We start from the raw sequence: 288358 nt of genomic DNA, 5'->3' as shown, positions 1-288358 counted from the left end.
TGCTGTGGAAATTCAGAAAAGTGACATAAGTGGTTAGAGAAGCCTTCACAGAGGAGGTGTGAGATTAAAGGATGGAAAGAGTGGAAGAGGCGTTATTGTGGGAAAAATGATTGAAATTAACACGTATGAGCTTGGCCTATTCAGGAGGCATCGCACATGCTGTAAGCCAATCTGCGTGGAATGGAAGATTGGAGGAGATGAGACGCAAAGTTGAGTCAGAGGCATGACACAGTGCAAATTAAATGACACTTGACAATCAACATAAAACCCTAAATGAAAACCAAATGTCTAACATGACTTCTTTGCTGAAATGGTTTAGTAATAAGTTTTTCTACTTTCTATTTCTCTATATTTTATTGGTTTTCTAATTGCAAAAAAAAATGAAATAAACCTCAGTTGAGAAAGAAAAAGCAGTAGGGAGAGAAAGAAAGACACAGGTGGGACCCTGGGGGCTGGGTTCAGCGGTTTCATCTGTCCTCAATTTTGAAAGGGCATCTTCAGGTTTTTATAAATGGAAGACGAGAGGAAAGAGGTGTTTCAGAAGATGCACCAGCATCTCTATGCAAGCTGGATGGGAATGTGGAAGTAACGAGTACGTAATGTGGGAGTGAAAATATTGTCACTAATACAGGGCAAGTTCTGCGGCTCTTATTTTGCTGCTTCTTACCCTATTGCTTGCTACACATTCTTCACACTGCCCTCACTTGTTTCAGACTCCTGTCAATAACTTGAAATGATGAAGCTACTAAGCTGGACCTCACACCTGGACCGTTCACAAGGCAAATGCAATATCTCAGTCCTGATCTTTCTCAAGCCATCAGGTATGAAAAAAGCAAGACTGTTGCCTACACTTTGCCATAGAAATACTCTCTCTACAGATCCAATTATATTTCAACCACTCAACAGTCTGTGTTCCTCATTATTGACTTTGGAATCAAACCCAAATGGTCAAGTTCCTTACCTTCTCTGAAGGGCTTGCTCATTGGTAGGTGAGGATCCTGATAGTATCTACCTCTTGGGCTTGTGGTAGGAAGTAAATGAGATACACTTGGCGCAGCCTTACCCAGTACTTGGTACCGTCCTACCTGTTCCCCAAGTGGGCTAGAAACAGCATAAAGCCAATTCAATCTTTGCCAAACTCTACTTTTGGAATTCAATTCTATAGTTTACTTTTCGTCCGTAATTCTTTTCTGATTTTAAAAGTAGTACAATACTCATTGAAAAACTTAGAAAATATATTAAGAAACTAAGAATATTAAGAAACTAAAATTACTCTTCATCCCACTACTCAAAATTAAACACTATTAGCCTATGGTGTATTTCTTCCAGTATTTGTCCATGCGTAAAATTCTTTTGCTTTCTTCTACAAAATGGAATCAAAATGTATACCATTTTCTATTCTTTTTTCACTTAAATTTCTGTCTTAAGTATTTTCCAAAATCATTAAAATTGATGCATCATATCCCACCACATAGACACATCATGAATTCAACATCTCCCTATTGTTAGATATTTAAATTGTTTCTATTTTTTATATTTATAAAAACACTGCAATTAACATCCTTGCACATCAATATTCGTGTGCTTATCTGATAGTGCTAGCTTCAGGACAGAATTTTAGAAGTAAAATCACTGAATTAGCATCTTTAAATATTTATAAGCCTATTGATATGACTAAATTGCCTTCCAGAGAGTTTATGCCAATTTATGTTCCCTCCAACATTGTATGATATCTCGTCTACGGGCACACCAACATGGAGTATTATCATCTTCAATATTTCACAGTATTTATAAATTATATGTCCCAACTTGTAATGATAATCTTTAAGGTAAATTCCCAAATTTCTCAAGTTTGTCCTTCCTCCTCTGGCCCCTTATAGCTCGCGCTTTAAAAAAATTTGGCACAAAGAACAGATAAACGCTTATTCTCTTAAGTCTTTCTCATGCCCTAGAATGATCTGTATATTTACCGAAACCACCTCACCCCTTCTATTTAATTACTAAAATAAGAAGAGAAATGTGTCCAGATTTCAACAAATGGTGTCAACACCCCAATCCTAATTTCACAGATTACAACTTCCCATCAAATTAGCCTTTGCTTTCATTTACATAAAGAAGTACTGTGATCTTTTCACCCTCTTTCTGATGAGTTGTCCTGCCCATCCACCTTGTAAGTCAAAACTCTTAATGTCTTCTTACACAGCCAGGCAGCAAAGCCTGCCAGTGACAGAATGTTTACTTTATCCTCCTCAAAAAAGTTTGTGGATAATTTAACGGTACCTCTGCCAAGATTGGTGGGTAAGAAGCGCCAGCAGAAAGCCCGTGACATGGCCAATCAAAGGAAAGATGAAACTGATGGTCAGAAGAGTGGTGTCTAAATTCGAAGATCCTTTCGCCAGCGCCACACCAGCAACTGCGACCACCACAATGAGGACCCCACCAACAATGGCCCCAATCTAAAGCAAACCAATGAAATAAGTGCACGTAAGCATCATGGTCTTTTTGCTATATGATGCACAGTCCATCAGTGCTCTGAAAGGCTTAGAACCTAGAAGTTTTAGAACAGAGAGATGACTTAGAGACTACCAAATCCAATCTCATTTTACAGAGAAGAAACCAGAGGTCCAAAGCGGTCAAGTGACTTGGCTAAGCTGGAAACTGGTGAGGCTCAACACAAATTCAACTCTTCTTATTTTATGATCAGTAGCTGCTCCCTCCAAGTAGAAGATTTGGCCAGAAGGACTGGGTAGTGGAGTATTTCACGGATGGAATAAATTTGTGATACAAGTGAAATCTGACAATAAACATCCAACACCACTACACACAATTCTGAGACCCCTCCCTGGTAACTCTCGTCTGAGATCCGCCCTGCCTGATCATCCACCACTCTCCTCCCATCACTCTGCAACCACCAACAGCTTCTTCCTGCTTGGATCCCTGCCCTCCTCTCCGCCAAGTGAAATTTACCTACTCTTCATTGGACAATTTGAGCTAATATTAAAGTAATATGAGATGTACTAACAGATACCTCTTTCCTCTCCTGAAGGAATACTGTCTCTTACATTTGTTGTTTAACAGAAGCAAAAAATCAACAAAAAAAATTTTCCAATGGATTTGAGTTTTAGATCAGAGGGGGAGGAAGTAAGACTCAGAATATCTGGGGAAAGTCAGGATCTTGGCAAACTCTCATTCACACCATGTAGACGGTCAACTATGCACCTACCTACAGCATCAACCTTGATTTGCAGTGACTCAGGGTGTGGAGAAATGTGGTCATGGGGAAACAAAACAAAACAAAACAAAAACAACCCAATGTACCATAGGTGTGCTCTCGAGGGTGTTTTTACTGCTTAGAAACAGGGACAAACTGGGCCCCCACCTGACGGGAAGATGCTGCAACACACAAGGAAGGCCTTTGATTGTAAAAATCCCTCTTGATCTTTCTACCAAAAAGAGATTTCAAAGTTTAAAATTCACCAAGAGCAATTTGTTCAGAAAATGTATCTGATCTAAAATTAAAAGAGGACTAAGAACAGAGAATTACAATATACCAAAATAATGGTCAAATTATCCTAGTTTTTTACTAAGGTACTCTAGAATATTTATGCATATTATTAAATATTTTCTGCCACAAAGCCTATGGAGTAGCCAGAGGAAAGGAGTTTTAAATCTGTTCTCTATAGATAATAAAACTGACATACAGAAAATTTATCTAGTTTCTCCATTGACATTGATGGACTAATAGAGAATCTGGAAACACCAAAATTGTGACTTTTTTTCTTAGGTGCCCTTTTAAGAAAAGTAATCTAAGAAAGAGTACTTGAAAAGTAAGAGGTTCCCACGACCATACTCTCTCCCCTTGTTTTGGAAACAAAATTTTAATCATACACTGCCACATTGGAAATTTTCTCCTACCGAGATAATAATAATGAATGTGGAAAAAAAGGACTCTATTCCATGCGCACAGCTGGAAAAGAGACTGAGCTCAAGTGGGCACGATCGATGTTAAAGTCACCCACATGAGCTCTGAATAGACAACATGTAAGCCCTCATCCAGCTCCCTGGGCCCAACCGATCTGCCTGCTTGTCAACCCCTCTTCTCTCATTCTTCATCTCACTGGACAGGCGGTGGGAGCTGTTCAGTCTTGTGCCAAAGTAGGAAAGCAGCATCCACCTGGCAGTGTTCTGTCAGGTAGAGGCAAACATCGAGAGCTTAAACTGAACCAAACCATAAAGCCCAAACTAAAATAACTGAGATGTATTTGCTGAAGCTCCAATTAGCCCCAAGCGTATATTTCTCTATAAATGTAAAATATAACTAAAACATTTTTAAAGTCTTCATGAAGCAGTACATAATACAATCTTATATCTTCTAAAAAAATACATAATCGGAAAAAGAGAAGACACGCTAGGAGATTGACACCGTTATTGAGAAAGCCTCCTCTCCAGCTAGATATTTTTCAAAGCCATTCAACAAGGACGTGTGCTTGTTTCTCCAGCGGACAAAAGACAGCTTGGCAAAGTCAGCAGGAGGGAGGAGGTTCTGGCTGCCATCATTCCGTGGCGAGAGTCCTCAGTGCAGTTCTGGACGATTCATTTGGACAGTTAGCCATGTGGTCAGCAGCCCCTGCTCCTGTGTACAAACTACAACTTTAGAAGCTCCTGGAATGCTTCTGAAAGACAGCTCTTCATCCTACTTTCCCATGAAAGCAGCCACACTCCTAAACCCTGGGGCTCCATTTCCCACACATCTGAACTACTTTCACTGTGAGAGCGACCTGTGTGAAGCCTCCTGAATGAATGGGCTCTCTGGCCACACACAGGCTTCGGCTTTTCTGTATCTAAAGCAAGAGTGCCTCACTTTCCAGGGTGTGATAGGTCTCAGCGGATGGACCAAGGGGAGTGATGGAGCAAGGCTTGGAAAGGAAGAAATTATACACTGTATTCAACTGGCCCCTTTGTTCCAGTCATCACCTACGTCTGTCTGTCAAGTCTCCGAGTCTAAGCTGCTTACCTTGAGGATGATTTTGGATTGTTTTGGCCACCTGTAATTCACACAGACACCGAAGGCCACAGGAATGGTCAGGCACACAAGAGTAATTCCTGAAGAGAAGAAAAATCTGTCAGACGATATCCTCTCACCCTAACTGCCCAGTCCTCAACAATTTCTACTTCAGTTAGATAAAGGCTTTCATTAAGGCTGCGTTTTATTTCTGCATCCACCTCCAAAAAATTCTTTTAAATCTTTGGATTTAAAAAGGGCATATGATACTACTAATGCCACCAACCTGGGCAGTCACTTCTCTCGGAATTCCGCTGACAGTGACATGGGATTTCAGAGACAAGGGGAAATGTACAGATTAGACAACAGGAGGACCTGTTCTCTATGTCTGTGAAATTCTTTGGTTTCCACGTCTGGGGTCACCACCCTACAAATGCAGCTATTGTTTTCCTGCTTGAAGCCAATGGTCATTTGCTTCACAAGGTAAAGAATGCCTACTGTAGACATAAAAACACCACTTGTTACACATACCAAAGGAGTTTCTCATATTCTCCAAGTGTAGCCAGATAACCCAAAGTGGGTAAAAAAAAAAAAATGCCTTTTAATTAACACATGTGAATAAAGGCACTGAAAACAGGCTCAATAGAGCGGAGCTCAACTCACCAGCAGGGTCCACACACTGACATTTTCCAAAGCCACTTTCCAAATCTGGCCAAATGCCTGCGATAGTGGCTCCAAAGCCAAATGAGCTGCTCATAACATTTTGGGGTTTAATTGTTTACGAGTGCCTTTCAGAATATATTATCAAACAGAATATGCTAAATAACCTACTGATCAGAAGTCGCACACGAACTCATGATTTCTAAATGAAGATTTCACTCAAATTATACAAGTTCAGTGGGCTCCAGCTGTTGCCAGGAGATGGCTCTATTCGTGGTTTGGAACTATGGGCCATGGGTTGTAAGTCCTCCAAGTGCTTGCTGGAGACTCCAGGTGACACTTTAGAGTTTTAAGAATCATGGTTTCCACCAATTCTCTAAAGACTCTGCCCAAACTAGAACAGGTAGGTCATTTCACCATGTTTTTCTTCCAAGCCTAGTAAGTCCACAGAGATCTCTAGAAAGAGGGCAGAGTTTAATGAGAAATAACATTCAGGAAAGGAGACAATGAAAGATGTGGATGGGGTTGTGACACGTGGATACACTTTAGTCACCAATAGGAATCATTTATGTTGATCAGGAAAGAAGTCAAAGCTCCCAGGCAACGGGAAAGGTGGATTCATGGGAATGAAGGTCTCATTAGAGCCACTGTGATCCAGTCAGCCTTTGGGTCATAACGAGTCCAATTGCTTTATAGTGAATTATATAAGTGTTTGGTTTTGGGGTTTTTTTTTAAAGTAGGTTTTCGGGCTTTATTTTCAAAAGTGAACTCTTGCAGGGGTTAAGAGCTTGGACTTTGCAGTCAGATTCCCAAGTCAGAATACCAGCTCTGCTCTTACCAGCAGCAAAACCTGGGTTGAGTTACTTAATCTCTCTAACTCTGAAAATATAGGAAATGAAACTAGTAATAGAATCTATACTATAGGGTTATTTAGAGAATTAAGTTAGATAATATATAAAAAACCCTGCATAAAGGAGACACACAGTAAACAATAGCCATTATTGTTACCATCACACTACTCTTACTATTCCATTTTCCAAGCCCAATACAGACCTATGTTCTGATATGGAATGGTGAGATTCTGCTCCAGATTCCAGGACAAGGCGTAGAGATAAAGGCAGAGTGGCATCATCCCCAGGGCAGCCACTGTGGAACAGGTGGTCATACTGATGCTGAAAGTAAAATTAAAATGATGCTTAAGAGGGAGAGTTTGAAATGAAGAATCTAGTCCTAACCCAAAGCAACTCATGGGACTCCACTTCTTAGCGATTACATGGTGTAAGTTACTGGAAGTTTCTGTCTTATTATTCAACAAATGATGGCTGTACCGGGGTCTAGAAAAAGATTTCCAGCAGTTCTTGCCATCCATCAATTAACTCATGTTTATTTGAGCATCTACTTGTCCTAAACGTTCTGCTAGTCACTATACGGATTCTTTTTTTTTCCATATACAGTTCTTTTTTACTGAGATATAATTAGTAGACCCCAAAAGTCATCATTTCAAAGCATTTTTAGTATGTTCACAAGACTGCACTATTTCCAGAATATTTTCATCATCCCAAAAAGAAACGCGACCCCATTAGCAGTCACTCCCCATCCGCTTCTTCCCCCAGCCCCTGGCAACAGTAACTTATTTTCTGTTTTTATAGGATTGCCTACTCTGGACATTTCATATCAGTACAATCATACAATATGTGGCTTTTTGGTGTGTCTGTCTTATTCCAATTAGCCTAATGTTTTCAAGGTTCATCCATCTTTTAGCATGTATCAGTACTTCATTCATTTTTATGACTGAATGATATTCCATTGTGTGGACTATGTCACATTATTTCTGTCCATTCATTAATTGATGGACATTTGAAGTGTTTCTAATTTTTGGCCATTATTAATAATGCTGCTATGAATAATTGTGTACAACTTTTTGTGCAGACATATGTGTTCGATTCTCTCAGGTATATAACAGGAGTGGAATTGCTGGATCATGTGGTAATTCTATGTTTAATTTTTTGAGGAAATGACAGAGTGTTTTCCAAAGCAGCCACACCATTTTACACTCCTACCATCAATATACGAAAGTGTTTTCTTAAGGATTTTTGCATATATGTTCATACGGAATATTGGTCTGAGTTTTCTTTTCTTGTGATGTCTTTGGTATGGGGGATGGGACTGGGAGAAGTTTGCCTCAAAGCTGACTAAGTGTTTGCCCAGTAAGAGGTGTTGTTAGATATCTGTCAGGAAGAAGTCACCCAGATACCACATGTCCTAAGGTTCCTTTTGAATAGAGAAGGGACCCCACGTACTGATCCTCAGACAGAGCAAACTGGGAAGAGCCAGAGAAGCTACAGAACCATAACAAAAAAGGCTCGATACGGGATGCTAGACTAAATTGAAAGTTCCCTTCCAATTCTGATACTGTGCGATTCATGATTAGAAATAGGAATTGAAGTAGAGAGACGAGTTAGAGTAAAAAGTCAGATTTCTAGACTTGAAAATGATGCTGTGATTGACAGAAGAACTGGCTCATTTAGCATCAATTTGAGGGGCCATGTTAAGTTAGAGGTGGTAATGAGACATCTACTGGAAATATCCTAGGGAGGCAAAGGAAAACTCAGGACCACAGCTGATGCCATCACGAGATACAGATCTGGCCATCTTGAGAGTGACATGAAGGTGCATGAGCTGAATGAACCAAACCCAAACAGTCCAGCCAATAGCCGTGCAGCACAGCTTCATCAGGTGAACAAGTGAGAATAACAGAGTCGACTCTTGGTCTTTGTTGAACAAAGCTGGAATGATTTCTAATAGACAAACTAGTTGGTTTATCTTTGTCATTATTGAGATTATATCTAACTAAAAAGGCTAACAAATTTTGTGCCTTGGGTCTTAAGGATTTGCAAGTACATAATATCTAGTAGGAAAAAAGTCCTTCAGTTCAGAAGTTTCTAAGACCGCGTATCTCGGTTACCGTACTTTCGTTGTATCGTATGAAATGTCATTGCTCATGAATTTGTAATATATTGTTTTTATTTTTTCCAAATATAGAAAGCCTTATTTTGTAAGTCTTTACATTACTTTACACATTAAAATTTACATTCTCTTTACACATTAAAATACATAACTTTGGAGAAGGAAAAAAGCATGTGAATGAGAGAGCAGGGGCCAGGGAGCAGAGCCTTGGAGGGGCCCGTGCTGCTCTGGACCAGGGAGAAGGAGGTGAGCCCGCACTGCACGCAGAGACAGAGCAGGCAGAGAAGCGAGTGGAGAGCCAGGAGGTTACATTTCATGAAAGCTAAAAAAAGAAAATGCCAACAAGACATCAGAGAGGATGAGTACCCAAGAAGTTGATTCAGTACTGTCTAACCCTCCCCCAGGGTTTTGCACCTCCACCCCAAATCTATCCTTTCCATCTCCCACTTCCACGCCCAGCTCCCAAGCTCAGGCTGTCTCCTGTCCCCATCTGGGTGACAGAACCAGGGAAAGAATGAATCAGTACAGTTAAGGGAAATAAGGTAAATGGAAATAAGATATTCTTCATGCCAACAAAACATTTTATCTTTAAATTGCTGGAAAAAATCTCTTACACAATCTGTTTAAGCACGTACAAACTGTTTACAGACACGATTAATGCTGGTCTGCCTGATGAGGTGAGGCGAATGGAACATCGCAACACAACCCCGGGGTAAAGCAAGAGTTTGTTCACCTCAACACCTGGTCCAGAGAGTCTGGGAACTTTTTAATACTCATTGTTTAAGTTCTCGCATCAGACTGCTTTTCTCATAGCACAGGCCCAATCTATGTCCATGGCACAAATGGCTGAGAGACTGAGAGGCAGAGACCCTTTCAAGGGCTAAGGTCTGCTGCAGAGATAGCTACTGTCCTCCAAGTCACCCACTGTTCTTCCTCATAACAGATATCACCAGTGTTTCCATCTAATCGTCCTGCCTATGAAGCCTCTCTGTCTATGATTACTTTGACGTTTTCTATCAGAAGAATGCTTATACCCCCGGCAAAGCAGCCACAATTTTACTTCAATGATACTAAAAATACTCCTTCTGGGAACCCTCATCCACTTCTGGTGGGAAGGCAAACTGGTGCAGCCAGACAATCCAGCTGTCCCACTACTGGGTGTTTATCCAAAGATGTTGAAATCAACAATTCAAAGAGACTTACACACCCCTATGTTGATTGCAGCGTTATTCACAATAGCCAAGATGCAGAAGCAACCCAAGAACCCAAGGACTGATGAGTGGATAAAGAAGATGTGGTATATATACAACGTAATACTACTCAGCCATAAAAAAAGACAAAATCGTCCCATTTGCAAGAACATGGATGGACCTTGAGGATATGATCTTAAGTGAAATAAGCCAGACAGAGAAAGACAAACACCACATGATTTCACTCATATGTGGAAGATAAGCAAACACATGGATAAAGACAACAGTTTAGTGGTTACCAGAGGGGAAGGGGGTTTGGGGGTGGGCGAAAGGGGTAAAGGGGCATATATATATGGTGATGGATAAAAATTAGACCATTGGTGGTGAGCACAATGTAATCTACACAGAAACTGATAAATAATAACGTACAGCCAAAACTACACAACGTTATAAACCATTATGACCTCAATAAAATAACCGAAAAAAAAAAAAATACTCCTTCTGTACTCTCACTCATTGCTATTGAAAATGCAAAATGGCAAACTACCAGAGGGAGTTTAGCTATATCTAGCAAAATTACACACACATTTACCCTTCGACCCAGTAATCCCACTTCTGGGACTCTATCCCAAAGATGCACCGTCAAAACTAGGAAAAGACATACGCCAAGGTTATTAGCTTCGTGTTCACTGTATCTCCTGACATGGCAGTGTCTGGGCATCAGCATTCCAGGGGAGTGGAAGCAGAAAGTGCAAGGCCCCTTGAAGTTTTGATTTGGAAGTCACATGGCGTCACTTCTGCCACATTCTATTGGTCAAAGCAAGTCATCAGACCAGCCCAGATTCAGCGGAAGGGAAATATTTCCCCTCCTCTGGATGGGAGGACCAGCCTTATCACATTCCAAAGAAGGGTGCATGCAAGAATGGAAGGACTTTGTGGCCCTACTTTGCAATCTCTCACAAACAAACAATGAAATACTTACAGTTAAAATAATACCTAGAGTTTGCCTCAAAATAATCCATTGGGAGAGTGGGGAGTAGAGATAAAATGAGATAGATCATGTGTTGGTAATCACTGAAGCTGGATAAAAGTGGACTGGGGGTTCACTATACTACTCTATTACTTCCATATATATTTGAAAGTTTCTACAATAAAAAATGAATAAATAAATGTCCATCTTTCTGGAGGACTGTACAGCATTGCTACCAATCTCGTTAGCTGAGGTTTTCTCTATCATATTTTACCTTGATGGGCATGGTCCCAAATCTCGTATTATGCACATGCTGGCATGATCTAAAGCATTTCCTGCCCAAACCTGACTGGCTTGGCACTTGTCCTTCCTCAGTGCTGCTGGATACCACCTCTCTGCCCTGGGGAACAGCTCCCATTGCCCTCTGGACACACTTTTATTGGCATCACCTCACATGCTGCTTACACGCTGTACCCTCCATGAGAGCTTATGTACCTGTTGACATTTGGCGGACTGGAAGCTGCTTAGGGCCCGGCATAGCCTCATGCTCCAGCAAATTGGAGGAGCTCATTAAATACTTACCGAATAACTGTATGAATCGAAGAATGAGCCAATGTATCAATACACTGGTGCTAGAAAAATGTTCTGCCTTCCTCATATGTCATATGTCTGAGGGTAGACCTTGAAAACTTTAGTGAAACAACCTCTTTACACTGGATTCAAATGGCAGACACATCCAATAGCAATCCAAAGGAATAGAGACTTTCTATTAAAACGTGACTAAAATCATGCTCTTCCGAGTACAAATGTAACATTTTAAGAACAAACAGTTAGCTGATTGATGTCCCTTTCAGAAATTGAGACTTAGGTAATTCACAAGTATTTGTGTTTTCTCCCCTTTTTTTCCATTAAGCAATCCTGTTTCCTACTTGCTTGCTTGTTCAATCAATAGAGGTTTGTTTTTTTCCTTTTAAAGCAATTACACAATGCACCTTAGTCTGCAACTTGGCTGCTTTTTAAACATTTTTTATTGAGGTAACATTGGTTTACAACATTTTATAAATTTCAGGTGCACATCGTTGTATTTCAACTTGTGTATAGACTGCATCGTACTCACTACCAAAAGTCTAGTTACCATCCAGCACCATACGAATGAGCCCCTTTACTCCTTTCGCCCTCCCCAACCCTCCTTGCCCTCTGGTAACCACCAATCTGTTCTCTGTATCTATGTGTTTGTCTGTTGCTGTTATCTTTCTCTGTCTGACTTATTTTGCTTAGCATAATACCCTCAGGGTCCATCCATATTGTCAAAAATGGCAAGATTTCATCTTTTTATGGCTGAGTAGTATTCCATTGTGTATACATACAACCTCTTCTTTATCCATTCATCTATCAATGGACACTTAGGTTGTTTCCAAGTCTTGGCAATTGTGAACAATGCTGCAATGAACAAAGGGATGCATATACCTTTCCAAATTAGTGTTTTCATTTTCTTCAGATAAATACCTAGAAGTGGACTAGCTGGATCCTATAGTAGTTCTAGTTTTCATTTTTTGAGGAGTCTCCATACTGTTTTCCATAGTGGCTGCACTACTTCACAGTCGCATCTGATTGGGTTTTTTTTCCTCCACTTAATATCATCCTTTCAGGGCAATACATATAACTCTAACTGATTTTTTTAAAAGAACCACAGAGTACACCATACTCTAAATAGGTCATAATTTCTTTGATTACTTTATTAATGATAAATATATTACTTTGAGTTTTTTCCATTATAAACAATGTTATAATAAACATTCTTGTACAGATTTCACTTGAAATAATTCTTTTATTTCTGTAAAATAGATTCCCCAAAGTGGAATTGCTATGGCAAAAGTCTGTGTTTTTTCATGGATCAGAAGAATAAACATAGTTAAAATGTCCATACTACCCAAAGCAATCTACAGATTCAATGTAATCCCAATCAGAACCTCAATGACATTCCTCACAGAAACAGAACAAAGAATCCTAAAATTCATATGGGACAACCAAAGACCCTGAATACCTAAAGCAATCCTGAGAAAAAAGAACAAAGCTGGAGGCATCACAATCCCTGACTTCAAAATGTACTACAAAGCCATAGTGATCAAAACGGCATGGTACTGGTACAAAAACAGGCACAAAGATCAATGGAACCAAACTGAAAGCCCAGAAATAAAACCACACATCTACAGACAGCTAATCTTCAACAAAGGTGCCAAGAACATACAATGGAGAAAAGATAGTCTCTTCAATAAATGGTGTTGGGAAATCTGGACAACCACATGCAAAAGAATAAAAGTAGACCCTTATCTCATGCCATACACAAAAATAAACTCAAAATGAATCATAGACTTGAAGATAAGACCTGAAACTATAAAACTTCTGGAAGAAAATATGGGTAGTACACTCTTTGATATCGAACTTAAAAGGATCTTTTCGAATACCATGTCTTCTCAGACAAAGGAAACAAAAGAAAAAGTAAATAAGTGAGACTTCATCAGACTAAAGAGCTTCTGCAAGGCAAAGAAAACTAGGATCAAAATAAAAAGACAACCCACCACTTGGGAGAAAACATTTGCAAATCATATATCTGACAAGGGATTAATCTCCATAATATATAAAGAACTCATACAAATCAACAACAAAAAAACAACCCCATCAAAAAAAGCCAGAGGATATGAACAGACATTTTTCCAAAGAAGATATACAGATGGCCAACAGGCACATGAAAAGATGTTCAACATCGCTAATCACCAGGGAAATGTAAATCAAAACTAAGATATCACCTTACACCTGTTAAAATGGCTATAATCACTAAGGCAAAAAATAACAAATGTTGGAGAGGGTGTGGAGAAAAGGGAATCCTCATACACTGCTAGTAGGAATGCAAACTGGTGCAGCCACTGTGGAAAACAGTATAGCGATTCCTCAAAAAACTAAAAATAGAAATACCCTACAACCCAGTTATCCCACTACTGGGTATTTATCCAAACAACTTGAAATCAATAATCCAAAGTGACCTATGTACCCCTATATTCATTGCAGTACTATTCACAATAGCCAAGACATGGAAGCAATCCACATGCCCATCGACCAATAATTGGATAAAGAAGATGTGGTATATATATATACAATGGAATACTACTCAGCCATAAAAAAGGCAAAGTCATCCCATTTGCAACAACATGGATTGGAACTGGAGGGAATTATGCTAAGTGAAATAAGCCAGACAGAGAAAGACAAACATAGCATGATTTCAAAGAGAATGGTTCACTGGTTATTAGGGGAAGGGGGCTGGGGGGTGGGCACAGGGGGTGAAGGAAAGCACTTATGTGGTGATGGACAAGAAATAGTCTACAACTGAAATTCACAATGATGTAAACTATTATGAACTCAATTTAAAAAAAAATCTGTGTTTTTTATTTTAATAAATACTACCAGATTATTTTCCAAAAAGATGGTTGCATTTCACAACCTTGTCCACACCAGATGTGATCAATCTCTTTTAATTCTCATGAGAACGTTGAAAACGTGTCTCACTCTAATTTTGTTATAGACCTGACTCTCTATGAGGCTGTGCTTTCTTTCATGTTTATTAGCCTCTAGGATGACCTCTCTAAACAGCCTTGTTCATCAGATTTTTCTTTTCTCAACTTGTAGGAGCTCTTCTAAAGTTAGAGCACATATCATCGCATGTAATACAAATATCTTTGCCAAGCTTATCGCATATTTTTGACTCCGTTTATGACTTTTGCCATAATAAATAATTAACACTGAGGGGCCAGCCTACAAACTACACAGTGGTTAAGTTTGTGTGCTACGCTTCAGCGGCCTGGGGTTCATGGGTTTGGATCCCAGGTATGAACCTACTCCACTCATCAGCCATGCTGTGGCAGCGTCCCACATACAAAATAGAGGAAGATTGGCACAGATGTTAGCTCAAGGCCAATCTTCCTCACACACACACACACAAAAGTTAACACTGAGTCAAATCTGTCTATTTTTTTATGGCTTCTGAATCTCTTGTCTTGTTAAAGATTTCCCCCTAGCCTGACATTATGCCAATATTGCCCCTACTTTTTACTTTTTGTAGGTTGATATTTTATATTTATATTTTTAACTCATCTAAAACTTATATTTTATATGGCATAAGGTATGAAACTAATCTATTGTCTTTTATATTGAGAGGCAAGTGTGTCAACACTACTCACTAAATAAAAACTTTCCACTAAATAGGAGTGCCAGCTTCATTAAATGTTAAATGTCCAAGTGTATCCAAAAATGTGCTTTTTTCCTAACCAAATACCAGACTGTGGATTACAGTGTTTTCATAGTGTGTTTTTGTATATGATAGAACGGAGACTTCTACATACGTTTTTCTTAGCAGTTCGTGCACATATTTTATTCCACATGATATTTAAAATTAATTTATCCTATTAAGAATGCTTACTTTGAGCACAGGCTTCTCCCAGCTAGAGAGCAGGTAAAGGAAGAAAGGCAGTCTGACACAGCTCTCAAACCTCTGGATCTGTGAAGAGTGTATCTGGGAAGCTTTTCCAAATTCTTAGTCTGTGATAGTGCTATGCTCCTTGGCTCTTCATAATGCCAAGTCCTGAACGGAATTCCATATTACATCACTTTAATCTTGAACTTCTGGAGAACTAGCATGGCATTTTCCCCCTGGATGGCTTTGGCTCAAACAGCAGAAAAGTAAGATTCATGACTGTGGGATGCAAAGTGAGAGATTTCTATCAGACTGATTCTATACCCTTGATTACATACATTACTGCTTCCATCCTTTATACAATTGTTCAAGCCCACGATGTTCACAGCAATGGTCCAGGATGGCGATAGAGATCCTGGTGCTCTGCCAACTGTTATGAACACCAATAAATCTGGAAGAGCACACAGTGAACACGTGTGAGTTCAGTGGAAAGTCACACCTTTTGTTTTACTGCCATGAGATTCCACTGCGACAGAAACAGAGGCTCTGCCTAACTGGGTCTCTTGGCTGCTCACATATAGGAACATTGTTGGCAAAATCCGACTTCAGTATAACAAGATTCCACTTGCACTAAGACGAATGGCATCACCATCCCCAAACTATTACAGAGAAGAATGAGACAGATTCAGCAAGTCTGGACAAACAGGTAAATCCTGAACCGCCCTTAAAATAGGGGAATTACATATATACACGTTACATTAAAATGTAGTGTCAATAAGTATACCATTTTGCAATTGGGGTTTAAATTAATCAAATGTTTTAGTTTCAAACCAATAAAATCAGGAGTTCTGACACTCAAAACTATGAAAGTATACACTTGCTTAGCCACTGAAAAAAAATGAAGAATTATCTGGCTAGCCAGATGGACACGGAGAATGCTACAAGAGTAGGTCAACACACTTGGCCCCATAAAAAAGTTCAAGGCCAGGTTTTCATCTCCAAATATAAATGTTAATCCTGTCTGCTGCCTTCCAAGAACAATAACTAGCATTTACTGAGCACTCCCTGCTAAGGATTACACTGCATGTTTCTAGATGCATTTTCTCTTTTCACCTGTACAATAACCCTATGAGGAGGTATTATTTCCATTTTATAGACAAGGGAACTAAGGTGCAGAGAACTATAGAAACTTACACAAAGGCATATGGATTCAATCTGAGTTCTGTCTCTTAAGACGATCTTCAGTTCCCTACCCGGCCATGCCAGACAGACCTGAAGAATCCGAAGTCCTACTTCCAGGGTCTCTACTGAAGGGCCAAAAACGTCTTTAAAGTTCCAAGGGCAAAATTGGCCACTGAACTCCTCAGACTCCACTACCAACAGTGGTCAGAATCCTTTCTCTGCAGCTGAGAACACAAATACATGCTCAGGGAAGAACAGACCTCATACATCAAAAGTTGTCAAACTTTTGGGGCTGGCCCCGTGGCCGAGTGGTTAAGTTCGTGCGCTCCGCTGCAGGCGGCCCAGTGTTTCGTTAGTTCGAATTCTGGGCGCGGACATGGCACTGCTCATCAGACCACGCTGAGGCAGTGTCCCACATGCCACAACTAAAAGAACCCACAACGAAAAATTCACAACTATGCACCGGGGGGCTTTGGGGAGAAAAAGGAAAAAATAAAATCTTAAAAAAAAAAAAAAAAGTTGTCAAACTTTTGTTCTGAGAGCTGTTCTGAGTTGCACCAATAAACTGACTCCATTTCAAGAGTAGTTTTTGTAACATACACAGGCAATCAGAAACTTTCCTTCAGTCATTCACCTAAGGTTTATAGAGTGCCTACCACCGCGAGGCTGGCACTGAGCATGCAAAGACGAACAAGGCCTCAAGGAGCTTAAAGACCTAGCAGGTGAGGCACATAAAAGTAGCCCAGACTTGCAACAGTCTCCAGTGGATGACAAGAAAGCATTACCTATGTGGCACTATGGGGACAGAGAGGGGAGGCATCTCTGTTGATGGGGTGGGGAGAGGAGGACACTTAGACATCATAATTTGCTTTTCTTTTCCTATTTTAACAAAACACTTGAAAGGACCTCAGATCCACTTCTGGTTTTACCTAAAAGAATTGAACGCAGGGACTCCCAAAGATATTTGCGCACCCATGTTCATAGCAGCACTATTCACAACAGACAAAAGGTGGAAACAACCCTGGTGTCCATGAACAGACGAGTGGATAAACAAAATGTGATATCGACATACAATGGAATATCTTCAGCCTTAAAAAGAAAGGAAATTCTGACACATGCTACAACATAGATGCACTTTGAAAACATCATGCTAAATGAAATAAGCCAGACACAAAAGGACAAATATTTTAAGATTTCACTTATATAAGGTACCCAGCGTAATCAAATTCATAGAGACAGAAAGTAGAATGGTGGTTGCCAGGGCCTGGTGGGAAGGGGTAGACATTGTTTAGTAGACACAGAGTTTCAGTTTGGGAAGATGAAAAAGTTCTAGAGATAGATGGTGGTGATGATTGTCCAACAATGTGAATGTACTTAATGCCACCGAACTGTGCATTAGAAATGGTTAAAATGGTAAATTTTATGTTATGTATATTTTACCACAATAGGAAAAAGGACCTCAGAGAGTCTAACCCATTGATTTTACAAATAAGGAAACAGGTCCAGCGAAGTACATTGCACAGAGACATATAGCTCCTTGAGCAGAGACTAAAACACAGACGCATGCTCCATATAATAATAATAATTCATACAGCATTTTGTGCCAGGTGAGTTTCTAAGCACTTTATATATATTAACTCATTTAATCCTCACAACAACCTATGAGGTATGTTTCGTTTCTCCCTCTTTTAAAATCAGGGAATTGAAGCATACAGAATTTATGTAATCTGCCAAATGAGCCAGTTAGTAAGTGACAGATCTACTTACTGGCTACAGAGTCGGGCACTTAACTACTACACTGCACTGTCAGATCTTAGTTTTCAGGTCCTGCTCTCAAAGGCAAGAATTCTGTCCATCCTTAGTACAATAGACTGCAAAAGTGTCCCCACTTCTTCACACCTCTCTTATCCATGCCCTCTGCAATGTGACTTTGCAGCTCATCCCATCAAGAGACAGAATCTACTCCCTGATTCCTTGAATCTGGGCTGGCCCTGCAATTTGCATTGGCCACTGAAATGTGGTGGAAGCGATGATGAACCGTTTTCAAGGCCAGGCCTCGAGAGACCTTGCCTGCTTCCTCTTTTTCAGAAGCCTGCCACTGACATGTGGTTAGGTCTAGGCTAGCCTGCTGGAGAACAAGACCACATGGAGGAGAGCCCAGCTGTCCCAGCTGAGGCCATCCAAGACCAGTCTACGTTTATTCAGTCCCCAAACACGTGAGAGTCCAGCCAAGATCAGCTGAGCTCAGACTAGGAGCAGGATAATTTTTTAGGCTCTTCATACGTATGGGCCAATTGCTTTCCAGAACAGATATAATGAAGGATGACATCACGACTAGAGGGGATAGAATCAGACCAGTTGGCACTCCAGACTATGGGAACAATATGGGCAAAAAAAAGTTGGAAAAGTATAGGGTATGTTTAGAGAACAGTGAGTGGTCCATTTGACTGTAGACCAGTTGTCCTTCAGGGGTCAACGGGAAATAAACCTGGAGATGTAAGTTACACCTGGCTGAGTTTCTACCTGATTTAGTAGGTTTCGAGAAGCCTTTATGTACAGCGTGTTCATTTCTCCTCAAAATACTGTAAAGGAAGAACTACGATTTCCAGTTATAGAAAAGAGGTCCTAAATCACGAATTAAATACAGGCAATCTAACCCCAGAGCCTGCCTTATCCGCCTACTACAAGACCACGATGGAGAGATTGAAGGTGGAGGGAACATTGTGAAGACACGGCAACCGGCCATGACAGAAGTTGTGAGGGCCTGACTTGAGGTCATGGCAGGAGGGATAGCTGTGAGTGACACGCAAGAGGATGAGCTACAGGACTAGACAGCGGATTGAGTGACCAAGGTGAAGAATGAAGGGAGTCACAGGGAAAAGCTAAGATGATGAGCCCAGGTGACTCACTGATGAATGATGGGTGTCATCATCAGACACTCAGTATGCAGAAATGGGTTCAAACATGTTGCTTCTGAAATGCCCTGTTTGGGGTGAACACGTGGAGAACTGCAGGTGGATTGAAGGAAGCACAGAGTTAAGGCATGAGGAGCATGTTTGGGGTCATCTGCAGAGAGCTCAATCTCCATTTCCTCACTTGTAAAATGGAGATCTTGTACTAAATGCTCTTGCATTTTATGCAGCATGAAAACCGGAATCCCTATAATGACTACCTACTGAATTTTGCTTAAAAGTTATTTTTGTTGGCAATCAAACAGGAATAAATGTAATGAACTTGGATATTGTTTCACTCAATAACACTGGATTTTCTATTTGCAATTTTTACTGAGAATTAAAATCTTATTACTCTCATATCCATAAGCTTTTGAAAATCTAATATTTAGTCCTCATTTTAAAATTTCATTTCTTACAGTTTATTTTTTGCTTGTTTTTTATTTTGTTTGTGAGACTTAAAATCAAAATTTTTTTTTCTGCTTTTTCTCCCCAAATCCCCCCAGTACGTAGTTGTATATTTTAGTTGTGGGTCCCTCTAGTTGTGGCACGTGGGATGGTGCCTCAGCGTGGCCTGATGAGCGGTGCCATGTCCACGCCCAGGATCCCAACCAGCAAAACACTGGGTCGCCAAAGTGGCGTACAGGAACTTAACTACTCGGCCAGGGGGCCGGCCTCAAAATCAAAATTTTAAAAGAAAAAAGGGAAAACAGCTAGTATTCATTGCATACGTACTATGTGCCTGGCATCCTCCATATGTAGTTCCTCCTTAAAATATAGTCTTGGGAGGAATAAGTAATTTCTTTTTAACTGAGGAAGAGTCGCCCTGAGCTAACACCTGTTGCCAATCTTCTTCTTTTTGATGTGACCCACCACAGCATGACCACTGACAGACGTGTGGTGTAGGGAACCAAACCCAGGCCTCCAAAACGGAGCAGACGGAACTCAACCATTAGGCCACAGGGGCTGGCCCAGGAACGGGTAATTTTAATCCCATTTTACAAATGAGGAGAAGAGGCTTATAGGTTAAATAATTTGACCAAACTTAAAAGCTAACTAAGGGAAGTAAAATGAGCTTTATCTTTTATAGAATTGCCTATCAATTGGTGTTTTTATGACAATGTTGGCTAACAAGAGATGAAAGTAATAAGTGTTCTCTTTCCCAGAACAGAAGTGTTTGAGAACACTGTTTAAAGATTCATGCTCCTACTCAGAACAGAAGATCTAGTTATGCTAATAAGTGGCATGGAAGAAAGTGCTCAAATTGCAGAATGATGAGAAACAGACGTGAATTCAAATCTGAGTTCTGCCATACTCGTTTGTAACATTTGGCAACCTATTTAACCAATCTGAGCCACAATTTTCTCAGTTGTAAAATTCAGAATAATAAAAGGTCATTTACAAGGTTATTACAAGAGCCAGGAAAGAAGAGAAAAGGAACACATGACAGCATCGCCCCCAGCCTACCAGGACACTGAATAAATATGTTTTCTTTTTCTTTCGAAAAACTTTCAGGTCCTGGGAATTGTCACTGTTATACGGACTTTGTGTAAAGAAAATTTATCATTTCCCAATTATTATGTTAATGATTAACTTTACTGAATTTGAATTAGCAATGCGTATTAGTGTTTTTTTGATTTAGCAATGAATCAAGTGATTCCTTTCAAATCTCTAATAAAGCAGGTAGCAAAAAACATCGCCATACGAAAATTAATTATTGGTCTGCATGGCATGAAACCATTAAAATTTATAGGGGAAATACATTCCATATGCTGACCATTCAGCACATGTGGGAAACTAGAAACCCATACATGTCCTGACTCACTTATTCAACTCCCAGCACAGTCAGCACCTCTGATTCATTCATTCACAGTATAATAAATCTCAACTAAAGGACATGCACATCAAACAAAGATTTCGATTTTTAAGTAGTTCTTTCCCTCAGCAGGAGGTGAAACAGTTTGCTCATAAGTAAGCAAAGAATCTAGAAAGGCCACTGTTTTCAGCTTTCATTTTTCCAACGTGACTCCTCTATTCTTTCCCTAAAAGCTCTCTCTTTCTTTCCCCATCAAAATACGTACTCCAAAAAATATGCGATTAATTCATCCTCATTAAAGTGTAAACGATTGATAAAACCTAATATCTCCCAGGGGTATTTAGATACACCATAATCGGGAATAAGGTCACTGGCTTAAGTGAAAGGAATGAGATTCTAGTGATGGATGTCAAGCATCTGCAAAGCCACAAGGAAGAACATTTTTAGTCATAAAAGTCTTTACGTTGCTCCCCAAGTCAACTCAATAGGCCACCATCAGCACTTAAAACAGGATCTGCTGTCACACACCCCTAAAGCTCCTTTATCCAGTCCCCCCAAATATTGATTTCATAAATTAGGTGCTCAGGAACACATGCTGATTAGAGGGACGATGGCCTCGTTCTCATTATGCCACCACCACCACCCTACGGCAACTACTAGACCACTATCATTAGTTCCCAGGGTTCTCAGCCTGTGTCCTGGGAGACTATGAAGCCAGGAGCTGTTAAAGCTGCCAGTGTGGGTGAGAATGGACACACACCTAGGAAGGGCCACTGCGGGAGGAGGAGACCTGCCCCACTATTACCTATGAACAAGCCCACTACTCATAAGAGTAGTTGCCATAAAACAGGACGATCACAGCAAAGCAAATTTTAATCTCAAAAAGGCAAAGTCCTTCCAGGGCTGAACAAGTCTCTGTAAAATGATTCCCTCTGGAATCGCTATCTAAAAATTGGCAGTTTTCAACATGAAATTGTCAGTTATCCCCCCAGGTTAAGTGCCACCGGGGAAGACTACTCAGCTTCCCTAGTGTAACTTACCTGAGATCCATATCTCCATCAACCCACAAGGTAAAAATGTTGGAGATGGTTCCCCCGGGACAGCACCCCATGATGAGAACAGCAATAGCTTGAACTGGCTTCAGAGAGAAGCAGATGACCAGGAGATAGGCTATAAGAGGCATGAGCCCAAACTGGCAGAGCAGCCCCACGGCAATGCCCCAGGGTCTCCTGATGTGCAGCCACAGCTTCCGGATCTCCACAGAACATCCCAAGGAGAACATGAGCAGGCCCATCATCATGGCTGACACCACTGTGAAAACAAGTTCCAGGTTCCCATGGGCCTCCAGCCCCACTGGCAACTCCTCTTCCGAGCTGTTGGCAGGGCAGGCTGAGCTGCTGGAACAATTTGCTCTCATCTCTTCATCTCCTTAAGGCAGCATTACAAATGAGTATCTGCCGCGACGGCTGGGCAGGTCTATCCTGCCACGTTTTGTGATAACGCAACCAAGTCACACGTGGAGAATCATTCCGATAGCTATTGGCCAGCCAGGAGATTCATCCTAATCTGATCAATTAATTCACGAGAGACATTACAAAAGTAATTATTATAGGCATGAAACGTAATAAACTGTGGTAACTAAGGCTTTCCACTTCTGTTCTTACTCAGACTGAATATTCAAGTGAAAGGAAACAAGCAAGCTTATTGTCAAGTGGAATGACTGGGCTGTGTCGTCAGCATCACATTGTGTTCCAGGAAAGCAGGCTGGATGCCAAGAAATAATTTCTTCAAATTCAGTGGGGATTTCAAAGAGCCAGGATGCAATGTTTTGTAGAAAGAAAGGCTAACTCTGGAAAAAACAAAGGCGGCTAAGCCAAAGCCACATCTCATACCATTAGCAAAACATTTTTGTTGAAAATATTAAGGCAAAAAAAAGGCCACTTAAGGAAATATTGGGAGGGACTCAGGATAATTTCAAGAGAGCTTCAGAATTAGTCTGTGTTTCTGCTTTCTATTTCTATTCGAATTTGTGTCTAGAGCCAATAATTACACATTTGTAAGAATAATATGGTAGTGGGGCTGGCCCCGTGGCCGAGTGGTTAAGTTCGTGCGCTCCGCTGCAGGCGGCCCAGTGTTTCGTTAGTTCGAATCCTGGGTGCGGACTTGGCACTGCTCATCAGACCACGCTGAGGCAGCGTCCCACATGCCACAACTAGAAGAACCCACAACGAAGAATACACAACTATGTACCGGGGGGCTTTGGGGAGAAAAAGGAAAAAATAAAATCTTTAAAAAAAAAAAAAAAAAAGAATAATATGGTAGTAAGCACCTGATTATGTCTCATGAAACATGTGGAAACTCATTTCTGTACCAGAATAATTCAAGGGAGCTGTCGCTTTCTTGTGGAGAACAGAGTCGGCTTTGAGATGCCACACCCGGGGCCTCGTGGTGAACTGTGCAAGGGAACGTAGGAAAGAGCTTGTCTGGAGGCTGGAGGCAGGGTCTGAGGTCAGCCCCCGATCTCAGTGGCCCCAGGGCCCCTCTGTTCATCCTGACCAGGCACTGCTGGCGAAACCAGACGAGGAAAATATGGTTCCATGAAACTAAACGTCCAAAAGAGCAGATGCCACACCCTTTCTCACCAAGAGCAGAAAGTCTGTGGGGCAAAGGCTGGTGACAAGGCACACTTTATAAACACTTCTACCTGTCTTAAGAAGGATACTAGCTACACATTGTTTATTTTTGGATTAGCAAATTTTTTCCCATGACAAAATGCTCTGGGTATGTCCACTATACATAAATACAAGTTAAATCCAACCGTAAAATAAAATCTACCTATTTGAAGAAAGGCCACTCTGAAGATAGAATCCTGCTGGAGGCCATCAGACGTCAGCACAAGGACCTGCTGCCACCAACTGTGGTTTTATGCTGGAGAACAAGCCAATGTTTGCACCAAGCTTGGCAAGCCTGTCCAAAGGCAACCCAGAACCATCCGTAGTACGTTTACACAGAGCCAAGCAGAGAACTGGATACTTAGGAGCGGGTTAGGTCTCTAGAAAGCTACATGTTCTCAGCTTAAATGATGTAGAGGTGTGGTCCAGCTGAGGAGGAATGGAAGAGGGAGAGAACTCACATTTTCTGAGCACCTACTGGCTGACAGGTGTATGCATATGTGGCTGTGTCTGATGATGCAGAACTTTTTTCTTTTTTACTTACTTAGTAAGAGAAAGTATCAGATATTTCTGTCTGGATAATGTCAAAAAGTTCCTTGGCAGACCTTCTATGTCACTAGAATGGCCCTTCTTATTTACATAATTTTAATAAGCACTCCATTCCTGATAGAGGAGATGTAACAGGAACTTTTGTGATTTGCTCGGTACTCAGCACTGATGGCTGGGAGGACCAGGCTAAATTAGCATAGTGGACTTAGGGAACCTCCTAGAGGGGAAGGTGATCTTAGCCACTACCCTCCTGAAATTCATTGTTATCAGAATTTCTCAAATGAATTAGGATGGTTCCAACTGACATCCACTGGTAGAAAAAGATATCAAGATCCAGTAAGTCACCATGAAAGAAAGGAGTGTCTGGTCTGGTGACAAGTTCCTCTGGATCTAATCAGGCAGGTCATGAGAAACCATTTAATCTTCACGTCCATTCTCTGAGGTAAGTACTATCAGTACCCACTTCACAGAGAAGCAAACAAAGGTCTAGTGGGGCTATGTGATTTGTCCAAGGTTATTAAGCAAGTAAATTGTAACACTGCGATTTGAATTCCAGTCCAGGGGCAGGCCTGGTGGCATAGGGTTTGGGTTTGTGCAGTCTGCTTCGGCAGCCCAGGGTTCACAGGTTCAGATCCCGGGCACAGACCTACACATTGCTTATCAAGCCATGCTATGGCAGCGACCCACATACACAATAGAGGAAGACTGGCACAGATGTTAGCTGAGGGCCAATCTTCCTCACCAAAAAAAAAATCATAATAATTCCAGTCTAATTCTCGGCCTGTCCTCATTTCCCTGGAGGACACTGAAGTGGAAGCAATGGAAAGTAGTTGACAGCATGATCATGCTGAAAAGACAGACATCACTCAGGCATAGCTCAGGAATAAAACACTATTTGGCATAAAGATGGAGAAATAAACCAACTAATCCCTAATCTCTCATTTTATCTTGTATATGCACAAGCTTCAAAGGCACCTGACTATGTTCAGTGTATATGCACCTTATTTTGAGATTCAGCTCTACAAATCACAGGAAGTAGTTCATGTACTTCTATTCTCTGCAAATAGAATCAGGAGTGAAAGCTACTCTTCAAGAAAACCAACTGAAAAGCCCATACTCTTCTGTCTGGGAATGTAAAGACTGAAGGGAAAGGAAAGGTAATTAAATGTGGCTATGGAATTGTCCACCAAACTCTGAAAATTAGAGCTAGGAGAAACTTCTAGAAGCTTGAATAATATAGAAAATCATATAGGATCCAAAAGAGTTCTGGTAAACCCATAAGATACAAATCCAAAACAAGTTTAAAGGAAATAGGTAAAGACTGTTTACTCAGACATGACACAAAGCAAAAAACCTAACTCTCTATTTTTGTTAAAAATTAAACCTCAAAGACAAAAACACTTCCTAACACATTTTATGAAGCTAATATCACACTGATCCCAAAGCCAGACAAGGACAAGACAAAGAAGGAAAATTACAGGCCAATATCGCTGATGAACATAGATGCAAAAATCCTCAACAAAATACTGGCAAACTGAATATAGCAATACATTAAAAAGGTCATACACCATGATCAAGTGGGATTTATACCAGTGTCACAGGGATGGTTCAACATCCACAAATCAATCAACGTGATACACCACATTAATAAAATGAGGAATGAAAATCACCTGATCATCTCAATAGATGCAGAGAAAGCATTTGACAAGATCCAACATCCAATTATGATAAAAACTCTCAATAAAATGAATATAGAAGGAAAGTACCTCAACATCATAAAGGCCATATATGACAAATCCACCGCCAACATGATACTCAATGGGGAAAAATGGAGAGCCATACCTCTAAGGACAGGAGTAAGACATGGGTGCCACCTTCACCAGTCTTATTCAACATAGTACTGGAAGTTTTGGCCAGAGCAATTAGGCAAGAAAAAGAAATAAAAGGAATCCAAATAGGCAATGAAGAATTGAAACTCTCACTGTTTGCAGATGACATGATTTTATACATAGAAAACCCTAAAGAACCCATTGGAAAACTATTAGAAATAATCAACAACTACAGCAAAGTTGCAGGGTACAAAATCAACTTACAAAAATCAGTTGCATTTCTATATTCCAATAATGAACTAACAGAAAGAGAACTCAAGAATACAATCCTATTTACAATTGCAACAAAAAGAATAAAATATCTAGGAATAAATTTAACCAAGGAGGTGAAGGACTTATACAATGAAAACTATAGGACATTACTGAAAGAAATTGATAATGACATAAAGAGATGGAAAGAGATTCCATGCACATGGATTAGAAGGATAAACATAGTTAAAATGTCCATACTACCTAAACCAGTCTACAGATTCAGTGCAATCCCAATAGAAACCCAATGACAATCTTCACAGAAATAGAACAAAGAATCCTAAAACTCATACGGGGCAACAAAAGACACCAAATAGCTAAAGCAATCCTGAGAAAAAAGAACAAAGCTGGAGGCATCACAATCCCTGACTTCAGAATATATACAAAGCCATAGTAATCAAAACAGCACGGTACTAGCACAAAAACAAGCACACGGATCAATGGAACAGAATTAAAAGCCCAGAAATAAAACCACACATCTACGGACAGCTAATCTTCAACAAAGGAGCTAAGAACATACAATGGAGAAAGGAAAGTCTCTTCAATAAATGGTGTTGGGAAAACTGGACAGTCACATGCAAAAGAAAGAAAGTAGACCATTATCTTTTGCTATACACAAAAATTAATTCAAAATGGATTAAAGACTTGAAGGTGACACCTGAAACCATAAAACTCCTAGAAGGAAATATAGGCAGTACACTCTTTGACTTTGGTCGTAGAAGGACATTTACAGATACCATATCTACTTGGGCAAGGGAAACAAAAGAAAAAATTAACAAGTGGGACTACATCAAATTGAAGAGCTTCTGCAAAACAAAGGAAACCAGGAACAAAATGAAAAGACAACCCAACAATTGGGAGAAAATATTTGTAAATCATATTCTGACAAGGGATTAATCTCCATAATATATAAAGAACTCAACAACAAAAAAACCAAACAACCCAATCAAAAAATGGGCAGAGGATAAGAACAGACATTTTTCCAAAGAAGATATACAGATGGCCAGCAGGCACATAAAAAGATGTTCAACATCACTAACCATCAGAGAAACACAAATCAATACTAAACTAAGATATACCTTAGACCCTTTAGAATGGCTATAGTCACCAAGACAAAAACAACAAATGTTGGAGAGGATGTGGAGAAAAGTGAACTCTCATACACTGCTTGTGGGAATGCAAACTGGTTCAGCCACTATGGAAAACAGTATGGAGATTTCTCGAAAAATTAAAAACAGAAATTCCATATGACCCAGCTATCCCACTACTGGGTATTTATCCAAAGAACTTGAAATCAACAATAGAGAGAGACTTACACACCCATATGTTCATTGCAGCATTATTCACAATAGCCAAGACATGGAAGCAACTCAAGTGCCCATCAACTGATGAGTGGATAAAGAAGATGTGGTAAATATACACAATGGAATACTACTCAATTATTACAAAAAAAAGACAAAATCGTCCCATTTGCAACAACATGGATGGACCTTGAGGGTATTGTGTTAAGCGAAATAAGCCAGGCAGAGAAAGAGAAACATGACTGATGTCACTCATATGTGGAGGATAAACAAACACATGGACAAAGAGAACAGTTTAGTGGTTACCAGAGGAAGGGGGTTGGGGGGGTGGGCATAAGGGGTGAAGGGGCACATTTATATGGTGACTGACAAATACCAAGGTACAACTGAAATTTCACAATGTTATAAACCATTATGCCCTTAAAAAAAAAATGCTATCACCTCATAGAAAAAAAAGCACCATAATTGAAAAGAAAATTCACAAAACAGGAATTAACATCACTAACAAGTAAAATAAGATAATATGTGTTGCCTATCAATAAGAAAAAAAGGATTTAAGGTGAATTTCTCTGGTTGGTAAGAGGTGACTAAAGAGACATTCTCATATACTGAAGGTAGGATTGAAAATTCACACAATCTTCTGGAAAAAGTCTGGCAATATGTACTAAAACTTTTGTCACTACAAGTCTAAGAAGCTGTCTTAATAAATAAGCTGCAGTACTGGCAAAAATGTATTGTTTATTTGGGGCAGATGTTCCTGTTTATAAAGGCATTTTTATTTATAATATCATTCTATTTATAAGGGCAGTGTTATTTATAAAAGCAAAAAACTGGGAACAATTTAAACATCCAAAGTAAGACTGATTTAAATAAATTATGGTACAATCACACAATGAAATATTATGGAGCCTCTTAAAATACAAACATTTCAACAAGGAGAAATGTTTATGTTAGAAGGTTAAGCGAAAAAATAAAATCAAGATCCAATGGTATAGACAGGATGCTCCCAGCCATGTTAATAAGCACAGACAATGACCAAACGGAAAGACTCCAAAATCTTCACAGTGATTGCTTCTGGATGTAGGAATATGGAAGATTTTTCCTTCTTTATACTTTTTGTACTATCTAGTATCTTTGAAATGGCCGTGAATTTCTATTTTTTATAATCCAGAAAAGGAGAACTGAAGAAAAGGCGCAATGAGAGGGGAAGTTGTGGTTATTTCCAGCAGCTCCCTAGAAGTTGATAACAACTTCCTGACTCCTTGAGTAGCCAGACTGTCGAGAGCACTCAATCGTCGCCTTTGTCCTTAGGTTTTTATAAGGGAGGCTAACACATACCAAAGCTTCCAAGTAAGGGACACCTGCAGAAAATGGAATGCCAGGCCGTGAGAAGCACCGATGGGCCAAGGCAGGAGCTGGAGAAGGGTGGTAAACAGGCTCAGAAAATGTTTAACCTGAAACAGCAGCTGCTCCACCTTCAGGATGAAATAACCTGAATGGAAAATGAAGCGCTTTGTCAACAAAACCAACTGGAAAGACCTGTCTCCCCCACACTGGTGGCATGCTATTTAGAATAGTATTTGTGGTCCTTTTCCCAACAACCTTTTATATATATATATATTCCTTAAAATTATGAGAAGATACATAATGCTAAAATTATGAGAAGAAAATCCACAAGTTGTAATAAATGAGATTAATAGCATTTGTCAGCCGTGAGAGCAAATTACTGATACTGATTTTCTACGATAAGAACAGTAATAACAGCTACCATTTATTGAGTCTTTCCTGTACCAGGCCTTGTGATAGTCCCTTACATATGACGCTTAGTAGAATATGGCACCCCAAAATATGCGACTTTGGCATAAGGACTATTTTGAGTGGAAGGCAATTGAGAAGCAGCAGACACAAGAATAGCTCCCTGCACTCCCCCTATTTGCCTAAAAGCAGGACACAAATTTGTAAAGGTGTCTCCTCTCCCATCTTCATCAGAAAGGACAGAAGTTAACCACTGGAGCCAACTCGAGACCCTTATCAGCCCGGAGACTGCACCCAGAGGATCTACATCACAAATCTTGCTAAAACGAGCCCTTATCTACCATCAGTTTCCCCATAAATTTGTCTTCCCACAATTTGGCAACCCTGGAAGCTCAAAGTCGTTTTCCTTTGTCTTGTCACTTCTCTAAAAATGTTACAGTCACGCATCACTTAATGACAGGGATCTATTCTGAGAAATGCGTTGTTAGGGGAATTTGCCGTTGTGTGAACATCATAGAGTATACGTACACAAAACTAGATAGTATAGCCTATTACACACCTAGGCTATGTGCCATAGCCCATTGCTCCTAGGCCACAAACCTATACAGCCTGTTACTGTACTGAATACTGTAGGCAATTGTAACACAATGAACACAATGGTATTTGTCTATCTAAACATACCTAAACGTAGAAAAGGTAGGGTGAAAATACAGTATAAAAGATTAAAAAAACGGTACACCTGTATCGGGCACTTTTTATGAATGGAGGTTGCGGGACTGGAAGTTGCTCTGGGTGAGTGGTGAGAGAATGTGAAGGCCTAGGACATTACTGGACACTACTGTAGACTTTACGCACACTGTACCCTTAGCTACACTAAATTTATTAAAAAATATTTTTCTGGGGCCAGCCCCGAAGCGCAGTGGTGAAGTGCGCATGTTCCACTTCAGTGGCCCAGGATTTGCTGGTTCGGATCCCAGGTGCGGACATGGCACCACTTGTCAAGCCATGCTGTGGTAGGCGTCCCACATAGAAAGTAGGGGAAGACGGGCACAGATGTTAGCTCAGGGCCAGTCTTCCTCAGCAAAAAGAGGAGGATTGGCAGCAGATGTTAGCTCAGGGCTAATCTTGTTCAAAAAGAAAATTTTCTTGGGCCAGCCCAGTGGCATAGCAGTTGAGTTCACATGTTCCACTTTGACCACTCGGGGTTCACCAGTTAAGATCCCAGGTGAAGACCGATGCACTGCTTGTCAAGCCATGCTGTGGCAGGCCTCCCACATATAAAGTAGAGGAAGATGGGCACAGATGTTAGCTCAGGGCCAGTCTTCCTCAGCAAAAAGAGGAGGATTGGTGGCAGATGTTAGCTCAGGGAAGATTAGCTCAGGGCTAATCTTCCTCAAATAAATAAATAAATAAATAAATAAAAATTTTAAAAATTAAAAAAATAAATTAAATAAAAAATATTTTCCTTTAGGGGCTGGCCCCGTGGCCGAGTGGTTAACTTCACGCACTCTGCTGCAGGCGGCCCAGTGTTTCGTTGGTTCGAATCCTGGGCGTGGACATGGCACTGCTCATCAAACCACGCTGAGGCAGTGTCCCACATGCCACAACTAGAAGGACCCACAACGAAGAACATACAACTATGTACCGGGGGTCTTTGGGGAGAAAAAGGAAAAAATAAAAATCTTTAAAAAAAAAATATTTTCCTTTCTTCAATAATAAATTAACCTAGCTTACTATACCTTTTTTACTCTGTAAGCTTTTTAATTTTTTTAATTTTTTTACTCTTTTGTAACAACACAGCTTAAAACTCAAACACATTGAGTTTTCTTTTCTTTTTTTATATCTTTATTTTATTTCTTTATATCCTATGTTTTTTTCTATTTTTAAGATTTTTTATTTTTATTTTCTACTTTTTAAACTTTTTTGTTAAAAACTAAGCCACAAACACACACATTCGCTTAGGCCTACACAGGTTCAGGATCATAAACATCACTGTCTTCCACCTCCACATCTTGTCCCACTGAAAGTTCTTCAGGGGCAGTAACATGCATGGAGCCATCATCTCCTAAGATAACAATGCCTTCTTCTGGAACACCTCCTGAAGGACCTGCCTGAGGCTCTTCCTGAGGAGGGGTCACTCTTTAGAAATACGTCCATGGTGGTTTGCCTGGCTTCTTTCTTTTTTCATCATTCATTTACTTGTAAGCAGATAATGCACTGTGAACATTCCTGTCTATTAACAAAAACCTTTCAGTGTTGAGGGCCATGTTTTCAAACTTTTTAAGGAGCTGGTTGAGGTCTGCAAAAGCTTCTGCTAAACCCTTCACTGTGAATTTTCTTGGGGGTTCTTCTTCTTTCTCTTCTCCTGCAGTTCCCTGTTCTTTTGCCTCTTCTTCAACTATGTGTTCCTGTTCCAGTTTCAACAACTCCTCCTCAGTCAATTCCTCAGGAACTGCCTCTAGAGGCTCCTCAGTGTCACCTGCATCCACACCTGGGGTAAAGCTGTCTGCATCTCAACCACAGCCTTGTTGATCTTTGTAACCTCCCCATCCTTGGCAAATCCTTTGAAGTCATGGACAAATCTCTTGAGCGTCTTCTTCCAGATGCCATTCCTACGCTCCTTGGTGACATCCGCCCAAACCCAAGCAAGGTTCTCGATGCAATAATGGATTTTATAATCCTTCCAGAATTGCATCAGTGTCTTCCTCAGTTGCAGCAATAGCCTAGGTAAAGTTTCCCTTAGATGTTAGGCCTTAAAAGCTGCTATTACTCCTTGAACCATTGGTTGGACCAAAGAGGTGGTGTCAGGAGGGAGAAACTCCCTTTGATGTTGGGATGAAGATCACCGATAAAAGGAGGATGTCCAGGAGGATTATCAATAATGAGCAAAACCTTGACAGGTATGTTATTCTCCCAACAGTACTTCTCCACTGTGCTAGCATAACAATTCAGGAGGGCATCTTGGAGGAGGAGCTGGGTCATCCATGACTTCTTATTGCTCCTTTAGTACACTGGCAGTGTGGGCTTACTCATATGTTTGAAGGTCCTGGACTTCTCACTGTGCCAGATCACAAAGGGTTTCAATTTGTAGACTGAAACATTGCCCCACAAGCAAGACTGTTAACCTACCCTTAAAAGCCTTTAAACCTGGCATTGCCTTGGCCTCCTTATGGATGAAAATCCTTTCAGCCAACTGTTTCCAGAATAAAAAGTTTTTGTCTGTACTGAATGTTTCCTCTGGCAGGAATTTTCCTCCACAATCAGCTTATCTAGCGTTTCCAAAAATTCTTCAGCTGCCTTCACATCAACACTCACAGACTCATCACTCACTTCCACATTATGTAATGAATAAGGATTCTTGAGTCCTTTAACCACCCAGAGCTAGGAGTCAATTCAACAACTAGTCAGGTCCAGCCTTTTCTTTCAACGTTGCAAACATACTGTTTGCTTTGACCATGATTGTCATGGTGGTGAGAGAGATATGCTTCTGTGTCTGGTCTTCAATCCGGGTCATTAGAAGTTTCTCCATGTCTGATATAGGCCCTTCTCAAACTTTTGTTAGTCTCATTGCCTTCAATGAAGCAGATCCTTTAACAGCTTCCATCACTTTGTTCTTGTTCTTCAAGATTGTAGCTGTGGTGGAATGGGCCATGCCTGACTGGTGAGCAATAATCATCACTGACTTTCCACCTTGGTAGTCCTTAATCACTTTTAATTTCGTTTCCAGGTCAATCACTCAACATGGTCTCTTACAGGCGGCATTAGCAGTGGATTTTGTACACTTAGGGGCCATGATGAACAAAACGATTTGAGATTAAATCAAGCATAAGAGAAAATGATGCAATCAAGAGACGCAGTGAATATGAGATATATGAGGTTGCTGCTGGCATAACAAGGCATACTGTTTTATTTTTTGAAGTAGGAAATGATAAAAATTATAGTATAGTAAATACATAAACCAATAACAGTCATTTATTATCATTATAAAGTATTGTACTGTACATAATTGTATGTGCTATACTTTTATACAACTCGCAGTGCAGTAGGCTTGTTTACATCAGCATCACCAGAAACACGTGAGTAATGTGTTGAGCTACGACGCTATCACAGCTACAACATCATGGGGCAACAGGAATTTTTCAGCTTCATTATGATCTTACGGGATCGCTGTTGTATATGCAGTCCATCATTGACCGAAATGTCATTATGCAGTTCCTGACTGCAGTGTTCTTTTGTTAGGATACGATAGAAGCCCAGGTTCTAACCTCCTCTTTGAGTTACTCATCTCTGAGTGCTCCCATGTGTATGTGTAATGCACGTGTTAATAAACTTTTGTTTATCTTGTTAATTTGGTTTTTAGTCTAATTTACAGAGCACCAGGTGGAGAACTCAAGATAAGTAGAGGAAAAATATTTCTTTTCCTCCCCTACGTGTATCTCATTTAATCCTCTCAACAACCCTCCCATGGAGGCACTGTTATTATCCTCATTTATCCATGGGTGAAGAGAGGCTTACAGATTTAAACAACTCGCCATGGGCTAAGCTAGTAAATGACAAGGCAAGATGATGGGAGTCAACTCCAGACTCTATACTATATACGAAGAATAAATAAAATAATAAAAGTTTACAAGTTTCTCTTCTATAAAATATTATTCTTGCTATTCAGACTAAATATCACATGCTAAACCTTTAACTTATGTGCTGAATACAGGTGCACAGTAAGTATGTGTTAACTCACATTATGAAAGAATAATAGCCATGCTCAAGAGGGTAACATCCTAATTTACATGTCTGAATAACTCTTATTTTGAAGTAATTACCTGATTCAAACATTCATGATCTTAAATACAAAGACTATTTCCTAGCACTCACTGAAGGTTGTAAGCTTCCTTCAGTGGCCTCCCCAAAAAAATACATAAGCAAAACAGATCGTTGACCACGTCTATCAAAAGTGGGTGGAACCAGGGCAAGTCAGCTATTTTACTGTAATGATGAAAGTAGCCATTCATCCCTTTGTTATAGACTTTTGTTTTCTTTTAAAGATTTTATTTTTCCTTTTTCTCCCCAAAGCCCCTTGCTACATAGTTGTGTGTTTTTCGTTGTGGGTCCTTCTAGTTGTGGCATGTGGGATGCCACCTCAACATGGCCTGATGAACGGTGCCACGTCCGTGCCCAGGATCGGAACCGGCGAAACCCTGAGCCACCAAAGCGGAGTGCGCAGTTAACCACTCACCACGGGGCCAGCCCCCCTTATAGACTTTCAACAGAGGTTGAATCCTAAAGCTACAGCTAGAAAAGGTCAGAATGGTTTTTCTCCACACTCAATTGCTACGCCAGGAGGACATGCACCTAGTACTCCAGCCACAGTCAATCAAAATAAAGGGTGCTGCTAAGCTCAAGTGTTTCATAGGAAAACCAGGGATCAATCCTAAGCATCTGGTACAAACTTCCAGTTCTCTGATCTGACCATTTCTAACCACTATTGGTTGTTATTATTAATAACATCTGTTGCATCTAACCCAGAAAAATAGCGATGTCAGTATTAATAACAAATAAATAAATTCTCCTTTGCTCCTGCTTTCAGTGTTCTGATTTGTTTTTCAAAGACTTTTGTTAGTAAAACTTAGAAGATTCTTTCAAATACTAAAAGGGTCATGAGACAACAAAAAATACATATGCTTGTCATGTGATTCCAAAAGGAGAGGAGATCACCATTAGGAAATAACCCTGGTCATATGAGGACACAGTGAAAAGGCAGCCATCTATGAATCAGGAGGCGAGCTCTCACCAGACGCCAAAGCTGCCAGTGCCTTGATCTTGGACTTCTCAGCCTCCAGAGCTGTGAGAAATAAATTTCTCTTGTTTATAAGCCTCCCAGGCTACGGTATTTTGTTATAGCAACCCAAACAAACTAAGACAAAGGGATTTCTGCTTTTCTCTAATTTGTAGAAAATTTCCTTGTGGTCTAATATTTGATGATTTTTAGTGATGTTCAATATATGCTTGAAAAGAATGTGTAATACTGCTTTTTCTGGCTACAAAGTTATATATAAAGATATACATACATATAATCTCTTATATATAACAGATCATATAATTATGTATCACGATACTAGATTATATTATTACACAATGTATATTTTATATAATGTACATAATTATGTAATTAAGCTGTTTATTTTTTTATTTAAATTTTTACTATCTGTACTTATTTTTTGTCTATCTGATCTCTTAAGATATATATTAAAATCTCCCCTTCCTGTTCAGAAAAAAAGGAAATAACCCTCCTCTTATCTTGAAGGAAACTATGTCAGCTATTTCCACAACTTATGTAAAGTAATTTCAGTCTTACTAAATTGCAGGGCAAGAATTCTGACAGTCACTCTGCTGGGAACACCTGAGCTCTGATGCAACAGAGCTCCTGGGAAAGGAGGTGGTGCAGGTAAAACAGCCCAGGAAATGTTTAGTCATTTGTTGGGTTCAGGTTACACTTATCTTACCTTCTCTAAATACTTGGTGAGAGCGGGAGACTAAATTTCAACAGGAAATAGCCATGTGGTGAGCAATTTCTGAAACAATGGGACAGCAAGTCTGCTTCCGGCACTTGGAAGAAGCTGCTCTGACAGAGAGCTGGCTTGATGTCAGGGAAAACGGCACCTGCAGTTGAAGTCCACGAAGGAGACTACCTACATTCCAATGCTGTGAAAGTTTCAAAGTACAAAACACATCTTTAGAGTGGAGGTGGATGAGTTGAAGAGAAGGAGACAGATTGAAACGAAAGGAGCAGATGAATGGAAGGTGGGCGCCTATTAGTAGAAAAACTGCAAAATACAGCTTGAGACTCCTGGTACGTTGGCAACTTTTTCCTTCTCTATGGATCAGTTAAGACTAATATATTATGCCCATAAGTACAAACAAAGTCAGTCAAAGTTTTCATAGGTTATATCTGTTCTGAAGGACAACGAAAACATTTCTAAACCTCCCTCAATGCCTCTATTGTCTTGTTCCTACCCACTTTGTCTCCCGAATGCAGCAAAAAGAAAATTGTAATTGAATTTCACCTTGGGCTCTATAATAGTGGATTGGTGGCTTGGTGAAGTCTGAACAGATTCAGCAACCGCTCTGCCATCTGTCCCCAAATATCAGGGAAGAAATGTCAACTCCGTGGCCCAAGGCCATCTACAAGACGAAAGAACCTATTTCCACTGTATGTGTCTACCCTGTTTCCCTCCATCATGCTATGTCAATTGTGTTAGGGTTAATGGCATTTTATTTAGCCACTGGTTGTAAGATCCAGACTAAAGACAAAGACTGTGTATCACCCTAAAATCCTGGAGTTGGAGTAACTGCATACAATTTTAAAGAACAAGCGAGTGGGTTTCATATATATAAAAAGAAGGGTATGAGTGAATGTAAACAGCCGAAAGGATACTGGAGACGTCTGTTGATTGCTGCCCAGCATTCATTCTCCTCCCGGCATGGTAAAAATAGTCTGCATTTCTTTTGAGGAAATACCTCGCCTCATGATTCTCAGCCATGCACTTTGACCCAAACTTCTGTTTCAATGTGTCCTGAAGAACTTAAACCGATAAATCAGGGTTTCTCAGTCTTGGTACCATTAACATTTGAGGCTGGAAAACTCTGTTGTGGGGGCTGTCCTGCGTACTGTAGGATACTCAACAGCATCCCTGGACTCTACCCACTAGATGCCATTAGGATAACCCCACAGTTAAGATAACCAAGATTGTTTCCAGGCATTGCCAAATGTCCCCTGAGGGGCAGTGGGAGGCAAATCACCCCTCATAGAGAACCACTGACCTAGATTCACCCCTCATGTTACTAGTCAGGGTGTTTGATTTCGAAAAAACCAGTAACAGGTATACCTTATTTAGTACTTATTATACACTAGGAATTGCTTAGATAATCCTCAACAGCTCCATGAAGCAGCATGTAAGTTAAAGATGAGATTTATATAACAAAGAAATCTCAAAATGCAGTGGCTTACAGAAGAAGACATTTGTCTCATATTCAACAGTTTTGATGTGAGTAGACCAAGTTGGTGGGACTCCACACAGTCATTCAAGGACCCAGGCCTGTTCCATCTTGTTCCACCATCAATATCTACATTATCATTGTTTATGTGGTCAAAACTGGATGACCACCACATCCAGGAGGTATACACAATGCCTTTTAAGGTGCAGATTTGGGAGTGGTACACATCACTGCTACACATTCCATTGGCAAGAACTTAGTCACATGTCCACGCTTTATTACAAGTCAAGCAGTGAATGTGGCCTAGCAGTCATGCCCTCAGCTACAACTCTACTGTGGACCGAATGTTTTTGTCTCCCAAAATTCATGTTGAAGCCTTAATCCCTGACGCGATAGTATTTGTAAATGGGGCCTTTAGGAGGTAATTAGGTCATGGGGGTGGATCCCTCATGAACGGCATTAGTATCCTTATAAGAAGAGACACAGGAGAGAGAATCTCTCTCTCTGCCATGGAAGGATACAGCAAGAAGGTGGCCATCTGTAAGCTCGAAGACAGGCACTCACCAAGAACCTGACCATGCTGGCACCCCATCTTGGACTTCCAGCCTCCAGAACTGTGAGACAAATGTTTGTCATTTAAACCACTCAGCCTTTGGTATTCTATTATAGCAGTCTGAACTGACTAAGACAAACACCGTAACTATGAAAGAAAGGGAAAAAATTTTTGCTAGAAAACTAGTAGTCTCCACATATCACCATGTTACAAATAAGAAAAGCAAGGCACAGAGCTAAAGTAATCTGCCCAAGACTGGATGGCTGGCAGGTGGGACTGGAACGCAAGCAAGCTAATTCCAGAGCCCATGCTCTTAAGCACTGTATTGCTACTTTCAAAATGCTTTGAACCATAACCTAAAATAAGAGAAGTATCTTACCTAGCAACCCAGCACACATATGTTTGTATCTGTGTATGTTGGTACATGTATATGGTTTACAAAATAATCCTTACCCTTACTGCAATCAACAAACTCTGATATTTCTATTCTATATTATTTCATTTTAAATGTTGGTCATATCCACTAAAGTGTTTTCATAACCCTCCAACGTACTGCGATAGACAGTATGAAAACAGTGCACTACACTCAATTCTAGTAGGAGCATTGGAATTCACTGGAAGGCTATTGGAGAGCTCACAGCATGAACTGTATGAATAAAGCGGCTAGAAAATAAGGCTCAGAAAACTGGTAGGCCCAGGGACTCCAGGAAACCCAGAATCACAGCCAAAGTCTTACATGGGAAGGGTCTGTTAAGATGCACTTGACACCACTGTTGATGCTACTTCCACCTCTGTCACTGGGCACTGGATGCCATGGCCACTGTCACCAAAATAAATTTCAGGCCAGCTTGGCTTCTGTGACTCTCTCACTCCAGATTCAAAGTCCCAGGAGGAAGCATCCAGTTGACATACTTTGGCAACATGCTTGTGCCCAGGCTTTTGGGGTCACATAGAGCATGAATCTGGCTTTTCAGCTCCTACAGAGACCATGTGTTCCTAACTTAGCACACTTACTGGAAATCACCCTGCTGCCCAAAAGGCCTGCTGTGGCCTGGGGCTGCCAGTGATTGGATGTGGAAATCTGTCTCATTCCAAATTCTAGTATAGGGCCTACTTGCCCCATACCAGCCATAGTCTCCATATTAACTTTCTCAATAGGCCATACATGTAGCCAGGCCAAAGGTGGACCAAGCAGATGGCTTAACAACATACGCTTCTAGAAAGTGTTAGACCTTGAAATCACACAGATCAGAATTGTATCTCAGTTCCACTCCTTTAAAAACTATGGTACTTTGGGGAAGTTAAAAATTCTTCCCTTAGGCCTCCAATTCCTTCAGAACTAACACAGAGTTTTGAAAATTATACAGTTTAAACATGCACCTACCATCCAACCCAGCCCTTCCTCTCCCTGAGGCATTCGCAAAGAGAAACGAAAGTACATGTCCACACAATGCTTGCAGCAGCTTTATTTGTAAGCACTCAGAACTGGAAACCACTCACATGTTTATCAACAAGTTCATGGATACACAAAGTATGGCATATTCGTACAATAGAATACTACTCAGCAATCAAAAGGAACCCAACAACATGGATGAATCTCAAAATAATTACGCTGGGCAAAAGAAGCCAGACCGAAAAATAGTACACACTGTATAATTTCATTGATATAAAATTCTCAAAAACATAAACTAATCTATATAGCGCCAGACAGCAGTGAGATCAGTGGCTGTCTAGGGAAGGCTGGTGATGGGAGAAGAGCAATGAGAAAGGATGGATTACAAGCGGCACCAGAAAACTCTTGGAGGATGGATGTGTCCATTATCTTGATTGTGATGATGATGCCACAGGGGTCAAAACTCATCAAACTGTACTTTAAATATGTGCAGCACATGGTACAGCTAATTATGCCCCAACAAAGCTGAAAAAATATGTGTCCCGAAGCATAGAGAGACAGGATACAGCAGGAATCCAATCCCCTGACCACTCTCTTCAAAAGTGTCACCTTATTAACAATTTTTACGTAATAAGTTCATTCATTCAACACTGACAGAGTGGCTACTATGGGTAGGTACTATTGCAGAAAGTAGAGACACCACAGAGAAATAATATAGACAAATGAACAAGTAAGCAAATAAATAATTGCAGATAGTGATACGACTGCTGTAAAGGAATTAAAACAGAGTTCTGTCACTGAAAGTGACTGGGTAACAGGAAAGCCCAATTTATCTAGGGTGGTCACAGGACGCCTCCCTCAGGAGATGTCATTTGTGCTAAGTCCTAAATAATTGGAGACATTCCTATGAAAATCTGAGGGAATAGAATCTTGGGGAAAACAAACAGCAAGTGCAAAGGTCCCAAGGCAGAAACAAGTCTGATATGTCAGAGAACAGAAAGTTCTTGTGCCCAGTAGGGCTGGGTGATGAGTGGGAAGAATGAGGTCAAAGAGGAAGGCAAGTGTCATATAATGTAGGGCTTTACAGGCCATGGGAAAGTGGAGTGATGTGATCTTTTTGGCAATGACATGATGGCTATGTTTAAAATATCTCTGGGCTGGCCCCATGGTCTAGTGGTTAAGTTCAGCGTGGTCCCCTTTGGTGGCCTGGGTTTGGTTCCTGGGCACAGACCTACACCACTTGTCAGTAGCCATGCTGTGGCAGTGACCCACACACAAAATAGAGGGAGAGTGGCATAGATGTTAGCTCAAGGAGTGTCTTCCTCAGCAAAAAGAAATTTTTAATAAATAAAAAAAAAGATCTCTATGGCTGCTGAGGATAGACTATAGGAAAGCAAGAATGGAAACAAGGAGATCAGTTAAGAGGCTTTCTCCATATTCCAAACAAGAGATGATGGAGACTTGGGCAAGGGTGATAGAGGTGGAGAAAGAAATTGATACAGTTTCTGAAGGTAGAGCCAACAAGAGTTGCCGATGGATTGGACTGGGAGGGAAGACAAGGTGAGGGACACAGGGGAATCAAAGATGACTTCTAAGTTTCTGGCCTACACAATGGAATAGAAATGGTGCCATTTACTGGAAGGGAAGATAACTGGTCTTAAGACCATGATGAAAAGAGGTGAGCGGGACTGAGTGAAAGCAAGGCCCTAAGGTCTTGAGCAAAGGGAGGCTTTAACTTCCTTCCATACTTGCTGCCCTGTCAACTGTTGGCATAAGCTCTGCCTCATCAAGACACTGGCCCAGTCCTGGCCCCAGACTTTCTTCCCCTGATGCGAGAACTCTTCTCTGCTCTGTTCTTGCCCTTTCTTCCTTGCAGGGTTGTTGTGAGGACTACAGGATATACATAGAGCACCCAGAAGAGTTTCTAGCATCTAAGTTCTTCTTAATTTTTTTTTCTTGTCTTCCCTTCTCTCTTCCTTCTCTGACCCTTAAAAAAATGTTTTCATTGAGGAAATTTTTGATACACTTTGCCAACTGAAGAAATGAAGATTCTGTCCCCAAATTTCAATTATTTATTACTAAACTTCTATGCCAAAATATTTTCCATTAAAAATAAAATGCAGCATGCAACTCACCTGGGATTTAGGTATCTAGTCCATTTTTTCCTAAAGGTGTGCCTTTTCTACACTGCCAACCAAAGTTTCAGAATGTTTACTGGCTCTCCTCTTTCATTCTGTGAACTCCTCCAGATTAGCTCAAAGATACTCACAGTTTCACCATTCATCTTTACCCTCTCTCCTTCCTGAGCCACACACCTGGAAAGCCCATTGCTACTGATGATCTCCACTCCTCAAGTGTCTCCCAAGAAGTTCAAACACCAGCATATCTAAAACTAAACGTATCTCCTACACATCCAAGACAATTCTTCCTTTCCCAAGCCCACAATCTGGAAGTCATGCCAAACTCTTCCCTTTCACTCACCCACATCCTTTCACTCAGCCACATCCAACCAATGATGCTACCCCCTGGTTTCTACTTCTTCCATGACTCCTGAGTTGGACCGGTACCATCTATCCCACCTTTACTTCCTTATGTGCTTCATCACACCCGGATTACTGTGAGAGCTTTTAGCATGAAAGATAGAAATAAAAATAAGCAGAAAAACAGTGTTGAGGAAACACAATGCAGAAAAAAAAAATCTATTTCATGTCCTCAGATGAGAGAAGGTAAGCAATTATAAATAAAACAGGCTACCTTTCTTTTTTGTTGTTTTTTTCTGCTATATCTCCCCAAACTCCCCCGTACATAGCTGTATATCTTAGTTGTGGGTCCTTCTAGTTGTGGTATGTGGGACGCCGCCTCAACATGGGCTGACGAGTGGTGCCATGTCCGCGTCCAGGGTCTGAACCCTGGGCCACTGCAGCAGAGCACGTGAACTTAACCACTCGGCCACGGGGCCGGCCCCTTACCTTTCTAAAAGGAGAGGCAAGCCTTCAGAGCAAAAAATAAAAATATGATAGCAGAAATGAAAAACTTATAATGGTTAAAATATAAAACTGAGAGGTTCTCCCAGAAATTGGAGCAAAAGACAAAGGAATGTAAAACAGAAGAGAAAAGACAAAAAATTAGAAGGCCAGTACAGAAGATACAGGCTATGAATGACAGTACTTGTAGAAAGTATACAGAAAATGAAAAGATGGAAATATCCATGAAATAATTTCACTTCCCAAAACTGAGAGACACGAATTTCCAGACTGTGAAGGCCCCTGGAGTACCAAGCACAATGGGTAATGGCAAGGGTAGCTAATGCCGTCAACATTAGGGCTTACTCTGTGCCAGGCACTGTTCTAAGTGCTTTACATATTTAACTCATTTACTTGTCACAACTATCACTATCCACTTTTTACAGAAGGAGAAACTAAGGCACAGAGAAGATAAATAATTTGTTGGAGATGACACAGCTAACAAGTGATGGAACTGGCATTCAATTCCAGGTGGCCCATGCTCTACACCCAATGCTCCAAATCACTGTGCCACAGTGGGTGTAAATAGTCTTATATCATAGTTTCTGTCAGAATACTGGGATGTAGGAGAAGATGCCATAGCTTCCAGACCAAAAAAACCAGGTCTCAAGGGAAGGATCCAGAGTAAAAATGGCTTTGGAATGCTCACTAACAAGACTACAAATTAAAAGGAAATAAACAAAGCCTTCAAAACTTCAGAGGAACATTATTTGCAACCTAGAATTCTACACCCAGCCAATCTATCAATGACGTCTGAGACCAAAATAAAGACTTTGGACAAGAAGACCTCAAAAAATTTTCCTCCTATGCACCCTTTCTCAGGTAACTATTGGAGGATATGCTCCACTGAAATAAAGGAATAAACCAAGAAAGAGGATGTTCAGACACACAAGGGACAGGAGCACATACACTGAATAGGATACGATGTAGAAATCACAGGAGAGCTAGTTCTGAGTGTGGGAATAAATGGTTCAGGTTAGAGCAAGTCAAGACTTCACAGGAAGATGAAATGATAGAAGATATAGGAATAGTTTGAGAAGACTGACAACTGGCAGAGAGCTTGGTGTTGACTTAGTGAGAAATACAACGAAAACTACACGATACTAATTACTAAATGTTGCAAAAAAAAATGTGGCAAGAAAGGACAAGTAATTGTAGTTTACTACATGGTTCAGCTGTGAAGTGTTTATACATAATAAGTTAACATAATAATGTTAATATTTAATATTGACCTAAGAAAAATTATAATATGATCTATATTTAGAAGGAGATGGAAATGATATGTATGTGTGGTGAGGATGGAGGAAAGAAAAGAAACAAAATGCTATTTCTATACTGGAAGTCAATAGATTATGCCTAAAAAGGAAAAGCCAAGAAGTAGCAATAACAAAGTGTTTAGAGACGCGGAGGTAAATAATAAAATAGGTGAAAGAGATGAAATTAATAGCCTCTGTAGAGGTGGAAATGAGTAGTGGGGGTACACAGAACTACTGTTTTTAAAAGCAAATTTTTATTTTACCCTTTAAAATACATTTATAATTGACAATTTTTAAAAAGAGAAACAAACAGAGTTCCATTGAAATTAGGAGATCTTCTCAAGGATACACAATGAATCAGGGCAAGGGTGGGAGTGAACAAGAACCCAGAACTGTTAAATAAAACCTAGAGTTTTCTTTCTACTACTGTCTTGCATAATTTTTTTTTACTTTGTATTAAGATTATGATAGTTTACAACCTTATGAAATTTCAGTTGTACATTATTGTCAGTCATGTTGTAGGTGCACCACTTCACCCTTTGTGCCCACCTCCCCACACCCCCTTTCCCCTGGTAACCACCAATCAGTTCTCTCTGTCTATATGTTAACTTACACCTATGAGTGGAGTCATACCAAGTTCGTCTTTCTCCATCTGGCTTATTTCACTTAACATAATACCCTCAAGGTCCATCCATGTTGTTGTGAATGGGACAATTTTATCCTTTTTTATGGCTGAGTAGTATTCCATTACATATATATACCATGTCTTCTTTATCCAATCATCAGTTGATGGGCACCTAGGTTGCTTCCATGTCTTGGCTATTGTAAATAATGCTGCAAGGAACATAGGTGTGCATGGGACTTTGGGAATTGCTGATTTCAATGGCTGGGTCATATGGAATTTGTATTTTTAATTTTTTGAGAAATCTCCATACTGTTTTCCATAGTGGCTGCACCAGCTTTCATTCCAACCAACAGTGTATGAGGGTTCCTTTTTCTCCACAACCTCTCCAACATTTGTCACTTTTTATTTTGTTTATTTTTTCCATTCTAACAGGTGTAAGGTGATATCTTAGTGTAGTTTTGATTTGCATTTCCCTGATGATTAGTGATGATGAGTATCTTTTCATGTGCCTATTGGCCATCCGTACATCTTGTTTGGAGAAATGTCTGTTCATGTCCCCTGCTGCCCATTTTTTGATTGGGTTGTTTGATTTTTTATTGTTGAGCTGTGTGAGTTCTTTATATATTATGAAGATTAACCCTTTGTAGGATATATAACTTGTAAATATTTTTTCCCAATTAGTGGGTTGGTTTTTTGTTTCAATCCTGTTTTCCCTTGCTTTGAAGAAGCTTTTTAGTCTGATTAAGTCCCATTTGTTTATTCTTCCTATTGTTTCCCTTGTCTGAGAAGACCTGGTGTCCGAAAAGATCCTTTTAATACTGATGTCAAAGAGTGTACTGCCTATATTTTCTTCTAGAAGCCTTATGGTTTCAGGTTTAATCTTTAGGTCTTTGATCCACTTTGAGTTTATTTTTGTGAATGGTGAAAAAGAATGGTCAATTTTCATTCTTTTACACGTGGCTGTCCAGTTTTCCCAGCATCATTTGTTGAAGAGACTTTCTTTTCTCCATTGTAGGCCCTCAGCTCCTTTGTCAAAGATCAGCTGTCCATAGATGTGTGGTTTTATTTCTGGGCTTTCAATTCTGATCCATTGATCTGTGCATCTGTTTATGTAACAGTACCATGCTGTTTTAATTACTGTAGCTTTGTAGTACGTTTTGAAGTCAGGGATTGTGATGCCTCCAGCTTTGTTCTTTTTCCTCAGGATTGCTTTAGCAATTCAGGGTCTTTTGTTGTCCCACATGAATTTTAGGATTCTTTGTTCAATTTCTGTAAAGAATGTCATTGGGATTCTGATTGGGATAGCGTTGAATCTGCAGATTGCTTTAGGTAGTATGGACATTTTAACTATGTTTATTCTTCCAATCCATGTGCACGAATGCCTTTCCATCTCTTTACGTCGTCATCAATTTCTTTCAGGAAAGTCTTGTAGTTTTCATTGTATAGGTCTTTCACTTCCTTGGTTAAATTTACCCCACAATATTTTATTCTTTTTGTTGCAATTGTGAGTGGGATTGTGTTCTTGAGATCTCTTTCTGTTAGTTCATTGCTAGAGTATAGAAATGCTACTGATTTATGTATATTGATTTTATACCCTGCAACTTTGCTGCAGTTGTTGACTATTTCTAATAGTTTTCCAATAGATTCTTTGGAGTCTTCTACATATAAGATCATGTCGTCTGCAAACAGCGAGAGTTTCAATTCTTCATTGCCTATTTGGATTCCTTTTATTTCTTTCTCCTGCCGAATTGCTCTAGCCAAAACCTCCAGTACTATGTTGAATAAGAGTGGTGAAAGTGGGCACCCTTGTCTTGTTCCTGTTCTCAGAGGGATGGCTTTCAGTTTTTGCCCATTGAGTATGATGTTGGCTGTGGGTTTGTCATATATGGCCTTTATGATGTTGAGGTACTTTCCTTCTATATCCATTTTATTGAGAATTTTTATCATAAATAGATGTCATAAATTTATTTTTAAGAAATTAAAATTTACTAATGCCAACGATGTTAGATACATCGTGCAGTAGATTCATGGACTTTAGGAAATATGTACAGTTGTCAAAGAAAATATTGGAAGTGTTATCCTGGGACTAGAAGGATTAGTGACAATGACCCTAAAAGGGAAGAGTACCAGCTGCTAAGTGGGATGTGAACTACAAAAATAAACACATAATTAATCCCATTACTGTCCAAAACGTCTGTTGATACAGCTGGATGTGGTTGTTTTTTTTTAATGTAAACAGTGAATTGGTTCTGATTTCTGAAGAAATAGAAACACATTGAATTTTTTATAAAGACTGATCTTTGGTTGTATAATCGTAAAACGGTATTTTCCACATTTTAAGCAGTTAACACCCTATCTGTCATATTTATAATAGCCTAGGTGAAGGGAAAAACTAGCCAAATCAAAGAAAAACAATTGGAGAGGACAGATACATAAAGGAAGTGGAAAGAAGTGGTAGACCTGGGTAACAGTGAAAGTCCCAACTCTCGGCCCTTCAGTCAAGAAACCTTGGGAGTGGTTCTAGTCAGCAGATAAACATCTTACACAAAGCACATTTGAATTTTATGAAGCAAATCTGAACGAAGAATGCAGAAGTTCCAACTCCTTAAAGTAAAGCAACCAAGGCTACACACAGACACTGGGTTCCTGACAACGTTTTCCAAGTCTGAGGATCACTCAATCAAATGGGTCGCTCACAGGAAAACTCCTGAGAGCAAACAATCTCCAGGAACCATCATGTCACAGGTAGAAGAAAGCGTCTGAAAATAATTCAGACAATAGCTTCATTTTTTTTTTTTTTTTTTTTGAGAAAGATTAGCCCTGAGCTAACATCTGCTGCCAATCCTCCTCTTTTGGCTGAGGAAGACTGGCCCTGAGCTAAATCCGTGCCCATCTTCCTCTACTTTATATGTGGGATACCTACCACAGCATGGCTTGCCAAGCAGTGCCATGTCCGCACCCGGGATCTGAACCAGTGAACCCCGGGCCCCTGAAGCGGAACGTGCGCACTTAACCACTGCACCACTAGGCCGGCCCCAGACAATCGCTTCTTAATATCCTAAAGCAGCAACCACCAGATACAACTCCCTAATCAGAAGTCACACTATGGGCCCCCAGGTGGATTATGGTCCTCACGGTATGTTTTGATCCTTTATAAAGTTAGAAATGTTCACATTTATAAAATCTGCATTTCTGTAATTACAGATCAACTGATATGATGTCTAGAATTTACTTCAAAAAAGTCCAGTGGCAGGGACTTGGGGGTGTGGAAAGTGAGTGAGCTAAGTGAAAGAAAATTGGCCATGATCTGAGAAGTGCTGTTGGGTGATGAAGCCACAGAAGTTCATTTTCCTATTCTCACTACTTTTGCATGTTTGAAATTTCTCCAATAACAAGCCGTGTTCTTTTTCATCTTTATTTTCATCTTCTCTTGAAATATTGGAAGATTTGTCCTCTGAGGAAAGCTGAATTAAAAGATTTTTCTCCCCCTGATGCCACTATGGCATGGCATCAAGAAGCTAGAGCCAAGAGGCCGCTGCCCCTTTGAAGGAGGGGCATGTTCTCCAGTTCTCCAGTCTCTGCATTCCCTCTATGGTTTAGTGGCTCGTTTTGTTCATTTATGCCAGCTACTGGATATTGTGACGCATGGGTTTGCAACTTCAGCTTTATCTATAACCCTAAAATCCCAGGGTGATACCAACACATAAGAAATTATGTATTTGTGGAGTGATGTCAGCAAGATGGCGGAACAGAGAGGCCCAGGCTCTTGTTCCTTCAGGAATACACTGACTTAGGAATATACAGACCAAACTGATCTTGTGAGAACTTGAGAAACCAGTTAAGAGGTTGCAGCACCCCAGGTGAGTGCAAAGCCAAAAGATACACCAAAGCAGGTGGGAAAATTTGTAAGATGTACCCACCCCAGCCACTCCCTGTCCCTGGCACAGCATGGTCCAGTCAAAGAAAAATCCCAACTCCAGCTTCTCCCTCAAGCAGGAAAAAGAGTGAGCTGTGCATCCAACATTCTCTTGGGGGGCTGCTCAAGGGACTGGCTTCTGTCTTGTCTGACTTAGAACACTGATGGGAACAGCAGTTTGGGCAGTAGGTTGGGGGCTGCTAAGAACAAACAAAAGCACTGCAGCTTGTTACAGCACCAGAGACACTACAGCATCACAGACAGACAACAGTAGGAGCAAGAGATGACGGGCTCCAGTAAAGAAGTGGGCAATCCTCTTTAACTGGGAAATGACACAGATAAACCCCGAGAAGATGCATCTCAAGAAAGTTTTGAAAGGTTCCAAGAGCCTCTAGTCAGGGTAATTGGTGAAGGTCTTCCCTTGAACAAAGCCAGTCCATAAAAACTGGGAAAGGGGGCAGTTTTTTCAAACGCCCAAGTCTCACCAAAGACCACCAGACCTACAAAGAAATAAGTAAATATGGCCCAAAGGAACAAAATAAATAAAGAACCAACCCTATAAAAATGCAGATCTGGGGCTGGCCCCGTGGCTGAATACTTAAGTTCACGTGCTCCGCCGCAGGCAGCCCAGTGTTTCGTTGGTTTGAATCCTGGCACAGACATGGCACTGCTCATCAAACCACGCTGAGGCGGCATCCCACATACCACAACTAGAAGGACCCACAACGAAGAATATACAACTATGTACCGGGGGACTTTGGGGAGAAAAAGGAAAAAAATAAAATCTTAAAAAAAAAAAAATGCAGATCTATGAATTACCTGACAAAGAATCCAAAATAGCCATCTTAAAGATGCTCAGTAAGCTAAAAGAGAACAGATAAGACAATTAAACAAAATTAGGAAAATAATCATGAAGAAAATGAGAATGTCAACAAACAGAAATTATGAAAGAAAAAAACAAATTCTGAAGCTGAAGAATACAAAAAATGAACTGAAAAATTTACTAGAGAGGTTTAACAACAGACTTGATCAAGAATAAGAAAGAATCAGGGGCCGCCCCATGGCCAAGTGGTTAAGTTCGCGCGCTCCACTTCAGCGGCCAGGGTTTCGCTGGTTCGGATGCTGGGCACGGACATGGCACTGCTCATCAGGCCACAATGAGGTGGCATCCCACATGCCACAACTAGATGGACCCACAACTAAAATACATAACCATGTACTGGGGAGATTTGGGGAGAAAAAACAGAAAGAAAGAAAAAGATTGGCAACAGTTGTTAGCTCAGGTGCCAATCTTAAAAAAAAAAAAAAAAGAAGAAGGAATCAGTGAATCTGGGGACAGATCATTTGAAATTATTGAGTCCTAGGAGCAAACAAAAAAAAGAATGGGGGCTGGCCCGGTGGCCGAGTGGTTAAGTTCGCGCGCTCCTCTGCAGACGGCCCAGTGTTTCGTTGGTTTGAATCCTGGGCACAGACATGGTGCTGCTCATCAAACCACGCTGAGGCAGCATCCCACATACCACAACTAGAAGGACCCACAACGAAGAATATACAACTATGTACCGGGGGGCTTTGGGGAGAAAAAGGAAAAAATTAAAAAAAAAAAAAATCTATTAAAAAAAAAAAAGAATGAAAAAAAAGTGAAAAGAGCCTAAGAGACTTGTGGGGTACCATCAAGAAGATCAACCTACACGTTATGGGAGTCCTAGAAGAAGAGAGAAAGAGGCAGAGAGCCTATTTGCAGAAATAATGGTCAAAACCTTCCCATATTTGAACAAGAAAATGGATATTCAAAATCAAGAAGCTGGAAAAACTCTAACTAGGATAAAATTAAAAGATTCACACTGAGACATTATAATCAAACTGTTAAAAGTCACAAACAGAGAGAGAATCTTGAAAACAGTAAGAGAAAAGCAACTTGTCATGTACAAGGGAGCTCCTATCAGATTGTCAGCAGACTTCTCAACAGAAACCTTTCAGGCCAGAAGGGAGTAGGAGAATATATCCAAAGTGCTGAAAAGAAAAATTTGCCAACCAGGAAGACTATATCCAGCAAAACTCACCTCCAAAAATGAAGGAGAAATTAATAAGACTTTCCTAGATAAGTAAAACCTAAGGGAGTGCATCACAACCAGATTTGTCCTAAAGAAATGCTAAAAGGTGCTTCAGTGTGAAACAAAATGACACTAGACAGTAACACAAAAGCAAACAAAAGTATAAACGTCACTGTAAACATAAAAATACACACAAATACAGAACGTTGTGTAATTGTGGTGCACTTTTTTTTAATAGACAAATGATTAGCACCAGCATTTTTTTAAAGTTTTATTTAAAAAAATTTTTTTTAAAGATTGGCACCTGAGCTAACAGTTGTTACCAATCTTCTTTCTTTTTCTTTTCTTTTGTGCCTGCTTTTTCTCCCCAAATCCCCCCAGAACATAGTTGTTTATTTTAGTTGTGGGTCCTTCTAGTTGTGGCATGTGGGATGTCACCTCAGCGTGGCCTGACACGCAGTGCCATGTCTGCACCCAGGATCCGAACCAGTGAAACCCTGGGTCGCCAAAGCAGAGCACGTGAACTTAGCCACTCAGTCATGGGGCCAGCCCCTGTGGTGCACTTTTAATTCTGATACAGAATTTAAAAGACAAAAGCATAAAAAATAACTATAAACCTATATTAATGGATATACAATATGAAAAGATGTAACTTGTGACATCAATAAAGTGGAGGGGTTCGGAGATGTAAAGGAGTGAAATTTTTGTATGCAAATAAAATTGGTATCAGTTTAAAACAGGTTTTAGAGGAAGGTTGGCACAGATGTTAGCTCAGTGGCAATCTTCCTCAAGGAAAAAGAGGAAGATTAGCAACTGATGTTAGTTCAGGGCCAATCTTCCTCACCAAAAATTAAAAAGTAAAATAAAAAATAATAATAATAATTAAAAAATAAAATAGGTTTTTATAATTTAAGACATTTTATGTAAAAATTGTATATTTTTTCATTCTTATCTTTGTCTTGAATTGTTAGAGGCCCATATTCAATCATGTCACGGCTACCTCTCCTAAAAATTCTCCTACCACAAAAAGTTCAGAGTACAACTATGAAGTACTTTCTATTACTGACATTTGACCACATGGAAATTTTCAACCAATAATCAACAAACGTATAACGAGTGCCTATATAAATTCAGCATTGAGCTAGGCCCTGGAGTACTAACATTAGTAAGAAACCATTCCTGCTCTTAAATCATTTCAGGAAAGAGATCCATAAACACATACTACTCAAATTTATTTTGCAATGTAATTTTATTTCAGTATGTGCAGTTTTAAGCAGGTTCAGAAATATCTGCCTAAAAACATAATATAATTACAAGAATCTTAAAGATGTAAGGAGACATTTTTTTCTCAAGAGAATGAAGGGAAAGTAAAGCTTTCTCAAATCTCACCTTTTCTCAAGGAACAGTGAGATGTTTAATTCTGGAAAGCTTTCTGCAGACAGACACATACATCGTTCACTTTCACAACAGCTCTGAAGAAGGCTGGGAGCAGATAACTCATACTTCCAATCAACATCAGTAACTACGGGTGTAAGGCTCTGAGCTGGGGAGTCAGATGCTTAAGGTTCGCTGGTGGTTCCCGAGAGCAGACCATAAACTGGCATCTACGTCCCTGGGTCGCACAGTGGAGACATTAGAACATGGCCTTTTTACACACGTTTTCCATGCTTCTTTCAAGAGAAAGGTATAAGTGATGAGCTGATTATCAGAGACTACTGTTTTTAAGCAGAAATTATCAGGATATGTCATAGGTACAACGGCCAGATTTTGAACTAAAAAAATCAGGTCATATGGTCTGGTGAGCACATATACATTAACAAGAATAAAATCAAATTTTTGCAAATTCAAAACTTCTGGCCTTAGGCTGGCCCAGTAGTGTGGTGGTGAAGTTCCCATGCTCCAGTTTGGCGGCCCGGGGTTCACAGGTTCGGATCCCCGGCACAGACCTACACATTACTCATCAAGCCATGCTGTGGCGTGGCGGCATCCCACGTACAAAGCAGAGGAAGACTGCACAGATGTTAGCTCAGGGACAATCTTCCTCACCAACAAAACCAAAAACCAAAACAAACAAAAAGAGGGGCCAGCCCAGTGGCACAGCGGTTAAGTTCACATGTTCTGCTTCTCGGCGGCCCAGGGTTCACCAGTTCGGATCCCAGGTGCAGACATGGCACCACTAGGCAAAAGCCATGCTGTGGTAGGCGTCCCACATATAAAGCAGAGGAAGATGGGCATGGATGTTAGCTCAGGGCCAGTCTTCCTCAGCAAAAAGAGGAGGATTGGCAGTAGTTAGCTCAGAGCTAATCTTCCTCAAAAAAAAAAAAAAAATACACAACTATGTACTGGAGGGCTTTGGGAGAAAAAAGGAAAAAAATAAAATCTTAAAAAAAAAAAGGAATTTCTCTCGGATGGCACCCCGACTTTTGGTGGTGAACATGATGCAGTCTATACAGAAGTTGAAATGTGATGAGGTACACCTGAAATGTACATAATGTTAAAACCAATGTGCCTTCAATTAAAAAAATTTAGTTTTTAAAAAATGTTTTAAAAAGAATTTCTCTCTCTCCTTTTTGGTGCCTCCTTGGGATCTCAAAGATCTCAAAGATGTAAATTCAAAATGTTCTTCAAAATAATGTCTCTGACAAGGAGTTTCCACTTCCCTTAGTGCAATTTTACAAAAATCAAAATGAATAGCACAAATGACTCAATTCCAGCTGCATTTTCATCTACTTACAGTGCTGTTGCTTGTGATACAAAGGAACAAGTGTGTGGCAGGAACTCAGAAGATCTGCCAGAGCTGTCCACTAACCCGGGAGCTGGCTCGTCCACCAGAGGGCATTCAAATGTCTGCACCGAACTCCACACAGGAAAGGGTCAGAGCCCTTCACTGGCTCCGGATGCCGAAAGCACAGAATACAGATTCCATTATGAGAGGACTGTCACTTAGGTGGAAGAGGTCTTCTCAAACCCACTGGCCTTTCCCTTAGGGAAACCTGAATTTTCTCAGCTGCGTTTTCCTGGTGCTTCAGGTTATCCAGGCGCTTCATTTCATACTCCCTTTCAAGTTTGATGGCTGAAAGAGAAAATACACAAAGTAGTCCAACTGACATTTTTCACCAAGCGTAATTTAGTCAGAACTGAATATTTATCACACAGAAAGAATCACATTCTTGAACACTAAACAAGAAGACAGGGCTCTGGGTATCAATGAGCATATTTAAACATTTCTCTGATCATAAGCAAAACAGCACACATGAAATTTATAATTCATTAAAGTAGTTCTTACGGAACTTACATTCTGCAGAAGGAAGCAGACCGTCCTTAACGGCTTTACATTTTTGGAGCTGTAAAGGACTACCAAACGTAATTTCTCCCAAGAAAGGCAATTGGATGTTGGTTAGGTTCGTATACCAGGTCTGTGTGAGCAGTGCAAGGTCCCAAGGTTCCTGTCTGGGGCAAAAATTCATTAATTCATTCAATACATATTTATTAAGTATCTACTGTGGTATATACAGAAGACATCTTATTAATTCTCTCTCTTCCATTTTCCACTAGACATTTGGTTGACAGGGGGGTATTCAGGATTTTCCAGAGTTGCAAATTTATCCAGGAGAAGGAGATTTATATTAATTAATGTAGAGGTATATTGAAAAATTACCATAAACTCTAATGACAGGAACTTTTGTTCACAATACAGCCTCCCTGGAGTCAACCCAATAGTTCCAGATCCTTTAAGAGGATGTAGTCAACAACCGTAAGCTCCAAATCTTTCATGGCTGATCAAAAATAGGGTCACAGTAGGGAAAGAACAAAGGGAATAATCAAACACTGAGCAGGGTACTTGGCATCGTCTAAGACTTTGAGTGTGTGAGTTGATTCTAATCATTACAACCACTATGTAGGCGGACGGGAAACTGAGACTCAGAAGTTAACTGAGAACCAAAGCTGGTACTTGACCTAAGTATATTTATTTAGAAGGACTAGTACCAAGAGAACCCTTAGAAAACTGGAGAGGGGGATGAGATCCTGAACTACAATATTGAAAATAATCACTCTGAACTTTAAATGAATTGTTTTATGTATCCCAATTCAGAAATTTAACCTATCAGCTACATGTTTCTCATCTACAGGCCTGTGAGTTCACACGCACGAGGAAAGGGGAGACATGCTCTGGTACGAGGAGGGAAGTGAGGCGGTCACACGCATGCCAGCTATTCGTTTTCCTTCTGCAGCTTCCTTGCTACTCGAGCATCTAACTCTAAGGAGTGGCTGGAAGTCTACAACGATTAGAGATGTACTTGAACAAGTGCAGAAAGATCTATTTCTAAGAATGTTCGTTGAAGCATTGTTTGCCCACAAAAATACACAAAATAGCCTTGATGTCTGTCAGGAAGAGTCGGGTTAAACAACCTGTGGTACATACATAAAAGAATGAGATTTATCCTTATATGTTGATTTGGAAAGATGAGCAATAAAAGAGCTAATGTTTATCTGGCATTTACTATATGCTTGGCACTGTTTTAATCAGTTTATACATATGAACACCTTTAATGGCCACACTAACCCTATGAAGTAGGCAGGCGCTATTGTCTTGCTCATTTTATAGATAAGGAAACAGGAACAGAGAACAACTTGCCCAAGGTCACAAGGCCGTTGGTCATGGGTTTGGAATCTGAACCCAGGAAGTCAGACTCTAGAATATGCGCTTTTTAACCACTAGGCTGTACAAGACACAATAGGGGAAGGGGCAAAGTTCCATATAATCCCATGCGTAAAAACATGTACGCGTATCTTGTACAGCAGACAGAAATTCTAGAAAAATAAAAAACATTTTACCTCTGAGGGGGGCTGCAGGAAGAGACAAGGACACGAGAAATAGCATTTTTATTTGCCTTTCAAATGCTTCTACACAGTTTGAATGCTTTCAGGGTTTTTTAAAATAATCTTCTAAAAACACTTAACCAAAAAAAAAAAGCCCAAGTTGAGGAGTTGCCGGAGTAAATGAACTCCAAAGATTGCTACCGGCATTCTGTTCCTCTTAATTCAGCTGCTGTGATAAATAGTATGATTTCAAATACTTTCTTGCGAGAATGATACAGCAGGCACTGGTTTTGCAGACATTATTCATGACATAAAATTCTGCAGAAAGAAAAAAAAAAACCCTGCAGAGTCAGTGCTTGAAATCATTCTCCAGACATAGGAATGTCTTCATCATAAAAATTATGTTCATAATATTGACTATATTGGTGCTTGCCTATAATTCAAAGTCTAAACACATACTGAACTGACAAAACTTAACAACATGCAATGGTCAGTTTTCTTTAGTTTTCCTATAGCTTTGGTTTCACAACCCCGTAGGTTGTCTCCATTTACTTTTTAGAATATTGTTAAAAAGAAAAATTCAATTGACTGATAATTGTAAGTATGTCATAAACTGTGGCAGAGAGGTTAAAAAACAAAACAAGTTCAAAAATTAAAAACAAATGGGGTGGCCCGGTGGCCTAGTGGTTAAGTTCCTGCACTCCACTTTGGTAGCCCAGGGTTCCCAGGTTCAGATTCCCGGTGAGGACCAAGCACTGCTCGTCAAGCCATGCTGTGGTACATCCCACATAAAATAGAGGAAGACTGGCACAGATGTTAGCTCAGCGACAATCTTCCTCAAGCAAAAGGACAAAGACTGGCAACAGGTATTAGCTCAGGGCCAATCTTCCTCACCAAAAAGAATAAATAAACTAAAAACAAGGCAGCACTACAGTATTACAGAGTGAAACTACCACATGGTAGCAATCCTTGTTCATTATGGGTTAACTATATGGCAGGCAACGTACAAGGAGTTTACACACATCACTATGTTCATTTTACAGACGTGGAGGCCAAGACCCAGAGAAATTAAGCAACTTACTCAAGGTCACACAGGGAGCCAGGGGCGGGACCAGGCTTTGAGCCCAGGCCTCCTTCATTGCAAAGCCCATATTGTGCATACATCGCCTTCCCAAGTGTACAGGATGCAAAACTCACTCTTAGTACCAGCTAATTCAGTGCTCTGTTAAGACATACTCGACACCAAGGCATGTTTCAGTAGACTTATGCTATCTGTAGAGGTATTTTAAGGTGGTTGGCGGTAGCAGAAAGTGTTGCTTTGGAGTAAGAAGACTCAGACTTCTAACCCTGTCACTTCTTTACTCCATGACTGTGTGACTCTGATCAAACCACATCTCCCAACCTCAGTTTTCACACTTGAAAGTGTGGTTCTGTTGTAAGGGCCAAGTAATATAATTTATAAATTCTTATAAAAACACTTTCCTTTAAAAATCAGTATCCAGACACCTGAAAATGGCTCATGTAGTCCAGTACCTCATGGGAACTTAAGGGTGCCTGGTGCTTTTATTTTAACAAAGACACACCCCCGCCCCGGTCAATGCTCACCGTGATATAAATACTTACACTTCATAACACCTGCCCCGCAAAATGGTTTTCACTGTGTTCTTTCTTGGCAAGACATAAGCCATGGTGAATTTTTACAGTCCACTTGCCTCACGTAGGTGCTTGATGGAATGACTCCAATATCCTGTTCACTTCGCCTGAAATGATTGCAATGCACCTAATTAATGGCTTGCACTTGAATGTTTTTTAACATCCAAATAATAAAAAGATTCAGAAAAAGCATTTCTGAATGTCAAAACATCCCTATTAAATGTTCACTGAAGCTGAACTCCTAATGTACAACTGTGTTCTCTTTTATTTTCCATGAACTCATTTTGTCATTCCTTGCCATCTAAAGAGAAGACGCCCGGTTGACAGCCTCGGCATGCCGTCAGGGAACTCTGTCATTGTCTAAACCTGCCAAACTGGCTCAAACTAACTCATCCCCAACCGGTGTCTGACTGTGGCACAGTTAAGCGACAAATGGCTCTGCGGCCACGGGAACTTCCCATCCCTCGCTCGAGCCCTTTAAAGGATGCAAACCTTCCCAGGTTTTCCCTTTTTCAAAGATCTGAATTTAAAAAGTAGCCAACTTTAAGCCCCACTCCCATGTCCCCTCCATGCACCCTTCTCCGGGGCCAGGTCAGGGCGACGCTCCTCCCGGCAAGACGTGCCGTTCCGCGCAGGACGCGGCTCCGGGGAGTGGGTGGAGCCCCGCGGCAGGAGACCCCCCCCCACTAATGGCCCCACGCCCGCCCGCCCCGCTCCTCCCCCTGCGCCCCGCGCGCCCCGCTCCGCCCCGAGCCCCGCTCCGCCCCCCGCGCCCCGCACACCCCGCTCCGCCCCCTGAGCCCGCACGCCCCGCTCCTCCCCCTGCGCCCCCCGCGGCCCCCGCGCCCCGCTCCGCCCCCTGAGCCCCGCTCCGCCCCCCGCGCCCCGTACGCCCCGCTCCGCCCCCCGCGGCCCCCGCGCCCCGCTCCGCCCCCTGAGGCCGCACGCCCCGCTCCTCCCCCTGCGCCCCCCGCGCCCCGCTCCGCCCCCTGAGCCCCGCTCCGCCCCCCGCGCCCCGCACACCCCGCTTCGCCCCCTGAACCCGCACGCCCCGCTCTTCCCCCTGCGCCCTCCGCCCGCCCCTCCTCCCGAGCGCCGGGGTCTGGGGGCGGCTCCGGGGAGGCGGCGCCGGTGCCAGGTTACCGGCTGGGGGATTCGGAGGGTCGCGGGCCTCGTACCCACGGCAGTGCGAACGCCCATCTAGGCTCACCAGGCCGGGCCACACCGCGGGCCCGCCCCGCGGGCACACGCTTCCTTCCTGTCCGCGCCCGAGCTGCGGGCGGGCGGCGCCCCGGCCTGGGGCCCGCGTCACGCCGGGGCCTCAATAAAGGGCTTTGTGGTGCCGGCCCCGCCCGCGAGGGGTCGGGGCGCCGGGCTTGGGATGCGCGCCCCGCGAGGTCCCGTCGGACACAGGCCCCCTGGTGAGACAGCCAGGACCGGGACCACGCTTGACGGAACAAAGGCCACGAGCCAAAGACAGGGCTGTAAGCTGGCCTTTCCATGAAAATGACACTTTTAAATGTAATGAGGTTGTGTTGAAGCCATTTGGGGACTGATTTGGGGACCATTTGGGGGGGCCACTTAAATGTGCTGGGTTCTGACCTGTTCGCTGTGAGCCGTTCTCACCGGTGACGCTTGAGCGGCAGCGTTGTTGTCATTGCTACTGTTCACACCCTCTGGTGGGTCAAGGCCGTTTCAAACGCTAAAGCTGGAAACCCGTATGATGTGTTCTGTGTTCGTGTAAAGAGCAAGACAGGATCAGAAACCGTGGCCTGATGGACCTGTTTCTGAAGTCATTACACTATTGTGACTCAGGATGAATCTATATTTTAATACATCAGGTGGTCACCACTTGACGTCAGAGGACAATAGCTTACCTTTCCGTTTTGCGTGAGGGTTTTGGAGTCAGAACTGGTTTGGAATTCTAGTTCTGCCTCTTGCCAGTTTTCATAGCTTACCTACGTAACTTCTCTAAGCCTCCATTTCTTTATCTCTAAAACGTGTATAATACTCTTACAGGGTTGTTGTGAGGATTAAAGATCATGTCTGTAAATTCTCTGCCACGTGGTAAGTGCCTAATTATCCGATTTTGAGCCTAGTGACAACTTTATGAGATAGGCGATTCCAGTTGTAGAGAGGAGCAGTGAACTAAGAGAGCTTAAAGGGCTGCCCCGGGTCACGTAGCTAGTGAGTTGCAGGGCCAAATTTTGAAGCTAAGCACAGTACCCTCCTCGCCCTGACAAGCCACCTCTGATCCTAACTCCGGCCTAACTAGAATAGGCTCGAAGGGTTGACCCACCTTTAGAAGAGGTGCCTCTCAGAACCTGGAAGACAGGACTCGCTTGCTCTGTAATGTTTCTGGTCTGGTACTGATGGAAAAGGAGCAGCCAGAAGTGGAAGTAGGTATTAGGATTGAACTCAAAGAATGGTGAAGCCGTTAATGGATTGTGAAATCAACCTAGCAGATTTTAACCTGAATTTTTTTTTAATGAATTAGCATAGAATACGGGGTAATGAGAGTACATCATGCGAATAAGTATTGTTTTATGGAACTTTCATTCCTGTTATACATGTGCATACATGCAGTCGAAGTGGCAGATCCGTGGCCTGTTCTCTTTTTACAGGAGAAGAAATCAGGACCCAGGGAGAGGATGTGATGAGTCCAGGGCCACACTGAGAGAGATCAGACAGCCTGTGATTTCACCATATGGGAACTCCTTTTCTTGCATATGTAGATAATTCCTGACAATTGTGTTTAGTTATTTCCTGTGTGACTCACTTTGAACAAATCTGGTGGAAGTTATGGTGTATGACTTTTGAGACTAGGTCATAAAAAGTATTGTGGCTTCCTTCTTGCTGTCTCTCTTGGATCACTAACCCTGGAAGAGGCCAATTGCCATGTTGGAAGGACACCAAAGCCACCTTATGGAGAAATTCACATGCAAAGGAATTGAGGCCTCTGGCCAACAACTGGTGAGGTGGCCTCTTGCTACCAACAATGTGAGTGCGCAATCTTGGAAGCAGATCTTCCATGGCTCGCTCACGCCTTCCGATGACTGCAGCTCCAGCAGATAGCCCCAGCTGATATCTTGACTGAAGCTTCACGGGAGACCCCGGGCCAGAACCACCTAGCCAAGTCACTCCAGAATTCCTGGCCCTGAGACAATATAAGATGTTTGTCATTTTAAGCTCACAACCTTTGGGGTAATTGTTACACAGCAGTTGATAACTAATAATACTATTAAATGTCTTATTGTGGAAGAAATGTTTTACATAGAGGAAAATAGCCATATTTTTACAGTTGGGATTAATAATTTGATAAAAAATGAATAAAACACTTTATGCTTTACCATTTACTGGGCAGCTGATTTTGCTAAATCTCATCCAGGACCAGTTAAGATCCTTAAAAACTGTCAACACAGAAAATATATGGTAGCCACCCTCCCCCACAGGTATTTAAAAACAAGACTAGCACTAAATCCTATAGAAGATGCATGGCTATCCAATAAAGGTCTGGTCTCCCCTCGTAATGACTGTTTCAGTATTTTCTGTTGCAATATCAAATTCTTTCTCAACATTTTTCCCTCTCCCCCTCCCTCCCTCTCTCCCTCCCCCCACCTCCTCTTCCTCCATTTCTCTGTCTCTATCTGTCTATGCTCTCTCTCCCTCTGCTTTTCTGCCACCCTACACACATCTTCCTGTTGGGTAAGCCTTCCCTGGTCACATCTATTCCAGAAAGTTGGCAATTTTTATTTAAATTGGTTAAGAGTATTGCTGCCACCTAGTGTTAAAACTAAGGTACAAGGAGGGATGCAACATACAAAAGAGACTTACATGGTAATAACAATCATAACATGTAAAACAAAACGAGTGTAATAACATTTACTATGTTTGGGGCACTGTTCAAGGTACTTAATACACATTGCCTCATTTAATTATCACAACCAGGGATGCTATTATTAATTTAGAGAGGTGATTTTAGGGATATTAGAGAAAAAAGCTGTGGCACCTCAAGCATGAATAACTTTTCCAAGGTCACAGGATTTGAACCCAAGACTATCTGATTCTGATTTTTTGCTCTCGCCACCACACTATACATTCTCGCAGGGTTGTAATTAGGACAAGGTTTTAGAGTATATACTTGTAAATATTTTTGCAACTGCCCTTTTCAAATGTTCTGTTAATTTCTCATCATATATGTATATATCTATGTACATATATATTCATATATTCCTTATATATAATGCATATGTATTCATTCTAATTTCAAAGAGTGATATTTTCTTTCTTTTAACTTATTATGTAAATCACAGATGCAGCTTACAGTTTTTCATGGCTACATGCAAAACTTCATCTGCAAAAACTTTAAAACCACCAAAGAACACCACTGAAAGCCCTAAATGTTCTCAACCATTTTGTACTAGCACCTTCCTAATTCTCTCACTGCAAAACCACTCCTTCCCGTTTCCCTCCCTAAAGTTTGTGTATGCCCATAGTTGTGTATGTCCGTTGTTCCTCTATTCATTCTACCTAGTCCTCTCAGCACCTCTGCTCTCACTAATGTAACTATCATTTTTCTCTAGATGGGTCCCAAATCTGATTCTCTAGCCAGGCTTGCCTTCTTTCCCAAATACATACCTTGCATTTCCATCGGTTTGGGGGAACTTTCTACCTGACTATCCTGTTCAGATGAAAATTTCGACATATCCAAAATGTAATTCATCACCTACTCTGTAAACAAACCATCTCTTTTGTTTCTGGGGATGGTCCCGTGAATCTCCCATGAGCCAGACTTATACCATTGACCCATTTTTAAAGCATATTGATGGGCACGTACCCCATGCCAGCCATCATTCTTGGCCACCTTACATGACATCTGATACTCGGCAGTTTAGGAAGAAAGAAGATAATCATTTCCCTAGTACAGTTAAGGAAAAAAAGAGTTTACAGGGCTAAAAAATGACTTGCTTACAATTATGCAACTAGTAAGTTGCAGAGCCAAATTTAACCCAGGTCAGTTTCACTCCTGACCTTTGAGATCTCTGGATCCCCTGGCTGGACTATGTATCCCTCTCTTTGTGAGATTTCCGTTGCATCCTTACAATAACATTCACCTACCCACCCATTCTATTTGAGGTTGACAGAGTATGTTTCTGTACCTTAAACACATTATTGCTGAATCAGAACAGAAAATAACAACCACAGCTGGTGTCCAGGCTGCTCTGCTTTCTGGAGAGGCAGAAGTTACAATCTCCCAGGTGCCCAGTTGTTAACTCCTGATCTTTGGGAGGCAAAGCAGGTCAGAATCCTTATCCTGACCCAAGACTATGATATGTGATTTACAGCCTAGGATTCTCCCCAGGATGAAATCTGGAGCAGTGAGGATCCGTGGCTGGCTCTCAGGTGCGCAGCAACAGGTGGTGTTGAGCACTTTACACCAGAAGAGCTCAGCCCCGGACACCTACACATGAATTGCTCTATTGTGCAAGCCAGAAGCATTAATCCTAAGAGCAAGAAGAAAGATCTTTACACACCTTAATATGTGAGTCCTTTGGGATGTTACAATGTTGCCCTGTAAAGTCTAATTAAAACGAAGGATTTATCTGCTTCAGTCCAATCGACATTTCAGTTTCATGCTAATTTATAATAAGTTACTTTAGGGTAACTAGAGGGGCCAGCCCAGTGGCACAGTGGTTAAGTTCACCCGTTCCACTTTGGTGGCCCTGGGTTTGCCTGTTCGGATCCCCGATGTGGACTGTTTGTCAAACCATGCTGTGGCGGGCATCCCACACATAAAGTAGAGGAAGATGGGCATGGATGTTAGCTCAGGGCCAGTCTTCCTCAGGAAAAAGAGGAGGATTTTTGGCAGATATTAGCTCAGGGCTAATCTTCCTAAAAAAAAGAAAAAAAGTAAGAAAGTAAGAATAATTAGAAAATTAAGATGAGATCTCTAGGTGTTCATTGAATATTTTTCAAATGTCTCATTTTATTGAATTTTCAAATATATTATAAATCACATCAACTGAACTCTTTTTCCTGAGGAGATGGAGACCAGAGGAAGAGGCGTGTGCTCTGATACAAGGGTCTAACATGGAATCCAGAAACCTGGGCTCTAGACTCTTCTCATAAAGAGGAAAAGCTTCAAAGCCTTTGCATCATTTATGAAACCTAATAGCTCTCAAAAATATGTTTATGATTGATTCCATGAATTTGTCTAAATCTTTCACATAAAAGTGTTGACTTTAATAAGTCAGTAAATGACTTTTAATTTTACCTATTTCATCTTTTGCCATATTTATGTAAAGAATTCAATAAATTTAGGGTATAAAAGGATATAAATTTTATTTATCCTAAAACTTCTTCTCTTGAAGATTTATATCCCAGATTAACTGCATCCATAGACGTTTTAAATTTTTATGCATTTCAGTGATTCATATTTCATCTTAAGCTTTAATTCAATTAGATTCAAGTCAATTTAAGACACATCTGTTGTGCACTTTCTGTATGCAAGACTGTGCTTGGCCCCTGCAGTCTAAAATTTGTCCCCACACCCCCACCCCCGCATACATAAGAAAAGCTCTCTTTTCCCTTGAATATTTAATTATGAAAAGTATACATTCTTAGCTTGGAGAAATATGAAAAAGAAATTATTGCCCCTCTGTCTGTCAGTTGTGAAAGTTGTCTTGTAAGAATTAAGATTCCTTTTTTAAGTCAAAATCTAAAACTGGAACGCATCTAAGCCTCCGTAGGCTTAAATAAATATCAATCCACTTAAATTCAGGATTTTTTAAAAAAGGAATTATTTCAAAGTGTACAACTTCGTGTGCTTGCTCAAGCACTGACTTTCTAATGATAAACTTATGGATTTTACTCTCTAATTCTTTTTTGTCCGCTTGATCCTCTAAGATAAATTCTTGTTTCTCAGCTTCCATTTCTATTTTCAAGTATCAACAATAAATCAAAGGACACCCTCTGCCGTTCATTAGTAGACACTGCAATCTAATATGCTGATAATTTCTGAGGTTGATCCCATGTGTACTATATATGTGAGAAAGAAAAAAACAGAGATAAAACAGTGTAGAACAAACTCATTTCTATCCCACAGTTAAGCAAGGTCTTTCAAAGGCGTCTAAGTAGCTTCAGAGGGGGCTTCTGACTTGCAGGCAGTATCTATTTCTTAACCTGCTTAGCAGTTAAAAGGATGATTACTTTCTCACGATTTGTTAAATTGTACATTTATGTTTTATGCATCTTTCTGCATGTGCTATTTTTCACAATAAAAAGAAGCCTTCAGAATTGCTTTCAGGGGGCTAGCCCGGTGGTGTAGCGGTTAAGTGCACACATTCTGCTTTGGCAGCCCAGGGTTCTCCAGTGCGGATCCCAGGTGTGGACCTACACACCACTTGTCAAGCCATGCTGTGGCAGGTGTCCCGCGTATAAAGTAAAGGATGGATGTTAGCTCAGGGCGAATCTTCCTCACCAAAAAGTATACCTAAAAAAAAGGGGCCAGCCTGGTGGCGCAGCAGTTAAGTGCGCACGTTCCACTTCTTGGCAGCCTGGGAAAGAATTGTTATCATTTTTTTTCCTATGGGGAAAGATTATTGCTTTAAAATATTGTTTATAAAAATGTAACTTTGATGATTACAACATTAAACAGCGCAATCTATTCAAAATGACCCCAAAAAAGCCACAATGCCATTTTATCTTTTTTTTTTTTTTTTGAGGAAGATTAGCTCTGAGCTAACTACTGCCAATCCTCCTCTTTTTGCTGAGGAAGCCTGGCCCTGAGCTAACATCCATGCCCATCTTCCTCTACTTTATACGTGGGACACCTACCACAGCATGGCTTTTGCCATGTGGTGCCATGTCCGCACCCGGGATCCAAACCAGTGAACCCCGGGTCTCTGAGAGCAGAACGTGCAAACTTAACCACTGCACCACTGGGCCGGCCCCCAGTGATCTTAAAATATGATCTTAATAAAAGTCATATGCAAAACAGCAACATGCCACACATAGCCCCTGTCGTGGACTGAATTCTATCCCCCAAAATTCATATGATGAAGTCCTAATGCCCCCCAATGTGACTATATTCAGGAAAAGAACCTTTAAGGGGAAAATTAAGGTTAAATGAGGTCATAAGGGTGGGGCCCTAATCCAGTAAGAGGAAGAGATGCCAGGAGTTGCGTGTGCACAGAGGAAAGGCCACGTGAGGACACAGAGAGAAGGTGGCTGTCTGCAAATCCAGGAGAGAGGCCTCACGAGAAAGCCATCTTGTTAGCATCTTGATCTTGGACTTCCGGCCTCCAGAACTGTGAGAGAACACATTTCTGTTGTTTAAGCCCCCAGCGTGTGGTATTTTATTACGGCAGCCCTAGGACACGGATACGGCTGCCAACCCATGACTCACTTTTGTTCCCATTCCTTTGTATCTTCTTTCCCCTTGTCCCTCTCTGATAAGAAATTAAATAACATATAGATGTGGTGGTTAAAAAACATGTCCATAAATCCTTGATATACCTCCTTTCCAGAAGAGCTGAACTCCTCTCCCCTTGAGTGAGGGCCAGACTTAGTGACTCTCTTCTGACAAGTAGAATGAGCTAGAAGTGACTGTGTATGACTCAGAGGCTCAGTCATAAAAGGCACTGTGGCTACCTCTCTCTCTCTCAGATCACTTCCTTTGAGGGACGCCAGCCACCATGTTGAGCAGTCCTATGAATAAGCCTTTCAGTGAGGAACTAAGGCCTCAAGTCAATAGCCATATGAGGGCGCCATCTTAGAAGTGGATCCTCCAGCCCCAGTGAAGCTTTCAGGTGACTGCAGCCCTTGCCAACCTCTTGACTGCAACCTCACGAGAGACTCTGGGCCAGAAACATCCAACTAAGCAGCTCTCAAATTCTTGAGGTACAGAAACTGTGAAATAACCTTTTATTTTAAGCCACTAAATTTGGAGTAATTTGTTATTCCAATAGATAACTAACACAATAGGCTAAACTATTCTTCCATAAGAGATAGAGACATAGAAGGAAAGATCTGGAGATGAGGAGGAGTTAGGAGGAGAAAGAAGTAGAAAGAAGGTGTAATGAGGAGAATTCCAAAGGTGCTCACTTTTTTAGAGAAACAAGATGAGTTTAGGGCAACTGATCTAAGAAGGGGCAATTTGGGGACAGAGCGATGTTAAAAGGTATATTTAGGAAACTTTGCTGTGCTATGAGGTAAAATATGCTATGTAGTATAAAGTGCCACGTGGTATAATGTGCTATGTGGAACTTTACCCTGTGTTCCTGAAAAACTTTAAGAAAAGATCTATGCATTTTAAAAATAACAATCCAACACTGGCCACTGATTTAATGTGTCCCCAGGCGTGAACCTCTTTTTTTTTTTTTTTTGGAGGAAGATTAGCCCTGAGCTAACGTCTGCCACCAATCCTCCTCTTTTTACTGAGGAAAACTGGCCCTGAGCTAACATCCATGCCCATCTTCCTCTACTTTATATGTGGGACGCCTACCACAGCATGGTGTGCCAAGCGGTGCCACATCTGCACCTGGGATCTGAACTGGCGAACCCCAGGCCACTGAAGCAGAATGTGCGCACTTAACTGCTGCGCCACCGGGCCGGCCCCCTCATGAACCTTTTATCTAAGTCGACTCTAGTAATTTTATCCTTCTTTACTAGACACTCAATTTCCCAGTTTTTCCTATAACTAGGGGTAGCCATAGGCAAAGCTTTGGCCACCATAAGAGGAAGTCTGCTGGGAAATTGTGGGAAATATCTTGTTTCCTGCCAAGGAGAGTAACACACTTAAGAATTTGCTAGCACTGCCCCTGACATTTCCTTGTGTCTTAAAAGTGTCTTGACCATATGATCCAGCTATTCTACTGCTGGGTGTTTATCCAAAGAACATGAAAACATGAATCCATAAAGATACATGCACCCCTATGTTCATTGCAGCGTTATTCACAATAGCCAAGACTTGGAAGCAACCTAGGTGCCCATCAAGGGACAAATGGATAAAGAAGATGTAGTGTATATATACCCGATGGAATACTACTCAGCCATAAGAAATGATGAACTCCGTCCACTTGTGACAACATGAATGGACCCTGAGGGCATTATGGTAAGTGAAATAAGTCAGAGGGAGAAAGTCAAATACCATATGATCTCTCATAAGTAGAAGATAAAAACAACAACTAACAAATACATAGCAACAGAGATTGGATTGGTGGTTACCAGAGGGGAAGGGGGGAGGGGGGAGGGCAAAAGAGGTGATTAGGCACATGTGTGTGGTGATGGATTGTAATTAGTCTTTGGGTGGTGAACATGATGTAATCTACAGAAATCGAAATACAATTATGTACTCCTGAAATTTATATACTATTATAAACCAACATTACCACAATAAAAAAATTAATTAAAAAGAAAAGTGTCTTGAAAGGTTATGTGAGGCCACGATCTTGTGCCAAGGAGAAGACAAGCTGAAAGATGGAAGGGTGTGAAGCAGAGCGCGGCTGAACATAAGGACAGAAAGCGCCTGGAACCTTGCAGACACAACTGAGCGGCTGCATCAAACCTGGCTTGCCTCCTTCCAAGCTTCTTCTTAGGTAATAACTATTACCATTCTTTATTGCGTAAGCCACTGAAGCTACAATTAGAATGGTTTCCTGTTATTTGTAGTAAAACTGTTCCTGACTGATACCTAAGATGAATATTTGCTTAAAAGGTGACGCACTCAAGCAGGCAACAAAGTATGTGTGGACCTGAGACAGATGGCCTGATGCAGATTCTCCCTCCAGCCCAGCTAGGGGCCCTCCGGCCAGGGAGTTACCTCCATGTCGGGGTTCTCCATCTGCAAGGTGGAGATAATTATGCTTTCATCATAGGACCGTCGTGGCCATTATTTGAAAACACATATTAGGTACTTAAAAGAACGCCTTGCCCGTATTATACAATACACATAAATTCTTGTTATTTTGAGAGTTTAAAAAGTAAAAACTTAGTACTCAAAGTCTTCAAAAACAATAGAATCCTCATAAAATGTGAAATTTATCAACTACAATTTAGGTCCCATGAATAATCTGCTAGTGTAACAGATTAGACAGGCGTGGAATGAATTTGTTTTTTAACTCTTCAGTGAAAAAAATTTCAAACAGATACAAAAGAAAAGAGATTTATATACTGAATCTCCATCTACCCATCACTCAGTGTCAGCAACTGTCAACACGTTCCAATCTTGTTTAATCTGTCACTTTTCCTGTAAATACTGGGTAACATTTTTGAAGTCATTGATGTCGCTTTAATTTCACACACACAAAATAAATGTGTATATATCTCCAGAACTAGCAGATTTTTAAAAAGTATTCCTATATTTATTCTGAATGTAAGACCTCAGACCGAGGTCTTAATAATTGCAGTTGAAAAAGCGTCGGTTTAGGAGCCGTCTATCACTGGGTTACAATTCCAGTTCCACCACTTCCTCGCTAGGTGATTGGGAGCAAGTTTCTTACTCTCTCCAAGCCCCAGTTTCTTCACCTGCAAAGAGAAGGAGATCAGCAGTCAGGACCCATTCCCCAGGGCCATTGTGAGAAATAAATAGCAGAACAATGGTGAGTAATAGCTGTAATTTACTAAAGGCGCCGGCCTGGCCCCAAGCTCTTCTCCTGCAGTGTCTTTAGTCCCTGGCCTGCAGCCCACGCCCGGTGCTCAGCAAATGTTCCCTTTCAGTCCTAGGAGCCAATTTTATAGTGGTAAAGGTGACGGGGTGGCAGCCCTGCTTAGGGGAGGCTGATGAGAGAACATAGGGCCTTATGGGCCAGCGTCCTTCACAAAGCGAGGCAGGGGTGGCTGAAGACACCCTTCTTTAATTTACAAACGAGTCAGGGCGTTGGGAGCAGGGAGGGTGCGGGGTGGAGTGAAGAGGAAGGAATGAGGTTGAAGTGTGGAGCCCACAAGAAAAGTACCATGTCTTGCCCCTGTCTGCACTTCTCTCCTACTTGCGCTCCTGACTTCACACAGCTGCTCCTGCTCTGCACTTTCCCTTGGGCTCAGTGGTTGGTCCCAACTCAGACCTAGTAAGGGGCAAGGCTGAGATTCAAACACACATCTGTCTCAGGATGCTTGTTTTTCCACACAGCCATGTCATGCCCTTTTCAAATGATCTGAATGACAGTTATTTCTTACAAAACTGCTATCTGGTCTGACATGTTAGACACAGCTTTGGGACTGGGGGATGTAGGGGGGTGGGGGGAGTAGAAGACAGGTGACCTGCGGTTGGTCTCAGTGATGCGGGGTCGGTGAGCCGAGGAGTCGAAACAAAGATTTCTTAGACTCTCAAGATCTGGCAGTAGTGCTCTTTTATTTAGAGAATAGTGTGGAATAGCATGGGGACAGGACCCATGGGCAGGCAGAGCTCCTGCTGCTGCCGCTTCTGCTGCCCCCGCTGGCATGGGGACAGGGCCCATGGGCAGGCAGAGCAGCTGCAGCTGCCCCCACTGGCATGGGAACAGGACCCACGGGGCAGTCAGAGCTCCTGCTGCTGCCCTGAGTTGAGGGTTAGGGCTAATTTTATAAGGCATGGGTACATGACTTATTTTTACTGGAGAAAAGAAAAGATGATGTAAAAAGTCATTAAATGATTTCAGTGCAGATGGGGTCTGGTTATTGTGCGGTCATATAACTTTAGATACGAATCTGGCCATATAGATCGGCATGTAGGTGAGGATGCCCTGGGCTTCTCTCCCTGGGGCGGTCCTAATTCATACCATAAAAAAAAGTCCACTGGGTCGTATAGTTTGGCATGTAGGCCAGGTCACCTTGGGCCTCTCTAGCTGGGGCAGCCTTAATTCACATCATCAGAAACCCCATTTTATGGTCCCAGTTATCCAGGAAGATGGTTCCCAACAGCGCCTAGGCTTCTGAGGTTTGCATCACTGTTTGATAGGCCTGCAGATAAAGTTTGTTCTGCATCCAGGGCAAGCTCAGATGTGCTCATCAGCAGTGCTGACCACTTCAGAGGGGGTGAGGGCTGCCTGACCTTGGGAATCCAGTCACTTCCCAAGAAACACACAGATCAGCAATAAGCTGGGAACAGATTCTAAGAGTTAGGAGGGGATGATTCTGAAATCAATGTTTATTAGAGCGGAGGGCCTTCCCTTTTTTCTATTCCTCTCTCCAGGGGTCTTTGTGTCTAAACTGGGCTTTAAATGTAGAGTGGGAGATCTAATAATACTCATAAGAATCAAATGGAGAATGAGTTTAAAATGCATATTCCCTGGCCCTGCCGCCAACCTTCTCATTCAGATGGTCTGGGGGTGGGAATCAAGAATGAGCTTTTAAAAAATAAATGCCCAGGTGATTCTTTTTCAGGTGTTTTTGGACATTTCTCCAAGAGTGGCCAGAAGACCATTGCATCAGATGAGCACCTGGAGTCTTGTGAAAAACACAAATTCCATAGACATCCTGAATTTTAATCTGCAGGGGTGGCGTTGGAGGGGATGAGAAGAGAAGCCTAGGATTCTGCATTTTAAAGGGGCTTCTCAGGGGATGGTTGACTGGTAAATTTTAGGAATCAACTACCTAGGGAATAGCAAAATGTTCCCTTAGATGGGCCAAGGCCTGGGGGATCTATTTCTGCTGAAGCTCATTAAGCCACTTTGGGTTTATGTTCATGAGGAAACCACAACCCCAAGACGCAAGTGAGGAATAAGAACACACAGTTTTGAGAAGAGGAATTAAGTAATAACCAACAATGCTTCCACGTCTAAGAATTTTTATAACATTTCTCCAGTAGGAACACCACAACACGTTTACCCTCTTTCTATCCTTACTTTGCCTGCAGCACAAGTTTTCTTACATATAGATGCTCAAAAAATGCCCATTACATTGACTTGAATGTATTCCCCTTTGAAGAGCCATACTTTCAACAAGTACTTTCATATATTTTTTACTGGTGGTGTTTGGACAAGCTTACGTGTATACATGGGCAAGGGGCAGAAGCAGTGATGGTGAACAAAAGTGGGTTTCATAAACAAGAGAGATAAAACTTAGCGAGTTGCTGAGGAGACAGGTTGTAGCAGGAAACATAACTACAAGTTCTCATTTTGGTTTACTTCCTCTCTTGCCTTGGGATCTTAAGCAAGCTACTTTCATTTCTCTATTTCAACTGGGCCTCTTTTTTTTTTTTTTCTTTTTTTAAGGAATATGCTTTGTGGAATTATTTTAAGAAGTAACTAATACGAGATCGGAAAGCACCTTTTCCTCTTAGCCAAAATTGTGCACAAGAGAATCTCCACTCTCTGGGCCAGTTCAATGAAAGAAGTGAATTTTCCTTTTTTTCTCTTTCTTTCCTCCTTTCTATAAAGTTCATTCACTTAGTAAATGTTTACTGAGAATTCATTATATGCTAGAAGCTATGAAGACTTCTGGGATAGCAAACAAGACATAGTTACTACCCGCTATTATTGGAAAAGCTGGAGCATTAAGGGTCTGAAAAGAGAAGTTGAAGGATCAGAGAAAAGTCACTAGCCCTCCTGTAGTGCTGGCACAGGTGGGCAAGATGGAGCTTGCAAAGTCTTCCGGGAAGCCAGGCACTTCAGCTGTCAGAGTGGAACAGTCCAGCCTGGAGATTCTGTTGGTCAGCAGGGCCTGCACTTGAGAGAAGAGCTGGGTGTAAAGCAGGGGAGAGCAAGGACATACGGAACCTGCCACCAGTATGGCGGAGAGTGGGGACAAGCTGGGATATGCTAGCCTCTCTGCGTGCTTCTCCCAGAGCATGCTGCTTTAAGTCCTAGTACCAAATAGGGAGAGAATCTACCTACCAAATCTCATGCCAGCTTCTTTTTTTCCAACTCTAACACGAATCATGCGAGAAAGGGGATTCTGGGAAGTGTAGTTCCAACTAGTCCAAATTAACACCATACATCCGAGGAGCAGGCCAAAAAAGTGATGAAAGTTGGCCAGGAGGCCAACACACAATTGAAAGTGGCAAAATCAATGCTAAGATTCTGAGCAAAAGTGCTTGTTTAGGTCACAAGCTGTTTATAAGTCCTCAAGACTTTTCTAAGTGGTCTCGTGTGTCAGCGCTAGAATTGTCCTACCCACGGCAACTGCTACATAATGTGAGGGTAGAAGTCAGCTGGTAAATCTAAGGCCAATACCCCAACACAGCAACCACAGGTGCAACAGTTAAGGAAGATCACTGGGTTTTTATATCTCCGGGTGACACAACAGTTATTAACAATCACTTTAAATTTTTAATTTTTTATCACATGCAGATTTATGAGGTATGGAATGCTCATCTGTTCAAACATTTGTTAATGCTTCTTGTATGCCACAGGAAAGAAAAGTGAAACATCCTACTAGCCTCTGCATGAACCAAACACACACCCTTCCACCAGCTTTTGCTTACCATACATCAAATCCCCTGCCCGACCGTGCCAGATTCCCCACAAGGTTTACAAGAAATAAAACCTGGGGATGAGGGAGAGAGAAAGAGCCACATGACAAAGTCACAGGCTCTGAGGTTTCATAGACAGTCCAGAAGAACTGGTCATAACTCCTTAAATTAAGGTGATTTGGTTAAAAATAGCAGAACTTCCAGGGAACTAGCTCCAATCTAAAGGGGGATTTATAATGAGGATAGTGGCTCATCTCACGAGACACAAGGGCAGGAATGCAGCCAGCCTTCGTGCAGGGACGGAAACCGAGAAATGAAAAGTCAGGAGCACCCCGTCCATTTCATTTCTGCTTCTCTCTGTGCATTTGCTCCTTGTCCCCCCAGGCTGTTGTCTCTGTTCCTCAAAGCACAAGATGGAATACAGCTGCCTCTCTTGAGTTTGAAGTTATAGTTTGAAGCCAATGGAGACTGACTTTCTTTAAGTCCTAATACCAAATAGGGAAAGAATCTGATTGGTTAAACTTGGATTCAACGTCCTTTCCTTGAACCAATTAGCCTTGGTGGTGGGAGAAAGGGGGAACTTCAGTACAAACCTGCAGCCAGGGCCCCATCTCAGTGGGTGGGGGAGCACCCGGTCTTAACACACTGACTTGACTTATAGAGGATACAAGGTTAATCTAATGCCAGTCAAGTGTATGGAGATAAATGGCTTCCTAGGGAGACCCCAAAAATCAAGCCTACTCTTCAGCTTTCTACAGACAGTAACAGAAACAGCAGGAGCCAATGCAAAGTCAGAGGCCTGAAGATACGAGCATTGGGGGAACTGTGGTAAAGTCAGTACCAATTAATCAATGTCTGGGAGTGTAGTAGACCTTGTTGAAGGCCTCCCCAAACCATTTCCCCTGCTTCCTTGCTGTTAGAGCTCTGGTTTTGTTCAGGTATCTATCCTCCTCCGCTTGCTCCTGGGCTTGTGTGGGTACTGGCTACTTCTTAAGCTCCTGAGGGTGAATATTGATTAAGCCAATCAAGGTAGTATCATTCCCTTTATCACAGATTGATTTAGGCTTGGCAGGTGATATATTCTCACCAAAGACAGGAGGTAAAATCAACTGGGAGTTTCTGGGCAAGGTTTCCTCACTCCTAAAAAAGTACGAATGATGAGATTATGTTTTCCTGTTTGTCCCTCCTCACATCTGGATGTTGAATATACCTGGAACTGCTACAGCCATCTTGTGACCATAAAGAGAGCTGAGCTAACCTAAGGAAAAAGACAAGAAAGGAAGGAAAAGCTAGAAAATGGAAAGACTAGGGTCAGTGATAATGTCATTTATCAATGAGTTAACTATCTTGGGAGCCATCCTACATTTGGAATTCTTGTATGGGATAAATTTTCTTAATTTTTAAGCCACTTTGAGCAGATTTTCATTCACGTGCTGCTGAAGACATGCTAACTAAAACAGGGGATGTGGTGGGAATTAAGGCTAAAAAGGCAAGCAAATCAGAGCCCATGTACAGAATCAGGAGTCAGAATGGAGTCAGACTTCCGAGCAGCAACCCTGAAAGCTAGATGATGAAATTATGGAGGAAAGTATTTTTCAATTTAGAGTTTCACCCTGCCAAATTATCTTTCAAGTATGAAAGTAGAAAGAGAATATTTTAATACAAACGAGGTCTCAAAAATATACCTACACTGAATTCTTTCTAGGAAACTAGAAAGAATGTGCTTCTCCAAAATGAGGGAATAAACCAAAGAAGAGGAAGACATGAGATCCAGTAGACAAGACCTCCATCATGAGAGGAAGACATGGGGCACAGCAAACAAGATATCCATCATGAGAAGTGAAAAGAAGTCCCACAATGATAGCTGTGGACAAACTTAGAGGACACTTCTACAAGTTGCAAAGCACAAGGCTCCAGAGGAGATTCCCTCAAGATGATAAAATGATAAGAAAATATCTGATGCACCTGAATACGATGGGAGAAGTTTTACAAAACTGACCGAAAATTGGAGGAGTTGGGGGAGTTAAGCAGAAAAGGAAAACTCGTCAAAATATACTACATGACTCAACTTGGATTCACATTTATATGAATATTTGTGCAAAATTATGATATAATTTTACTGGCAGCATGTGTGGACAGGAGAGTGTGAGTGTGAGTTTGTGCATATAGAAGAGTGAAATCTTCAGTAGTAGAAAGTCCATAGATACCTAAAATTTTTAACTTGAGTAGCAACATAAGCATTATATTCAGAGATAAGGAGGAAGATATGAAAATAATCAACAAGAGTGAAAGTTGTAGCCCCTGGGGAGAGGGAAATTGTAATGGGCAGGGGACAGAGGACTGAGGCATGCACAGCAATCTTTTAGACTGTTTTTCTGTGAGCATTTTAAACTGTGATTAAAAATATTTTAATGGAGGCCCCCCAATGGCGCAGTGGTTAAGTTTGTGTGCTCTGCTTCAGCGGCCTGCTGTTCACAGGTTCAGATCCCGCATCATTTGTCAAGCCATGCTGTGCTGGCATCCCACATATGAAATGGAGGAAGACGGGCACGGATGTCAGCTCAGGGACGGTCTTCCTCAAGCAAAAAGAAGAAGATTGGCAACAGATGTTCGCTCAGGGCCAATCTTCCTTCCCCCCCACCCCAAGAACATATGTATTTTAATGGCAAGATGTAAAAAGAAACAATCACTGCAGAAAAGAAAAGGAAGGAAGACTTAAGTAAAAAGTTTAGGTAGAAATGTGAAAACATCATCCCAAAGGAGAGGGAGTGAATGGCCTCTATTGGTTGTAGCTGACTGTGTGGTAGGAGGTCCTTGCATGCCATCAAAGGAGTGCAGAATTTATCCTGGAAGAAATAGGATTCGAGGAGTTTCAGTGTGGTTGTGGCATAATCAGATTAATCCTTGGAAAAAGGGAAATCACTACAAGTTAGGATAGAGCAGGGTTTGGAGAACATGAAAACTAGAGGCAGGAAGACCAGTTAGAAAGTTTTGCACAAATTAATGGAGTCAGAATTGAGGGCTGGAACCTAAGAGGGGAGGTGAGGAGAAGCAGAACCACTGTGGGGAGACCGAGGAGGAAGGCTTCCTGACTCACTGGATGTGAGCGCTGTGGCGGAGGGAAGAGACTTAGAGGACACTGGTTTGAGCAGTAGCGAGGTCCCAGGGGCAGCCCATTTTCATAGGAATGTTCCCAGCTCATTAGTTTTGCGGAATATAAAATTGGCATAATTCCTCTAATCCCAACCCCAGCTGACCCCCCACTCTTGGGGCTATCCAAAGCACAGGTCAGATCTCTTACTACAAATTTCATTAATAGGCTTAATTAACGCAAAAGTGTTACAGATTAATTTCATGGCTGGCGTATGGGACTGGAAAGCCCCTGGAAGTCCACCAAGTTCCTGGCCTCCTGAGCTTAGATGAAGACTTTGGAAAGTTTTCACAGAGTTTTGTCGTTGTTGCTTATTTCTTTGATTTTTGCTGCAGCAACATGCCTTCTTGGCATTCTCAGGGAGAACACTGAGTGCTCACAACATGCCAGGCATTGGACTTACATTGTTCCTTTCTGTCTTTACTCTATCCTATTTACAAATGAGCAGCTGAGGCTCAGAAATGTTAAGGAACCTGTTGCCGATACATATCACTTAGCTAGCAAATCCAGAGCTGGGATCCAACTCACTCTTGGTGTGAATCCAAAGCTTGGTCCCTGAGCCACTACAGGCCCCTGTGCTCTCGCTGTAAGTGGCTCCACTCTCTGCTTTCCCGGAATGAAGAGGTCTCCCGATAGTCAATACTTGCCTTCATCTGTGAGCCAACTGCTTTGCCTGCTCTCAAAATGGTATTTAGAAACAATATATGGGTACCAGTATTGCTCATTGCATTGAGATGTCACTATTGCCAGTTTTTCAAGGGACAGATCTAATCAATACATGTGTGTATATACATATTTATATATATGTGGACGTGTATATATGAATACACATATGTAAATGTATATACACATATTTACATCTATATTTCTATATCTGTCTCCATATATTAAAAAACATGAGTTCAGGGACCGGCCCGGTGGTGCAGCAGTTAGGTTCGCACGTTCTGCTTCTCAGCGGCCCAGGGTTCACCGGTTCAGATCCCGGGTGTGGACATGGCACTGCTTGGCAAGCCATGCTGTGGCAGGCCTCCCACATGTAAAGTAGAAGAAGATGGGCATGGATGTTAGCTCAGGGCCAATCTTCCTCAGCAAAAAGAGGAGGATTGGCAGTAGTTAGCTTAGGGCTAATCGTCCTCAAAAACAACCCAAAAAAACAAAAACCACGAGTTCATACCAATGCTTCCAGTTCCAATCCACCACGATAAGATTTATTCTAATTTTCTTCCTTTCCATATTTTTACTCCCTTCTCCAATAGTGAGAAACCTGGCTCTCATCATCCTTAATATTTGATTCATCTTCCTGAGTATAATCAATCTCCCATCACCTCTGCTGTCCTCTCCCCCATGACCATACCCTCCTCATCTCACTTGCATTCCAATACTCTATGCCAGGCCACCCCACCCTCTGTGAAAGCCCTCTCATGCCATTTGGGCTCTCATATGCACTGAGCCGCCTCCTGCACGAATGCCCTTCATACCCCATTCAGGTTCTGACTCCCCACACCCTGCTGCTCCCATGTGTGGATGCCGTCCTCTCTTTCTTGGGCTCCAACACCCAGTGCTGGCCCATTCCCATGCATGGATGTCCTCCTAGCCCCTATGGGTTCTGACCCTTCACATCAGACCACCTCCAAGTGGGTGTCCTCTTTACCTTATCCAGGCTGTGATGTCCCATGCCAGTGAGTCATTTTTTTTTTTTGAGGCAGATTAGCCATGAGCTGACATCTGCTGCCAATCCTCCTCTTTTTGCTGAGGAAGACTGGCCCTGAGCTAACATCCATGCCCATCTTCCTCTACTTTATATGTGGGACGCCTGCCACAGCATGGCTTGCCAAGCAGTGCCATGTCCGCACCCGGGATCTGAACCGGCAAACCCCGGGCGGCCGAAGCTGAATGTGCAAACCTAACCGCTGTGCCACTGGGCCGGCCCCTGTGAGTCATTTTTTTTTTTTAAAGATTTTATTTTTTCCTTTTTCTCCCCAAAGCCCCCCGGTACATAGTTGTGTATTCTTCGTTGTGGGTTCTTCTAGTTGTGGCATGTGGGACGCTGCCTCAGCGTGGTCTGATGAGCAGTGCCATGTCCGCGCCCAGGATTCGAACTGACGAAACACTGGGCCGCCTGCAGCGGAGCGCGCGAACTTAACCACTCGGCCACGGGGCCAGCCCCTGTGAGTCACATTTTTTGATAACATTCTGGACTCACTTAAAGTACCAGTGAGATCTTGTGTGTAAAACAAACAGAGATAAGCTTTTGTATAAAGTACCAGGTTTAGAGGCAGCAAGGTTGGCATTTTAAAAACCAAGCAATAAGAGAAAAAAAAGGATAAATTGGACTTCATCAAAATTTTAAAATTTGTGCTTCAAAGGATGCTAACAAGAAAGTGGAAAGACAACCCACAGAGTGGGAAAAAATATTTGCAAATCGTATATATATCTGAAAAGACCATCTTCCAGTGAAGATATACAAACGGCCACTAAGTACATGAAGAGATGCTCAACATCATTAGCCATTAGGCAAATGCAAATCAAAACCACAAGATACACCTAACATCTACTAGTATATCTGTAATAATAAAAAAAAAAAGACAGATCATAAGAGGATATGGCTAGGATGTGGAGAAATTGGAAACTTCGTACACTCTTGCTGTGAATGCAAGGTGGTCCAGCCACTTTGGAAAACAGCCCTAACAGTTCCTCAAAAAGCTAAACTTATATGGACAGCTAATCTTCGACAAAGGAGCAGAGGGCCTACAATGGAGAAAAGAAAGTCTCTTCAACAAATGGTGCTGGGAAAACTGGACAGCCACAGGCAAAAGATTGAAAATTGACCATTCTTTTTCACCACACACCAAAATAAACTCAAAATGGATCAAAGACCTAAAGATTAGGCCTGAAACAATAAGTCTTCTGGAAGAGAATATAGGCAGTACACTCTTTGACATCAGTTTCAAAAGAATCTTTTCGGACACTATAACTCCTCAGTTGATGGAAACAATAGAAAGAATAAACAAATGGGACTTCATCAGACTAAAGAGCTTCTTTAAGGCAAGGGAAAACAGGATTGAAACAAAAAAACAGCTCACTAATTGGGAAAAAAATATTTACAAGCCACTTATCTGACAAAGGGTTAATCTCCATAATATACAAAGAACTCACACGGCTTAACAACAAAAAAACAAACAACCCGATCAAAAAATGGGCAGAGGACATGAACAGACATTTCTCAAAAGAAGATATGAATATGGCCAATAGACACATGAAAAGATGTTCATCATCGCTAATCATCAGGGAAATGCAAATCAAAACTACACTAAGATATCACCTTACACCCGTTAGATTGGCAAAAACATCCAAAACCAAGAGCGACAAATGTTGGAGAGGTTGTGGAGAAAAAGGAACCCTCATACACTGTTGGTGGGAATGCAAACTGGTACAGCCACTATGAAAAACAGTATGGAGATTTCTCAAAAAGTTAAAAATAGAAATACCCTATGACCCAGCCATCCCATTACTGGGTATCTATCCTAAGAACCTGAAATCAGAAATCCCAAGAGTCCCTTGCAGCCCTATGTTCATCGCAGCATTATTTACAATAGCCAAGATGTGGAACCAACCTGCATGCCCAGAAACTGATGACTGGATAAAGAAGATATGGTATATATACACAATGGAATACTACTCAGCCATAAAAAAAGACAAAATTGGCCCATTCACAACAACGTGGATGGACCTCGAGGGTATTATGTTAAGCGAAATAAGCCAGTCAGAGAAAGACGAACTCTATACGACTCCACTCATAGGTGGAAGTTAATATACTGACAAGGAGATCTGATCGGTGGTTACCAGGGAAAAGGGGGGGGTGGGGGGAGGGCACAAAGGGGGAAGTGGTGTACCCACAACATGACTAACAAAAATGTACAACTGAAATCTCACAAGGTTGTAATCTATCATAACATTAATAAAAAAAAAAAAAAAAAAAGCTAAACTTAGTGTTATCATTTGACCCAGCAATTCCACCTTAGGGATAACTCAAGAGAAATGAAAACACATTTCCACCCAAAAATAATACCCAGAAGATGGAAACAACACAACTGTCCATGAAGTAATGAATGGGATAAACAAAATGTAGTGTATCTGTACAATGGAACATTATTCAGCATAAAAAGAAATGAAGAACTGATACATTCCACAACATAGATACCCCTTGGAAACATCATGCTAAATGAAAGGTGCCAGTCACAAAAGATCACGTATTGTAGTATTCCATTTATATTAAATGTCCAGAATAGGAAAATCTACAATGACCAAAACTGGACTAGTGGTTTCCTAAGGCTGGTGGGGGTGGGGGAGTTGAGGGGAGGGGAAATGATAGCTAAAAGGTACAGGGTTTCTCCTTGGGTTGATGAAATGTTGTAAAACTGATTGTGATGGTTTCACAACTCTGTGAATTTACAAAAAACTATCGAACTGTGCGTTGTAAACAGGTGAATGTATGATGTGAACCATGTCTCCACAGAGTTGTTAAAAAAAAAAAAAGCCTTCTGATTGTGTGATGAGGAGGCAAGGAAGGGGCGTTGCCAATCCCCCAGCTACTCTTCCTGCACAACACTGTCTGTATAGCCAGCCATCCTTGAATCCGAGCCAAGGTCCTCCCCAAGGGCTAATCACCAGCTCTCTGCGTCCTGTGATGTTTTCATATATGTGTTCTCTTATCAAAGTAGACAATAAAGACAAAGGCAAAGGGAAGAGATATCATAATAAATATCTATTATTATTGTCTACAAAGCACCTCCTCCTCTCCTTTTTATTGCATAAGCCTCTGCTTCTGTGCGAAACTACCCTTACCCTACTTTTAGTCCTCATAGTTTGGGTGCACCTGACCCCACACCCAATTCTAGGAATGATTTCATGACACTGGCTCAAGCTAATCAACATTAGTGCCACCTGTCTGACTACAGTGATGGCTGAAGGATGAAAAAGGGAATTAATTAAACTCAACCAGCATATATCCCAGAATTTTTGTGAGAGTTTACAGGAAAAAAAGCTCTTTCCTTCTTGGAACTGTAAAGATATAAGCCTCGAACTGCTGGGAGCACCAGACAGGGCATGCCTGACCCAGGATGAGCAGAGCCAAGAGATCGAGAGCCAGCTTCCTGAAACACATTTTGAGCACTTGAATCCAGCCATGCTAGAAGTTAGATCTACTCATGGACTTTACATCTATAAGAGCTAATAATTCCCCCTCCTCTTTTTGTTTTCTTGTTTTGTTTAATCTTGATTGAATTAGACTATCGATAACATGTGAATGAAAGAATACTCCCAGATACAGACAGATACCAAACAACAGGAAGGAGGATGTGCAAATGGACAAAAAGGGTATTGGTAGGGTTGAGCTCTCTAGTTAGTACATTGCAGATTCTGTCTTGTTGGACCATCCCTTACAGAAATAAGAAAACTAAGGCTCATGGTCACACTTAGTAAGTGAAAGGGCCATGACTTAAACTCAGGTCTTCTGACTCCAAACTTTATTCTCTTTATAACACTGTGCCACAAAACTAGTACACATAACTACATAATCTAAAGCAACGGAGGTGTATTTTATACGCACTTCAGCTCTCTCCTCTGAACTTTGAGATAGCAGCATAAGGGAAAGTCAAGTAGGTAGGAGTCTGGCAATGGGAACCTCCTAAATATCTTCCGTCTGACCCTTCCATCCACACTGTGACTGTTGACGTTTAGCTTTCATTCTCCAAGTTCCCTGCTCAAAAAAAATATTCTCCTACATCTTCTATAAATATATAATTTTATCTTTCACATTTATGCTCTTAAATCATCTGTACTCTACCTCTGTACATAATATTAGAAATGGATTCAGTTTTATTGTCTCCATATGGCGATCTACTTTCCCATTTATCTATCTGTCTATTCCCGTGCCAACAACATCCAGTATTTATTACTATATCTCTGTAATGTGACCTCATCTCTGATGGGGCAACACTTACTTTTCATTCTACTTTTCCAAGGTTGACTTAGCTATTTACAGACTTTTACTCTTCTCTATGAGTAAGTTTATCAAGTTCCTTAAAATTTTCAACTAAAATTTTGATTGAGCTTATATTGAATTTATGGATTAATTTGGGAAAATTAATATCTTTATAATATTGTTATCCCACCCAAAAACATGGAATGTTTTCTCATTTGTTCAGATCATCCTCTATGCCCTTTATTGCAGTTTTACATTTTTCTCCATAAATGTATTGTTGCTATTTTATTTATTTATTTATTTTTGAGGAAGATTAGTCCTGAGCTAACATCTGCTGCCAATTCTCCTCTTTTTGCTGAGGAAGACTGGCCCTGAGCTAACATCTGTGCCCATCTTCCTCTACTTTATATGTGGGACGCCTGCCACAGCATGGCTTGCCGAGTGGTGTGTAGGTCCACATCTGGGATCCAAACTGGTGAACCCCAGGCCACTGAAGCAGAACGTGCAAACTTCACCGCTGTGCCACTGGGCCTGCCCCAACTGTTGCTATTTTAAATGATATCTTTGCTTAAATTATATTTTCTACCTTATTATTGCCAGTGTAGAGAAATGCAATTAATTTGTGTATGTTGAGCTGGTATCAGAAATATTGTTCAACCCTCTTATTCCAATAAGTTTATGTTTGATTCTGTTGGTTGTTCTCTATAGATGATCATAGTATCTGGAAAAATATCACAGTTGTATCCTCTCTCTTACATCCTTTCACTTTTGCTGTTGTTGTTTCCTAATAGCATTGGCCAAGACTACTAATTCTATGCTAAATATAATCAGTAATGTTAGACATACTTTTCTTTTTCCTCATCTCAAAGGAATACATTTGAGATTTTTCCATTTGTTTGCATGTTCACTGCTGGGTGTATACAGCACATTAATTATACTTTAAAACTTGGGTAAAAGTTATCTGTATGACAATTTAGGCCTTGAGGCTTTGTGTTGTTTTGTTTAATCTTTATTAATCTGTTCAAGCTCTCTCTTTCTTCTTGCAATATTTTTGCAGTTTTGGGTTTCTTCTTCAGTTTGGTCCATTTTATTTAAGTTTTCAAATTTTTTTATATATACTTATTCAGAATACTGTTTAAGTTTTGTTCTTTTTTCTTAATATTGGCACCTGAACTAACATCTGTTGCCAATCTTTTGTTTTTTTCTTCTCCCCAAAGCCCCCAGTACCTAGTTGTACATTCTAGTTGTGAGTGCCTCTGGTTGTGGCCTGTGGGATGCCACCTCAACATGGTCTAATGAGCAGTGCCACGTCCGCACCCAGGATCGAACCGGCGAAAACCCGGGCTGCCAAAGCAGATCATGCGGACCTAACCACTCAGCCACAGGGCAGGTCCCTGTTTTAAGTTTTAATTTCTGTTGAGACCATGGTTAATTCCCCTTTTTTCATATTGTCACTTATTTGCCTTCTCTCTCTCTCTCTTTATCAATCTTGCCAGGGACTTCCCTCTCTTATCTAACATTTCATTACCATTTTCTATCTTTTAAAAAATATTGCTGCGTATAATTGACAAGACAGGAAACAACAAGGGTTGGAGAGGATGTGGAGAGAAGTGAACCCTCATACACTGCTGGTGGGAGTGCACTGGTGCAGCCACTATGGAAAGCAGTATGGAGATTCCTCAGAAAATTAAGAATAGATCTACCATATGATCCAGCTATTCCACTGCCGGGTATTTATCCAAAGAACTTGAAAACACAAATACATAAAGATACATGCACCCCTATGTTCGTCGCAGCATTATTCACAATAGGCAAGACTTGGAAGCAACCTAGGTGCCCATCAAGGGACGAATGGATAAAGAAGATGTGGTATATATACACAATGGAATACTACTCAGCCACAAGAAATGATGAAATCCGGCCATTTGTGATAACATGGATGGACCTTGAGGGTATTATGATAAGTGAAATAAGTCAGAGGGAGAAAGTCAAATACCATATGGTCTCACTCATAAGTAAAAGATAAAAACAACAACAAACAATGACATAGAGACAGAGATTGGATTGGTGGTTACCAGAGGGGAAGCAGGGAAGGAGGGGGGCGAAAGGGATGGTGTTAGGCACATGTGTGTGGTGATGGAGTGCAATTCGTCTTTGGGTGGTGAACATGATGTAATCTACACAGGAACCAAAATATAGTGATGTACACCTGAAGTTTATATGATGTTATAAACCAATGTCACCACAATAAAGATAAATAAATAAATAAAGCAGATATACAATGCAAAAAAGAAATTGCTGCTTTTATTTCCTTCCTTATTGAGCTATAATTTGGTTCCTTCTTGTTCCTTTGGATATTACTTTTATTCAAATCTTGTAGTTAAATGCTTAGCTGCCTTGTTTTAAAACTATCTTGTTCCTTAATAAATATATGTAAATTGTAATTTTTTCTCTAAGAACTGCTTTAACTGTGACCCACAGGTTTTCACGGGCAGTATTTTCATTAACATTTATTTCTAAGTATAAATTTACTTTGCATTTTTCTTGTTAATATAAAGGTTATTTAGGAACATATAACGATTTTAAAGTATGTGAAATTATATTTTTCCTTTTGTAATTAAATTTTAACTTCATCGCAATATACTTGGACAAAACTCCACCCAGAAATGACCCTGATGGACAGTGATGGAAGGAAATCCTCCCAATAGGATTGTCTACTGTACTAGGTTGAATATTGCCCCCCTCCCCAAATGCACATCCACCCAGAACCTGTGAATGTGACCTTATTTGGAAATAGCTTTTTTGAAGATGTAATCAAGTTAAGATGAGGTCATACGGATTAAGGTGGGCTCTAACCCAATGACTCATGTCCCTATAAGAAGAGGGAAGTTTGGACATAGGTACATACGGGAACTGCCATGTGACAACAGAGGCAGACATTGGAGTGATACATCTACGAATCAAGGAACACCAAGATTCAGCAGCCACCAGAAGCTAGCAAGAGGTGAGAACTAATTCCCCTAGAGTCTTCAGAGAGAGTATGGCCCTGCTGACACTTTAACTTCAGACTTCCGGCCTCCAGAACTCTGGGACAATACACTTCTGTTGTTCTAAGTGATGTGCTTTGTGGTAATTTGTGATGGCAGCCCTAGGGAACTAATATATCTGCTTTGTCTGATATGAGAAGACAGATGTATGCATTACCCTAATTCATGTATGGTTGCTAACAATTTGGTTGGATGGTTAGAGAAGGAAGCAGACTGAAAGATTTGTGACAAAGAAGTATGGAGAAGAGGATATCCTTCTTGGAAAGGACACAGACTGCAAAGTTGTGTCTGTGTGAATGCTCACCAAAGGAGATTCACTGCAGACAGCCTCTTAATAATCAAGTGGACAAAATGACAAGCTCTGTGGATGCAAACAACCTCTTTCCCCAGACACCTTACTCAATGGGCCCGTGAACAAAATTGTCATGGCAGGGATGGAGGCTAGTCATGGACTCAACAACATGGACTTCTCCTTACCAAAGCTGACCTGCTTGATGCTATTGCTGAATGCCTTATCTGCCAATAGCAGAGACCAGCAGTGGCTTCTTGATAAGGCACCACTGCCCAGGGTGATCAGGAGCCATCTGGTAGTAGACTGATTACCTTGGAACTCTTCCATTGTTGGGAGGGCAGGAAATCTTCCTCATTCAAATAGACACATATTCTGGGTATAGATACCATCTCTACCCATTATAATTCTACCAGGATCTCCATCAACAGACTTGCAGAATACCTTATCCACCATAATGGTATTCCACACAGTGCTGCTTCTATCAAGATACTCATTTCATAGCAATAGAAAAGCAGCAGTAGGGGCCGGCCCTGTGGCCAAGTGGTTGAGTTCATGCGCTCCACTTTGGCAGCCCAGGGTTTCACCAGTTCAGATCCTGGGTGCGGACATGGCACCACTCATCAGGCCATGTTGAGACAGTGTCCCATATAGCACAACCAGAAGCACTCACAACTAGGATATACAACTATGTACCAGGGGGTTTTAGGGAGAAGAAGGAAAAAAAAAGGAAAAGCAGCAGTGAACATACGCCTATAGAATTAACTGGTCTAACCACATACTCCAGCATCTGCAAGTGGCTGTTCCAGCTTAGAGATGGAATTGCTTACTGGAAATTCATTTATGGTGCCAGATGGGAGACAAAACCTTTAAAGACAGGGTTCTGTCTTTAAGATGCAGTATATGCTTTGAATCAGAGATTGTTATACAGTGCTATCTCCTCCACAGCCAGAGCATTTGGATTCAGGAACCAAGGAGTGTGAGACTGGCTCTTCTCACTGCTATTTCAAATAACCTGCTCACAAAGTTTTTGCTTCCCATCCTGGCAACTCTGAGATTTGCTGCTTTAAAGGTCTTTGTTCCCAAGGGAGGAATGCTTCCACCAAGGAACACAACAATGTATGCACTAAATTGGAAGATGAGGCTGCCGCCTGGCCATCTTGGGCTTCTTATGCCACAAACCAACAGGCAGTAAAAGGGGTCTCCCTACTGCTGGAGTGATTGATCTCAGCTCCCAAGGGGGAACTTGGCTGCTGCTAACCCAAGAGTACAAACAGGACTATGTCTGGAACCGGGGCATTTCCTGGGGCATCTCTTAGTACTTCCATGTCCAATAGTAAATGTTAATAGAAAACTGTAACCAAAATAGGGCAGAGATAGCGAGGACTCAGGTGCTTCAAGAATGAAGGTTTAGGTCACTCCACTAGGAAACTGACCAGCTGAGCTTCTAGCTGAGAGCAAAGGAAATATGGAATAAGCAGAGGAAGACGGGGGTCGTAAATATGAACTATGACCTCGGGACCAGTTACAAAAACAAGGGCTGTAGTAGCTTTGCATATTTTCTCTTTGCTTCTTATGTATATGTGCTTGTTTGTAAATATTAACAATTTTCTTCTTTTTCCCATTCCTATTTCATATACAAGCTGTTGTAGGTTAACTTTACAATTTAGTCTTTAGGTAATAGAATATTTAGTAGAATTGTGACTCAATTTGAGAAGCAATTAATATAGCTGGTGTTAAAGTATAATCTTTTAATGTAATATAATTTTTTAAGATTTTATTTTTTCCTTTTTCTCCCCAAAGCCCTCTGGTACATAGTTGTGTATTTTTAGTTGTGGGTCCTTCTGGTTGTGCTGTGTGGGATGCTGCCTCAGCATGGCTTGATGAGCAGTGCCATGTCTGAGCCCAGGATCCAAACTGGTGAAACCCTGGGCTGCCAAAGTGGAGCATGTGAACTTAACCACTCAGCCACAGGGCTGGCCCCATTAATTCTACTTTTTTAATTAAGGTAAAATATGCATAACATAAAGTTTACCATTTTTTAATTTTGTAAAATTTTTATTCTTTTTTTTTTTTGAGGAAGATTAGCCCTGAGCTAACTACTACCAATCCTCCTCTTTTTGCTGAGGAAGCCTGGCCCTGAGCTAACATCCATGCCCCTCTTCCTCTACTTTATACATGGGGTGCCTACCACAGCATGGTGTGCCAAGCAGTGCCATGTCTGCCCCTGGGATCTGAACGGGTGAACCCCGGGCCGCTGAGAAGTAGAACGTAGGAACTTAACTGCTGGGCCACCGGGCAGCCCCTATTTTATTTTTTTAAAAGACACTATTTTTCCAGGGCCGGCCCCGTGGCCGAGTGGTTGGGTTCACACCCTCTGCTTCGGCGGCCCAGGGTTCAGATCCTCGGCGTGGACATGGCACCACTCATTAGGCCATGTTGAGGCGGCGTCCCACATGCCACAACTAGAAGGACCCACAACTAAAATATACAACTAGGTACTGGGGGGCTTTGGGGAGAAAAAAGCAGGGAAAAAAAAAAGAGATTAGCAACAGTTGTTAGCTCAGGTGCCAATCTTTAAAAAAAAAAAAAAAAGATTTTATTTTTCCTTTTTCTCCCCAAAGTGCCCCGGTACATAGTTGTGTATTTTTAGTTGTGGGTCCTTCTACTTGTGGTATGTGGGACGCTGCCTCAGCATGGCTTAATGAGTGGTGCCATGTCCACACCTGGGATCTGAACTGGCAAAACCCTGGGCTTCCAAAGCAGAGTGCACGAACTTAACCACTCAGCCACGGGGCTGGTCCCTTTACCTTTTTTAAGTGTACAGTTCAGTGCCATTAAACACATTCACATTCTTGTGCAACCGTCACCACCATCCATCCCCAGAACTTTTTCATCTTCTCAAGCTAACATTCTATACCCATTCAATAATAACTTCCCCATTCCTCTTTCCCCCAGGCCCTGGCAATCGCCACCATTCTACTTTCTGTCTCTATGAATTTAACTACTCTAGGACTGTTTTATTTAATATATATGTCTTTTGAAAATTAAGATCATAACTCTCACACAAATATAAAATGAATATGTATCAGAGGTTTTTTTAATTTTCTTTAAAGATTGGCACCTGAGCTAACATCTGTTGCCAATCTTATTTTAATTTAATTTTATTTTTTTCTTCTTCTCCGCAAAGCCTCCTAGTACATAGTTTGTATATTCTCCTTGCAGGTCCTTCTGGTTCTGCTATTTGGGACGCCACCTCAGCATGGCTTGACGAGTGGTGCCAGGTCCGCACCCAGCAGCTGAACCAGTGAAACCCTGGGCCACCAAAGCCGAGTGCACGAACTTAACCACTCCACTCCACCGTGGGCGGGCTCCGGAGGTTTTATTTACCTCACTAATTAATGAAGAAAGCAATAAGATGTTACAACTAGATCAAAGGAGAATTCAAACAAACATATATATAGCTAACAAGGAATGTTAGAATGAATTTACAGAAAGATACAAAATGAGCTAACCACAGAGAAATAATCAATTATATTACACTGGACACAATTCATTTCCAGTTCTATGGGCTCAAATAATTTGCATTATTATTAGTTTTCTACAACTAACAGAACTGTAAAATAACCCAGAAACAATGAAAGGAAAGATAACCAGGAAGTGTGTTCAAGGTAGAATATTAGACAACTATACACATAGAACATGGATGAATATTGACAATATAACACTTAGTGGGAAAAAAAATGAGTTCAAAATGCCAGTTATCAATTGAGTGCTTGTGAGCTGCAAAGCCGCCTGGAGCCGGACCCTGTGAACAACTCTGCTTTGCCTGCCGGTACACTGTTAGGCCATATCAGCAGAGGGCACTGGAGGGACACGGCAAGGCACGGCAGAGGCGGTGGCTTCCCTTTCTAGATCTTCCTGTTCCTTTGAGGTCTCCTCCAGAGACCCAGGAGCACCACTCTCCAGCAAATGTCACCACCAGCCTAGTGGGTGCTTCCAGCTGACCATCCCTTGCCTGCAGGCTGCACCCCAGCTCCGGGCTGCAGCACGCCACTGAAATCCTGTGCCTCTCCAAGGAGGTTGGAATCTCAGCCCTGGGAGCGGGGTCTGTTCCAAGTTTCTCCTCTCTTGGGTGTTCTCCTTCAGCCGCCGAGGTAGCAGTCCTGCTTACATTTGCTGTTCTGTAGAGTCACCCTTTATCTCTCTTAATAGTTAACCACCTTCTATTAGTTCATAACTGTTACATTAAACTTTCCCTGATAAATTATTGGTGTGGTTTCTGTGTCCTGACTGATACAACCAGAACCTTATTCATCCTCTCCCTATTTACTTCTTAACCTTGTCACATCCATATTATTACCCTAACAAGAGAAATATATATTAGCATGCTCTCCTGTCTCTTTCACTTCCTCCCAAAGCACTCACCATATTAATAATATCTAGAATTTTAGGTCTGCATTGTAATAGATATATTTTCTCTTTTTCTTTTCTTTGGTCCTAGTTGCTTTTTCTTTTTTAAGGCTAAACAAATTTTACTTGAATATATGATACCCTTACTTCTGATATCTCTTAAGGCACATCTGGATTTAAAATTTTTCTTCTCATCTCTGTACTTCCTCAAAAACGTTTTCAATGTGGGTCTTTGTGTGGCAGATTTTCTGGGAACTTGTATGCCTGAGGGTGATATCACTTTTACCACAGCTGTATATTTGAGTGACACTTTGGCTGAATAGAAGACTCTAGGCTCAAGTTTTTTTTCCATACTTATATATGAATCCTTTGTCTTCCTGCAGCCAGTTGTGTTGCTGAGAAGTCTAGTATCAATATGATTCTTGTTCCTTTGTAGGTCATTTATTCTCACTTTCTAGAAGGTTGCAGACTTTTTATCTCTGGTACTCTTTAATTTTACTATAACGTGTCTAGGTCTGATTATTCCTTATCTCTTCTCTTTGGTACTTTATGATCTGAAGTCATTCATCTTTCATCAGTTAAGAGAAATTTAACTTTATTACTTCTTCAAATATATCCTCTTCTTTCTTATTTTTATTATTTTTTAAAGATTTTATTTTTCCCTTTTTCTCCCCAAAGCCCCCCCGGTACATAGTTGTGTATTTTTAGTTGTGGGACCTTCTAGTTGTGGCATGTGGGATGCCACTTCAGCATGGCTTGATGAGCGGTGCCATGTCGGCACCCAGGACTCGAGACAGCAAAACCCTAGGCCACCAAAGCAGAGCATGCGAATTTAACCACTCGGCCTCGGGGCCGGCCCCATTCTTCCTTCTTCTTCTTCTTTTATTTTCTTGAGGAAGATTAGCCCTGAGCTAACTGTTGCCAATCCTCCTCTTTTTGCTGAGGAAGACTGGCCCTGCGCTAACATCTGTGCCCATCTTCCTCTACTTTATATATGGGACACCTGCCACAGAATGGCTTGACAGGTGGTGTGTAGGTCTGCACCCGGGATCTGAACCAGCAAACCCCATGCTGCCAAAGAAGAACGTGAGAACTTAACAACTGTGCCACCAGGCCAGCCCCTTCCTTATTCTTTTTAATTTCATCATTTTAGACTCTTCTTACATAGATGCTGGCACTTCTACTTCTGTCCTCCATATCTCTTTGCTATGTTTTATTCATGATCATTTCCTGCCAGATTTTGCATCTGTTTTCATGTGAGTGTCTAGAGGAGAGGTCAGCAAACTACAGGCCCTGGGCCAAATCCAGCTTGCCAAGTGTTTTTGTAAATAAAGTTTCATTGGAATAGCCATACTCATTCATACAATGGCAGAGTTGAGTAGTTCCAACAGAGACCACGTGACCCACAAAGCTTGAAATATTTACCATGTGGCCCTTTGCAGAAAAAGTTTGCCAACCCCTACTCTAGAGAATGGAGACAATTTTGTTCTTCTTTCTACCTTGAGAGCCTAGGACGTACTTTGCCCAGGTTTGCTGAGTGAATAAATAAATAAATGAGCTTTGAAGGACAGATATTATTTCAAAAGGTAGAACTGAGAGATGCTATTTCAAAAGATGGAAATAGAGTGTTCCTAGCTAAAGGGAACAGAAACAGTATAAGCAAAGACATAGAAGTGAAAGTCAAGGGCACATTTCTAGCAGAGCAATATGTTTAAGAAAAATGAAGCCAAAAAGACCGATTTAGAGCTATTCTGGGAAGTCTTGAGTCTAGAATGGGAAGTCTATGCTTAATTCTCTTCGCAATTGTCAGATATGTCACGTGACCAGAGATATGCTTAAAGAGGACTCATCTGGCAGCGCTGTGGAGACAGACGAGAGAGAAGAGACTGGAGGGATGGAGAATATTTGAGAAGCTACTGTAATGGTGAAATAACAAGGAGCTGACCATATGGTGATAATAAGCATGGAGAGACAGTGCAGCTTGATAGAAAGACTCTTCAGAGTCGCAGACTTGTTCTTCCATCCTGGCCCTACAATCTCCTAACTGTGTGATATGAGGCAAGTCACTCAATCTTTCTGAGGCTCAGTTTCTTCATCTGTAAAACATGGTGATTCAGTGAGGATCTGGTTAGGAAAATAACAGTCATGCGGGATAATTCAGTAGAGAGAATTTAATAAGGGAACTAGTTAAAAGGTATAGACTGAAGAACTGAAAGACCAAATAGGGGAAGGTAGGGCTACCCAGGGATTAAGCAACCACAGGAACCAACGGCCACCCCCCAAGGCTGGGACTAAGGAAGGACATAGCGTGACCAGAGACCGGGCGCAGAGACACTCGTCAGGATCTGTGGGAGCTGGAGCTACAGAGGAGGTGCAGCCAGGGGTCAGAGCCATTGCCCACAGCAGAGAGAAGAGAAACACCCTGGAGTCCCGTCTCTTCCTGCCTTCCAGTCTCCTCCCACTGCCATCCATTGGCCCAAATTAGCCAGAAGGCAGCTTCCCAGTAACGAAGCTGAGAAATGTGGTTTGCAAGAACCAACTCCTCGTGATTCACAGCAGAGAAGAGGGAGAGCAGGGACTGGATTTGAGGCAAGCCTGCAAATGCCTGGCACCCCCGGGTGTATCTTTGGGGTTACCGTGAATATACCTCAGCTGAGATTACACACTGTACCACATATAGCTACATACAGCATACAATCAGTGAATGGTAAATGTTATTTTTTTCTTATCATTTCTTACATCTTTAGCCACATCTTTTACCATCTTCCTCTAATTTCAGACATCCTGAAGTAGTTCTAGTTTCTAAAATTCACCATGAACCCCATCACTTTGGGACGTGTGCAATTTAGCTCCCTCTGCCCACACAGCATTCCTTCCCTGATCACACGCATTTTCACCAACTTCCTCTTTTCCTTTATGATTCATCTTAGGTTCCACCTCTGGCAGGACGCCTTCCCTGAGTCCATCTTTTTTTTAGACGTCCCTGTCTGTGCTCTGATAGCGTCCCATGCATGCCTCTATCATCACACTAAGCAGACTGTATGGCAATGATTTATTGATTCTTTTGACTCTCTGTGTTAGTTTTCCATTGCTGCATGACAAATCACCACAAACTTAGCAGTCTAAAACAACACCCATTTATTACTTCACGGTTTCTGGAAATCATAAGAACAGCACACTTTACCTCGGGCACTCTGCTCAGGATCTCACCAGGCTGAAATCACATCATGGTGTTGGCCAGCTGTATCCTCATCTGGAGGCTTGACTAGGGAAAGAACCATTTCCATGTTCCCTGGGCAGAATTCATTTCCTTGCAATAGTATGACTGAGGTTCCTATTTTTTTGCCAGCTAGTGGCCAAGGGCCACTCTCAGCTCCCGGAGGCCACTCTTAGGTCCTTGTTATATGGCCCTCCCCACAACGTGGTAATTTCTTCCTTCAATTGCCAACAGGAGAGCATCTGCTGTAGCTTCAAATCTATCCAACTTCCTTCTTCTTTTACCCTTAGATCCTCTTTTTAAGAAGAGCTCACCTGATTAGATCAGGCTCACCCACACACAAAGAGAGGAAATTAAATAGCAAATACACACCAGGAGTGGGAATCTTGGGGCCATCTTAGAATCCTGCCTTCCACATTTCTCCTTCTGGATGCAGACTCTCCAAGAACAAGGCCAGTCTCTTATCTGTCCTTATGTCCCCAGAATTGAACAGAATTAGTATCTGACACAGTAGCTATTCAATGAAAGAATAAAGAAAGAAAACAAAAACTACAAAGTTCCCTTGTAGGGGAGGGAGATATTTAAAAGGAAACTGAAATGTGACTTGGTGGGTAATGGACATTTGAACCTGAATCCTGTGTCTATAAAAGTATCATTAATGAAAGTTGGAAACCAAACAGGAGGAATCGGGCTGGGTGGGTTGTGGAAGAATGGATGGAGAGAGTGAAAAACTATGAGTATCATGTGAGATGTACTAAGTTTGTTTTGCCTATAGGACAGTCGTGTGGAGATTTTCTGCAAACAAATGAGGGTGATGGTCTGGAACTTGGAAGACAGATAGATGTAGAGGTGAATTGTAGTATTGAGTTCTTGAAGTTGTGCCATCTTCTTTAGGGTGCTTGTCCCTCCAGTACTGTTCCCACTGGGGCACCATACCTTGGCTCTTGTATTCTGGCTCTGCCTGTTATTTCTTTCCCTTTCCCACTGCAACTATTTGGTTTTCCCACAATCACTCAGCTTTCCTTATCTTCTTCCCATCTAACCCTCTAGATGTAATGGTTAGAATAAAAACCCATTGCCGAATCCCTTGGGTCTGCTGATGTGAATTGAACTAGAAAGACTTCAATTGGGATATTCATACTAATCTATTCTGTATGTGTAGTGGTAAGAACATGACCTTGAGCCATGGAAGAGCTGAGTTCCAAATACTGCCTCTGTTCTTTACTTGCTATATAATCATGATTGAGACGAATGATGTCTCTGAGCCTATTCCTTCTTTATATGTGAACTAGAGAGATACACATGTTTCCAAGGGGATTAAATAAAATTATGTGTGTAAAATGTCTGGTAAACTGTAGCCACTCAGTTAAATCACTACATTTATTTTTTTAGAGAAGTTTGTGGATGTTGTGCTCATATTATTTGCTCCATATTCCTTGGGGTTTTCCAAATTACGACTTTAAACATGAAATCAATTTAGCAATAATATCACTTGACTAAAAAAATCATAATCTCCACTGGGATGGGGAAGTAGTGTATAGTGGCAATGAGTAAAAACTCATATGCAGTGTGAAGTTCATATTGTACTTGTTAGAAAAAGTGACGTCAGGTCGCCAGGAACCATGTTTTCTGCAAAGTTTTCATGATGGAATAAAGACAGTTATTTTAATTATAATAATTGTGCACCTAGTTGTTCTGAGAGCAAAAGCCAGCGGGCTTACATTTGCATTTCTGCCTCCCAGGTGGAAACATAAAGCTAGGAATTTCCATCTCTGCCTGCGATCTCTGCCTGGTTGTCAGGACGCTTTCTTCCATGGCCTCAGGGACCATGACCACAGCCTCACGCAGGCCTCTTGATTTTTGTATGGCAGCCACAGTAGTCTTTCTAAGATGCAACCTGATCAAATCCATCTCCTATGCCTCGCACTCAGGTGGGAAAGGAAAACCTGCTAGGCTGGCTGTGGGGACTTTGCCATCAGTTGCCGGTGGACCTTTCCTGTCTTACTTCTTATTACTGCCCCTCATAATCTTTGCCCTCTTCATTTGTGTTCTTTCTTGGGAACTGGCTCTTCCTCCACTTCCCTTTACCTACCTTAGGCTGATCCTTCCTCCTCCTTCTTCAATGTCACTACCTTCCTCCAACTCTGGGCTGGTTGTTTTCTTTCACTAGATTAAGTTCAGCTCTCAGTTGGGTTAGGATTTATTTACACTTTGAAGAAGTCAGTGCTGTTTGAGATATACATGCAGTAATCTGGGAGTAGCAGAATTGAAATTGCTGGTTTAAAATGCTCGGTCTTGCTGCAGAGTTTGGGAGGACTTCCGGCTGGCCAAGCAAACAACTGTCTGCATCATGATGCATCGTGATGCCAGCACATTCCCCGCCAGTCTCCATCTTTCTAGTTGTGGTCCTGCCCCCATGTAGGGTTCAGGAGCTCTGAGAACACAGCCTGTGAGCTTCTGGGAGCCTCTAGGGGGTTCCCCTGTTTGTCTTTAAAAACTTTCAGTGAAATCATGTCTGAAAATTGTCAAGGGACCTCTTGGGAGTCCTCACATGAAGAGGTAGCCAAAAAGGTACCATCATTGTATTATAAAAGGGAAAAAAAATTTCAGTTCTGTTGAAAAAAGATCACTGATGTCAGAGACATGCTTCACCTTAGCAGAAACATAATCAGGAATAATTTTGACTAGGTTGTCAAGACTAAGGAAGTGCTAAAATTTCGTTCAATGTAAAAATGTAACTTACGAATTCCTGTAATGAAGAAGATTCAGGAAAGTGTAGCTAATAAAGCTAAATATTTGCATCTCTACTGTATATTTACTTTTCTTTTGTTTATGCTATAAATTTAAAAAAACTAGATCTAGTATAATGACTAATTAAAATAGCCTGCTTATTAACTATTTACTTAATGTGACCTGGAGAAAAGGCAGAAAGGCAACTTAAAAAAAAATTCACTGGAAGGACTATCCTGCTTTTTGTTTATTTATTATGAGAAAATTAGTTTTGATTTAAGTGTTTTTAAATACCCTATCAGCTTTCAGGAAATTAATCAATAGGGGTGTGCCTTCGAATGCTTATTTGCTGGCTTGTTTCCACCAGGTACTGGAGTCTCAGGAAAACAGGTCTTTGTCATTGATATGGCCCACCAACTAGCACAACACCTTAAGAATATTCATATAAATGGGACGAGCTATATCATCTTCAACAAAAAAATTTTGCAAAATTACATCCCTCAACTCCGAAAAGAAGAAAATAAAATTATCAAACTTCTACTGCCAACATCACTTACTAAGTTGACCACACCTTGAAGGAATTATGAGGTAGGAAGGGATGAGAAAAAGGAACATAAGGAAGGAAAAAGTTGTAGGTAGGAGTGGTAAAAACTTTCAGATTATAAAATAGTCCTATGCTTATATATATCTTACAATGAAATACACTAGTTTCATAACAAAAAGGTTAAAATGTTGGTTATGATAAGAATAGATATCAGCCTCTATTAGAACTCTCTAAGCCCACAGACACCCGTCTGTCAGAGCTGACTCCTGTCCCAGGTGCTCACGGAGGACTTCCGGAGCTGTCGTCTAGAGGCACACTACATTTCATAAGGGACACGTAATTATTTCAGCCGTTGAGGTAGATCAAATCGATATCACCATGGGAGCATACGGAGTTAGAGAGAAGAGTCATATTTTGGAAAACAATCCATGGGAAATTAAGTCAAGCAGCCAAGGGTTTAATTTGGAAATGCAAATATCTGCCGATTAGGTTTTCAATTAAACACTGTTCATATGGACAATGAAGGAGCCATGAGGAGCAAAGCAAAAGCAGCAAAAAAAAAAAAAAAAAAAGAAAGAAAGAAAGAAAGAAATACGGCGAGCACGGAGGGGTTATTTTCATACACTATATTAATTTACATTTATATTATATTACATTTGAGTAAGGTGATTTTCTTCATCCAAATAATTTCACCCATTTTAAACCATTAGGATATTGGGGGAAAAAACCCATCTGGGCCACTTGATGTAATCTTTCTGCATCTCTCGCCGGGAGGAAGGTGAGACGAGGCAAAGAAGACAGCTTGATGCTTTCCTTGGTATGTTCACAGTAGGCAGCGGGTAGCGACTTCACTAGACATTACCTTTCCCTTCTTTCGTTTGTTTGGTCTGTTTGCTGAAACTCCTACACCCATTAGAATTTTCTGGGCTTAGATTGCTGGAGAGGAAGAACCCGGAGGCTGAACTCAAGAGACCTGGTTTCCCATGCCATTTTGTAGCTTGTGACATTGAACGCAGTAATTATTTTCAGCTCTTTGGTTTCATTATTCGGGAAATGACAACAATAATCTATCTGTTTTATAAGGTTGTGAAGATGAGACGGGCTGGTGTGTGTGAAGCCCTTTATAAACTGTATAATCCTCCCCAGATGTTAGTCATTATCTCCTTTAAAGGGCACAGAGTCTGTTCCAATTGTATAGGAAATTGCAAAAAGGCTCCTTGACACTTTTAGTCAGAACTTGACCCTGAGCTTAATCTTGCTGTAAAGCGAAAGGGTTCTCGCGCCCCACACCAGCCCGGGGCAGGGTCAGCCACGCCGCCGGTGCGGTCACTGCCGTATCCATCCTCAGCTGCAGCTCCCCCTCGAGCCTCCCACCAGTCTCCCGCGGAGGGCCGCGACCTTCCCCGCCGTTTGGGTGGCGCCAGCTAGAGGGCGTCGGCCGGGCGGAGCAGGGGACCGGGGCCGGGAGGGGGGGTCGAGGGTGCCGGCAGGGCGGCAGGGGGCGTGGCCTCCCGAGGAGGGCGTGGCCTCGCCGCCCGGGCGTTCTGGGCGGCGGGCGCGCCGAGCGGGCGAGCCAGCGAGCGGACGGGCGCGCGCGGCCCCTGCGCACTCGGCCGCCGGCTGCGCGCGCCACGGGCACAGTTGCACTGTCGCCTCCGCCGCTCCGGAGCCGGCCCAGCGCGAGCCGCCGCGGAGCCCGGGAGGACGCGCTCACCTGCGCTCTCCGCACCCGCGCCCCTTCCCCACCGCAACAGGTCAGGGGAGGGCGGAGGCGGCGAGGGCGCACGACCGGGGCTGGAGGACGAAGGGGCTGGAAGGTAAGCAGAGCCCTGCGTGCCCGGGCTGGGGTCAGCCTGGCCCCGCACGCCGCAGCCGCCGACTTCTGGGAAGCCCAGGCTCTCCCCGCCTCGCCGCCGGCTTCCCAGCGCGCTGACTCAAGTCGCTGGCCTTCCCACTTTTCCGGTGGGAACCTTCGGGGAGAACCGGCGAGGGAGCCGCAGGGCTTGCACTGCCCTGACTTGCAAATCCGCGGCAGGTAGCGGCTAGAAAACCTGGGCAGGGGAACACAGGAAGAGACCCAGCCTCCTCCCCCGCCTCACCCCTCAAAAGCAAACATCTGCCCGTGCGCCCCGCGTCTTGCGGAAAGATGTTCCGTTGTTGGAACCTGGTGCCCGGGTTGCGTAATAGACGAGTCCCAGAAGTTTCTCGGGGGGTAAAAGCGGGGCTTTTCTCTCCTCCATCCCGCTCCCCGCTCCCGTCGTCATTGTCACCCCTCCCTCTTGCGTCTAGCGGAGAGATTAGTGGTTCCAATCCCGTCTAAACGGGATTGAGAGGGAGGCGTGTGTCGGTGGTCCGCAGCCTCCAGAGAGGGAGGGGAAAAGTTGGAGGCACCTTCTGAGACGTGCTCCTGGGACAGAGGGGTTCGGCGTCTGCAGAACATGGGACTGGTTAATTTCTCTTGACAATAATTTTGTCCTCGGGTGTGTGATCCTCTGTGACTGCTGCATGCCAGCCCTCCGACGTTGCGAGCGCCGGGGTGGGCGAATTAAAAGGGAGAGGAATTGGAGGATTGTATGAATTTGTACTTTCCTTTACCATAATGGTAGTTACATTAATGAAACTGCGATGGGCCTTCGAGGGTCTTGATACTTTCCAGCTGGGTTTGTCTACTAGGAGTTTCTATCCCCCCCCATATTGTTATGCAAATTACCCCAGGAAGACCCTTGGCTTTGGAGGTGGAGATGTGGCTGTAATCTTCCGGGAGCTAATCTTGCATGCGGGACGGGGGAGGCCTTGCAGACACTGTTTTGTTTTCTTAAAGGTGGAATGGGGTAATTTTAACCCTGTTGGTGCACATTGGAGGCGGGGGATGGGGGGTATGACGTACCATCGAGGAACCAGACAGATTTAAAACCTTCAAGGTGACACTGTAAATTAAGGCGAAGACCCAGTGTTCCCTGGGACCGTTGCAAAGTGAGAAGAACTCAGTAATTGAGGTACAAAAACATTAGGCAAGAGAGCAGCCTGAGAAGTGTGGGGATTTTGCTTGTCTGAGATTATTTCAGAGCAAGGTCATGCAGAGTTGGGAGAAGACAGGTGGCGGTGGGGTGCCTCCCCCGGACCTGCTTGGTGTCAGACTCTGAGTCGGGACAGAAGGCATGAGAGAGAAAAAGACCTTTGGACTCGGGAGTCGACTTCTCCTCAGAGGCATAAGCATACCTAAGCATGGCCCTGTTTCAATGTTTACTTCCTCTGTCTAATGTATTTCCTTAGCTTGCCTTTCATCTTTAGTGCAAAGGATTCCTTGAGTGGATATTCTGGAAATAATTCACAGGAGAGTTGAAAATTCTGGATGCTTTGCCTGTTTTAATTTAAAGGTGTTGTCTCTTGCCAGTGTCAGAAAGTGTTGTTTTGGGAAATAAATCTGCAGAAAAGAAATGGAGAAAACTAAAGGATAACGAACGACCCAAGAGAATGAAGGAAAACTAGGAGAGAAAGCAAGAGAATAGATAAGTAGTACTTAAAACGAGGAAAACTAAGTTGAATCAGCCAACTTAGGAGAGAGGGAACCAAGGAAAAGATTTAGGACAGATTTGGTCACTTTAAGACAAAGAAATATTGAAGAATGGGACACAAGGCTTTGAAAAAAATGAGTTTAGGGGCCTGCCCAGTGGCGCAGTGGTTAAGTTCGAACATTCTGTTTCAAGGCCTGGGGTTACCAGTTTGGATCTTGGGTGCAGACCTACGTGCTGCTTGGCAGGCCACGCTGTGGCAGGCGTCCCACATATAGAGTAGAGGAAGATGGGCACTGATGTTAGCTCAGGGCTGGTCTTCCTCAGCAAAAAGAGGAAGATTGGCAACAGATGTTAGCTCAGGGCTAATCTTCCTCAAAAAAGAAAAAAAGAAAAAAATGAGTTTAGATATTGGGGTTTTTTCCCCTCTTTCTTTTCTTTTTCTAAGTATAACTCAGCGATGATGAGGCTCAGGGTGTGGGGCTTGCAGGTCTGTGACTGAAGTCTTTGCTTTCCACTTGCAGGAAGAAAATGCACTATTACATATTAGAGTTAATATGTCTTATTCACTGTAGCCATTGAATTTCTGGAGTGTCTTTGGCATTTGTCACTTGCTTAATTCTTCAACTTTGTAAATATCAAATTTTGAAGAATCACGGTGTGTTAAATTAGAATACAGAGATCATCCAGACATGGGCATGGATTTTAGCTCAGGGCCAGTCTTCCTCAGCAAAAAGAGGAGGATTGGCAGTATTTAGCTTAGGGCTAATCTTCCTCAAAAAAAAAAAAAAAAGAATATGCATGGATTTTTTTGTTATGAGAAGTCACTGTATCACTGTGGGGTTTTAAGACAATAAGTAGTTAGACTGCATCAAAACTGGCTGTCTCTCCTGTTTCCTATCTGGTTTAACTGAATTTTGCAAAGAGTTGGTTGAGCTAAAAGTAAGTTTTTTTTATTGACTAAGATACTTGCCTAATTGGGTTTTGGATTAAACTTGGAAGAGGACTCCTCAGTTAAGACATATATCTGAGTTGCATCTTTATTAGGAACCTCACAAATCCCTGTCGCCATGTGGTGGTTCAGTTGAAATTATAAATCGCCTTGAAAGTTGAAAAGTTGGGTAAAAAAATTAAGCTTGGAAAAGGCAGACTTGTTTTCAATATTTTTTCAAAAGCAAGCGAAAGGAGTTTTATACTCAACTCTGTAATTTGTGCTCTTTCATCAAACAAATTTGCATATCCCTTATGAAGTTAGTTGACTGTCAAAATTCCAAATCTTGAGAAGGCCTTATGCTTTCACTTTTTGAAAAGTAGAGCTAATTTATATATAAATATTTGGATCAGTATAAGACAAACAGCGGACAGTATACTCTGCAGATGTCTCCTAGGGAATGGCTGCAAGCTGGGATAGTCTCCTTACTTTTGAAGCCCTCCACTGATAGCTGTCCTTCAACTTTAGTTCACTTGCTATCTTAGATATGTTGAAGCTAGGTATGTCTGTTGAAGCTAAAAGCCCAAAGTTCCCCTATTTCAAGACTCTAGACTATTAACTAATTTTTCAGGAGATTGAGAAATTTATGCTGGAGACAGAACAAACTAAGGAACTGCATTTACCATAGATCTACAAAGTTTTGTCAATAAATTATATTTTCCTCATTAAATTATAAATTCAACAGTGGTTTCTGTTCCCAGATGATGTTTAATTGGCACTGGTTTTCTAGCAGTCTCTCTTTCTTTTTCATACACCGTAGTAGCTTATTTAATATTTAATGAATTGAATCTCAGATTTTATTAAAATAGATTACATAAACCCTATAGTCTATTTATTAAAATTCTACCCTAGTGCAGAAACAGTATGGAGATTTCTCAAAAAATTAAAAATAGAAATACCATATGATCCAGCTATCCCGTTGCTGGGTATTTATCCAAAGAACTTGAAGTCAGTGATCTCAAGAGATTTATACACCCCTATGTTCACTGCAGCATTATTCACAATAGCCAAAATGTGGAAGCAACCCAAGTGCCCAATGACTGGTGATTGGATAAAGAAGATGTGGTGTACATATACAATGGAATACTACTCAGCCATAGAAAAGACAAAATCATCCCATTTACAACAACATGGATGGACCTTGAGGGTATGATGTTGAGCAAAATAAGCCAGACAGAGAAAGACAAATACTGCATGATTTATTAAAATTCTACCCTAGTGGGGAAGATAAACAAACACATGGATATAGACAACAGATAAGTGGTTACCAGAGGGGAAGGGGGTTGGGAGGGTTGGCAAAAGGGATAAAGGGGCACATGTGTATGGTGATGGATAAAAATTGCGCTACTAGGGGCCAGCCCCACGGCCAAGTGGTTAAGTTCGCGTGCTCTGCTTCGTCAGCCCAGGGTTTCGCCGGTTCGAATCCTGGGCACAGACACGGCACTACTCATCAAGCCATGCTGAGGCGGCATCCCGCGTGTCTACAACTAGAGGGGCCCACAACTAAAAAGAAAATGCACAACTGTGCACCGGGGGGCTATAGGGAGAAAAAGGAAAAATAAAATCTTTTTACAAAAAAATTGCACTACTCGGGGTGAGCACGATGAAGTGAATTCAGAAATTGATAAACAATAATGTATACCCCAAATTGCACAATGTTGTGAACTATTATAATCCCCATAAAGTTACTTGGAAAAAAATTCTACCATAGTGCGGAAGTAAATGTGAAATATGTAGTTCTTTGTACATATGAAAGATGTACATACATAAATGAAGGCACACATCCTTTATTCTTGCCTGTGTTTGTATCTGCACAGCAGCTATGAACTTGAAGCCGTGAGGTTCTAAGGCCATCAGAGTTGCTAATAAGAGTTTTTGTCTTATGCCTTAGGACAGAACTCTTCCAATAGTGTCCTCCAGGGGAAGACAATCAGCTGATTTTCTTAAATTATCTGGCCCATTTTAAACATGACTAAGGATTTCTTGTTAGAGCGACTTTTTCCTATTAAAAGACTGAGATTATTGTGACAAGTGGAGCCCAGAGGTATCAATTACATCATTAATATAATACCTCATATTCATTCCTAATACCGTAGAAGTATCGAGCATCTTCTTTGTGTCAGACCATTCTCGAAGCATTGGGGAAACTGTGACAACATCATGACCCAGAAAGAGAAAGAGCTCCTGCAGGTGGAGTTTACATTCTCTTAGCATAAAAGCTGTTTACCAACGGCTTTCACGTGACAGTTCATTTAAGCCTAACTGCAACTCTGAAGTTGGAGTTGATTTTCCATTTTAAAATCAGGAAACTGAGTTGAAGTTGTTAAGTGACTTGACTCTGTGACTCAAAGCCTGTGCCCTTTCTGCTATGGTACGCTGTGTTGGCTGTGTTGATATGTGGTTTCCTGTTTTTCAAGAATTACAGCTTGACTAAAATATAAATAGTGTTTCTCCTTGGCTAAGTAGTTCTTTATGATCATTATGGGAATAAAAAAGCAAGTATTTTCATTTTGCATTCTGGACGTATATTTGTGACTCCAAAGGAAAATATGATGCAGACCTATTAAACAGAGGTGGTGTTTATTTGCACCAGATAAAGAGCCTTACCTTCCTAAAAATTAAATGCAAGGGCTTATGAGCCATCTCCCTTAGTGCTTGGAATCTATTATTCAAGTTATGAGAAGTCAGTTCACATCCGTATGTAAATCAGGGTATACCCACACCATTTCCCTCAGTCTTACAGATTCAGTGAATATATGCAGTTTAGCACTGGTTTTCAAACTTACAGCAAGCATCAGAATCTCCTGGAAGGCCTGTTAAAACACAGATGTGTCTCCCCTGCTCCCCCCCCCCCCCCAAGTTTCTGATTCACTAGGTCTGTGGTGGTGCCCAAGAATTTGCATTTGTAACATTTGCAGATGATACTGATGCGGCTAGTTTTGGAACTACCCTTTGAGAACTACTGTAGTGTAGCAGAGAATTTAAAAGCTTGGTTTCTGAGCCAGACAGGTTGGGCTTGAATCTTGGTTATGCCACCTACTAGCTGTCAGACCTTAGGCGAATTACTTAACTCCTTGTCAAGAACTCTGAAGCCTCTGAGATTTTACCCTACTTTCAACTAATAAGGTAACCTGCCACAGTTTCATGGACTCCTGGGGAATGACTTTGTTACTCATAATAATAGCTGTAGCCGCAGTACCAACATTTTTTTACACTGGTTCTCAAAACCCCAGTTTGCAAAGGGAGATGTGGGAAGAGCCAAGTGACGCTTGCAGACATTACAGGAGAGGAATCCTGAGCTTAGGGAATTCCAGTCTTTTATAATGGGCAGTAAGCATGCCTTCCCTTTGCTCTACAAGGAGACACTATCTCTGTTTTCCAAGGTTGTTCTCTATACAAGCATCCTTAAAGATTGTCTGGAACAAAGGCAGTTGGTGCCTCTGGTTGTACGACATGCAGAAATGCCACAGACCCATGGAGAATTGGCTCCCAACACTTTCCATTCCCTTATAAAATGGGATTAACAATATAATAGTATCTCCCTTACTGGGTAGTAGAGTAGATTAAAGGTACTGAGATTTGGCAAGCACTTGGAGCAGAGCATAATAAGTGCTACATCAATATTTCCTATTATTACTCCTGAAAGAAATAATTGTGTTTATTTTAATGGTAAGTATTGCTTTATAATATGGAATAATTTCTTTACTGAGTATTCCTAACTTTGAATTCCAAGAAACTTCTTTAATGGATCTAAATTCTAAAATGGAGATAATGTTATTTTACTAGACCATGGGGAATGAGGCCGAAACATTTGCTACCAATATTTATGTGCTTTCTCATTTTTTTCTGCCTCCTTATGGTTACACAGAATCATGTGACTAATTGTGTCCAGTGGGCTGTCTGTGGGAGTAACGTGTACTTCTGGGCTGGAGCATTTAAGTGGCTTTTATGAGACCCTTGAACTCCCTCTTACTTCAGTAAACCCTGAAGCCACATTTCCACATAGTGGAGCTTCCAACAGCTTAGGCTTCTCAATGTGAAGAAAAGGTCCATGCTCTCCCCTACCCTAACACACCAATATGCAATGGACATAAAGGATGAACATGAAATAAGTCTTTGCTCTGTCAAGCCACTGAGATTTGGGGGTTAATTTGCCACTACGGCATAACCTAGACTGTCTTCACTATATTCCAGTGCCTATGATGCCTGCCTACTGTGAGAAGGTTGACAGTTATTTTAAAATATAGGCTCTGGGGGTGTATATGTAAAGCTAGACATGGAGCTTGCATTCTGTTGAGGGAATATAAGCAATTAACGTTTATTTATTTAGCATAAGTTAATTTCAGATAGTGGCGAGTACTGTGAAAAGTGTGGCCAACACTGTTACTATCCTACCCAATGCCCGTTCCCATTTTTTTCTTGCTAAGAGAACCTTAATTGTGTGTGGGACTACACTGTGCCCAGCCCTAGGTGATAGATCGTGTTTGTTCCCAGCCAAATCATGACAATTTGTGTCCTGATTTACCTGCCTCCCCTGCAGCTCCAGGAGGCCACGTGACCTAGTTCTGATTTTTTGATAGTCAAGGTTTCGGGGAAGGATTTCCCTTTCCTCACAAAAGGAGGTAGACGTGGTTGGTATAGCCACACTTTCCTCCTCTCAACTTCTTCCTGCCTTGAATGTAGATGAGATGTCTGGTTATGGCAGCAGCCTTTTTGTACCATGAGATGGCAAGCGTAAAGACAACACGCTAAATATGGCAGATCGGAAGGAGCCAGAGTTCCTGATGACCTCATTGAACAGCTAGAACTGTACCAGTAGCCAACCTCTTCTAGACTTGGTCTAGGAGGAATATAAACCTCTGTTAATTAAGCACTTGTTACTTGCCGCTAGATACATTCCTGACCCATGTAGAGTATAATGGAATAGACTGGGTTGGCTGGAGCATGTGGTTGAGGGCACAGCAGTGCTACGTTACCCATGCTAATCAGGGAAGGCCTGTTTGAGAATGTGTCATTGAGCTGAGACCTGAGTGTTGAGAAGGGGCCAATAAGATGGGAAATGTGTCCTTGAGTTTGGGTTGGAACAAGGATTTGAAGGGGAGAAAAGATAATGGGGGAAATCGTGTTCCGTTATGAGTTTCTAAGCTCATGGGCTCCATGTGGCACTGGAAAGCTAAAGGAACTGCCCGTGATCATTTGGGGCAACTACAAGGACAGTTTGGACCCCTGCTATGATTCTGATCTGCTTGGGATATTACACCCCAGAGTCCAGGGGAATTCAGACGAAAACAGTGTGTGTGACCATGACTCACCCCCGACACATTGCCTATTACCAAGAGACTGTTATTCCTGTAGGCTGTGTGGGAAAGGGCAAGGGAAGTAGGGCTGACCAGGGACGACTGACGAGTCTGGCCTCTGGGCAGAGAATTTTCCTCATAGTCTCCTTTGGAAATGGGGTCATAGTCATGGGGCTTTGAGATCTGCTTAGTGGTGGTTGTCCAGTTGAAAAGCTTCTGTAATGTACGGATTCTCCCGAGCATGTGCTTTGATTGGCAGAAAAATAACTAGAACAACTACTACCGTTTATTGAGTCCTTACCGTGCGCCAGGCATGGTGCTAAAAATATTACAAACATTATTTTATTTAACCCTCCAACAAGCTCGTGAAGCTCCATATTACCGAAGAGAAAGCTGAGACCTTAGAGAAGAACAATAATTTTCCTGAGGTCATATAGCTGGTAGGTTGCAAAGCAGGCCTTTTAGCCAGCCTGTCATAAATATCCCCAAGAGTAGGCTCCCCGGAATGTGCTAGGTTTTGCAAGCAGTTAATGACCTAGACCAGAATATTTGAAAATATCCTGAATCATGTTTTGTATTCCTCCTTCCTCTTTTTCTTTCCTTGTAATTATATATGTATATGGTATGAGTGTCTCTAAAACTAAAAAAAAAAAACATTTTTTTTTACTTGAGTTGTTTTACCTGCTATTTTGGGGAGAAAGGCAGTTTGATATACATGACATTTTTATTTCTGAATGAATTTGCATTGCAAGAGGCTGGAAGGACTATAGAAGGGTCAGTTAAATATACTTGGCAGGGTGCATTCATAAATGAAACATAGTCTATTTCACTTCATAAAATTTAACATAGATATTGCTGACTTAAACAGCAAGGGCTGCTATGTATTGAATGCCTATGATGTGTCAATGTGCTAAGTGTTTTAGCTAGATTATAATCCACTCTTCTCAGTAACTCTGTGAAGTAGGCTATTTTCCATTTTACAGATGGGAGCACTGAGGCTACTGGGGCTTAATTTGCCCAAGGTAATCACTTGTCTCACTTGACCCTATTGTCTTTCTGCTATACAGCACTACTCCGTTATTAAATACAGCCAGATTGTATTTGTATCTTCCTGGCTTTTTTTAGTGGGAGGATTTTAAACTGCCCTGCTTCCATTCATTATTCCATTTTGTCTTTATAATCTAGTGAAAATAATATAAAAATGTATGTTAGGGGCCGGCCCCGTGGCCGAGTGGTCGTGCTCTGCTTCAGTGGCCCGGGGTTTCATCGATTTGGGTCCTGGGCGCACACCTAGCACCGCTCATCAAGCCATGCTGAGCTGGTGTCCCACACAGCACAAACAGAAGGACCTTACAACTAGAATATATAACTATGTACTGGGGGGTTGATTGACACATTTGTTAGCTCAGGGCCAATCTTAAAGGAAGAAGAAGAAAAAGAAAAAGAAAAAGATTGGCACATTTGTTAGCTCAGGGCCAATCTTAAAAAAAAATTATGGAAACATCAGGAAGACCTGATTTCAATATTTATAGGCAAGTATATTCCCCCCACCCCTATATTTAAAGGAAGAATGTTTACCCAGGTAATAAAGGATTCACAGCGTACACAATAAAAAGTGAAAGTGCCCCTTTCCAGAGAAACCACTAGTAACAGTTTGCTCTGTGCATGCTCACGTGTGTTATACATAAACATAAAAATAAAGCATTTTCTTTTTAAACAAACTGGCTCACGTTGTACATTTTGTTCAGTATCTTGTTTGGATGAACCTATTCTTTTTGATGTTACGTTGCCTCTCACTATGATGTGTCATAATTGATTTAGCCATTTTTGTGTTTGTATGTATTTGGTTGTGACCGGTTTTCTTATTATAAACAATATTTTACTGCACATATCTCCTTGTACACATGTGACTATATTTGTAAAAACGATTCTTTGAAGGAGAAATTAACTGCAGCATATACTAATTTCCTTTCCTGGCAGTGGTTTAAGATAATAAGTTTCTGACTACAGCACTTTCATTGTGTCCTAACCTAACCTTATATCTGAGTTGCATGGCTGCTCCATATGGCTGTGCAAGTCACGCGTACATCAGCACCTAAACAGCCTTTCCCAGGCTGATTTGGTATTTTCTGTGAGACATAACTGAGTCATAACAGTCAGTAACCTGGTGATGCAGCCTCCTTGCCCTGCCTCTGTGGAAGGCATTGTGCCTCCCGGCAAATTTAAAAATTTGGGTTGTACAGACATGTCCCCAGCTGTGCCCAGGGGCCATATCCTTCAGAGAGTACATCACTCTCACTTTGTTCTCCACCCACCCACCAAGCAAGAAGCCAGTGGTGAGATCCAAGCATTCAGCTGACTCCTTCAGTCTTGGAGTTGTCAGTCTCTAGGACCATTTTTTAAAAAATAGACATTTTTTTGAGAGAAATTTTAGGTTCACAGCAAAATTGAACTGAAGGTACAGAGATTTCCCATAGACCTCCTTGCTCTCACACTCACAGCCTCCCCCATAATCAACATCTCCCACTAGTGTGGTACATTTGTTACAAATGATGAATCTACATTGACACATCAGTATCCCACAGAGTTCTAGAACTATTTTTCACTACAGATCTGCATGGCTTGCTTCTTACTTACTTTAAGTCTTTGCTTAAATGTTACATTCTCTGGCCACCCTATATAAAATTGCAACACCTTACCTCATTTTCTCTCTTGCACTTTATGCCTTTGCCTTGTTTTGCTTATAGCATCTTGCAATATCTAACATCTGTATATTGTGTTTCATCTTTGCTTGTTACCTCCTGTAATTTGTAAACTCAGTCACAGTAAGAGTCTGTTTCCTTCACTCTTATTCTCAGTACCTGTCTTAGAGTAGACGCTCAGGAAATATTCTTGGCTTGGTGAGTAAATGAACAAACAAGTGAACTCAGGACTGCTCTCTCAAGGTTGGCGTCCTTCAACAGTCCGACCTGCCTCCTCCCTCATTGCCTTCACACACTCCACCAACCAGCCCTAGGGGTGGGGTGCTGTTGGGCTGCAGACAGGTGGGGCATCTTCACTGGGAGGGCCATCACAGACTCTTCAGAAGCCTTTGCAGTGTTAGGAAGATTAATGCCCAAACAAATGCCTACCATTTTATTGATCACTTACTGTGTGCCAGCCCTCCATGTCAAGAGAGAGAAAAGGAGAGAGCAACAAAAGGGGCATGGGGAGAGAAAAAGGGGAAGGGAGAAAGAAAATAATGTGGGGATGGGCAGAGTAAAGGGATTGGGAAAGGACCCGGGGAGAAAGAGAAACAAAAGTGTGTTTGAGACAGGAAAAGAAAGAAAGGGATGATTGGGATTTGAGTTACAGAATTTAGGAAACTTGCCTAGGGCCACTATAGCTGGTTGGAGGAACATCTGCTCCAAAGCATGTTTGACTCAGAAAAACTTAAGAGCTCTACTAGCGTGAGTTTAATTAGAATGTTTGCAACATCCATGTTGGCATTCTTTCAGAGGAAGAGATAGAGAGACAAATGATATCTACTAGTATGGAAACATTGTAGTCAGCAAGTTGGCAATTTTAATTTTATGGAGGGTGACATAAAAGACCTTCTCAGGAGTCAGAGTAGAGCTGAAGGACTGTGTTCAGCATCAGCCTTAGCTAAAAGGGTAACAGTTAGCCTCTTAAACATACTAGGTGAGCTAAAATTGTTACAGATTTAATGTAGAGTTTCCATTTGTATCAAACAGTTTGTTAAATCTTTACTAGTTTAATTTAGTAGCATACCCTTTGCCTTAAGGGTGTTTGAAAAAGTAGAAACTATTTAAAGCAAGTTAGGATAAGTGCAGTAAATTTACAAACACATACAAGAAAGGGAAAAGGAAACAGCTGTTGATAGTGTTAACCATAGAGAGGTTGTTTCTAGAGATACACAAGATAGTACCAAGGCCATCTGCCCTTGTTGGATAACAACTTTTTAAAAAAATCCAGTACTGTTCTGAGAGAATGCTCAAGAACTGTTTTGGGGATTAAGTACCTTTTAAGAGTGGAAGTAAAATTTTAAGACTGGCTCTTACTGGGGCCCACATTTTTATTGTGTTGAATTCTTATGTGAAGATCAATGTCGATTTCCTCTCTTGCGCGTACTTTCTTCCTTTAGATTCTAATGAGGATGCTGACACAACCTGTTATCTCAGGCAAATTACTTAAAACTGAGGTTTAGTTTTCTTATCTATAAAATGGGCTATCAGTATATGGAGTATTAGTATCTACCTTGCAAGTTTATTGTAATGTTTACATGAAATGTCATTTTTAAAAGGGCTTAACACAATGCTTGGCACAAAGTAGACACTAGGGAAATGTTATTTCCTTTCTTTCTCCTCAGGATAAACTTGTGCACATTTTTTTCGTGCTAAAATGGCTTTGAGTAGCAGCCTCAAAATTAAAAGTGCATTTGGCCTTTGCTATAAGCTAGCTGGGTTGTTCATGCAACTTGGGAGTTGGTGAAGAACCATTCTCTAATACAAGTGAGAACTTTGAATTCTGTTTCCAATAAGATTTCTTACAGATCAGGTGTACCTATGAGTTTACTTATGAGCTTATATGTCTCTTTCAGATGAATAGACTTGTCACTTTCCACTGACTGGCAGCAATGGCGTTTACTGAAAGAGTCAACAGCAGTGGCAACAGGTAACCGTGAAATCCATGATTCACAGATATGACAATATTTAATTCTATAATCTTTTTTAACGAATATGTTTGGTCCTTTTCGTTTTTGCAACTTATAAACTCTCTGGTGCAGGAAAATGCATGAAAATTTCAGTTTTCTCTATGTGAAGTCAGACCTCTTAGACCAGCTACATATTTTCTTCAAATCTAGTACTCTCTGAGCCTCAACTCGTTTCTTTACTATGTTGGATTTTGTATTAGATCAGCATCCTAATTCTGTGTTCAAGAAATTGGTCTATATTGCGCTGATTTGGGAAAATGGGCACATATTCTGCATGTGCTGAAACAAATATTGTGGTGAAATCTACTTTTTCATGAGGGCCTTGAAGGAGGGAATTCTGTCAGTTACGGTTTACGCCTTTCCCGTCTCCCTCCAACTCTGCACATCTAGTTAACTGCCTTCTTGTATCTACTCCATGATCGTTGTTGGTTGAGGGGAGCAGATTAACATTCTGAAGCAGTTATGAAGAATAACTCATCTGATATCCAGAAGGAATTCTTAATTCCACGGTCAGTTTTTATTTATATTAATGATATTAAAGTTTGAGATAGGTAGACTCAAACTTACTCAACAAACATTTATTGAGTAACAGATGATGGTGCGTGTAATTCTGGACTGTTCTGGATGCTTTCCTCCTCCCTCTCCCTTTCTGGTGTATTTAGGAAAAGTCCTCAATTCCAGGTGGTCCTGGTGGCGCTGTTAAACTTGGTACACTCTCCTCCCACACAGAGGAAGGCATGTCCCCCAGCCTGCAACAGTCCACATTCTCCTAGAGCCTGGGGGAAACCGGTCATCTGTCTTTAGGCTTGTTCATAATGTTCAGTTACACATAAGTTTTACATTTTTATGTAGTTAAATATCTTGTCCTTTATGGATTCTGGTTTTGATTGGGCTTAGAAAGGTCTTTCCTACTCCAAGATTGTGAAAATAATGTCATGTGTTCTCTGCTGGCACTTGAATGGTTTCTTTTTTTGTATTTAAATCAGAACTTGTATGCTGGTGGCCTGTGTGACAGATCTGGTCAACAGATGGGTTAGTTTGGCCCTGCACAGTGTTCTAAAAAGTATATATCTGCCAATGTTTTTTGCATAACAATCTAGACTTTGATCTTCTCTTGAAAAATTTCAAGTTGAACAACATTGGGCTTGTATTGCCCTATAGATACACTTAGATAGAATTGAATAGCTGGTGCTCTTTTAGGCAAAGTGTGAGCTTTCTAATTCAGAACTTCCCAAGTGGTATGCCATCAATACTCTTCAGGTGTGTCGAGGTGCTGAGCCTCAGCCCACAGGTTGACCAGAACTCCCACCTGATTTCCTCCTGCAGACATCTGCTTTGTCACCTTGCCCCGGGAAGACTGGATGTAAAAAAATTTGGGAAAGCACGAATGCTTTCTAGTTCTCTACAGTTCCCACACAGCTGGATTCACACATTTACTTAGCTGCTTAGCCTTCTTAACTTTGATCAATTTTAGATGTTTGAATTTTTAGTATTTTGGTCCATCTGTAATTAATTTTAGCACAAAGTATGTGTTGTAAATTTCCATATTAATAAGAAAGTTAAAAAGTCCAGGGGATGTTGAGGAGCCATCTTTTTTGTGTATGTGTCTGAGGAAGATTGACCCTGAGCTAACTAACATCTGTTGCCAATCTTCTTTTTGCTTGAGGAAGACTGTTGCTAAGCTAACATCTGTACCAATCTTCCTTTACTTTATATATGGGATGCCACCACAGCATGGCTAGGTCCACACCCAGGATCCAAACCCGTGAACCTGGGGCTGCTGAAGCAGAGCGTGGGAACTTAATCACTATGCCACTGGCCTGGCCCGGGAGCCATCTTTTTTTAAAAAGCAAAAGGCTAGCAATTGTTTCAGCATAGTTTATTGAATCCTCTGTCTTTTCTCCGCTGATCTGAGTACAGTGTCTAAATTCCATCACATTCGTGAGTCTCTTGTTGAACTCTTTTGTCCCATTGATTGCCTCTTCTGGCAGTGGTGGCATACTGTTTCACTGTTTTTTTTAATCAGATCCTAATATTCAGGGAGATTCTTTGTCATTACTGTTCATTTTTAGAATTTTCATAGCTATTCACATCTGATCACGGTTCTGTGTGTACCCTGAAGTCATTTGTCATTTTCTAGAAAAGTTATTCTTGGCATTTTGACTGAGGTCCCTTTGAATTCATCAATTAGGGAGAGTTGAATTCTATAGAGTATGAAGACCGGGTCTTCCTACAGAAAGAATATAAATATCAGATTGGTGAGAATTTAAGATTGTTGTGGAGGTATGATTCCACAGAAATTTCTACTTATTGAATGCAGTATAATTTCTAGCAGAAGAAGACAGCATTATCAGTGGCAAGATTGATACTTTGTACTCTCTTATTTACATGTGTCTATCGTTGTTGCTAATTATTGTTAGGTTAGGTGGGTAACTTTGTAGCCCTTTGTAGTCCCAGTCTAGCAATCACAGAACTGTTTTTATTCTTTGTTACGTTTATCTTTCCAGCGCCTCACCTCCCTGGTGTGCTCCTTTTAATTTTAATATCCAGTCTAAGTGATAAGCTAGGGGAATCCTACAAGGAGCTCTATTTTTTATATATACCAATAGCTCACTTGTTTAAATCTTTAATTATGATAGGTGTTTAATCTTTTCGTAGTACAGAAAAAAACCAAGAAACTCATGTGGAACTGATCCAGGACTAGTGCATATTTTAAAGGAAACAGATGTGTATTTCGTCTGCAGCTCTAATCTCGCACACGAAATAGAAGTCTGGGTGTGAACCCTTAGTTTGCTCAGGGCTAGCAGAAGTCATGAGCGTGGACAGAATGTTCATGTCATGCGTAATGACAATTTTTGTTTTAGTTTTTATAAGTAATAGGCTTATTCTTTGATTTCCAAGTTTATCAGCATTAGATACTATCGAATCTGAGCTCACTTATATTCCCCCCACCTCCCTGCCCATCCCCTTTCTTTTTGTTCTTTCTAAAAATTGTTATTGGAGTATCACAAACTGAAAAGCGCAGACATTATCAGGACAGTTCAGTGCACTTTTACGAGGTGAACACACTTGTGTAACCGATCGAGTAACAAGAGCAGCTCTCCAGAAGCCCCCTCCTGTCCCCTTTCAGCCATTACCTCTCTCAAACGGTGCTGCTCTTCTGCCTTTTAACATCATGAATTTGTTTTGTCTGCTTTTGAATTTTATTTAAATGTGATCGTATAGTATCCTCCTGTTTTCTATTCAGTCGTGGTGTTTATGTTATTTTTATTTCTTCTATTTCATACATTTAAATATCTTTAACATTCAAATATCCTTATAATAATATATTTTATATTAATGTACTATATTAGTTGTATATTATATAGTCAATATTAAATTTTTTTATTTTCTTCTTCCATCAACCTTCCATAGTGTAAAATAACATAATTATCCTTACTCTTCCTTCCACTTCTCTCTCTTCTACCCTCCAGCTATTAGCTCTGCTTTTAGTTTTAGATTGTCCAGATTGATAGCACATTTTAATTTATAATTATCTGTGCTCTTGCAAGCTTTGTCTTTAAATGGATAATAAAAGTTGAAAAACCAATAAGCATTATTTTACGTTATTTTGATTGAGAAGCAGAATAGTGTTTAGGGTTTCATTTCTCCTCTCTGGGTTCAAAGTCAACCCAAGCACCACTTGAAAGAGAAGATTCATATTGATCAGGACAAATGAAGCCTTATCTTTAGCTGAGGAAATTGTTCAAATTCATGCCACGTTTTAAATTGCTTCATCTTTGAAGGGTGTTTTTATTTTTTTCTGGAGTTTTTAATTACCTTTCTTTTTTCTTGTTGAAAGAGAGAACATACTTTTTTGCCATTTCACTAACATGTTCCCCTTCTTACTCTTTGATACCCATTGCTTGAATTCTCTTATTTTCTTTTTGGAATCCTGAAACTAAAATTAATTTTTACAAAGTGTGTGCTAAATTACATTCTGCTGAAATTGGGCGCAGGTAAGTGAAGCCAGAGAATAAAGGTGGGATACATTCTGGGAAAACTTTACTTGATTGTGGGAAAACATGTTACGATAAAATATAAAAATGAAAGGAATTTTATTTTAGGCTGCATTGCCAGATTTGTGGGACATGCGTTTTCTGCCATTGAGTGTGAGTGCTTCTTTAAGAACGTTTGGGCTCTTCGGGAAGATTTGAGGGAGTGACTTTCACGGACCGTGAATCATATTATACTGTAGTCCTGGAAGCTCTCCTTTGCTGGGAGAGTCTGAAATAAAGTTAACTCTCCTAATTGAGAAGCGTCCTCAATTAGTGAGGAAGCTACAAGGTGTTAAGCTGATTAACACGTATTATATGGACAGATTTTCCTTGTGTGAGTGAATCAGGGGCCCAATCTCCAGATGCTTACTGGAGGGATTAATGGTTGTGGGCCGTGTTTTCCTGAAACAGCAATTGGCCTGGGCTGTAAATAATCCACACCTGGAATTGTGAAGGTGGGAAATAAGGAGGTTTCCTGTATTTCCCAAGCAAGTTGCTTTAGGCCTGATTTACAAGTGCAATAGCATTTCTTCTACAGAACTCTTTGTTTCCCTTTATTTTAGAAAATGCTTCCTAACTGTTAAGTATGTATTGTTGTCATGTGTAGTTTAAGATGAGTCCCTCAGTTTGATGCACTTAGAAGAGTTTGGTTTCAGAGTTACCCCAGGAAATCTTTTTCAGAATTAGTTCTTTCCCAAAGAGACAGCTAAATTTGGTGGTGGTGGTGGGATGCTAAACTGTAGGAATACTGAGTAATTACCCCAGTAAAATCCAGTTGACCTATGTGTGATAGCTATATGTGTGATAATAGCTAGCTTGAGTGTGGAGGCAGACAGCTTTGTGTTTAGAACTCTGATAGTCTGATAATCCTTGGGCAAATTGCTCAACTTTTAAAGCCTCATTAAAATGGGGATAAGGAGAATAATGCACATAAAGTGCTTATCACAGTGCCTGATATGTCATAAATCCTCTGGAAATGATTAATGCCACCACTGGTGCTGATGGGAGGATGGGGGTTCCAGGAGTTGGTAGCTTCTGTGATAATGTTTGGAAGGGAAAGGCTCTGTTCAGAGGCAGTTCTCTGGGTGGAAGGATTCCTTTGAGAGGTGTCCCAGGAGGAGCATTCGTAGGAAGGAGAATGGCAGAGACCTTGAAACAAACCTTTAAAAACGAAACAACGAAGTGTGTTTACTTGCAGGGCATGTGGATACGTTGACAAGTTTCACTGTGGTCTGTTTTGCATTGAATATTGGCTATGGGGTTATCCTAAATCACACACCAAGTGTAAGAAAACACTGCTGCATGGTATTTTCTTTTCTACAAGTTGCATAGTCTTTTTAAAAAAGAAAAACTTTATTGAGGTATAATTTACTTCTGTTTTAAGTATGCAACTTAATGATTTTTAGTAAATTTACTGAGTTATGTGCCCATCTCTATAATCCAGTTTCAGAGTTGCACCCCCAATAGACGCAGCTGCCTGTTTGCTCTTAATCTTGTTCCTACCCCAACCCCAGGCAACCGTTAATCTCCTTCATACTTTTGCCTGTTCTGGATATTTCATGTAAATGCAATCACATAATACATGTTTGGGTTTTTTTTGTGACTGATTTCTTTCACTTAGCATAAGGTTTTCAAGATTCACCCATGTTGTAGCGTGTATTTCAATATTTCATTGCTTTTTGTTGCCAGATAAAGTTCATTGTATGCTGCTGCCAGTGTTTTGTTTCCTGTCACCAATTGATGGACATTTGGGTTGTGTCCACTTTTTGGCTTTTATAAATAATGTTGCACGTGTGTTTTCATTTCTTTTGGGTAGATGTCTAGGAGTGGAATTGCTTGTAAGGTAGATTTGTATTTAGAGTCATCTTCAGTTATTCTAAATTCACAACTCAGTGTGCATGTGGGGCTGTTTCAGATTTGCTATGGTTTTTCTCTTTGCTGTCACCTCTGAACTCTCTACTAATACTGAGAGTAGGAAGAGAACGAATTAATACTTATTTAGTGCCTTTAGTATAATGGATACTAGTCCAGGCAGTGGGCGTTATATCGCTTTAGGTGACCCTTTGGTCTGTGGTGGTGGATAAGAGGGACGCTGAGCTGAATTGTTAAGGATTACATCAGCTTTGTAGGGATACTAATTTTGTACCATCCTGAGTGGGGAAGACCATTTCTCTTCCTTTTGGAGAACATCAGTTACAACGGTCCTTTTCTTCTGAAGCTGGATCAGGCAGCCTCCTTTGGAGTCTGTGCAACGGGGATAGGAAGAAGAGAATTTCAGTTCCAGTTTCCTCTGTGTTTCCAGGAGCCTGGAGGACGTTACTGCAGAATCTGAGTCTTGCTTTCTGAATCTCATGATAACCCTGTGAAGAGGTCAGATTAGGTGGCAATCGACCTGAGTGTACAGGAGGAAACAAAGGCCTGGAGAAGTGAACAGCTGAATGTGTGAATCAGAGTTTAGTTACCCCAGCATAACTAGTTTGTTTTGGTTGGGAAGATTTTTAATTACTACACTAAATAACATTTAACATGTAGGGTACCGTGCAATTTCGTTTCTGCTTTTGCCCAGCACATTCTGACACCTTCGTCAGATGGTGCCTTCTTCATAACCTGCAGTGCAGAGTACCACCATTTTTGTTGCTTTAATTTTTGTTGCTTTTGTTTAAAAATGGTTTTAAAATTGTAGACTTTGGATTATATATGTTTATATAGGTAAAATGGTTTTAAAATTGTAGACTTTGGATTATATATGTTTATATAGGTAAGATGTTAATAGATAAAGTGGACAGGTCTTATTAAAGCTATTGAAAGTATGAGGTGGTCCAGGACTTCTCGTTAGGGGAAAGAGAGAGTCTAAAGGGAGAGAAAGAAAGAAAGAGAAATCTTACGCATTGTGGCAGCAACAAAGAATTACTATCAGCCCTGATAACCTAATTTAGTATAGACTTAATCATAGTTCTTGCTTACTCTTTCTCCTTTTCTCTTCCTCACTCTAAAAGAAAATTTTTATCATAGGAATATTCAGACTTTAGTATACATAGAGAGACTATTTCATTAACTTTCAAATATCCTTTCCCCAGATTTAACATTTCTCAGTATTTTGCCACACTTTAAAAAATCTATCCTTTTTCTTTTTTTTTCTCTGCTGAAGTATTTTAAAGCAAATTCCAGGCATCTATTTCTTCACTCCTGCATACTTTGTGTGCATCTCTTTAAAAAATATGGATATTTCCCTACGTAACTGCACACCAGTCTCACACCTAATAAAATTAACATTTTGGGTTTGTCTAGTAACCAGCCCATATCGAAACTGTCCAGATTGTTTAAAAATGTCTATTAAAGTTGTTTGTATCCTGATTCAAGCAAACTGAAGTGCATACATTGCATTAGGTTCTGTCTCTTGAGCCTTAATCTAGAAAGTGTACCCGACTTATTTCAGAGGTGGAGGGTTGACTGGTTGAAGCTGAGTTGAACATGTGTCCTACATTGTGCATTTGTCTGTTTGCTTCCTCTTAATGTGTTTGACTTGTTCCTATATACCAGTGGTTCCCAACCAGGAATAGTTTTACCCCCTGGAGGGGGGATGTTTGACAGAGTCTGGAGAGATTTTTAGTTGTTGTAATCTAGTGGGTAGAGGCCAGAGGTGCTGCTCAGCATCCTGCAATGCACAGGATGCCCCCCACCCCCACCCCGCGAGGAGTTTTCTGGCTGCACATGTCAGTGCTGCTGAGGCTGGGGATCCCTGTGGCTCTATCTCAGGTATTTCCTGTAGAATGGAAGTTAGCTCTAAAGCTCTTTAGAGTAAAGATAAGTCTTTTTGCTAAAAATAGTTTAATAGTCCAAGACTGTGGGAATTGTTCCATGTTTTGATCTGGGTGCCGGTTACCAGGGTATGTCACTTTGTGAAAATACATGTGTGAGCAGAGCACTTTTAAAATGCATGTTATATTCTGATTTTTTAAAGTTAACTTGAGAAACCTTCCTAGTCCGGCTGTGTAACTTCCTCTTTTTGACTGTTGCCTTGGATTCTTAGATACGTCAAGAAATCTTTAAATCCTCTTCCTTTTTAAACTGTCGTAATATTCATTTCTTTCCGTGTAAGCATCTGGTAAAGACGGGAGAAAACGGGGTGCCTTGTGACCTAATTATTGGGATGGTTGAGTGTCTGTTAGGGCCGTCCGGGTGCTGGTATAGTCCTTGCTCTGGAGGGTTGCCCTGAGAGAGAGAAGACTTAAACAATGCGTAATGTTAGGCCGCTTGGCTTTCTCTGAAAGCTTAAAGGAGAAAGGAAGAAAGTCCTTCTGGATGGGGTGGCTTCAAGAGAGAAGCTCACCTTTCACGAGCAATGGGATTTGGGAAAGGGGCGTTTTGGTCAGAAAGAGCCATCAAAGGTCGGGAATGTGTTCGGGGTGTGCTGGGAGCCCTTCTGGAAGGTAGTCTTAAAGCCAACTTCTCTCCCCATCTCTGATAAATCATCGGAAGGAAAGGCAATGAATTTTTTCTGACAGTTGGTTCTTACTGGGGGCAGGGGCTTCGTTTGCAAATGAAAGGACGGCTGTTGGAGTGGTTGAAATCACAATGGGCCCTGACTCTTTTCACATCAAAGTGTAAAAGAATCTCCAGGGGTGATAAATGGGGGCTGCAAGACTCATTACTTGTAAACAAAGCTGAGGGATGACCCCTACATTTTTTTTAATTAAAAGAAAACAGGGTTTCCCAGTGGTGAGCGTGGGGCTGCTCGTTGTTGGCATTCTGACTGCTTACCCCGGAGGAGATCTTTGTTGAGGGTGCAAGGAGGTGGCCGCGGGTTGCCCGGCCTGCCTTGACTCTCCAGTCCGGGATAAACGTGCTCTGCCCAGGGCGTCCCCCGGCTCTTCCTGCGAGGTTGGGAACCAAAGGGCTCCGGGTTCACTGTGCTTTTGTTGCAACAAGGGTGACAGGGCAGGATTGCTGAGCCCTGTTCCTCTGGAGAGACTGAGGGCTTAGACTCTTTTCAAGAAAAACTCCCTTACTCCTGTGCTGTGCAGAAAGAGGTCAGTTTTTAAGTAAATTCTTAGACCTTTGTAAAGGAGTCCAAAGGCCATTGTTTTCAAATTTATGTTTAAAGTTAGTATTCCTTTTATTTGTGTAGTACAAGGCTTTGCTTATGATCAAAGCCTTTAACCAAAATGACAGTATTTGAACGCTTTACGTTCCATGTTTATGTTGAAAGCAACACTATTAAAACACTAGTATTAACAGTAAGAATCTAGCATTTTGTGGAACGAAGGCTTGGAAACCGGTCTCTAAGTTCCACCCCGCAGGTGAAGGTCCGCCTTTGGTAAACTCCTTTCCTTGTGTACCCAACTCCCCAGCAAGCTTATCTCTTGCTGTTTCTTCACTTGGCTCCTTGGCTGCAGTCTGGCTTAGCCCTAACCAGATTTAAAACAACTGCGGATCAGTGACTGCCCTTTGTAACCCGAGTGGAACTAGTGGGTGCTAGGCACCCAAGAATTCTAATGTGTTTACTGACTTTCCAGATGTTCGGTAATCACCTTCTGAGTGTATCTTCCAAACAAGTTGTAGGACTTGAGAAAGGAGGCGAGGTCACAGCTGGAGGGGAGGGAGCACGTCCCTGGATGGTGGGTAGAGAGAAGCCATCCTCCAGCAGAGGTGCTTTCAACTGTAGATAAGAGAGTATTTAAGGCCTTGCAGTTCCCTTCGATACTGGAATGGTGAGAACAGGGGGGGCTCTACCGGTTATTGCTACTTTTGTGAGTTCAGATGCCAAAGCAGCTAATATTTAATGAGCACAGTGACCAGGTTCTGTGCTAATAAGTCTTCAATAGACGTGATTTCACATCAGTCTCAGAGCTCCCTATGAGTCTGTGTGTTACAGATGAAAACAGCAAAGGGATGGTTAAGTGACTCATGAGTGACAGATACTCAGGTTACCTTGCTTCTGCCACCAGACACCCTAGTCCTCAACCCCCATTCCACATCGTCTCTGCAGAACCCAGAGGCAGGGAAATACTTTCTGAGCTCTGGTTTGAAACTCTGAGGCTTGGGCCCGAGATCCTCTGTAGTTAACTGTTCATTTCTGACATTGTTAAGGAAGGACTATTAGATAAAAGGTTCTTCCTGGAAGATTGCTTCAGCATGGCTCCAGTAGTCAAAGAAACATGTGTCCTTTCTAGTGAAGGAACAAAGCTGATATCTTTATGTTGGGGTGTGGAAGGTGGGGTGAAGACAAGAAAGGATGGGAGGGGGATAGAGGTGACTAATGAGCGATGGAGGGAAAAAGATGAATTAATTTAAAAATCGAGGGATGGAGGTGGTGCCTGTCCTGAGATGTTAGCATCTCCCCAGTTTGCCCCCGGCAGAGCTGGTTCATCCCCGTGCTGAGATGCTGTGTGCTCTCTCAGAGGGTGCTTTGCAGGCTGCAGAGCTTTGCACAGATGCCAGGTGGTGGCCTGGTTAGTAAATCAAGCTCTCAACGGTTAGAAGTTGTAGCCGTTCTCATTTTAGATTATCTTTTGACATCCGGCAGAAACTTACTTTCCTCCAGTGAGCGCTTGATGACTGAGATATGAAATCGTCCTTAATTTAAGAATGGAGGTGTTGATTTTCTAATGGAACAGAGTATTTAATCAATGAGAGCAGAGAATATATCTTGTCTAAAAATATAAAAATATGTGTTCCTCAGCTTGTAAAGGACAGAGTTGAGGGCAAAGGCAGTGAATGGAGTGAGATGGGAGGATGTTTTCGACAGTTGTTAATGTCATGTTACTTTTCCTTTCTGTCCTCATTCCTCCACCTGCACTATTGACTCTGGCGAGAACACTTCCCGCAGGCTCGGCGAGGGCCTGCCCTGACGTTTTCACCTGGAGAGGCAGCCTACCTTCCAGGGAAAGAGTTCCCTTTGAAACCAGTGAGACCTGGCCTTGAATTCCAGCCTCACTAGGGTTGTGTAACGCTGGGCAGCTCATTCAACCGCTCCAAACTCTGCTTCCTTCGTCGGTAAAATAAAATAATAATGAGAATCACGTGAGATAATGTGTTTTTTGAAAAACCCAACAGAGTGCCTGTGCTGAGTTGGTGTTTAATAAATATTAATTTTCTTCCTTTTGTGTTGACTGCCTTTGCTAATTCTGGTGTTCTGCGCCTGGAGAATTGGAACTCCATGATGGTCCTTAAAGGCCCTCGGAGGTTTAGAAGCCTGGCCTGTGGGCGGGGTCTGCAGGGCATGCACTGCTTCATGAAATCTTCCTGCTGCCCGAGGGCTCAGCTGATTAGGAGACTGATTTTGGTTTGTTATTGTGGAATTTATATTATTCAAAGTATAATATTGTTATTACTAATTATATATTGTTATATTATTACTCTCAATATTAGTAAATTATTAAGAGTATAATTGGATAATTTTAAATGGTAGGTGACACTATGTACTCATTTCTTAATAAAATCTTTATTTCATATTTCCTATTAAAGTGTTACATTAAGATACAGTTTAGGATATACATCAAGATGGGTGTGCCTAACTTGTAGAGAAAGTAGATAGAATACTTTTTACCCTTTTACTTGAAGTAAATAAGAAATCATGTATTTCCTTCAGGTTGGTTTGATTTTAAATGGAGGGTCTTCTCTGTTCTCATGATAATCCAAGAATTGCTCATTCATTCAGCAAAGACTTGACATCCGAGAGTCCACTAGGAACCAGGGGAGGAGGTGGGAGGGAAGGAGCTGGGGGGGAGCAGATCAGTGTGGTAGAGCCCGGCCCAGAGCTGGTATTCTAGTTACCATGTGAAGATGTTATCATCAAGTGGTTTTCATCTAACGCTTTAAACTTTTTTCAAGGTTTACTCGCAGTCCACTGTTGTGTTGTAACTTCATAGGGATCTTATAAGGTAGGGTGGACTTAAAGAGGTTGAATGGTTTGCTCAAGATGACAGAGTTAATAGTAAAACTGTCCTCTAAACATGGGGTGAGTTTTCTCTCACTTTCCCGACTGCCGGGCACCACCCCTCAACACGCACACCAAGTCTATCAAAACCTCACTCATCCTTCAAGGTGAAGCTGAAATGCAACCTCTTATAAAACTCCATTCACACAAGAAGTCCATTGCTCTCTTTGTGCGCTTCCATCTTTGCCTCTACCTCTGAGCCGAATTTCAATTAACGCCTCTCTTTTCCAAATTCACCCTTCAGTACCTGCTCTGCTGTGGTGGACTCTAAGCATTTGTCCTTTACAGTGAGCACGGTGTTAAACTTGGTCAGTAGAGGGCGCCGGAGGGACATTGCTGGAGTTAGGTTGCTTCTCTTCCTGGTTGTGGTCACTGCTTTTTCTTATTCCTGCTGCACAGTCTGTCAGTGTGAGCGTGCACACTGTGTGTGTGTGTGTATATACGTCCCGTGGTGCTCTGCCTCAGCCAGATGCCTCAGAGCATGCAGTCTCTTGGCGACTTTGCAGCCCTTGCCTGGGTCCTCTTAGTGCAGACGCTGGCACGCTCAGGATCATGCTGACAGAGGCACCCAGCTCCCTCTCTGCACCTGCCATCAGCCTCAGCTCACATCCACCCCAGAGGACTGTTTCCTGCTGCTCAGCAGTGTGGACCAATTCCGGTGAACTTCAGTGCCATCCAATGGGCTGCAACCATACCTTTGCAAGTGATACTTCAATTTCAGTTTTGGGGAGGGACTCCCATTCAAAGTTTGTCCTTCATTGGATACCCTCTCTCGTTCAAGGTACCCTTTAGAGTTATTCCTCTATCAGAGCTTAACAGTTTTTATGTTAAACTTCTGTTCACATTATTGTGTAGTTTCTCTTTCCTGATTAGACCCAGACTTTTATTCTAAGACCTGTTGCTTATTTGCCTCAGTCTCCATGTTACTTCACACATCTGTGTCAATTGTAAACTTCTTTTACAGCAGAGGCCCGTTTAATCCTTCAGCACTGTCTCTGTGCTTTGCAAATGACTGGTGATGAAGGAAGGATTGCACGTGCTGCTGTTGTAGTTACGGCTGTCAGAGGACATGCAGGATGGAGGGCAGTTATAATTGATATTTATTTGCCCTTTCATGGAAAAACAACCCAAAGTTCTTACTCTGTTACTAACGGGTTAACGATGTTTCTGTGAAATCATGTAACTGTTGAGGCAATTACTGGTCGACCCAACTGTTGACATTTTAAGGCCTGTATGTAAAGTTTTCAGAATTTGCGTAAACAGTGATTTTCTGCTACTTATTTGCCCTCATTGACCTTTTAAAAACAAATTGCTTTAGAGTACAGCAAGCTTTATAGCTAATAGTGCTTAAAAATCACCTGTATTTCACTTCTCAGGCTAAGTTGTCAATGTCATTTCGCAGGAGCGTTTTTGTCTGATTTACCCAGGGTGTTAGGCTTGGGTTAATGTTCAGGGTCTGCATACACACTTGCTAAGCCTTTTCTCTCATCAGCCTATGAGCGAAAGAGGAGGAGTGCAAGGTATAGCTGAAGAATGTTTTTTCTTCATTTGGCATTCTAAACTTGTATCTAGGAAAGCACTGTGGCCAGAAAAGCAGGAATGTTGCCTGTATTTTGAAGATAGGTGCTCCAGTATGGCTCAAAGAAAGGAAATATTGATACTTGGTATCATTATGAGTCTAATGCGCATTTCTGAATCCTTAAGAGTGAGTTGGTTCCGCCAGTCTGCTGGTTGACCCTTTACGAGGTGCGGATTTCAGCTCATGGGTGTTTCTGTATGCCTTTCCCTCTCCCTTCTCCTTTCTCTGAGCCTGTCTTCTCCATCAGGGTTTGTCTGTCATTGCCCAGTTCTTTGCACCCCTCCCCTACTCCACCAATTCTGATGACCTTTCACACTAAAGCAAGATCTCTCTCCTTTAGGAAGATAGGATACATTAAAATACCCAATTCGAAAAAATTAGAGGGTCATTATTTGTAGGAAGAAAATTTTGTTTCTTTTCAAAAGAATTTAAAGATTTTATTTTTCCTTTTTCTCCCAAAGACCCCCAGTACACAGTTGTGCATTTCTTGTTGTGGGTCCTTCTAGTTGTGGCATGTGGGACGCCGCCTCAGTGTAGCTTGATGAGCGGTGCCATGTCCGCACCCAGGACTCGAACTGGCGAAACCCTGGGCTGCCGAAGCAGAGCTGGAGAACTTAACCACTCGGCCACGGGGAATCAGGGAGTGGGTATGATTTTTTGAAATATCATCCCAGGTGGGTGTGCTATATCCTCCCCACCTCCCCTACGTGACAGTTTCCGTAATAGATAGTGACTTGATAATCTGAGAAATACATGCAGCTTCTCTGGAATGTATATAACCCGAACAGAGGCACTCAGTGTATTATTTTACACTTCATGAAATGCTCAGTGCATCCTGTGTGCACAGTGCTGCCCAGGAAGCTGGACACACCATGTGGACATTCCTTCCCTCCTTGCTGATGCCCCCCTCTGGGACGCTCATCCTGGCTTATATGCTCCTTGCCATTCTGATCGGCCCTCTGCCTTTCACATGCTACTTCCTTTTCTCCTGCTTGATTAAAGTTGTTGTTCCTCAAATTTTTATTGCTGACTTGCTTCCTTCTTATACCACAAATTTTCTCTGCAGAGTCTCTCATCGTGGCTTCACCAACCCCAGTAGGCAACTCCTGCATCTGGCTTTCCAAAGCAGAACTTCTTCTGGAGTGCCGTCATTTCCCCCACTGATTCCTCTGCCCCCTAAATGTGAGTCGGCTTCTCCCTATCCTGACTGCATTGTTGTTCCTCAACGGGAGAATCATCATTATGCCCAGGGGGTGTCCTGTCTGTTCATTTTCCTCCTCTGCTTTAAAAACTTGCAGGACTCCTTATCACCTACATTTTAGAGTTGGATTCCCTTAAGGAGGCATTCAAACCTTCCATCCCCTGGGCCTCAGTGTTTTCTTTCTCATCTCCCATCACTCCTGTCTTCCATCAACCCTGGTGCTGAGCTGTACAGAAGTTCTCACAATTCCATATAAAGACTTTTATCTTTCAAATCCCATGCCTTGGCATATGCTATGCCTTTCTCCCACTTCTGCTTCATTTGTCTGTTCCTTCATCTGTAAGTGCTATCAGGGAAGTACTAGGCATTACAGGTGCAGATAGGTAGGGTACCTAACTGCAGATTTGGAGAATAACTAGGGAAGACTTCTTGGAGGAAGAGGTGGCTAGGCAGAAAATTAATGTATGTTTAAGAGTTAATCAATTGGAAAATTGGATGGTGGAATGGGGAGAAGAAAAATGTATTCCAGGTAAAATGAAACATACTTGAGGGGGCTGGCCCCGTGGCCAAGTGGTTAAGTTCACATGCTCTGTTTTGGCGGCCCAGGGTTTCGCTGGTTCAGATTCTGGGCAGACATGGCACTGCTCATCAGGCCACATTGAGGCGGCGTCCCACGTGCCACAACTAGAAGGACCCACAAATAAAAATATGCAATAATGTACCGGTGGGCTTTGGGGAGAAAAAGGAAAAATAAAATCTTTTTGAAAAAGGAAACATACTTGTGAAGATTTGGGTTAAAAAACAAAAAACAGGGCCCTTTTGAGGAGGTGAGTGCACTTCAGTATAGCTGGAGCATAGAGCACCAGGCCAGGAAATTATCTGATGTGCCGTGCTGAGAAATTTGACTTCAGGGCAATGGGAAGCCATCCAGGAATTTTAAGGAGGTTAATGGTTGACATGATTTTAGAAGGTCACTTGTCCAATGCGGAATGGAGTATATATAACGGGGCAGAAGTGAAAGCAGAACACCAGTTGGGGGACTGTTAGGTAGTCCATGGGAGAGCTGGAAAGAACCAGATGGGTTCTGGATAATTTTCAAGAAATAGCGAAAAAGGATTTGTAGGTAAGGGATGCAAAGAATGTATAAAACAGAAGAGTCAAGAATAATTCCTAATCATTCGGCTTTGTTACTGGGAGATGGTATTGCCAAGATGGGGAAGACTGAAGGTGGTATAAGTTCTTTTGAGGGGAGCTGAGGTTTGAGACACCTATGAAAATCCTTGCAGGTGGAGATGTCAAGTGGGCAATAGGTTATCAAAGAATGGAGCTCATTGGCAAAAGTCTGGCCTTAAGATACACATTTGGGGCCGGCCCGGTGGCGCAGTGGTTAAGTGCGCACATTCCGCTTTGGTGTCCTGGGGTTAGCTGGTTCGGATCCCGGGTGTGGACATGGCACCGCTTGGCAAGCCATGCTGTGGTAGGTGTCCCACATATAAAGTAGAGGAAGATGGGCACGGATGTTAGCTCAGGGCCAGCCTTCCTCAGCAAAAGGAGGAGGATTGGCAGCAGTTAGCTCAGGGCTAATCTTCCTCAAAAAAAAAAAAAAAAGATACACATTTCTTCAGTAGAAATTGAATCACAGTTGTACCTGGGATTTCCCTAGGAGAGTGAGAAGATGATGATGCCTAGGAAGATGAAACTGAGTAGCAACTAAGCAAGAACTGTCAAGGAGATTGAGAAGGCACTGCCAAAGAAGTGATACATTGGGGGGCCAAGAGAAGAGAGCTAAGGAAGATGTGTTCACAGTGCCAGGTGCTATTGACTACAGCGTCAGTCACCTCTGCTGTGCCACTTCCCTCCTCACCCTTAGGCAGGACTGGTCCCCTGCCTCTCAAAGATACAGTGTTTTATTGTTGCATTTGTTTCTTAATTTACGTATATGTTTATCTTCCTTACAAGGTTCTGTCATTGGACAGCTGATTAAGAGCTGTCATCTTTGTGTCTCCAACAGCTGGCATTGTACCTGGACTTAGGAGATATTCAATAAATAAATTAGTGAATTAAATAACTGAAAGATGAGTGAGAATTCACCTCTACCAAAGAAATGGTTATATCCTCTTAGTGATTGCCTGATCTTTGTCTCTGGATTTGGGATATGTTTTTAAATATGTGAATATTCTTTCATAGCCCTCGTAGAATTTTCTGCATTCACAATGGCAGAAGTATGACATTTGACTGGTTCTTGTGATGGGCAAAGACCTCAGGAACACTTGTGACCTTACCTAGGGGCCTTACACTAAGGGAGTATGGGAAATGGCAACTCTTATAAAAATAAGCAGGTCAGTGGGTGGTAGGTAAGCTGAGGGAAAAGATTTATGAGCAACGTCCTGTTCTGGGACCACTGCTGGGGACAGAGGAGGGGGAGAAATGCTGTATAAATCACAAAGGCAGCTCAGGAAATAAAGCCTGCCATAGAAGGGTCTCAGGGGGACCCTTTATGGAGATCTTTTGCATAACACATGGGTGGAGGGGAATCCATAGGTGGTACTCTTCTTAGTCTGTGTAGGGGTTAGTGCTAGGTTGAGGTAATCCATCTCTCAGAAAGGGATTGCTGAATTGTGAAGATTAAAAGGGAGTGAAGGGGCCATTTGGTGGGGAGCAGAGGATTGTGTTCATTGGTTTCGGGTCTCTGGTGGTCCCGCCTGCGTGGAGTGCCTCCCTGGTCTTTCGGTAATCTGCATCGGCTCTGCTCTAGGTCAGGACGTGTAGGTGAGAGCCTCATGTCTTGGCCAGAGGGTGGATTATTTGACTTGAGTTTGTTTTTTGTTTTTGGTCTTTTCAAAGGAAAGACACATGAATCACTCCAACAACAGAGGATTGGATTCTACATTAGGATATACCTACAAAATGGAAAATGAAAAGGTTATTAAAAAGAATAAGATAATGCCAATGTATCAGTATGGCATGATGTGGGGTGCAAATTGCAGAATAGAATCAAAGGTGTGACCCTATTTTTATGGCTAGGAATGTGGAGCTCTAGCTGTCTGGACAAGCGTGCATAATATGGGTCTGAAAGGACATATCCCAACCCTTGCAACGTTAATTTTCTTGGGAATAGAATTATTCAAGATCCTTAGTAGGATAACTTTTTAATTTATACAGTTCAGGGTAATATTTGTTTCATGATGTACATGTATCAATTCTGTAGATTTATGATATTAAAATGAAGACATTTTCTAAAATATTATTTGAAAAAAGAAGGGATGGTCCCTCATTCTGCCACTTCCTTAAGAAAATTAGAATGTTGCTAATTCACTTATTCAGCTAATAAATATTTGTGCTCCTACTGCATTCCAGGCATTGGTCTATGCAGTCAGGATAGAGCAGCAAATAGACCTGACACGATCCTGCTTTCCTGGAGCTTATGTCCAGCATAGGGGTAGAGAAAGAGTGAACATGGAACACATCAGAGTTGTAAAGCAAGGTTGGGGCAGGTAAACAGTGTCAGGTGGATGAGGGGAAGGTGTGCCGTTTTATATCCAGTCATGAAGAAAGGCCTCTCTGATAAGGTAATATCTGATCAGAGACCTGAAGGAGTATGAACCAGACAGATGACTAGAGCTGGGGGTGGAGGAAACCTTTCAGGTGGAAGGAGCATGTACAAAGGCCCTGAGACAGTGTGTGCTTTGCAGGGTAGAGAAAGGGCAAGGCAGCCAGTGAGGCTGGAGCAGTGATAAGGGGGAGAGTAGTGGTTGGGATGAGGTCCGAGAGAGCTGGCAGGAGGCCAGATTATGGAGTGCCTTGCAGACCACTAGAAAGTTATTGAAGTGAGGCAGAAAGCCACGAGAGGGTTTTGACCAGAGGAGTAGCACTCTCTGAATGTCCTTTAAACAGGGTCACTTAGAAGCTGATGCTGTGGGTGGGCATGAGCAAAGGCAGTTTAGGGAAAACTATGCCTGCAGTGGACGGGGATTATCCTTCCCTCTCAGTTCACAAATAGATAAAGTCAGAGGTTTGGCAAAGGAACATAAAACATTACAGAGCGGGGCCCAGGTCCTGCGTTTTCCTGGTTGTCACTTCACTTTCTTACATAGATGAGGGTATCTGATCTGGGAATTTCCATTCAAGTTTGTTATTAAGCATGTTATTTTATTATTATTATTTTTTGCTGAGGAACATTTGCCCTGAGCTAACATCTGTGTCAATCTTCCTTTATTTTGTGTGTGGGACGCAGCCACAGCATGGCCGATGAGTGGGATAGGTCTGCACCTGGGAACCGAACCTGTGAACCTGGGCTGCTGAAGTGGAGCACACTGAATTGAACTGCTATGCTGTGGGGCCGGCCCCTAAGCATGTTATTTTTGATAGTTAGATCTCTGATGAATGATCATGAACATGGCCCATGATGCTGTGTAGAGTGTCCAGGGATTCTGGCATCAGTCCTCTTCTTACCTGAAGATGGTGCCAAAATTCTGGGTCAGAGTGTGAGTTAGGGTCACTTTTCCCATGACAGAGTTTGGATGCCCCACACAGTGAGTTCCTGTGTTGCCAGCAGGTATGAAGCAGTGGCTTAACTTACCTGGGAACCACCTGTGCCTGTGTGTGTGCATTCATGTAGGGTACCCTTGTCTGTCACAAGGGTGGTGAATTAAAGAGTGCACTTCAGCAGAAGAGTATCAAGGGTCTGCGTGTGCAAAGCCCTGTGCTCAGTTCTTTGAGAGCTATGATAGAAATGGCAATATGATGCCTTTAAGGAGTTGACAGTCTGTTGGGTAGACAGGCAACAGCACTGATGCTGTGACAGAGTTGCAGGGTGATGTGGACGTGGAAAGGAGGTGGGGAAGAATTGTGAGTGGGGGTCTGGGAAGGGCGTCATGAAGGAGGCAGCACTTGAACTAGGTATTGAAGTTTGGAGAGGAGCAGACAAGGCCTTTCATGCTTAAGGGACAGCCAGAGGAGTGATGTGGAAGGCAGTGGGTTTCAAGGATAGCCTGTTACAGCAGGATTAAAGTATTTTCAAGAGGAGAAAAAGAGGGAGGCGGTGGGTACAGTGGGGCCCCTCCAGCTAAGCCTGAACTGTTCCAGTTCACTACAGCAGCCACTGGCCGCAGGCGACCGTCGAGCTCTTGAAATGTGGCTGATCTGAAGTGAGATCTTGGAAAGAGGCAGTACACACAGATTTCAAAGACTTGGTCTGGAGAAAAAAATACAAAATACCTCATCATTAACTTTATATCGATGACAAGTTAAACAAGGAAAATACTCTTTGGATAGATTGGTTTTAAATGAAACGTTGTTAAAATGTACTGCGCTGGCTTCTTTTTACCTTTGTAATGTAGTAACTGGCAAATGTAAAATTACATTGGTAGCCGCCATTATATTTCTGTTGGTCATAGCTGACCTAGGCTAGGGCTGGGAGCCCTAGAAGCGGAAGTGCAAGCAGGGGGAATGGAAAGAAGGAAAGGGATGGAAGAAGACTGGGAGGGGAGAGCCACAGGAGTCACACTCGGTGGTGTGGGAGGGGCCCCAGACTCTCCTGACGCCTGGGCCTTGATGTCGCAATCAGCTCGAAGGAGTGCGCTCCTGCACGGAGGCATCGAGGGTGGAGGACGATGAGGCTTTCGTTGTGGGCCTGTTGATCACAGGCTGTACTTTCTGGAGATTAATTTGGCAGCAGAATGTGGAGCTGGCAGAGGCTGGAGGTGGGGAGACCAGTTAGGTTGGGTCCCATGCCCATCACACCTGGTTGCAGGGTGAGAGCGAGATGCCCTAGGGAAGTAACCTGCAGAACTGCCTGGTAGTTTGTGCTGAATTTTACATCGGGCTTCTCAATTCTGCCTCAAATGATCCCCTTTTGTTTTTCTTAAATTACCACACTTTTATAGTAGGGAGAAAAGGAAGTATGCCAGTTATGGTATGGCCAAAAAATTGTTATGCACATGTTTACACTAGTATAGCAACTTCTCTTTTTTCTTATTAATTCTGGAAGCAGATTGATTTGGTAAAGAGCAAGGAAGTGTCCAAATAACAGGTTCGTCAAGCTTTATTTCCTAGAATCAGAACAATGATAAAGAAAGTTGGTTTTATGAAAGCCCTCCTTTTTGAGAGTCGTTTTCATTCATTTATTAAGAGCTTATTGAACATTTACTGTGTCAGGTGGAAAGTTAATATCTGCATCAAAGATGATCAAGATAAAGGTCCCTGTGTAACCAGAGGGAGAGGCACATAGAGGAATCATGAAACTGTGTGATAAATGCTCTGACAGAAGTGTCGCGGGCTCAGAGAAGGCAGTGGTATGTCCTGCATAAGATCTTTGTGGTGAGAACCTGGTTATTCTGATTCATTTTCACTTTCTTTTGGGGCCTTGGGCTCATACTGTCTTGCTTGAAGCAGTTCCATGGCAGAATTCAACTTGTCTGTTTAAGTTTATTCCCACTTGAACTTTTGAGTTGTTTAAATGCAGTGATTTATATAAGATATATTCCCTTCTTGTGGCTGTTCACCATCATGATTTTGGTTACTATGAAGTTCTTTTCTTCAAAGATTTTAAGTGCAGATGAAGGTATTAGACAGGAAATGCCATCGAGAATTGCCAATTTTTTATTTCCTGAATGGGTGATATTTCTTCTAACTAACAGTATTCGTATAAAATATTTTAAAGGCTAACAATGTGAAGCCACAGGAAAGCATTTAATATACACTTAAAAGAAAAAGCTGGACATAATGTTTCGGTCTTACATGACTTCGGACTTACATGTTAAATTCAGAAAAGAACTTTGGTGACTATCTTAAAAATGGGGGTCAGGCTGCAAAGAACAAGCTGTCAGGTCGTGGTGTGGGAGATTCTGCCAGCCTTTCTGGTCTCAGATTCCAGGCCCTCTTTCTTCCCTCTTTGTCCTGTGAATGCTGTTGACAGCACTGCCTGGATTTTTACAGCAGGCTCCAGTTCCCTGTACCTTCAGCTAACTGCTGCCTCCTCCAACCCCCTCTGTCTGCTGGAATGACTTTACTAAAACCACAACTGCTTAATAAACTCTGCTAGGCCAGCGGGCCCTAAGGAAAAACACTGCAAGTCTCTTTGCAGCCTGGTATGCACACGGTCGCCAGTGCTTTCCCCACTTCTCGCTTGGGCTCCATGTAGTGCGAAACAGGTTTTCACTGTTTTCCCCCAAAAGCCACATCTCCCACTGCCTCTGTTTTTCTGACCATATTGGTCCCACGCCTGGAGTGGTCTTCCAACACTACGTTGTTTGTTGTTTTCCTGGGGAAATCCTATTTATCCCACCTAACCTTTATTTGGTTTCAATTCAACAAACATTTGTTGAGGTCTTCCCGTGCGCTGTGTGTTGGGGATACAAACCTCATTAAGATAGTCTTTTTCTCAAGGAGCTAATAATATAAGGAGGCAGGTATACGATTATTTATAAATATTCCTATGTCCTAGGGTTAGGTGTTGAAACTATAAAGACAAAACCGACAGTGATTCTTCGTGCCCCCGTGAAACATATGTTGTTCTAGTTGGGGAGACAGAAATCAAATTGTAGAAATTGATCTGTGAGAAGTACTGTGAGGGGAAAAAAGCCCTTTGATCTGAGAAAGCAAGTAACTTGGGAGAGTAGGAAAAGGAATTTAGATTAAAAAAAGGAGCGTTGGGGGGCCAGCCCAGTGGCACAATGGCTAAGTTTGCACGTTCCACTTCGGTGGCTTGGGGTTCACGGGTTCGGATCCCAGGTACCAACGTGGCACCACTTGTCAAGCCATGCTGTGGTAGGCATCCCACATATAAAGTAGAGGAAGATGGGCACGGATGTTAGTTCAGGGCCAGCCTTCTTCAGCAAAAAAGAGGAGGATTGGCAGCAGATGTTAACTCAGGGCTGATCTTCCTCAAAAAAAGGGAGTTTTGGGATTGGCATCTCTGAGGAGGTGACATTTTTAAAAAAGACATTTAAACAAGTAATTACAGTAAAGCATAATGAAGGTTAAATATCATAGGGTAAGTCAGTATAGGAGGTCTCTGTGTAGAAATGCAAATACAAGTGCATAGTTACAGTACAGCTTGATAAATGCAGTGAGAGAGGGATGTAACAAAGAGGGACACTTTGATAGTGGGAAGGACACACAAATAAAGTTTTTGCTGCCATGCAGTGGAAGGGTTTGGTGAGGGGTGGCTGCAGGGCTTTCCATGCAGAAGCACAGAGGTTTAAAACAATTTGAATTGTGTTCACAGAATTGAAAGTTGTTTGATGTTACTGAAGTTTTATAGTGCAAGGAGCCCAGAGCCAGGAAATGAGGCTGAGAAGTGAGTGGTTAGGAAGGGGACTCTGGAGCCAGAACTGGACTCAGATCTCAGCCCTTGGCATTCCCGTGCCCGATATCTAGGGCAAAGTTTACAAAAAAAAAAACTTTCTGTGCCTCAGTTTCCTCATCTGTAGAGCTGAGATATGATAGCACCAACCTCATCAGGTTATTTTAAGGATGAAACAAATTAATACTTATAAAATGCCTGGAACAGCATCTAGCGCATAGCAGATGCCCGCAAACTGCAGGTGGTGGGAGTTGTGGACTTTGTATCACGTGGAGATAAGCCATGACCTATTGCAGACCAAAGCAGTGTTGTTTGCAGTGGAATGACTTGATCATGCTTCTTTTTTCCCACGGATCGCTTTAGAGCCAATGTGAGCATGAGTGTTGCGGGGGAGGGAGCTGGAACTGTATTTTTGTAGATTCTCTGACCTTATCTTTTCTCCTTAGTCCCTGCATATACTTGTTTCTTCACCCGTGTTCCCACATCATTTTATCTCTGTGGTGGCATTTTCCCATTGTATTTTATAGTTTGTGTGTCTCACACTAGACTGAATTCCCTCAGGGTGTTGAGGACTACGCGTTACTCATCCTTGCATGCCAGGGCCAAGAATAGTGCCTGGCACACTGGCACTTACTGGGCACTCGACAAGTGTTTGTTGAATTTATGTGAAAGACTTACTAGGGAGTTGCCCTAACTTATAATTCAGGAGAAAGGTCCTCCCATGGAAAAGTCTGGGCATGTTGCTATGGGAGGTGTTTTCATTCCTTCATACACCAAGTATTTATTGAGTGCCTACTGCACACGGCGCTGCGGGGGATGCAGAGATGAATCAGCCATGTGCTCCGCCCTGGGTTGTATTGACTCTCACAGTCTTAATTGTGGGTGTGAGGGAAAAGGTACATGTTGCTGATAGGTTTAATGAGAAATAAGTTAGGAAGTGGTTTAGTTGTTAGTGGGGTTTTTGTTTAGATGTGTAATTACTTTGATCAGAGAATCTCAGAATTATTTTTTTAATGCTGTCTTGTTGGTGGTAGCTTATTTCTCATTGTTACATTTCATTTTTATATCATGACAGAATCTGTTTAGTAAATTGCACACTGTAAAGTTTCACAGTAAGAATCCTGAGGAGAAATGATTTTGCCCATGTGGGATGGGGGATATATATCCTTGTCCTTCGACAAAATGTCTTCCTGGGCTCCTTGTTCTTGGACAATATGTTCTTGGACTTACTCCATAATCACTGTTGGGTGTGACGTTTGATTAGAGGTACCTAGTTACAGGTTTTTATTACAGCTGTGGCTTTAAGCTTTTGGTTGTATCCATCTCTGCTTTTCTCACCATAGTCTCTGACACCTGTAGCCTACCCTACTGCCTTTTTCTTTTTTTAATAGAAAAGGCAGGTTTGTTCTGTTGTGACCGTTTATAACTCTTTGCTCAGATCATTTCTAAAGCCCAGAGCACCCTTTCTCTTTTGTCCAGTGAACTAGTTACTCCTTATTGAAAGTTTGCCTCAGGTACTCTCAATTTCAGTGGTCTTCAAACTGCTGGGATGCCCACTGCACACTTCATCCTTGGCATTCCCAATGCCCTTTGCGTGCCTCTGTTAGCACACCTGTGGCAAGTCTTGGGACACCAAAACTCCCAAATATGTGTTGATTAGATAAACTGATAGGAATAAAGCCCATGTGGCGGTGGGAGGGTGTTTAAATTACTCAGATTTTTAAGGAATGTGTTTAACTGTTCTTTTTTATCCCTGTGAAAAGTTTATCTGAAAACTCTTATTCTAAAATATCAAACCTGTCAAAGCAGTTACATTTTTTTTAAATGTCCCTTTAATATGAAAGGATGCTCAGTCATGCATAATAAGAAATGCAAATGAAAACAACACCAAGCCATCATGTCTTGTCTATCAGGGTGGTAAAAATAAGAAGTTTGACAACATGTTTTGTTGATAAGACTGTAGGGGAAAAAGTGCTGTACTTTCATATATAGCTGGTGGGCATGCAAGATGGTAGAACCCGATGAGAGGAATTTAGCAATAGGTAGCAAGATTACATTTGCATTAATATCCTTTGATCCAGTCAGTTCTCTTCTAGGAATTTATCCCGAAGATACACTGGCAAAAACATGAAAAAGATATCTACAATTTTATTCATTACACACTATATGTAATAGCAAAAGACTGGAAATAATCCATATATCAATAGGGAGTTGGTTTAAAAAAAAACCCTGGTACTTCAACACAATGGAGCATTTTACAACTGTAAAAGCAAATGAGGACCCTATTTTCTACTATTGTGTGATCTCTAAGACATGTTATTTTAAAAAGGTGCAGAATAGTATGTATAATTATGCTATCTTTTATTTAGCAAGGGAAGAAGAATATGAAAATGTGTATATATTTACTTATATTAAAAGAATAAGTAATAGAAGGATAAACCAAAAACTGGTGGGGGACGAAAATAGAAGCTGTGCTTTCCTGCATGTACGTTGCTTTGTGGGTCACTTTGGAACTATTAAATGTTATACATAATTACAGAACAAAAATCAAAATTGAGGAGGGGAAAACCACCCCTTTAAAGTTAGAAAGCAATAATGAGCAGATGAGTTTAATAGATTCTCAAGTTGGTGGTTTATCTTTACTGAGAGGAATTATGGTCAGTCGTTGCTCTGCACCGTTCCACTATGCACAAATTTCAGCTATTGCGGTTTAGATTCAAATTTCAGTTAGCACAGTCGTTTCGTAAAGTACATACTCTGCTGCTAGCTCCTTACTCCACGAATCACTATATAAAAAACAGATGGCATCATGATCAGTGACCAGTTGTGTCACTTCTGTTAAAGCCTGTTGGTGATTGATCACTCACTTGGTCATTTAGTTCATGCAAAGATAGCAAAGCATGTAGTTGTGTTGCCTCCCTGTCTCCCAGTGATAAACTCCTGTGACATTTCACGTAAATGAATACTTGAAAGAGGGAATTGGCCAGCAAAGATCAAAGTGCACGAAAGAAACAAAAAGTGACAATGCTGGAAGTGAAATTCTAATAGAGTATAAAGGAAGTTACAGAAGAAATAGCAGACTATGGGAATGTGCAGCCAGAGGAACACAGTGAAGGTGAACTTACTGACGTGAATAAGCAGAGTGGTCGTGATGAAAAGGATGAAGATGTCCCAGAGGAGGTGGTGCCTCAAAACCACCTCACATTAAAGGAGCTCTCGAGATATTTCACCACATTGAAAGAGCAAACAATAAAATGTGGAAGTTGATCCATGCGTAGGAGTATGTTAGTTTGTCAAGACGTAGAAAAGATACTCGCTTTGTGTTGTAAGTTGGAGATGAAAAGAAGGCAGGCACTGTTCAAAGAACTCCAAAAAAGCTTTTTTTTAAACAAAGATATAAAACCTTTAAATTCTCAGTGTCTAATGTTTTAAATCACAGCATATTAAATAAATATTAGTTTTACTATTTTGTTCACTTCCCTATAAACTTATAACTTATAGGGACTGGCCTGGTGGGCAGCAGTTAAGTTTGTGCACTCCTCTTCAGTGGCCTGGGGTTCACTGGTTTGGATCCCAGGTGCAGACCTGTGCAACGCTTGTCAAGCCATGCTGTGGCAGGCATCCCATATATAAAGTAGAGGAAGATGGGCATGGATGTTAGCTCAGGGCCAGTCTTCCTCAGCAAAAAGAGGAGGATTGGCAGCAGATATTAGCTCAGAGCTAATCTTCCTAAAAAATAAACAAAAAACCCCCGTTATAACTGTATAAATATTTATATATGTTATTTATATAAAAATTATATATAACAACATATAGCATTTATATGTTATATGTATAAAAATAATGTTATTTAAGTTATATGAACTTATGAATTATAAGTTTTTAGTGTTTTGAGAAGAATTTGTAAAGGCCATGGAACATGTGTAATTTTCCCTGCTGATTATTAAGACTGTTTTGTGCAGTTTAAGCCTGCACAGTCCTTTTTAGTCCTGGACTCTTCTGCAAAGTGAGGATTATCTCTATTTCAAGTGACTTTTAAAAAACAGTTATTTGTACATTTCTGTGATATATCTTAAAGATAAAAAGAATGACAAAGAAACCTTAAACTGTTCTTAGCAAACATGTTAGCAATGATATAGGTATTATTATTGTACTAACAAGGAACAAAATTTTCAGTGTAAAAGAGAAACCAAGTCAAAGAGGTTAAGTAAAAACACTGTAATCTTAATTTAATTGAAAATATCAATGAAAACTAATGATGTTTCTTATCTTTTTAAAAATTGCATTTCCTTCTGTCTTTTTAAAAAGGCACAAAAATGGCCAACCCAGCAGCGGGGTGGTCTCCCAGACCCCCTGGTGTGGATTCTTATATACCATTTCCCACTAAAAGCGACCAGGGGTCTTTGCAGTGAAGATTGATTTTAGATCTGGGTCTCTCATCATGACCAGAAGGCACAGCGCTGTCAGGCACTGTTGGGGTGGTGGCAGAAAGTCTCCGGAAGCAACCAGAAGAATGTCCCTGGGGCCAAAGGTCAGTCAGTGGGAGCATAAAAGAATGAAAACTGCAGTGGACTGAAACACATCAAATATGTTTAAATCCATGGATTTAAAATGATACTAACAACAAAATCCATTAGTCACTTTGGAATATGGTAGGGAACCCACCGATAATTTTTAAAAATGAAAATAAAGGATAAGGTATTTAACCTAGTTTCCTGGACAGACTGGGTAATCAGATAATTGATAAGGAAAAGTTATTTACAGGAGAAAATTAGCAAATGAAGAGTGATAGCATTGGAATATTATCATTCCAATATTTGCATTCTCAACTGGGCAGGCACTGATTACAGTAGCTGATAATACCTTTTAGGTTAAAAGGCAGCGAGAAACTTTTTAATGGGGTGGTTTAGGGGAGCTGGTAACACCTGAATCCATTATTTAATGTTAAGATTTTTTAATCCTGATGTGATTAAATGGAATGCAAACAGACCACCTATGAAACAGTCTTTCCGAAAGTTTGGATGAGAATCTGATCGAGCCAGTCTATAGGAGATACAGTGAACTGAGAAACGTGTTCAAGGACACGTCCTGTGTGCCAGCAAAATCCATAATGTGAGAACTCTACAGAAAATCATCTTTTTATTTTCCACAAGTCTCAAGAAAGGAGAATATATGGATTATTAAGAAACCTGAAAGACATAGCAACACTGTGATGACAGGATCCTCTTTGGGTCTGAGCACACCAATGAAATCTGAAGACTAACGGGATATTTGAGGCTATTAAAGGAAAATTTTATTAATATTAATTAATATTAATGGAAAAAATTTAGATGGGATAATAGCATTGTGGTTATGTTTTTTTAAAAATCCTTCATCTTAAAGGCTATTTAAAACTGGAAATCCCTGGTCCTAGAATTTCTTCCTACAACATAGGAAGAGGATTAGATGTCTCTTCTGTTTCTCTCTGCTCCTTATGTAATAGCCACTCCCTCTTGTTTCCTTCTCAGAGTCTTAGACTCTTACATGCAGGCAGGGGCGTTGCCTGTGGATAAGGCTTTATTTAATTGGCGCACCTCTGGGGCAGGAGCTCCAGGGCTCAGGCTGAATGGCCTGATTGACCCTAGGAAGGTGCTGGGGCTTTTTTCCTGGCCATTTGCCCCCTCCCGAGCAGAGTCTGAGCACAACAGTTCTGACCCTTGCGTCTGGGGTCTGCGGGCTTGACAGCAGTTTATAGACTGGGCTGTCAGCCTTGGCTGAGAGCCAGCCCTCTGTGTGGAAGTCCTCATTCCTCAGGAGGTGATAACTAACTAACACCCATGTGGAAACCAGAGGCAGTAACCATTGTAGAGCAGTTATGATTTAGCACCTCTTCAAGTCTGTACGTTGTGGAAGACAGTAGGACCTGTCAGGGGGAGCCACAAGCACCCCTGCTTTGGTGATATGCAAAGAGCCTTGGTTAGCTGTTGACATCAAAGAGGTGTGAAGAAAACACAAGACCACAGGATCCATCTCCAGAGAGCTGTACGCCAGAGTTTGTGTACAACACCTCTGCTTGAAACCCCAGGCCCTGCAAGAGCAGTTTCAGACCGCCTCCAGAGAGCGTGCTATCCGTGAACAGCGCTGCTTGCCACCAACGGTGAGTAAGGAGAGTGCAAGGGGGTGCTTGCCAAAGATGTCTTGGGTAACATGCTGTAGATGTCATCAACGTTTAATGAAAAACTAGGGCTTAAGTATTGCATGTAAGGAGTGTGAGGCTGTCCAAAACGGAGTATTTCCCAGGAACTTGATTCAGCCCTGAGAATAAATGTATGAGTATTAGGAAAATTGTTTGGGTAGAAAATGGCTTTTTGTTCCTGTCTTATTTTATCTTGGTCTCTCAACTGTGATCTACTCATTTGAGGTTGTTGGAAATATGTAACCTACACATATGGCTCCCTGCAACTATACGTTTGTTAAAGGAGGGAGCGGCGGGGCGGGGAGGAGAGAGATGCTGTGAGTTGAAGTTGTTTCAGCCAGCTTAGCTCTTATTCTAAAATCACTTTCTATTCATAAAGCGATTGTCGTAGATGACACCACCATCAATAGCTACTATTCCCCTTCAGACTCAGTAACGTTAGCTTACAGCTCTGCACACTTCCTACCACCATCTTTTCTCAAGGATGGGGGTGGGCATTTCTTAACGACATCTTTAGTGTGATTTGCTAAACGGTGGGAGACCTCAGTGTTCACGGTACCTGAACCATAAGGTAAAAAAAGGACTGGAGTTCCATGTTTACTTCCAATTGCTTTTTTTATATTCTTATCTTTAGTCATTGAGATACGGTAGATGCTCTGGTCCCAGACAGCGAATTTATTCCAATTCCAAACACTCCTAGAGAAAACCAAACCAACCAGCTGTGATAATAAATCACTATATGCCTTTTGCAGAAGCCATCTAGCTGAGCTCAAAAGTGATGTCTATTTTGGGAGTGCTCTGATGAAACATAGCTAGATATCAGGAAAAATGATTTTGCAAAAGACTGTAAAAGTGATCCTATGACGATTTCCTCGAGAGTGTAACAGTAGCTTCTCCAGAGAGGTTTCATGACATAGTGAGTAAGAGCGAGGACCCTGGAGGCAGGGTGCTGGGGTTATTGCTCAGCCCCACCACTTACCAGCTGCGTGACTTCAAGAAAATTACCCAACTGTTTGGGCCTCACTGATCTGTAAAGCAGGGATGGTAATACTGTACTTGGCGTAATGGCTTATGGTGGGAGTTAATTTAATCAGGCAAAGCACTTAGAACAAAGCCAGGGATATTGTGGGCGCTCAGCAAACATTCGTAATTCATATCACTAACAAAATTATTCCCGGTCCCTTGTTCCCCATTGTGCCCAGGCATCAGTATCTAAGACTGCTACTAAACACCTCAGCACGTGGACTGAAGGAATATCACCGTTTTTGTGGGGAAGGTCATCTTTCTGTGGATTTCCAAGTGGAAGTTAATTTGTTAAGCATTTTAAGGCATGAGGCTAACCAGCCTGTGAGCTGGGAGCAGAGTCCCAGCTGAGAGTTCTCACCTTGACCAGCTTGAATTGGATGAGTTCTAATTGGATGAGCAGGCAGCCCCCTCTTTTCTGAGATCATAGGCAACACTGTAAACTAAAACCACTCTAAATTTTCTTAAATGAATCCTTAAACATAATGCTTAAAACTAGTTGTTTAATTAGCTCAATAATTTATAGAGCTTTGATCGTGAAAAGGTTTAATTGGTTATTAGTCAACTTTTTGTTCTTCAGATTTGTTATATTTTCAAGATATTTAGGACTTAGAAAATGGAGTAACCCTTTCTCTGAGTAAGTGCTTAGGAGAAACAGATTTTTAAAAAAATCTCTCCTGTAGGGTTGCACAGGGCTTTGGTACATAATAAATGTTGATTTGATTTTGTTTGTTTTAAAGATTTTATTTTTCTTTTTTCTCCCCAAAGCCCCCCAGTACGTAGTTGTATATTCTACTTATGGGTCCTTCTAGTTGTGGCATGTGGGACGCAGCTTCAGTGTGGCTTGATGAGTGGTGCCATGTCCGTCCGTGCCCAGGGTCTGAACCGGTGAAACCCTGGGCCACTGCAGCGGAGCAAGCGAACTTAACCACTTGGCCTTAGGGCCAGCCCGATTTGATTTTTTTTTTTTTTTTTTTTGAGGAAGATTAGCCCTGAGGTAACATCTGCCGCCAATCCTCCTCTTTTTGCTGAGGAAGACTGGCCCTGAGCTAACATCCGTCCGTGCCCATCTTCCTCTACTTTGTATGTGGGGCATCTACCACAGCATGGCTTGCCAAGCGGTGCCGTGTCCACACCCGGGATCCGAACCCTGGGCCACTGAAGCAGAAGTGCGAACTTAACCACTGCACCACTGGGCCGGCCCCTTGATTTTGTTTTAATCTTCCTCTTTTGCACGTGAAAAACAGGTAGGAGGCAGAGCTCATAACAAATAAACCTCAAAGAAAACTCCCTTGACTTTTCAGAGGAGATTCTCAGTCCTCTAGTGGAATATAAAACTCGTACCCCAAACTAGGTTTTGAGTTGTTTAGATTCAAACATTTGCTAGGAAGAAAAACAGCACCTTTAGGACAGGCCTGGATATCGCAGAAAATGTCAGGAGTTGATGTAACCTCTTTTATGTGTGGGGAGATCGGATCTTAGTGTAATTTATAAGCTGCAATTTACTGATCATTGTGGCTTGTCTGTGTATGTATTTTTTTTTTTCTCTCACAGAAGCAAAAAACAGCCCTGCAAAGACTGGGAAACATCTCCTCTTCCAGTTCTTAAATCCTTCTCCTTTTCTTATGTGTATTCTGGAAAATTTGAGAGTAGTTCGAAGGGGTGGGAAAGCTCCCAACACATACAGGACTGCACCAAAACATTGTTTACAGATTAAGGTTGTAGACTGAATATTGGGGAATATTGATCTCTTGTCTTCGAGAGTTGAAGGAATTCTTAAATGTTCAGTATTTTATAATGCAGTGCTTCTCAGGCTTTCGTGAGCCTAGGGATTCTGGTAAAGTGCAGATTCTGAGTTGGTGGATCTGGAGGGAAGCTAAGATCCTGCGTTTCTAACCAGCATCCCACAGAGGGCTGTGGCTGCGGCCGCTGCTGCCCGCCCGGAGTAATGCTGCTGCCCGCCCGGAGTAACGAGGCTCAAAAGCAGAGCTGCTCAAACGTGGCTGCACAGTAAATTACCTGAGGGCATTTAAAAAATAACGATGCATGGGTCCCACCCCCAGAGATTAATTGGCCTGGGGTGTGGCCCGAGTGTCAGGAATTTATAAATCTCCCCGGGTAATTCTCTTGTGTAGCCAAGGTTGGGAGCCGAGGCTCAGTCTGAAGGATCTGAATTGTTTTCATTAGTTCACACCCCTGGGGAAGGACCTGTCTTCAAAGTGATGTCCTCTGTGTGTGTGTGTGTGTGTGTTAAATTATTATTGCTTTCTATTATTTTTCCCTTCTCCTTTGGACTCTATGTTTTGAAAGAATCCTCTACTTAACAAACTACATTTAAACAATTTTGGTTGTTTTCCTGTTCTAAATTAATCAAACCATATGCAGTTGTCAGTGAGACTTCCTGGTCAGTGTGAGCTAACTGGGGTTACCACACTGAGTTGACATGAGTGCCAGAAAGGCCCGAAGCACGCTTTCCGTGGGCAAATATGTGATTTCTTTTGGACTTTTTGAAATGTTGAAAATAGTTCACTGGGCTTCACTCGCTTCATTTGTGGACCCAGGTCGGAGTCCAATGATTACGTAATGCGAGAACTCCTCAGGTTGTGCTGGTTTGGGGCCAGATCGCTTTCTTAAATTCATGTGTGGGAGGAAATCTCACCAGCTGCAACTCCAGCAGAGTTCTTCACAGTTCTCCGTATCAGTAATTATCTTCATTATCTTTTGGTTGACCTTGTGCTCAAAACAGCAAACATTCCCCTTAATCCCACCCAACCTCCTGACTTGATATACATGAGAGCTGGGAGCTTGTAGTAGGTAAAGAGTGAAGGTTAAGATATCAGAGAAGGCTTCGGAGAAGAGCTGCGTTGGTTGGGATTTGAATAACGGTAAGGGGTCTCCATCTGGAGAAGAGGGGAGGGGGCATTCCAGCAAAGGGGAAATATTCTGTGCAAAGGTTGGTGGCATGAGAGAAGTGTCTGGCTGGAGGGCGGTGGGGTGATGGGGTGGGAGGGTATGGAGGGCCATTGGTAGGTGAGAAGGTGACTGAAGTTGGGTCAAATTGGGAGTGTTGGATGCCCCTGTAGGAAGTTTAGTCTTCATGCTGGAGGCAGCAGGGAATGTACATTTTCTTTCTTTTTTTTTTTTTCATAAGAGAGTAACATCTGATATGTATTTTAGGAATGATATATTCTATAATCTGGTAGTAGTATTGAAGGCTGAGGGGGGAGAATGAATTGGCAGAGAAATAACTTTTATTAAGCTATTGAAAGAGCCTGATGATCTGTAAAGAAGAACCTGAACTAAGAGAATGGTAGGGGTTCTAGGAAGAATGAAAACTTTATGATTATTTTTAAGTTCCCTTAAGGAATTAGACCATGGAAGCGTCAGCTGTGAGCTGGTGCAATATTGACTCTACACAGAATTTGGTTAAGTTAAGGATGCATCCTGTTAGCCCTAGAGTAGTGGTTTCTAATCTTCAGTGTAAAACAGAATCACTTGGAGGACTTGTTGAAATTCTAATTCACCTCACCTCCTGGACCTTATCTACAAAGTTTCTGATTCTGAAAGTTTGAGTGGGGCCTAGAAATTTGCAAAATAATAAAGAAAAGGAGCAACAGAGGAACCCAAAGGGACAAATGTAAGACAAATAGCAAGTTGGTAAAACTTAAACCCAACCATATCAATAATTAAAATAAATGACTAAACATTTCAATTACAAGGTAGAGATCTAGCAGACTGGGTTTTACCCAGTATAATAATCTGCTTACAATAGATGCATTTCAAATACAAAAACATGCATAGGTATAAGGGAAAAGGATAGAACAAGATACACCATCAAACAGTAAGCATAAGAAAGCCAGATGGCTGTGTCAGATTCAAGAAGCCAGAAGTAGAACTGATGGATGAGGGCTTCAGAGAAGCCAGTTTTAGCTCTATGGAGCACAGAACTTTCCAGTGCTCATCACTGGCTGGCAGCAGAAGGGGCCACTTAGTAATTACAACCCATGTCCCTGGTGATATGCAAACAGGCCAGTCTAGGTAGAGAAAAAGCATTCTTTCTTGCATGGAGAAGTGGATTAGATGATGTCGATCTCCTTTCTGGAGCTAAGATTTAATTATAGTTTACTTTTTATAATAATTGTGATTTTCTTGTTTTTTATGACTATGAAAGCAGTATGTGTTCATTTAGAAAATTTTTAAATGCCCAGAATTAGATAAGTCATTTGATCCTTCCATCCAAGAATATCTACAGTGAGCATTTTGGTACAGAGGCCTAGTCGATCTTTTTATTATGCATATTTCAATTTTGATGAAGTGGGATTCCTAATAAATGCATTGTGTTACAATTGCTTTTTTTAACCTTATACTATATTATAATATTTTTCCATGGCTTTAAATATTTTGGTAAAACAGGAGGGTGAAAACATATTCAACCAAGGGGGAGAAAAGGCAATTAAAGACTAGTTGTATAAATTAAAAAAAATAGAGAAGTATTTCAAGTGAAGACCTCCCCACTCCTGCACTTTCACTGTCTCAAGAGACTTCTAGGATTTTGGTGGCGATAACATGTGAAGAAACAGCAAGGAAAAGGAGTGAGTGCCTGATCTTTGGTTTGGGTGACTGGTGACTCGTGGATAGCCAAGGGGAGAGGGATGGGTTGGAGTTGGGGTCAGTCAGATTAATTCTGGCCCTGTTGAGATTGCGTTGCTGGGGGTCACTGCCCAGCCAGGGGCCATTTCTCTGGCTGATTTTGTCTCCTCCCCTCACCTGCTTGCCTGTCCTTTTTTAAAGGCGTCATTTTCCCACCCTGCACCCTACCTGCATACTGATTATTGTGTATGCTCACTGGTTTTTGCTAGTCAAAAATCTAAGGAGGCAGATCTTGTTTTAAGAGGTTTATAGGGGGGCCGGCCCCATGGCCGAAGGGTTAAATTCGTGTGCTCTGCTTTGGCAGCCCAGGGTTTCACTGGTTTGGATCCTGGGTGCGGACCTATAATTGCTCATCAGGCCATGCTGAGGCAGCACCACAATTAGATGGACCTACAACTAGAATATACAACTATGTACTGGGGGGCTTTGGGGAGAAGAAGAAGAAAAAGAAGATTGGCAACATATGTTAGCTCATGTGGCAATCTTTAAAAAAAAAAGGAGGTTTATAGGGCCAGCCCACAGTGTAGTGGTTAAGTTCAGCAAGCTCCACTTCAGCAGCCCAGGTTTGCGGGTTCAGATCCCAGGCATGGACTTACACCACTCATCAGCCGTGCTGTGGTGTTGACCCACATACAAAGTGGAGGAAGATTGCCACACATGTTAGCTCAGGGCTAATCTTTCTCAAGGGAATAAAAAGATTTATAAAGATAATGGAATTTTTAGTTTTATGTTACTCACATCCCTCCTGCTAATTGGAAGCCCTCTTTAAATTCTGCCTTCTGCTTCTATTCCCAAGAATGCAACCAGCTAAAGCCCTCCTCCCCCGATCTTTTCCCAGCCCTCCTTGTCTGCTTCCTCTATGGAGAAACCGCCTTTGCAGACCTGAGCTCAGGCTGAATGATAGGTGTCTCTTGGCATCTCTAGGGTGACACATTTTTCACTAAGTGAATGATCCATTTTGGACCATCTCCCAAGTACTCTTTTCTACCCAGGAAAGTGTTTGGGGTATAGTTAGGCTTTTGGAGAGTCACTGATGATACTGTCCAAGAGTGTACAGATTGAGAGAGAAGTGAAGTTTTCTAGCATTTTATACTGGATCCTGGATGTGTGAGCAGAAAGAATTATAAAATAAAATGAGTTGCCCCCCAAAAGAGCAGTATCCTAAAGTCCGTGTTGGAGAGCTTTAAGGAAGGTGGTTACTGGCATCTCAAAGGAAGCAGACTGCTCTTTGTTTAGAAAGTTCAGCTGTGATGGCAGAAGGAGATTGGGCAGTAGCGTTTAAGGAGAGGAGATTGGTAAGTGGGAGAAATGGCTGATTCTAGCACTGGGATAGAGAAAATAGAAGATGAGTCTGGAGCATCTTGCAGTACCAGAAAGTAAGGAAGTGCTCAGAAGACAAAAGTGTGGGAACAAGTCAAAGGACCAAGGAGCTAACCGGAAAGAGCTACCAACGGCCAAGGCTGGAACAATTTGGGCAATAAAATAAATCATGTAGTATCGGATTATAACCCAAAGCATAAAATAAATATCCACGAGGCCATAAGTAAATGATTGACTAAATTAATAAGTGGAGAAGAAGCAAGGCTTTCTGACAGAAGAATTTAAAATAATATATATAGACGCTAAAACCCTGCACGAGGTGGAGTGTAAATCCCCTCCCCCCCCCCCCGAAGAGAAAAACATCAGACAAACCCAGATAGGGGGACATTCTACAGGATGCCTGGCCTGAACTCAAAACTGTTAAGGTCATGAAAAACAAGGAAAGACTGAGCACCTGTCGCAGACACAGTTCAATGTGCAATGCCCTGGATTGGATCTCGGAACAGAAAGAGGACATTGATGGAAAAACTGGTAAAATCAGGGGCTGGCCCTGTGGCCGAGCGGTTAAATTCGCGCGCTCCGCTGCAGGCGGCTCAGTGTTTCGTTGGTTCGAATCCTGGGCGCGGACATGGCACTGCTCATCGGGCCAAGCTGGGGCAGCGTCCCACATGCCACAACTAGAAGGACCCACAACAAAGAATATACAACTATGTACCGGGGGGCTTTGGGGAGAAAAAGGAAAAAAAAAAAATCTTTATTAAAAAAAAACTGGTAAAATCAAAATAAAGTCTGGCCTTTAGTTCATAGCAATATACCAATGTTGATTTCTCAGTTTTGACAAATGACGAATGGCACTATAAGATGTGAAAATGGGGAAACTGACTGGGGAGGTACATGGGAATTCTTTGCAACTTTTCTGTAAATCTAAAAATATTCCAAAATAAAAAGTCTATTAAAAAGTGTGTGTGTGTGTGTGTGTGTGTTGGGATGGGGGCTTGGGGGAAACTTGTCTGTAGGCTGAGAGTAAGTAATTGGTATGGATGGGCAGGGGTATTGGGAGGGTAAGGAGGGATGTTTTATCAATGCATGAGAGAAGGCGATAGAGAAAAGTGTAGACCAGAAGTAGAGAAAAAAACATTCAGTGAAGAAAGAAGTGAAGTGGGGAGTAGTCTTTAAACATCTTTACTTGTGTACCCCCTACCAGAATGTTGAAAAATTGCAGGTCTTCATTCTCAGACCTATCAACAGAGTCATATCAAAGACAATCTGGCTTCTGATTGCTGATCCATCTCATTTCATAATTCTGATATATATCTAGATAGGGAAGGCCTCGGGTCTTGCTACAGGGTGGTAAACAAGATGTCTTCAATTGGAATCACCCAAGAATATTTCTTTCTTCTTCTTCATTTTTTTTTTTTTTTAATACTTCTTCGTTTGAGCTCAGTTACTCTCTCCTTCTGTGTAGAACTCTTCCTTTGGGGCCTCAGAGGCATTTACATCCTGGAGCGATGTACGCTTTTAAGATTGATTTAGGATAGATAAGAGGCCTGCTTTTCTTGTTCAAGTAGCGAAAGGCAAGTGGGAAGTGAAAGGAAAGCCTGAACCCTGGTTTTAGGAAAGAGGACATGTGGAAATTAAGGACCTAGAAATAGTTTGACAAACCTTTGCTCTCATACCTCTTGAGAATTTCCATGTATCTCAGTTGGAAGACCGTGGTAGACGATCTAACTGGTGTGGACTAGTGCCTGGGGAAGAAGAGAACTTTCTCAGGACCAGCGAGAGGAGGATGCTTTGTGTTGAGGTCACAGCTGATGGGGAAGCCAGTTAATTTCCAGCGATGCTTGTTATGCTGTTTTCTCTGCTGTCTCTGTCGTCCAAGGATTCCTTATGTTTTTTCTCCTCCACGTCTCTCCTCTTTTCCTGTGTCTCATTTATTCATGGTCTTCCAGTGGCAACCTTGAGCACCCTTCTTTTGGTGAAGTGATTTTGCATTAAACAATGTTCCACTGAAATACAGTAACAATTCTTAGGAGATTTGACCTGTAACTTTTAGACCAGAAATGCTATTAAAGAGTAGAATCATTAAATACCATTGTGGTACAAATGCATACATTGAGTGAGGTACTTTACAGTTCTGACTAAGGCAACCTGTTTACATTTTTTTTTAACTAAGGTATGTTAGAAAGATTTTGCCTTCTATCTCTTAAATTTAAAAACATGTTTAAATATAAATATACATTTTTAAACATATATCTGTCTATATTTTGCCAAATAAGTGATGGAACACTTAAAAGATTATTATGTTTTCACTCTTGGTTAACAATACTAGTGCACACTTGTGTTTGTACTTAAGATGTGTTAGATATGTCCTATAGTGTCGCCACTACATATGTGCAAGTGTCATTTATAAAGCTCATTAATTTAAAGAGCTAATGAAAAGGTACTCCTGCGATTCAAGAACACATTTTGGATAGTAAAATAGTCTGTTCCATTCACCTTATAAATTCTGCCCTATTTATTTTGTACCTTGCTTTTTTGGTTTTAGCATCATTGGTCACCGTAGGATTAATGAATTCAGAAAATGTAGAACTGATTAGCATATTCTTGCTGTACTGAGACTATGTTATTTTGTTGTATAGGTGATGTTTTGCTGTCATATAACATCTTTCCATTATTTTCATTAGAAATTCTTCACTGCCTGGGCAGTGACTAAGACAGCCCTAAGTTTTTTAAGGGGCAGTGAAGAGTGACAGGGATCTTACCCCTTATTTGTGAGATAAGTTGGGTCTATTAGCTGGTCCGGTTCGAGCATCCTCTGGGGCCCAGCGATTCTTCACCTGAAGTCTACAGAGCCTCGGTGGGTCCCTGAGTGCGCTTCGGGGGATCATGAACCACATCAAAGTATAACAAATGTTGTATGTATGGGCCTATAGCCTCAAACGTCATCTGAAAGCCAAAGAATTCTGTGCCCCCTAAAATAAGAATGTCTTTCTGTTCAGTTTCACTGCTGAAGAGACTGTGGGTTGGATACAACGACGTTTTCCAAACACTTGGAAATAATAACGCCCATGTTGGTATTGCAGTTCTTTGTCAGCCACATGCAGTATCCAATTCCAGAATAATTTCTCCTGCGCTTTCCTCTAGTATTTTTAGATCTATTACAAATCTAGTGTAATCCCACTTCTGTTTCAAATTACCCTCACTAATTTACATTAAAACGATCGTGAGAGCCCAGGGAATCTCAAGTGCAGGCCTGATCTGCTGTTGATTCTCTATTTTCTTTTGGGTAAACATCTGCTGTATTCTTTTATTTCCTCATCTTTAAATAGTGTCAGAACAATTAACACAGTTCACAGAGGAAAAGTGTAACCTTAATATTAATGATGTTCATTTCCAGCTTGTGGTAAATGGAAAATTTGTGAGTAAATGCTATTATGAAATATGTTTCAGCTTCGTTATATCTAGTGAATTTGTTTAAAGTATAAATGATCATAGTTGGTATTTAGAACAACAAGAGAGAAATGGGGGAAATAGCAAGCAAAAAATTGTTGAGAGTAAACTTCTGCCTTAGACATTGTTTCCTGGAAGGTTAATCACTCTACTTTTGCAAAAGAACATATGTGTCCAGTGATATTTTATTGTCTGATAGATCTCGTATAAATGAAAATAAATTTTGTCCAAGCATGATCCTTAAAGTGGTTGAGGGATTATAAATCAATACCAAGTCAAAGTCTCTTTACATTATTTTCTAAGTATGTGTGATCTAGGTAAGTGGTTCTCACAAATAAGCAGACAAGTATTAGCTGGAGAGTTTGCTGCAATGCATATCCCTGACCTCACCCCACAGGATTTTGATTCAGTAGTGCTGGAGTCTGTGTTTTTAACATATGCCCCAGGTGATCTAACCACCTTTGGCCAACACTGACCTAGGTGCTAAGAGGTTACATGGGAATAGCTATAATATAAGAATATTACCTTTAACACAAGAGGAGCCATGATGAATATGGAGAGCTGAGGGAGACATGTAAGTATTAGCAAATGACATGGAATAAGTTGGCACCCCAAAATTATTGAGGACCCCAAAGAGTTTTTGTATACGTGGATTTTTATCTATTGATACTTGCTGTATTAAAGTATTTAAAATATTAAATTCTTTAAGATAATAATAAACCCATTACCTGTTAACTTAAATAACAGCTTTGTTTTTAAAAAAACTCTTTCCAAAATAAAAACATTAGTAAGAGGAATGACATTATTTTACATTTATGCAGATCTCTTTAATGTCTAGCTTAATGGAAGACAGCCGGATTCTCATTTTTGCTTCTGTATTCAATCTGTTGCAATGTCGTTTTGGTTGGAGTCTATGAAGAAGATCCAGCCTCACACAGAAAAGGGGGGAGTACTTTAACGCCTTCTTTGATATTATACCCAAACTCCACAAGTCATAGTTTCTTACAAGTTAGTTACAATGTGAGATCAAGAATCATATCATTGAACTTCTTTTTTCTTTTTTTTTTTTTTTTACTTCGATGCATTAAGATCCATTGGTCTGTCTGGCACTTTCAATGGCTCTTTTACCCATGCATGATTTTATACCATTTAGAAAATATTGGTCACTAAGTCATGCAGATCTTCTAAAATTACATTCATTACTGTCCTTAACTCATGGAACAAAGTCTTTGAGTATTGGGAAACCATCAAGCTCCCAGTGGCAGATGTAAAGCTTTTCAAAATGCTTGAAAGCTCAAATTTTATCATTGGCAATAAATACTGTCCATTGTTTTCCTTGAAGAAACAGACTCACTTTGTTCATTTTTGAGAAAATGACTGCCAAATACCCAAGTCAGAATAACCACAGTTTGTCAATTGTTCTTTCAAGTAAAAATGGTAGTCCATGAAAAAACAGCTAGTTCAGCTTGCAACTCAATTACACAGCGCTATTCTAGGCAGCCATTGTACTTCCCCGGCACCAGCAGAATGCTTCATGTGTGCTTCCCATTTTGTCACGAAAGCATCAAAATGACCTGTCCTCAAGGATCAAGATTTAATCAAAGTAGTAACTCCTGCTGATTGTTTCATTAAGGACACTCATAAAGGAAACTGGATTTTTTTTTTTAACTGCTAATGTGTGGTGGTGAAGAATGCAGTGGCTACCAGTTCCATTTGGTGCCACTGCCTTGATTAATGCTAAGGCGCCAGTTTTCCCACACTGCTTTTACACCATCAGTGCAAATGTCAGCACAGTGAAAAAGACAAATAACGTCTTTGTGTTATTCTAAAAATAGTTTTGACCTCTGAGAAGGTCTCGGGGACTCCCAGGGGTACAGTAGTCACACTTTGAGAACCACTGGTAGCGGTACAGTGCGCCTTCCTCCCACTCCCCCAGTCTCCCAGCATTCTGTTTTCCTTGCCAGAGGTGAACATGTGCCTGTTTTCCAGGGCTTCTTAGCAATAGCCTGGAGGATCTCTTTGAGAAATGGGCAACATTGTCATGATTCCAGGTCGAAGGGGGAGTCCACAGGGCGGGCATGCATTGTTTCCAGCTCCTACAGTGCGCTGCTAGTCCCCATGAGACGCTGAAGCATAGCCTGCCCCCATCTGCCCATCGAAGTATTTTCCTGCTTAGCTTTAGGCACAGTTTAAGTTGAAATGCCTTCCCTAGTCCCCTTAGGAGGACGCGACTTCGTTTGTACTTGTTATAGTTGACTCTCATGTTGGTCTGCATCCTCCGTAATTAAAAAAAAATACGTCAGTTCCTTAATTACTCTTTAAGGACCCAAATGCGTTACTGTTTCCTTTGTCATCTGCGTGTTGTCCAAAAAAGGGAGGGCGTCTTGTAAATATTTGTCTCGATGTAGTGAAATCAAAACTGAAAGCGAACAAAGTAAAACAAGCGTGCCTTAGCCGCATGTCTCCTGCCTGCAAGCACGGGAATGGTCAAAGGAGCGAACGGGGTTGCTGCTGTGGCTTCGTTCCCTGCTCCCGGCGGCCTCTTGGGGCCCAGCAGGCAACAGTCAGATTGGAGCGGGCGTTCTGCGCGCCCGGGGACGGGGTGTTCCGGCCCGGCGCGTTTGTACACTGTGAGACCTGGCACGAGGGCACCAGACGGGAGCCCGCAGGCGGGGCGCGGCGGCAGCGGCGGGCGGACCGGCTGCGTCGGCGCTCGGCTCGGCGCCCCCGCCCGGCGCAGCCTGGGGCCCGGCCGGCCGGGCGCCGTGCCCATTTAAGGAGGCGGGCCGTACCACCAGAACTTTCTTGACAGGGGGTGTTCGGGCGAACTCGGACAACTTGAAGTGAGCCCACGGACGCTTTCCTTTCCCTTCTAACGCTGGCCCCAGTGCTGGCGCCGCTCGGGGGCTGCGCGCGGGCGGGCTGTGCGCTTGGGCCCCGGCGGTCCCCCTTCCCCGAAGTCGCCCCGGGGGAGCTCGCTCGCCCCGGACGTGGACGCGACGGGCCCCGGGCCGGTCCAAAGTGTAGTTCGCCTGCAGAGGCCCGGGTGCCCGGATGTCCATCAGGATTAGCGCGAGCCAATACGGTGGGAGCCCGAGGCTGCGCGGAGGCCGCCGGCTTGGAGCAGGTAGCCCGGTGGCGCGGGGAGTCTCGCTGGGAGCCGTCCCCGCCCGGCCCCGGCCGATGGTGAGCGCGGCGCGGCTGCAGGGCTGCGGGGCGAGGGCTCTGATGGACTGAAGACCTGGAGCTGTACGCAGTGAATTATGGCAGCCCAGTCAAGGTACGCCAGGCGCCGCCAGAAACTTTCCAAATCTGCTAGTGGCTCGGGGACGAGGAGGTTGCGCGGCGCGGGGAGGAGGTTGAGGTGCTGCGGCGAAGACGGGCAGGAAGCAGCTTTGTCATCGCTTTCTCATCATTCCTGATGCTGTGCCTCCTTATTTAATGTCACGTACAGAACAGTTTGGAGAACATGCCGGACAATTTCTGCACAGTAGAGGCGAGGGATTGAGTTAAAAGTTAAGATTAAAGTTAAATTTCCTCTTCCTCTTATTTTCTGAGAAGTGAAGTTGATTTAACTTGTCTGCCCCTGCCCGAATTTTCATTTAGTTTCTTTGTACCCCTCTCTTTGGTTCTCCCGATTTTTCTTCTTCTTCTTTTTTTTTCTTTGTGCTACTTTCTTGAGCAGGATTTTAGAAATCATTTAATGTAAAACGGTTTGTCCTGGAGAAGGTGGTTGAGAATTTGCCTGGTGGTGAAATGTACGATTCCACATGAAACGGCACAGCTTGCATGAATCTGCTGAGTAGGCAGAGCCCGGCAATGTCCCGGGTTGAAGGGGAGAGGATGAGGAACTGCGGTTGCTGTCACAGCGACGCTGGTGTAAGACTCGCAAGCTCTGACTTTCCGTGGTTTGTTACCTTTTCTGTAATGAGCGTTAAAGAGTGACGACAAGGCATTGGCGATTATTGTAAGATTCAAACTTGTGTGGGATTTCGTTTTAATTGTGACAGCAGTTGGAGCTAAGGGAAACTTAGTGCTTTCTTTTTTGACTTTGTTTTACTAGAGAGCGGTTTGGTATCATATTTAAAATAATAGGAGGGCTCTTCAAGTTGATATTTGATGTAGTATGGTGACTTGGGAATGTCTTAGAAGGCTAAACACATTTCAGGTCTGAAGACCCAGATGGATCACCGAGAGAAAATGGGTGTTTTAATATTGAAGTTTTGGCTAGATAAGACTTTGAAATTTTTTCCTCAGAGATAGAATTTTCTAGGAAGAGAAAGAACCTCTTTATATAGAGCACCTCCTACGTGCTACCTGCTTTGTATGTTTATTTAGTCCTCTCAACTCTGGTTTTATCACCTGTCCTGTTTTGTTGGTTGTTCTAAGTAAGGGGTTCGTAAGTGGCCAAGTAGTGGGAAAACCTGGATGAGGAAAAACGTTGCATCTTTATTCTTGCTGACCTCTCCTGAAATTTAACTGCCAAAGGGTCCATGGTGTAAAACCTTAGATTGAGATAGCTTGATCAAAGAAATTAAGTAAATACTATCTAACGGAGCTCAGTAATAGAAAGCTGGCATTTGAACTCAGGTGTGAGTGACTTTAGTGCCAGAACCCTTACACTAATTAAAAATAAAATGAGATCATAGCTAAATTGGACACTGCTGTGTGCCAGGCACAGTGGCTTTAATTGGATTACCTCTTTGACTCTCTTCTTAGTCACCTCAAGAGGTAGGTATTTTTATTTCTCACACTTGTTAAGGAAACAGAGGCCCAGCCAGCCTGTTTGCTGCCTGAGATACACAGGTAGAGCACGGCCTGGCGCCTGAGCCGCTCTGCAGCGTTTCCTTACTTCCAGGCTGCCCTTTTAATGCTGAGGCGAGGTGTTAAAAGGGAGCTGCCAAGCCTCAGTAGAAGTGTACAAAAAGCAATTTCTGCTACAAGTGCTTTGCTACGAGATGAAAAAATCTGAGTTATCAGTGTGGTAGTTCAACCTGCCAATAATTGAAATAGGAGGACTGTACATATTCCTTTCTTCTTCCTGGCCTTCATACGTGCCCTTGAACTAGGAACAGAACCACAAGGTCATGAAGTCTGTTGTTTTCTTAGTCTGCATAATGGAAGTATGTCTTACAGGTTGTAAATGTCCATTTTCTTCAGTTACAACTGGAATATGGTCCAAGCTCATTTAGACACTGTTTTGTAGGAGAGTAAGAGAATGAATATATGGAGAAGATCGTGGATATTTTTGCGTTTCAGGGAAATCTCAAAGCTGGGCCAAGTTACCCCAAGTAGTGCTAGGAGAGACCCATCAACTATGGTGTATGATCTGGGGTAGTAAAATCCTGCCCCTCTGCCACACACAGTATCTCTTTGCTTTTGAAACAATTAATTTAGATCGTTGGACTGATTGGATGCAAAGAGTCATAGCTCAGTTCGTTCTAACCACAGTAGTTTCGTTGTATACTGTTTAAAATAATATGATTTTTTTAGTAGAAAAGGTAGATGGAACTGAGATGAAACTGAATTTTGTGGCACTGATAGTATATGAGCTGAGCATGGCACTTTTATTATTTGGCATTCTTATAAGGTAATAGCCTTCATTTGATGATGGGTGGTGTATGACTAATTTTTCATGTGAATAGGCAAGGCAGTGTATTCCTTCTCTGTAATCAGCTCCTTAAGACAAGATATTGTCTCACATTTTTTTCTTTTCTTTTCTTTTTTTTTTTTTGAGGATGATTAGCCCTGAGCTAACATCTGCTGCCAATCCTCCTCTTTTTGCTGAGGAAGACTGGCCCTGAGCTAACATCCGTGCCCATCTTCCTCTACTTTGTATGTGGGACGCCTACCACAGCATGGCTTGCCAAGTGGTGTGTGGGTCTGCACCTGTGATGTCTCACATGTTGGAGTATCCCCTGCATAAGGCAGAAGTACTTTGAATGAGAGAGGGACTACCAAAGTATTTCTTGGCTTGTGAACTTTTATAAATTGAGGTTGTATATTCCTCCCTCTCATTTTTAGAACCTAAAAGTAGGAAATTGATTGTTTTGTTTTACTTTGTGGTTGATTTCTTCTGCTAGAAATGGAAGATATTTATTGGAAAGGTCAATTGCCTATGTTTTAAAAAATTAGATTTTGGGTCAGTATTTTGAAAACATTGAATATTTAGCTCGAGTTATCAGAGCTGTGGAGAAAGGCAGTCACTTAGGAATGCAGCATCAGTTAGAGCAGGACATGCGCTGTGCCCCGGCTCTCAGATTAGTGTGTGCTCTCTTTGGAACCTCTAAGCACCACAGATACTTTGACTATGCTTCTTTGTGGGAGTTGTAACAAACTTGCTGTCTTTAATGTGAAATAGTTACAGATCATGGCTTTAGTTTCCAAATTCTGATCTAAAGCACATGGAGACTCTGCTTTTATAGAAGTGTACAACCTGGCATGCCCTCTTTTGAGAACTAGTAAGCCTGTGATGGCTAGGGGTGGGCATGGAATCCCAGCAGTTTGTAGATCTATCCTTTTCTATGAGGCTTAGCTTGCTTTATATTGAGGAGTGTGTTGATGGATAAAGTAGAAAGGAGAGCTTTGTCTGGTTCCCCATCTCTGCTAACTCCTTCATTGAAGCAATCCCTGAATTCTAGAAAGGACTATATACATAGCTTCAACTACTGTCAGGAATTAACCTGTTTTAAAATGCACCTTGTGCTACCAGAGAAACCCTGGCCCACCCCCACCCTGCGGGGAGGGGTGAGAGGATGGGAGTCGGGGAGTTCAACTTGCTTCTTAGGAGGCAGCATCTGGTGACTGAACACATCTCAAAAGACGGCACTTTCAGACACACTGCAAAAGGAAATTAAGTTTAGTCAACTCTCCCACAGTTATTTTGTTTGAATTTGACTAAAGTTAATGAAGTTTAAAAAAATAATAAAACATAGATTGTTCCCAAGATTATTATGAAGCCGGTTTTTGGTGGATCTCTTTGACTCTGGTGAGGGAAATTTTTCCACTGCAAAAAGCAGTGCTCTTAAACTGGTACAGAACCAGTTCTATCCTCTGCCCCTACTTCCAATTTGTAGACTACTGATTACCTTGGAGGAAAATTCATGAAAGCAAAGAAGCTCTGATTGAAATAGGAGCAGATATCGAAGAAGAATGCTATGGTATTTTGGAAAGTGCAGTTCAAGGAAGTGATTTGAAGAGGGAAATAATTTATGCAGTGTTTTGACCCAGTGAATGTCTTTATTTTTTCCCTTATGACACCACTGTAAACAGTGTCCTTGACAGAAGAGAAACACAGACAAGTCTCTTAAGTGATTTCCTTCTAGTTCATCCTGACAGCCCAGCTGAGCTTCCTGACTCAGAGACTAGGGCTTCTTCCAGATAAAGACGGAAGAAGGAATGAGTCATTTTTTTTTGGTCAGCTGGTTTATGGGGATGTTCCTTGGCAAAATTAATGCAAGTGCTCTCTTGGGGTTTAGGAGATTCTATACTGTCCATGAAAAAGTATTCAGTAGCTGGTTCTGTTATACTCTTTTGAAAATGGAATTCAGCGAATGCTGCATTTGAGCAATTCAAATGTCAAGTAGAGTCAGTAATGGGAAAATGTTAATCATGGATAAGAGGGAAATCTATCTCATCTTGGTAATGTCATTTATTTGTTTTAAGCATCCACATCTATGTATCACCTGATAGCTATAAAATGGAGAAATCATAAAGCTGATTAGCTGTGTTACTGCTTTGAGGGACAACATGCAACTTGATTGCTTCTAAACATATAAACTTAGTTTTCTATTAGCAAATTTCTCCATTTCATTTATTTTCCAAGATGGGCAAATAAACATAATTCTAAAATCTCCTGTCTTCTAAAAGGGAGAGTCCTGTATGGGAGATGTAGCGAGAAGGACTACAAGCAAGTGTGTTCGGATTTTCCCTCCATACGGCTTAGAAATACAGTCTGCATCTTCAGGACAAAGTTGCTTGGCTCAGAACAACAAACATAGCAAGCTTGGGTATCATAATCTTCTTTTTGTGGTTCACTTACGTTTTATTGATAGAGGGTGGATGCATAATGTTTACAACTTAAATGATTACCTATGTTTTTTACTTAAGTGACAATTGGGGGGAGAGCTAAAGTTGTGTTTTAGCTCTGCTTCAGATTTTTCTTAGTTCATTCTATTATGAATATAACGTATTCATTTGCTCAAAATAATACAGTAAGCAGAATGCACAATAATGTCTTGCTCAAATGTAAATGTATCAGATGAAGTTAGCTTTAGAGTTCGGAGGGAAAATAAGATTTATAACTTGTGGTGTTAATGCCCTGGAGACTCAAAAGTAAAAATTAACTTTAATACCGTCCAAGTACTGACTTTCTGTGTCTTGGCAGCGATCAGTGTTGAGAATCCTTCCCCTGTGCAAACTTTTCGCTTTTCCTATCTGTCCACACTGAGTTAAAGCTTAACCTGATGGCTGCAAAGCCAGCAGACTTGATATCCTCAAAGTCTTTTCTCTGGTGAACGAACGTCTGTTGTTTTCTTGCGTTCGTTTATTGGCTTTGTTTTTAATTTAACCAGATTGAACTCTGATCAGATTCTTAAGGGTATTACTCAAAGCAGTAATTTGATGTCAGATTTAATAAATTAAGAGGAAATCCCAGTAGTGACATCTTATCAAAAGGAACCTAAGCCAGCAGAAGGGGGAGCACACCTTGTATTCTGTTGACAGCTGAATTGTCTTTGCTTTGATATGAGGTATGATATTTCCAAAGGACACACACAGTTTGACCACAGCCTAAAAGTCCTAAGAATTGTTCTTCCTACTTAATGGCTCATATGATGATGACTGCTTGGAGACCTGTAGGCCACATGATCCTTTGTTTGGGTGGGCTAAGGAGAGTTCAGGATGTGACTCCTGAGTCACTGGCTTGCCTTTATTTTTCCCAGAAGAATCTTGCCTTTCCTTTCAGTATTGCTTACTGCTGAATTGGCAATTAAATAAAAGAATATTTTAGGGGCATTGTAGTCTTAAGTTCAAGGTTCTCAAACTTGATTAAATGCGAGAGTCACCACTAGTGCTGCACCGCAGGCAGATTCTGCTCCCCCTTCCCCCAGAGATTCTGATTGGCAGGTCCAGGGTGGAGCTGGGGTGGAGCCCTGCTGGTTCTGAGGCCAGAGGCCCACCTACCACCCTTTGTGAAATGGGGGGTGTGAGAGAGAGAGAGAGAGATATCCTATAAACTACATCGTGCAGTGCAATTACAGTTTGATTTAATATATACTCATATATATACATGTTTTTTCCCGTTTATCAAAATAGAGAAGATTTGGTGAAGAAGGTAGATAATCTACCTCTATAAATTTGTGTACCTATTACTAACTATCTTAGTTGAAATGTCCAGACGCACCTATATTTAAAAAATAAAAGGAAGGTCAAGGAGTGATACCCAATGTTTGATCCTGCAGCCCTTTCCTGATAATTGTTGCTTCTCAAGGACCTGGATATTTAATGTACCCTTTCCTTATCCACTGTGGGCTGCCTCCCAAAACTACTGACTCACTCGCTACTCCCCCTCCCCCTTTATCAGGTGGCCGTTGTTTTGTTCCCAGGGAGAAGGTGCAACTGCTAATTGGTCAGTTACACCCAAACTTTATGAAACTGAAATGAAAGTTGTGTTTTTTTGTTTTTTTTCTTTTTTAAAGATTTTATTTTTTTCCTTTTTCTCCCCAAAGCCCCCCAGTACATAGTTGTATATTCTTCGTTGTGGGTCCTTCTAGTTGTGGCATGTGGGACGCTGCCTCAGCGTGGTTTGATGAGCAGTGCCATGTCCGCACCCAGGATTCGAACCAACGAAACACTGGGCCGCCTGCAGCGGAGCGCGCGAACTCAACCACTCGGCCACAGGGCCAGCCCCAGTTGTGTTTTGTTTTTAAAAAGCACTGAGTGTACTGTTGTTGAACAACCAATATTCAACAGAAATTTAAATGGGACTCGTACTGGGAAGTAAAGGTTAAAATTATAGCAGATGTCAGTTCCTGTAACAAAATTCAGGAAACACTTTCTGGTATGTGGGTGTTGTAACTTTTCAATTCTTGGAACTTTCCTTCAGGAAACTGCCCTGTCAAAAGCAGAGCAGTGGATAAAATATGCAGCACAATTCGCAAACTGTGTCGTGCAGTGTAATTAAATTTTGATTTGGTGCATATGTTTTTGTAGTCCGGCTAGGGCTGAGACTATCATGTGACTTTCATCCTGGATAATGTGCATCTGGATAACTTGTTAAATTGCTTCTCCCCCTCCCCCATTCTCGCTGCTTTAAAAATACAGGTGTATCTGATTTACTCTGGATGTGAATTTATGGAAAGTGGTATAAAATCGACCAGTTCCCGTTGTTTCGTACAAACGTATGAAACCTGTTTCCTATCCAGCCTTGCAGAAATTACATATTTTTGTCTCATAATTGACAAATTAATATTTTACCTTAGACATTTCTAAGTAAGATGACCTATCTAGTAAGTTGGTAATTTTAGCTACTAAACTGAGAAAAACTTGAGTCTATGATACTATTTTTTTTTTAAGGAAAACAGAGCCTTTCACTGAGTTTTAAAGAGCTCTTAAAAAAATTGGTTAAAAAGGGATATTTATTGGTACAAAGTTCTGGACAGTAACACATAGCTAAAGCTCTCATTTTGTGTTTTTTTCTAAGTAACTTTGACTTATAGCAATTGCACTTACAGGAATTATGTTTTTTTGTTATTCTTTTGTAGTCTGTGTATCTCCCTTTCCCCTTCAGTCCCCTTTCAGAGTTAAACCATACTTGTGCTATCATTTCAAAAAAGCTGTGTAAGTGTAAACTTGGTACTACATGGAAGAAATTAGGCAGCAGTATTTACTAAATCTGCATAGTAAAAGGATAGAATGAAACCCCGCATCTTACATTTGTTTCAAAATGAAGTTCTGCTACCTGAAAATGTTGGAAAGAATAAACAGATTAGTGTTGTCTGCTTGTCATGTCCCATGGTTTTAGTAAAATTCAAAGTAAACCAATTAAACTTAATTTTTGTTTTTAAATGGGAACTGTGTCCAGAAGACAAAATGCTCTAGATTGGGAGTTAGAAGAGATTGAATTTGATAATTTCTATCATTTTACTGATAGTGTAGTGTTTATGTTTTAACCCTCATGACGGGCCTGTTCTCAAAAATAAACATGTTCATATTTTTGTTTTAATAGTTCTGTTTTTCTAAGGATAAAGTGAAAATCATTAGGTTTACTTAATTTGTTTAAGTTTTACTTAAGTTTAATTTGTAGGCTTTAAAAAAACCATGACAATTCTCATGAGAAGCCTAGAATAAAACTTGGTTTGTCCCTGAGGTCACCCACCTTGCGTGGTTGGCCCCCCTTAGATGTTGGTAATATCACTTTAAAGAGAGGAGAAGCTTCCCTCACTAGGACTTGGACTATTGGGAGCTTGAGAAATGACTTTCTTTTTTTTGGCAAGTGGAGAGGGGAAGTAGTTAGCTCTAATCAGAGTGTGTTCGCTATCACCAGATCTTTTATCTCCTATGGTACTTCTCATTTTATGAAAGTTTCTTCCCAGTCCAAGGTTTTTTTTCTTTAGAACTTTGAGGTATAGTTTATATTTCAGAAAAGTTGCCCATTTCAAGTGTACAATTCAATGATTTTTAGTCACTTTACTGAGTGACGCAACCATTACTGTAAATCAGTTTTAGAACATTTTATCCCCTCAGGAAGATCCCTCATGCCCATTTATAGGTAATCCCTGTTCCCAGCCCCATGCAACCATTAATCTGCTTTCTGTCTGTGTGTTAATTTGTCCTTTGTGGGTACTTCACGTACGTGGAATCTTGTGGTTTCTTGCATCTGGCTTTTTCCATTCGAATAAATTTTTGAGGTTCATCTACGGCATAGCATGTGTCAGTAGCTCTGTCCTTTCCATTGCTGAGTAGTATTCCATTGCCTGGATTTGATAGACTGGTTATTTCCAGTGTTTTATTTTTTTTGCAGGTGGGGGGCTATTATAAATAATACTTCTATGAATGTTTACTTGCAAGTCTTTGTGTAGACATATGTTTTCCTTTTTCTTGGTTAGATACGTAGGAGTGGAATTGCTGGGTCCTATAATAATTTTATGCTTAACTTTTGAGAAACCACTAAACTGTTTCCCAAACTATATGCCTGCCCTAGCCCGTGTTTAAACTGATCTAATTCAGTCAACTTCTTGCAAGTTATTTACTATCTTCATAGTCAGCTTAGCTGTGAAAATAGTGGTTCCGAGATCTGGTCAATTTTGCATTTAATTATTAGAAAATACTGTGATGTTTTAAATTTTTATATGATGTAAAAAACACAACTCTTTTTTTTCCTCAGAGTATTTCTTAAATTGGTTGGGTGTTTTGAGGAAGAAACTTACATCAAGGAATGTTTGAAGAAAACCAAATTGAAATTGAGTATCAGTGCATGCTTAACTGTTGTCAAAATAGCAAATGAAACTTCCAACCCACAGTTCATAAACCCCTCAAATAGCAAAAATATATTAAATATAAATGCTTTATTTCATAACTGCAAAATGGCCCTAGAAATTATTATTTCAATGTGCTTTCTAATAAAAACGTTGAGGCAAAAATTAGGTGTTCTCATTCACTACAGCCTCACATGCAAAGATATGTTATCTAAGTAAAGCTTCTGGAAATTATCAATAAGACTTAGGTCCTGCTGGGAGAAGGTGGTGACCATGTGCCTTCAATCGGTGGTGTGCTCCAAACTTCAAGAAAAGATAGATCTATTTTATGAACAAAAATATTTCATGAAAAGCTCTGAAATTGTCTTTGGGTGCATGTGTGATGGTAGTGAAAGTGAATCATCTTTTTAGCACCCCATTGCTATTCTGTAAAAAAAGCTGTGAGGTCCTGGTTCATACGTGGCTGCCTGTAAAGTGTCTCTGCCCAGCGTGCTTTCAGCTTTGTGGGCTTTGCTGCATTATGGCGTGTTATTGGAATTCACTGTTTCTGGGTATTAATTTACCTGCTTAAAGATTATATCAGTATTAATAGCTTTCTGACTGTGGCCAGTTCACATGCATGAACAGTGCTTTTATATTAGTTACTATATCATGTATTGATGAATGCCTCATTGCTCACGAAGAGCCAGCCACAGTATGTGCAGAGCTCTAAGCTGGTTCAGGCAGATACAGTGTCTCCCTCCCCACAAGGAGAGGAGCTTATAGTTTGGTTGGGGAGATAGAAAAAAAGCAAAGAAACTGGCCAATAACACAACTGCAAGCTGTGTTAAGTACTATGACAAAAAACGAATGAGGGCCGGCCTGGTGGTGTAGTGGTTAAGTTCTCATGCCCTACTTTGGCGGCCTGGGGTTTGCAGGTTCGGATCCCGGGCCAGGACCTGCGCACAAGTCATCAAGGCATGCTGTGGTGGCATCCCACATAAAATAGACGAAGACTGGCACAGATGTTAGCGCAGCAATAATCTTCCTCAAACAAAAAGAGGAAGATTGGCAACAAATGTTAGCTTAAGGCCACTCTTCCTCACACACACAAAAACAAAAAACCCCAAAACAGAAACAAAACAAACGGGGTGCTGTGACAGAGAATGATGGAGTGTGGGGAACTTGGTTCCACGTGAGCCATGAGGACCTGCCTCTGAGGAAGTTGACCTGAGGTGGAGAAAAAGCAAGTCATGACATGTTAGAATTTATCGTCCTTTCAGAATGTACGTGGAAATAAGTGATGATGGTGGCAAGGTGGCGTTTTTAAACAGGATAAATATGGTTTTAGGAAATGACCATCATGTGGCAGGTTCTCAAAATAAAAATTGTTTTTGTGGATTAATTCTACCAAACTAGCCCTGTTTTTTTTTTTAAATTTTAATGAAGGCAAAGTGAGTTCTATAACAATATAACTTGAGCTTTTAAAATAGAGACTGTATTTTCTAAGAGTTGGCCTTAATTGGTGCATAAATATAAACAAGTTAAACATGCGGAAAAGAAATTTGAGAGGACATATTTCTTAGTTTGGAAGCCATCAGAAAAGGGATGTGATGGAACGGGAGATGTCCCAGCTCCATGAGTAGTCCTGGGGAAGTGAAGATTTAGACAGTGAAGAGGAGGTTTAGCCTGGCTATTAAATACTAAGGTTAATTTACAGAGCAACCTTTTATACATGCGAAAGGCTGCTATGGGAGGTGGGGTGCAAGATGGCCCCCATCTGTGTCAACAACAGATCTTGAAGAAATAAATAATTTATATATGTTAAGAGGTTTTCACTGAGGATAATTAAACATGAAAATACAGTAGAAGTTGATGTTCTTTTAGTAGTATATTTAGAAATAGAAAATAGATAATCTCCTACCTTGGGTATTTTAGGAAGTAGCAGATGGTTTAGGTACTTTTTTCTCAAGGGATTCTGTGGCTTCTTGAAAAAATGTGATCACAACAAACTACTATAGGAACTGAAAGTCCGGATCCTCTGCATGCATCGCAGCTGTGTTTGATTATGTAAAGTTGCTTCAAGGATCCTACATTCATTGTCACCTCATCTCTTTTGTACCTCTGTTTTACAGTTATTTTCAGATAAATGTATTTAGGTGTAGAGCTTTTGTGGCATAATATACGATAATTTTATGAATGTCTTGTGAATAACTAAAAGGAAGATAATGCTCTTTATTTTCAGGGTCCAGACTTAAGTGTGGGCTTGTACATTAGATCTATCTTACATTATTTCTGCATTCTTATTTTTGTCCATTCTGTTGTGGACTGAAAGATGAATAAAAGTCTCATAAACTTAATGAGTTCCTATTTCTCCTAGGATCTTCCGAAGTTTTTGCTTTACAAATGTTGATGCAATGCTTTTGATGCATACATGTTCATAATTGTTGTCTTCATTTTAAATTGCTCTCCTTATTAATTATTTAATACTAATTATCATTAAGGTATTAGTTTCTCATATAGTCCAGAAGGTTTCTTTGAGTATTGGTGATTTTTCTTTTTTTAAGGTTAGATCTTTACACTCTTTATCCGTTGGACTTTATTTTGGTTTAAGGAGTGAGGAGGAAGGTTCCAGAATCTCCCTTTTTCAGAATCTCCTCTCTTCTTTTCTCTGCTTTCAGAATTTTCATGGAGGTTTTCTCATGTGTACTTTTCAAGATCAACTTGAGTAATTTGTCAAAAAGATGGTTGTGGCCTTTTAATAGAATGATTCCTGACAAACTTATAAAACCTCATCCTGTTTTTCAGAACTATTAAAGTTTTAAACAGGGTTACTGTGTTTTTTTGTCGGTTTTCACGGAATGGAAAAGGGTAAGTCAGAGTGCCAGGGACTCCTGAAGCACTAGCCAGACACCACGCATTTATCTTGGTTGCATTCGGGAACTCTCGTTTGCCTCAGTTTCTCCAGAAAGAAGTGAAAATGTACATTTGCTCTCCTGCTGAGTGAATGTCTTGTTAGTCTAACTCTCTAAGGGAGGAGCCGTGTTTCTGTGGGTGTTCCCAACTGACGCTGGGCAGGAGCATTTTGGAGTCTCTGTGTGCTGTGGATGGTTTCTCACTTGCCAGCAGATTTCTTCTTGCTTCACTTTTCCTTGACCGTAATAGATATAATTTAGGCTCTTTAAAACCTTTTTGTAGTTTGGTAAAACAAAAGCCACAATGTAGTAAAGTTAATTATAATTAAAATGAAAGAGAAAAGTCTTCCTTAATCTCAACAACTTGACCAATCAAACATTTTCCTTTTGTTCCTTTTCAGCTTTTTCTTTACACATTAAATATTTTTACATAGTCGAGTCATTCCTTATGTGTGTTTGATAAGTGATTTAGTCAATGTATAGGAGAAAGAGATGAGGTTAGGATTGCCAAGAGTCATTTTGTCTTAAATTTGAAGAGGAGCTGATGAGACTTTCAGATCTTCTATGCTTAGAAATGCTGTGGTAAGAATATATTTTTAAAAGCCAAAAATAGCCCTGTTAATATTGACTAAACCAAGGTGTTATTTTATATATTGTGGTTGGAGGCAAGGTAATAACGGAGATAGTAACACACTGCCACTTAGGTTTAATGATGTTGGTTGTGGAAGCTACACTGAACACCACGTTTATGAGCTTCACTCATTCATATTTACTTATAAGGCTGTCATAGTGTAGGACAAACTAGTATAGCGCATGAACTCTTAAAAATTGAAGACCTTTCCTAGAATCTTTTCTGTTCACACATGCAGGTATATGTACAGGCATGCCCACCCAGAACGCGAACATTCTCTCAGAAGAAGTTGGAATCATACATGCAGACTGAAATCATTATTTTTAACTGTGCTTTTAAAATTTAGTTTAAAATTAGCTGGTGAAAAATTGCAATTTTTTTGTTTTTTGCTGTCAGTCTCGTTTTAAAGTTGGTAAGGAAATAAACAGATTTTTGGCAGTTAACTTTGTAAATTGTAATCTAATTTGTATTTGTTTAAATTATTTTATCAGAAATAGAAAATTCAGGTACTTACATTTTTATAACATTCTTTAAAAAATTGTGCCCAAACTATAGGAGAGTGAGAGCCACTGAAATTATTCATTTATTTGAGGAAACATTTCTGATTTAATTAAAAAATGGGTTTTTACCACTATATTTTCATAATTGAGCTGGTAAGAGTAGGTGGTTATTTCAATAGGTGTTGGGAATTTAAAAAGAAAAAAATAGCGTAGTGATTTCCTGCTTATTAACTGCTTTTCTTCCAAAAACAGGTTTGGAGCACAAAAAATTTTTTGCAGAAGCAGCAATGAAAATCATGTGATGAAGATTAAGCTCTAGGCTGAACCCAGAATGTTCCTTGCTTATGGTGCCAAAATGTCTAATATTTGGAACAAGAATGGAAAACAGTGTGATTGATGAAACAAACCATGCTTGAATAAGATGGTTTATCCTGCACTTAGTCCAGTCTTTTTGGTGGGAAGGAGGAATGGTGTAAGGATCTTTAGGTTTCATAGGAAGAGAATGTGAAAAAAATGAATTCCTTGTGGGAGTATTTCTGTTGGTAAACTTGGGCACTTTGAAGGACAGAGGCTGTCTAATTCGCTGTGTGATAATAGCAGTCATTTATAGAACATTCTGTTATGTTCTGAGCCCGGAGCCAGGAACTCGGCATATTTGATATCACTGAATCTGTAGGGCAGAGATTACCACTCCCATTGCACAGATGAAGAAACTGAGGCTCAGAGATCGACTGACCAAGGTTACACAGCCAACAAGTGCCAGCTGACGCACAGCCTCTACCAATCTACTCCAGAGTTTCATGCAGATGTCGTCTTTGTCCTTCATACAGTTACCCGTTTGGCCAGTACTCCTTGCTTTACTACTGGAGCAAAGGCAGGATGGGGAAAAGGGAACATGATTATCTATCTGAGTGTCTTTTAACCTGACTGCGACTGTGAAACAGGAAAAGGGAATGAGAGGAGGGAAACGTGGTATGTGTAAAATTCCTCTCAGAGTGAAGAAATGTGGGGCCAGTGTTTCCTAATGCCCAGCACTGGGAAGTACCTTTTCTCCACAACTTGGTTACCACGTGGGGACTTAGGGAGAGACTGTGCAACGACCTGAAGTTGTGGGGTATTTGGAACGTGGGGAACTCCTATGATATTGGGAAAGAGAGAGAGGATGTGTGGGTGGAACCTTCCTGGATAAAAGATGTGAAATCCTTCTTACCCCGCATCTTTCAGGATGCCATTTCCTTATTAAAAAAACTCATTTTGGAATGAAGCAGACATCCTTCAGCCTCTTCCTTTTTAGTATGACATGCATACACCCCTTTGCCTCTGCTGCAGGACACCAGCTCGCCTTTCATGCTGTCCTTGGGTTCTCCTTTTCTCTGCTGTTCTCTTATCCTGTTCCGTATGCTGGCAGTTCTAGAGACCATTGTCTTGTGTTTAGTATTGAATTATCTTACTTCCTCCTTGGGGAGGAGAGGGTGGGAGGAGCAGTGAAAGAATGGGGGGCGGGGGGTATGGACCAACGACTGTGCTGCTTTGCCCAGCACCTGGACTCCGGCTGTATATATTTATTAATAATAGCTCCCAGTTATTGAGTACTTACTGTGTGCCAGGCACTGGGCTAAGTAAGCACTGTGTTTGCATTAGCTAATTGAATTATTACAACAGCCCTAAACCTTTGGTACAGTCATCTCCATTTTAGAGAAGAGGAAACTAGAGCTTAGAGAGTTTGTGACTTACCCTGTTGGCCGTAGCTAGTAGTGACAGTCTTGAAGGTGCCAGCTATTAGGAAAGATTTCCCATGCCTGTTTTCTGCGTGCTCCATTGTGGTCTGCTGTCTCAGTAGAAAAGTAGCTCAGTGACTTGGGAATACTCATTCTCTGCAGCAGTGGTTCTCCACATGGGGGGCAGGGAAAGGAGGAGGAGGAGGAGGGTATTTTAGCGCCACTCCCCTCCACCCACCCTGGGGATGTTTGGCAATGTCTGGAAACACATTTGATTGTCACAGCTGGGAGGAGGGTGTGCTACCATCATCTAAGATAGAGGCCAGGGATCCTGCTCAACATCCTACGGTGCACAGGGCAGACCCCATCACAAAGAACGATTTGGCTCCAAATGTCCATGGTGCCGTGGTTGAGAACCCCTGCTCTGCAGGCTCCCCATAGTTCCTGAGGGTGGGGGTGTTTGTGCTTTGGAGAGCATCTGTACATTGTCAGACTCCAGCTCAATCAGTGCTGGCCCCAGATGTGAGTTATTTAGCCTGTTTGTTTAGGATACACTGTGTGCAAGACACTGCTGGGTACGGTGTGGATTACATAGCCCTATAGAAAAGGGAGAAGTGGTCAGACTTCTCATAGAAGTTAAGAAAATGGAAGAAAAACTTCCCGCACAGTGATGAGGAAAGGATTGGTTGAAGCGGAGGGGATGTGGGGTGGGCAAAGGCTTGGCTGGATACAAGCTGTGACTTGGGAACCTGTAAACCTGAGTGGGATAGATAAAAAGCACAGCAGTCTTTTCAGGGCTGAGGTGCATCTGGGGGACATTTTCAGCCCTCTTCTTTCTTGCCCACTTGAGTGCTCTCTGTTTACTGTGCTCTTGGAGTCATTAGCTCACTTAATCCTCGTAGGAATCTTAGGGAATCGGTACTGTTATTATCACCACCCCTTTGTAATAGCTGCTGTAACTGAGACTCAGAAAGGTTAAGAGACTTGCCCAAAGGATCACAGCCAGGAAGTGGCAGAGCAGGTTAAACCCTTCACTAACTCCGGAGACCGTGCTTTTAACCAGCTTACTGTGCCGCTAACCAGAGTGTCCTGTCCTGTATTGCTCAGCCGCCTCTCGGCCCGCCCCCGTGGTAGGAGACTGACAAACAGCAGTTTCCATCTGGGGCCCTTGAGTGGCCATCCAGCTGCTCTGTAGCAGGAGGGGATGGAGGGGTCAGAGGGGCGGGGGCCCATTAGCAGAACAGCTAAGGTGAGCCCTCTGAAAGAGCAGGGAAAGAGTCCTGGGTGATGCGGGCCTCAACATGCCTGGCAGGGATGGGTTTGATGGCAGCAGCGTTTTGAACCAGCTCAGGGGAGAAAATACTCAGGAAGGGAGACTGGCAGGTATAAGGGAGCCACCTATTGTGTTACAAATTTACTTGTGTCAAATACGCCTCTAAAATCTGGGCCTTTTGTGTCTTGGATAGCAGATGTAACTCAAACCACGGAAAACAGAACCATAGACTCAGGCCCTCCTTAAAGCCTGGAACTTTCTGGCTTGGTAATTGTGCAGGGAAGGACTTGCAGGAGAAACGCTTTGAAATATGAAGAGGAAATGTGATTCTGGTGGCTCCTTTGTAGGCACTAAATCAGTACACAAAGAAGTAAGACAAGAATCAGAGATTAGTTTTCCAAAACCTCTTGAACAACCTAGTTCTCAACTAGGGAAAAGCAACGAATTTTTTTTTAAAGATGAAGGTTGGAGGAGAGAGAGCGTCTTCACAGTGGCTGCTGCGGAGATTGCCCTGAAAGCGCCCCAGACGGGAGTCTGAAACTGACTCCTGCACGTGTGCGTATGGATCTCTCTTGGAACACTTGCTGTTACTTTCTCAGAGCAAAAAGCAGAGGCCCGAGCACGATTTTAAAGGAGTGGGGTAAGATTTTGCTCAGTGTGCGCGCACAGACAACGCTCACTCAGCATGCACGCATATGCTCCAGCTGTTTCAGTTCTGCCAACAGATGTAATCATGTGTCTCACAAGTTCAGGAGCACTCTGTAGTTCCTTTCCTTCCAAAGATCCGCTGTACCATTTGAGAGATGAATTTGTGCTTCCAAGTGACCCCTTTCTGATAAAACTTCAAGTTTAACCAGAAGTCTCTAGATGTGTCTGATGGAAAGATGGGGAGCTCCTGGTGGGTGGCAGCCTCCCAGATCCTACCATATTTACTAGTTTATTCTTGTGGGTATTTTTACTAATATTGTATTATGAAAATTTTTGCCCATTCAGAAAAGTGGAAAAAATTTCACTGTAAAAATCTTCGTTCTCGGATTATACCAACACTTTGTTATGCTTGTTACCAGATATCTTTTCATCTCTTCATTGTTGTATCCACCCATTAATCTGTCTTTTGTGCTTCTTATGATAAGTTGCAGATACACGTCAGTGTACTTTCCCCTAAATACTTCAGCTTGTATGTCATTAAAGTTAAGTATTTATTTACGAGTTTCTTTTCTTTTACCATAAAATTTGTAAGCAATGAAATGCACAAATCTTGAGTGTTCTGGTAGGTTCTGACAGTGCAAACATCTGTGTAACCCAAACCCCTATTAAGATATAGAACTATTGGGCCAGTCCAATGATGTGGTAGTTAAGTTTGCATGCTCCACTTAGGTGGCCTGGAGTTTGCAGGTTTGGGGTTTGGATCCTGGGCGTGGACCTACACACCATCAAGCCATGCTGTGACAGCATCCCACATGCAAAAGAGAGGAAGATTGGCACAGATGTTAGCTCAAGGCCAATCTTCCTTACCAAAAAAAAAGAGAGAGAGACATGGAACTATTTTTCGGGTTATTTTTTGTTGTATATGTGGGAAGACGACTAGAAGATGAGTAAATATACACATTCCTGTTCTATTTTTCTTCCTTTCAGGGTGTCATTTCTATTTTTCTTTTTTTTCTTTATTGTAGGATGAGTTGTATGTGCTTGATAGTATCTCATTTTGTAGAGATTATTTAGGTAATTTATTGGGGTCTCAGACCAAGACCCTTGGATTTGTGTGCATTTTCCTTTCCCTAGATTGTCTCTTCTTGAGAATGCTCCGGCATTGCTTTATTGAGTTTCTGGGATTTTGGGCCTTCCTAAGATGTATTGAACATTTCTTTTAAAATAACTTTTCCTATGACTGTCACAAACTAAAATTTCTTATGTGTCTGTGATTAGGGATATGGCTGTTACTTTCTTTAAAACAAGCAAAGCCACTTTTTTTTTATTAATGTTATGATAGATTACAACCTTGTGAGATTTCAGTTGTACATTTTTGTTAGTCATGTTGTGGGTACACCACTTCCCCCTTTGTGCCCTCCCCCCACCCCCCCTTTTCCCTGGTAACCACTGATCAGATCTCCTTGTCAATATACTAACTTCCACCTATGAGTGGAGTCATATAGAGTTCGTCTTTCTCTGACTGGCTTATTTCGCTTAACATAATACCCTCGAGGTCCATCCACGTTGCTGTGAATGGGCCAATTTTGTCTTTTTTTATGGCTGAGTAGTATTCCATTGTGTATATATACCACATCTTCTTTATCCAGTCATCAGTTTCTGGGCATGTAGGTTGGTTCCACGTCTTGGCTATTGTAAATAATGCTGCGATGAACATAGGGGTGCAACGGACTCTTGAGATTTCTGATTTCAGGTTCTTAGGATAGATACCCAGTAATGGGATGGCTAGGTCATAGGGTATTTCTATTTTTAACTTTCTGAGAAATCTCCATACTGTTTTCCATAGTGGCTGTACCAGTTCAAGCAAAGCCACTTTTACAGGATATCTCAGTCTGGCTCCAAAATCATTAAAAGATACATTTTTTGGCACTAGCCCTTCCCCTAGTGAAGACACTTGGTGGGGAGTAGATACCTGTGTCCATTCTTTAAGACTTCCCTATTTTTAAGTAACAGTAAGAAGTATATGACAGAATGTAGCTCAACTACCCTCTGCTACTTTACGAGCGCGTGTGTTAGAGGGGTGCTGGGATGATGGTTATGCTGTGGAAGTTACGCGGAGGGAGGCGGGGGTCTCTCCTGAAAGAGGTGGACTTAGTTAGTTTCAGTGATCCTGCATGGCGTGGACTCAGGGCTCTCTAAGCCTCCCTTTTGGGCCAGAATGAGAGAAGTCTGGGGGTAATGGAATGTCCTCCCAAGTAACCTGGGGGTGGATCTGTAGATAACTAGGGGCCCCAAGCTGAAGTTGGGCAAGTTGTAATTTGTCAATCACATTATCTGGTTGCATGTTACCTGTTTATTTCTATTCCTTTATCCTCCAGCTTTTGGTAGAGCCTAATGTAAATGTTCCAGCCAGTTCTCTGCTGTTTCACTGTAAAGGGAATATGAGTCTGTGATTGGGCCAGAGTTGTAAGGGAAGCAGTGTTCCCCCTGAGGGCAGATGGAGTAGCAGCCTTAATTAGTGAGCAATCCCTTAGGAGGTTTTAAATTTGAAGGAATAAGACAAAAATATGTAAGAGGTTCACTCTACCTCCATTTGAAGATCTTGGTTTAATTTTATCAAGGCTGTCAGCCTGTTTCCTTGCACTGTCAACCTGTCAGATGTCCTTTGATTTAAATAAAGGTATTCAAATCTAGTGGTGCAGTCTCCTACGAGACTTCTAAAGAATGAGGACATTTGAGGAACAGTAAGTTCTGACCTTTAATAGCAGCCACTGGCTAAATTCTTCATATTTTCCGAAAACCACACCCGCCTGCTGGAGTAGATAGCTCAGGGAGCTTGGATGGACTCACTCTGCCTTGAGAGTTTTTTAATCCCAGAGCTGTTCTTAATGTTTTCTTCTGCTCTGCCGTCTTCCTCATAGCCTGTCTTTTCCCACTTATTTCATCCTAAAATTATAAAGAATTGTAGTGTGAAGGCCGTTATTCCATTTAAGATGCAGCTGGAACTAGTGACTGGAGTGGTTTTTATGCCTCATAATCTCCCCAACTTCTACCGACACACTCTTTTCACGGCCGTCTTCAGGCTATTGACCCTTGGTCCAGGCAAGGTGCTGCAGATGGGGAAACTGAGTCCTGGAGATGGCAGATCACATCATGCAGTGAGTAGCATGAGGACCTGGAGGCCGCCAGGACAGAAGAGGGGCACACTTTTCACCACTGCATTATTGCTTATCTTTCGGAATTAGAGAGTAAGTCATTAAAATTAGATAATTAGAGATAAGAATGGAGATTTTTCATCTTTTCCTCTCAAGTTGGGAGAGCTGGCAACACAGAAGTTTGCTGTTACTGAAAGACTTGTGTATTGCAAAAATGAGTTCTATCTGAAGCAGCCTGCACGCCACTCCTTCAAAATGAAACATCTTAAAATGAACTTTAAAAATTCACCCCTTATTTTTGTCAACAGTTTAGAGTCTAGTCCAAGGGTTGACCAACTTTTTCTTGTAAAGTGCTGGATGGTAAATATTTTAGGCTTTGCTGCCTGTGTGGTCTTTGTTGCAACTACTTGACTTTGCAGCTACTCAACTCTGCTGTTCTAGGACCAAAGCAGCCACAGACAATATGTAAACAAATGGGCAGGGCTGTGTTCCAATAAATCTTTATTTACAAAAACAGGCAGCTGGGCCATAGTTTGCCCTCCCCACTTCTAGTCCATTTTTTTGTTTCTGCTAACTTTGTTTAATGTACATTTTTAGGTTGAAATGTAAGCATTGATCAATGTTAAATCAAATAGGAATGTTTAAAAAATTTTTCCCTCTTTGCCACTGGTAGCCTTTTTCTCCTTTAACTTATTTTACTTATGGGTCTGAAATTTCTGGGCTAATGAGCATGTCGGGAAATTAAGGAACAGTTTGGGGTGGGGATGTTTAACTAAATGTTTCTTTTAAATTTACTACTGAACTTTTGAAATCATAGAATTGTGACTGCTGGCTCATCAAGCAGAGGGACACGTGGAGCTCTTGGAAACTGTAAAATCATTTGAGTTAGGAGGTCAGGCTGGACTGCACAGCAAGACTCCATGTGATGAGTGGGCTGGTGCTTTTGGGGAAAGGAGGAGGAAAGAGGGCTCTTGAAGAGGGATCACTTTTGCTTTTGTGATCATCTGAGGCCACAGTTACGTCCTTTTGCATTTTAAATTTGGGCATCCTCACTCTGTTCATTGCCTAAAACTGACAGTTTTCCATGTGCACAGTCATTAAAGATCATTGCTTCAGGCAGAGGAAAGCCTACAGGCCATTATCATTATCAGGGTATTGCTGCCCTGAAAGATCATTGAGGCACTGGGCCAGCCCCTGGAGTGGATGGCTGCAAAAGGCTGACATACGCACGAATTATTGGGGCTTCTTTGGACCCTTCCTATGAGAGAGTTGGAGTTGGGAATGTGGTCAGATGGGTGCAGACACCCCGTAGTAAGTGATCGCTCTTCCATGACTTCACTGCTTTCTCAGGCAGGGCCTGGGGGCGCCTTCTGCCTTCAGACTTCTGCTCATCCTTCACACTCAGATGTCACTGCTCTTAATTATATCGTCCCAGTCTCCTCCTTTTAGACTTGGTGTTTTTCTCTGCTTCTTTAAGACTCGTAACCAATCTCTGGAATCACTCTGAGTGGTTTGTTCCCCCTCGTGTCTCTCTCCCACTAGATTGTGGAATCTTACTTCTTTTATCCTTAGGGCTAGCACAGCGAGAAGCAATATTTACTGGAAACAAATAGATTTTCTGTTTTCATTCTGTGAGGTGTAAGATCCCATAGATAAGTGCGGTGGTGATATTAAATAACCTTACATGACATAAATAATATTTAAAATGCAATTCTGTTTGAAGAAAATATCTTACAGTCAGAGGCCTTGTATAAGAATTTATCACAGTGTGTTTGGTAATTTTGAATGTTTGCTTATTGTTTCCATATAATGTGTTAGCCTCTGCTTTTCAAAGAGTTGAAAATGAAAAATTTTAAAGTATTATAAAAGAGAGCCTCTACATTCTGAAAGAGACTTCTTTCTTTTTTAACTGGACTCTCAGGTTCTAGTTTATTGACACTGAAGAGGGCAGAGAGGTGCTTTAGTAAGTTTGGTAAATACTCTTTGTTTTTATGCAAGTGAACTGCCCCTTGGCGCTGATGGGGAAAAGATGATATATTCTGCATATAAATGTTGTTGGTTGGGCCAAAATCCAGCCCAAAGAAACCTGACAAGCTTTGTAAGACTCATAACACTGCTTAGCAGAGGTCAAAACGAAGGGAGACTTCTCCAGAGGAACAATGACTTACTGTTTAGCTTGGAGGAGATGCCAATTATAGCGGGCGGTAGGAGGTGAGCTGGGGTTATGATGAAAATGAGAATATTTAGAAACACATAATTGTTGCTTGTTGCCATATAAAATACCAATACATGCTTCCAGCTTTCTTCTCCTATAATAATCTCCCTGTTCTTCCTACTTGAAATGTTTGTGGAATGAAATGGAATAGAATAATGAGACTGCCTCTAGTTTTTATGACATTAAGCTTTCTGTTGAAACAAGTGTGACACGCAATTAACCAAAAGGAGAGAGAAAACTGTAAGTGAAGGTGTAAAGGAAAAAACTGATGATTCTGTGAAAACATTTATATGAACACTTGATTTTTACATTTTCTTGTCTTTTGGGTAATGCGCAAATAAGATTAGATATCTTTGTGTTTTTATGTTCATGTGTTTCCTTGTGAAAAGATACTTTTTCGGTTGTTAGAAAGTTTCATTCTTCATATGTGTATCCACAGCTGCCTGTTTTGCCAGGTTTAAAATATAATTGGCAATGGTTTCTACCAGGAGAAGTTGTGCGTTGACTGGGGAATGGACCATCCTTGAATTTAGTATTACATTCACGGCGAGCCTCATTAAATGGATAGAGGAGGAGCCATGCGTTGTTCAGCGACTGAAAAATGTGTTGATGCGTCTCTAGGTATTCATTTGAAGAGTCAATGTTTTCTACTATTTTCTTCCTTAGAGAAATCAATTGCAACTTGCCAGTTTCCTGATTATCCCATTGTTCCCCGCTCTTCTTATCAATACACAGTCATTGCTCTTCCTTTCATTTTCCAAGTGTAAGCCTTTTCCTGTTGCTTTTTGCTGTTGGTTAGTGAGTCTAAATGTTGAGCATTTGTTCTGGCTGAAGCTGTACTTGGTACATTGGCCTGGTTTCAAACGGTTCTTCTTATCGTATGTGGTGCAATTGGTTCTCTGGAATGTGTGTGTTAGAAGTTCATTCTTTGGGAGGGACTCTTCCTTTTGGAGTGGTAAATGCTGTACAGTTTTCCAAGCTGTTCTATAGAATGTAATTCATTCAATTTGGTGTATGTTGGGAATTATCTGGTACTTAAGCTGCTAAGTGACAAAAAATATCCACTTAGGATGTTTGATCTCTTATGATTGTAGAATTAGTCTCTTCTTAAAACAAAACAAAAACTTGCTCCTGAATAATTTCTTAAGAGTTGCTTTTTTTAATCTCCTTAGGGACATTTCAGCAGTCTCATGAGACACCGGATGTATTTGGAAATGATTTGTTTTTCTCTTGCTTTCTCTGTGGTACTTAAAAATTTGATGTATTCATCAGTTATTTAGAGCATGCTGTCCATGACTGCCTAGTTTAAAAAAAAATTACATACTATCTTTTGAAAATACTTCTGACTTCAAATTGTATGACTTTTTTTTTTTAAGAGAAACCACTGCTTGAGTCTGCGTCCATATGCAGAATTCCATCCATTCAGCCAATATTCATTTATCCTAGTGAGTTATCGCTGGGTACACAGCGAGGAGCAAGAGAGGAAAGGTGACAGGCCTTCTGCAGTGAGTGTGGGGAGCAAGACATAATTAAACGGATAAATGAACAGGCAACATAATTTTAGATAGTGATAAACAGAGATAAGGCAGGGTGAAGTGCTAGAAGCTGGTGGGGCAAAGTGGCCATTTAGATCTGGGACCTCACTGAGGAGCTGATAATTAACCTGAGATGTTAGTGACAACAGAGAGCCCGTCACCCTCAGCTCAAGGGACAGAGCATCCAGACACGGAATAGCAAGGCACAGCTCGGTCTGTTCCAGACCTGGAAAGGCCAGTGTGGTTAGTATTTGAGGAGGGACGGGGGAGGGGAAGATATCTGGGTGGTAGCAGTTACAAGGAAGTGTGGTTGGGGTGGAGCTTCATGGGCCTGGCTCTGGATTTCAGTCTTGAAGATGAAGGGAAGCCTGCGGAGGGCTTTCAGCAGCGGACGGAGCCACATAATCTGATCTGCATTTTAAAATTCTCTCTCTGGATCTTCTATTTTCTTTGTTTTTCCCAGGATGCGTTGATAGCAACATGGGGAGATTTTTCATTGTGGGATTTCTGTTGTTAAGTCTTAGTCCTAGAGGCTAAATTGTTCTGTATTGTTGTCTGAATCTGCTGATTTAAAATTAAAGGTGTGTTTGCTATATAAGTGTTACCCAAACATTCTTTTCTTTCTCTTTTGGGGGGAAAGGGACGTGTAGTACACTTGGACTAATTAATAAGTATGGTAAACTGAAGAATAAAACCTGTATTAACTGATAAACGTATGGTGTTAGCGGAGGCAACTTCCATGGCTGGTCTAGGAAAGAGTGATGTCACCTTCCTTCTAGGTTTGAGTCATTTGATGGGTACAACATTCTGGTAAATCAGTTTTAGGTATCAGACAATGAATCATATTTTGTCATCAAATAATAAGACTGGCAGAATTCAGAATTCTGGAATGTTTGGACTTGAGTAATGCTTGAATACAATCATTTCAGTCAAAGATGTACATTAGGCATTATGTTTGCTAAGCACTCTGCTCTCAGGAATAGCCCTTGCCCTTAAGGAGCTCACAGTCTGATGAGGAAATGTGTGGGCACATCTACAGTCCGTCCCATTTTCGTAAATGTCAACATGGGCAGGTTTGCAAGAACAGATGTATTCCAGAGAAGCAGTCATTAGCAGCGGGGGTTGAGAGGTGAGAGTGGAGGTCCTGGCAGAGAGAAGGGCTGTGCTTTCCGGGAGCCTCCCATTTCCTTGTGCTCAAAGGATCAAGAAGTGAGGCAATGAGCAGGAAGAGTCTTACTCCATGGTGGTTGAGAGGTGAGTGGAAGCCAGGTGGTGAACGGCATCGCTTCACATGCCCACTCAGCAGCTTTAATCCTGGAGGCAGCAGTGCGCTCAGAAAGCTTATAAATAGGTGAATAACCAGATCAGGTTCATGATTTTTAGAAAGATCAGCGAGGCAGCTGTGCAGAGCTAGGCAGCCCAGGATGAGGACCCTGTTGGGGCTGTGCTCCGAGTGAGAAGTAAGGAAGTACACACAACATTTCATTTGAATTTGGATGCTTAATAGATTTAATGCCCAAAACTTTTTTTTTAAGTTGAGTATGAATTGAGGCAAGCATTAAAAAAACAAAAGCTTTAGACTTGCTTGTCTACCTTCTTTCTTAGTTTGTGACTGAGGATTTTTTAAATTTGCAGCTGTAATGGGACAGACTTTCACCGGCCTCACTGTTTTCAGGCATGTGATGTGGTCCTTCATAGTCAGGTGAGTGTGTACGAAGAATGGCCTAGTAATGAGGCCAAGCTCTGGTGGATCCTGGTGCATACCAGATCTGCAGGGGAAGAGCTGAGAGCTTCTGCCCGTGTTTCTGATGGGTGCCAAATAAGCCTTCCAAGGAGGGCGGTCAGCTCTGATCACTAGGGACCTTTTCAGCTAGAGGGGAGACATAAATAAATAGTCAGGTGGCAGATTTATCTCTAGGGAGCCTGTTGCCATTATGGGGTTAATTTCTGTACTTCCTTTCAATTAACTGCAGGTAACCGGCATTTTGGGAAACTCTTCTCAGAGACTGAGGTTTCTGGAAATTTGTCAGTAACATTACTATGTTCTCATTTCATGTAACATTAAACATAGATATTTTATTAATGCCTAGCTGTGGATTGTCAAATCTTTAAGGTTGGGAGCGATTTCTTTGCGCTGGTGTGGTTTGTGTGGTTGTGCCATGATGGCGTTGCTCAGTCAGTACAGCTTTTTATTTTTGAAGCATGTCTGGAAGGCAGAGGACTTGGCGGCTGCACGTGGGAATATGTTAGTTCATCTGTCTCCTTTCCCCTCATCCCACCTCTGTTGGAGCTGTACATCCCTACCCTCACACTTCCCCCACTCCTCTCTTAAAACCAATTAAGGAGGAAGACAAATTCTTGTGCTTTTCCATCCGTAGGGTAGAAATGCCCCTAAAGATATGTGATCTGTTGAGAGAAAAAGAGTGGGTTACAGTGAGACTGCTCCATTCATGCGGCGGCTGCCGGTGCCTGGGCTCCGGGACAGAGGCTCTGATGCACTACGTTATGCAGAGGGGTCTGTCGTTATTATTGAGTAACCATCTAAGACTGAGTCCCGGGCTCACAAGCAGCTTTCAGAGATTCCAGTGAGAGTTATTGCCAAAGTGATCAACACCTCAATCTTTCTTTACCCCTGGTCTTGATGTTCCTATATGTGTATGAGGCTGTTTCCTTTGTTTTTAATCAGAGCTTTCAATGACATGAACAGTAAATGAGAATACTTTCTTGGTGTGAAAAGAATGTTAAAATGCTCCCTAAACCATGCTATCATCCACCTCCTCACACTAATCTGGTGCTCCTTCGTGCTAGTTTTCTAATGTGTATCCTTTCAGACCTTTGCTGCATATTAACGTGCACACAGAAGTTTCTGGCAGCTTCATTTTGAAGGGTAAATTAACGTGTCTCTCCTTTGAACTGAAGTGACTGATTCACGTTTGCCTAGGCAGAGCCTGTCTCAATTTAAAACTCGTAGTATGCCTTTAAGGTATGTAAAGTATCTTACAGATTGATTTAATTTTGCAAAGTTCTGTGGCAAGCAGAAGTGAGGAGCAGAGAACGCTTTACTTGGGGATGACCCCTGGGAATTCCTCCAGGAAGACAACTGTGACATGATGCTGTTTTGTCATTTCACTTGGCTGATACTTTTATATAAGTCAGATTGTAAGATTTTGTTTTAGGACTAAGTCTCTGATTTTTTTCTTCATATTTATGGTGTTAGGTGATGGGGGAGATATTGAGGGTGAAAACCATGGAAGAGTTAGCTGAGTGATTTTTATTTCCAGAAAGCCTGTTGCGAATTCTTTCATCTGCATAAAGCAGGAGAGGAAAAATTCTCCATTCTTTGAAGCAGCATTTATTCTGCCTTTAAACACAGAGCCACTTTGATTTCTCATGTTTAAGTTGTATTTATGAGTGATATAGTTTAATGAAAAAACTGCTTTTGTGTTTTGAAGCGTATTGACATTTTTTCCTAAAGCCAGAGTCCGAAAAATGTTTCCTGGATGTTGGACTGCAGGAATAGAGGAACATGGGAACAAAGGGCCGGAGGATGGCCGTAAAAAGTCAATAGGGGTGGCTTCCAAAATAAAAAAGTCACTTGCACAACTAGTAAGAACCCAAGCCTGCTGTCCTTTTGCCTCCGTGACTTTGTGACACATATATCACCCTCTCTGAGCCAGGGTTGCCCAACTTCTGTGAACAGACTTAACTTGTGAGTTTTGTGTTGTGCATTCTCCTTGTGTGTTCAAGTCAGAATTGTGCTTCTAAAATAGTAAAAAGACTTGTTCTTTTCCAGAAGTAATGTATACTGTTGATTTTAGGATTTTCCCTTTCCTTCCCACCAAATGTCCCTTCTCTATGCCTACGAGGGTAAACACAGGAGACATTACTCTTATCCTCCAAGGGAGAGTTAAACTTTTAAACGTGAGCTCTAGAGAGAGTGGGTGCCATCTATCAGAGAAAGGTCTGTGTGGAGTGACCAGTCAAGGGTGATGAATGGGTAGTCAGCTGTGCACAGCCAGCCCCGTGGGCCGAGAGTTGCCATGGAAGCAACGAATGGCATTCAGGGATCCTGCATGACTAACCCCGATTAGCAGCAGGGCCCGTGGCTCCCGCCTGGAAGAAGGTACGACAGGCAGATGAGGGCAGAGCCAGCCCGCTGCCCCACGCCTCAAGCCCAGCTTGGGCCTTCCTATTATTGCCTTTCCTCTTTCCACACACGCTCTTTCTTTTTCCAGTGCAAGGGGAAGAGAAAAAGGGGCATCACTCTCACTAATCCTTACAGAGCTGTGATTTCTTCATTTTATCACAGCGTTTCAACATATCCACCCAGACTGCCAAGGAGAAGTATTTGAAAAGTCCGTGTGCCCTGACAGGCCCAGCATGGGGCTGACTGAGTGACTGTGTTCAGGGGCTGACTGGGCAGCTCTGAATTCCGCAGGAGTTTCACCACCTCTCTGAGAGGGAGAGCATCCTGGCCTGTTTTAGGTTGCCAAGCTTCCCTCAGGCCGCTGAGCTGCTCCAGAGCCATGGAGCTCTGTCACTGAAAACAGCTGTGGCGCAGCGCACCTCAGTGATGGCGTGTGCGTGTGTGTTCTGCAGGGCGAGTCTCCTGTGTCACTGCTCTTTCACCAGCCACTGGAAACTGAAGCTTGTGGTTTCTCCCGTTGGTCTTTCTAGTTCACTTACTCTAAAAAAAAAAATGAGGTGGAGGAGGTGGTTTGGTGCATTCTGCAGAGATCTTTTTGAGGCCTCAGTGTTGAACCTTGCAGATGGTGGACAGTGGTCTATGAGCCAAAAGAAGGAACTCGACTACTGAGAGTCAAGTTATTCCCCGTCGAAAAATGCTTTTGCAAACTTCAGATGGAACTCATGGGTGTCTGCCGGGTGGTCAGACTTTGTCCCCTCCCCCCGGGGCGCTTCCACACGTGGACTTGTCTTTGTATGCAGTCAGCTGCTTCAAATCGCCATGTGACTTGATGTTTTTTCTCCCCAGGGCTGACCAGAAAGCTGGCACCGAGGCCCTAGAAACATGGCCCAGGTCAGCTGGCCAGACGGTAATGGGAGTGGAGCCCGATAGCAGGCATATGATGGCTGCTTTGGTGCAAGGTTATTTACTGCCTGTCCTTGGCGGAAATTAATGTGAAGAGCCCCTTAGCACATTAGAGATGACTTGTGGATCCAGAGATTATTATGGGGTCACTGGCCTCAAATCTGTAAATTTTAAAAAAGCTCTAAAATAGGAATTGTAGCACAGTTTTTATAACTTGAAGAGCAACTTCATGCTGTCGGCCATCCTCTCTAAAAGGGCCCTCTGTTAGGTCCTCAGGCAAGGACAGACGTGTGTGGATGCATTTAACCAAATACATATTTTACAGCTCTGAGACTGCTCTGCTGGCAGGGATAACCTGAATTGTCGATGTGTACCTCTTTGAACTAAGGAATTATGAGTGATTGTAAGTTAACGCACTTTAGTACACCTTCTTTGTCATTGCCCTGTTTAACACAGCCTGAAAGCTTTGCGAGCAGAACTGTGATTCGGAACGCAAGCTTTGGGGCCAGGCAGACCTGTGTTTGAATTTTCAGATCTACCATTTATTACCAAGTTAATCTCTGAGCCTTAGTTTTTTAACCTGGAAAATGGGGTTAATAATCCCACTCTCACAGAGTGGTTGTAAAAAGTAAATAGGAGGCTGATGCGATCTGCCTAAATCAGTGCTGACTGAGGAACAGATGCTACGTGGGGGAGACCCAGGCCCACTGCTGCTGCTGCTGTCATCGTTGCTATTGTTTTTTGGTAAGGCTAAAGTGATCCATACAACCCAGAAAGACTGCTCCTCAGAACCACTTAGAAACTTGTTAAACATGCGGATCTCGGGCCCCACATCAGATCTACTGAATCAGAAACTCTGGGGGTGCGTGTCTGCAATCTGTGTTTTTAACAAGTCCTCCAGGTGGTTCTGATTCTCACTAAATTTTGAGGTTGTCTTATCTAATGCAAAGTGCTGTGCAGACATCAGTGAAGGAGCGCTTCTAACTCTATTCCAGGTGCAACAGTGAGAAAGTCTGACGAGGCTGCTGTTAGGACGAGGTTATCCTGTGAGAGTGAGCAGGCATTTTCCCCTCTACACCGGAGAAAAAAATGGCACCTTTAATTAAATGAAGTGGTAGTCAACTTGTAATTATGCAAAGGTAATTACAGAGTTTGTGAATCGTGTAGGACATTTACTAAAATCCCCTCGTTTAAAATTCTTCCATCCTCTCCCTCTTTGCCGGCATTTTGGTTTAAAATCAATGATGTGTTAGAGGCTACACAGTGGTTTACTCATGCTGCTAATTGTGTTAATGTTTTTTAAATTTACATTTCCCTTGATTTCAAAATGGAACCAGGAAAAAGAAAATACTCATGAAAAAATTTGCCTAGGAACTTTAACAAACCATTCCTTAAGCCATTGCAAACTTGAACTAAGTAAAAGCCAGATAAACCAGAAAGCTACCCTGTGTAGTCCTGGGAGCTGTGGACCTGTCACTTCCTGTCTCTTCCGCTTCCTCTGTTCCCCCCCCCCCCCCCCCCGCCGCCCCCACCTCCCTAGGAGCCTTGGTGAGTGAGACCCAAGAGGGAGCTGCCAACAGACAGTGTGGGTGAGAGTGAGTTTCAAGTCTAGACCTCATAAAACTCATCCTACCGGTGACACACATGATGTCTTTCCTCACCTCACTATTTTTGGTTTTTTTCAGTTAAAAAGGATGATGGTGAATAAGAAAAAAATATGTTCAAAGTTTGTCTCAAAATTGGTATAGTATTACATATGTCTGCCAATACAATCTTGGTGTGGACTTTAAAAAAATGTTTTTGAACTAATGAAGTAAAACCTTAATTAACCAGAATCCTTAATTTAATAGGATTTCCTCCCCATGGGTGGCACTCAACTTTTGGATCACATTGCAATAAGCCAGTGTTGGGAATTTAGTAAAATTGGGTTCTTCGCATTATTTCTGTAGCAGTTTCTATTATTTTGGAAGGAAATCTGGAAGTAAAGTAAAACCTAACTGATGTTGAGATAAGGCTGAGCTGATCAGTTTAGAAATACTTTAGTAATTTTAAGTCAGGGTGGCTTTCCTTAAGGATGTGTGTGGAGCTGACAAGAACATTAAGTGAGAATGCCATGCTGCCTGAGAGTTGAGGTGCTGCCATTTACACCCTCACTTTTCAGTCTGGGCCTGAGAATCCTGCTATTTGGGGTTCCCTTTTCTGAGACAAAGGTAGCAATTACTCAGAAGGTGGCAGAACTCTGCCTCATAAAGCAGAGCCAAAGGCTCTGAACATCACCCCAAGCAAATAAAGCTACAGGGACTCCACGCTTGTCCCCAGCAGAATCAGAAAAGGGAGTGCTCCTTTCCTAGGGAGAACAGGCAGGCAGGCGCCCTGGGAGCTGTTCCCCTCGCTGAGGTGCGCTGCAGGGTGGGCTGCCTGTGCCAGGTAGCTCTGGAGAAGAGAAGCCTGGGAGCTCAAGGTGCTCAGAGGATGACTGCGTGCCCCCGCTCTGCCTACACACACACTGGCTGGAAAGCAAGTTTGAAGGAGAAAGAAGTTATTTCCTCATCACCCCTCTTCCTTGGCTCCCATGGTTGTCAGTGTTACATGATGTTTCTTTGAGCCAACAAGAGGAACTACCAAAATCCTAAAATAATTGAAAGGCGGTCTTGAGGGATCATCAAGTCCTTCCTGCTACTGTCAGCCAGAAGTCTGTCTGCCTGTCCGAAACGTCAGCGATTCAGGCTCTATTAAAGAAGACTCTGTAGCCAGGTCCTGGGTTAGTTTTTTTCCTTAACTTCCATGTATGTTGACTAACATAAATTGTTCACTTTGTGCTTCTCCTAAAATCTGATATTGAGATAGGTGTCGTCTAGGAGAAGCTTTTGATAAATGGTCTAAGCAGGTCGTTCCTTGTCACGTCCTAGTGAATTCAACTAGGTTGCTTAGTCCTCCCCACCACCCTTATAGATTGAAAGGTTATGGAAACAGCAGATCATTTTTTGAATGGTTATAATTTTTTAAATGGCTCTTGCTTGTGTCTTCCAGAGTTAAATTTTTCAACAAAAGTTTATAAAAATATAAGCCTAGTAGCTGTTTTTTTTTTTTTTGGTGATTGGCACCTGGGCTAACAACTGTTGCCAATTTTTTTTTTTTTTTCTCCTGCTTTATCTCCCCAAACCCCACCTGTACACAGTTGTATATCTTAGTTGCACGTCGTTCTAGTTGTGGGATGTGGGACGCCGCCTCAACGTGGCCTGACGAGCAGTGCCATGTCTGTGCCCAGGATCCGAACCCTGGGCTGCTGCAGCGGAGAGCGTGAACTTAACCACTCGGCCATGGAGCCAGCCCAATAGTAGCTGCTTTTAATTAAAAAATATTTAATGATTAGCTTCTGTGCGAAGTACCGTGCTTTAGCACCAGGGGAGAGATGAATACGAGAGGTTCTGTTAGGATGGAGCTCACTCTCTGGAGGAGAGGGGAGAAGAGGGGGACCAGTCAGTCTGTTCAGTCAGCCTGTGCTTGCTGGGTTTGCGGAGCCTTTCGAGTGGGTGACACTGGCATCACTGAAGAGATATGCTGGTGGCTGAAAATTGGGGATGGACCTGTGTGGTTGAAAGAGGCAGAAGAAATTTATCTGATTAGAATGGAAACATCAAAGTCCAGGATATGCCTGAGGAGTAGTCTGGTGTGGCTGGAATATAAAGGCGGTTTGTGGGAGAATATACTTTGCAGGTAAGCTGGTCCTGGAAAAATTGGGTATCTTTCACTAAAAGGGGATTCTGGGCTGGGGATTAGAGCAAGAGGCTGCTCTTTACAGGGTACATTTTGCGAATGGACATGACTGTCAAGTAGAATGGATGTGGCAGGCCTGCAGGGAGAGTGGGGTAATTTCTAGAGTAGATCTGCACCAGATTATGGGGGAGTTTTAATGCCAAAGCAAGGATTTAGAGTTTATTCTGCAGCAGTAAAGAGCCATCAAACGCTTGTTATTTTGAAATATGGGTAGTGGCATGAGAACCAGAGCCTTAGATCGGATTTCTTTCCATGAGAAGGCTAAATCAGAGGGCCAAGATGCGAGGGAGGCAGGAGAGAAGCAAGTAGGCTCTGTCAGAGGAAATAAGAGAAGTCACGAGAGAGCAGCGAGGCCGGGAAAGGGGTGCGGGAGAGTCTGCCCTGAGGGCTAGCATTTCTAAAGGTACATGCAGTCTTGGCGAGACAATTGAATATTTTTCTATTTATTCAAACAACGTTGTAGGTGAGGGGGAGATTCAGTAGATACCCTGGGAGCAAGGCTATGAGGACAAAAGGCTTTTTATAGTTCTCATTTTCATTATTCTTATCTATCACTTGTGGGGGTTGGGAGGGCGCGGCCTGGCCTGTCTTGCTGACCTGAGGCAAGCACCCTTTTGATTTGTAAGCTAGCTGAAACTCCACTCTTTGGTTTCCATCTCTGTGGTTGGTTTCTCAGTGAATGCATTTTAACCCCTTTGGTGCCAGGGCTGATGATTTAGGCTGCCTTTTTATGTGGTTTAAATAGGGCAATCAGATTATAAGACTTCTCAGGAGGTAGAGCTGACATCTGAAATTGGATTTTCCCATCCTTGACATTTGAAATGAGAAATAAAAATTACCTTTTTGGGTTTACATGCCAAGACGTTCCCAGTACAGTAGGCTGAGAATAAAGTAAGTGCTGTTTTGGGTGCCTGGTAATCTTCTAATTATGAAATAAGCCTTTTGATTTTAATCTTCCAAAATGTACAGTACTGATCCAGGAAAACAGCCTTTTTAGAGCACACATCCTGCTGACTCCTTCAGATGAAAAGCTTCCACCTCTACCCTGTATTTTGCAAGCTGAAAGTAAAAATGCCGTTACTCTTGTCTCGGTTCCACCACTGCCTATAAAAGGCTGTTCCATTTGGAGTCTGTCCTGAGCCATGCAGGCCCTGGCCCAGAGTGAACGCTCAGGTTCCCGGAGCCAGGACCTGAGGCTGGAGGGTCAGAGCATGTTGATTGAGGCCTAATCTGGGAGTGGCTTGGTTGAGGGACTCACGCTTTCTTTAAATCATCTCCCTTGTCATCGCTGCTTCATGGCCTCTCCTTGCCTCCCTCACACATGCACATATGCACTGCAAAACTTGGATTCCAATAAATTTTATTGCTTTTGTTCTTTTGTGGCATCTGAAACAGCTTGTACAATGAAGACAGAAACCTGCTTCGAATTAGAGAGAAGGAAAGACGCAACCAGGAAGCTCACCAAGAGAAAGAGGCGTTTCCTGAAAAGATTCCCCTGTTTGGAGAGCCCTACAAGGTACCTGTTATATTCTAGAAAGTCTCATTTATCACCGTGTTCAACTCTGGTGAAACTGAGTTTGAGCAAGGGTTAAACTGGAAAAATAAGACAACTTCTCCCAGAGATTATTTTTGAAAACAAAATATGAAAATCCTCTGAACCTTGTTAGTCAAAGTTAACAAAGTTTGCGGTTTTCTTTTGTAATGTTATTCTCCCGTGTTTAGTAATACAGGCTTCTCAACCAGGGAAGCGAGTGTAAATTGCACATGAAATTCTATGTCACACATTAAATTGAGGTGCTTCATTTTTAATGGTATTATGTAACATGGTTTATTAAATGGTAGTTTTCCTTAGATTTTTTTTTTCCCAGTATCTAATTCTACTGCCTTCTTTTTCTTTTTTTCAGACAGAAAAGGGCGATGAGCTATCCAGTAGGATACAGAACATGTTAGGAAACTATGAAGAAGTGAAGGAGCTCCTTAGTACCAAGTCCCACCCTCATCGCTTGGATGCTTCTGAAAACAGATTGGGAAAGCCGAGGTATCCTCTCTTTCCTGAGAAGGGGAGCAGCATTCCATCCCACTCCTTCCACACTAGTGTCCACCATCAGCCTGTTAACACTCCTGCCTCTGGACCACTTCCTGTTGGTAACATTAGTCACAATCCAAAGATGGCGCAGCCAAGAATGGAACCAATGCCAAGTCTCCATGTCAAAAGCTATGGCGCACCAGACAGCCAGCACCTGCCCCAAGATCGCCTTGGTCAGGAGGCTTACGGCTCTACTCATCACAAAAAAGGTGACCGCAGAGCTGATGGAGACCACTGTGCTTCGATGGCAGACTTGGCTCCAGAGAGGGAGCTTTCTCCCTTATTCTCCTCTTTGCCTTCTCCAGTACCCCCCTTGTCACCTATACATTCCAGCCAGCAAGCTCTTCCCAGGACGCAAGGAAGCACCAAGGTTCACAGCAGTAACAATAACAATAAAGGCTACTGCCCGGCCAAATCTCCCAAGGACCTGGCTGTCAAGGTCCGTGATAAAGACCCCCCTCCAGACGGTTTAGTGGCAGTTGCCAGCCTTGGGGTAGCCCCTCCCCAGCCACCTTCTCAGACCTTTCCCCCACCCCCGCTCCCCTCGAAAAGCATTGCAATGCAGCAGAAGCCCACAGCTTATGTCCGGCCCATGGATGGTCAAGATCAGGCTCCTAGTGAGTCTCCTGAACTGAAGCCATTGCCGGAGGACTACCGGCAACAGACCTTTGAAAAAACAGACTTAAAAGTGCCTGCCAAAGCCAAGCTCACCAAGCTGAAAATGCCTTCTCAGTCAGTTGAGGTGAGTGGAATTTCATATCTAGGGCAACTCCAGTGTGAGAAAGGATTCGAGACAGAAGTTTCTGGAGAGTGGGCGGGGAGCGGTGTCAGTGCCTTTTGGATAAGGAGATTCCTTTTGACTTAAGGATTTTGTTGACCCACAGAAAACTCAGGTCTGAGATGGATTACTGATGACAGATACTGAAATGTGATTTGCAGGAAGGTTTTTAAAACGCTCTTTTTATTGAGCCATAATTTACATACAGTGAAATGTAGAGAGATCGTTAAGATTACAGTTTGCTGTGTTTTCAAAAATGTGTATGCCTGTATAACCCACAACCCAATCACATGTTCTCAGCCACACTGTAGTGCATCCCACATAAAATAAAGGAAGATTGGCATGGATGTTAGCGCAGCGACAATCTTCCACAAGTAAAAAGAGGAAGATTGGCAACAGATGTCAGCTCAGGGCCAATCTTCCTCACCAAAAAAAAATTAATAAATAAAAAATACAGTGCTTTGGTTACTTGAAAAAGCCATAGGTGAATAACATTCTATATTATGTTTTTGACTCACTCTCAAGGGAGATGTCACCATATCCTCACTCTTCTTTTTTATTTAATTTATTTTTATTTAAAAAAATTTTAAATTATTTTTTTCTTCTCCCCAAAGTCCCCCAGTACATAATTGTATATTCTAGTTGTGAGTGCCTCTGGTTGTGCTATGTGGGACGCTGCCTCAGCATGGCCTGATGAGTGGTGCCATGTCTGTGCCCAGGATCTGAACCTGTGAGACCCTGGGCAGCTGAAGTGGAGTGCATGAACCCAACCACTCGGCCAGTGGGCCAGCCCCATGTTGTTTTTTATATTTATATTTTTATTTATTTATTTATTTACTTTTGAGGAAGATTAGCCCTGAGCTAATATCTGTTGCCAATCCTCCTCTTTTTGGTGAGGAAGACTGGCCCTGAGCTAACATCCATGCCCATCATCCTCTACTTCATATGTGGGACACCTGGCACAGCATGGCTTGAGAAGTGGTGTGTAGGTCTGCATCCAGGATCTGAACCGGTGAACCCTGGGCCACCAGAGCAGAACATGTGAACTTAACCACTGTGCCACTAGGGTGGCCCCCCCAACTCTTCTTTTTTAGGTAGTAAATAAAAAATAACAAAACTTTAGTTTCAAAGTTTTTTACAATTTACAGGAAACAAACCTTTAAAAATTAATACTTTGCCTTCAACATTTTGACCTCTTGTTTTCACTTTTTTCTTTCTTTCTTTTTTTTTTGGTGAGGAAGATTGGCCCTGAGCTAACATCTGTTGCCAGTCTTCCTCTTCTTTTTTTCCTCTCTTTGTTCTTTTCCTTTTTTTTTTTTCTCCTCAAAGCCCCAGTACATAGTTGTATATCCTGGTTGTAGGTCATTCCGGTTCCTCTTTGTGGGACGCCACCACAGCATGGCTTGATGAGTGGTGCTGGGTCTGTGCCCAGGATCCTAACCTGTGAACTCCAGCCGGCCCCTGCTGTATCTTTTTGAACAAAGGAAAAATTCCTTTTTCTGCTCCTTTGATAAATGGCAGCATTGTATTGAATGAGGAGAATCAGAGCATATATCCTGTCACTGAAATTCTAAATTAGCACCAGTTACTCCAAAATTCAGAGTAGTGGTGCAAAGTGAAATGTTTGAGATGCATTTTTAAAGCTTATCTGTTAAGGTAAAGTGTGTGGTTTAGTTACATCTATCATATAAATGTTCTAATCTGCGTATCCATTGCTCAAAGACTGGTGTGCACCCAGATATCAGTCTTATGTGGTGCTAGAAGGTAGAATTCCTTAAGATTAAAAAAAAAAAAAAGGACTCCAGGATCCTTTGCTGGAAACAGACTCGAGGATCCCTTATCTTAAAGGAGGAAGATCTGTTCCTTTGTGGTGTCAGCTTTTGGTTTAGAAGAGGTTAGGGTTCTGTCCACCGTCAGCTCTTGAGCTTGAGTGTCTCTGAATGTCTGTAGAGTACGACTTGTTTGGAGGCTGAGGAAAAATGAGGAAGCATGAGTAAAGCAAATGGTAGAGATGACCAAGATGGCAGAGCTCTTACCTTCAACCCCAAGTTATGAAGATTCACTGCAATGAGCCATTGATTGAACATTTTGAGCTGTGGTGGGAGGTAGGGGTAGGGAGCAGAATGAAGGCAGAAAAGAATACAGTGAGATCCTCCTCCTCAAAATGGTCAGTCAGCCTGCCTTGTAATTAAGCCAGTAAAGAACTGAAATGGGATCTGCTTTGCTTTACCCATCACATAGGGTCTGCTCTGTTTTCCTAGTTTAAAAAAACGGATAAGGGGAAAATTTAACATTCTTTAAAGAATAAAACTAAGCAACTAAAAATTGCTGTAAAACAATATTCAGACAAATTAGCAAATATTTGCGTTGTCTACCAAATGCCCAACCGTATGCTTAAGAGCAGGGTGGGATGCCAAAGAAGTGTTGGTCCTGCCCCAGAAGAGATGGCAGTGTGGGGTGGAGATCAGCCCCCACGAGTGAAACAGTTAGAGAACGGGGGAGTGCAAAGTGTCTGCTCAGGGCAAGTTTCAAGGACAGCAAGTCTGTGTAGATTCAGACCTTTGAGGAGAGAGGATCCTGGCTAACTTTTTGCCTTCTTGGTGAAAAGAAGATAAGCTGAGTGGAGATTTCTTCAAGGTCTTAAAGCTCCTCAGATTTAATGTATCTTTCAAACGGAGCACTGTTACATGGCCCTTGGGAGTGGGAGGATGAAACTGGCGTCAGGGCGTCCTGTGTGAGGGGGAGTTAGGATCCGAGAGCTTGGAATGAAGGGGGTAAATCTGGGAAGCAAGGATACTGGTGCTCGCTGGCTAAGTTTTGGATTTGCTTTAGCTCTTTTAACTAAGATCTCACTTTTTACAGACTTACCGTTAATTTTCTGTTCACACATGCATTAAAATGGACATTTAAAAAAAAAAATCTCAATTCTTGGGGCCAGGCTTTTGGCATACAGGTTAAGTTCGTGTGCTCCACTTCGGCGGCCCAGGGTTCACAGATTTGGATCCCAGGTCCACACACCCCTCATCAAGCCATGCTGTGGCAGGCATCCCACGTACAAAATAGAGGAAGATTGGTACAGATGTTAGCTCAGGGCCAATCTTCCTCACCAAAAAACCCCCTCAAATCTTAATATTCTGGGGAATCTAAGGAAAGTATAGAGATGAGGGACAGAAAAAGCAGAGTTACCCAGAGTAGGTAAATGGAATGTAGAAGCAGAACATTAGCAATATCCTGGGCTAATTGTGGAGCTGGGGCAGAGGACAGAGAATGAGGGGAAGAAGAGGAGGTTGGCTGTTGGTAGAGCTTCAGGAAAGGGGATGGGGGTAGCTCAGTGGTTTTCCTTTATTTGCTTAATTTGGCCTAAGGCAAGTCAGGAGGTTTTCTGGCTTTCTGAGTGTGAGGGTTTTGTGGTTTGTTTCATTGCTCCCCCTTCCCCACTGCTTCCATGAAACAGTATTTTAAAAAATGAGCCAAAATGGGAAAGGCGTCTTGTCTGTTTGCTCTGCTTTCATCCTCAAGCCACATGAGTGTGGATTCCTTATACTACTTTCTGTCCTCTCACTTCATGGGAAATACTTGGTTTGTATATTTTAGTTGGTTTTCCTAAAAAATGATATTCTTTTCTGGGATGAGTCATTTTCACAGTTAAAACTTAGTCTTTCCTAAAATTCTAGAGGAAAAAATTATCAGAAGTTCAATATTCTGACGAAACAGAGGCCTGAACCACAAAAATCTGCACTCGGTTTTCTCTGGGCGTGTCAGTTTTAGTTTTGTGTCAACTAGGAGATGTATAGCAGCTTGAAATGACCCACTCAGGCCACAGCCAGGACTCGGCAATCTCGTGTGCACGCCTTCCGGCTGTAGAGTGGTCCAGAGATGGGCCTGCCCAAATGGAAGGTTGAGAGTCCTTTAGATCCCTCTCTTCTGCCTAAAGGTAAGGAATGAAAGTGAGAAACCGTGGCCTCTCTGTGTGAGTGTTCATGAACATGGACCCCAGGTGGGGAGTGAGGGTGCTTAGATATGCGATTTATGAAAACAGGCATTTTACTGAAAGAGAGAAATGGAGTAAGCCAAGATGGGTATATCAAACTGTATACTGGATTTAGACAATTAGAATTTTAAAGCTAAATATACAGCTGTCTCATTTTGCAAATAAGGCCTAGAAGGCTGAAGTCACTTCAGTTTGCTGAAATGTATAGTTAATAGCAGAGCCAGAGCTGGAACTTCCAGGTCTGTGATCTGTGTATTTTGGCTTGTTCTTCTGAATGAAGACCATTGGAGGATTTCGAGTAGGGGAGTGATCGATCTATTTCCTTTTTTGAAAAGGATCATTCTGGCTGCTGAGTAGCGGATGGCTTGGAGGGGTTAGGGTAGAAGCAGGGAGACCAGTTCGGGGGTGAGGAATGATGCCAGCCTGGCGCAGGATAGTAGCAGTGGGTGTAGTCAGAATGGACAAATTCTAGATCTGTTTGGCGGGGAACTGATAGGGCCTTGGGATTGATTGAGGGTGGGAGTGGGCCTGAGGGGAGGGGAGGTGAGGCAGCAAGGAAGGCTCATAGGTTTTTCTGCTTGAAAGGTAGGGATGGTGGGATGATACCAGCTCCTAAGACGGAGTTGACCTGGGTGATACAGGTTTGGAGGGAAAACCAACAGCTCTGGATAGATCGCATCTTAAGTTTGAGATGCCATTATATATCCAAGTGGGCACAACAACTTGAACTCATAAATAGCAGACCAGGTCAGAGAAAATGTTAAGACTGGAAATAACAAATTTGGGATGTGTTTGCATATAGTAGGTATTTAAAGCTTTGGGGTGAGTCAGATGTACCTGAGAGGGTCCTGAATCGGGCCCTTCCTGGCTCAGCTTTACCTGTGGCAAGAGGCGGTGGGGGAAAGAAATGAGGACCTGCTGAGCCTTCAGAAGCAAAAACTGAAGATCATCTTGGAAACTTGAAAATCTGTGTATAGATCAGTGGAAATTACAGGTTTCTGTTTCTTCATCTAGGGTTTGAAGTATACATGCAAATGGTACAATTATCCTAATTTACATCCCAGATAACTCACTGGAAGCAACCAGAATTTATTATCAATTTCATTTGCTGCTACTACTATCTCCTTATATGGTCCCACTCCATTCTGCTCTGGATAGATCTGGCTTTGAGTCCTGATGGTCTCTGATTTCTGCAGAGCGTTGCTCTTTTCCTTACGGCCTCTCGTGACACCGTTTAGGAATGTTTTCTGTTACCAAATGCTTCCACCTAAGTTCCAAGACCGAGGTGTCACCTGCAGCTGTGAATTCATTGTTGGACCTCTTTGATTCATGGTAACTCTTAAATTGAGCCTTCCATGTTCAATAAACTGCCAGCCTAACAGTGTGAATTAATCCACTGGGGGAAACTGTGTGATAGCTATTCACTTAGCATTCATATATGCAAACAATCTTTCCTACTTCTGTGATTTACCTCTCATTCTCTTAAACCATGAAAAGAGGAGCTTCCCTATTAGGAAATGATCTCACCCTTCAGGCAGCTAGCTTTCAGTGCGTCAGTGGTGTGTCTCCTGCTGATGCAGTGCGCAACATACAGTTAAGAATAAGAAGCTCACTCTCTCCCATACACATCATCACTTCGGCAACTAAAAGATATTTTAACTAAAATATCTTGAGCATCTTCTGTGTGCCAGGTCTCATGCTGGGGATAGGGTTTCAATGGTGGGCAAAAATCAGATGATTCTGGTCCTCTTGGACCTTAACTGTCTTGTTGGAAACTGATATTATTCAAATAACCACTCAGATTAATGTGTAAGAACTTTGGCAAGTGCTATAAAGAAATCTATGAACAATTATAGGATCCATAAAGAGCGATTGTGACTTAGAATGATTAAGCTCGGAGGAGGATTCTCTGAAGAAGTGCCATTTGAGTGAGACCTGAACCGTGAGTAGCAGTGACGAAAATGAGGCGTTGTCTTATTCCGTTCAGGCTGCTGTAACAAAACACCACAGACTGCCTAGCTTATAACCAACAGAAATGTATTTCTCACAGTTCTGGAGGCTGGAAGTCCAAGAGAAGGCACCAGCATGGTCACATTCTTGTGAGAACCCTCTTTCTGGTTCCCAGGTGGCATCTTGCTGTGTCCTCACATCGTGGAAGGGGCTGGGAGTCTCTCTGGAGCTTCTTTTTATAAGGCACTGATCCCATTCATGAGGGCTCTACCCTCATGACTTAAGCATCTCCCAAAGGCCCCATCTCTTACTGTCATCACCTTTGGGGGTTAGGATTTCAGCATGAATTTTGGGGGCACGTAATCATTCAGACCTTAGCAGATGTGTTGGGGGTTAAGCAGCATCAATATTCCAGGCAGAGGGAAGAGTATGTGCCAATGACTTATGCTACATGATATACAGAGACCATTACAACAAGTCCTCTTGGGTTATGAGCCCAGCAGTGTAGAGCAAAGGGAACTTTTGCGTTCATTCTGAATCTTGGCTGCACATGAGAATTCCTTGGGAAAGGTCGTTAAAGATACAAATTGTTAAAAATAAAAATTCCTGGGCCCCACCCTACGAGACTGATTGGGCAGGTGTACAGGTCTGCTCAAGAATCTGTGTCTGTGATTCTCATGAGGTTTGTTCTAGAGCCTGGAGATGAAGACTGTTCCAGAAGAGCTGATAACAGGCCACGGGGAGTGAGGGAAGGAGGCCCCCTTCCCAGTGGTTGCGGAGTTTCTCATGTGGGCCTCAGGCAAGAGGATCATTCTGGATTGATGGAGCTTTTTGTCCTCAGTAGGACATGAGAAGTAGTAGTCTGAGGAAGAAACCCAGGAGTGGGGCCCCCCAGACTACACTCTGCTCTTCCTCCACCGTGTATGTTTTCCTTTCTTGTGCCCCCAACACTCTCAAGCTTGTGGGGAAAGTAAGATTCTGATACTTTCCAGCTTTCCTTGGTTTTCTAAAAATGTTTTATTACAGTAATTCTTTGATTGACAGTTTAAATTTAGTTTCCATGAGCTGGTGCTCAGTCACCGTGGGCAGACCTGTATGACTTAAGTGTTTGTTAGGCAAATGATAGCAAAGCAAGAAGGTTGTCTGTGTACACAGTTCCCTGGTGATGTTGGGGGTCTGGAGCAGGATGCTTCCATTCCGCGAGAAATAGTGAATGGTTGGTAACCTGTGTCTGTTTAGAGGCTGGCTGCATTTTAGACCCTAAAATGTCTAAATATGGAAGTTAAAAAGTAGTAGCAAGTGACTGACAGATTTTAGAGCAGAAGCTGCAGACAGCCAGGCTGAGGGCTAGATGGGGCCTGCACACAATTTTGTTTTGCCTGTATTATGTGTTTTCTTTTTCTTTTCCTTTGAGCCAATATTTACAAACTGGAGAATTCTGGTGAAAAAATCACATTTTCAGTTTTACCAACTAGAGCTAGGTAGAAGGGGCCACCTTTAATTTCCTGATTCTGGCAATTTTTTGAGTTTGAAGAAACACTTCAAACTCTGAAGGAAACATTTTAAATAATAAAGGCAAAATATTTTGAAAAGCTCTAAAATTGCTAGAAATGAGTTAGTGCAAAGAATAGAATTGCCTATAACAGCCCAAGAAAGGAAAGCTTACAGTCAAATCTTGAAAATCTTTTTGGATGGGATTAATTGCAGTTGTTTTCTTTGTACGTTTTAGTTTCTATTCCTCTCAAAATGCCAGGAGTACATTTGGTACCAGGATAAGAAATTCCTGTTCCTCCTCGTTGTTTTCACACTTGAGATGTTTGTGGAGAGTTATTGGATCCCCCCTGGGTCCCTCATGCTGTGCCTTTGCCAAGACGTAGACATTGGACTCTTTAGAATCTTTCCAGGCTGTGCGCTCTCCCAGGCTCTCACGTCACCACCCGAGTCACTTCGGCTCTTCTCTAGATTAATTGTGTTTTATTTTGAGCCAACTGATACTCTTCAGGGACGGAAAACCAGATATTCCAAGGGGAGTCCTGTCGATGACTGAGTTAGCAGTTTTGATTTTGGCTGTTTTGGTGGAGGTGACCAATGCTCGTGAGATGTTTAAACAGAATTCCTTTTAAGAGGATCCTGGATCATGTTATCATAGCAAGTTTATTTTTTGGCCTTGTATTTCCCTTCTCTAATTGCCGAGATCTATTTGAAAATCGTTATTTTCCAGGGTTAACTTTGAATGTTCATGTTTTCCAAGAGCTTTATAAGCAGCTATTTTTACATTGATATTGTTCCTTTCTTTAATGTTGAAATCGCTGGGCTCGCCACCCCCACCCGCCCACCGAGGTTCAGGATCCACACACACCGTTAGTTTTCTCTTGAACTTCGTTTCTTCCCTATTTAAGCTTGGCCTACTTTCTTTCTGCATCTTTTTTTCCTAACCCTGTGGTAATTTGTCAAGCCCATTCTAATCTCCTTAATCCCTCTGGCTGAAGGGTTTTGAGGTTTAATGTTTTAATCTAGGGGCCTCATTATTTAAGTAATTAGAGGTCCTGTTTCTAGCTCTGTCCCTTAGATAAATCACCTCAGGTTTTTTTGTTCCAATTTACAAATAGTTCATATTGCACAAGAGTTTGAAGCTTTGAATTGAACTGCATGAATTAAGAAAGCATTCTCTGTTGTTCACATTTCTTGCAGTCGTTCTTAGAAACTCGGGCATTATGGATTCTCCTATTCCTTTACAGAATTTTATTCTGTAATCAGAGTTTCTTATGTTACTTCCAACATTTTTTTGTGCTTGAGAACATGTTAACATGTGAAAAATTTTTTCCTATTACCAAGTAATCTGGACATTCTTACAAAATGTTAAATCTTTCCTGTCAGAAACAATTTGGTTGTAGAAGGATTCACATTTTTACATTCTGGGTTTCTGCCTTTTCAGTCAACAATATTTGAACATCCACTATATACACCAGAAGCTAATGGCAGAGAAAGTGTGACAAATACAGTGTGATCAGTATAAAAAAAAGTGATGTGGAGCTATTATTGTCATATAATGCTCCTACTGTTCTCTTGTTCACTTTATGGTGGGAGCTGTTCTAAATACTCTATGTGTATTAACTCATTAATTCTTACAACTCTGTCATGCAGTGGGCCCTATTATTATTGCTATTTTACTGAGAGACTTAGAGAGGTACAGAGAGATTCATTTGTCCAGGTTTACCCAGACCTTAATCCAGATCAAAGTAGTCTGGTTCGAGTCCACACCCTTAACTAGACACCTACATTATGTTGCCTTTCAAAAGAGGAAGCTGTACTGGTTTTTTTAGAGTTGACTTTTGAAGTACTTTGGGTATTGATGAGAGGCTTAGGGAGGGAAGAGACATGGAGGCAAGACATGGTGGGAAGTCTAGTAGGAGTTGCTGGATTTATGGTTAAAGGATGTTCGGTAGATGCCGAGGGGAGCAGTGGGGAGATAAGCCTGCATGGCAAAAATGGAGCCAGTTTTTGAAGTTCTCTAGTTGTTTGTTGTGTAATTTATCCAAGAACCAGTCATTAATGAAAAGTAGAAATTATTTTGGCTTCATGGCAGACGGTACATCATGGTGTTACAATTCTGTGAGACCTTGGGCAAGGAATTGACCTGGCTGTGTTGTCAGTTTATTCATCTGTACAGTGGGCTGCTCCATTGAGGTAGTCCATATGAAGTGTTTTGAACAGTGCTTGGACATAATAAGAGCTCAATTGGTGGTGCTAGGAGTGATTAGAGCTAAAATTTGAACTGGGGTTTAAGGAAAAAGGTAGGATTTAGAGGGTTAGCAAAATGAGGAATTAGCAAAGGTGGAGAAGTAGGAAGACTCTGAACATATTCTTACCTTGTTTATTGGAGCATACTTGAGAAATGTAGGTGGGATCAGATCAAAGGGTCCAGGAATTCCCGGTTAAGATGTTGTGGGTGAGTACAGCTCTAAACTTTTGACTTTTAAATGTTAAAAATAAACAAATGAAAAGTGTAGGGAAAGAAAGCATTAGCTTAGGGGTTACTGAGCTTTTAAAAACTGGTTTGCCGAGGGGGGGACACCACCGCCCTCAGCGGTTCCCACCTCCCACCCCTGCCTGATGGGTGGCCCGCATAGGGGCCGCAGGCTCGCTCCTGAAGAGCAGCTTTCCTGGAGGCTGGCAATCCCTGGTGCAAATGTTTCACTTCACAGAAGCTCATGCACTTGGAAATATTTTACTGCCTTCTCCACCGCCTTTAAGTTTCCAAAGCACTTGTTTGTTTGTTTCTCTCTCGCTTGTCACAGCAACCTTGTGCCTTAGGCAGGGCAGTTGGCACGAATCACCGTTTCCCATGCGATAGAACTGAGTCTCTGAGAAGTGTAATGATTTAAGCTGGTCACTGGCAAGATGGGGGCATGAAACCAAGACCCCTTGGCTCCCAGTTCTGGTACTCTTTCTACCAAAAAACATGGTTTCTGTGGAGTAAATCATTTGTGTAATCATTTATTTAAAGCGTTGAGTTCTCTGTTTTTTTTACGGCCTTGCCTTCCTGTCGGCGCCTGATAAATCATGCAGATGTTGGGCGGTACAGAGGATTCAAAGGAGAGGAGGATTAGAACTCAGACTCAGTTTTGCTTGCAGTGGCCATGTGGCTTGCTCTGAGGCCTTTAGCTTTGCTTCTGCCCTTTAGAGAGGAGGCCCCCACTTCCCTCCACCCGCCATGACTCAACGAGGTGTTCTTCCTCTTGCTCTTCCACCTGCGCATCCTTTTTAGGGTTTTAATACCTTTAATACCCTTATTAATTAATAAATTAATACTTTAAGGTGGTAGACGTTTCTGCCATCATTTGTCTCCTTCCTAACGGTCTGTAGTTACATTCAGGCCTTTCCTAGCTGAAAGGGCAAAACAGACCTTTCCTTGCCCCTGTGTCTTACTCTCCTTCCTTCCTTCTTGTTCCTTTCACAGCCAGATCTCTGGAGACAGAAGTAGGTAAACACTCTGTGCTGCTTCCTCTCCTCGCGTTCACTCTCTGAACCCTTTGCAGGCTGGCTTGTGTCTTCACCGCGCCTCTGTCCCTCCCCCATGGACTCCTGATGGACGAAGTCGAGGAGCGCTTTGACCCCAGCCTGCTTGACTTCTCTGTGGCTTTGACTCTGTTGGCCACCATCCCCGTGGACACTGCCCTCCTTTCTTGTCTGGTTTTTCTCCTGCCTCTTCGGGTGTCCCTTCATCTCCTCTGAGGCTGCCCTTCCCGCCCCTTCCCCAGGGCTCTTCCCTGACCATCTTCTCTCCTTCTTTCCCTGGTGGTCTCATCTGCACGTACGGTTTCAGCTACTGAAATACTGATAATCACTAAATTGATTTTTCCAGCCTAAAGCTCCAGAAAGTTTTCTGAGTGCTAGATCCTTCTATCCAGCTGCCTACTGGGCTTTTCTTCTAGATGTTGCCCCGGCACGTCAAATTCAACCTGTCTACAGCGGATTTCAGTCCGTCCGCCTTCCCCCGTACCTCTTCAACACGCAAAACCTTCTTCTCCTTCCTCCTGGTCACCAGTCTCAATTCCTTTCTGTCCCCTACTTTATCCATTTGGCAACCCAATCCTATGGATATTACTTTGTAAGTATCTGTTGAAACCTTTTTCTTTGTTCCTCACTGCCCCTTCTTTGGTTCAGATTTTTATCACTTTCTTGAACTATTACTCCTTCTTTCTAACCTGTCTTTCCTGCCTCTCCTTCTCTTCAAACTGTCTGCCACACTCGTCCACCAGAGGGTGATTTTATTATGTGAAAACTGGATCAAGTCATCCTAGTTTACGAATCCTTCGGTAAAAGTCCACGTATCTCCATGCCTTTCTTGACAGGCCTCATCCCTGTCTCTCCAGGTTTGGGTTACAGCTCTCCTGCTGGTGCTTCCTTGTCCCCACTGCAGACTTTCCCCTCTGTGCTCCTGGTGCCAGGACCTCTGTCTCAGCACTTCTCCTTGGTATCATCCTGTGTCTTCCTCCAGTGGATAGACATTTGGAGGGCAGGATCATTTGTCTCATACGCTTGTTTGTCTTTTATATTTACGCACAAGTGAGGACTGGGGCAAAACGGAGACTTTCCTGCACTGTGCTGGAGGAGTTCTTACCCAATTCACTTTGCCGTTGAGTCTGAAAGACAATCTCTTATAAATGTTAGAGCAGATGGGGGAAAAACAATTTGAGGTGGGACTAAATTTCCTATTTAGGACACTTGGGTGGGAAGCAGGCACTAAATTTAACAGTTTTTTAAAGGAATCGTTTGACTTACCATTTTCAGCCTAAGTATTTCCCAGGTCATTTGAGGCATTCTTATGTGTGGGTTTGAAAATAAACAGCCTAATCTGATCATTAGGCATTCTTAGTAGTGTTCCAGCCTCATAATTGCTGTGCTTTTCAGTATTGAGTTTAGAGATTAATCAGGTGGTTTTATGTACTAGAAAAGTTGTAAAGTAATGATTTTTGTGTATCTGTGGTGTATGCAAGGGCTTTCCTCCGTATTAAATAAGGCATGAGATTTCCTTTAGTATATTTTGGGTTTTTAAAAAATGTAAGTGGTCCATATAATAAAATTGCCGTTAATCTTGAAAAAGGATTCTCAGTTTTAAATATTTTTGCCATTGAATGAATCCCGTTTTGGGGAATGAGCCGACCATTTTGGGTCAGGACGTTAACTCTTCTAGTGCTAGGGTATCATTAATTGGTATCCTAGTAACTTAAGAATTATTGACCCTGAAAATGCCCGACTGGCAACCTGCGTTTAATTTTCTAGTATGATTAATTATCTTGCAGTAGAGGGTAACACAGAGATGCCAGGGCCCTTTAGACCCTTATATTCTCTCAAGATTCCAGTGCACTCGTTGCTAAGACCAGGGAAAACACTAGTCTGTTGTTCTGAACCTAATTGAGCCCTTTATTATGTTATGACTCACCTATAGTTCAGAGCTTTATTCCAGGCCAGTCACGTAGGATAACTACCCTGTGGTTTGTTCTGCTCACTTGGTTCGAGTCTCTGGTGATCTGTCAGGCCGCACGTGCCAATCCGCTGGAGCAGGTTTTGGCAGGAGCTTGTGCGGCAAAGAGGAGGCCATCACAGCACAGCAGCAAGGCTGCCTCATACTCTGTCCCCCCAGGCGGACGGCCTTTTCAGAATCTCTTTGGGGGACCTGAAGATGTCCATAATGTATATGCAGCTACGTGGAGCATAAAAAGAGACTCTTCTCTTCACAGTGCGTGTGTGTCCCAGTCTCTTATTTCTCCGTTTGGGAGGGAAGGAAGCATAAAGCTAACATGGGAGAGTGCTCACCCACAGAGGGACAGTGCCTTCTACGGTGTGTTGATTTAGTTGCCAACATCTAAAAATGAGTAGATTTCACATTGAAATCTGGATCTTGGGGTTTTTTTCTTTTCTTAAAAAACTGGAAGCGTTGGCAACATAGGACTTGCATTCCTGCTAAGCAACAACCGGCTGGCCCCTTAGACAGGGCACACACTCCGTGCGGCCCGGGCCTCACTGGCCTTTGGGGAGATCCAAGGGATGAGAACCCAGACACGCAAAAGACTTATCTTTTCAGAAGGATTTATGATGAAATATGTTTAATGGTAGCTAGTAGAAGTAAAAAGCAATTGATTTTCAAACTTTTAAAAGAAATTTTGTAAAGTTAAGTCCTACTTTGCTCCTTTATCTTTTGCCCTTGTTTCCAAATATGGAGATGTTTTCCTATAAGCTTTTAAATGTGTCATTCAGGCACTTATTCATATTTTAGTTAAAAAAACCCACAGGGACCGGCCCCATGGCCGAGTGGTTAAGTTCGTGCCCTTCGCTTCGGCAGCCCAGGGTTTTGTTGGTTCAGATCCTGGGCGGGGACATGGCACCGCTCATCAGGCCACGCTGAGGCGGCGTCCCACATGCCACAACTAGAAGGACCCACAACTAAAAATATACAACTATGTACTAGGGGGATTTGGAGAGAAGAAGAAGAAAAACCCAGCTATAATGTTAGCCTACTTAAGAACTCTTTTTTTTTTTTTTTTTTTTACGTTTTTGCCACTACCCAAAATCGTGGAACGTGAATTCTTAATCTTCTTGTCACCAAGTAGAAATGTGCTCACTTAATTTTCTTATGTGTCTAATGAGGAGAGGGATAGTCATTGATGTTCTTTTCACCTCTAAAATATTATGGTTCTTTTTTAAAAAGAAGTTTGAATTCTTAGCATTTGAACTCAGATTCTGTTTCCTATGCCAAGTCCAGTAGCATATCCTTTAATACCTTTTATTCTAAATTACTTTTCTTGTTTTTGTAGCAAATAATAGGAAGCCGGTTTTTGACACCCATTCAGCAAACAAGAGCTACTTTCCTTCCTTTGATCTTAGCAACATACTTTTTTTTGCGAGGTACCAACAGCCTTTATTGGTTGCAAGGGCAAGTGGAAAAGAGGAAGGGGTGTGTCAGCTCCAGCTCCTGGGTGGCTCCAGAGACTCCACCCCCAAAAGGTGATCTTAGCAATATTGATCCTGTAGTTATATGGACAACTCATGTATTAAGTTTTATAGGGTGCAGGGTTTCTACAGGGTACAAGTTTCTATACTTGTGCCAGTATGCAAGTATACTTAATTAGGACAGGGTATTATTGAAGAACTGGAGCGTGACTGTTTGGAGAATTTCCAAACTATTCTTTCTTGTTGGATGTCATTTTTTCATCTAGCTATATCATTGCAGAGAGTTTTGATGTGTTAATAGTTATTTATAACTAGGGATGAATAATAAGTATATAATAGAACACGTAACCCATGGAATGCTAAAAACTTTTTGGGTGTTGGAGGGAAGGAAGATATATTTTCTTTGTTTTTATTTGCTTTTTGGCTAATTAGATGGGACTTTTAAGTGTTATAAGTAGTGGTTAAGAGCATGGATTTTGCATTATGGAAGGTTTGGGTTTGAATCTTGTCTTCACTTCATATTAGCTGTTAGCCCACAGGCAAATTAGTTAAAAATTACTGCTCTAACCTAAGTTTCTTATCTGTAAAATAGAAATTATAATAGAATCTTCCTCATAAGGTGAGAAAATGTACCTGAAACCCTTAGATCAGTGACTGGCATGTAGTAGATGTTTAATAAATAGCTGCTGTATCTATATCATTATTATCATGGTTATTTTAACACTGTCAAAATGTCTGAGTAAATGTAATAGATTCGCCTCTTTGCCTTGGCTTAGAATCTGAAATTTGGGTTTATAGTTTTGAGTGTTAAGTCTTTGAAGAAATAGAAATGGGAGTTGATGTTTCTAACGGGTGGCGCTTTGGAATCAGGATACCTGGGTTCATTTTCTTCCACTTTTACATGGCACAGTTCTACCTGAGCCACAGGGCTGTTGGAAAGATGAAATGGGATATATTTGCCTAGCATATAGTAGACTGCGAGATGTCCCGCCTCTGTTGATGTGCATGAATGTAAAAGCAAACTCTCAGCGTAGGAAAATTATATATTACCCATCTTAAAATTGTCCTTATTGGCTTTACAACTATGTTTAGAGGTCACCAAGATCCTAAGAAGTGTCCTAATGTTTTGGGTTCATTTGAGAACTCAGTTGTTTTGGTGAAGTAATGAAATTCTGTGTCATAGGTTTAATTTTACTCAAGATTTAAAATATAATGCTTTTTTAAATAAGAGACTTGAGTAAGTATTTTGTGCCACTAATAAAGTGTTGGGTGCCTGCTGTATTTTCAGAATTTCAGAATTGTATTAGTTGCTGTGAGAACTATGTGGGGCTAGTTCCAGCCTGTGAAGAGCTTTCACTTGTACTAGCGCATCAAGACACATATGGAAAAAGAATTATGGTACTGAACCGCAGATCAGATAGTGTTAATTTTGTGGTCTGGGTTACCAGTCCAATAAGGACAGGTGTGAGTAGGCATATTTTCATGTAATTCGTGAAGGCTTCCTGAATCTGATAAAGAGGATGAGCGATGCTTGTTTAAACTAATCAAGTAGGATGAGTTTATGAGGTAGGGGTTTCACCACAACTTTGCTTACAAAAAAAGTCAACAAAGTGTCCCAAAACATCCATTCAGCTTTTGGGTCAAATAGTATTATTAGTATGTGAACTTCTGAAAGACTATAGGGGCATCAGTCTCTATTTTATGTATCTTAACGTGAGTTAGAAAAAATATATATACCACCACATCAAACCCAGGGTTTCGTAAATATTGTTACTTAGGATGAGGCCAAATAAAAAAGTGAGCTGATCATGAGTTGATTTAAAGAAAATAGTACAGGTAGTATTACAGTATGATATCATTCTCAAGATAGTGTGCAAATGACTGAAGTTTGGGTAAAGTGGTTTTTAGACTATACTTTGATTCCTGAAGGAAAGAATTTATAAAGTTCGGTTAGAGATGGGGCAGTGTGATAGAAGAAAAAAAAAATTTGAGGCCTGGAGGTGACTTAAAACGTTTCCTTGTCTTTGCCAGTGAAGGACCTCTTCATGCTTGAAGAACTTTCCTCAGTTCAGAGCTAAATTTTCTCCATTATTTTCTTCTCCCCTTCCTCCACACCCTCCATTCAACTGGTGCTTAATAAATGTTTCTATTACTGGCAGCTGCTACTGCTGCTAATACCATACTGTAGGAATTTTTCTTGAGTGAGGAATATCTTTCAGGAGACTTGTGATAATACTGTTGGAAATTCGTTTCTGACTGTGCCAGCAGGTTGTCCTGCAAGTTATTTGGTATGTAGGATTTGAGGAGACTGGGGCTGGACTCTGAACATTTTCAGAGGTGAAAACAGTATGAGGGCCGTAGGTTTTCTTCAGGATGTCAGAATAGGGTAGAGTATCACTACATGGTGATGAAGATATAGCTGATTTTGCTGAAAAGATTACAGCCTGTGTTTTATTTCCCTTGCTCACAGACCTAATAATTATTTATTGATTGGCACTGTGGGATAGATCATGGCATTCATCCTTAAGAGCAGGTCTCATGCCAGAAGCCTCAGGATGGAGAAATTCTCAATAATGCTCTAGTAGTTGGTTAAGTAAACCCCAGGGTTTGGCTTTCTAGTGGCCCTTCAGTGACCTGTGGAGTCTGTAAGGGGGTGATCATGGAGAAGGGCAGTGTGGACATAACCAGCTCTTGCTTTCCCCTCCTAGCCCTGGAACTTTTCTCAGGGGAAGGTTTCTTGTGCTCTCTCCTTGTCCAATAAATGGTTCTACTGAGGGGTGTCCTGGAGGCAGTCTCAACTGAACCCTCAAGGCTTATCAGCACTCGCCTGGTGGACAGCACCGCAGCCCCTGCCCTGGCTCCCTCCAGCCTCCTAGCCCCCAGGGCCCAGGATCCCAGCCTCTGCAAATTACCATGTTTTCCCCACATTAATTAACTCAGATTTATTAGAAACATATTGCAGACACAAGTGTCCAGTAGGTGATGGCTTCTTCAGAGGTTGAGAGACTTTGGCTGTTTAAGGATAAATCAGAGGGAGGTGCGAACAAGGATTGTACTATGCAGTTATTAAAGGTATAACATTTGTTGTCATTCCTTCCTTCAGCATTCCCTTCCCCCTTCCAGAGGCAGTTTTCATAGATATAAAAGTTGGGATTGGGTGATAGTGTGGAGAAGTGGGAAAAGTTTAGTAGAATGGAAGAAAGAGGGAAAAAGACTGAGATTTTTGTGTCATTGTAACATAATATAATAATAAAAATGATGTCCATGTTTTATTGAGAATGTACTGTGTACATACTGTGTACTGTGTTTAAGCTCTTCCCATGCAGTGAGCTTAATAGCTGGTCCCCGGCAGAGCCATGGCTGAAAGCTGTGTGTCTGACTCAGAACCTTGCTCATAAGCACTACCCTGAACCTACCAGAACCACTGCGGGTGACTTGGAGGAATTTGAGATTTTTGAGAATTCCCAAGTTTTCAAAATCTACTCCGGTTTCTCTCATAAACAGCAAAAAAGAGCCTACCTTCGCAAGAATTAGTGTGTGCGTCCGGGCAAGTAGTGAGTGGTAAGCTGCGGTGAGAAGTGGTTTCTGGGGTGTTGGAGTCACGTTTGTGGCTAAGCAGGATTACAAATCCATGCATGTTATGGGATTTCAGGGCTCTCGTTAAATCCACAATGTCAAGGACCTTTTGGATGTATTTTTAGTGGCCCTAAGTATTGCCCAGGCTTTTCTGCTTCTATAAACTCCAGGTAGAGACTTGATGAGAGCAGCAGGTCAGCCTGCCCTTCGTAGCTGGAACTCAGTGCCTATAGAATGTCTTTGAAAACATGTGTTTCTAATATGTCAAAATTGGTTTGGCCAAAAAGAAAATCGTAGCCTGATTTGTTTAAAGGAACAAAAATATCTACAGGCCGAAGTTTGAATGCACAGAGCATGGTTCAATTCTTAGTTGACTTTTATGTATTTTCTTACTCTGATTTTTATTTCCTGTCGATGTGCTAGATAAAAAGTAAAATTATATGCAGAACATCATACTACCCATTAAAAGTTTTATTTTTTTGTTAGGTTTTTTTCTTATGTATAAAATTACAGTGTTATGAACTACTTTAATGAGTAATTTCAGTAAAATACTAAGATGACTGTGTTGAGGGATAAATAAAAAGAACTCAGGACACTTAAGACCGTTTGTTTTGAAATTCATAATGTTGGGTTTACTTAAATGAATTTTTTTTCTCTAGACATTTTGGGTTCCTTTGCCATTGATGTATGTGTCTGTCTGTATGTTTGTTTATGAGGTTGGGCTGTAGTGTGAGCATGAAGATTGGCCTACCTACTCCATGAATAAATTGCCCTTATATCGTATCTTACTAATACGTATTTACACATAATACATGGTGATGGAATTAGTTATGTAGGAAATTGTGAACTAAATGGGATTTTTAGTTCAGACACGTCCTCAGGTATAAGCATGCAGGCACACTACTTATTAGGCTGGGTTTAATAGAAACTCCCACTGGTGTCTTAAATATTTTGCTTATGTACTATCAGCTGCCTTAAATCCTGTAGATTTTTATATCCATCTTGAAAGCTTAAGGAAAGAGTAAGGATTAAACCACTGTGGGGGTCTTCCCATCCCTGGTGTTGCAGGGAGATGGGAGGAGTGGAGGATTGCCCATTTCATAGAGATGTATGTTTTTAAACTCTGAGCATGGTGCTTTGCACAAGTCAAAACTGCCAAAGGGACAGATGTTGCCAATTTCGAATGTACAGGGGGAAGGCAAATATTGCTAAGCAACAGTGTACTTGAGAGAGCATTTTTAGGAGCAGAGCCAGGGGAGTTGTGCCTGGGAGCACTCGCCGCTTCTTATGGCTCAGTACGAGGGAAGAGATTAAAAGTTCTTTCCTGTCAGGGCCGCCATTGCAGCCGCCAGCACGAAAGACAGTGACCTAGTGGCACCGATTAGGGCTGGCAAGGGGATGTATGAAAACAGGAAAGCTTTTTTGCCATGTAGGAAGGCAGTAAGACATGTTCACGGAGGTAAGTGCCCCACAGTGCACAGCAGCCCCACAGTAAGTATGAGTAAGTGCAAGCCTGAAGATAGGTGGGGAAGACGGCAGAGAGTGAGGCCTCCCAAGAAAACCTCCCTCTCTCTTCCGGCCACCTTTTCTCTCCCTCCCTCCTCCCCTTCCTTGCTGTTCTCCCTCCCTCCTCCCCTCCCTCCTTTTCTTCTATTTTGCCTCCTCTGTTAGAGGCTGACATCAGAGAAGGATCAGAGGACCCTCTGTAGTTCAGTGCTGCTGTGTACATGACCTTATAAACAAGGTAAATAAGCTTTCCAGCCACAGGTATTCGGCCCCTCCCATGTCCCCTCCCTTGGTATACACTTGATAGGTAACAGACAGGTGGTGTGGTGTGGCTTTTTTTTTTCTTTGGCTGCCACTAGAGGCTTGGAATACCTCTTGAGATTTGCATGGTTGTTGGTTTGGATTATGGATTTTCCTTTCTCTCCCTGTCTCTTTCTTTCTAATGAAATAATAGAGTAAGAGTAGAGAGAGTATAATGTTATAGTTTCGTGTGTGTACAAAATCACAGCATATTTCTGACAATGCATTTTAAAGAAATTAAAAAATAAAAATTTTTTAAGTATACCATTCCATACCACTTAGATACTTTGTCCATCTTTCAAGCTCTGGTCTTGAACTTCTGGATCGTTGGCAGTTGCTTTTTTCTTTTGTCTTCCTAAAGTCAGGGTACAAATTGAAGCTATTGGCAGTTTAAAAGCTTGAACGTGTGTGTGGATACACATGTGCATTCTCTCATCCCCTCCAGCCCCTGCCCTCCCCCCCCTCCTTCCCTCTCTCTGCATCTCTCTCCCCACTCCTCCTTGGCTTTTGTTGGTTTGTTTTTGTTTTTCAGCAGACAAATGGAATTTCAGTCAAGTTTAAAACATCGTGGAGCTCCTACCCAAGTTTTAATGTTTAAGTAGTGCTGATTTCCACTGGTGTAAGACTGTTTCAAAGTAATCTTACTCCAGTGCAGGCAGGTGTAGTAGATAAATTTTAATGTTCTTATAGCTTTATGATTCTCATTAACTCAGCGTGGTTTGTGGTCACATAGTCTGTATATCTGGGGTATGAATTTATGTGATGAAAGGCTGGTTAGAGAAGATGATAACGTTTCCATTTTTCCCCCTTGGAAGATAGAGTTTGTTTACCTTAAGGTTAAGCAGCAGTCCATCTTCTGTCATCCAGGAGAGAGCTGAGAAATGGGGCAGAAGTAACAAGAAAGGAGAGAGAGCCCTCAGGTTGTTGTGGTGCAAACTCTTCCTTGATTGATTTGAATTTAGTTATATCTTTTGGCTTTTTTTTAGTGGGAACTACGTCATAAAATGAGTCGGGGACATGTTACCCCCAGACTTATGGAGCAATAGAGTTTTCTAGTGACTTACATCCCTCACGGTTAATTTTTTTAAAGAAACTGGTCTGTTTTGTCCCACAGAAAGCTTTTGACACAATTTTATTAAGGAAACAACTTTTTGACATTGAGATGCCTTGTAAGAGTTTTACCTAAAAGAGATAATAAGGCAGAAGACTTACCTGCTCAAGAGCCAATCTAAAACTTTTTAGGTTCATTTAATGCTGCTTGGTAGACAGCATTATTGTGGCCATATAAATAATACTGCTTATTTTTACAGATTTGGCTATCTACCAATTAAAGAACTTCAAGTAGAAAGGATTTTTTTTTTTTTTTTTTTTGCTTTTCCTCTCCAAATCCCCCCAGTACGTGGTTGTATATTTTAGTTGTTGGTCCTTCTAGTTGTGGCAGGATCTTTTTTTTTTTTTTATGGCATGTGCCCCTCCTGCAAACTGGCAGTGTGATACTGACAGTGTCGGGGAAGAAGTGAAGCAGGCTCCAGGAGCACTTCTGCAGCGGGCCGAGCGCCGCGTGTATGCAGCAGTCAGGAGGGTATGCAGCAGTCAGGAGGGCCGCAGTTGGGTTTATGTAGAGCTGAGGTAGAATTTCCCTCTGCAGGTTTGACCCTCCCATCTTTAAAGGCAATCTCCAAGGGGAGTTGCTTTTGTTGTTACTGTTGGAATGATGGCCTGTTTTTCATATTCTCTCTTCTCTGGCACCTAGATTCTGTATTCTAGAAAAGTTTAGAAGGAAAGGGAGAACAGGAATGACAGTAAATGTAAGAAGATTGGCAGTTAGGACACATGTGGTTGCATTGGAGTCTTGGGCTAAGGGCTCTGGATTAAAATCAAAAGAGTAATTTTAAAACTTCTTGATTGCATGTGTGCGTCAGTGTGAGGGGATGAGAAGAGAGAAGGGCTGAGAGAAATATATTGAGATAGAGGAAGATGTGAGGAGAGTCACTGCTTCATGTTTCCTAAAGGGGCATAAAGCTACTCTTCCCTACTATAAATTCCCTACTATATATTTTAGAATTGTGGGTATATATAATATGAAAGCTTAAAATGCTTTAAATTCAGCAGGTATTAGAGTACACTTATTTTACAAAGATAATTTTCTCCTTGGCACATATTAAATACCTATTTAAAATAAATTCAAGAGTAACTCTTTTATGTGTATTTATCTACCCTGCCCCTTGTGTATGTGACTAAATATTTATTTAAAGCTTTGTTATTAAACATATTTTCACATTTATCAGTTCAGTAAATCAGTTTATAAGATGAACTTTGCCGGAAGTCCGATGCAATTTGTCTGTACTTTCAGACCAAACTTACAAAGATAATGCAAGAAAAGGAAATGATTATTGTCTACCTGAGATTCAGTGGAATTAGTAACCTTTGTGTTTTTTTCTCAAAAATGAAGGACTGAATCTGGTGTTTAATAGATTATAGAAAAGCAAAATAGTCTCTTAAATGCAGGTGCTCTTGGATGATAGGATTAAATAAGTGATTTATAACTATTCATAATATTATCATATTAAATGAGTGGTACTTTCCCAGAATAATCTTTGGCCTTTTTTCTAGACCCTGGCAAGTAACTTGTTTGTTTGTTACCCAACATTAAAGCCAAAAAAAGGACTCGTTCAGCATTACGATGGAAAGGGCAAGGCCATCTTTCTTTGCCTCCTCTCCTGTGTTTGTTGTCGTCTCAGTAATCCCCAGGGTAGTTTGAAGCTCAGATTGTTTCCTCAGAGTATATTTGCCTCTAGCCTACCTGTTAGTCTGTTAGTAATTTTCTTTTTTTTTTTTTCCTTTTCCTTGAGTTCTGTTTTTCGTTTTTAAAAATCAAGGATTCCTGGAGACAGACAGGCAACCAACACCTAGCCCAGAGGGAAGTGTTGAGATTACTGCTGGAATAAACCCAGGATAAAATCGTTATGTCCTCGCAGACAAAGCATGGATTAAATGGTTTATCTTATTTATATGACTTCAGTTTCTTTCAACCTCATCCAGAAACTGATGGAAAGTTTTTTTCCTGCTGCCTCTATAGTCTGAGCTTATGCCCAGCTATGAAAAAAAATGTCCAGGCGCCCTATGAAACGTAGAATTAGACATGGATCCTGCACATTATTTGCCATTTAACTTTGATAGACACATACACTCAAAGAAGGAGCAGTAATACAGGTTTATGTATCTATAAATCCAGACATGGTTGACAAAGTAATTTAGTAGTGTTGTTTTAGACCCAGAACCATCAGTTAATATGATTTGTGTGAGAGCAACTCGTGTGTGTATGTGTGTGTGTGTGTGTGTGTTTGTTGGGGGGGGGGCAAATGGGGATGGAGTAAGCATAGTCACAAAACAGTGCACACTGCAGTTTAACATCTTCCCTGCAGTGATATATTTTAATTGAAAGACTACTCATGATTTGCAAATTAATGTACCCTCTCAAAAACAAAAATTGAATCCTTCTTAAAAAAAAAAGCACTCTAAAGGTTGTTTTAGTGAGTAGAATTGGTTGTGGAAGGGGAGACAGATCATATAGTTGGGGATATTTGAAAGAACTTGTCAGTTTATTATCACTGGAATGGAACCAGTGTCTAGACTTGTCCTTTGTGATCCTTTTTTTTTTAAAGCAGTGCCTTTTTAGCCAGTCTCACTAAATCATTCATGGCTGCTACACCCACAATGGGCTTCATGGGGTCTCATGTGATTTTTCGTCAAAGGCACAGTGTTTTAGAATCTCAGACCATTGGGAATTTCTGATTCCTTATTACATGGTGAATGGTAATGGTTCACAGTCAAAAGTTAGAAAGTTGGTGAATATCTGAGATCAGACATATTTACTGTTAAGCAGTGGTAAGTTTTTTACATTTGTTTTTCATCCAGGTACTTTGTGTTTAAGTCAATTTAAATCTATCTCAGGTATACCCCACCTCTCTTAATTTGTACACCAAGAAGCTAGTTGACATATGTCATAAATAATATCTATTGAAGACATTTCTGCATATGATACACCAACATAAATAGTATTTTTTTTTAAAAAATAGGAACTATTTCATGTGACTGTACAGAAGCCTTGAAAACATTAAAATTTACAGTCATGTGATCTCATGAAATATAGTAGTAATAAAATAAATGAAACCAGCACTTTTATTACTCATTTCATATTCATTTGTATATTTATATCGAGTAAGTGTTTACAATTATATATGTGGAGAACAGCTACTCACTGTTCTTATTTTCATTTATTTAAATTGGATCTTACAAACTAGATCCTAGATTTTGTAATTAAAAGATGCCTTCTTTTAATAGAGATCAAAGCAGAATTTCCAGAATATTTTAAGTAGTTCAATTAATACAAATTATGAGCTTTTATAAGTATTTATATACTTTGGAAAAATAATCTTTATGGCACTAATTAAAGCAAATTACTTCACTGGTGAAGTCAAATAACTTCTGGAAAAGAAAAATAAACTCTAATTGTCCACATCAATCTTTAAAGCGCTGAGAGTTCGAAATACTTCTTCCTCTAAGATTTTGTAAATTTTAATAATGATATTTTGGGGTTTTCTTCTTTTCATTTTAAGCCCATTTTTGCTTTAGTCGGTGAAAGACAGACTAGAAGATAATACATTTTGCCTATAAAAGAGCAGTTTACCTAATGGTGAATTTTTAAAATATTAGGGATATTAGCTCTTACTTAATAAGTGAATTGGGGTGCTAGCACGTCTTCCAAGCTTCCAGCATTCTCTTTCAGTGATTATCCTGGAGCACTTCTTGACCTCCTGTCTCAAGGAGACACGTGCCCTTCCTTTACCCACCCAAGCCTGCCTGATGTACCCACTTCCCCACCAATCGTGATCTCATGTTACTGTAACATCTGAACCTTTGCTCTCTGAGCCATTCTTCTGCCCAAACTGCACATAGGCAACTAACTATTCCTTGGGTGAAAAACGTCTAATTGGATTGGCAGTGATGGAATTTAGTTATAAGAAATAGTAGGTTTTTTTTTTTGAATTGAGGATTTCTGTATCTTAAAAAATATCGTTCTTTGAAGTTGCCTGGAGTTTTACAAATGTGAGAAACACACCTTGCTTCCAATATATAGAAAAACATGGAGAATTCACTATGAAATACTCCACAATTGGCTGGCTCATGTTTTTTCAGTTTTGTTGGAGATGCCATGAGATGACAAAATCAAATTAATTCATTTCATAAATATTTACTTGCATATCTGTGTTAGTCCAGAATGATGCTAAGGCCCTGGGAGATACAGAGAGGAGTAAACCCCAGTCCTGTGCTGGGGGAAGCCAGGCTGGGGAGACAGAGCAGCGGGGGTTACCATTCAGAGCTGAAGGTGGGTGGGGAGCCAAGGGGAAGGGAGACTTTCAGAAAAGGGCAGCCAGGGCTTGCTACCACTCCCTCTTTTCTAGATCTTCCACTATGAGCAGAATTGCTTGGTATTTCCACAATAAATTTTTGTGGGACAGTAAATATAGGTGACCTATAGATTCCTCATTATTTAGAATAATCTTCTCCTTTATCAATCTCTTTCCCTTTCTTGAAAAATTTATTTGGAGAACTGTAGAGATTTCTGCGGTTAGCGTAACGTTAATTGTGATAGGTAGCCTTCACGCCTGGCAAACAGTTAGGAGTTAAAAAGAGGCTTCCTGGGAACATGAGAGTAATTCTTTGCTACACAATCTATAGCCCCCCCACCCCCCCAATTTGTACTATAAATGTGCCCATAAAGCTGTCCAGGGATTTTAAAAATTCTTATCCTAAAATACTGGGTGTGGAAATAGACGTTTAGATAGTTGCCCAAAGGGGATGATGCTTCTGAAGAAGTAATACTGCCAGCTCCTTTATCCTTTTCCAGCCGAAGTAGGCACACCCAGGCAGTGTTTGCGTGTTGTTGGAGTAGGCTGAGCTCTTTGGGTAATTTATTGTGTATTCACAGAATAAAATTAAGTTTATGTCAAAACCTTGCTCAGGCAGGCCTTTTGGTTCCTTCGCTAAGCTTTCTCTTGGCAAGGCTGGTTATGGTGTCTTAATGATCAATGCTTGAATTTATTTGTGTGGCATTAGCTTTAATGTGTATTGTCTTATTTCTCTCTCACAACAATCCTATCAGGCTTTGTATATTTCAGATGCATCTGCTCAGTATTTAAGCGTGACTGATTAAAAAAGAGAGAGAACCAAAAAAATGCACCTTTTTCAAGGACTTTGTAGTCTAGTTTGGGAAATGAGTGAATTAGCCAGGAAGCACTGGACCGGCACCTGACAGCAAGTCCCAGGCTTCCCCAGGAGCACCTCCCAGGCTCTGAGGGAAGGCTGACTGGAAATTGGTGAACAGTGCGTTGTGCCAAGTCTTAGATGGGGCAAGCCCAGGGCACCGAGGACGAAGCTGGGGACAGATTTACACAGGTGTGTGTTTGGGAGAAGGAAGGTTACACAGAGGAAGGCTAGTGGAAAGTAAACACGAATGTGGCAGAAGACATTTGGCTGTACTCTGAGTAAAAATTTTTATCCCTGTGTTTTTTTTTAATCTCAATCTAATTTTTGTGTTTTTACTTATGAATAGATAATACATTTTGTGATTCAGAATTTAAAAGGTAAAAAGATACACGGTGAAAATCTTCCCACTCCTCTATGCTGCAGCCACCCAGTTCTCCTTTCTACGAGTAATTGATGTCATAGGTTCTTTGTCATAGCTGCATAGTATTTCTGTGTAAAGGACACGTACCAGTTTTCTTAGCCAGTTACCTCTGGAGGAGCTTTTAGCTTGTTTCCAGTGTCTTTTTGCAAACCAGGCTGAAGTGAGTAACATTGTACGTATGTCTTTTTGTGCACGTAGGGGTTAGCTAGAAGGCAGGTTGCTGGGGCACAGTATGGGACATTAGAGTTTGGTGGCAGTTGCCAAATTGTTGTCTTCAGAGGTTGTGCCGCTTTACCCTCCCACTCACCACCGTGTTCACGGGCCTGTTTCCCCACGCCTGTTGCATAGACACAGTGTTATTCTCAGTCTTTCTTTTTTGTTTTGCCAATCTGATATGTGAAAAACAGTTTCCAAGAGTAGTCTTAATGTTTTTAAGGAGAAAGCAATGCAAAATAATTTCCTTTTGGCTCCTACTGTGTTTGTTTCCATGTAACTTGTTAATTAAGATGTTGTCTTACAACTCAGACAAGCTACAGTGTTTAGTAAGTCTCTAAAGCTCTAAAAATTGGAAGTTTATTTTCATATTCTGAGTCTGAAAACATACCAGCAAATGTTCATTGGTTGCCCGTGTGGCAGGCAGCGTGCGATTGGTGATTCAGCAAGGTGGGACTGGCTCCTTTCATGGAGCTTACGATCTAGAAGAAGCAGACATGAGACACCGTGAGGTGCTTTGACAGGAAAGCACAGACAGCTGTGGGAGCCCACGCACAGTTTTGGGAGTGAGGGAATCAGGCACTGTTTTCCAAAAGATGTTTTTTAATCTGCAACCTGAAGTTGAGGCAGAAGTTATCCTGACACTGGTGAGAGAGGGAAAAATGTGATTTGTCTAGCTAGATGGGGGTAGGTGAGCAAGAAGTAGACACAGTCAGGCGCCTCATAGCGATGTGTCAGTCAACGACGGACCTCGTATGCAGCGCTCCCATGAAATTAGTGCCGTATGACCTAGGTGTGTAGGAGGCTATACCATCCAGGTGTGTGTAAGTGCACTCTATGATGTTTGCACAATGACGAATCGCCTAATGACGCATTTCTCAGAATGTATCCCCGTTGCTAAGTGATGTATGATTGTACTACAGACTGAACCATAACCCAAAAGGTGACATACATTTGAAGAAAAACAGTGTGGGCATTTGTTTTAATCTTTTAAAAATTAAACTGATAGAGAACCTGTTGGGCTTTCTTTAAAAGCTGTCACGGTATTAAAAAATGTCTTGATAACATTGGTACCGTGTATTATTTCACGTATCAGTGCCTTTTGATAGTTTGTAAAGTTTCACATTTGACCTTCATACTAACCCTGTGCAGTTAGGTTTGCTAATATTATCCCTTATCACCATGAGGAAATAGTCCCAAAGGAGTTGAATCCTCTCAAGGATTGCAGAACCAGTCCTCAGCAAAGCCAGAAGTAGAATCCAAGATCTTTTGGCTTCCTTTGTCAGCATGCTGTGTCTGTGCTCTCTGCAGTTCCTGGTTAGTGATAACTAAGCCTTTCTGAGAACAGCGTTGTTATAAAAGTGCTGCTCTGTTGAAACTTGAGAGACTTAAAACACAATAACGTAAGAGCCTCCTGATCTCAGTGGTGAGGTGTATTTCTTCTGTCCGGCTCTTTTTAGCTTATTTGAAACAAACTGTGCCACACTTAGGAGACATTTACTAACATATTTTATTTTGGTATCGGTGCATTTCCTTATGATTACACAATGTCATTCCAAGAGGAGTGAGAAATCACATTGCTGCCTTTTCTGGTCTGAAGCACCGTCGTAGTAAGAGGCAGTTAAATCTGAATGCCAAAATGCTTCCTTGTACAAACAAAAGGAAAACATTGCTCTTTAAAAAATGGCTTGGGGCATACATAGGACAACTGGGATCATATCCCCCCCTGAAAATGCTGATGTGTTTGTTTATGGTTTTTGGAGAGGTGGTATAACAAGAAGCCAGGAGCAGTCACTTGAGAGCCCTGTGTGACCTTGGACGTGTAACTTAATTCTCTAGAATTCAGTCCCATTTTAAAAACTGGGGTAATACTTAGCACAAAGGTTGATGTGGGAATTAAATACAGCATTATACAAAATTCCTTATGAGATTTTTGTTTCAGTTTTGAGTTTCTGTAATAAGGATGTACCTACAGTTTGTGGGGACATTTAGTGCAGTAGCTTTTCCCCTCGCCAAGCTACTGATGGTACATTTTACAGTAGAAGGTATAAAATGGAGGAAATAATAAAATGTAAAGAGTTTAATGCAATGTCAAGTACAATATGTATTCAGTAAGTAGCTGCTATCATTTTTTTTTAATTGAATAGAATTTTGACCCCAGTGGGGAAGGGAAGTCTCTGCTGGGAGGTCTGTCTACGTACAGGACACCAGATCTGAGAGGGAGCCACAGGAAGGCAGGAGGGGAGAGCTGGTCTCCTCTGGGAACCCAACAGTGAGATTGTGGTTGTGAGTACTCACGTCTGTGTCTACACCGTTGAAGGAGAGTCAGACGGGGAAGGACCTGCAAACCAGAGCTTCTTGATCCACGCGGCTAGTGTGGATTTTTACTGTTGTTGCTTTTCATCATCGGTTGTTCTTTGAGGAAGTCTCACCCAAGGATCTTCATCCTTAACTGGCTGTGCTTCAGAGAGGCTGACTGTTTACACTTTGGCCACAGTGTTGGGGAGAGCCTGACTTCTCGGAGCAGGAGTGGCCGGACTCAGCTGGATTCCCTGTGAGGACAGTGGATTTTAAGGAAGGGATTAGGCCATGGTGGTTTGTTGAACCGCTCCTCCCTTTTTGGAAAGTCTCCTTCCAGTAGCAGACTTGGAGGTGCCGAATTGTACTGTATTAAGCAAGACAGGCTGTCCTTACAGATCTTTCTCTGCAAACACATCGGAAATACCTGTGCCCTACTCTAAGAGTCTCATTTGGGTCAGGGGAAGATGGAGCATAAAATGGGCTCATTTTATACAGACTATCTTGTAACCTCTCCTCTTTTAATATAGTTTTAAAACATGTGTTGGTACACACAAAAGTATTTGGGGTAAAAGGGCATTAACTCTAACTCTAACTCAATCTCAAACAGTTTGATGTAGATCTGTAGGGGTGGGGAGTGGGAGAGGAAAATATAAAGCAAATGTGGTGGAATGCCAACATTTGGGGAATCTGGGTGAAGGGTTTGTGGGAATTCCTTTTACTATTTTTGCAATTTTTCTGTAAGTATGAAGTGATTTCTAAAGAAAAAGTTGAAAATCTCTTGAACACCTTTCCAGGCAGGCGTGTATGTTTACATTATTGTTTTAAATCTGTATAACATACTGCTGTATGGATGCTCTATAAAGGGCGTTAGCGAGACTCCTGTTGTTGGGCATTTGGTCACTTCTAGTTATTTGTCATCATAGACAGTGCTGCTTGGAGATTTTTAAATGTGATACATCCTCACGTATTTGGAATGGAATCCCCACAGCCCTTTGAAATACTTCCATGTCCAGAATGGACCTGATAGGAAAATGCACAGTAGATTAACCAATTCATGCTTGAACCTAAGACCTTATTTAGAATTTTAAATGGGTTAAATGGTGACTGTTTAGCAATATTTATCTTACCGTGATACTAATAAGTAATAAGCTATAGAAAAATCTCTAGTCCTGGTTCATCTCATGTAATAAAGCTTTAGAAAAAAATGAATCTTCTAGTGACATGAAACATCTTGGCTAAGTGTTGAGTGATTATGAAGATCAGAAAGTCTTTTAGTGTCCTGAAGCTGTAGCTTTCTGACTTCATTTTGTTGGAAGCAGTGGGCAGATCTTTTTTTGCCCACATTCCAGTGTGCTTCACTGTTTCCTTGATTGCCAGATAGTTTAATTGGATTCCCGGTCTCATTCCAGCGACAGACAGGAGGAGGGCACTATCTGACCAGAGTCAGTAGTCATGTGCCCTGTTCTGTTGATTCACTTTCAACTTCTAGTTGTTATTTTTCCTAATGATGATGTGAAAAATCGAAACACATGTAATATAATCACATTTTACTGTCAGGTCAAAACAGCATTTGTTTCTGTTTCTGACATTCGTGCGAAAATGCTTGGTTACTAACATTTGGTCCAGTTTTTAGGCATCCCTTAATGGTTCTGAAAAACAGGAAGCAGGTAAGCAGGTGTAGATGTTGACAGCCCTACTGCCTAAAGACAGGTCCAAGAGGACCAGCAGGTAAACTACTTCCTAACTTCCAGACCCTACCTCAAATATGACCCAGTGCAAACATTTCAGTAAAATCATTTCCATGAAATTTACGTGTTTTAAAACTAGACCCAGGCAGTTCAAATTGCATTTGAATTTTGACATGTCCCTTAGATTCATTTCCAGGACAGTGTGAATCTTGTATGCTCTTTTCTTCCCTTTTCCTTCCCTACAGTAAACTGGAATGAGGGGAGTGGTGGATTAATAAACCCCAGATCAGGAATTAGCAACCAATGCCATATCAGATTACACTCAAATTAGACATGCGAATGGGGCAAAGAACCGTTTTCCGTCTGCTCTCTAGCTGTGAGGCAGCTATTGGACCAAACTGACTGGGGAGACCAGCTCTTTGTGCACAGCAGTGGCATTAACGGGAGGGTGTGTGGTATAGAACTCATCCAGGGTGTTTGGCTCATGAATTGACACAGAGAAGTTGCTATTCCATTGAAAACCGTGAAGTCGTGAGATTTGTTTCATCTCTTTAGTACTTTAGGAAAAGTACTTATTTTTAGGTTTAACTTTTCCATTTTTTTGCACTTAAAAATATAAAGACTATGAAAATAACATTTCCTAGACACACTCTGTGGTGGGAATACCAGCAGCTGTCATTTGTTTAGCTGGGGATAAGGAAGAGGTATAAATAGTGGCTCTTTCCTCCAAGACACTAGGTAATCTCCTCTCTCCTTAGTCTCTTTCTCTGGAGAAATATTTGGGTGTGTGTATATATGTGCACGTATAAGATGAAAAGGCTGACTTGAAGTAGGGCTAGAGACATTTAACTTTAAAATGAATTTTCGATGGGTTAGAATATTACAAAAAAATCTTTCCTTGATTGGATGTCGGCCTCTTTACTGTGGGTCCCTAAGGTGTTCAGATGATTGCCATCTTTGGGTTCATTTAACTCGGCTCACTGGACAGATGTTGCTATGAAGCAGAAAACAGTGGCCTCTACTTTGTTATATGTCTTGTTCCCCTAGATTTCAAATGTACTAATATTCTTTAATATACACATTTTCCATTGGAAACTTTTGACCTGAGGGTCATTATTAGTCTGCCATTGTCTCCAGCGGAACCCTTTCCTTCACGATTAAGTTGATTAATCTCTTTGGTCTTATTTCATCCAGAATGTGAAATTCCTAATACTTAGATAGTGAAACGTGGGCCCTGAGGTGATTCAGCTTGCGAGAGTGTCACTGTATTAATACCAGTTTCTGCTAGTACCATCGTTCTAGTTGTTTATTTGTGTGCTCACCCTTTCTTTCTTGCTTTTCACCTTCAGCAGACCTACTCCAGTGAAGCCCATTGTGTTGAAGAGATTCTGAAGGTGAGTTTATTGTTACCATTTCTCACTTGAAGAAATATTTAAGTAGACAGGCCTATATCCATTCTCTGTGACTTTAATGAGCAGATGCCATTCCAAATCCCTTTAAACAGTTTCCCCCTCACACTTCCAAAAGCAAAATGAACCGGAAGAGTAACAAGGGGAGTCTTAGGATATTATTGAACTCTCTCACAGATTTTATTAATTTTATTAATTAAAATGAAGTCTACAAACTGTGAGCGTTTGGACCAGAGTTTTAAGACATTTCTGTCAAGTTTTTCTGATCGTCCATAGAGACTCAGGAGAGTTGCTCACCTCCCAGAGAGGAAGCGTCCTGTGTTGGTGTGGTGCAGGAGGCCCCAGGGCTTAGACAGTGCTTGGTTTGCCTCTCGGTGTTCTGTAGGTAACTCCCCGTGTGTGTAGCCTCATCTGCAATGAGACCGTGAATTTTTAGAGGGATAAACAGAAAAACAGTAGAAAGTTCTTTAGACCTACCTTAAAGGGTTATTTCTTGTTTGAAATCGTCCCATGAACATTTGTGCTCCTACAGATACATCATTGAATCCATTATTCGTTTGTTCAGTTTCTCTTGCACAAGGATGACAAATTCCTTCTACAATTCAGTTCCAAAAAAAAAAATTCTCATGAATCTAGCATGCTTTCTTTTTATCAGAGAAGAGTTATGTAAACTGTTATGTTTCCCATTTTGGCTTTAATTTCCAGGAAATCTAGAGCTAAATTTAATGCTCAAATACAGTAATTGTGATAACTGAGAGTTCTGTTTCTTTCTCATTCCTCCTCTATGAGTTTTAATTATCTTCCACATCAGTTTTAATGATATTCTTGCTTCATCTTTTACTATATTTCTGGGGTTGTTTTTTTGAAGTAGAGATATATGTGACACATGTACCTCCTAGTTTGTAACTCCACTGCTCACTTTTTTTCCTCAAAATAATTGCTTACCCAATTTTTTCCTTTAATTTTTTATGGTAAAGTATTAAGTAAGGTGGTGCTGAGGCCAGTAATTAAGTGTATTAGTTACCTTCTGACTTGTGAAATTTTTGACAAAAGTAGTTTCTAACCAGATGTTTGGAAAACAGTTCCATTATTTTTGTCTTACAATCTTTTCTCCTCTACTTTTGTGGTTAGGATTTTCTGAGAAAGAAATACCTCTAAGGAAACGTACTTTGTACTGCTAAAAATTGAGAATTTTTTGTCACCCAGCAAGTAAGATTCATAATAAAGAAGATATCTTGATCAGGCTTTTGTTTCATCTTCTCCCTCTGGTATTTCTGAAATTCTTTGGTGTGATGAGTCATAAAAATAACAAATGACTTAGTTATAAAATGTGCCCTTAGCGTTTTCTCTGAAATTGTGTGTGATTTGTTCTATAGTTACTTCAAAAGTAAATGCTACAATATAGATTAGTTGTCTTCCGCGTGTGTTGGATGCTTCTCTTAGGTTTTGATGTGAGTTAAATATACACCTGTGGCATCCTTTATCAGGGTTATGGTATTAGCATCAGACAAGCATTTTTAACTTGATAAACTCACCTGTCCTCCCCTGTCTCACCCAGCATCGCTTTGGTGAGTTCTTGCTTACCTGGAAATGCTTGAAAATAAATGGTTAATGTAAGCAACAGGTGAGTATTTTCATTTGGAAATCATAAACAGGGAAAGTAAATAGAAGGACGTCCTGGCCTGAAGAGGGCCTGGGCCTTTGCATAGTGGGGACCCAGAGTCTATCCCCTTCTCTTCTGTTTGTGGCCTCAGTTAAGTCGTGTGCTTGCTGGGCCTCAGTTTCCTCATCAGTAAAATGAGGACCCTCGGCTAGATGATGACCTCTAGGATCCATTCCAGCTCTTACTCTCTGATGCCGATCCAGATGCTTTCCTTTGCGTCATGGTTCTTGTTCTTACCTTGTACCAGCAATTTATGAAGATTGCCAGGAATCCTAACACAAATCTTTCTCATGGGCGTTAGAGGCAGTAAATAGTTCTCTAACGGAGAAAATCAATCACGGAAGATATTGTTTGGTTCTCTGGGGGAAATATGAAGGGTGGAAGTGTTTTAATGAAGGGGAAGTGGTGGCCTATAACTCCTACAGGCTGGTGGGGTAAGAAGATAGCAGACAGACACTGCTAGAAACCAGGAATCGATCACGCACAAGGGTCCAGATAGGACAACATGCCCTGAGTGGGTGTATGGAAGCAGCTCAGGTTTTCTACTTCAGTGGCATGGCCTTGACAGCCCCTTCGGGGAATTAGTGCAGTACTCGTAGACATTACTTGGGTGCAACATTCCAATGACACTGGTACATTGAGTGGTAGCACTAGTATTTATCTGTTCATTCATTCATTTACTCAACAATATCTATTAAGCCTCAGATACTTTTCTAGTCACTGGGGATGCAACATGAGTAAGAGTCCTTGCTCTTGTGGAGATTCTAGTAGGGGAGATAAAGATAAAATAAGACGTCAGATATTGATAGTGCTATGAGTCATATAGCAGGCGCGTGAATAGGGAACTGGGAAGAGGACAGAGTGCAAAAGCCTCAAGGCGGCAACAGGTTGGTGTGTTAGAGGAACAGTGGGTACTGGACACTGTATCTAGAGAAAAAAGAGCAAGGTGGAGAGCGGAGTGAAGACAGCAGCTGCAGCACCTAGAAGGCCAGGACTGAGGCAGGTGGCGAGTGATGTACTCCCTCACGTGCTAAGTTATTGTTAAGGTAGGGATCGAATTCATGGCCTTGCGATCTGGGCAGCCTCCTCTCCTTATGGCCCTAATCCTCCTAAGGCGTAAGTCCCTCTAGTAAGCTAGGCATTTAGGGAAGTATATAAATTCTTTCAGGCTGCTGGCAAACCACTTAGAGCCTGAAAGACTTTATGCACTTTCCAACGGCCGGTTTAATAGCTGGGACAGCCTTAGGCCTTGAGAGTACAATGGATGCTTTCGGGGAATAATTGGTGACTAAAAGTCAGAGATACCATTGGGATTCTACAGAGATTATTGGAAAACATAAGGGTGATACCCTCAAACACTTTTTCAATTAATTGTTACGTGTTTTCACATTCTAGCATTATAATGGTCCCATTCCTTAAAGTACAGTCAAATAAATAAAACAGCAGGGGCTTCTCTGTGGTGCAGGATTGAAATTCCTTAAAAACTGGACTTTTAATTAAAAGTTGTAGTGCTTTTAATTTATTACCTGCTTTCTATGCACCATGCACCCAAGCACTTTACATCAGTTGCCCTTAGAACACTGAGAAAGAAGTGGTCCTTCTCTACCTCTTGCTGAGAACTGAGGCTCAGGGTGTTCAGACAGCTTGTGCTGACGCTGCTAAGGTAGGATTTCAGTCTGGGTCTCTGGCTCCAGAGCTGTTATTACTCTTTCCATTATATTTTAGCACAGAATTCCTCTTTTGTACTGAACAAAGCAGTTGGCTTGTTGGTAGACAAGGGCCTGATTTCATATTGAACAAAAATTACTCAAGACAGCCAGCATCAGTTACTCTGTGACTATGCCAGGTCATTTATGTCTATCCTGGGGCTAGAGCAAGCCAGGGAGTGGCTGTGGGGAAAGGCGAGAAGGTGTGCACCGAGGTGGGAGTAGAAATACTTGCTGGAGCTCCATCCCTAGTTGTTGCAAAGATCAGACGGCATTTCTGTGCTAATAGAGATGCTGGTCAGCACTTTGAAAAGAGCAAAGTGTTATAGCACACGGTGTGTTACACAGGTCGGGTCCTACAGCGTGCAGGGGGTCGCCAGCTTGCTGGTAGAGAGTTGCCTGTCGATCTTTAAGACAGTTTTGTAGGCAGGTCTGACACGTGGGAACAGACTTCCTTCTCTTGGTCCAGGAAGACAAAGGAGCCCATACCGTGTGCCCTCAGCTGTCAGCTTCCTCAGGAACCCAGTCTAGTCATTTTGGACCTCAGTTTTCTCATCTGTAAAAGGAAGGGGTTGGAGTTAATGATCCCAATGTGATTTTAGCTCTTTAACAAAGTGTGTGCACGCGCGCACGTTTGCAATTCGACACCTTTCATCTGACACTGTTCTCCGCTAGTTTTGTAGCAAAGCAGAATATAATTCATGCATGTCCTTAGAAAAAAAAGAATTCATGTCAAGATAAATATATTAATTTGTAAGCTTTAGAGAGATCCTACCTTATGAAAATAGTGAATAGAAATTAAATTTCTGTTAATGGAAAAGGAAGGTAATGTTTTAAGGTCCTCTCCTCCAAAGAGTTGTTGTGCACTAATAGTGTGTATCAGGGAAGGGTCAAATCCATTAGAACTCTCCCAAGTGGAACAAGTGACTGAATTACTTGTTTGCTTAAGTCAAACAGGAAAGTTCTTCTTCCTTTGAACTTAAATAATTCCAGGAAATGCAGTAAATGAAGCTGAGGGAGAAGGAGAGCGTGGAGTGGAGGCTCAGTTTTCGGAGTTACATAACCTCTGTAACACCTATTACCGTTTACACGCTTGATAATATTCAGTGTTACGACCATTCCTGTTCCACATTCTTGTTTTCTTCTTCGGACTGATTTCTTTTCAGTTTTGTAAGTTGGAGATCTTCAGCTTTTGAACATAGCCCATTAAGTAGGAGTTTTTTAAAAAGTAAATGAAATAACTTCTAAGATTTCACTTTTCATTCCATTCTACATTGTTTAAAAAATTAACTTAAGTAGCAATAAATGTTTATAATTTACTTTTTCTTCCCTTTCCAAATCTCTTTCTAGGAAATGACCCATTCATGGCCGCCTCCTTTGACAGCAATACATACGCCCAGTACAGCCGAGCCCTCCAAATTTCCTTTTCCCACAAAGGTAATTCCTTACAAGTGTAGCAGGCACTGCATCCACACCAGTGAGAAGTCAGAAATATGGCTGGGAGCCAGAATAATCAAGTACTACTTGTTGAAATAATTGCAATTAATTTAGCTTCTAAAGTGCATCATAAGGCTTTCAAATGCTTTATTCTCCAAATTATGTAAGAACATCTTGCATAATTTGGAAGTTTTATAGCTTATGAAAGCATTCAGGCCTTTTAATAAATTCTCTCACTTGAGGGTCCTTACTTAGAGCTGGGAAAACAGAGGTACAGGGAAATTAAGTGAGGTAGGTTATCTGATTCCTAGTTCAGAATTTAGATATACACATACATACACATATCTTACACTTCTCATGCCTCCTAAAGTTTCTTAAGGTTTAATGTGATCATCTACATTAGTGCTGGTTTTAATAACAAGCGAATCAACTACTGACTTGCATGTTTCTGTTGAAGTATTTGTGAAGAATGTATTAAAAACACTGCCTTTTCTTTTTTTTTTTTTGGTTATACTTTTGGATAACCTTTAGAATATAAAAATATTGCCTTTGGATCTATGTTTAGTCTAGCCTGGTGTATGTATGCACATTGTGTTATAGTTATTTCTTTCCATGATACTGTTTTCAAAAGAGGTTGTATCTACCCAAACCAAAATTTGCCATGTTAGATACTTTACATATTTTCTAATGATAGTCGTTGTTGTTTTTTTAAGATTTTATTTTTCCTTCTTCTCCCTAAAGCCCCCCGGTACGTAGTTGTATATTCTTAGCTGTGGGTCCTTCTGGTTGTGGCACGTGGGACGCCGCCTCAGCGTGACCAGATAAGTGGTGCTGGGTCTCTGCCCAGGATCCGAACGGGTGAAATGCTGGGCCGCCAAAGCAGAGTGTGGGAAATTAACCACTAGGCCATGGTGCCGGCCCCTTGATAGTTGTTTTTTTTTTTTAAAGGTGACTCATTATTACTGGTTTTAAAGTAAAAACATTATACTTTGTTAAAAAACAAAACAAAACAAAAAACTTTTCTCAACACCAAAGGAAAAATTAACTCTACGAAAGAACAGAAACCATAAAACATACTTTATGAGAAAATTAGATTTAACAGTGTCCATCAGATTTAGCAGTGATGCAACCTTAGACTTGTAAACCTTAGCATTTTAATAACAAGAGATTTTTATGTTTCTTTCTAGGATTCTCAGCACATTAGTTCTGCAACCCAAAACCAAAGTAAGTAAGTATGTGGAACTGATTATTGCACTGGACAACAAAGCATGGTTTTTACTGTTTTCATATAAAAAACATTAATGAAAAATGCCCCAGCAGAGATGAGGGCTTCCTGTGTTGCCTGAAGAAGAAGGGATGACAAACGCAAAGCTGCTCTTCAGGTGGAATTTCAGATTGTGGCAAAGAGTTAGTGAAGACAACTTAGTAAAGTACTTAACAAATGCGACCTAGTGTATTACCTGACACCTCAGAAATATCTTAATTGTGATTCTCAAAGCATTGTAACTCGGGAATCGTATTTAAGAATAGGTTGGGGTATTTTGTGTAGTTCTTGTATTTTTTAACAAAAGTAAGAAATTTTTATAAGGAATAGAGCATACAGCTTCTTCAGTCCTTCTGTATGTATTTGCCATGTAATTCTCTTTTGGTCCCTTTTCATGGATTGTAAATATTTGAGGATTCAGAGGGAAACAGAAGAAGGCTAACTGGATCCAGCTTTTTCTTTTCATCAGTAACTCCTCCGCGGGCCGGCCCGGTGGCGCAGCAGTTAAGTGCGCACGTTCCGCTTTGGTGGCCCGGGCTTTGCTGGTTCATATCCCAGGTGCAGACCTACACACTGCTTGTCAAGCCATGCTGTGGCAGGCGTCCCACATATAAAGTAGAGGAAGATGGGCACGGATGTTAGCTCAGGGCCAGTCTTCTTCAGCAGAAAGAGGAGGATTGCCAGCAGATGTTAGCTCAGAGCTAATCTTCCTCAAAGAAAATAAATTAATTAAGAAAACCCTTGGCTCAATAAATTCTTGGTGTCCCAACTACATGCAAGTCATTGTAAGCCTTACAAAAATGACTAGGGTATTTGCAATCGTTTAGTTCATCAATACATGGTGAGTGCCAAAGTTATGCAATGTTAGTCTTCACAGGGTAGGAAGACCAAAGTAGGGTGTATGGTGTGCATGTGTGCGCGTGTGTGTGTGTGTGTGATGGCAAAAGGTTGCTCATAGATATTCCCTGGAGGTGACTCTTCCTTCAGATCTCCCCACCTTGTTCTTTTCCCCTCACTTATATTTTTCCCTTGGTTATTCTATTGTTTAAAGTGCAAGGATTTGAAGAGAGTGAAAAATATGAGAAAAGCCAGAAACAGAGTATCCTTCTAGAGCAGGGGAGGGCACACTACAGTCTGAGAGTCAAACCTGTTCTGCAGCTAGTTTTGTAAAGAAGGTTTTATTAGGACACAGCCATGCCCATTCATTTATTATTACACTGCAAGGTATAGTATGCAAAGCCTAGAATATTTACTAACTGACCTTTACAGTAAAAGTTTGCCATCTCCTGCTCTAGAGATACTGAATAATAGCTTGCAAAGAACTCGTAACTAAATTTCTCCCAAATGTAGGGAAATAAACCTGGCCATCTTGCCCCACAGTATTGTATAAGTAGCAAGGTAAAATTAACAGAAATTGATGGCTTCTTGGAGAGATTGGGAAATCCTTTTGTTCTCAGCATCTTGGCACCCTATCTGAAGACACATAACAAGTGGAGTGACACAAGACTGCAGGTGGATCACCAGCTCAGCTGTGGACAGGGCTGCTGTGTGCCCATTTACTGCCTGCTCACCCCCCACTCCCCCATTTACTTGGGCTGCCAGTCATGCAGATCATATGCCTTCCACTGTGTTACTCACGGTTTGCCTGATTGCTAACTCCTCATTCAGAAAGACTCTTTAATCCTTTAAACTGTTAGATTTCCCTTTAGCAAAATAGAGTCGAAGATGAAGTGGTAAGCACTTTCTTGGCCAAGGATGGGTGGCTGTCTTGGCCTGTGGAATAGTGTGGACCAGTTCCTTCGGATGCTGGAAGGTCTCCTCTAGGTCTCGGCTCACCAGATGCTTACCCTGGAGTCTTTCATGCTGCTGCCGCTGTGTCTGTTGGTGTTCTGGGGAAGCTTGTGAGAATCTCTGTGAGAATATGGCTTTGTGGGGCCTGCTTGGACCCTAGTGGGGTCTAGCTTCATGTTGGATGAAGAGGGCAGTTAGAGCTTTCGGAAAAGTAGAGTTTCACATATGTTTCTCAAAGTGTGCCCAGCAAGAGAATTCAAATTTCTTGAAAAGTGATTTTAAGCTTTTCGAGTCTGTAGAGAATGAAGTATAAGGATTTTGCTTGTATGCCCCAGTGTTTATGTCCACATGTGCAAAAGCATGGCTGCCTAAGTTTAACCAGAGCCTTGCGGAGCTCAGGGCCTGTCAGGATGACTGTCTCGGGTCCCTGTGAGGGGCCAGAAGGGTGACCAGTCCCTCTAATGTGTAGTCCTGGCCCCAGCTGACTAGCCCGAAGGGGAAGCAATTGAAAATATCATGTAAGAGGTGCTGCCACCATGAGGATAAAGTGATTAATTACAGATCTTCGAGGGACCCCACATGCCATTCGTGGGGAATATCACTCCCCCTGTCTGACAGGCACCCATGTTTCCATTTCACTTCGAGTTCTGCTGTCAGTCCCTGTGACCTCATGCCATGACAGATTCAGCAGCCTCCCAACTGGTTCATCGCCTCCGGGTTATGCCAGGCAGCACCAGCAGGTTAATCTTTCTGAGGAATTGCTGTGTTGTGTCCCTGTTTAGACCTTTGGTGATATTCATTGCCCAAAAAATAAAGTCGTAACTTCCCACTCTGCCATTCAGAGCCCTCTACAGTCTGATTTCCACCTGTCTTCCATGCTGTCTACCACATCTCTGCACCCGAGCCTTACCCTTCCCAAACGTGCTATTTAAACTCCTCCTGCTTCTGTATCTTCGCTCACATTGTCTCTTCTGCGTAAAGGCCTTCCCTACCTCCTCTCCCTCCTGCCAGCAGTTATTCTGTCAAAATCTCACCCATCCTTTGTGACGCAATTCATTTTGTTCCTTTTCTAATTTGCTACCTTTAGTCATTACCAACACAGTGACCATTCTCCAGGTTCCTGGGACAGTTAATTTTGTAGGATTGATTTGCATACTTATCTCACACTGCCCAGGGTTGTAGATATTTGCACACCTGTCTCATGTCCCTCGGTCAACTGTAAGCTCATCGAGGACAGGGTCTGATGCCTTGAACATCCTGGTATCTACTAGGCAGTCTATAAACAGCTGTTGAGTAAATGAATGGGGGGGTGTTGAATAATGGAGGGTCAGGTGCCGCCCAAGGCCAGGGGCTGTAGAAAGGGCGCGCTCACACATCCCAGATAGGTGGACAGTCGAGCCGGGGGTAATAGCAGCCCTGTCCCGGTGCGTCCAGGGGAGCCCCACTGACCGACATCAAGGACGGGGCACGGGAAGAGTGTCTGTCTGTGAAGCGTTTGTCAGTTCTGAGCAGCCCTCTCTCTAGAGTCACACAAACGTTATTTTATAGTGGTGAGCTTATCCAAGTGCCGTGGAGCACTCTGGGTGACAGAGTGTAAGTTTACTCAGTGTTTAGATGAAATGGGGGGGCAGCAAAAAGGGAAATTTATAACAGTCTCATGAATATGTCATTGTGCTGCTCTGATCGTTTTTCCCTCCTCCACAGAACAATATGATACATCTTCAAAAACCCACACTAATTCTCAGCAGGGAACGTCGTAAGTAAAACGCTTTTGTTTATTAAAAGCTTATGTTATAACATTGTAATTTTCCATGTAAATCTAGTGCTCAGATTTTTCCCCTTGCTTTCAAGTAATGACGTTCATAAAATACTGTTGCACTGTGAAGGGAAGAAATGACCTACATTTATGTTTGGATTAAGTTCTCCTGTTGAGGGTTTCGGCACCATAGGAGAGTTTGCTAAAGGGTTTTCTCAAAAGAAAGGCATTCGAGCCATTATTTACATATTAACTGTGGAAAATAGAAGGTTTTAGCTTTATAAATTTTAGTCTTAAATAACTTTAGTTTTTGGAAACGAATTTTGGGGGATGTGCACAATTTAGGATTTTCTGCCACTTTTTTGGCCTAGTTTTACTTAATAATGAATGAGTCCTATTGCCCAGCTGTTCTTTATTAAGGCCAAGTCAGTCCAGATAGATTTTGGGTTTTTGGAACAGTTTAAACTACGTAATAAAGATTTTTAAATCAGCATTTTAACCCAATTTGTCATTTCTTGATGGTATTGAACTAATATTTCCTTTCATACAACTAGAAGTGGTTTTTAAGGGCTGAGTGAGGAGGCCTCTCTCTCCTCCAGTAACTAACTAGGTCCTACCGTGGAGTTGTTAGTCCCGGAGGACTTGGGGACGCCAGCTTGCTGCTGTTTTCTGGGCACGATATTCATCCCATGTGTCTGGAATGGGGCATTGCTGTGCACTGACTGTTTTGCAGACCGTGTAACTGAGGCAGAGAGGTTATTTTGTGTCGTCTCCACGACTGACTGTGGGGCTGGGTTCACTCTGCTTCCCACGGCAGCTCCTCCACGCAGTGAGCTTTCATTTCTCTGTGGCAAAATAACAAGAAAAAAGAACAGTGTCATGAGAGGTTTTTAAAAAGATAAGTTTATTATAGTTTGAAAGATGGACTTTTGTGTGTGCATAATAAAAGTCTGTGTCATTTGTGGGACTGGCAGATGGTGAATTTTTGCTTGTTTTTCTTTTCCTTTTTAGAAAAAAGTAAACCTTATGTCAGTGATCCCTTTTTCTTTTCTGCCTTTTTTTTCCTTTTCTCCCTTCTCTTTTTCTAAAAAACTTTGAGTGACTCCGGAATTCTGACAGTCTAGAGTCACTGACTTAGCTTACATTTAAGAAGGAGGAGGTTTGTTAAACCAGTTGATGGCTGATGGAGAATAGAAACGACAGATCCCAGGACCGCAGCTGGAATGCCTCTGTGGAAGCTCTGTAACTTCCCCAGGGTGTTACACCTTGTGCTCTTTGTAATGGGTGGTGATAAAGCCCTTCAGACCGAAAGGGCCCTGGCCGATGTCTTTGGGGGCAGCGAGGGAGGGGGAGTTGAAGAGCTTGCATCCCCCTTCCTAATAACCATAGAGGGAGGAGCTGTCTGAGGAGCAGAGTGGGCGGAGGTGGCTGTGTCCCTGGGCCTGTGGGTAGAGGAAGAAAGGCAACTGGGTCTGATTTAGGCCTGAGAGGTAGGTGTTGATAAGTGCAAAATGAAATGCGCCTCCAGGAAAAAGGAATCCCTTACATGGAGATTGGGTGAAAGCAGTGTCCCAGTTAATTTGTGAAGTGCAGTCATTGTTTCCAGTTTCATGTGGCACATCTCTTAGTGCTTGCGGGTCACTTTGCTCTGGTGTCAGCATTAGAGTTCTTTGACATGCAGTTAAACCATGTGAGTGGCATGCGGAGTGCCAGGGAGATAGCTAACACACTTTGAATCTCAGGGAAAAAAATTGTTAGTTACAGGGTCATTTGTAACTTTGGTTTTAAAAATCAATCTAGGTCTTAATGCTTTTTCTCTCAGAGCTACTAGTACTTGGGAATCCTTAGAAAAGTGGAGGAGCAGATATGAAAGGAAAAAAAGACGGGGCCTAAGCACTAGAGAATAAGCTTGTGGAGGGTCTGTGTTAACCCTTACGTCCGTCCAGAGTTAGGGCAGGGGGTGTTAGCCAGATGATGGAAGGATGTAGGTGTGAAAGAAACATGTGCTGAATCCATTACTTGTAATCTCTCTAGTTGAAGCTCTAGTTAGTTCTCAAATGACGAATTCCTTCTGCCAAGCTCTGCAGGCAAGCGAATAGCTAGGCTGTCAGTGCTATTTGCCCTTAAGTTTAGGGGAGGGCATGTTGGTTTAAGGGCTCCTGGCTTTGGAATCCTCTTCTTTTCCAAGGCTTAGATCTATTGAGTTCTTAGGGCCAAGTATAAAGTATTTCCTTTTTCTATCCAGTTATGATATCCTTTATATAATTGTGTACAGTTCCCTTTCCGTGCAGCCAGATAGTTCACTGGTATCAGGGCTTTCGTCAGCCACTCAAAAGGGGTAATGTGTTAATGTTTTAGAAACTGAAAAGTAGTTGATAGGTATCATTGTGGCTAACTTTCTCCCCTCCCACTCCCTACCCACAAATTGCCAAGTTTTTGCTGAAAGATGCCCTCCTTTATTTTTCTTGTTTTTGCCTCAGCAATTGTCAGTACCTATTTAGACTAAGAGTCAGAAATTAGCCATTATAGCACTTTGAAAAGTCGATTGCTTCTGTGGAAAATTTCTTTTGAAGTGAGGGAAATATCTGGACGGGAAGGCTGGGATTGGGATCGTCCCACAAGTGTGACGAGAAGGAATGGTGCACAGTTAATAAAGGCTGGGAAGAGTCTGATATGTTTTTAAATGAGCCTAAGTTTTCATCTTTTACTCCAGACAGTCTTGATTGTTAAATATCTTGTAAAGAAGTAAGGGAGACCCATTCTCTCAGTTTATTGTGGTTTAACATCATCACATCAGGACATGGGTCAGCTGAAACGTCCAAGAATTAAGTCTGAAGAAGTGGCTTACTTGTACCAGTTCACGTAAGTTATATTTAGCCTAAGAAGTTCACAGTTCTTCAGCTCTCCAGAAAACAAGGAGCAGGCATTTGTGCCGGCAGTCACACATTGGTGGGTCTGCATTAAACCTTCAGCATCACAGACTGTAAACGGAGATCTGATTCTTAATAATAATTCTCAGTACTCAATACCAGGTGTTCCTGGAAAAGGATGCACTTTATTTTCACTCCCAACTTATCTAATCAAGCGACTGAGAATCCAGGTTTATTGGTGTTCATAATTATTTTAGTAGCCTAGATATATTAGGAAGTAGTGTTGTTTTTTTTTTTTTGCAGGAGAAAAGATAGAGGTGTAAAATGAAAGAGAATAAGGAGTGTAGCTCTTTTTTTAAAGTGAGTTCGTGTTAACCATGCTATGGAGAAATGAGAATTTTTAAGACTGAATATTGAAGAATTTCTCTTAAGTGAAAGCGAACAGGAAGAATCAATCTGTGCAACTTTTTAAAAAATCTGCTTATTTCAGAATTATAGCCAGTAGGGCACATTAAACTATTATTTAGAAAATTTTGAACCTCCCAAATGTGGACTCAGCTCTTTTCCTCGTCTGCAGTGTGCTACGACTAGCTCATGGTAGAATTCTAGTCTCTTGGAGTAGTCAGTTTAGCTCTTGGACTTCTAGCTTTAGTAGACGGCGTTCTAGGATCTCACACAAGGTAATATTTGACCTAACATTGTATACAAGTTCATGCTGGAAACTTGGTAATGTTGAGGGGATATTCTGCTGAGACTATAAAATGAAGCGTATTTTAAATAATTATAAAAATACTGCAAAGGCGCTGGAGGATTGTCCTCTTCAAAGTACAGTCATGTGTTGCTTAACAATGGGGATATATTCTGAGAGATGCGTCATTAGGCGATTTTGTCGTTGTGCAAACATCATAGAGTGTACTTACACAAACCTAGATGGTATAGCCTACTACACACCTAGGCTATATGGTACTAATCTTATGGGACCGTCATTGTATATGCGGTCCATTGTTGACCAAAAATGTCGTTATGTGAAACATGACTGTATTCACCCTAGAGCTATACTTTCTCAAATGATATAGCCATGACTTGAACTACTTTGGGTGTACCCCTTTAGGATAATATATGCTACCACACATGGTCTTAGACTAAAGGTCAAATACAATGGACAAGAAGAATAGATTTATCAAGTGCCTATTTATAATAGGTAAGTGTTAAGTAATGAGTTTATGTTCTACAAAAGAAAAATCACTTTCATCATTCCTTAACATGCTTTTGACCCCAAGTATATAATATTCTCTGGGCTTGGCTCCAGGTGACTTGGAGATATTTCCAAAACTTGCCTCCATTCACCCGTTTAGTGCATAATTACTGAACACCTGCTGTGTGCCTGGTACTGCTTTAGGTACTTGGGGAAGCAGTGGCTAGTAAGACAAAATTCTTGTCTTCCACTTCTTGTAACTAAATGCAGGTGGCATGTAATAGGAGCTAGGTGATGTGATGGTGACAGGCTTGCAGGAGGAGCTTTTTGGGGGGTGGTGATACTTCTGGGAGGGAGGTCAGGAAAGGTCTCCCAGAGGAGGTGACATTTGATCTGGAGGCAGAGAGTGCTTGCCACCTTTAAAGGGGCTTGATTATGCTGCAGGCTCTGAAGGCTGTTGAAAACATCAGGGAGTAATTCTTATTGGAAGTGTCTGCTTTGAAGTAGTTCATTTGCATATGCAATACATGGTTCTAAGGGAACCCTTAAGGGTCCTTTTAAGTCTCACTTTTAATCATGACTGATTAAAATAAGTGACCCTAGACTAATTTAGACATGGATTAAAAGATCAAATAAGAGATGTTTTAATTTGCTAAGAATCTGTTAGCCTTATTAAACCAACAAGATGTGGCCTACTTCTACAAGAATTTACTCACTGGCACGCTCACTTGCTCTCCCCCTGCCCCCATAGGCTTCCTACCCCTTGAGAAAATATATATTTGAGTTGTGTCCCTCCTCTAGACTATAAGTGCGCAAGAGCAGGGATTTCTCTCTGCTTACTTGTATCCATAGAGTCTAGAGCAGAGCCTGGCATATAAAGTAGGCACTCAGAATAGATGGGGAAGGAAAAAGATTACACATAAGCGTGATTAAATACCTATAAGCAATATTTGATAGACATGATTTTCAGCAATTTTTCTAGATTTTGTTTCTAGTGTCCAATATGTCACTCTTGCACTAGTTATATATCTGTCATACGATTTAATCTTATTTCTTAACTTCAAATTTTCCCTCACTTATATACTCTTGTGGTTTTTCTCAAGTCTTTATTTGACCTCAAATATCTTCACTTCATCCGTGGAGTTGAAATAGTCTTTTCTGCCTCTGGCAACAATGTGTACCTTATCACCCGGAAGCTCGCTTACTACAGTAAATTATGTATTGAGTCACTTTCCCCTCTGCTGTGTTAGTCTGTGGTCTCCTGTAGACGGCCTCTTCGTGAATTTGAATTCATGCCAACTGCCTCACCATTTGGAGAGTTCCCCTTATGCAGTCGGCCCTCCGCATCCGCGGGTTCCATATCCTGGCATTCAGCCAACCAGGCACTGAAGGGCCTATGATGGTTGCATCTGTACTGAACCTGTACAGACTTCTTCTTTATTCCCTAAACAATACAGTATAGCAATTATTTACATAGTATTTACGTTGTATTAGGTGTCATGAGTAACCTAGAGATGATTTAAAGTATAGGGGAGGATGTGCATAGGGTATATGTGGATACTACACCATTTTATAGAAAGTACTTGAGCATCTGCAGATACTGAGGGGCGACTGTTTGTTGTGTCACAACTACTTACCGTCTGCTTTTTCATTTTCTCATTTGTTGCATGTGGAGCCCTCTTCAATGATTTGTAACCTCTCACCATCTCTTACAAAGGTTTTGCAGTCCTTATTTTTGCTCTTTATCAAAAAAGTAGTCAAAGCTGATTTAATTTAAATTTGGAGACTTATTTTTCTGTTTTGGAGCCCGACCTCTTTCTTTTTCCCTGCACCCCATCGCCTATTCTGCCCCCAAATCAGTGTTAAGTTTGTCAGATTGTGCAGGTTTACACATTCTCACATGCTCATTAGTGGTTTCTTAAAAGTATTCCTTTACTTGCCATTTTAAAGACACCTAATACCAGGGTTGTGACTTATTAATTGCAAATAATTACTGTGAGCTTGCCTCTACTTGCTTTTTCCCAAATAAAACATATGGCCTGATTGTAGGAAACATTAAGTCAAGATATCAGTGTATTTAAATAGTTTTGGGGTTCTGAATTGAGATGTTACAGGATATTGGCAGTGAAAGCTTTGGGCAAGCCCAGTTCAAAGGCATGGAAAAGGAATAAAGGCTTGTCTTGTGTGTCTTCACACAGTGACAATTGGACTCTGAGTCACTGAGGCGTGCCTGCCGGAACGTGTACTCGATCGGCTCTTTAAGCTTTGCAGGACAGCTGCCTGAAGAAAGCATTTCTACAAAGGGGTTTGAGGATTGTTTGTAACCTTTAAGTAAAAAGTTTGCCAACCAATAACGTAAAATGTGGTTAAACCTACATGGTAGTTCAAAGTGTTGCTTTACCTGAGCGTTTGGCTGCTTTTGAACAGTGCCAAGGTAGGCCATATGGTGCCATATGCTTTGAAATAACTCGTTTGCCTTGGCGTTTGGAAATGAAACGAGTTATTTGACCAGTTCACGAAGTATAGAAGGTTTAAAATTCATTTATTTTTATAAGGGAAAAATAGTATGTTCCATTTTATTCCAACAGGATAGTTATTATTTTCTTTTAAATCAAAGTCTGCGTCAGTGGATTCCGGAACATAGATTCCGTCAGTTAGGTTTTGTAACCATTGTGTGGGCAGAGCGAGGGCACTGTATCAGGTGGAATGGCTTTTGTGTCCCAGCTTCAGCACGCACCAGCTCCATGATCTTAGGCAAGTGAGGTGGTCGTGTTGAGCCCACTTCCTCCTCCTTGAAACGTGAGGGGATGATCCGAGGCAGCTTGCAGGGTTGTGAGCAAAGACAGTGCCTGTGAAATTCTGATCTCACAGTGGGCACAGCTCTGTGGTACTGTCACTGACTCAGCAAAAGAGTACTGTTCATTCAGCCAGCTTTTTAGGGTACCTGGCAAGTTCTTGATACAGAAGATAGGAAGGTGAAAATGACTTGATCCTGCCCCAGAACAGCTTACAGTTGACCTTGTCCTTTGGGCCTTATGTTCTCTTGACCTGGATTTTATTGGTGTGAATGAGGCTGGGTCTAAGAGATTGCCTTCTCTTTTAGTGGGTGCAGAGGTGCTCACCCAGATGTGCTGTAGTTAACTTTGCCCCTCTTCACCTTCAAGGACCCGTTCTTCCACATACAATACGTAGAGTGTAGCATAGTATGGTGTAGTAATGTGCTTGGCCTCAACTATAATTGTGGGACAAGTAGGGGATTTTAGCAGCTGATTCTTGTACAGTTTTTTCCCTTCTCTCTAAAAAAACCTTTACCTGTCGTCAGGTTACATTTTTCCCAACTATATAGATTCTTTTTTAATCACAGTGGCATTTGTGATTAATTTTCTATATAAGCAAAACTTAGTTATGGTTTTTAAGTAATTTTTTCTCTTAAGAGAGCTATAATACATGTTATCAAAAACTTCAGAAGATATCTTTCTTTCCCCCACTAATAGCATGCTGTTTTCTGTTGAGCTACCCATCTCTGCTGATAAAATGAACCATGGTTTCTGGAAGATTCTGTAGTTACTATTGGCTAGATTGGCAAACAGACAATACACTATGTCTGCTGGTTCTTATGTCACATAAAATATACCCATGAATTTTGATTAAATGAAATAACCATGTATGAGTCCCTAGGACATCCTACATAAGTGATAGATTTTGCTTGACCCTATTGGTGCATCTTTTCTTTTTGAGTGAGTGTTTCTTTGGAAATATCTTTAGTAATCTTCCTTCAGAGGTCACTGTCCCTCAATTCTTTAGGTCCTGAATAAGTTTTGTACTTATAGGCTTATTTTGTTATTGCTACCTAACTCTCTGAAGGGAAAATTTTCAGAATCTGGGACAGCGTTTTTAAGGTCCCTGTTTCTTCCCTAAGAGCAAGTAGAGCTATCAGTTAGAACATATACTTTCCGACTTAGTTTAGGAGAGGATATTCATGGAAGCTAGGCCTTCAGTAGCTAGGCAAACAACCTACAGGGTATTTGGTCCTCTGCTTGCAACAGGAAGCCTGGTTGGATTACATGATCATTGATGTTTCAGGAAATGACAGCAGATCAATTTTATACAAAGCAAATCCAAAGACTAAGAAACAAAGAGCTCCATTTACTGTGGTTTTGTTGTTGTTGGTTAGTATTGAATACGCTTTGCCAGATTTTTTTCTGGTTTTGTTATACCTAACATTTAGTCCAAAGATAAATCTTTTATCTTTTGCTTGTGTGTACCCCAGCCAAGGCACCATTTAGCAGTAAACCTGTTGAGTGACTTTTTCTTGTACACCATTATGATTGCTACTTCCAAGTCCTACATCGGAAGGCTGTGCTTTCTAGCCTTGCTAAAATATGAATTCAGCTTCCATTAGGTAAATATTGAGCAAGATCTGCATTTACAAGTAGCTTTCAGTTTTTGTATTTTTTAGAAACTTATCACAGGATGTTTTTAGTACATTTGTTGGTGAAAATAGTTCCTTGGCAGAATTACAACGTTGCATGTACACAGTAATTATGAAAGAGCTAAGTTTCATCATTTATTTTCTTTAGGAAATACAGTGATTTTACAAAGGATTCCCAAAATAATCATGTTTGCTTACTTCAATGGCAGGTAGTGAGTTTGCAGTAAAAATTGTTGGTAGATTATTGAAGAGGCATTTTTAGAAATACTGAAGGATTGTAACCTCTAATATAATTTGCTTTTTGGAGCATCAATAATACTCAAGCAGATTTTTTTTCTTTTCTCTTATAACATTTCCTCATAATTTTGGGGGGAAGTGGGAGGGATCAATTACTGATTTAGTCCTTAGATGTTTAGGTATCTCCACGGAAGAAGGTAAAGGGGAGGAGATGGGAAGGGGCTGAGAGTTTAGTAAACATGTACAGATTGGGAAATGTTTGCTTTTAATATTTAGGTTCATCATAAATGAGAATGCCTAGAGATGAATGTTAATATATAACTTTGAGGAGGTAAACTGAGTTTTTATTTTCACCAGAATGATAACAGTAAGGTTAAACATTTTCTAGACGCAATATCATTTGTATTACTACTCTTTCCACTGATTAGTTGTCAGGCAGACAAAACAATATTTTTGTGTGTGAAAAATAAAGTTCAGTATTAATAATGTCCCTTGGACAAAACTGTAAGATAACTGTTTGCACTAGTTGGTGACAGATGCCTTGATAGCTTCATACATCTCACTATGTATTTAATTCATAAAGAGCACTTTTTAAGAGCCTGGCACTGTTTCAAGCACTTTACAAATATTCATTCACCCAATATTAATTCATTTAATGGTTAATCATTTATTCTAGTTGTTAGAGACTATAGAAGAAAATAATTTGAGTGTATTGTGTATATTTTCTCTCTGTCTGTCTCTCTGTTGTTGTTGTTGGTGGTGTTTTGTTTGTGTGCACCTAAGAACTTTAGTCTCGGGGTGGGTAACAAACCCCTCTCTCATGGTGGTTCTGCTTTTAGTGCTTAGAATGTGTGAAAGATACAGTTTTGAGATGGTAAGGAGGTTGGACTGAACTAGTTTCTGTGCTGTAATGGTAAAACTTACATTTCTAGGAAAATAAAGCATTTGATAAATAAATAAAACTTGTACCTATCTCATCCCTCTGTTGTATCTTTAAGCATATTTTTTATTTATATGCTAAAAGAGGTTATTAGGAATTATTTTAAGTTCTACACCGTCTCTGTCCCTGCCCCTTCCAGCATGCTCGAAGATGACCTTCAGCTCAGTGACAGTGAGGACAGTGACGGCGAACAAGTAAGTTTTGTCCACCTCATAATACCGGGAAGCCTTTTAAATCCGTCTAACGTTTCTGAGCTGCTGATCCTAACCTGTTGTTTGTTCTTTCCTGGTCCTCCTTCCCTTACTGTGAATGCCTAGACCCCAGAGAAGCCTCCTTCCACCTCTGCACCTCCAAGGTACCGTGTGCGGGGTTCTCCCTGTCTGTGCAAAACGTTTGCTCTTTTTTAACGAGTGGGAAAAATACAGCCTTATTTAGTGCTTTCATAGCTTCTTCATGGAGCTGGAGGATCACAGTTAAAAGGAAGTACCTGTTTTAATATTTTGGAAGCTTCAATCAGCCGTAAAGAGGTTGTTAACTCTACGTAAGAGAACGAGTCCCTGCACCCACCTAAGTCCTCAGGTGGTAGGTTTAAAATCTGTGCATTTAAAAAGAAGCTTAAATCACTTTCAACGATATTATGTAACCAGTATTTGAAAAAGTTATACTGAAGAGCCCAATGTTTTTATGAAAGTGACAAGTACTATAAAGCTGAATTACTTCTAGAAATTGTTTCCCGTAGTGCCCGTTTCTTAGTTATATGAATTTTCTATTTGTTCCAGCTGCTTTAAAAAATGACCTGCAATACATTTTAGTGTGATGGGAAATGGCACTGATTTTACTTTGTAAACAGCTAACCATATTTTAGAAAGTGTGATGCTTTAATTTTTGGAAATAGGAACTATCTGAGCTACCTTTATAATATTTTCTTCTGGTGCTGAATTTAGTGATTTAATATGCCAGTGCCTGCCCTCCATGGACAAAGAGTTAAATTACACTGTGGCTGTTTTCCTCCCTGGAGGTGTGGTCATCCATTCTGAGACAAGCTCAGCAATAAAATCCTGCCTTTCATAGAGGTGATGTTGTAGTTAATGTGGAGAAAGATCATGTAATTATGTGAGATCTATGGATTCACAAGCTCTGCTTATTTATTTATATCCCATTTCAGTAATTTCTATTGGCTGATAACAACTCACAAAATATGACAATGCAGCCTAACTTAAAAGTGGAGGAAAAGAAAAAAGAAAAAACAAGGTGGGGATAAATTAGAGGCAGGAATAACATTGAAAGTGTATCTCCTTCTGATCATCATTGGCTTAAGCTCTTGGGCTACCAGTGAAAAGGATCATAATCTCGACACAGCATTTTATATGAGGAAATTATATTGTAGTAGTGTTTTAAAATTACTTGAACTAGTGCTTTTGTTATCTATTTTTGTTATTTTACTTATTCTAATGTAGTGATAATTTTATTAAATTTATTATTTTGAAAATATTTTAGGTAGATTTGGTGAACTTTCAAGATTATAGTCACTGATTTACTGTTTTGGCTAATACTATGTAGGGCAAAGTTTTAAGACGTCCTTTGAAATTCTGTATGGGTCCAGCAGTGTGATCAGGATGTGTTTTCTCACTGACCTGGAGTTATTATCCTTTTCTTAAAACTCACAGTAGCTAATCTCTCCTTCAGCTGATATTTGGGGATGATCCTAAGCCACTTGTAAAGAATGGCCCCTTTTATAATTCTGCCTAAGAAGTGCGAGTGGATTGCCTTTGGGGTCACTTTCCAAAGGGACACCCTTAATATTCAGTAGTCTTTGGCTACCGTACTGTTAGTTCTCATCTAGAGGATAGAGGGTGTTGGCCGTTCTTTTATAAATTAACTTCTTTGGGTTAATGTATAACAAAGGCCAGCAAACTTAAAGGATCAGGAAGTAAATTTACTTTAGACTTAGTGGGCCATATAATCTTTGTTACAACTACTCAACCCTTCTTCTGTTGTAGAAAAGCAGACATAGATGTACATAAAGTAGTGGGTGTGGATGTGTTCCAATAAAACTTTATTTAGGAAAACAGGCAGCTAGCCCAGGCCGTGGGTCACCAATCCCTGAAATAAAGCACCCAGCAGCTAACTTAAATTTTGTGTAGCTCGCAGTGTTCTTCAGAAGCAAAATTGCACAGGCGTCTCTTCTGTGCGGTTATCTGCTGAGCTGTTTTAAGAGGGTTTGCTGCTTTTTGAGTCACTGTGGGCTTTTCTCTCAACCAGAGGTTGTAGAACTTTAGTAATATTAATATTGAGGCCCTTCCTTTCGAGTAGCAGAAAAATGGGCAAAGAGGGAAATGGGTAGAGAGGGAAGAAATCTGCCTTGCGTGGTGACTTCTGATTCCCTGGCTTTGCAGTGCTCCACAGTCGCTTCCAGCAGCCTCGGCCTCAGCACATTCCAGTAGTGCGGAGTCAGAGAGCACCAGTGACTCAGACAGCTCCTCGGACTCGGAGAGCGAGAGCAGCTCAAGTGACAGCGAAGAGAACGAGCCCCTAGAAGCTCCGGCTCCTGAGGTACTGTGTCCCCTTCGGGAGGCAGTCTAAGCTGGCAGCGTCCTGGCCGCGGGGCTGAGTCTGCGCTGGGCCAGCACCGACCGTGGGGCTTGCGTGGCTGTGCCCTCGGAGCAGTCAGTGCCTCCCCGCTCCTCCGCTGTGTGGAGCCAGCTGTTTCTGTTTACTTCTTCCTTACCAAACATTCGGCAGTGGACATTTGGGAGAGATGTCTTCTCTCTCCTGTTTAAAACGATAGGTTCTTCTTTGTTGTCGCTAGTTTTATTTGGAAGAGCAACTCATTAAGAATGTTTGCACACCATTTTCTTTTCCCTTCTTTTGAAAAGGAAAACTCGTTGTTAGTAGGCTGCTGTTTTAATATTAATGAGAATTTTTTTGAAATTTCAGGAATGCATGAATTAAGGAAATCAAAAGGAGAGAGCCTGATTTAGCAAAGGGCAGGAACGTGAACTAGAAATAAGTCATGAGGTGCTATTTTTGAATCACTAAAAGCCATGCATTAAATTGAAGGTGAAATGGTTTTGCCGGGGCTGTTTCTTGCTCCCTCTGCCCCATGTAAAACAGGGATAATTGTGTTTGCCTGTCACCACCCTTGGGAGATAGTGCAAAGATAAATAGATGAGACTGAAAATCCCAAGCACTAAATTTACCTAGAGGATTTATGCTATTTACTGGAGTGTTGAACACGAGATTTAGCAACAACTAACAAGGTTGCCAGGTGCCCTCAAAACTTGGAGTAGCAATGTAAAAATTATGCTGGGGAAGGATTCTTAGTGAAAAGGGAAGGCACTTTTGTTGAACTGGACCAGCTTGTATAGAGAAAATTATTCTGCATATTTCAGATGGGAATCCCCAGAAAGGATGCTTTCTGATTAAGAAAGCATTAAACTTTTCAGTGTTTGTCCCTGCTGTTTAGAAGGCAAGGCCGTTGTACTAGAACATTAACTGAATCCATCTGGAGATCATGCAGTGAGACTTAAGAGCCAAGGCTGAGGGCAAGGGAGGCCGAGAAAATACCTGCCATTTTTTCTCTTAGATCTGAATTTATGTCTTGCCCAGACTAAGTGCTCAATAAGTATTTTTTGGAGTGAATAAACATGGGTCGCATTAACTGCACTTGCAGTGCCTTTCAGATTTTAGAAACTACTCTTGTGTGTTTCTGGGGGCTCTCTTTCCTTGTCTGATGCTAATTGCTGTTGAAATAATTTTTCTGTGCCTCAGGGAAAAGGATATTGAGTATGCTCTGCAGACAAGTTGTGTGATTATTCACTGTGTTACTAAGATCTTTGCTTTATGTCTCGCCCTATTCAATAAGAAAAATCTGCATGCTTGTTTGGTTACTGATACAAGGAAGATAATTCAATTAAATATTAAAATTCAGTTCAAATAAAACTTAACACAGATTTGGCTGGATAATTGAAACTTCAAAGAAAAATTTAATCTGCTGTTTATATTAATGAAACAGTTATATCTTGTTGCTCAAGAGGTTACTGTAATAGATTTAGAGACTCTTAGATGAAAAATGTTCCCATCTTACTTAATTTTTTTAAATTGGCTTACTAAATAGGCTTATATTTGTACATTTGTGTTGATGTGCAAATCTAGACTTGGGTGTGGTTTGTATGTCATGTACTGAGGCTTGACTTCCCCAGAAATATTTTATGTTTTCCTATATTTTAAACCTTTAACTTTCCCCAAGGTGTTTAACTACTTTTCTTTACTTTTAAAATAAATACTGGGGCTGGCCCCATGGCCGAGTGGTTAAGTTCGAGTGCTCTGCTTGGGCAGCCCAGGGTTTCGCCAGTTCGAATCCTGGGTGCGGACATGGCACCGCTCATCAGGCCATGCTGAGGCAGCGTCCCACATGCCACAACTAGAATGACCCACAACTAGAAAGACACAACTATGTACCAGGGGGCTTTGGGAGAAAAAGGAAAAATAAAAAAAAAAAATCTTTAAAAAAATAAAAATAAAAAAAAACATTAGACATGGAAAACATTTAAAAATAAAAATAAAATAAATACTTGTGTTATTATAAATTTCCTTTGTGTGTTGAGAGTAACATCAATTCCGTAATAGGCCATTTTAATTTTCTCACCCTTTTCTTTGTTAGATTTTTAATGCTGAGAAATTTGCTCTTTATGGCTCCATTTTGAATTCATCTGATGAAGTAGTCCAGTGATCTTACGAGATCTGAAAAGTTATATGCATGCCAATGGGCTGGTGGTAAACTTGGGGAAAAGCCGCTTTCAGTGTCTGCTTTATAGTGTGGATCCAAATGTGAATCTCAGCTTTTCAAAACATGGGAGACACATCACCATTTTACTGCTTAAGTGAAGTTCAGAAAAACATGATTCTATTCTCAGTTATTCAGGAATCTGCTTAGTTTTCTAATGTATTCATTGGCCAATTCTTTGGTAGTAAACTTCCTTGGTTGACTGCCTGTTAGGCTCTTGGTGCTTTTTCATAAATTATTTAATTTAACCTTCCATCAACCCTAGACGGTTGGTAGCGTGAGAGAGGAAGAAGTTTTTCTCTACTGTTCTAGGTCCCTCTGGCTGGTCGAAGAATTAAATAGCTTACCACCCTCCCTCCCAGTAGACGCTGCAGCAGGCAGAGATCTGGGAGCCTGGGACGGCAAGAACTCTTACCTTCTGCCAGTGCTTGTCACATGTCCCAGGATCTCTCAGCTGCAGCGGCCTCGGAGGGAGCAGAGTCCAGCCAGGCAAGTTTATCCTGCTGGCTATGCCAACCGTGGGGGAGGAGGAAAGTTTCCTTTACCCTTTAGGTTCTTCTGGCTGCTCAAAGAATTAAATTGACATGAGACAGATTAACAGGAGAAAAGCAAATTTAATTGCTATGTACAGGAGCCCCATACACGTGAGAGAGTCAGAGATAAAAAGGTAAAATGAGGTATATATGCCACCTTGAGCTAAAGAATGACATAGGAGCCTGAGGCTTCAGAGGGGAGGAGGGTAACTGACAGGACATTAAGAAGAGCAGAGGTTCAGTAATTAGAGGTTTGCCCTGCCACACAGACAGGCCATAAAAATGTATTTCTGGTAAAAACTCTTATTATGGACAAAGCCTCCAATTTAAATTCTTTAAGGGACAGGTAAAATTGTATCTTGAGCCTGCAGGGTCTTAAGCTCAAAATACCCCACGTGCCAAAGTGGACATCTCGGGCAGGCCTGTTCTGAACCCTTGCAGTAGCTTTCTTTTCACCTGGAAGGAAAGAGCAGCCCTGATATTCAAACCCAAAGCCATTTAACTCAGAGACCTTTTTTTCCTACTACACCATGCTACTTCTCTCCTTTCTTCTTTTTTTCTTTTAATTTCTTTTTGGACTCATCTTTCACAGCTATGATGTTTTACTAAAAAAGTAGGCATATTATGCATAACTCAAAACTTTTTATTCAAAATCATAATTGATTTTAAAATACATGAACTTTTACCAATTTGAGAAGTTAGGAAAGGCTTAAAGGGACATTTGGTCGAACCTTTATTAAAACACGTAATGAAAATTAATCATTTTTTCACTTGCAATGTGCAGTGTTTGGTTTGCACCAGCACTGGGAGGCTGGGGGCGGGGCAGAGGGAAGGCAGAGGAAGAAATGAAAGTCCAAACCTTGATCCCCTGCAGCACCTACACTCTTACAACTCATTCTAAAGTCTCTTTTTAAGCAACCTTTTATGTAAAAGTTTCCCCCATCCCAACACCCAAATAATATCTGACCTTAAAAGAATTTTATCCATTTTATGTCTTTACGGTGGGTATACAAGAAGGATTGCCCTTGCCCTCTCCCCTTGTCTGGGCACACCAACTCAACACCCTGCAATGGGGCCGTACACCTCCCTTCTGTACATTTTTAGGACCGCAGTGGAAGAAAATGTGTTTTATTTCTGTAACCAGGGCATTCCTTTAGGGACTACTAAATGTATCTTATACTGCCCTGTTTGGGGCCGGGGGGGTGGGGGATATAGATGTTCTTTATACCAGGAATGACTTTCCTTTTTGGTTCCTGCGTACATACTCTTCTATGGAGCATGTCAGTGATGGAAGGTCAGTTGTAAACACGGCCCTGGTGAGTGGTATCCATACCTTTCTCAGGAAAGGGTTTTTTGAAGGGTTTGGTTCCTGAGGTGGTTGGCAAGTGATACATGCCTTGTCCCCGATCAGTTAACCACTAGTATTACCATACCCTCAAGTCTTTGCAGGAAATAATGTTTGACAAGTAGGTATTGCGTGCTAATCTTTTCTCTACCCGTGACAATCATACTGTCTCTTGAGAACATTGAATACAGGTTTAGATTACCTCTCACAAAATGCCTGGCACTAAGACTGGTTTCCTTCTTCCCTCGCTCCCTGCTTTGAAATTCGAATGAGAGCTTGGGTATGGGGTTGATCTAAGTGAAGCGACCTGTAAAGGAGATATGTTCTCTTAAGTGTAATATGGGGTAAGCAGAACAAACTGAATTCTGCAGCTCTCTTTCTGGCTGAAGTATGATCCTACCTGCTTCCTTAAAGTTCCTCTTAGTTCTGTTCTGTTACAATCTCACTAAGCCCAAACTACCTACCTGATCGTTTTATTACCTAAGCTTTTCCTGGCCAAAAAGCCTTTATGTTCTATCCATGTGTCTTGCATGTACTAAGTTTGCATGTTTTTATAGAGTTGAATTATTTGGGATATTCCACTTGGGGAAATTATTAGCAATCTTCCCTGTAAAACATCCATCTACTGGAGTGATTTCCTTACCCATAATCTAATCACTTAAATCCCATGTGGAATATCTTTCAATTAACTTCCTGGTGCATCGTGTATAAGATTTAGTCATTCGTGCAAACCACCTGTCAGAATGGATCTTAAAAGCACGTAGCACGCTAGTGATATACTGCCTTTTAAGAAAGTAGAATCATTGCTTACTCTATGAGACACTAATATTTTTCTATATGGCATGAAATCTATAGGTATAGTAATACACCCATAGGAATGCGCAAATAAATATCTCATGTACCACTGTGTGCAAGACATAATAGTGGCACTTGGAGAGGGAACCATCGCTGTCATTGTGTTGATCAGATATAGTAGCCTACTTGGAGACAGATGGTGGCGTGCAGCCAGTCAGCAACACAGCTTTAAACAGTTAAGATAACAGAAGTCAGGAACTTCTGTTTATTTGACAAGTTATTCCCACAGATAATCAGTATAATCTCACTGCTCTTAATTGTGTGCGCTGGTTCTTAAAACATAGCTGCTATTTCAGACCAGGTTGCCTGTAACAAGAGATTTAATGTTTGATTTTTAAAGAATTCAAGTGGGATTAATGCTTGGCTAATGTGACCTCACTTGACTCTTTTTACCAAGGTGTAAAATTTGAAAATCGGTATGTATCTGTGATACGCAGAAAACCTCATCGTGTATAAATGTTTATAATGTTTTTAAGTAAATAAATGAAATCATCTTGAAGAAATTCATTTTCAGCAGAAAAGTATTAAAAAAAAGGTTAAAGCCTGAAACCCATAGTAATCTCTAAGACAGTTTATTCATTAGCGACCTTCTGAAAATCCTTGATGAAAGGATTCTTTTTATTCATTTCTCCCTATTATTTTCTGATAGAATAGTTTACAAACCAAAATGTGTCAATTCTGTGGGCTGGCCCTGTGGCTGACTGGTTAAGGGCTTGCGGTTTCGCTGGTTCGGATCCTGGGTGTGGACATGGCACTGCTCATCAGGCCATGCTGAGGCTGCGTCCCACTTGCCACAACTAGAGGCACTCACAACCGGAATATACAACTATGTACCCCGGGGGCTTTGGGGAGAAGAAGAAGAAGAAGAAAAGGAAGATTGGCAACAGATGTTAGCTCAGATGTCAATCTTTAAAAAAACAAAAACCAAAAAAATTGTCGCTTCTGTTTAAATTATACTGTAACTACCATTAGAACAAAATATTGATGAAGATTTCTTTGCAGTTGTCAGTGGTGTACAGTGGTTGGCGTCTAATGGTCTATTATAAGTCGCTATCTGCTCCAGCAAAATTCCTGTAACACAAAAAAAATGGAAGATTGTTTCGAGTTGTTATAGAATCTGACCTGTAATTAGAGGAGGATAAAAAGGACCTGAAGAATTCAGTTTGGAATGATTGCCTCTCCCTGACTGTCCTGTAGGATGGGGTCACTAACACAAAAGCAGGGTTTATCATCATCGGTCAGCTAACACTTGTCTCTTTCTCCTTGTTTTTAGCCCGAGCCTCCTACAACAAACAAATGGCAGCTGGACAACTGGCTGACCAAGGTCAGCCAGCCCGCGGCGCCCCCAGAGGCCCCGGGGGGCACAGAGCCCCCGCCGCGCCACCTCGACGGTAAGGGCCAGGGCGGCGACGGTGGCGGCCCCGCCGGTCGCGAGCACTCGGACTCCAAAGATCCGCCCCCTAAGAGCTCCAGCAGAGCCCCCCGGGTGCCTTCCGAAGGCCCCCACGCGGGCAAGAGGAGCTCTCAGAAGTCCCCTGCCCACCAGGAGCCCCCGCAGAGGCAAACTGTTGGAACCAAACAACCCAAAAAGGCGGGCAAGGCCTCCGGCCCGGCGGAGCCACGGGCGGGCCTGCAGGTGGAGAGTGAGCCGGGCGCCCCTCCGCGCGGCCCCGCCGAACAGCCTGCCAAGGACAAGCCCAGGGTGAAGACGAAAGGGCGGCCCCGCGCCGCCGACGCCGGGGAGCCCCCCGAGCACGCCGAGCCCAGGCCCGCGGCGCCCGCTGCCGGCGAGCGGAGGAAGCACAGGAGCGGCCCCGCGGGCCCTCTGAAGGTGCCGTCGGGCCCCGAGCCCCCGAAGGACCGCGTGGAGGCCAGGAGCCCCGAGCACTTCGCCCTCGTGCCCCTGGCGCAGAGCCAGGGCCCCCCCCGTGGCGGCGGCAGGACTAGTGGCTGTCGCCGCGCCGTGGTGGTCCAGGAGGAGCGCCGGAAGGACAAAGACAAGCTCCCGGTGCCTCTGCGGGACACCAGGCTGCTCTCCCCACTCAGGGACACTCCTGCCCCGCAGAGCCTGGTGGTGAAGATCACCCTGGAGCTCCTCTCTCGGGTGCCGCCGCCGCCGGGGAAGGGAAGCCGCCCGAAGAAGCCAGAAGACAGACAGGCGCCGCCAGGGAAGAAGCTCGACGCCGAGAGGAGAAGCTCGGACAACTCGGGCAAGCTGGCCAAAAAGAGAAAGGTGAGCTGAGGGCCCACCGCCCTCTGCAGTCTGGGATATCCCTGCCGCGGCCTGGGGCTGCCCTGTGGCCCTTGATTCTCCCCCTGAGCTGTCTCAGTGAGGCTGGGAGGTGAGGGTTCCCCCCATACCGGGCTTACTTTCCTGGGGCCTCTGCAGCCAGACGCGAGCAGATGCCCGAGCCTTCAGCAGGCCTGCTAGTTTGAAGAAACATGAGGCTGGCCTTGAAGAGGGTATCTTGTTTTAGAATAATGTAGCCTTTGTGGGGGTAATCTTAATGCTGATACTACATCCACATTTCAACACATGGCCATCTAACACTGCGTTAATTTGAAACCACCAGATTTAGAATTCGTGACCTCCATTAATGACTTTTCCTAATAAGCAAAAAATTATAAAAAAAGTTTCAGAGCTGTTAACAGTATGGTTAGGACATCTTTTTGAGTAATATAGGCGGGTATGGTACATTATGTAGTATTGAAAATTTGTCATTTTCTTTATCACAGTGTTTGGAAGTTTCACTTAAGGAGTGCACGTAGTTAAGAATGAAAAAATCCTCACATTATTTCAGGCACTCGGTTACTTGGATGTAACACTGTCTTGGAGTCTCCTTCCTTCCTTTCGTCTGAATCACTGAGCTCTTGATGTATTTTTTTGTTGTTTATTGATGATGAAAGATGAGTGAGTTTTTCCCGGTGGCATTCCCGAGCCAACCTGCCCAGGATTCAGAGTGAAAAGCACAAGAAGGGCCAGCTCCGCCCTGCTGAGAAGGAATAAAAACTTTAACACCCTTGTTCACTACACAACAAAACTTTTACGCAGGTGGAAGTTGAGCTAAGAGTACCAAGGACAAAAAGATCGCAAAGCCTGTTGTCCTGTCTGTGATTCGACTGATTACTCCACTAGGTTAAAAATATAACATGACTTTACCGAATATGAAGGGCGACTGTTTTCTCCAGAACCTTGTCAAATGAGACATAACGGTGTGTGTTGCCACCATAATTGTGGTGGGATCAAGTGCTAATTGGTGGTGCTGTTTCTGCTAGAAGAGGGCATATTCTCACACCAAATAACTTTTAAAACGGGGTGTGTGTGAGTGTGTGTGTGTGAGTGTGAGAGAGAGAGAGAGATGTAGAACTTTATGGAAGAAATTGTGATGGACCTGGTTAGGGAAAAGGTGCCCCGAAAACTTCAAAAATCCACGCAGTTGCCTCCTCCTGGGAAATCTTTTATCCCCTATCCCCCAGCCACCATCATCTTGTCTAGTCTCCACTGCTAACCTCCTGCATTAACTGGAGTGGGGAGAAGTACTAGCTTCTAGAATGCTTACTAACCAGGTGGAAATGTTAGAAATCGGAGGCTTCTCCAGACGGTTCTCAGCCCAATCCATTCTGCAGTGCAAAGCATTGCTTGCAGTTCCAAAAAGGGAAAGTCAGCTCTCCCTGTTGAGTACATGAACTGTGCCCTCTAAAAGCCATTCCCAGCCTTGGCTGCGCTCCACTAGGGCAGCTCATTTATCTCTCTGTTTAGAGGATGGAGAAATAATGACCCCCTCATCTCAGTCAAGTGTGTGCTTGCTCTAAAGCTCTGGCAAGCAGCTGAGAGATCTTGCCTTGGCAACAGTCAGCTTCTCTGCTGTGGTACTGACAGGATCGGAGCCTGAACCAGTGGTTCCAAACCCTGGCTGCACATTACGGTCACCTGGGGAGCCCTTAGTACTGGTGGCAGGCTGTGTACCACCCCCCACACCCCATCCCCTCATTGGCGTTCTCTGAATCCTCAGGTAATCCTGATATGTAGGTGGCTGGGAACCACTGGAGCAGAGTCTTCCTACCAGGCCAGGATGGGATAAAAGCTAGTGCTTTGGATCGAGAAATTTCTCCCGTGTAATGTGTTTAGACATCATGGGTCTAGGCAACCAGGAATTCCTTGCCTGAAGTATGTCACTAGTTAGAAACATGACTTAGAAGCTTCCGGATAAATATAAAAATCAGCTGCCGGTATACTTATTTCATGGTCAGAGAATCATGTGTCATTTGGTTTTACTTCCTGCTGCATTCCAGGTATTGTCAATATTGAACATATTCTTCTCAGATCCCTGTCTGCTCAGGGCGGGCTTCTCCCCTCTCCTGTCAGGACCCTGACTCATTGCTCAGGGAATCATGGTTGTTCCCTTCTGATGAGCACAGCTGCTCCGTGGGCAGCCCAGCACATGGGCCTGGGCCCCACGGCAGAGGCAGGGCTGTCATCTTTTTAGGCTTGGGTACTTTTCCCCAAATTTGGATAGTGAAAACTCGTTCACTTTCTTCATTTTAAGTGTGTACACTAGAAAAAGCTCTCTGAGGTTGTAGGAAGAGCAGCTGAAGAATGTGCCTGATCCTTCACATTAGTGGAATTTAGTGTTTTTATTTAGAGGTCCGTCTCTCTCCTGGCACAAAATTACTAAAGATTATCAGAAGGTTCACAGACCCTTGAAGCCATTTTAGACTTAAATGTGTGAGATTATCATAAAGAGTTAATGGTGGGTAAGAGCTGTGATGAAGCCGTCAAATGTGGCACCTGTAGCAATGTACCCATAGATCTATAGTTTCTTACTACCTTAGAGGAGTGGGTAGGGGGCAGTTTTTGAGGAGAAATAGAGAAAATTGTGAGGGTAGATAGGCATGAACTCACATTGTGCTCCTTACATAAACTACAGAATTTCTTGAACCTGATTACAGTTTAGAATTTAAAATACAATTTATATTTTTTGTATGATTTTTAAACCGAGCTTATATTGTCCAGATTTAGAAGAAAAATTGAAGTTGAGAAGCACAATATAATATACAATCAGGCCAGTGCAATTGAGAATATTCTAAAAACACAGCAAACATCATAGAGTTCCATGTGTGAGCTAAGCATTGTTGTAGGCACTTTATAGATATCTCATTTAGTTCAATCACCTTAAAGATCACCTTTTAAATAAAATGCTAGACTGTCTTAACAGTCATTTAGACAAGAATGGGAGGTCACATTCATTCAAGTCTTTTCCTTTCTCTGAATAATTGCTTTACTGACCAAGAAGCTTAGACACTCTTGCAAACAAATTTCAGTGCCATCATTTCCATGTGTCTTGAGGAATAGGGAAGGGAAGTTATGAGATGGGGTGGGACGCGTGCCTTGTTCTTGCTCGAGGATGCTTGGTTAAGCCATTCCCTTCCATCCGAGGTCTGACTGTCTTTTCTTGAGGTGTTTCTCCAGTTCAACGTTCCCAGTTATTATCCTTCAAAATCAAGGGTTTGAAAAGTTATTGGTTATAATTTTCTAAAGCCACTTACATCTAATTTCTTCATGCCTGTCAGTTACCCTAAGAAGAGTACTGCAAGCATATACATGTGGTAGCTAAGGTTGTTTTAAGGCCATTCTAATGCCTGTGTATTCCCTCACCAAAAAGAAGGGAAGTCGATTAATTTTCCTATTCTGTGGTACTTACCCAGTGAGTATAATCTGTTTTCTCGAGCCAGCCCTGATGGTGTAGTGGTTAAGTCAGGCATGCTCTGCTTTGGCGGCCCAGGCACGGAACCACACCACTGGTCTGTTGGTAGCCATGGTGTGGTGGCGGCTCACATAGAAGAACCAGAAAAACTTAAAACTGTACACAGCTGTGTACTGGAGCTTGGGGGTGGGGAGAGAAAGAAAACAAGGAAGAAGATTGGCAACAGATGTTATCTTATGGCCAGTCTTCCTCTAGGGGGAAAATCTGTCTTCTCAGTAAGCCCTGCCCTTGTTCTTGGTGCTGGCTTAGACTTGGTGTCTGCTGTGTCCTTGTCTCATTGAACCTCCTGCAGAGACAAATCCCAGGAAAGTACCTGAATTTCCTGAAAGGCTGCTTCTCCTCTTTTCCTTAGCCCCCTGTGCTGCTGAGCTCATGTGCCTCCCTGTGGGAGAAGATGATAGAGCTATAGAATGTGAGTGCTGAGACCTTCGGCTCGCTTGTTCAGCTGTTCCTTTTATAGCTGAGATCCCGAAAGGCGCTGACATCCCTTGGCTGCTTAGCAAAAGTGGGTGTGGTGTTCAGGTATGCTGACTGCCCCCAGGCCAATGATCTTTCTTTTTCACACTTTTTTTTTTTTTTTTTTTTACACAAAAGCATCTGTTGGGGGAGTTCTTGGAGAGAGGCACAAGGTCATAATGACTCTGGCAGTTAGACTGTCAGCCCTGGCTCAGTCCCTCCACTGACCACCCCCCACTTGAGGTTCCCTTTCCGATGCCGCTTGTTCTCTCCATCACAGCCCAGCTCCTGGTAGATGCTCTCTCTCCACCTGTTAGAAACTCTATGGCCCCACATGAGTGTCAGTTCTGAAAAACCCGCCTTCGTTTCCACCTGCTGCCTGTAGGCGCTATGTTGGTGAGCCAGGTGCTGGGCGGGCACCAGGCTGCCCTGGAGGCGGTCTCTTCCAGAAAGGACTTGGCCTAGCACGGTCCGTTTCTTCCTTTTATGGTCTGCATTCTCGCCCTTTTGCTCCAGTCTGTAGGTGGAGCAGCATTTGGCAGATAATCCGAGGCTGCCTGACCTAACAGGTTAAGAAAAGCAAACAAGTCGGTTAGGACCAGGTGTCCGCTAACAGCTTTCTCCTGTTGTGGCCGCAGGCGCTACTGAGACACTTCTCCTTCTGGGAAAAGGGAACTTGTGAATCTCGGACCTTAGGCAGGATTCCCGGAAATGGGGGTTCTCTGTGGATAAGCCACAGGGTAGAGGAGGCCCTCTTTCCTCCTGAAGAGAGAGTTCATCACTCTCATCTCATTTTCAAATGGCTTCGTGACCCAGAAAAATCTCAAGAACTGCTTGCCTCCTGTTTTCCAGTCTTGGAATTCAAGTCTGTGTTTCCTGCCGCCCAGGACTTTCCCGAGCCCTTTCCTGAAACCGTCCAGTTAGAGTTGTAGTGCTGTCCTGCTTCCGGGGACCTCAGCTGCTAACCTTCGTTTCCGTGCCAGTTGACACATGCTTACTGAGTGCCCGCTCTGGGGAAGCCTCTGCGACTGTTCCAGACAGAAGATGACAGGGTTCCAAGGGCATAGCGTACACACACGCTAGCCTCAGCCCACAGGCTTGAACTCAGTCCAGCAAGCACGATCCACAGAAGGGGATTTTTGCTTTATTTGGTTTAATGGCTTACTTTCTAGCTTACAGAATATTACCAGCTCCTAAGTTGTTATCTGTCTATTTAAAGCATATGATTCCAGTAAGTGCCAACGCAGTTGTTAAACGCCGGTGTTGGAGTTGGTGTTGGGTGATTTCTTGTTTTTTGGCTGTTGTCTTGAGTCACCAATTGGCACAGGCTGGAGTTATAACCATTTCGTGAGGATTGACTCACTATGAATCTTATGTGGTTTATAAGGTCTGCCTCTTTGGTGTGTAGTCATAACTAGCACATCCTAAGCAGCGTGACGATATACAAACAAAAGTTAACTCTCATTCCACCTGTGGGGTTTGGTGTTTTCTTTAGGAAGTAACCTTGTTTTGGGGACTTATCCTATGTCATTAACTGCCTGGAAATACCTTCCATTTTAAAAGAATGTATTACTAACTACTTCATATACAAGGTAATATCTGTCTGGATATTTTAGGAAATTCTGTGACTTTTCCCAAAGATAAATTTCGCATCTTCCTGCAGTGCTTGCTGGGCCAGTTGTGCGGCCTTTAAAGCTCCAGAGGATTCACTGGGCCGATAGTGGCAGAGCCTCTTGGGCACAGTAGGTTTAGTGATGAGGACGCCCCCCTTAGTAGGGTTCTGTTTTAACCCAGTCATCTCCAGTTGATTCTTTTTCCTCTGCCAATACTGAGTCTCTCCCAGGTGTTTCCATTATGAGTTGTTGAATGGAGGGCTATGTGCTGTGCAGAGCCCCAGCAGGCCTCTCCTGACGTGTGCTAGTGCCTGTCATCTCCCTTGACTTGTACCCCAGGACTCTGCTGCTCGTCTGTGCTGTGTGGAAGATGGGAAGCAGCTGTGAGAAATTCCCTGCTGCGTTTCAGTCGAGCCTTTAGGATGTGCTTGTTGATGTCACGGGTTGTCTCCTCCTTAGGTCCTCAAGATACTTTTTGTAATGAATGGTTCTGTTTCTGAGCAGCTGATCTGTTTCTGTCTTATCTAACTTGTAGATTTTATAATTCCTTCTTTGCGTTGGCTAATTGAAGTTCAGTGTCCAATTGGCAGATCACCTCTAAGAAAGTGTGTAGAACAACGATGTTGAGTAGAAATACAATGTGGGCCACATATGTAAGTTTAAGTTTTGTAGTAGCCACATTAAAAAATGTAAAAAGGAAAAAAACCCAATATAACTAACAATTGTATTTAGTAGATCTAAAGTGTTACCACATCAACATTTAATCAATATAGGAATTCTTATATTTCCCTTTTTGCACTGAGTCTTTGAAGTCAGGTGTCTTTGGACTGCTGTGTCCCAGTGCTCCCTGGATACGTGGCTCTTGGGTGGGAGTGTGCAGACAGTGCAGAATTGGCCACCAGCAGGTACACACCTTCCCTTGGATTTAATTTCTCTTCTCCACCCACATTTTCCCTTCTTAATATTCACACTTGTGGGCACACCAAGAGATTAAAAACAAGGATCTTTATAAGCCACCTTGAATGATCCATCTTGAAACAAGAAATAGAATGTTTTTCCGAAGGAGTTTGAAGGCCTGAGTGGCTGGCACACACAGGCACGCTTGTTTGCAGGATGCTGGGAGTAGTGAGGGCGTGTTTGTCTGTTTCCCCTTCTCTTGAGCAAGGCCAGGCTCCTTATTAGCATCTGGGCAGAGCTTGAGCCTCCACATCTTAATTTATTCATTTTTCTTGGCGAAATTCAGGGAATGAGGGAGAGACTGTGGTGAAAACCAGGGCCTCCCACAGTCAGTTCATTTGAAGAATGTTTTTTTCTTTTAAGGCTTTGAGAGAGGATTTCAGGTTTTTGAAGGATTGTCCTAGATTGACTGGTGGTGTCCTGGATTTCTGTCTCGTGAACTGACAGTTGGGGGAGTTCCGTTCTAAAAGCACATCGGAATTAATGTAAGGCTCCCACCCATCACTTCACTGTCACTTGCTGGAGAGTTAGTGGCTCCTCCTTCCCATGGTGTCGTTGAGTGAGCCCAGACCAGTGGGAAGGAGGCCACCATGAAGTCGTTGAGTCTACATGTTAGGCTTTTTGTAAACCTGGTATACATGTTTATATGTCGTAAAGGAAAAACTCAAATCTTTCCTTCCGACGTAGGGAAAAACCCAGTTCTTTCCTATTGCTTCCCTCCTGTGAGTCTCCTTTCTGACTCACACACAACACTTCACTTCTGGTCACGTATTGTGACCAGGTTTTCCCCCACACCAACAAGCAATTCTCAGACACCAGCAGAGTGTCCAAGAATTCAATTCTATTCCGGCACTTTCTATCCGGAAATAGGGTCAGATCGCACCCCCATCTCCCTTTCAGATGCCAGCTGCAAGCTCAGGTTGTCACCTGTGCTTCTGAGCAACCAGCTGTAGATCAGAGTTCCAATGACCCCCTCCTGAGTTCCATTAATTTGCTAGAGTGGCTCACAGAACTCAGGAAAACAGTTTATTTGCTGTTTACCAGTTTATTGTAAAAGTATATGATAAACAATACAGATGAACAGCCAGATAAGAGATATGTAGGGTGAGTTCCGGGAGGGTCCCAAGCGAAGGAGCTTCTGTCTTGGTGGAGTTGGGATGCGTCATCCTCCTGGTGTGGATGTGTTCATCCACCGGAAGCTCTGCAAATGCTCTGGTACTGGGATTTTTATGGAGGCTTCCTCACATAGGCATGACCAATGATTAACTCCATTTCCAGCCTCTCTCCCCTCTCTGGAGGATGGAGGGTAGGGCTGAAACTTCCAAGCTTCTACTCATGGCTTGATTTTCCTGGTGTCCAGCGCCCATCCGGGAGCCCACCCAGGGTCACCTCATTAGAGCAAAAGATGCTTCTAGTGCTCTTATCAGTTAGGAATTTACAGGGGATTTAGGAGGTCTGAGTTGGGAACTGGGGTCAAAGACCAACTATTAGAACAAGAGATTCTCCTAGTGTTCTTATCACTTAGGAAACTACAAGGGTTTCAGGAGCTCTGTGCCAAGGAACCAGAGGCAGAGACCAATGTATCTGTTTTCTCTCATCTCACACGTTGATAAGTGAGCACAAGAACGTGAACATGTTCTCTTAATGATTACATATATTTCTCTCACACTTCAGTTGGTATAAACAGGTGCTTTTGAGGTATGTAACTCCTGTAGAATTGAACATCCTTTCTTCTCATCACCCTTCTTGGACTAAAATCATGTTTACAATCCTTCGTTTTCTGTCAGATTTTTTGAAAAATAAAAACATATGTCTCCATTTATGTAGAGAGAAGTATAAAGACTAGTTTTTTTTTAAGAAAGAAAGAAAATTGTATCAATGGAAGAGGGAAAAAAAATTAGCCAGACTCTCAAAGCAACTATTCTTATTTTGTTGTCTTTCTAGTCCTGTCTGTAAGATATATGGAAAGAGGATTTTGTAGCCTATTTCTTTTTTTTTTGAAATTTATATATTTTTTTTTTTAATTAAGGTTATGATAGATTACAACCTTGTGAGATTTCAGTTGTACATTATTGTTAGTCATGTTGTAGGTACACCACTTCACCCTTTGTGCCCTCCCCCCACCCTACCCCCCCTTTTCCCTGGTAACCACCAATCAGTTCTCCTTGTCTATGTGTTAACTTCCACCTATGAGTGGAGTCATATAGAGTTCGTCTTTCTCTGTCTGGCTTATTTCGCTTAACATAATACCCTCAAGGTCCATCCATGTTGATGCGAATGGGACGATTTTGTCCTTTTTTATTGTAGCCTATTTCTTATTCAACAATATGTTTATTTTTCATTAGAAGAAAAGTAAGCTTTAAGTACTCCCCTCCTAATTTTATACAAACAATAAATTAGTGGGTGTAAGTGGATTGTTCTTTTGAAAGAAAGGGAGGAAGCTTACTCATAAAATCATCTGTTGTTACATGATATGAATATGCATGTTTTATTGATTCTTTTATATTTCGAAAAACACTAATGATGTTTTGAGGGCTATTATCTCTTCTTGTTGTCAGCTACTACTTAGACATCCTCCTTTTTTTGGATGTGAAGAATAGTCCTTCTTCATGCAAACATCTGTCTCAATAAAATCTCATCGAATCTAGATTGTCTGCTTCCCCTACGCCCCCAAACACACACACAGTGTCGGTACTTATAAGGTTGCTGTGTGTATAGATGTCTCCAGAAGCCTAATGACTCTCATTACCTTTGCTGTGTATTTTTTCTATTTTGTCTGTACAATTATACTTGTAACAATGTACTTTGTTATACTACAATAATAGGGTGAAGCAGAAAGAGACCATGATAGCAAGAAAGTCAGACTGGAGAAAGAAATCAAATCACAGTCATCATCTTCATCCTCCCACAAAGAATCTTCTAAAACAAAGTGAGTAAAGAGATTAGGAACAGCCTAGAAAGGCGATTGAGTCATCCTGGGTCTTGACATGGCAAAGACGGTTTTCTTCTGCAGTAGAATGAGTGGATGGATGAATAGACTCATTCATGCTCATTTTGATGATGTGTTAAGTTTGTGTTGTGTTGCTTTCATCCAGGAGGACCTTTTGGGAATTAACAATTCATTTGGCAGCAAACTTGGATTTATCAAAAGCATTTTAACAATGGTGAAGTTTCCTAAACACCTGGAACTAATTTCTTTCTAAAGGAATTTTTGCATAAAAATAAGAAAGGTGCAGTTATTATCCTTACTTTGCAGAATTGAAAACAGAGGCACAGAGAGAGACAATAACTTGTCCAAAGTCACAAAATTCTTGGCAAGATGGAGCCACTGTTTGAATTCTGGGAGCCTGGGTTCAGTGCTCTTTCGTTTAAGGGATGAATAAGAATCCGCAGGGTCTCTCACGGTGTGCGTCGCCCGGGAGAAGGGTGGCGGAGAGAGGGTCGTTCCAGGAAGGCGTGAACGTAAAAAGTAACTTATTCAGTCTCTGGTTTATTCAAAAAAATGACTTCACAAAATGACCTGGCAAAAACAAGTGCATAGTACCACCATGTAGGAGCCAATGGAGATTTGAGAGAGAGAGAGAGAAAGGGGTCAGATGAGACGGGGTCAGAGAGAAGGTGGCAGCTGAGCTCACCTGCTTGTCAGAGAAAGGTACAGGCTGGGGAGCAGCAATGCGGACTGACTTGGTGGGGGACAGTTAGGACCATTGGCAGACCCTGCAAGCTTAGTGACAAATGAGAGAACTTCATTTATTACTCATCAATAGGACTAGCTTTTTCAAAGGCATCAAAAAGTACCTGAAATTTGTCCCTTCTACAACAATGAATTTCATGCTCTGTGATAATCTTTTGTCAGCAGCCGCTTTGTCCTTATAACTAAACAACTAAGTTACATAGTTCATGTTCTGCCTTAACTTGGTTTTGCATGATGTTGCTTTCCAGAACACCCAGGCCCTCGTCTGAGCCCTCAAAGAAGGAAATGCTTCCCCCTCAACTTGTGTCGTCCTCGTCCTCGTCCTCCCAGAAACCAGCCAAGCCTGCACAAAAGAGGCCAAGGCGGGAAGCAGAGCCCAGTGGCCAGGACCCTCCCAAAAGTGCCAGCAGTGCCAAGGGCAGCCATAAAGACTCTTCCGTTCCCAAGCACAGAAAAGTAGAGGGCAAGGGCTCTGAAAGCTCCACAGAACACAAAGTGAGTAGGGGCAGCGTGGTTGTAGAAAATGGCATATATTTGTGTATCTTTACTTAAAATTCCCAAATAAGATCAGCTCCTAGTAATGATTGCAGAGCTGTTCAGCCCTTTAATAAGGTAGCAATGAGTTATTTGTGTGTCAAGTTCTACTTTCTAGAGGGAATGTAAAAGATCGTTAATATTACATGAAAATTTAGGTGTCGGTTTATTCTTCTTAAAGTGGCTCAGAGGTGAAAAATCAGAATAGATTTTTGTGTTGATTTTCTGTCAGATATTTTGCTGTAAAAAAAAAATGGTTACCCTGTTTAGTTCTTGGTTTGGATGTTTGATCTCAAATACTTTCATTATTGGTTATAATGGGAAAAAATTATCCACTTTCTCAAATACAAGTTCTTCTCTTCCTGTTAACCTGGGGTAGGCGGGTGGGTGCGTGTATTGGCTAAGAGAAAATGTTAAATTGGGCTTTGTTGATTATCTGTTCTCTTGAACATTCTTGTCTTACATCTTTTTGAGCCTCCAATACAACCAGAACCTACAGTTTCAGCTGAATCTAGCTGGGAAAGGGCTTGACCAAGCTAAATTGTGCAATGTTGGATTTCCTCTTTTTTGAACTGCTATTTTGGGCTAATTTAGAGGGATAGTACATTTAGGTCATGATCTTAAATGTTAGAGTGTGATCTGTATAATGATTTTTTAAAGGGATCTTCTGGAGATATTGCAAATCCTTTTCCAGTGCCTTCTTTGCCAAATGGTAACTCTAAACCAGGGAAGCCTCAAATGAAGTTTGACAAGTAAGACTTCGGATGCTTGCTGCTGCTGCTTTCTCCTCCTCCTCCCCGTCTCCTCTTCATTTCCTCTGCCTTCTTTGCTTACTCCCTCGTCTTTGCCCTCCCTCCCCTCCCGTCCATTTTCACTCTCTGTCTTCTTAAATCATCTTGCCCCAGTCTAGTAATTTTAGATTCATATGACCCACCCTTGATCTTTTCTTCTCTTTCAGACAACAAGCAGATTTTTATATGAAGGAGGCCAAAAAGTTGAAGATCAAAGCAGAGACAACGGTCAGTCTTGACTGTTTATCCTTTTGGTAGAATGTGTTCTGATAAAATATTTGTAGTCTCATTCTACTGTATTCCATATCACTAAACATGGGGGCGGGCAGGAGAGGGGAGTGCATGGGGCCTGACGTTGGAACAGCATAAGCTGGATCAGTAGGATCATAATGAGTGAGGGGTAAGGGATTCTTGGTGAAATTATTTTCTTTGGCTTCACTGATTCAGTCTGATCACGGGCAAATATACAAAGTACCTAGTCACAGGTTTTATGTCTAAATGAATAAAAGTTGATCTACCTGGTTTTATTTAATACATGAGTGCTTTCTTGTTCCACTGAATCAATTCTTTGGATGTGAAAAATGACTTCTGCTATTGGAAGTGCATCAATAAGTGTTCATCCTGAAACATTTTGAAAGGTGAGGTAGCCTGATGGCATTCCAAAATTATCCTAAAGCCCTTTGAGACTCCCCTGAGGGAAGGGTAGACCAGTGCCATCAGATGAAGTCTTTTAAGATGAGGGTAATGATTGCACTGTTGTTGAACGTGCTTTAAAGAAATGAACTCTCTTTACCTGGTAGTTGTTGGACTTTCTGAAGGTGGTGGTTTTGTTGTTAATTGCATACATAATTAAATATGCTTTTACTTTTCTGCTGCAACATAAATAGGTAATGTTTGCCCTTTGTTGTATTTAAACATCTAAGAACCTGGGGCTTTTGTTTACTTAGTGTATTCCTAAAACCTAAACCCCTGCAAATACCACACGTTGAACTTTGTACCCCGGAAGAAGAGTGTGGCTTGCCTTGATTCCACCATGTGCAAACAGCCACACACTCTAGAGGCCACAGGGATCCGAATCAGACCAGCCCGTGGTGGCCATCAAGATGCTGGCCTGGTGCTCTTCAGCCCCAATCTGCAGACTGACATCTGTTCTCAGACAGGCAGGGGGCTGGACTGAGAACCTTTTATCAAGTCCCCGTTCCTTGGGGCAGAATGTTCATTGAGACCTCACCATGCTGGATGCTATAAGGGGGTCAAAGACAAGCCTCTGTTGACCGACCTCTAAAGTGACCCTCCACCAGGATGACCTGAGTCAGATTAAGACGTCTAAGACAGCACCAGACAATGGTGTCTTTCTAAGCTCTTCCTTCCAGCTTTCCAAGGTTGTTGCTAGAACTGTATGGATCTTTTGAATTTTGAAAAAGAGTAAATATTCAATACTTTGTCAGCCAGTTATCTAAAACTTATCTTGACACTGGACACTTTCAGCAGTAGATTCCCTCATTATTCAAACACGTAAGATTAATACTTGAGGGACCCCTCACCTCCCCCCCTTTTTGATGAAAAAGATTGGCCCTATGCTAACATCTGTTGCCAATCTTCCTCTTTTTGCTTGAGGAAGATTGTCGCTGAGCTAGCATCTGTGCCATTCTTCCTCTGTTTTGTCTGTGGGATGCTGCCTCACTCAGCATGGCTTGATGAGTGGTGTGTAGGTCTGTGCCTGGGATCTGAACCCCCAGGCCACCCAAGTGGAGAGTGCGAACTTAACCACGACACCAGCGGGCTAGCCCCTTGTTTTGTTTTTGATCTACACATATGCACATCTTCCTTCTCTCTACCTATGCCTGTGGTACTCCATTTTAATAAATAATAATAGCTCATTTCAGTCTCAAAATATGCCAGTTTGAACAAAACCCTGAACGGCCAGCCTCTTTCTAACATTCTCCTTTAATTGCACAATGTCTCAAAGTTGTCCATTTTGCATTCCAAATAGTTAAGTGCACAGCTGAATATAGAGGAGTGTATTCGGGCTCTGCTTACACTTGTTGAGCAAGGAAATTAGAACTCTCCTACTTTAACACCGTCTCAGGAGATGTACAGAGTTATCTCAAGAGTATTTTCATTATTAACCTTATAACCAAAATACTTAGTTCAAGGAAGTGGATACTGACACATTGCTTTACTATAGTTTCTTTTGTTTCTACCCTAAGGCCAATATACGTTTTAGAAATTCCATGAAAGAGATGGTATTGAGTAAGTACATTTGAAGAGTTAAATTCCCACCAGTGAAGCAAACCAGTAAGGCTGTGGACTGCTGATTAATTGGGGCATGCTAATTTGATTTTTATTCTTTCTGTCACTAGTTTTCTGAACTTAGGTTCTCTAGAAAAAATATTTTAAAATCAAGTTATTTAAAAAAAATTAAAATTAGTACCCCTAAACCAGCTTTCTTTGCTGATATGTCACCATTTCCTTTTACTCCGCTTGTATCTTTACTGTTTTCATTCTTTCTTTTTGAACATAGCAAATTGAAAGCATTAGCAGAAACTACAGACTTGCAAATGTCGTGTTAATCAGTTGTTCTTATACTGTATGGTACATGTGATGTGTAGAGAAAAAGTCGAGTTTCTCATCACAGTCTCATTAGTTGAGTTGGCTGTATTCCACTAAGTGAGAGGAGGGTTACGTGACAAAATGTGTATTTGCGTTTAGGTGACCACCAACATCTGATTCCTTCATTCCCTTTAAGGGACGGCGAAATGTTTGTCCCTCTTGGCCTGGGGGTAGCCTTGGACCCTCACCCCAGACTTCTGATGGAGCTTAGATGATCTGATGGGCTCTAACATGCGTAAACGCATTGTTGTTTGACAAAATATCGAAGATGCTCATAAACCATAATATTTTCTCCTTATGTAAGATGAACTTCAACACATATGAAGAAACTTGTGCCTGTGTTTTTCTAGAAGTGTAGAATAATCTATTTCTTAGGAAAATTATATAATGAGTACACACTAATAACAAGAGGACTGTGTAATTATTGCCTCAGTTTGAATATGTACTTTACTAAGGTTTTGAGAGAGTGGTCTTAATATGAGATTTTTGTTTTCCTCCTGAATTTTTGCTAAAAGAAAATTTTCAGGAGGTCGGAGCCAATGGCTCTGGTTATGATTTTGAGTTCATTTTTCTCACACATCTCACGCCATCGTTAAACTAAGACAGTGGAGGGAAGTTACGGTAAAGACTGTTGGCTGAGAAACTAAAGTGTCTTAGGCCGAACAATGACCATGTTTTTCTCCAACAGACGGACAAGGTTGGGAAAGCTTTTAAGTATGCGGAAGCGGCCTTGTCCCTTATTGAGTGTGGGATCGCCATGGAGTCAGAAGGCCCAGCGGCAAAGTCAGCTTACTCGGTGTACTCGGAAACCGTCGACCTCATTAAGTAAGTGCCAAGTCGTTTTGCCGTCCTCTTAAGTACTTCTCTTTCCTCACCTCTATTGCTTTAATCCATTTGAACCTTAGTATGAAGACAGCTTAATAAAGGACAGCCTTAAAAAAGTTACTGATCCAGGAACTTTTTTTTTTGTCCTAAACTAAAATCGTATTCTCAGTTAAGTGCCAGAACAGAGTAACTGGGTCCAGCTACGTCATTTTGCCAAGCGCACTGTGAAATACCACACCTTTCAAGGAGAGGTTGTTTTTCCAGTTTGGCTTTCTTATCAGATGCCCTCTCGTCTCAGTTTAAGCTCCCTTCCTTATTGTCTGCATTTCAGCAGGGCGCTCAGTAAGGCCGCAAGTCTACCTGGTTTCAAGCAGGTAGACAGGCCAACGCAGAGGCCTGTCCTCGCCGAGTTTACTGAAGGGCCTGAATTGTTGCTCTAAAGCCTCATTTTCCCCCTGCATTGCTCTCTCGTCTTCACAGCTTCAGGAACGATCAATATAAAACCAAGACAAACATAATAAGATGTCTTTGTGTCTGGGATTTTCTAGCTGCCTTTAACTTGATGCGTTTTTATATTTTCCTACAGTTTCGTACTGTCACTAAAATCCTTCTCGGATGTCACAACACCATTACCAGGGAAAATATTTGCTGTTTTATGGTGTGTACTTTTTTCTTTGTCTAAACAGTATTATATTTACTTTTGCATCTTTTGATGTTACAAAAAGATTTTGAAATCTGTTTTCTTAACATGAAAATTATAATGAAAGGTGAATTAATACCAGATAACAGTAGGACGTGTTGTAAGGGGTTAATCCCACTGAGAGTTAATTATTATGAAATGGCGTCTGCTGTCGTTTTACTCATGACTCAGTAGATGCTTTGGTCTTGGGACTTAAAGTATGTCCTTATATATTTGTGTTTTTCCACCAATATTTACTTCTGATGATACTGTGAACAGCATAGTAAGATTCTTAAGATCTTCTTCCTCCTGTAGATGAGGCTGAGGAAAACCTAGTGTGATCTGTAGGAGGCTGTCAGAGCTTAGATGGCTATCTTTCGTGCTAGTGATACTCACATCTACAAGGTAATACTTCTGTTTGTGTTCATAGCATGCGTTGCCAGTCCATTTTGAACATGGCGATGTTTCGTTGTAAAAAAGATACAGCAATAAAGTATTCTCGTACTCTTAATGAACACTTCAAGATTTCTTCCAAAGTTGCCCAGGCACCTTCTCCATGCGTTGCAAGGTAATGATAAGTCTAATTTAAATAATTTCCAAAATTGAGTTATTTACCTCTTTACTTCTTTATTTACCTATTGCTGTGACTTTGGCTTTTCAAAAATTGTATACATCTATGTGCTGACTTGCTCCTTAAACTTAAATCACTAGCATATTTCTACCTTTTTGAGAGGAATAGTGATAAACCAAGATGTTTGCTGATTGGGTAACATAAAAAGATAATTACAGAGAATATAAGGTCAGAATTTTAGAGCTTCGAGGATCTTATCTGTGCCCAACAACACCAGACAGAGGCAGAGCCGACAGAGCCAGGGCAGGAGTCCCTTCTCCCTGTATACGACTTGCAGTCTTGGCGTTTCAGTAAATAAGAACTTTCTAGAGTCATATGCCTTCCACCTTCCCCAGGATCCATAACAGTGATATAAAGAATGAAAACAATTATCTCTAGCTAAATTCTTTCACCCGCTTTATAAGCTGGAATTGTTCATCTATGCCCTAAGATGTTTAAAAACAGAATCCTTGTGCAGGTATTTTTAAGATGAAGAGAGAATTTTCTTCCCTGTAGTACTTGCCTAGTATTTTTTTAATTTGGTCATACTCCTTAAAAAGTTCCTGGTTCTGATAGGTTTTGCTATTTTAAGAATATCACCTAGAAGATTGCCCCATTTTCAGCACATTCAAAAGAAGAGATTCCCATATGGCCTCTCTCAAAAAAGAAAGTCCTGATTGAGAAGTAATTTCTCACCTCTGAAAATTTTCATGACTCTCATCTCTGAGATATTATTCTAAGTTGATCGGTTGTCAGTCGCATTATTTTAGATAACCCCTTCCCCATTGTCCAGCCAAGATAGACGGAGCACCTTGTTTGTACCAAACCTTGTTTTGCATGCAGGGGATCCAGCAGTAAACAGCAGACAAGAACCACTGCCCTGGTGGGATTTCCACTTGAGTCCTTCAAAACATATATTCCGCTGGGGGCACTTCAGATCCATGCAGCCCAAAGGGCACATGTAACCACATCACGAGGCCACTGCTGCTCACCCATTTTTCCATTTCATATCCATTGCTTTCTATGTCTAAGTGATTTTAATGGTGTTTCTCATTTGATCCACAAAGAGAAGACAGTGAATCCCCTGCTGCATAATACTTCCTTGCCGGGTCCCCTCGTCAGCTGTCCTGTATTCATTCAGTCATTCAGCAGATATTTCTGAAGAGCCTTCTCTTAGCACCTACTGGGCTATGTGCTAGAAATGCAAAGATTAATAAGAAATGGTCCCTGCCTTCAAGGTGCTTGTGACCCGGGAAAAGAAACAGAAAAGTACAATGAAATGTGATAAATGCAGTAGATAAGTTAATAGGTGAATGTGAAGAGACAAGTTCAAGTGAGGGGAGAACGGAAGCCATGGGGTAGCCCCAGTGTCTGGAAGAGTGCCAGGTGCAGAGTAGGTGCTCAGTTGATGTTGACTGAGTGGGTGAAAGGATGACTCTGTGGGAGATAAGGACTGTCTTCAAGGGGAAGTATTGTCTTACTAGAAGCTGGGATTGGGGGTGGGGAGAGGAATAGATTCCCGGCCGAGGGAGCAGCGTATGGAAATGGCACGGGGAAGCGTATTTGGACTAGGGATTTGCTGGCCTGATTCATGTCCAGTGAAGGACACCTTGCCTCCATCCAGTTATTTTTCCATTTGGTGGGCCCCATCCCACTGTGTTTTATGAAATAAATTCCCAGAACACTGAAGGTGAAGGGTGTCTCTTTGACCTTGTAGAAGTGATTTTAGAAGTGACTATCGTTTTGGCTAGTACACACTGAAACTTTGTGACTTGGACTGCCATTCCAGAGACAGGAAATCTGTAATCTGGGAGTTTAGGTGACTAATGAGCCAGTTCTCTCTCTTTTCTCCCGCCTTCCAGAAGCACAGGCACACCATCCCCTCTCTCTCCAATGCCTTCTCCTGCCAGCTCCATAGGATCCCAGTCAAGCGCCGGCAGTGTGGGGAGCAGCGGGATGCCTGCCACCATCAGTACCCCAGTCACCATCCAAAACATGACATCTTCCTATGTCACCATTACTTCCCATATCCTTACCGCCTTTGATCTTTGGGAACAGGCTGAGTTCCTGACAAGGAATAATAAAGGTAAATGGCCCTGGAGTGGTGATTCCTGGGCATGGGGATTGGGAGCAAATAACCTTGTTTGTATTTTGCGTGCAGGGTTTTGAAGAAAAGGAAGTGTGTGGCTGTTTACTCATCTCACATTTTCTCCATTGTGCCTCATAACCTAGTTGCATTTCTTTCTTAAGCTCGGTGGCATGGAGCCGGATTTCTGTGGCTAGATGTTAGCAAAATTAAACTAGAAGTGGCTTCAGCACCTTCCCCTTCAGAAGCTCTAGCATCATTATTTCAGCTGGAACTGAAATGCAAGCAAAAGGGCAAGGCGAATGAAGAAGGGAAGTCACTGGCTGTGCCTGGGCACAACACACTTAAGATATGGAGTAGCATAAGCTAAATACTGAGTTTATTGTTTGTTTCCAGTGTATGTTAAGAAAGATGGTTAGCGACAGTACGAGTAATATGGCATAGTAAACGTTCTTGAGACTCGAGAAGAAGGCCCTTGGAGAAATCCGAGGTTTAGGAGATGGGAGAGCGTGCTGTTAGAGCAACTGCTTGAGTCAGTGCCAGTGACCGCTAAGTAAATGCTTATATGTAGATGCCATATTAATGTCATTAACATTTTTTCCTGGCTGTAGGGAAGAAGGCAGGCCAGCTGGCTGTAGCCACCTAATTTCCTCCCAGCCTCTTAGAACTTTATTTTCTTCCTTAGCAAACTAATGATGCTTTTTTAATATGTTGGGGGTTTTTTCTCCCCATTCATGCATCCATTGATCCAAAAGTATAAATTGGGTATATTCTAGTGCCAACCACTGTACTAGGCATTTTGGATTCAACTCTAAAACCAGTTCCTACCCTTCTAGTCTGGTGGAGAGATGTGCAGAATTAGCCAGCCATGACAGTAGGGTGTGAGTTTTTGCTGTGATATATGAAGTACAGAATATTGGGGATATAGTTTCTGGAACCTTAACTTTTTATGTTTCCTTTTTATTTTTGTATGTGGAAGTGTGTTTACTTGGTTTCGCTTCTGCTTTGTTTGCAGAATTTTTTGCTCAGCTCAGCACGAGTGAGCGTGCCTTGGCCCTCAACAGCAGCTTGGAGGACCTGGTGCGCTACACAAGACAGGGTTTTCAGCGGCTAAAACAAGTAACCAAAACACCTTAACGGAGGCCCACGTTGACTGGATGCCTTGGGAACTTTTTTGCACATTGGAAACCTCAAAAACAGTCCAGTCATTTGTCTCATCGGGACACCAAGAGAAGTATCATGAGATGGCCAGGATATTTGTCCACTGAACTCTCAAGAACTATGTGATCATTGGTTGGACAAGATGGTTATGCAGAAGCAGAAATGAGCAGGCTGGCCTCAGAGATGATCTTGCCTTTCCTAACTAAAGGACAGAAGTGCAATGTAGCCTAAATGGGTGTATGAATGGTCTAGAAACATTTCTGTATTTTTTTAACCAGCAGTATGCAGGATGCAAGTTGCAAATGAAATGAGGAGAAGCAATTTCAACTCTGAAAACAAATTCACATCATCTCGTAGCCACACTAGTCCATTCCCAGAAGGAAATTTTTTTTAACAATGAATTTTGGTGTAGGGTTTTGTGGATGATTTTTTTTCTTTTAAGTTTGGGGAAAATATTTGTTTAATAAATTTAAAGGTTATCTTTAAAACATAAGTTGTAAAGGACTCCACTGTACCCCACTTTCTGCCAATGAACAGTGGCTTTGATAATACCAAGTATTGTCATAATTTATAAAATTGAAGGCAACCCCCCATTGCCTGGAGTACGCACGTTCACCCCAGCTCTGATTTCCCTGTTACTGTGGAAAGTCAGCTCAAGTCAGAGCAGTGGAGAGAGGAGCTCCAGCACACGGGGACGCCATCTCGAAATCTCCATGTACTACGGAGGACGTGGCGCTGCCATTTCCAACCCTGCATCAGTGAAAGGCAGTCACCATTGACTCTATATTCGGAATTTTCTACCTTGGGGAAGAGGGAACCAACATTTATACGTGACCAGATGGCTAAAGTGCTTTTTAATTTTTGTTTAAGTAGAGCTGGAATTTGAGGTGCTGATCTGTGGTCTACAGCTATGTGGTAACTCATGTTGTCTAACCAACTCAGAGTTTTGTCAGTGAACAAAGAAAATGAAATCTACTTCTTAGAGAGGCTATATTTTTCTGCTACAAATTATTTTATATTTATAGCAAAAGTAGACTTTCAGAACCCATGATTGTCTAGGGGAAATGGACTCCCTGAGAGGGTGTGGAGAGGATGGGGGTTAATTAGACTGAAAAAAAAAAAAACGTCACCACATGCCTTCACTCCAGAGTGTTCTCAATCAGATTTGATTAGATTGAGGAGGAACTGTGGCCTTCCCACAAGCTGTTATTGCCATATTATGTACATTAAACCAAGTTCATTTTGAATGACCTAAAATGAAAGAACACAATCAGAATTCCCACAAGTCCGTAAGCACAGACTTCCTTTTTCATTGAAACTTTGAAGGTTATTATTGGAAGCATTATTTTGAGTGCAGTGTTTTTAAAAGCCAACTCTTTTTATCCCTTTTAGAAGTAGAATTTGCACATGTATTAAAATTGAGGAGTGAGTGTTCTCTCTACAACTGGCTTATTTTTCTCCCTTCACCCCATCCTGCCCCTCTACATCTTGTGTCCTAGCGAGCATGTTTGACATTTTCGTATTTATTTATTAGTGAAGAAGGGAGTGCCATCTTTTTGATAATGAAGAGGTCAAAAGTCCATATGATGAATGTAAGAACTTGCCTGGTAATTGGTGAATATATAAAGGGATGTGTAGAGGATGGAATGGATGCTCATAGTCTAAATTGTTTGTGTGAAGCTGTTCCTTCGCTGTCTTTTCCAGCCTGGTCTTTGATCAACGCTAGCTGGGGCAGAGGTCTCTTACCTCACGTTTAGGTTAAAGCTAGAGAATTAGAACAGTAGTAGTTTCTGAGCATAAGAACTTGATGTGTGATCTTGATGGACTGATTTCATTTGATATTCTAAAGCAAAGCCATGGTCCTTTTTAAACTACTCGTTTAAAAAGCAGCCTATTGTTAAATGAACAGTAATTGCCCGGTAGGTTGTGTGCTTGTGGCATTGTGTTGCCTATCTCTTATATGTGGGAGACAAGACACCAGACATCAGGATTATGTGATGGTTTAACATCTCCCCCCACCGCCCCGCCCCTCCTTCCCTTGGCTATGCCTGCCCTCCCCTGCTCCCCCCCAGTACAAGCCACCTGCCAATTTGGAGGGATGTGTTCTTTAGGACAGGTTCTGATCTGTGCAGATTGTGCCAGAGTGTGTGTGCACACATGCATGCGTGTGTCCTATCAGCGAGCCGCAGTGCTCCCTTGACTGAAGACATTTCCAAGTCAGTTTCTCAGCCAATTTCAAAAGAAGTGATTGCTTTTTCAGTGGCCTTATTCTTTGTGTGTGTGTGTGTTTTCCCGACCTTTATATTAAAAATGTATTTGTCCCTTGAAAAACTAATGAATTTGCAGAGATCAGTTTGTACTGTTTTGATCATGGAATACTTGTGATTCTTACTGCAACATGCATTGTCGCTAAAAAAGAATTGCTAGTGGTTACTTTTTAAATAGGGTCTGTAAGAGGGAGTGGCTGATGAATCCTTACTGTTCATAAGGTCTTTTTGCTGTTACAGTTGTATGTAGAAATCTACAGGATTTGTAAAGCGCGTGCACTTTTCACTGCATGCTTAAATTCCCAGAGGCAAAATTTGTACTGAGGGAGATAATTCAAAGGACTAGATTATAAAATTAAGCCTCTGAATATATGAAGTTCTTATAACAACAGTACCAGTACACAGTTCACAGACAAATACAAAATATCTTGAGTGAAAATTGAGTGTAAAATCTTGCCTTTGGCACTACAGTTTCGTGTGTGCGTGTGTCTGTCTGTCCACTCTTCACTAGGAAATGGAAGAACACTGTTTTACTTTTAAAAATGTTGAATGTTTCGGCCCTTTCTGGATATAATTAAAATGTGAATCACTGAACTTGAGATTTTAGCCAGACTGAGGGCCCTCCTAAACAATGAAAAACACTTTTCTGAAATTTACCAAATTCCACTGGGTTAAGAAGTAAAAACGTGGCCGCACGCTCCCCGTGGGGAGAGCAGGAGGGAGCAGCCAGCGTAGTATCAGGACAAGAGCTACAGCAGGAGAGTGACTCATCTGATATTATGATTTAATCACAATCGTGAACGGGAAAAGCCCCTGACTTTTTTGAACAAGAGGACCTTTATCGTAGAGATCTGTTCTGACCAAAACGTTCAGCTGTTTCCCCTAGACAAATTGGATCACACTTATCTCCGTTGTTCTATATCCTTTAATTCCAGATCTCAGGATGTTCAGAAGCTAACAAATATTTCTGGCTGAAAACTTGCCTTAATTGGTCCCTTAAATATTAATGTTAGTAGGATCAGGAGCTTAACTATTTTATTATGATTCCTGTTAAATAATTTTTAGGAGCAAAAAGAAACCGTTGTGCCCTCCAAAATGAACAAAACTCTTACCTCTGATGCATGAAAGGAGAGGCGTGTATGTGCGTATGTACACGCGCTCACACAGAGAATAAGAGGCTGCTTGAATTGGATGTATTTGTTGTGCCTGTGTTGACCAAACTTAATTCTGCATAACGCTCTGGCTTTAAGAGACGTTGTGTGGGTCTTGCACCTTTTGCTCTCCTGCTCCCTGAGGGTTGAGGTGTGTCTGAAGGTAAATGAATCAAACGAGGCTTGATTCCTTACCTTCCACCACAGACTTTACTTTTTTCTTAAGGATTTATTTTCCCAGACACTACACAAAATCTTTCAAAAACTCTGCCACTTTATCCATCACACGCTTTACCACTGATGAACAGTCTTTAAATCTTGCAAGAAGATTTGGGCTTATTTTAGAAACACAGATGTGGAGATGTGCTCACTGGGAGGTGAGTTATGGGCTGTGGCTGTGGAGGGTGTCAGGGTTATGGCGGTACTTGCTCCTTTTTTCTCTTTCTCTAGCGGGTTCCCTCTTTTGCTTTTCATCCTATTTACAATTTATGGCTGTAAGGTTTCTCCTGTGCCTTTTTCATCTGTTGTCATTTTGTTTGCGGGAGGTGGAGTGATGATGTTAGGGATTTTCCTTCAAACGTTGCAAGTGGTATTTCCACCATATGAACCTCAAATATGCAATCCAGTTGTGTTGGTTTCTCGGTGACTGAGAATGAATTGTGACTACTGGCTGCAATTGTACGTATGATGAGTTGACAAGCACCATCTTCCACCTTTCTTAAGGTGGCTGTAAATTTCCTGTTGTCCTGGGGGAAGTCACACTATGTTTCACTGTGTGTCAGATGTCGGCAGGTACTGTGATGGGTAGAGAAGTGCCTGTATTTCTCTACCCAAGAGGACAGGAAGGAAATATGACACCTCCCTGCGAGCCTAGATATTACTCGATCAGCCTGGAAGGACAAGGGAATAAGACCACTGACAGCGAGGCTGGCCAAGCTGCACTGGTCAGACCAGGCAGCGGCTGACCGAAGGAAGATAAACTTGCTTTGCTTACAAGTAGATGTTTAAGCGATGCTCAACACGGGCAGTATTAACTTCGCCTTTTGTTCAGGCCATCAACGTGTATTGTTAAAATTACTGCACACCCCCCTCAGATAGCAAGTATACACTGTTCATGGTGTGTGTGTGTGTTTGTGTGTGTGTGTGTTTATACGCGTGTGTCCCAAATCTTGTTTTAATTTTTTCTTTTTCTGAATGTGATCGTGTTTTGGATGATACCTGAGCAGGGTTGCCTTTTTTTTATTTATTACCATTATATATTATATTATATTATATATTTTTTGCTTTCTTATAACTTTAGAAGAAAGTCAAATCTTGGTATTATTAAAATTGTTTAAAAGAATAAATCGTCCAGTTGATAAATGAAGATCACTGGTCTATCTCTAAAACAATGAGTTTTCTTTCTTGTGGAATAACGTGCCAGCTGTCTAGTCCACACGATGACTTTGTCTGTAGGCTAGGAAAGAAGTGATGCTCTCGATGGGATGATGAGCAACACAAGTCAGGGGGACTCCATGGGTTTATCTACTTCAGCGATGGAACTGCAACTTGGGGCTTTGTGAATAAAATTTAGCTGCCTTGTATAGTCCTTTGAAAGACATATGTGATCTGTGAGAATTATAGTTTGTTTTCTCTTTTTAGAAGAAAAATTTGCAAAAGATCTTTCCAAAGATAATGTGCCACAGATCTTTTGTTTGTTCTTCTCTGTAATGAGGATTAATTGCTGTTAAAACACATGTAATTGACTTGTTCATCTTCAAATTCTTTCCTTTTCACAAGAGGATTGAGCTGTAAAAAAAAAAATTAATAAAAATGTAGAGAAATCACTGAGGTTGAATCGCTGCTTTCACTCTGCCTGAATGAAGTAATTCCTAAAATCGCTGTATGTAATTACCATTTAGAGCCACCGAGGCCCACATGGAATAGCGCACCCTCATTCACAGCGTGGATGTATTGTTGAAATGGGAACAGTAGGGGCAGAGGGTAGCTCATCCTTCTGCTGACTTTATTTTCAAGATCTTAATCTCACACAAATTAGCCTAATATCTCCAAGGCGGTTTCTTATCCTTCTAACATCCACTGCCAGGCACATCAGCGATCAAGTTTGCCTATTTTGGCTTTGTTTGCTGGGGAGACAGATTGGTAGAATATTACTATTGAGAGGAACCTAAAGGGCATCTAGGCTCTCCTCCCTTTGCCACTCGGAAAGAAAGAATCCTCCACCTCAGTGGTTTTATGAAATCAGGTCAAGGATGGACCTCGGCGCTGAGAGCTGAGTTCCTGAAGTTGAATCCTGGCTCTCCAGTTTGCTCCGCGACCTGTTTCTTTTCTCATTTATAAACTTTGTGGATTTGGTATCTGCCAAATAAGATGGCAAGGGTCACATTACAGGGTGTATGGAGAGTGCTTCACATAGTGCCTGGCATCAACCCTTACAAACGTGGCTATTTTAATTTATTCCCTCCCCTCACTGCACGATATCCCAACAGCTGGCCCTCCAGCCTCTGCCTGAACGTGGATGGAGCGCACACTCCCCACCTCCTCTCATGTCTTCTTCCTTAGATTCGGCTGGCCTCTCCTTAGCCTAAAGCACAAACGGGCTCCACCCTGGGCAAGCTTAGGGTAAAGTTGACAAGTCGGCAATAACTGGTAAGCAAGCAATGGCAAGTGTGGGAAAAGGGGTTTTTGTCGTGATGAAGAGAAGTTACAGGAAAAGAGATCTCGTTGGAACTAGGCCTTGAAAGATGGCTCATAAAATCTCATCTGGGCCTTCATGTTTCCACGTCCTATCTTTATTACTAATTTTCAGTAGTGATTGTCCATTGTATGGTAGTACCAGGTTATTTAACCACAACCCCCTTGTTAGGCGCTGAGATTATTTCTAATTTGGGGATATTATAAAGAATGCTTCCATGACCAGCCCTGAAGAAAACTATTTGGGCAGATTCAACAATATTTTACCATATTTTCTTTATGTAAATGTGTGTATGTGTATATTTATGCTGAATTATATTTCACCCCTAAAAACTTCAGCATGCCTTTCCCAGGCCATTTTCCATCGTAACCACAATACCGTTATATGCTCTAAGCATATTTCTCAACATCTAATATTCAGTCCATATTCAAATTTCTGCAGTTGTCCCCCAAAAGTCTAATAGTTTATTTTTTAAGCCAGGATTCAGTCAAATTTCATGCATTACATTTGGCCATCCAGAACAAAAAAAACACACATCTTGGAATTGTGTGTTCTCTCAGTCCTTTCATTCATTCCTCTCTCTCCTATATTTCCTGTAAACTGGGATAGGTCTAGAGGCTTGATTATATTTGGCAAGAATCCTTCACAGGGATGTTGTGCACGTCATATTGCACCCCATCAGGAGGCACCTAAAATCATTCTGTAAGTGATGCTAACTTTGAGTGGTTAACACTGATCACCAGAACTCTCTTAATAAATGTGCTTCTCCCTGTCCAGCAGCCTTTCATTGAATGATGTTTGCATGTGTTGATAATCTGCTCCTTCATATCCTGGGTATTATGTTTGGAAAATGTGAAGGGGAAAAATCACCCAATTTGATAGGTGGAAATAGTACCTTCTGATGTTTTCATGTTCCTTCTTATTTCTGTAGTGCTGAGGGTTTTTTCAGTCACATATCAAGCTGCCATTTGCAGTGCACGACTTACGTGACCAACACTCGAGACTCAGTTCAAGTGCCCCACTCAGCTGTGGGGGAGGTTTTCACCTAAATCACATGGACTGAGTTCACCACCAGGAAGGGTTCTGTTAATGAAGGGACAGGATGCTGAACAGCAAAAATCCAACAGACGATCCCTCCAGGCGATTCATCCTTTTCCTTCTGATTTATACCTTCAGGATAGTAACCTCTTGTTACGTTGTAGGTATTTCTCTTCGAATTCTTCTGCTTTTCAGTGTTTATTATGGCACTTTTTGACAAAGTTTTTAAATTTTAAGTAGGCCAACTTCTACCAGCATCTTTGCAGTTTCTGCCTTCGGTGTCTCGGGGTACATAAGGGCTGTTTCCCAGACATTGTGCGCGGCAGTTTTCCCCCCACTGAATGCCTGCAACAACAACGCCAGAGCAACTAGCTGCCTCTGCGTCCTTCTCAGTCTTTTTGTGAGCGATTGAGGCCTTTTGGAGCCTGAATTATTGAAATAGGTATTTGTTCACTATTTGCCAGGGTTGTTGGGGATGTAAAATGCCACAATCCAGGCTACTTTTAATTAGGACACCTGGGTGGTGGTTAGAATGCGCCAATCCCTTGCAAACAACTGCAGCCTGACGCGTCTTTAGCATAGCAGAATATAAGCGTCTTTAGCATAGCAGAATATAAGCGGAGGTTTATCTGCTGTTACTTTGGTTGTGATTAGATAACTAGACCCGTCCGCTCTGTTTGGTCTTGGGAGAGGACACTTCCAGTGTTTGTGGTTTCCCGATAGGCCACACTCAGCCGAAAGCAAGTCTGAAGTGAGACGCCATGGCTCTGATAATCGACCTGTTCCCTCGAAGAGATTGCAGGGCGGGCCTCGAGTACTTTCTAAACAGACAATTCTGTTTTAGCTTTGAAAGACCACGCGCCTGACCTGGATAAGTGCTTTCAATCACCCTTCTCTCTGACTGGGGCCCAGTCCTAACGTCTCATTTGCTTATTTCATATGTAGGAGGCAGAAACAATTACGGGTTTGTGTATCTCCACTGCTGAATATTCCTGTAAATTATCAAAGCAACCACACACACAAACAGGCGCACCCACATGTATTTCTACATGTGTGCACGCGATTGGACGTGGAAAACCAGTGTTCGCAACTGCATGGGCTTTAGAAAAGTGTCTTTAGTTAACTAATCAGCTGCCAGCTTTTCCATTTTCCTCCTGGAGTCTGTGAAGAAACTCCTCCTGCAGGCAGGACTTGGTACCCAGGATTGCAACGAGGACTGTACAAGCATCTCAAGGGAATAAGGGAGTGATCTGGTGGAGTGGGTGTGCAGAAGTTCCCAAGTCTAGACACATGAGAACCATCTGGTTTTTTTTTTTAAATCTTGTTTTCAAACTGATTTAGAACTAGACTAGTTAAATCAAGTGACACAAAAGCATATTGAGCAAAGACAAATATCCCTTCCTCCCCATAGTTAACGGCCATTAAATTTGGTGCATCTCCTTCCAGAACTTTTCTTGTGCACTTACACATTGTTTTTAAACATAAATTTGGATGTGCTATATTTTGACTTTTTCCACTTTGTATCAGTCTTCTTTCTTCATTAATATTTCAGCTGTAAAATACTGTGTAATAGGGACATACCACCATTTAAACATTCTCCCTTTTCACACGCAAGCCTCCTCTGGCCCCGAATTATTCGGGGCTGCAGACAATACTGTACTGAGGAATCTTGGCACATGCATCAATCACGCATTCTTACAAGTATCTCTACAGGATATACTTCCCAAAGGGGGATGTCTGGATCAAAATAAGCCAAATTTAACCTTTTTGATGTTACTAAACCACTTCTCCAAAAACGCTCTTATACCAACTGTGGATGGGCTCACATTCTTGCCAGCTTTGGATGCAAATGAAAAACCACCTTACACTACTTCAACTTGCATTTCTCTGACAACTCAAGTTACCCATTTTGTCAGAAATTTATTGGCCATTTGTGTTTCTGTTCCTGTGGAATGCCTATTCGTGTACTTAGCTCATTTTCTATGAAATTACTTTTCCTTCTAATTTGTACATTAAGAAACTTGGACTAGGCTGTTGATTGCTTCTAAGCCACTGTGTGACTCCTCCCAAGTTTGCAGGAGGTAGTGATCAACCCCACGTGAGTGGAACTCCACACATGCCGCCACTGACACGGGTCTTCAGGATTTGAAGCTCCATTAGTCTTTAAAACTTATTCTTTGTCCAAGCAAATGCCACTGGTCCTGGATGAACTGGAGGTTGTAAAATATTACCAGTTTTGAAACCCACTGGCTGCACACAGTGAATTTCAGCATGGGTCTCCCTATGGCCCAGAGAGGGCAAATCTGAAATTTGATTTTCACATCAGTGCTGAGCCTCAGTTGACTATAGTCCTATTAACCTGACATTTGCTTAAATGAAGGTTAAAAACAAGGGAAGCCTGCTTTCTCATCCTGGCGAGATTTACTCCCATCCAGCCAACAGTCTGAGTGAGTCTGCAAAGTGATATGCTTCAGAATGTGTGCTGGCATCAAGTGTAGGTTGGTCGCCCAGCTTCTGGACGGCTGGTCTCTTTTCCATCCAGGTGACAGATAATTCAGATCTGGTATTTTTCCACTCAAATAGCCATTGTCCCTGCCTTCAGCGGGTCCTCTCCAGCACAGATGCTATTCTAATGCTAACGCCCTGTGGCTACACTGTCCACATGGAGTTATTTCCAGCTTGACAGCATGGCATAGGCCAGCTTATCTGTTAGGCAGAGGACAGCATTCCTCTTGTGCCTATGTATTTGTCCTGAATTCTTGACAGCCAGACAGAGCCACTCAGCCTTTTTCCTTTCCTTTACTACATCCATGATATTTTCATTCCTGTGGCACAATAGGCCCAGAAAGAGAAAGTCCGGAGGAGGGGCAAGTGTGTGCGAAGCCATGTGTGCTGCGTGCTTTCCACAGTCTGTGTTTTTACAACCATGTTTTAAATGAGTCATTATCATACGTTACAGATGATGAAATTTAAGCTAAAGTGTTCGTCAAGTGGCTAGTAAAAGCTGAAACTCAGATTATGATACAGATTTGTCTGACTTCAAGTTATGGAGGAGATTTTGCTCATGAGAATGAACTGGAGGAAATGTGGCTTTTAGAAGTTGTTCTAAAGTCATCCCTAACCAGTATCCTAACACTGTTAACATTTCACCATTTTGGGATTATACTAGAGACAATTAGTAAAACTGGATTGTGAGTAGGAATTAGAGGTTTTATAAAATGGAAGTCCTGAGAAGCTGCAGTCACTAGAAACTTCATGCCCAGCACAATGTATATGTGGGGGGGTGTTACCTGTCTGACACAGCTGAACGTTACCCTGGAGACTTGCTCCACTTACTCGCACCAGTCAAGGCACGAGTGCACCTCTAGCGATGGCTGAGATGGACAGGGTCTTTTCTTTTTCATATTCTCTTTAGGAGGACATGTAATATTTAATAAAGTTTAACAAAATATGAAAAAATTTAGTGTAATGAACCTTTAAAGAAACTAGCATAAAACAAAGTCATGAACAATGTAGAGTAAGCTTTAAAGGTTAAATTCTCAGCAAGTACAAAATAACTAAAACAGGCAACAGCATGAATTCCCACAGGGTCCTCCAACTGGAGAGGAAGGGACTGAATAAAACTAGCCCACGTCCTGGGGACTCCGAAGGCTGCAGGCCTTGGCCCCCATGCTCACTGTCACTGTAGTGTCCAGGCAAAACCACCAAGCAGAAGCCAAAAGCACCATCCTCCTCTACTCAGCGCAAGTGACTGATGTGTGGTATTATCTTTCCTCACCCGAAACAAAAAAGGAGTTGAAACATGATACCCTAAAGTCTATGTCGTGAAAATATCAATCACATTTTTCTCTATTAAAACGATGTGTTAAAAGAGATACAGAGAACTTACTAAAAAGACCACTGTCCTTCAAAATTCTATTGGGGAGGAGGGTTCTACACACTTGTTACCGTTGTTCAAAACATTTATAACACTGTCTTTGAAACTGTTTTCAGAACAGTCAGGCGAGCACACACACCCCCTACCTACTTTATGGTAGTTTTTCTGAGAAGAGTTAAACAATACTGCCCATATAAATAACTCACCAGACTGGGCTCCAAAACACTATCTTCAAAAGGATAAGGGTAAAAATTTGTCCCTATTAAATAATTCCAGTATCTCCCTAAGTTGTTTTATTTTGGCAATGATGGCAGGAGCCTCCACATATTAATTCTTTTTTCCCCCCTACTTTTTCTCCCCAAATCCCCCCAGTACATAGTTGTATATTTTAGTTGTGGGTCCTTCTAGCTGTGGCATGTGGGACGCCGCCTCAGCGTGGCCTGACGAGCGGCGCCATGTCCGCGCCCAGGATCTGAACCAGCGAGACCCTAGGCCACCGAAGCCGGGCGTGCGAACTCAACCACTCGGCCACAGGGCCGGCCCCTCCACATATTAATTCGTCAAAAAGCAATATTCATCATGGTAACATTTTTAAAGTTCTGATACACGTTTAAAAATTATTTTAGTCCCTGAATATTTCATTTTTCCCTTCTCATGGCCAATGCTTATCCTGAAGTTGAATAAACTTTCTCCTATTGATAACGTAAGTGGATTGGACCATATTTATGCTGGAGTAGAATTACCGTGTACCAAAACATTACACACAGATGGATGGTTGGGCCTCTCTTCTTCCTCATGCCTCCTTTTGACTGGAGCAGTAAATCAACCATGGGCAGGTCCATCCCTCATGCTCCATTTCACATTCAGGCGTTTGTGTGTGAGCATATGTATTTGCTTGTATATACACACATACATATATACATGATCATTTCACAGACACGTAAGGACAGTAAAATGCAATGTGCTATGGCACAAGGTTAGGGAAATTTCACATATCTACATTCTCTCCACTTTCCATAAAACTAGCAAGATACCCTGTTGCATTAAAGCAAACCTTGTTTCGCTTTAGGTTCTTACTTTAAACCATTAAGCATTTGGTTCTACTACCCTAATTTCCTGAAGCCACATCTTTCTTTACTTACCACATATACGTTCCTCAAGTAAGTAAACTCCTGGCCAGGTTCCTTCCTTAGCTCAATTTCTTCCCTATTTTTAATGTGCACAGGGCTCTCTCCTTTCAGCAGAGCCCCGGCAGCCTGGGGGCAGCTGAGACCCCTTCTCCTAAAATTTTACAGCCCTCTACAGGCATATTTACAAAGTGTTACCTGAAAATACCAAGGAGCCTCGACATTCCATTTGTGTGCAATTCATTAAAAGAGTTTACATTCATTCCACTGGTAAGAATTATTTACTCCTCTGGCTCTGTTTGAAAGGATGTGGTAGGTCTGAGTCAACAGAACTCTAGTCTTTTCCTCCCCTTCTTCACAGGCATTAGCCACTCCACAGGTGTAAACCCTCAGACCAGAAGATCAGAGTGCAGAAAGCGCATGAGATCGGAAGCACCAAAGCTTAGCTCCGACTGCAACGCACCTCCAGGGATTAAGGCAAAGCCACAACCAACCAGCCAGCTCCTGAGGATTATTAACAGCGGTAATGAGGAAAACATTTTGAACTTGGACCTCAAATCACACTCAGTGTGCTAAATAAATGCAGGCATAAATATAAAATGAATTTTAACAAGTTTTAGCTTTAGGCTTCTTCTTAGTGCTCTTTTTCCAAGTGTAATGTGCAGAATGCACCACTAGAGAGCAACCATTTCCTTTAGGAAAAAACTGCTATAGAAAATCTATTGATTTAACCACAATGAGATACCACCTCACATCCAAAATGGCCATACTCAAAGAAAAAGACAAGACAAAGTGTGGGAGAGCATGAAGGGAAACCAGAAACCTCACACTGTGCTGACAGGAACATCACAGAGAGCAGTTTGACAGTTTCATAAAAACTTCATTCCCATACACCCAGCAATTCCACTTGTAGGAACCTACCCAAGATAAGGAAAACATGTTCACATGAAGACATGTCCATGAACATTCATGGCAGTATTACGCATAATAGCCCAAACTGGAAACAATTCAAATGACCAAGTGGTGAACGGATAAAGAGCATGCGGTGTATTAATACGATGGAATACTATTCAGCAATAAACATGCTACAGCATGGATGAAATCAATACCATTGATCAAAAACATTATGCTAAGTGAAAGCAGCCAGATGAAAAAGATTATATTCAGTATGATTTCATTTATATGAAATACCAGCAAAGGCAAATTTATAGGCAGAAAGCACCTTAGTGGCCTGGGGCAAGAGGCAGGGAGGGAAGAGTGGAGAGTGACTGCAAGAGAGGCTCCTGAGAACTTTGTGGGGATGATGAAACGTTCTAAATCTGGGGTATGGTGACACGGACACAACTCTATAAATTTACTAAATCACTGATTGTAAACCCAGTGCGTGAATTTTATGTAAGTTATACCTCAATAAAGCTGACTCCCAAAAAAGCACACTGGTTTAGTACCGCATTAGAACAGGTATTGAGAAATGAAGTAAAACACGCAGGAGGAGAAAAAGTGGAGCACTGTGTGTTGAACTTAGGGACAAACAGCCACCACGTCATTCAGTCCTGAGCTCTGGTTTCCAGACAGGAAAAAAGATCATTGTTTGCAGACGAAGAGGGGGAAATCAGGGAATTTATGGTCAGGTAAGAATTTTATTACTTTTGGCCAAAGGCCAAAACAGGAACATTTTTTTAAAAAGAAAGGTGGCAAACTTTCAGGCAGAATGCACTCATTTTCTGGTTCTACATCAGTACTTTGGAGTCACATTTACGAAGGGATTTATAACACATCAACTTGCTAAGGGACTGGCGTATATAAAAGAGCTGATTTCGAGACACTCAGGGCAAAGCGAGACACACAGTGACAGACACATATCTATGCAAAGTAATCTTACATTTCATGAATTATCCTTTTAACTTCTCCTTTAAATTTACTCAAGAAACTTTAGGTATAACAATAAATATATGGGACCAAAAAACTCATTCTGTTAAGGTCTACTAAGATATTCAACAAGCAAATTTTACAGAGGTTTAGTCTGCTGTACACAGGGGCGACAGGAGTCAGAACGGACCTCAGAGACTAACAACAAGTAGTACACGAGAGAAAGATAAGTGAATATCAATTAAGGCAAAACTGTGCCCTTTTTCTGGCTGTGGAACAGCAGTGGCAACATTCTGCTTGTGGGGGTTATGAAAGACTAGACAATCTGAAGGGCATTCCCATTACTATTCTTGGACAAATTAGAAACAACATACTTTTATTTTTTTGGTGAGGAAGATTGGCCCTGAGCTAACATCCATTGCCAATCTTCCTCTTTTTGCTTGAGGAAGATTGTTGCTGAGATAACATCTGTGCCCATCCTTCTCTATTTTGTATGTGGGATGCTGCCACAGTATGGCTGGATGAGCAGTTTGTAGGTCCCCACCGGGGATGTGAACCCACAAACCGCAGGCCACAAAAGCAGGTCATGAAAACTTAACCACTACACCACTGGGCTAGCCCCACAAACAAAATCCTTTTAAATGCTTTATCGGATTCCCAGGAAAGCAGGGAAATCTCCAAGGCCAATATATAAGCTGGAACCTGAACAGGAGAGGTAAGGAAACAGAAAAGCCACAGTTGCCTGGGGGGCAAATGCCATTATCCATGTTGGGACTGGGAGACTAAGCCCAGGACCCACAGTAAGGAAGGACGCGGAACCTGCACACTCGAATGAGGCCAGGGGCCAAGAAGAGAGCTAAAACGTCCTGGGGGCAGTTCCTGGTCTAGAGGAGCACACGCAAAACCTGAGAGAACACACTCAACTCAGAAGCCCGGGTTCTCACAGGTTCAACTAAGCGCATGTCTACAGAATAAAGGCCCCAGACGCACAGGGAGGAACAGCCCCGAAAGGAAGAAGTCAGAGAGAACAGATTCAGACCCGTAAAGACTTCAGATACTGGTTTATCAGCCACAGAGTATAAAGTTAACTATGTATGAAACGCCCAAAAAAAAAAAGATACAAACAAAAGAATTAAGAATTAAGAGTAACAATCCATCAACGTGACAAAGCAGATCTAAAAGAACAAAATGGGACTTCGGGAAATGAAAAACACAGTGATCGAAACAAAAAATTCAATGGTTTCACTGATTACATAGAGCTGAAGTGAAAAGTTAGTTAACAGGAAGATAAAGTCCCAGAAAAAGAGAACAGAAGTAATCCTTAGAGTCCATGGCAGCAATTTCCAGAGCAGAAATACAGACATCACAAATGTAAGAATCACAACGCGTCCCAGCTGGACAAAGACAAAGACAGACACGTCCAGATGCAGCACAGTGAAACCACGGCTCAGAGCAGATGACATCTTAGCAGCAGCAGAGAGAAAAAGGACTCACAGGAAGGAAGGCTAACGAGACAGCAGCTGACGAAGTACAAAGGAAACCAGATGACAGTGGAACAATAACTTCCAAAGACTGAGAGAACACTAACAAGAATTCTACCCAGCAAAACTATCGAGAACAGTAGGTGCTGTGTACCTGAAATGTGCTGAGGGTAAACCTGAAGCATTCTCACCATGCACACAAAAAAAGGAAATTGAGGTGATGCGTGTGTTAATTAACCCAACTGTGATAATCACTTCACAAAGTACACTCATGCCAAATCATCACACTGTACACTGTAAATATAGACAATTTTGTCAGTTATACTTCAGTAAAGCAGAACAAATTAAAAATATATTTAAAAAAGAATGACAGTAAAATAGGGACATTTTCAGATGAAGAAAACTGAAAGAGATTTCTTGAACAGAACATCCCTAAAGTAACTTCTAGAAATACATCCTTTAGGAAGAAAATTACCTCAGAATGAATGTCTCAGATACATGAAAGAAAAATGATCAAAGCAAATCGAAATAAACATTTAATAATGTTTAAATGTTGGGTGGGAAACAACCAAAATGCTGGACAACAAAGGTTGGAAGAGGGGTAATGTGTTTTAGTATTCTAAGGGCCTCAGTGTTCAGGAGGGCATTTAATATACTGACGAACTTTGGACTGTTAAATTAAATATGTGTTGAAATTTTTAAGGTTAACCACTAAAAGAATAGAGAGGGGTGGAGGGGAAACAGAAACAAAAAAACACTAAAAAAAGACACAGAGGGGCCAGCTGCGTGGCCTGCTGGTTAAGTTTGGCCTGTTCCACTTTGGCGGCCCGGATTTGGTTCCTGGGCATGGACCTAACACCACTGGTTGGTGGCCACGCTGTGGTGACAACCCACATAGAAAACAGAGGAAAAATTGGCACAGATGTTAGCTCAGGACCAATCTTCCTCAAGTGAAAAAGAGGAAGACTGGCAACAGATGCTGGCTCAGGGCTAATCTCCCTCAGGGTGGGGGTGTGGGACAAAGGTTCTTGAATAGTGGGGGTGCCAGTAAAATTTCTGACCACTTAATCCTAGCTCCACCACCCCAAATAAACCAGCCAGGGCAACTAGGATAACAAAATTAAAACCCTATGCACAACATCCTAATCCAATCAGGTTTTTCAGGAACCCCCAAATTTGAGCAGGTGTAAGATCTGTGCAATATTAGCAACCGAGCTGATAGCAACAGGTATGTGAACCACAAAAGAGCCAAAGGTACTCACTGAGAAATCTGGAAGACCAGCTCCAGGACAGCACTGAAACTGGATGGGGTTCTGCCTTACCCGATAGCAAGTGACAGCAAAAGGTCTGAGACAGGGTCTGAAAGGGCTGAAGTATTTTAGGCCCCATGAACTCTACAAAATCAACCAGTGACAGCTCCCTTCCAGGATAAAGTCCCTGGGAACAGAATCAAATACACATCTGAAAACACACCACTGAAAAATAAAATGTTCACCTCTTTTAAATTAGCATACATATAAATCAGAAAACCTCAACACACACAATGGAAACTAATCATAATATGCAATGTCAACACACTTCCCTCTGTTGATAGGTCAAACAGCCAAAAGAAAAACATGGCAATATACAGAAGACTGAACAACACAATTAGCTAGGCTTATATAATGTACAAACATGGAAAACTGCACCACATCAGTCAGGCTCTTTAAGAATACATAAATAGTAACAAAATTTAATTACATAACAGGCCATAAAACAAGTCTCAGTACATTTTCATGAAGTGTAATCATACAGATCATGACCAAATGAAATTAAAAACAAAAAATACTTGGGGGCCAGCCCTGTGGCCTAGTGGTTGAGTTCAGTGTGCTCCACTTCAGCGGCCCATGGTTCACAGGTTCAGCTCCCAGACACAGACCTAGCACCGCTCATCCAGCCATGCTGTGGCGGCGTCCCACATAAAATGGAGGAAGACTGGCACAGATGTTAGCTCAGCGACACTCTTCCTCACAACAAATACATAAATAAATAAATAAAGTCCTGGGGGTGTAATGTACAGCATGGGGACTGTAGTTAATAACACTGTATTGTATATTTGAAAATAAATCTAAGAGAGTAAATGTTAAAACTTCTCATCACAAGAAAAAAACCTTTAACTATGTGTGGTGACGGGTTAAGTGGACGTACTGTGGCGATCACTTCACAAAGTATACATGCACTGAGTCACGCACACACGATGAAACCAATGTAATGCCATATGTTACTATTTCAATAAAATAAAAGATGTGGCCCCCCAAAAAGAAAAAGAAATATAATGATCAGAAATACTTTGAGAATGCTAAGAGGTTATGAAAAAGAAAATCATCTTTCCTTAAGTGTACGTATTCTCCCTTGTGAGCGGAGAGGTCCAGCGGATAGTGGGTGGAAGAGTGAATTTTTCAGTCATAAAGAACACTGGTTACCCACTGATTAGTTGTGGATCTTGGACAAATTAGTTAATGTCTTTGAATCTAATGTTTAACCGTAAAATGCAAAATTATTGTAAAGATTAAAACATTATAAAATGACTGGTATAGATTACAGATTTAACAAATTAGTTATTAATATTCCCCATGACTATTACCCAGATTTAAGAAACCTCTTATATTGTAAAGAGTTGGTTCAGGTAGACTGAATTTAGCATCAACCAGTAAGATAATGGAAGACTGACTTGTTAAAAAAACAACAAAAACCCCCAGGATTTTTGCATTCAAATAAGGTTTCCCCTCAAAGAAGCTATATATTTCTTTTAAGGAAGTTACTATTGCTCAGAGTTAATTTTACAAATCTTCCATTGGGGCTGCTGAAAATATTTTGAAAATATTTTTTCTAGTGAAGGAAAACCTTAATTCTTTGAGGGTACACTTCACCTGTGATAGAAATACTTTGAATCAAGTCTGATGATGAAATCCACAGGGCCATAACCAAGATTTTGGTCAAAATGAACATCTGACTGTGATGAGATATTCTCTTGGATGACTTACAAATGGCCTCTTCAGGCTATTTTCAAACACAAGTTTCAGAAAAGTTTTTAGCAATGGCAACATAGCTAAAAAACCCAAAATTACAGCTTCACAAGGTAACTACTTGGAAGGACAACATTCATCTTAATGCATAAAGAATCTCATTCCTGTGCAGCACAAAGCTGCAATTGCTGAAGAGAGAGTCGCTAAGATTAGTGAAACTACTTAAGTCAGTTGCCTTTAACCTTTAATTTGTTTAAGAGTGACAAAAATCTATTTTCAGTTAAACATAAAGATCCCTTTTATAAACAGAAAAATATTACAGCCAACCTATTAAAACAGATTTTGTATCTGAGGATGGAGAATAAACAATTACACAGCTTTGAAAGGCTTCAATAAAAGCAATCAAACAATGAGAAGCAAAGTTACACAGACCTTGTAGAAAGTTCCTATTCATGACAGACACATGCAGTATACTCTGAATCAATAAATAGCACTGATGTGAACCCAACTCTCTGATCTCAGTACTTAGTAGTACATATGATAATTTACTCTTCTGATTTGCTGGAGTATTACTACACAAATT

At 41.7% G+C, this 288358-nt stretch overlaps 3 protein-coding genes across 17 annotated transcripts in view; 1 reads left to right on the top strand and 2 right to left on the bottom strand.

Moving 5' to 3' along the window:
- The window catches only part of SLC10A6 (solute carrier family 10 member 6), a 27577-nt gene extending 4684 nt beyond the window's left edge, over nucleotides 1-22893 (bottom strand). Inside the window, exons 1-4 of the mRNA XM_014834535.3 lie at nucleotides 22244-22893; nucleotides 6716-6834; nucleotides 5015-5103; nucleotides 2281-2456 (exon numbers count right to left, since the gene is read on the bottom strand). Coding sequence (XP_014690021.2) covers nucleotides 2281-2456; nucleotides 5015-5103; nucleotides 6716-6834; nucleotides 22244-22620 — 761 coding nt within the window. The 5' untranslated portion in view covers nucleotides 22621-22893. The remainder of the gene's footprint in view (nucleotides 1-2280; nucleotides 2457-5014; nucleotides 5104-6715; nucleotides 6835-22243) is intronic.
- A 28756-nt stretch (nucleotides 22894-51649) lies between these two features.
- C3H4orf36 (chromosome 3 C4orf36 homolog) lies at nucleotides 51650-58670 on the bottom strand. Of its 8 annotated transcripts, none has more exons than XM_044766286.2 (4): nucleotides 58504-58670; nucleotides 56872-57008; nucleotides 53723-53877; nucleotides 51650-53500 (listed from the first exon to the last, which is right to left on the bottom strand). In XM_044766286.2, the coding sequence occupies exons 2-4, from the start codon at nucleotides 56934-56936 to the stop codon at nucleotides 53367-53369; spliced, it is 354 nt and encodes a 117-aa protein (XP_044622221.1). In that variant the 5' UTR covers nucleotides 56937-57008; nucleotides 58504-58670; the 3' UTR covers nucleotides 51650-53366. The 8 variants fall into 8 exon arrangements, 7 of the variants coding, with proteins under 7 accessions (XP_044622221.1, XP_044622220.1, XP_044622217.1 ...); XM_044766285.2 differs by lacking the exon at nucleotides 58504-58670 and adding an exon at nucleotides 58112-58359; XM_044766282.2 differs by lacking the exon at nucleotides 58504-58670 and adding an exon at nucleotides 58080-58242.
- Nucleotides 58671-97209: 38539 nt separating this feature from the next.
- AFF1 (ALF transcription elongation factor 1) lies at nucleotides 97210-271590 on the top strand. Of its 8 annotated transcripts, none has more exons than XM_044766291.2 (21): nucleotides 97210-97480; nucleotides 110064-110137; nucleotides 187124-187244; nucleotides 187633-188556; nucleotides 220612-220656; nucleotides 225391-225477; nucleotides 226665-226701; nucleotides 230237-230288; nucleotides 240102-240156; nucleotides 240280-240317; nucleotides 242359-242515; nucleotides 248755-249714; nucleotides 259098-259201; nucleotides 260215-260461; nucleotides 261161-261252; nucleotides 261459-261519; nucleotides 264593-264729; nucleotides 265316-265387; nucleotides 265839-265976; nucleotides 267881-268104; nucleotides 269120-271590. In XM_044766291.2, the coding sequence occupies exons 2-21, from the start codon at nucleotides 110100-110102 to the stop codon at nucleotides 269239-269241; spliced, it is 3711 nt and encodes a 1236-aa protein (XP_044622226.2). In that variant the 5' UTR covers nucleotides 97210-97480; nucleotides 110064-110099; the 3' UTR covers nucleotides 269242-271590. The 8 variants fall into 8 exon arrangements, with proteins under 8 accessions (XP_044622226.2, XP_070361493.1, XP_044622227.2 ...); XM_070505392.1 differs by having other exon boundaries at nucleotides 97211-97480; nucleotides 220615-220656; XM_070505391.1 differs by lacking the exons at nucleotides 97210-97480; nucleotides 110064-110137 and adding exons at nucleotides 152972-153136; nucleotides 178537-178603 and having other exon boundaries at nucleotides 220615-220656.
- The last annotated feature ends 16768 nt before the right edge of the window (nucleotides 271591-288358 follow it).

The sequence above is a fragment of the Equus asinus genome, chromosome 3 (genome assembly GCF_041296235.1).
Source record: "Equus asinus isolate D_3611 breed Donkey chromosome 3, EquAss-T2T_v2, whole genome shotgun sequence".
In the NCBI taxonomy this organism is placed as follows: domain Eukaryota; kingdom Metazoa; phylum Chordata; class Mammalia; order Perissodactyla; family Equidae; genus Equus; species Equus asinus.
The sequence above is the reverse complement of the archived record's forward strand: the minus strand, read 5'-3'. Positions and strand labels throughout refer to the sequence as shown.

What these genes read in the sequence shown, in the direction of transcription:
- C3H4orf36 (XM_070505409.1), bottom strand. Translation starts at nt 58,469, where the DNA reads ATGGTCCCCAAATCAGTCCCCAAATGGCTTCAACACAACCTCATTACA. An exon ending in CCCTCCGAATCCCCCAGCCG is followed by an intron (nt 57,009 to 58,044) that starts GTAACCTGGCAC and finishes CAATCATTTCAG; the next exon opens with GCGAAGTGAACAGGATATTG.
- AFF1 (XM_044766289.2), top strand. Translation starts at nt 157,738, where the DNA reads ATGGGAGATGTAGCGAGAAGGACTACAAGCAAGTGTGTTCGGATTTTC. An exon ending in AACAAACATAGCAAGCTTGG is followed by an intron (nt 157,866 to 187,123) that starts GTATCATAATCT and finishes CATCTGAAACAG; the next exon opens with CTTGTACAATGAAGACAGAA. An exon ending in GTGTTGAAGAGATTCTGAAG is followed by an intron (nt 220,657 to 225,390) that starts GTGAGTTTATTG and finishes ATCTCTTTCTAG; the next exon opens with GAAATGACCCATTCATGGCC.